Raw genomic sequence first — 288,358 nt, forward strand, 5'->3', positions numbered from 1 at the left:
GCGCAAAAACGCAACACCTCTTCGCGTAGCATTGCCAAACGAACAGCTTCAAACAGAGAAGTGGGGGAGGCTGCTTTGACTTCTCCTCCGATGCGGGGGTCAATACCGCGAACAAATGCATCAATTGCACGCGCTTCGGCATCTGAGCGCAAAATTCTGTTTTCACTGGCATTTTCACCTAGCTTGTAGGTACGACAAGATACTGCTCATATGCGATCTGCAAAGGCATCAAAATCCTCATTAGGCTTCTGCCCAACGGTTGATAATTGATCTCTGTAATATCCGGTACCTCTGGCATCGGAATAACGCGTATTCAATCCGCGGGCCAATACTTCAAAATCGTGCGTGTCACTCAATTCGTCCACCGTTTCTATAAACATTCGGGCTTCCCCTGTCAACTTCAGTCTGGCTACATTGACCAATAGATCATCCGGCCAGGCACACGTGCGACCCACATCACGAATATTTTGTAAGAACATAGCCACATTTTCGTGGGACTTCCCAGAAAACGTGGGGATGAAATCAGCCGCAGGAAAATTGCTTACAGTCGCCATGTTAGCAGAAATTGTGGCGTTTGTATTAGAGACAGAATTAGTGTTAGTTGCCTCTGTTTGAGCACTTGTTACAGGGGTGGAGCTAGAAGCAGGTACGGAAGTTCGCGCACTAGCTTCCAGCGTCTGTTTCAAGACGCGGTTTTGCTCAAGTAGCTCCTGATTTTGTGCGAATAACTGGCGCATTTGTGCATTTATGGCCTCGAGCGGGTCTGTCGGGGCAGGTGCCTGTGCGGGAGTATCCCGTTCCGTCGCTCGTGTCCCTATCGGCATGTTTACAAATGTATGGGACACTAGTGACCAAAAGAAAGTAATAATTGTTACAAAAAAAGGACGGCCACAAAGATTCTCAATCCAGCGGCGGAAGATCGTCGAAGCTATAGTTGTAAGCATCGCGGCGACTTACATGGCGATGGAGGCGGTGCGACGCAGTGGTGGCGGCGACGGCGTGGTGCAGTGGCTACGGCGGTCGGTGGTCGGCGGGCGGCGGCGACGGCGTCCGGACCCTCGGGCGGCGGCAGATGTGTTGGCGGCGGACGGCGCTGGCTCGGCCGGTCGGCGATGGCGGCAAGCCCCTGGCGCGTCGGTGACAGCGGCGGGCGACGGTGGGCGGCGCGGCGGCGGCGGCTGGCGCGGCGGCGGATGACGGCGGCCCGGCCGGTCGCGCAGCGCAGCGCAGGCCCCTCCAACTCAGGCAGCGGGCAGCGCGGCGGCGTCCGGCTCACGTGGCTGACTAGCGTGGGCTGCCTCGCTGCAGCGCGCGCCCTCTGCGTGTTCACTGGCGCAGACACGGCCCACATGGAGCAAGCGTGGCGGCCGATTGGCGCATTCCATGCGCGAAGTGTACGGCGTTTTGCCGGGAAAAATTTAGTGTAGTGACAAAGTCACTACGGGAACGCAATCCCACTTCTGACACCAGTTGTACAGGATGACGGGTATGGGAAGGCGGTGGGCGTTGTGGAATAATAGGGTAATTTTTGAGAAAGGCCATTTATTGGCTAAAGCATATTGATAGGGGCTACATAGGCCTAGGGAGGTGAGGGTGAGCCAGAGCTTACAAGTTGGTGAACATTGTTCGCGAAGCTACCGAAAGTGGTTGTCTGCCAAAAATAAGTCTTCAGTGCCGCAGCACCGGGAGAAGCGGGAGATGTTCAATGCTACAGGGCGCGCATCCGACTCGCGGGTGAGCAAGAATGCAAGAGAGCGGGCCCGGCGACGGGCGGCGGGGTATGTTCGACGCACCACGCGGCTTCCTCCGCCCTGATTGGTCAGGACCGAGCAAACCGTGCGGGCGGCATGGAACTTTCCACAGCGTTGCCTGCTAAGCGACGCCTGGGGCGGCGTTACCTCGTCAGCACACGAGAGAGGCGCGTGAACAAGGTGCCCTTCATCGGTGCTGACTTCCTGTTACTAGACCGTGGGACGAAAGAATTTACAGGCAGCTAACACTGCCGGCCGTGGCTTGGCCGCAATGGAAAAATGAAGTTACCGGTTGGAGGCTCATATAATAAAGTAAAATCCCTTATTGTCTGGCTCATCCTTTACAGTTAAGATGCTGCCAACAGTTTTGATTAAGCTGAATAATATGGGGAAACCAAGTTAAGCAGGCGTCATAAACCAGTCCGCTACATTAAGGAGATGGTCATCAAGATAAAGTTGTGAGTGCAAGTGAACTGTACAGCGGCGACAGAAGTGCATGACGCTACTCTTGGTAGCTGAAAACTAAAAGCTGTGAGTGAGGGTCTATGACTGCGCCTATCACATGGCTCCGTTCTGCCACACGAATAGTAGACGAACAAAAGGAAATGAAAAAGTCATCAGCATACAGGAAAAGTGATACTAAAGACCCCACAGCTGCTGCAAGACCATTAATGACCACTAAAAAGAGTGGGATGCTCAATACAGTGCAGTGCCTTAAAGACTCCATTCTCCTCGATGTTGAGAGCACTGTGTGAAAGACCGGGTCCAACTCTGAAGGCGCGGAGCGTCAAAAATTTCTGTATCGAATTGGGGAGTGGACCCTGGGGACCCCACTCCTGTAATGAGGTGAGGACGTAATGTTGCCAAGGGTGTCATACGTTTTCGTGGGGTCAGAAAAGACAGCAAAAAGATGACGAAGGCGGGAAAGACCGTTCGGATGGCAGAATCGAGGAATACGAAGTTGTCAGTGGTGGAGCGACCTTGGTGAAAACTGCCCTGGGACGGCGCCAGAAGGCCACGAGACTCACAGAGCCAACACAACTGCCAGCTCACCATACGTTCGAGCAGTTTACGCAGAACGTTGGTGAGGCTAATAGGAAGATATATGTTTTTTTCCAGGATTTAGCACTGGAACGTTGATACTATCTCGCCATTGGGACGGAAATGAACCACAGCTCAAAAAGTGTTCCAGATGGCAGGGAGGTGGCGCTGGTAATGCGCTAACAGATGTTGGGTATGGATGAAGTGTGGCACAGGGGACGTGTTGCGACAGTGTGCGAGAACACTAATAAATTCCCAATCACTGAATGGAGCATTATATGACTCAGGCTGGCGTGTAGTAAACGATAGGAGTTGTCGTTCCACCAGTGGGGTGATCATTCTCAGATGAAGAGGTTTAAGAATAGTGCCCAGCAAAACCCTCTGCAATTGCATCTGGGTTGGTATAGGTAGTTCCATTCGTGGAAATCCCAGATATACCTGCAGGGGCCTGACATCCAAAAGGCTCCCGATCTTAGTCCAACCCTGGAAAGAGAAGTACGTGTTCCAATGTTGGAGACGTATCGTTCCCAACACTCATGCTTTCATCGTCTGATTAGTTGACAGGTCTGGGTACAGAGCCGTTTGAAGGGAATGAGGTGCCACTTATGACGTAGGAGGGCCTACCTATAGTCTCTAATGTCTGCTGCAATTTCCGGTGACCACAAAGGCAGCTGGGGCAACCTGAGGAACAAGGGACTGCCGATTCAGTTCCAGAAAAAATGGTAGTATTAATGATCCGGATCACGGTGCAAATCCAACGGCGGTAGCAGAGGTGAAAGCGTTCCCGTCAGCCTTGGCAAGAGCCCATGTGGGCAAACGTCCAGGCGACTGACATCGGGGTACAAACAGGAAGAGCAGAAAGTCATTATCACACAAATCGTCGTGAGCTCTCCAGTGGATGGAAGGAAGAAGAGCAGAACTGCAAACTGAGAGATCAGTGGCCGAGTACGTGCCATGTGCCACACTAATATGACTATTTAGGTGCAAAGGTCGAGTTTAGTTAGTAGGTTATCGACATCTTTACCATGGCCGTAATCTTGGTTCCACCCCACAAAGAGTTATTGGTGTTGCAATCACCAAAAAGCAGGAAATGGAGTTGAGAAATTAGTGCAGCCAATACATGTTGTGGTATGTCACCATCTGGAGGAAGGTAGGTATTGCAGTTGGTAATTTCCTGAGTTGAGCTCACCCTGAGAGCCAGGGCTTCTAAAGGTGTTTGAAGGGGCGCAGGTTCACCATATACAGAGGTCAGAACATACATTCGTACTCCACCTGACCTCCTGTTACTGTCATTACGATTTTTGTAACAACACCGATAGCCATAAAGGGCGGGGCTCCGCATTGCTAGAAACCAGGTTTCCTGAAGGGGAACGCAGAAAGAAGATGTAATACTTAAGAGTTGCCACAGCTCAGGCATGTGGTGGAAAAAACCGCCGCAACTCCGCTGGAGGATGACGTATTCTGTAGTCTGGGAAGCCATGAAGAGACCAAGAAGGCAGTTTACGCCCCAGGGTTACCTGTTGTCAACGACTGAGTACTTGCATCCATTTCCATTGCGGCTGAGACGTCAGCAAGATCTAGGTCCTCGGGGGTGCTAAAAGCTCCACCTCGTCCTCAGACATGGAACTGGGAGGGAGTGGTGGTGCGGGGGCTACCAGAATCTCACATTTCTTAACAGTTTTCTTCTACGACTTATTACTCTATCGCTGCTCTTTAGTGGCTTGATAGGAGGGCTTCACTGAAGTAGTTCTGACTCTGGAGTCATGCGCCATCAGGTGTACACAGCTTACTACCACTAATGTAATTTCAGCATTAAGTGAGACCTAATGGAGAAATTACGTTCAAAGTTGTGTGACATTCTTGTTCAATTAATTTGACAGAAAAGTTTCTTGGAGGGTGACTGTGACCCTGGAGTACACGTTGTGTAAGTCATCCGTCGCTGGGTGTGATGGACATTTATATGGAAATGGTATGTAGGAATTACATTTTACTATCGGAGGATGCTATACGGCAATCGTTGTTACAAGAACTAAATCGTGAAAGTGACTTAAGTGACTTTGCTGTTGAAAGTTATGCTCGAACGTACGCTACTGCACCAATTATGAACAGTGCTGAAACTGGTCTGCCGTATTTTCAGACAGCGATGAAGGAAATACAGTTATTCACTGCAAGAATGGTCATTGTTGGAACACAACTCTCCCTAGCAGAAGAATCCAGACAGTTGCAGAAAACATTCTGGTTCTTACTTCAAAAGTGTGGGAATACTGAATGAACGGATTTGTGAATAATGGAGAAAATCTCACGATATTTGTGTGATGTGTGCATTTTATTAAATGAATAGCGTCTTTGTCTGATTAAAATGCAAATAAAACCTTTAGATCGGGATCATTTCTAAGTTTCATCACTGAAAAACTTTCATGACAGTTTTTAGTTAGTTTCGAATTTTGGAGGCATTAAATATAATACTGACCGAATAGGTACATGTCAGTGATGAAATAAATTCAGTTTAGTATGTGAGAGCCGAATTCCATTATGAAACATTCTATACTCAGTCAGTTTCTCCAGCAAGTAACTGAGGGTACACTGTGACCTTGGTGTACAGTTCGTGTGACAATTTCAGAGGTGTACACTACTAGCATTAAGAGAACCCGTACTATATTGAACATGGACTGTGCGACTCTTTTGCTGCCACCAAGGTCTATCTTGTATAAGGGTCATGAGAAATGGCTCAGCATACGTACAGAGGAAATTAGGCAGTCATTTTCCATCGCTCAGTACGTGAATGAAACAGAGAAAAAAGTGATCTGTGACACGATATATCCTTCACCACGCATTGTACAACGCTTCCGGATCATTTACTTTCGTTTTATATGGTAGTATAGTCACTTAGGACGGTACATAAAAGGAGATCACTGCACAATGTAATGCTTCCTTATTCGGTCATTTGACATACAGGCGGAAGAAAGGAATCGCAACACCAAGAAGATGTGTGACATAAACGAAAGTTGGTGGGGAATTTTCTGCAACGGAAAGTGATGTCTATGCAAGATTCGCGCCAGTCGCATAAGGGTAGTGGTAGTAGCGCCAATATGAAGATTAAAATCAGGTTTGCTTTAAATAAACGCTGTAACGGTCGTCAACATTAGTTATATTTGAGACTGCACGCGTTGAGTTAGTCAAGAAGGCTACTAAGGCAACAAAGACGCTAGTTTCAGCACCTTACTGAGTTTGAACGTGGTCGTGCAATAGAGCTTGGAGAAGCTTGATGTTCTTTCTGCGATACTACAGCAAGACTTGAAAGGAATGTGGCCACTGTACATGCTTACTGGCGGTGGTGGTCACAAGAACGTGCGGTCGTAGGAAGATCGGGCTACAGTAGGCCACGTGGCATAACCCAGGGGGAAGAACATCGTGTGCGGCGTATGGCTCTCGCGCATCGTAATGCATCGGCAGCAGCAATTTGAGCAGCAGTTTGCACCACAGTGACACAACGAACTGTTACAAAACGATTATCTGGAGGACAGCTCCGAGACAGACGGCCTGCACTGTGCCTTCCACTGACCCAAAACGACCGTAATTTGCGATCCAGTGGCGTTAAGCAAGAGCTCGTTAGAGGTCAGGGTGGACGTGTGTTGTGTTCTCCGATGAAAGCTAGTTCTGTCTCGGTGCCAGTAATGGCCGTGTGTTGGTTAGGAGGAGGTCAGCTGAGGACCTGCAACAAGCCGGTCTGCGTTTTAGACACACTGGGCCTACGCCTGGAGTTGTAGTCTGGGATGCGAATTCGTGTGACAACAGGAGCGCTCTGGTGATTATCCCACGCATCCTGACTATAAATTTGTACGTGAGTCTGATGACTTGATCTGTTATGCTGCCTTTCATGAATAGCATTGCCGTACGTATTTTCGAACAGGATAACGCTCGTCCATGTACCCTGTTGTAGGCAAACTAGTTCTACATAGTGTTTGAAATCTAGTTTCGCAGGACAGAGGGGATCAGGTTATGGTTGTGGAGGGAGCTATAATCAGTTACTGTCAGTTGCACAAAACACTCAAACCTTTATTTTCCTAAGAACCACTTAATTACACATTGCCTTAAAAGGATCAAACTAAATATTAAATATATAGCTCGTGGTCTCGCGGTAGCGTTCTCGTTTCCCGAGCATGGGGTCCCGGGTTCGATTCCCGGTGGGGTCAGGGAGTTTTCCTGCCTCTAGATGACTGGGTGTTGTTGTGTCGTCCTCATCATCATCATTCATCCCCATTACGGTCGCCCGCATCTCGTGGTCGTGCGGTAGCGTTCTCGCTTCCCACGCCCGGTTTCCCGGGTTCGATTCCCGGCGGGGTCAGGGATTTTCTCTGCCTCGTGATGGCTGGGTGTTGTGTGCTGTCCTTAGGTTAGGTTTAAGTAGTTCTAAGTTCTAGGGGACTGATGACCATAGCTGTTAAGTCCCATAGTGCTCAGAGCCATTTGAACCATTTTTGAACCCATTACGGTCGGAGGAAGGCAATGGCAAACCACCTCCACTAGGACCTTGCCTAGTAGGGCGGCGCGGGTCTCCCGCGTCACTCCCCTACGCTCTGTAAAGAAGTATGGGACTCATCATCATCATCATCATCATCATCGGCTGAAGGTTTCGCACAGTACATCTGAGTAAAATGAAAATCACAATTTAAAACCAACAGAACAGTGGCGCCCAGAATTGTCCCAATGGTTGGCCTGAGGAGGTACCTCTAACATAAGGTGGGGTGAGACAGGCAGCCAAGAGTAAGATTAAATAATCGGATGGCAACCCGACCCACGGACGGCTCAAGGACCGACCAACAACCTAAACAATTCCCTTCCGCTCAACCAACGGCACGACAACGGAAAATATCAGTCAAGGTCGAATATACCAGCAGGACTACTACAAAACTGGCGTCTAAAAATAGCCAAGGCACAGTAACCACTCTTAAGAAAAAAAATGAACAAACAACTAAAAGGCTGTCGAACTGCCCGCTGTGCCGGACAGCATCAACACGGCGATGAACAACACACTGCTGTAAAACTACGCTAATGACCAGGGCAGGTATTGGGGCATTAACGGCCACAAAGCAGAAAATACCGCTGGTACACTTCACTGATAAGTAACAACCAACTGTAATAGTTAAAGACCACACAGGAAGACAGCTGCAAAATTTCGCCGGCTCCGATACACCATATGTTGCTGCTAGCCGGAACAAAAAAATGGCTCTGAGCACTATGGGACTCAACTGCTGTGGTTATAAGTCCCCTAGAACTTAGAACTACTTAAACCTAACTAACCTAAGGACAGCACACAACACCCAGCCATCACGAGGCAGAGAAAATCCCTGACCCCGCCGGGAATCGAACCCGGGAACCCGGGCGTGGGAAGCGAGAACGCTACCGCACGACCACGAGATGCGGGACTAGCCGGAACAGCCCAGGAAGAAACAACCAGCAATGAATGAAGAGATGTGACAGCAGTTGAGGTTTCATAACAGGTTAACTGATCACTCAACTTCAGTGTCCAGGTTCGGTGGGCAGCGAACTGTGTAGCAACCGCAGCTAGCGCCTCGCAATCCGACCACACGTGCACGCCGCCAGCTGTCGCGGCCTGACCTCCACCGCGCAGACTTCCTTCCTGCTCTGTCCCAACTGGCTGACTCAGTCCAGCATGCAGACTGCATTAAAATAACTGCTCAGACAAAACCACACAAGCTATACACGGTTGCACGAAAACACTTCCACAAACAACTCGAAGAATACTGAAATGGTCACTGTGGAGCAACAAGGACGAATCACAAGTCGACACACACGGAGAACCCAGAAGAGGTCGGCGACCAAATACACGTCGTCCGATGAGGCGACCGACCGAACGACCAACCTAGGTCGTCCCCGCTCAAGTCACGTGTGCTGGCGAGCGTCGGGGAAATCATGGCTGTCCGGACCTCGCTGCTGCTCAGTCCCGACTGAACTCCCGACACACGACGACCCGGAAATACCAGCGGTCGCTGCAAAGATATCGATAAGCGCTGCTGCTGCCACTCATGGCAGACAAGCCAGCAACTTAGTGTCGCCAGTAAATAGAATAAGAAACGGGACAGCAGTACCGCAGAGACGTCAAATAGCAAATGGCACGAACACGAGCCGCGCACGGCTCAGTGTTCACTTGTTTACTTAGAATGCTCCATCACTAGATCCGCCGCTAGTCGAGCACGTACACTCGACAGTAAAAAAAGTGGGTCACCCCTGAATTCCAATGTGTAGGCTGCACCCGAATGTATGCAACCAACACAGCATATCTGTGTTGCACATAGTCGCAACCCTCCACAGTACAGTCAATGTAAGACACACAATGGGTACCGCTAGGGACTACTAGAGAACACCAGTCTTTATGACAGTCCACCCAGATGTAAAGCAAAACCACGATGGTACAGAAGAGATGAGATAGTCCTTAACGTTTGTGAACTAAACTTAATTACAATAAGTGACATTTCAAATGTTATGGGACAACTAGTTTTCTCACATAAATCGTTCAGTAATCCTTAGGCACAATTAAATATTTGAGACAGTATATGGATTTATAAAGTTGTATGGCAATTGGAAACAAGTTCTTTGCTGTCTAAAAGGTTTACCCAACACATGCTGAACGTCGTTCAACGTTCAACGGGGAGTGGTTTCGCATCAACTTTATGTAATACTAAGCAGTTGAAAGAAAACGTGACTAACGGCGGCAACCACTCTACGGAAATCCCAACATTAACAGCGAATCACAAGTAATATCATTGTTCACATTACTCATCAACAGTTACTTGTACATGAAGTTGTACTTTAAATGACATGACCAACGCCCTCGTTCTGGATCTGGATGCAAACCCAAAACGAAAAAAAATGGTTCAAATGGCTCTGAGTACTATGGGACTTAACATCTGAGGTCATCAGTCCCCTAGAACTTAGAAATACTTAAACCTAACTAACCTAAGGACATCACACACATCCATGTCCGAAGCAGGATTCGAACCTGCGACCGTAGCGGTCGCGCAGTTCCAGACTGAAGCGCCTAGAACCGCTCGGCCACACCGACCGGCTCCGCTTAGTTGTCGCGGTTGAATACAGGTTTTCTTAAGGCTACATCTAATGCACAGCGCTTACAAGAAAGTATAGTTTCCTGCGTCATGCTATTGCTAGCCAGGTGAAATATTTTGAGGTAGCTATGTTTAAAAAAATTCAAATGGCTCTGAGCACTATGGGACTTAACATATATGGTCATCAGTCCCCTAGAACTTAGAACTACTTAAACCTAACTATCCTAAGGACAGCACACCCAGTCATCACGAGGCAGAGAAAATCCCTGACCCCGCCGGGAATCGTACCCGGTCGCGCGCTTCCAGATTGAAGCGCCTAGAACCGATCGGCCACTCCGGCTCATTGAGGAAGGAGGATGTTCCATCAGAGAAGCTGGCAGACGGTATGGCGTACCACATACCACTGCAGCGAGATGGTGGAGGATCTGCCTTGAAAGAGGCACCACCAACAGGGTTCCTGGCTCAGGCTGGAAGAGAGTGATCTCACAGCAGGAGACAGGGACCTAGTGTCTAGGAGCAGAGAAAATCCCTTTCTGAACGCGAAGCAGTTGCGGTGGGAGACCAACTTCCCCGGCTCCAGTGACACGATTCGCCGAAGGCTGAGGGACGCTGGACTGCATGCACGACGATCCGCCGTGAAATAAGAGCTCAGCGAAGACAACATTTTATACCGGCTAGCATTTGAGGAGCTCCATCTGAGGGCCTCGTGGGACAACGTCATTTTCGCTGATGAGAAGGTGTTTTCCACCAATAACGACGGACCACGAATCGTTTACAGGCCGCAAGGGACTCGCCATCGACGCGAATATGTAACCACGGCGAGAAGTGGCCGGCTATCTGTTACCTGCTGGGGTTGGAATTCCGCGAGAGGGGCGGGAATTCGTCACAGGATAGAAGGAACTCTGGACATTGGAAGAGGACCATTCTCCCATTCACAAGTCTGCATTTGTTCAGCAGCGGCTCTCCACGACTGGCGTCAACGTCATGGACTGGCCGCCACGGGCAGCTGATATGAACTTCATGGAAAACATGTGGGCTGAGGTCGTCAGAACATTAACAGAGAAGTGGCCACGAAGCCAACCAACTACTGCGGACGCTCTTTGGGACTGCGTCCTGGAAGCCTGGGAGGAAGTTGCTTCTTCAGGCTGTTACGTCCGACGGCGTATACATTCTATGCCAAGACGTGTGATAGAAGTACAAAATAATGAACGATTCTTGATAAAATATTAGAGTTCTTAAAATGTTTTGTTATGTCTTCTTTTTCGTCATTTTTCTCATTGGGAGCTAGTGGAAGATCGCGTGGCATCAGAAAAGATACAATATGGGTTAGCTTTCCTTTGAGTTGCCCTTTTAATTTAATTGAGCTTCTTTTGAATATACAGTTTATTAAGTATTCTGTTTTGATTTCATTTATACCCTGTCTACATACTTACAAACTAATCAGCGTAAATGGACTCTGTCACAGTAGTTTTTATTATTTCAAATACGTCTTTCTCTTCCCCTCCATCCATGAATACACCCTCCGTCCTTCACACAATACGCCAACGATTTCATATTATGTTTACTCGTCGCGCGGGATTAGCCGAGAAGTCTTAGGCGTTGCAGTCATGGACTGTGAGGCTGGTCCCGGTGGAGGTTCGAGACTTCCCTCGGGCATGGGTGTGTATGTTTGTCCTTAGAATAATTTAGGTTAAGTAGTGTGTAAGATGACCTTAGCAGTTAAGTCCCATAAGATTTCACACACATATGAACATTTATGTTTACTCGTTGTTAATATCTCTTCTATTCTCCCTCACACTCTCTCTCTCTCTGACACTATCGCCGCAAGTGCCCTTCTATTACACTCTCCCAAAACTTTGTAAACAAATCCAGCGGTTTCCAACGACGCTACATTTTCTCTTTTAATTGCTGCTGTCTTTACTCTCTATCATTCCTCTCACCACCTATGAAACCGTATTCTTTGAACTTCCCTTCCCTATAACCCATTCTTCGTTCTGAGAACAGTCCTTCCTTATCTCTCGGTCCTTAGATAAAACGAACTGTGGCACACATCTAAGTAAGTAATACTTTGCAACCATTTCACGCTTATATTTTGCACTTCTATCCATTCCCAGATCCCGCCCTCCTTCCTGTTACGCGTCCCTTGACATCTGCAAAAAAATGGCTCTGAGCACTATGGGACTCAACATCTGTAGACATCAGTCCCCTAGAACTTAGAACTACTTAAACCTAACTAATCTAAGGACATCACACACATCCATGCCCGAGGCAGGATTCGAACCTGCGACCGTAGCGGTCACGCGGTTCCAGACTGAAGCGCCTAGAACCGCACGGCCACAACGACCGGCTTGACGTCTGCATCTACATCTAAATGAATACTCTGCAATTCATAATTATGTGCTTGGCAGGGGGTTCTGTGGTCTGGTGAATTAATCTTGTATTGATGTGTAAAACGTGTAGGTTCACATCTCACGTCAGGCGTAGATTTTTAACACACACAAGTAGCTCTCCTTCACCCCTAGTAACGCCAAGTGCAGAACGCCAGTAAGCTCCGTAGTTCAATATCCGCAGTAAAGATAACATCCCTTCGCTGCCGACTGGGCATCCGTTTGAGCTGTGACAGATGGAGAAACCCTGGAAGGCAGAGACTCTGTCACCAGCAAGCCGTCGTAAACTAGAAAATGTATTTCATTTAATGAACCAATGGCCATGTAAGTTCACAAGGGTCTTACTTTATTTGAAACTGAGACGTTGAAAATTGTGGTGCTGGACTGGGATTAGATTTCGATTGCACTGTGTTCCCGAAGATTCCAAACTCTTCTAGGCGTCCTTGAAAGACACCTATCTGGTTTCGAATCCTGATCAGCACAAAATATTCATTATTTCATTTCAAGCCCTAGCCTGTGCACTCCGAACTGCTGGTGACAAATAGTTGCATTTTCAACGCCTCTTCGTGCGTTGTCACCTGTAACGTGTTCGTTTCAGCTAACAGCCACATTATGAGCGTTTTATCACAACATTACGAGATCAAACGTTACCTTACATCTTTTCAAGGTCGAACATTCTTCTCCATCCTACTGGTGAAAACGGATTTGGGATTGACGTTGTGTTTGTTGTGATCACCAACGACGACATGCTGTGGATTCAACTTCGAGCTAGCAGAGTGTTTTCCATCACATCATTGAACGTACAAACATGCCATTCCTAGCTATTATTGGAAAAGAATTTGATAGTTAAAGTTTCTTCATGACCACGTGTGCAGGGTTTGAATTCCATTCAGCACAGAACATTTCGTTGCCTGATGTCTAGCAAAACATGCGCCCATCTCGCTACTGGTGAACCAACAATAGCTATTTATCGTCTGTTCCTGGCTCGAAAACGACGGTGCTAGATGCTGGGTTCGAATCCCAGTCAAGGCAAAAACAATTATATCGTCAATTAAGGTTCCAACATTTCGCCATTGGTGAAAACATTTGATATTTAACTTCTGATTTTATGTACAGCCGTGCTCAATAGTATCCGAACGACCTGAATTGCATTTCACCTGATTCCCATGCAACCCACATAACGCAGATGTCTAGCAGGTCCTCTAATCGCTCCTTAGTGCAGTCGTTTGACTATAGAAAATGGTTCCAACAAATCACCGCTAGAAAACACTGCTCTGTATGACAATAACTCAAGATGTAAAGTAATACCACGATACTACAAATATCAGGGAACAGCTCATCACAGATAAGACTGTCCTTAAGGCTTGTAAGCTCACATTTATTGCAATAAATGACATACCTGAAATGTTAGCACTCTCATTATTACGTCAGATGGGTAATGCACGTAGTTAAGTTCGTCGTATTCATGATTTCCTCTTCAAAGTAACATACCATACTTGTTATTTAACACAAAATGTCATCAAAAATTTACGTTATTCACGAGCAGCTATTTGAGAATATGTATGAACTTCAAACGACACGACGAACCGCCTCATTCTGCATATGGATTCAAACCCGGATCATGCAGGCTAGGCCGCGGTGGCTGTGGGTTCTAGGCACTTCAGTCCGGAACCGCGTGACTGCTACGGTCGCAGGTTCGACTCCTGCCTCGGGCATGGATGTGTGTGATGTCCATAGGTTAGTTAGGTTTAAGTAGTTCTAGGTTCTAGGCGACTGATGGCCTCAGATGTTGAGTCCCATAGTGCTCAGAGCCATTTGAACCAATCATGCAGGCTAAGATTTCGTGGCTGACGGAAATTAACAGTCATTCCTGACTAGGCATAAAGAGAGTGATATACCTCATTTTTGGACAGTATCAGTTAGCACATATCAACTTTAAATCACATAACGTAACATTTTCAACGGACGGGAATTCCTACCCAGCATCTATTGTCCCTGTTAACGAACTACGAGAGATGTTAAATACTGCTTCTTCACAAGTAACTTACTTGAAATGCAGTGAGGTAAAGCTTTGTGTTGGACAGGGATTCGGACCCAGAACCTAATTGGACGAAGTGTTCAGTGCTGACTGAGAATAGAACCCCACACATATCGTTGTTGACTACACACAACGAGACGTCAGCTAACGAATTTTTCTCCACCAGCAGCTCGGAATAACATCCTTGAACTTACAGTGATCTCGCAAATAGTTCTGTGTCTCACTGGGAGTCAAAAACGGCAGATATCGTTGGTGTTGAAAACGAATGAAAATGCATTAAAAATAAAAATTATTATCCACCAGCAGATAGGTGTTCACATGCTAAAGCTTGATAATACATAGTGAAACGTTTAGTGCTGGGCCAGGATTCCAACCCATTTATGCGCAATATGTGGAGACGTTGAGGAATCTGCAGTTTTGAACAAACAACAAGTTGTAGTCGAGCTGTATTGTCACGAAGGGAACAAATTCCGCGTTAAGGGCGGTCTGAGTTGCATTTCCAGTTCAGAACCAATTTTATCGACCTACAGAAGCTCAAATAAAAGATGGATTAAGTGTCCTGTGACCACACACAGGGTTTGTTTCGTCACTAGAAATAAATAACTAGTATAAGAAAGATTACTGGTGACAGAGTTTCTACATGTCGTCACTCCTTACTTTATTGTGGTTCCACCTAACGTCTACTTGGTAGAGAAGGAAGATCATGTTTAATGTGATTTTCAGACCACAATGCCATTATATCTCCTTCACTTGGCGTAGCCAGAAGAGAATAGAATCTGTCTCTCCCTATAAAAAATCATCAGCAAAAGTTGGAATCGAACCGAGACCTTCATGATATGAAACTATCATCAGTCCAACAGACCAGCAAACCCTCTTCTCTATGACTCATTTCTCTTTCATAACACCGTTGCGGCACACAAGATGAGAATTATGACACACAGGCTCCCTGTAGTGGTTTTCAGGATGTTCAGTGCATTTATTTACTTGGTTGACCGAATCGCTATGAACTAGCTGACTTGGCTACCCAGTGCATACATTTGACTCTATTTTGTAATCACCGAAAGAAAGTAACGTAACTGCCACCTACACAGAACTGCCAACAGTTTAGGATGCAGAAATTTAAATAGGGAGTGTTCCTTTCCATTTGACCTACTCTATTGCGCTATCTGTTTGTTGAAACCATCGTGCAGTGCCAAAGAAATGCTGTAACTGTCTGTCTCTCAGAAGTCTGGGTCCGGCCATATGCATTATCTCACAGCACTGTGGAATGCCGAAGTTCTGGAGGAACTGTTGTTCACTTCCAGAGGTGCTGTAGCTACGTCACAGCTAGTAGCGTAGTGGTAAGCGCCGCGCACTGTTGATAAGACGTCGCGTGTTCTATTACATTCGCTGCTACATTTTTTTTTAAAACGCAACTCTGCTGTCTGCTGAAGTTATCAATTTAATGGAACTTTGTACATAATTCTCTTCACTTCTCAACCCGAAATAGTCGCATGTGGAAAAAACGCTAACTTCTGCGTCATTTGGTTCTTTTCAGGTTTAATAGACGGCCAGGCAACAGATGCGCTTGAAGCTTTTGTATTATGTGTGGCTAGAGCGCATCGTGCCTACATAGTCAGAAAAGTATTTTTTACATTAGCTGTCGTCTGGTAGTGGCATTTTATTCTTCTTCAAACCTTGTTTGACAGCTTTAACTGAGAACAAGTTTTCTACATGCATGTAACCAATAAACTGCATGTGCATTGTCAGACTGTTACAGATAACATCAGAGAATTCGCATATATCGTGGATGATTAATTTCTCTCTCGTGTTTAGTATTGTTTCAACAACACTAAAAGAAACCTTACGAAAACTGTGCACTGTATTGTAAGAAATGAAATAAAACTGCTCACGATAACATTACGACGAATGTAAGTCTGTTTTAACAAAACTGAGTATCTGTACACAAGCGTGCCTCTATCTGCACGAATTAGTAAAACACTATTCACTTAGATTTCGATTGGGTCTGTGTTTAAATGGTATGCTGTGTCATACTTAACAGGTATGCAAACGTGGCATTTCATAAATAAAGTTATGTATTCCTAGAAACCCAAAAGTTGCTTGTTAGCAGCGGAAATGTTGTGCAGCATTGTAAGTTTTTCACCATTCCACTTTGAGCTGAAAGTATTTTCGTTCGATTTGCTAATCAATTTATTTCCTTCATACTTATTACAGTTTTAAGTGAAGAACAATATTGAATTTCGTATCGTTGATGGTCGATTCGAATTTCTTCAGAGACGCTTGTCTTGTGTAGCAGCTTGGCAGTCAGAAAGGCGAGATCTACGACCATTAACACAACTTACTGAGTCGAGCTGCCAAGAGGATTTGATGTTTAAAGTTTTTCTTCTGATTTTGTTACAGAATTTTTTCTGGGAATTCGCAGCTTCATGAAATAATACACACACAAAAAAAAAGCCCGCACGCGCTGCCCCTACCACGGTTAAAACTGACGATTTTCTTAACCGTTGGAACACGAGACACGGGCGGTACCACGGGGCTATGGACACACTGCTCGCAGCATGTCACCCTCGTCATGCTATTAGTCGCTCAGCCTCATAACGCATCGTGGAAGATGTTAAAAGTTGTCGCTTATGTGAAGAATAGCATTTCTTTATTAAAAAAATTGAAATTTCTGTCTCGGTGTCTTAGTTTACGTGGGGATTATATACCACGAGTCATTCAAATGGAAAGGGAATATGAGGTGAATTTAGCGAGTCAGTTCAGTACCATATGCGGAAGTGATTGCACTGTCACAGTGTTGCCAAATGTGTATGACAATGTTGCAAATTCTCAGCTGTGCTAGGAACAGCTCTGTAGCGTTATAGGAGGAGAATCCAAAGCTCGTGTCATAGGAGGATACTGAGAGGAGGCTCTGGATTTGGTTAATATGCAGCGTTTTCTCCTACCAGCTGTGTCAAACATTCAGGTGGGTAATCTTCCATCACGACTACAGTTTCCACAAAATATATACGAATAAAACACTTACCTTGTTACTTTGTTACAAAAAATTATTTCAGTACAATAAAAAGTCTTTGGAAATCAACTTTGCCAACCTGTCACGAAAATTAGGATAACAAAGACTTTGCACCTCGAAATCGATTACATCTATGTGCAGTCTTGTGATCATACAAGTAGAATTTCATGAATTGCACGAGAATGTAGAAAAATGTTGGTGCGAATGGAAGCTGTAAGAAACACAATTACCTAATTATTCTGTACCACGTAATAATCAATTCATTTGATAATTCAGAAGAGAAGGAACTAAAAATTATGCCCATTAAGACAGAAACTAAAGTGCAGATGCGGGCACTGTGCAGATCTACGCTTTTTCATCTTCAGATCTATACAAATAATGTATTCATTGCTTTCGTAATGTTTCCCTCTAGTTTAGTCTTCTTATGATGAACTGGATCCACACCCATTAGTCTGATTTTTTCTTTGTATCCTTCCATCTACTATCTTTGTGTGTTATTGTTCGGTGTTCAAAAAGCAAAATATTATGCCTGCTCCCACGAGGTATTAAAATGATGTCGCAAAAAGGCTAACGAATTATAATAAAAATACAGTGAGACGCCAATTTGTCTGTCGTCACGGTGTTAAGTCGACAGAAATACTAGGGTGTTATTGCCTACATCACCGGCATCCCGTTGTCGTCTTCTCCTGTTGAGATTTTCATATTACCCTGAACACAAGGCACCGAGATAAATGTGTATATTCTCCGTGACGAAACATCCCATATTCCATTCATCCTGATCCATTCGTTGCATGCATCGGCGGCAATGAGTGATAGGAAAGCTGTTGTGGGGTGAAGAATAACAATAACAATGGTAGTAATTACAAATCAATAATCAAAGATGTTTACTGCATTACAGACGATTAACAAAATAACCAAGAATGGCTGAGTGTTTAATTGATGCACTGAGTAGGTGTTCTTACTACTTTGTTACTGAATTGTGTTCTAGTTGTTTGCAGAGAGAAAAGAAAGAACCCTGTAGCCATACATATCGCTAGTACAACGAGATATTACCTATCAACTATCCTTGCTTTACATCACGAGACGAACATGGCGTCAGTGAGCTGATATTTGAAATACATTTCTGTTTTCCCTCTCTGTCTCTCTCTTTTTATTTTAATTTTAATTTTTTGAGGAAGCATCGAGAAGCGCTATAATAAGCAAGTAGGCATATAACCTGTTTACAGTTATTTTCATCGGGATACATAATGCAAATATACAACTTTTAAGTGTGTTATTGCGTAATTCCAGTTATTGACAGTCTATTCGTGAGCTTGCTCCCATTCAGTGGGGTGAAACCTATCACAGAAGCAAGCAAAACACAAATATTTCTTGTACCATGCGCAACACATAAACGAAATCTCGCTGCACTGACGTGTTGTCAGATATATTGCACGGAAAACATATCTGATTCATTTTGCTAAATACAGCTCTATCAGATATCAATTCGGAAGCGTACCAAGTGTATAAAAGTATATCTTGAAATACGCAGAACGGCCCATAGAGGTATTCGACTGAAACATAGCCATGACCAAAATTGTAACTGGGGTCGACAGCATCGTCGTCTACCACCTTGACAACTCGAACGGTGACAGTGCTCGGCCGGTTGCTTACGTTTACTGGTATCAAAGCTACAGCATGAAAACACAAAAATGTTAATAACCCGAAGATCATTAGTTTTGGAACCCATAGAAAATAAAGCAGTCACCAGTCGCAAGAGTGGTTTGAACACCACAGTGCTTTAATAGGCACGGACTTGTTGGAGGTGGTATGCTGTTGCTTTCATCCGACCTTTGAGTTGACTTACCTAGCCAGTTAATAGGGGAACCTACAGTTTTACGTGGCTTTCGGACCACAGTGCAACTCGGCATTTTTCACATCAAGAAACACTGCCCCAGGGGAAATATGTGTAAAACGGCACATAAAAATCGTGGGACTGGTGAGGGATCGACCCTGAGTCCTTCGTATCCACAGTCTTCCTCTTCGTCGCCTTGCCACTATGCAGCCAACACTGTGGTTTCTGCTTGCCATTAAAATTAAGGATCTCTCGTTTGTGCCTGCGTTGGCACTTGCGGGTCCCTTAGTAGACCTTACCTTTGGGATTACCCTCGTATACGTGTGTGTAAACGCCTTCCAATGCCCACTCAAGGAAGACAAGGATACCTAGTCCAGCTTCAATATTACAAATACGCCTCTGATTGTGGATGAACGCAGACTTAGGTTGATAATCATTTTGAATATTTATCAGTACTGTACCCATTGGTGTGAAACTCGTTTTCTACCAATGATTCCCACAGCTACAGGAACACTACTTTAATACCTCTTACACAAAATACTTACGCAGTGCTATCAGACGAAAAGATCAATCTGACACAAACTGTGGGAAGTTTGTTTTACAACCTTCGTACCTGGATAAAGAGCTTTTCCTATTTTAGATATCTGTGAACGTTGCTGCATAAGACGATTTAAGAAGAAACTAAATTTCTTCAGCTACGCCAATGATTACAGAAATCGTGTTAACGGCACTAAATCGTGGTTTGTAAATCGTTTACCAGCCGTACTCAGCGAGCATTTCGCTGGTTCGAAGGCAAAAAGCTTACTGACAAATTTCACAGAAGGAAAATGGGGACGAAATGTCTCCCACTCGAAGGTCATGTTGTTTTACTTAAATGATTACAAAATCGGGTAAAACGAACAATGAGGTTGTCAGTATAAGCACATTACTGTTGTCAATATGATGTTGCACCGCCCAGGGCCTGTAATGATAAAGGGCCCGTTTAGGTCAGGCATATTGTACACAGAGGTGGAAGAGAGAGCACCACTAAATTCTACAATCCGTATGCATTGCATACACACAGAAATTACTATTAGAGAGTACTTATGGAGCCCAATGAGTGAATTGCATATTTTCCGGTGAGAAAGAGCACTGGCAAACAGTCTTCGCTACATTAGGTTAGTTAAACTGGCGTCACTTTGAGCTATAATTGATGGCCAGCGACTAAGTGTAAGGACAGTGAGTCGGATGCGGGCTTTGCAACTGTGAAATACTTTCCTTACATTATGGAAGCGAATATTAAATTTGAACTAATATTGCCAAAATTTTGGAGTTGGATAGCTTAGAATGAAAATCTTTCTGTTTTTTGCAAAGGAAAACAATTGATTTTCTAAAACATTCTCTGTCATACACAACTAGAAACAGGTCACGTCGACCAAACCATATGGAAGAACCGACAGCGACGTATATTGGAAGGCAGTAAGATCCCTTGGCTTTTGGTTTGGCAGTATTCGACAGCCATTTCTAGGCGCAAGTAAATGAAGAAAGGCAGCGCGTTTTCGTTATCAAGTAACGTCTTCATCAATTACTTTAGTTTTAATGTGACCTACGAGTAATTGCTGAAGTTTGGTATTAACATGAAAAGGATTCCGTAGACAGGGAAAGAACTTGTTCTTGGGCAACTACTTCTATAATGACTAAAAGGACTTAAATGATCTTCAAACACATGTGTTCCAGCAGCGGTATGAAGAAAATGATAGTAATAATGACGAAGATAATCGAATTATCCGGTAACTTCACACTTCACGGTGGATTTTCTGGAACTAAGAAATTTCCTGAATTAGTGAAAATTTCCAAATGGCTTCAAATCGAGGCTATGACGCCTAAAAGAGTCATTACATCCTGCTGACATGAGAATAGCATAATCTCCATGTCAGAAGCTTTCTTCTACTTAACCATTTAATAGACTCGCGTTTATTTTTCTACCGTGACTAGTTTAGTAAGCTAAGCACATCATCCATTACAGCACACTCCTTGGGCTGGGAAATGTGCCCACAATGGTCTGGTGGAACGAACTATCACAAGTGCAATGCGTGGGTTCAGGCATTTACTTTTAAGAGGCACAAACAGATTTACTTTACGTCTGGTAACCTCAAGAGAAAGCTGTTATAATCCAGAAACCGCATTAAACATCACGTTCCTTCATTCCAAACTGGGCAGCGCCGGTTTACGTTGGAAAATGACATAGGTGGAGGTCAGGGTAAACAGAAATACTGTCACGAGTAAACTTACTAACATTAGGAAATTTTATTTTATTTGATGAACTGATAGCCGCCTAAAGGAACAGGGCTCTTATTTTACTTGTACTTGAATGAACTAGAGACGATGAAAAATTTGCTGGACTGTGATTCGAATTCATACCCCCTATTTCGAGGATCTGAATCTCTCGGAACAGTATAGTTCAATTATTTCATTCCTTTTCCCAAGACTGCAGTCTTTTCTAGGTCTCCTCGAAAGGTAAATATGTGGGTCCGAATCCTGATCCAGTGCAAAAATATTCATAATTTCATCTCAAGCCCTATCACGTGCACACCGGCGTGCTAGTGAAAATTAACGTGTCTGTTCATGTTGCCAACAATTTCTGGACAAACACGGACACATCTTACTGTTGGCGAGTAAGCAATTGATACTAAGCAATATTCGTGGACAATATTTAAGAACGATAGGAGTGCGGTTCGATTGTGGCTCAGGCACAAAAATTTTTGTCCTTATTTTAGAATAAACACCTAGCAGCTCGCAAGAAAAACCGATACGTAACATTTGATTTTACTTAGTTAACAATCCGATTACGTCTTGGGTTCGTATCTCCGTCGCAGAACTTCACATCATGCGCTTCATCTTTAAATTCATACACACTTCGCTACTTCTGAATTGAGATATATCAGACATCTTTCATGGTAATTTAACAGGGATGAAAGGGTCTTGATAGGAGTCCCGGTTTATTACAAGAACTGTCGTCTTTTATTTTCAAGTTTAGATTTGGTTACTGATATAGGCGAAAATTTCGGTACTTCATGACTCTTCATGGATAGTCAACAATATGATATGATTAGATTAGATTAGATTAATACTTGTTCCATAGATCATGAATACGACATTTCGTAATGATGTGGAAGGAGTCATTTTAATGAAAGATTTCTTTACATACCAGTATTCAATTTCTTTACAACAGTTTTTTACCCACCCCGTCTCTCTCCCTCCCCCCCCCCCCTCTCTCTCTCTCTCTCTCACACACACACACACACACACACACACACACACACACACATGGACACACACATTCTCTTTTTATTTTTGTTTGTTGTGCTCGACTGTCAGCGAGGCACGAAAACGTCCGTGAATGAGTTTCTTAGTTTTGAGTACAGTTACGAAAGAAATATAAAATCAACTATGAGAGTTACTGATTTATGATGCTTAGTAGCAGTTAGTTCTGAGTATTATTAGCAACGAAGCCCCAGTCCCTAAACCTAGTTACAGAAATGCGAATCAGACGCATTACGTATTCCACGCCGGAGCAGCCGCGTCTTTGAGGCGCCAGCTATGGTCACTTCCCAGCCCGCTGTAGGATCACTTCAGTTCGTCTTCTTCCTGCTGGTAATGTAACTGAGATTTGGAAACAACACAAGGTAAGTTTGCCAACTCTGTGATCGACGAGTTACTTCCTGGTTGCACGGAATTAAGCCTCAAAGCTCACTTTATTTCTCGTGTCATTTCCATTGAATAACCTGAGTTGTTATCGCTTGACGTGTAACAGAAGATTGTAAATTTACTCTTTTCAGCCCAGCAAAGTCATTGAACGTGGCAATCGCAACTAATATCGTCCTGTAAATAGCGGTTTACGAGTTCTAGCCACTATTGGCCTCGTAAGACAAAGACGCAAACCATATCTATCCGCTAGCTCTGTATTGACGTGCTGACCTGTGGAAACGCGACTGTTATGGTTCGCGGTTCCAGCCTCGCTGAATGTAACGTTTTTATCCCATATGTGTAAGAGCTGCAAGCAGTCAGATAAAACATCGATAAGCAAATCGTAAGAAAATACTTTCAGCTCATAGTGTAATGGTGAAAAACTTACAATGCTGCACAGCAGGTAACGCTTCTTTCCGCTGCTAACAAGCAAATTTTGGGTTTCTAGGAATACGTAACCTGTTCAGTATGACACAGCATACCATTTAAACACAGACCCAATCGAAATCTAAGTGAATAGTGTTTTACTAATTCGTGCAGATAGAGGCACGCTTGTGTACAGATACTCAGTTTTGTTAAAACAGACTTACATTCGTCGTAATGTTATCGTGAGCAGTTTTATTTCATTTCTTACAATACAGTGCACAGTTTTCGTAAGGTTTCTTTTAGTGTTGTTGAAACAATACTAAACATAAGAGAGAAATTAATCATCCACGATATATGCGAATTCTCTGATGTTATCTGTAACAGTCTGACAATGCACATGCAGTTTATTGGTTACATGCATGTAGAAAACTTGTTCTCAGTTAAAGCTGTCAAACAAGGTTTGAAGAAGAATAAAATGCCACTACCAGACGACAGCTAATGTAAAAAATACTTTTCTGACTATGTAGGCACGATGCGCTCTAGCCACACATAATACAAAAGCTTCAAGCGCATCTGTTGCCTGGCCGTCTATTAAACCTGAAAAGAACACAATGACGCAGAAGTTAGCGTTTTTTCCACATGCGACTATTTTGGGTTGAGAAGTGAAGAGAATTGTGTTCAAAGTTCCATTAAATTGTTAACTTCTGCAGACAGCAGAGTTGCGTTTTAAAAAAATGTAGTAGCGAATGTAATAGAACACGCGACACTTACCGTTACGCTACTAGCTGTGACGTAGCTACAGCACCTCTGAAAGTGAACAACAGTTCCTCCAGAACTTCGGCATTCCACAGTGCTGTGAGATAATGCATATGGCCGGACCCAGACTTCTGAGAGACAGACAGTTACAGCATTTCTTTGGCACTGCACGATGGTTTCAACAAACAGATAGCACAGTAGAGTAGCTCAAATGGAAAGGAACACTTCCTATTTAAATTTCTGCATCCTACACTGTTGGCAGTTCTGTGTAGGTGGCAGTTACGTTACTTTATTTCGGTGATTACAAGATAGAGTCAAATGTATGCACTGGGTAGCCATGTCAGCTAGTTCATAGCGATTCGGTCAACCAAGTAAATGAATGTACTGAACATCCTGCAAACCACTACAGGGAGCCTGTGTGTCGTAATTCTCATCTTGTGTGCCGCAACAGTGTTATGAAAGAGAAATGAGTCATAGAGAAGAGGGTTTGCTGGTCTGTTGGACTGATGATAGTTTCATATCATGATGGTCTCGTTTCGATTCCAACTTTTGCTGATTTTTTTTTAGGGAGAGACAGATTGAGAGACAGATTCTATTCTCTTCTGGCTACGCCAAGTGTAGAAGTTATAATGGCATTGTAGTCTGAAAATCACATTAAACATGATCTTTCTTCTCTACCAAGTAGACGTTAGGTGGAACCACAATAAAGTAAGGAGTGGCGACATGTAGAAACTCGGTCACCAGTAATCTTTCTTATCTAGTTATTTATTTCTAGTGACGAAACAAACCCTGTGTATGGTCACAGGACACTTAATACATCTTTTATTTGAGCTTCTGTATGTCGATAAAATTGGTCCTGAACTGAGAATGCAACTCAGACCACCCTTAACGTGGAATTTTATCCCTCCGTGACAATACAGCTCGACTAAAACTTGTTGTTTGTTCAAAACTGCAGATTCCTCAACATCTCCACATATGGCGCATGAATGGGTTGGAATCCTGGCCCAGCACTAAACTTTTCGCTATGTATTAACAAGCTCTAGAATGAGAACACTTATCTGCTGGTGGATAATAAATTTTATTTTTAATGCATTTTCATTCGTTGTCAACACCAACGATATCTGACGTTTTTGACTCCCAGTGAGACACAGAACTATTTCCGAGATCACTGTAAATTCAAGGATGTTATTCCGAGCTGCTGGTGGAGAAAAATCCGTTAGCTGACGTCTCTTTGTGTGTAGTCAACAACGATATGTTTGGGGTTCGATTCTCAGTCAGCACTGAACACTTCGTCATATTATTTCTAGTTCAAACATGCTCACATGTCGCTGCTGGTGTAACAAACCCATAGTTAACGTTCCTTTTCTCTAGAATATAACAGCGTTACGTGCCGTGTTGGAGTCTTGGGAAGGAAAAATTAATGTTTCGTCTCGTCATTTCATATAATACATCTAGCTACTGCCGAGAAAATCCGATATGTCAAAGTTGATTGTGCTTAGATAACAATCCGATTAGGTTCTGGGTCCGAATCCCTGTCCAACACAAAGCTTTACCTCACTGCATTTCAAGTAAGTTACTTGTGAAGAAGCAGTATTTAACATCTCTCGTAGTTCGTTAACAGGGACAATAGATGCTGGGTAGGAATTCGCGACCGTTAAAAATGTTTACGATTTGTAATTTAAAAGTTGATATTTGTTAACTGATACTGTCTAAAATCGAGGTATATCACTCTCTTTATGCCTAGTCAGGAATGACTGTTAATTTCCGTCAGTCACGAAATATTAGTTTGCATGACCTGGGTTTGAATCCATATGCAGAACGAGTCGGTTCGTCGTGTCATTTGAAGTTCATACATATTCTCAACTAGCTGCTCGTGAATAACGTAAATTTTTAATGACATTTTATGTTAAATAACAAGTATGGTATGTTACTTTAAAGAGGAAATCATGAATACGACGAACTTACTACGTGCATTACCTATCTGACGTAATAATGAGAGTGCTAACAATTCAGGTATGAGAGTTAATGCAATAATTGCGAGCTTACAAGCCTTAAGGACAGTCTTATCTGTGATGAGGTGTTTCCTGATATTTTTAGTATCGTGGTATTACTTTACATCATGAGTTATTGCGATACAGAGCAGTGTTTTCTAGTGGTGACTTGGAACCAGGCCGGCCTCGGTGGCCGAGTGGTTCTAGGCGCTTCAGTCTGGAACCGCGTGACCGCTACGGTCGCAGCTTCGAATCCTGCCTCGGGCATGGATGTGTGTGATGTCCTTAGGTTAGTTAGGTTTAAGTAGATCTGAGTTCTAGGGGACTGATGACCTCAGCAGTTAAGTCCCATAGTGCTCAGAGCCATTTGTTGGAACCATTTTCAATAGTCAAACGGCTGTATCAAGGAGCGATTACAGGACCTGCTAGACAGCTGCGTTTTGTGGGTTGGTTGGAAATCAGGCGAAATTCAATCCACGTCGTTGGGATACTGTACTTCGTTAACAATCCGATTAGGTGCTGGGTTCGCATCCCTGTCACAAGCTTTATATGGTGGCATTTCAATTTTAAACGTTGTTCCTTGTGAATGACACCATATTAAACGTCGTTGGGGGTATTTCCCAGGACGGTAACTGTTATGACAGGATTCCCAGATCAGTACAAATATTTTCATCACTTATTTTCAGGATCTGAATTGATAACTGATACTGGTGCAAACGTCTATACTTCACGTATCTTTATGCCTAGTGATCCGGTGTCAGTAAGGCACAAACAAAGCTTAGCTTAGTTAGCAATGGCTATAGGTGCTGGGTTTGAATCCAGGTCCAGAACGACGACGTTGGTCATGGCATTTTAAGTTCAAATTAGTGTACACGTAGCTGTTGATGTGTTACGAGAACAATGATATTACTGGTGATTTGCTTTTAATGTTGCCGCTAATCGTGTTTTTCTACTGGATCGTCCAATATCCAGTTTCCAGAACCACTCGCCATTGAGCGACCTTCAGCACGTGGATGGAAAATCCTTTAGAGAGCGAAAAACTATTTTCCAATTGCCGTACAGCTTTTTAACTCCATATATTGTCTCAAGTATTTAATTTTGACTAAGGATTACTGTACGATATATGTAAAATAATCCGTTTTCTCAGTACTTTTGGAATGTCACTTGTTGTAATTAAGGTTAGTTTATGAGTGTTATGGGGTGTCTCATCGCTAAGAACGTGTTTTCTAATATGTTTTGTATGACGATATTAGTTGACGCTTAGACTGACTGCCACAAAGACCTTTGGTCTCTTAGTAGTCTCTTGCGGCACCCATTGTGTGTAGTCAAACGACTGTACCCCACGGGGTTTTGGTGTTTAGGGGACCTGCAACACAGCTACGTTATGTTGGTTGCATTCGGCAGTGACCCACTTTTTTTGCTGTCAAGTGTACATCATCGGACCAAAATTCCAGCGTCATCCACAACTAGCATTAACCGTGTTTACCGAAGATGTGGAAGTCATGGAACATAAACCTTCAAGGTGACATCCGATACTTGTTCAACATAATGCAAGAAAGTTTGCATGCTTGCATTCAACAATTTGGCGGCTACGCTGGTTATTAATATACGATCATTTCACATTTGCCAAGGTTTACCACGCGCTTACAGTGACCTGTGATCTTACAGTTAGTTGAATATTTTACCCAGACGAACGTTTCCTGAAATTTCATTGCCGCACATTAATTATTTTTTGGTGCTGCAATTTTTATCCACCAGTTTGACTGTCCCAGCTTTTCACCTCAGGACAGGTGCAGAAGGTGACTAAAAAAGGCAGGCGCTGTCGGCGTGGAGGCGCCATCGTCGCGACCCGGCGCCCTGCTGTCGCGGCAGCATAATAGGGCCGGCGGGCCGGCGCTGTTAAACGGTGTCGGATTAAGCGATCGCTCACCGCTCGCCACAGACTGGCGGCCGTAATTCGGTGACATGTGACGCGCCGCGACTTTGTCACCTGCTGTCATCGCTGAGCTGCCCCCCCCCCCCCCCCCCTGTCGCCGCTGTTCGCCGCTGACGCACGTCGATCGCAGCCCAGCGGGCCGGACTGACCGACAGCCTCACTTACGCGTCTTGCAAATACGAGGGTTGGAACTTAAATAGCGGAAACTATTTATTCATACAAAAGAGTTACATGTTTGCACCTGTTACTGACTTACAAAATAGTCACAGGCATTGTGCAGAACCCGTTGCCAGCGATGTGGAACACGTAATATACCGTTAGCAGAGCATGTTCTGTTGATGGTGTGAATGGAGCGGTCTACTGCCAGTCGAATCTCAGGAACAGTTCTGAAGCGAATGCCTCGAAGTGTTTCCTTCATCTTCGGAATCAAATCAAAGTCATAAGGACTTAAGCTTGGGGAGTACGGTGGATGATACAGTACTTCCCTGTCCCATCGACCGAACACGGCAGCCTTAATGAGATTACACTCTGCAGCGGAGTGTGCGCTGATATGAAACTTCCTGGAAGATTAAAACTGTGTGCCGGACCGAGACCGCAGGAGAGCTTCTGTTCGGAAGGTAGGGGACGAGATATTGGCAGAAGTAAATCTGTGAAGAGGGGCGTGAGTCGTGCTTGGGTAGCTCAGATGGTAGAGCACTTGGCCGCGAAAGGCAAAGGTCCCGAGTTCGAGTATCGATCCGGCACACAATTTTAATCTGCCAGGAAGTTTCAGAGTAGCGATAGCTTTCGCTGTATGCGCCCGCGCATTGTCGTGCAAAATGATGGATGGCTTGCGGAGAAAGCGTCGCTGCTTCTTTCGCAAAACTGGTCGCAGGTGATGCTCCAAAAACGAACAGTAGTGCTATGCATTGACAGTCTGACTTGGAGTAACGTAATGCGATAGGATAATACCATCACAGTCGTAACGAGAATCACCATAACTTTCACCGTACTGGGGCTCTGACGCAATTTCAACTGCAGTTTCAGTTTTGGCTCGTACGATGTGGCCCATGAGTCATCCAGTGTTACGATACGGCACAAGAAAGCCTCTCCTTCGAGCTCATAGAGCTCCAAGTGCGTCTGAGCAGCGTCGAAAAGCATTCATTTCTGAATTTCCGTAAAGTCATGCGCAACCCACCGTGATGCTATTTTTCGCATGCCCAGGCGTTCCTTCAGGATGCGAAACACAGTCGTATCCCCAAATCCATTTTCATGGGCGAGCTTACGAATCGTGTGGCGTCGATCACTGTCCACTAACGCGGCAAGAGCATGCAGTTCTTCTTCAGAGACGCTAGGACGACCTGCCAGATGCATGTATGCCATAGTTTTCCTACCTTCGTTGACGGCTTTTACCCAACGTGCCACTGTTCTGTTCGGCAATGCCGGTTCCCCACACGCCTCTTGAAGACCTTGATGACACTGTCGTGCTGTACGACCTCTGGCACATTCAATCTTGATCCAACTCCGCTATTCCTTTTTCGAAAACATTGTGACACCGTTACGTTACACCACTCGCTCACAAGTGACTGTTTCCCTCGATTGTGCGCACGCCGGTGACGTAGGACGGGCGAGTCCATTTGCTCGGAGGTAAGGTAGGTATGCCAACAACGTGTGTTATCAGCGACAACAGTAGATTCACATTGCATAGTGTCTCCACAGCAGTGTTGCCACTACATAAGTTCGAACCTAAGTACATTCATCATGCAACGCAATCGCAGCAAAGACAATAGATCCAGACACCCCGTGTAATGCGCAGTTGACCACAACACGTCACGACAGGGAGAACCGCCAGTATAGAAGGCTACGTGAGGCAGTGTCTTGCCAGCAGAGAATCAGTAACAGCAGACTTACTCGGTCAGGAGAGTACAGTGATTTGGAACGTGGTCGGCTCATCAGACGTCGCCTGGGTAAAAATCCATCAAGGACGTTTCAACCTCCCTAAAGCTGTCTGAGTGATCTGTAGGTGACGTAATTATGAAGTGGAGGACCAACCACACTTAACGATGGAACCGTACAAACTACCCCTCACCGATTTGCTTCATGGTGACAGGATGTGTAAGCACGACTACGACTTCCACATATGTAAAAAGGAAGACGCAACTCTCAACCGTTTTCGAGAAAATCGAGTTTGAAAATTTTAGGCTAGTACTCAATAAGTCCGCAGCCGAGTATCGCTGGCACGTTAGCTCAGCGTCTTCGGCAGAAGGCCGGCTTCCCACTGTGATAATAATAATAATAAAAGTAAAGTATTCAACGATGAACTGGATGGGGTGACCTGTGGCATCCGAGAGACCAGATTACGAAAACACAATGGAAATTAAGGGAGTTAAGCATTTAGTTTCGAGAGCGCGAGATGCGTGGATCATATACCACCACCTGCACCTCTTTTTTTCTTTGCCCACGTAGTTATTATGACTGTGGAAACTATCATTATTGAATGATTCGTTTGTTGTTTCCATTATCTTTATCCTGTAAAATGCAGAAAAAAGCTTTTAGTACTGAGATTGTCTAACATGTGTGAGACTGGTTCTGATTTGTCGTCCTACCACAGTTGCGCAAGGACGCTCTGTGAGTGTTTTAGGAATTTGTGTTGAACCTACGGCCTGCAAGGCAGGAAGACACCAGCTCACCATGCAGAGATCAGAAGAGTGCAGCAGTACTGAAAGTGATGTAATCAGATAATGATCTCAGTGTCGGTTCCACTACACTCCCTGTAAGGGAAACGTTATTGCTAATAGAGTACGAGTTCAGGTGTAACTATATGTTGGCAAAGATGATAACCTTAGATTTTCGTTATCAAGGTTTATTTTTTGCTCTAAGTATGACTTTATGACGTATCTATCATAATTGTAATACGTACAGGGTGGTAAAATATTGATATTTGGTGTTCACAACTGCGAAGCGAATTTTCTAAATATTCCAAGGTTCCTTAATACTAATGTGGTTAATGACCATGTTTGGGGGTCGATGAAATACAAACAAATTAAACACAACTGTGGCTAGAGATACCTATTAAGGTAAAAATGCACAATGAAAATACCCAAAATTGAATGGGTCTGTCTTGGTTACGGAAATATCACTGCGAATATAATTTCACAATTAAAACAATTCAGTAACTTCAGAGTATAAAGCATTCCGGAGTGACTGGTCAGTCCTTTTCGTTGGATTGGATATCTCACGTTTCTGCTTCAATTAAACCCGACAATCGTGAATATGTTTAACTACAGGTCATGGTTGAATGTACGAAAAAAATAGGAGAGACAGAGGCGAGCGCAGTTCTGTCAGTTGAATATCACTTGCTGGCATAGCCCGAGCGCGCGTATTTACCTTTCGTTGGCGGCGGCAGCTGTCGGCGCGAGATGTGAACCTGAGAACCTATTCCAAATCTCTCTCGACTGTTAAACACCAGTCTGATATATTTCCTACGCCTTCGGTGAAGCTGAGACTCCTAATCATTCCTTACCTATGTTAACTGGCATGGTACACGCTAGGTGGTTGGAGTAGCGCGTATATCGTTGCCCTCAAATCAGTCGCAAGCGTTAACTGTCAGAGCTCCGTGCAATTCTCCATAATACGAGACATTGCAGTTTAACTCTTTAAGAGTTAAGACTAGCCGGTGAACAAATGTTCACATAATTTCTCTCGTAATCGTCTCAGCACGGCGCGAGTCGCCTTGTTCAAACACTCGACGATTTTCTGCAAGAGAAGAGCGAATTTTTCTGTCTGCATTTGCCTATATCACAGTTGGTGGCCAAGCGTTTTCTTTCTGGCCAATCAGAGCGTTCGTAATTGTTATAAATACACCAACTAGAACTGCAGCCTACCACAGGCATCGTTTCTTTAGTAGGGCAGAGTTTAACTTCTGCTACGTAATACTGAAACAAACAGGTTTTCTCCACACACCTTTTTAGGCAGGTGGCCACAGTGAGTTACCAGTGTTTTGAGCTGGATTTCCCTCGACGTTTATCTGCCATCACCAGCCGTGTTTCTCAAGAAAGGCTTTCCAAAGTGTCGTCGTTAAAAGCAGGGACGAGGATTTCTTTTCCGGTGGCCTGCGCAGTGGTCACATAGTGTTCGCTTAATGTCCTACTGTAAAGGTTTCGGTCTAACAAGGGACGGACGTTGCCATAGTGAAATTCTCCTTTGTTCAGAACTGAGTCTCGTAGCTCGGTTTTAGGAAATAACTTGTGTGGAATTACTAGTGTCGGCTTGTTTATTTGATTTGCCTATCAATAAAACTCGTACAGTTTCACATAACTATATTCCGTGATTTCGATTTAACTAGAACTCTTTCAGGAATTCAATGTAAGATTTGTTATTTGTTTGACACCTTACATTTGAAAAAAAGGGGATACACGAGAACTTTCAAACAAATCAGTATAGTCATTATATTTAGTCTATATTATTTTATCTACGTGTGTAGCAAGTATAATGTGTTACCTATGGAGCACTGTGCGAATCAGGATCATACTGATCACACAAATATGGGAAACAATAATTATTGCGACATACATGTTTTTCAGTGTGTCTATTGCAAAACAAACTTCGCTTACGTTCGTAAGCTTGGTTATCACACAATTTCGCGACAGGTTTTTAGAATCACGAAGAATGAAATAAAAGAGTACGGGACGTGAGATTCAATCCACAGAGCTCGCGCTTATGAAACTGAGCACTTTGTTGCTCGTCTGCAGAATCCTTGGATACTAGAGATCACACGATGTATGTAAGAAAGCGTAAAATGTTCAAACTAAATTTTCTCGAAAACGGTTGAGAGTTGCGTCTTGCTAGTTACCTATGTTGAAGTCCTACTCGCGCGCTACACAACCTGTCAATATGAATCAAATCGGCGATGAAGTCCGCTTGTAAATGAAAACCCGACAGATCTCAGGTATTGATGGACAGGGACTGTCCAGCATTGTCGAGGGTGGCTGAAATCAGTGGAAGGAATCACCATTGAGCTCCAAGGTGCTACAGCAGTCCAGCTCAAGGCAACTAGAAACAGTCAGGTAGGCCATCCCGGTTAGTCGTGCTGCTATTGGCTGACACGTATGACATCAGCAGGGATATTGTTCCACCGCGGTGTGCGAGATTTTTATCACCAGCGTCAGAAATTGTATACTGCTAAGCGCTGATGCACATTGCTCAGCATCGCGTAAATAAAAAATTAAAATAAAAGAACATTCTTATGCGACCTTAATAAGTTCATAAATATTCACCATAGCTCAGTAAAATCACGAGGCAGCCCACTGAAAATTGTTCTTCGGGGCAGGCCTTGTTTTTTATCTCTTTTATTTAGCTTATGTTTTCAGACGACTTATTCTAAAGAAGGTTCTTGGCATTGAAACGTCCCCTTTGAAAAATTATACATGACTGTGCTTAAACTGACACACAATATTTTTAGCGCAACGCAATCTGACTTTCAAAAATCCCTACATTTTCCATGCAGTCTTGAAGAAGTAGTGTTGTCCTTCCAACGGAAAGACGGTGCTGATTCTTGACATGCAGATAGGTAATGGGCCACAACAGAGCAAACCCACAGCAGAGTCAGTCGAAGTTGAAGAATATTGGTACGTAGGTCATCACAGAGCAGACCCACAGTAGTCCTGGTAGAGATTATGGGATTGGTAGGCCATCAAAGATGCAGACCCACTGTAGTCCTTGTAGAGACGGCATTGGTGGGCCACCAGAGGCGCAGACCCACTGCAGTTCTTGTAGAAATAATGGTATTGGTGGGTCATCAAAGGTGCAGACCCACTGTAGTCCTTGTAGAGACGGCCAGCAGCCATCTGTTGCAAATGTGCAGGTGCACAATCACCATCGAAGAGTCTTGCGGACAATATAGCAAGTCCATAAACCACCACTTGTGCACTCACAAAGTTTTTTAATTGTCCTTAGAACCAGCAATGCTGTTATCCAGTCCCTTGCTGAATTATTAACACACGTGCAAACACTAACAGTCCCTACTTGTCACATATTGTCTATATACTATGACCAACAGAAACGTGTGCAGTGAAATGGAACTTACAAGTTAATAATATGATGAACTGGTGTCAATTACAATTTTATAACATAACAATACAATTACAAAGGTACAAAATACATCATTAAAGAACATAACAATACAGATAACATTTGTAGTACAGGCTTTACAAAAGAATAGAAATGGACATATACATCAGTGTTACAGGAATTATAACATAAGCAAATAAATAAAATAATGAGAATAGTTTTCGAAACATTAATTTCACACGAGCAACAAAACAGAATAATTAATGTCTCAACATCTTTACAAAGTAAATAACATAGTATTAAGAAAATTCTGCAAAATAGCTCTCATCAGCTAAACACATAAAGACAGGAAAAACACAAATACACAAGGGTACACAAACATATAGAGGGATGACACAAAAGGAAAGGACAGGGTTTGATTTACTGCAGTATTTTGCATGGAGATCTCCCTTTGTTCATCATTATTCCCAAAAGTACTATCTAGGCCAGCTTTCTGTATTCTGTTCGCATCCTCTTTCAAAATAGTTTTTCTCCACTGTACACTACCATTTTTTTTTTTGGCCAAACCATTTTCTTATATCTTCTCAATGCATTTCTTCCAATTCATCATAGTTAGTTTCTTATATAGTCTACCCCCTCTTAAGCTAATTTAAATCTACTGAGATCAGATGCTAAACTAAGGGATGAGGCAATGCAGCAGCACAAAACAATTAACACAAACAGCAACGACAAAAAAAATACAAAAGGCAAAGCAAGCAGCATAAATTACAACTAATATAAGGCAATTAGCAGCAAACAAGAAAAACAAATCAGTAGTAAAACTGGCTTAAAAGAATAATACAAAGTGAAATTTAGTAGCACTATGCATGGCAAACAGCAGCAGCAAAAAAAAAATAAAAAAATAAAAAAAAAACTTATATCTAAACATGACAAAGCTCAAGCAGAAAAAATAGTACACTAAAGACAACAATGCAGATAAGGGAAATGTCTGTTCACATCTTAATGTCTATGTAATTAAAGTGGTGCACCACAAAAACTTATTCTATGAAATAAATTACCAAGTATTGTAAAGAAAATTATGTATGCAGTTCCTGTGAAGGGAAATGTCTTTTTGTGCTCCCTCATTGTTTTTTAATAATTATTATTTACTCGATCTGTAGACAGAAAATATTTATATTAGTACATCTATAAAATTTTATTTTAACCAATGCTGCAGTGCAGCTAGAAACTAGATATTAAACAAAATAGGCAAAGCAAGGCGTGAAACGTCATTCACTAGCCATATGGCATTTCATAGTGCAGTAAACAATCTTTCAACTAGAAAGACAATAGATGTGAAATGTTTCTCATCATTTAATTTCAGTAAATATCATAAATTAAGAGCTCCACAGTGTAATCATATGTTTTCAAGTTCGACTGTGTCGTTTTTGCGATGCTTTCTACAAAGGAACGTCAATATCGAGGATAATGCCTCCCTTTTTCTTTTTCTACCTGTGCCTCTGGCACACACTAATGGCTTTTTCTCCAGGCGTCTGACACAGCTGGGTGCCCGCGACGCATTACGTGCAGGTGGTCACTTAAATTTCGTACGGAAATATTTACGACAGCAGTTTCCGCTACAGTGGCAGTCTCATAGAAAAAATTTCACAGGCCAAGAATTTGCGTTACAAATGTGTAGAAACAAAATCCTGTAAATATAACAGTGTCCAAAAAATTTTCGCCAGCATTGTGAAACATTCACGCATATACACACATTTCATAACTCTTAAAGTACTATTCTTGGTTTCCAACAACCTTTTTCACAAACCAGAGTCCCTAAACACTACTCATTATTCCTTACCTTATTCGTCGACACTTCTTCAATATTTTATGATAACAGATACGTAGAATACTCAAATAACTCATATAGCATCAGCTTATTGATCATAAACATACCGCAACAGCATAATACACATAGTCATCGTAATAATAACATCATAACACCTCAGTCAACTCTCAAAATCATCGTAGCTTCCTCCAATAATTTCAAAACCTAAAAAAAATTCTCTGCTCATTTCAGTAGTGTCATCCACCTCAAACGTACTTTAAAAATCATGCTCCTTTACCAAATACATCATTCAAAGCTCTCATAGTATCACAATGGTTCCAAAAAAATATGAACAGTTCACAAAGTACAGACAAAATACAATATCATAAGTGTGAAGTTACCCAACTGTGTAATTGCGTAAACATGTGTCACTGATGTAGTAAAAAAGTTTATCTCTCAGTTAAATGATCAGATAGCTGTGTAATTTGTGTGTTAGAGAAATATGGTACCGATGTGTAAAGTTGTATAAGCAAATACCATATTAGCTAGGGCTCCTTGTGCTTGCCAAACACATGGTACACAAAGTAAGCGTGTACCCCCCTGAGGATTAATGTAATTATACTCTCAGGTGTTACAGATTACAGCAATGGAATGAAATGTATCACGGAAAACCCTTGTATCATTGCATTTCAAATATCCTAAAAAAAATAAATGTTTTAAGTGCGAAATTAATCACTCAAATACGTGTAGTGTAGCGCTAAACTGTGTGTCATGTTGTAAGATAATCTCTGTGGAAGTCTCGTAGTTATCGTCCTCCAAAAGCTAAGTTCTGCAGAAGTCAATGTACTTACCTCATGATAAACAGAAGTGAAATGTTTTGAGTATAGATATTTTAGTTATTATGCTTATTTCCGTGATGAAGAAAGTACTGTGCTGTAACGTATTGTTGTGCTACGGAAAAGGCAGTCTCATTGTAGCTATACCACAAAAGTTACTACTAAAACATATTTTACTTTCCAGAAGAATTCAAAAAAACTGTGCAGATATAAAGCAGATACAGCACAAAAGCATCAATGTAAATTGTGTCACACATTAGTAGCGTCGTGATATAATCATGTAGCTGTCAAAGAAACCAAGTGCTAAGTCATCTTTAATCCCACAGAAAGTACTTCAAATAAAGAATGTCTTTTCAAGTAAACCAAAATGTTACATGAAAATCTCATTAGCAGTGCCGGTATATGTTCTAAGTATGTGAGCCTGATAGTTGTTACGTAATCGTGCAACTAACAAGCAAGAATGTACAAATAACAACACTGTGTCATCTGTTCACTGTAACAATGCATTCGTCATTACTGTCTAAATATGTTCCCTAGGTTATAGACTGGATAGTTTATTTTAATACATAGTTACATGTTAACAGTTTGTAAGTGTGACAAAGAGTATTAGTAACGTGAAGTGAAAAATTTTATAGTAAGGACTAAATTAAAAAGCAGATTATCTCTCAATAAACGGTTTTACATGTGAAATTTGGTGTAAACCTTTACTCTTCCTAGTACGCAGACTTTCAACTGAAAAGCAATTGTCATGTTTTATACGTCGGTAAGGAATGCTAAATCTTTTCTCAAGGTTAGCGTCTGTGTTGTTTTTCTCTGAGCCAGCCGGCGCAGGTGGCTGCCTGCAGTGCGAGTCATTGTCTGTTCCTTTATTGGCGCGCGTCGTTTTTGGGATTAGGAGACCTAGCTTCTACAAATTCACGTTGTCGAAAGTGCCCTGCTCTGTTTGAATCCCGCCAGTTCTGATGAAATTCAGGTCTGTCATTATGATTATCTCGTCTGTCGTCATGTCGGTAGATTTCGTAGTTTCTTCCTTGTCCGTCACGTGGTGGAGAATTTCTCCCTGAATCGTAACTGTGCGCCGAACTGTTGCGTCTGAAGTTATTCTGTGATAGTCATTACTACGGAAATGCGATCTTTCTCTGTAACTATTATTACTCTGCCAGTGGTTGTCATATGGGTGGTGTCTGTTTTGGTCACGATTTGCGTTGTAAGAATAGCCTTGTCGTGTATTATTTCTGTCATCGTGGAATTGTGACAGATGTGACCTGTAATTGTTGTGCTCCTGTTCTCGCGTTCCGCGATTGTCAGTGTCAATTTCCAGTTCTTGTAACAGTCCCTGAAAAGCTTCAATGTCGTCTTTGCAACGTCCTGCTAAAATAATATGTCGTAAATGTTCAGTTAATTTGATTAAGCAAATGCGGATGAGTTCTGAGGGGCTGTATGGGTTTGAAAGATACTGATTCTTATGCAACATGTCTTCAAAATATTTCACATGACTGGAGAATTCAGATTGTTCGATATGTTTCATCATTATGATGCCATGTTTTACTCGGTCTTGTGTGGCTTGAGACCAATATGCTGAGAGGAAGGCATGGTAAAATTCTCCTTCACTGTGGCAATCGTGAATGACCGATCGCATTCTTACAACTGGTTCATTCTCCAAGTAGCCACACATAAATTCTAATCTGTGCTGCAATGACCGGTTGGGAGGAAAACAATGAGAGAATTGATAAAGCCACGCTTGTGGATGAATGTCGTTGCCAGAATTCTTAAATGTTTTGAATTTACGTGTAGTAATGAACAGCTTATAGTCAAAATCATCATGTCGGCGAGTCGCATATCGGTCATTGTTAGGTCGTGTCGGCCGTTCCATCTCAAAATTCTGTGCACATTGCCAGTTTCTTTCATAATTTCCGAAATGACCTGTGTTATTATTTTGCGGCTTTTCCGTATTTCTAAGTCCCTCTTCCCGTGTTGGAGCGCGAGTGTCCTCTGAAATACGTAATTCTTGTATTACCTGTGTCAGCTGATCTTGTACTTCCCGGATTTCTCTTTGGTGTTGTGTATTAATTTGATTCAGATTTTGTTTCAGTTTCCTAATTTGTTCGCTCTCTTCTGTGTCATTAAAGACTACCGGTTTTGTGTCATTCAGATTATCATCTACCTTCGTAGATAAATTAGTGAACTGATCCGAAAGTTCGGCTACTTTCTCCGATAGTGTACTTATTTCCTCAGTGTGTTTTTCTGAACCAAGTTTCAGAGTATCTACTGTGTCCTTTAAGTTTTCTTGAGTTTTTGCAAGTTGCATAACCGAATCGGTAGATGCAACTGAGTCAATTTTAGCTTGCAGGGTCTCATGATTTTGATGAACAATAGTCTGCAGTTCTTTTATGGCTGCTTCGTGATTCTGTAATGCATTTTCATGCCGCGAAAAAATAGGTTGAAAATGCTCACAAATTTGTGTTTTTACGTCATTACAGACTTTTTGACATTTCGATTCAATGTTATGTAACTCAGTAGTTAAATCTTCACGTGTTTGTTCAAGAGTTTGTTCCAATGAGTCTAACTTTCTAAGGTTTTGTTCCACTGTGTCTAACTTTTTGAGATTTTGTTCCACTGTGTCTAACTGTTGCTGTGTTTGTCTCTGGTGTTGTTCCATTGTGTCTAACTGTTGCTGTGTTTGTCTCTGGTGTTGTTCCATTGTGTCTAACTTTTCAAGCTTTTGTTGTGTTTGTCTCTGATTTTGTTCCATTGTGTCTAACTTTTCAAGCTTTTGTCCCATTTGTTGCATTAATTGTAATAACAATGCACTGGTGTCTGAAACATGTTCCTCAGTGCTTCTCGGCAGTGAATTTGCACCGGCAACATTCACATTTTGACAAGCGGAAAATGTGTCTTGACTCATTTGAGAAAACGGTGAGAACCCAAAACCTGAGTCTACAATATTTGCAAAATTGTGTCCTGTCATTCCCGATTCCTGAGGCGAGCTCTTGCTGACCGATCGATCAATAATGCTTCCCTCTTCACTAATTGTTTTACTGTCCACGCCATTGTTTGCCACCCGCTCCATTTCCCTATGCACAATTACCAAATTACTACTTTGAATGTCTGTTACTTCATTACACAGTGGTGCTGATAAGCTACGCTCGTCGTCACTATTATTTCTCAGTTTACTTTGGAGCCTAGCGTTACGTTTTTCACACGCCATTATTGTCACAATATTTCACACGATAACACAGAAAAGCACAATTTGAAGAGCAAAAATAAGAGAACACATTAACATAACACTGAAAATAATATCTAGTTAATTGCAGCTGTGATATACTTGGTGCAAATCTAAATGCATGCCACAACTGTGTACAACAATGAAAAACTACAACTACAAAGGAAATTCTCTCTACAAATACGCGCCAGCAATAAACAAAATCTACACTAATTACACAAACTACAAGAAAAAATCAGAAGATTCCAGTGAGGTATCCTCGGCTAAGGGTCGACATATGAAACGTCCCCTTAGAACAATTTATACTTGACTGTGCTTAAACTGACACACAATATTTTTAGCGCAACGCAATCTGACTTTCAAAAATCCCTACAAAAGAATGGCCCTGACTAACATTAACCTATACCTTTCACAAATCACTTACCTCACAAAAATCTTCGCTACTCAAGCTACTGCAATACAGTGAGCGCCACTACTGCCAGCTAAATAAAAGATTCAAAGTACTGAAGGCACTAACTACTGATAGGGATAGTTAGCAAATGAAAGATATTAATAGAGAACAAACAATGTATTTACCATAATAGTCATAATATATATATCAGTTCATGACAAATTACAAAACTCCGCCATCTCTCTCCCCACATCCACCACTGCTGGCGGCTCACCTCCAACTGTGTAACGCTACGCGCTGTTCACAGCCAGCTGCCTAACACTACAATGGCGAGTATTACAACAATGCAAAGCAACCACAGACTGCACACAGCACAGCCAGTGATTTTCATACAGAGGTGGCGTTACCAATAAAAAAACCTAAACAGCCTACTTACAGCATTATGTAGAGAGAAACCACTTTGTGACGCATTTCGGGATATTTCGAAGTTATTGTAAAAATGATCTTTTGCATCGTTCCGTCACAATTAGCAACATGTAGCTCATGAAAACTGCAAAGTATTACTTAAAACTCCTTTATTTTATTGAACCCGTCAATTGAACGAGAAGTGAGCCCACTTCTGGGTATTACGGAGATCTGGACATTACCGGCGGTGAAATCTGAATCCGGTCGAGTTTTGTCTGAGACTGGGTAACTGCCAATGTAGAGTCAAATCCGGCCTGCTGTAAAACATTGTCTGATGTGTTGTTTTACTGCAGAAGAAAACTGCCAATTGACTCTAAATAATGAAAAGTGTGTGGCCATCCACATGAGCACTAAGAGGAATCTCCTAAATTTCGGTTGCTAGCACACTGGACTAGCATTCGGGAGGACGACGGTTCAATCCCACGTCCGGCCATCCTGATTTAGGTTTTCCGTGATTTCCCTAAATCTCTCCAGGCAAATTCCGGGATGGTTCCTTTGAAAGGGCACAGCCGACTTCCCTCCCCTTCCTTCCCCAAACCGATGAGACCGATGACCTCGCTGTCTGGTCTCCTCCCCCCCCCCCAAAAAAAAACAACTTAAATTTCGGTTACACGATAAATCACACGAGTCTAAAAGCTGTGAATTAAAATGAACACTTTGGTATTAAAATTACGAATAACTTAAATTGGGACGACCAGGTAGATAATGTTAGGGGAAAAGCAAACCAAAGACTGCGATTTATTGGCAGAACAATTACAGAACGCATCAGGTGTACTAAAGAGACGGCCTGTTCTAGAGTATTGCTGTGCTGTGTAGGATCTGAATAAGATAGAATTTGCCGAAGGCACTGAAAAAGTTCAAGGAAAAGCAGCTCGTTTTGTATTATCGCGAAGCAGGGGAGAGAGTGTCACAGATATGATATGCGAATTTTGCACGATCTACTCATGAAACTTCAATCATCTTATTTGTTCTCCGAAAGCGAGCATCTATAGAGGGAGAAACGATCATAATAATAAAATAAGAGAAATCAGAGCTCGCACAGAGCGACTGAAATGTCCGTATTTCTATCGAGTTTCTTGAGACTGGAATTGTAAAGAAATAACTTGAAGATGGTTCGCTGAACCGTCTGCCGGTCACTTAGTTACGAAATGCAGAGTAGTCGTGTAGATCTAGGAGAAGCACATCTACTTACTTCCACAACACTCATGGAATACTTGGTTTGCAGGACCTTGATTCTTATTTTTCAAAGCGTAGTTTTCTGTCCTCAGCAGTTGTGCCTCGGTATTTAATATGTCTGTTTCGTGTTGAATGGTAACGTCTACGTCAAAAATTGCCTCTGTGCTGATCGACTGATCTAATTTAATTTTCTACAGAGGTAGAGCTTCTAAGGCAGACTGGGTACTCTTCTCTTATTTAGAAAGGCAAATCTGTTTTCAGATAGCATTATTGTCGTTGTAGAAGCGAAACGTTTGTAAACGCTAAAAAAATAATATGCGAATATTTCCAAAGACAATAAAACGTAGAAAGTGTTTCTAAAGACGATGAATATCTGGCAGTCACCTGAACATTGCCCTTGCAGATGCTTGCGAAAACCTTAAATGCATCTCCAAGCTAATTTGGAATTTCTTGTGATGGAAAAAGTCACGTTTAGCTATTTTTTCTGGGGAAAACCCAAAAGCACATTTTTTGCGTCCTGCTCATATTCTTCAGGAAGGCAATGATCTCAGCATATCCTTGCATTATTCACGTTAACATGATCAGGATTTTTTGCATCGTGAGACCAGTTTGCGCTACAGTTGTCCTGTGTTGCCGGAAACGATGGCAAACGACTTCCGCAGTTTTGTATGGGGCATTATTGCATTCAGCAATAGTGCAGTGATTTCTAATTTTGCTCATAGTACTACAAAACGATTAGAAAGAAGAATAGGCGATAAACAACTGAATTTTATTTATATCAACGCATGGGTTTGGAAATTTGTTGCATTAACAATGCACGTGAAGAGCTCTTGCTTTCCGGTTCTCGCTTCCCGTATTCCAAATGACGTCTCGGCGTTTCGCCAGATTCCGCGTGAAGCCAATGTGACGTGCCCTGAGTTGAGCTAGCATTTGTCTGTGCTTGTTGAGCTGAAGAGAGTGGCGTATAATGGTCGAGCAGCTAATCATAAGCCACAAATCTCCGCTGTCAAGTGCTAAGCGACGTTCGACTTGGAGAAAAGAGCCGCTCCATTGGGCAGCAGATGACTGGAAACGAGCTTTTTGGAATGATGACTCATGCTATAGCGTCCCGAAATTCTATGGAGGAGTTTTTATTTGTCGAATGCTTGAAGAACATTGCTTGCCATCACGTGTATTACCAGAAGTTAAGTAAGAAGGATTTCTTGTTAAGGTATGAGGGTGTTTTTCATGATTACGGTTCGATTCCCTTGCCGAGCTTAAGAAAACACGGAAATGCGGAAGGAAACGAACGCGGTTTGGAGCATTGTGTACTGCGTATACTAGAGGACTGTTCGGAAGCGATGACTGACTGATCAGCATGACAGAGTAGCCAGTCGTGCAGCACCATCAGTCGGGTAGTAGTTTGTGTAAATTAACGTTCATGAAATGGACTGTCCTGCCCCGATTCTAAACCTGATCCCAATTAAACACCTTTTGGATGAGTTATAACGTTTCGCTGCAGATCACGGCGGACTGTATCACTACTTCCTCTGGTTTCGGCTCTTGAGCAAGAATGTCTTGCCATTCCTCCACAGACATTCAGATACTTCATTGAAGGTGTCCCCAACAGAACGCTGGCCATCGTAAAGGTTAAGGGTGGACACACTCCGTATTAATGTCCACTAATACAAGGTGACAATTATTAAACTATATGAAATAAAATCGTCGTAACTTCTGGATGGTTTGCGTTAGAGCGCTCAACCTGCATGGTCGGCCGCGGGGCTTGATGGGAACAAGTATGCGCTGTACGGTTTGGTTCAGCAAAGAAGCCCAGTTTCATTTGGCTGGGTTCGTCAATAAGCAAAATTGGCGCGTTTGGGGACTGAGAATCCGCATTTCGCGATCGGAAAGTCTCTTCACCCTCAACGGGTGACTGCGTGGTGCGCAGTGTCCAGTCACGGAATAATCGGTGCTGTATTCCTTTATGGCACTGTGAATACCGAAGGGTATGTGAACGTTTTGGAAGATGATTTCATCCCCATTATTGAAAGATGCCCTGATTTCGACAAGATGTGGTTCATGCAAGACGGAGCTTGACCCATTAGAAGCAGGAGAGTGGCGGACCACTTTGGGGATCGCATTCTAGCATGAGTCTTGATTGGCCGCAGTGTTCTTCGGATATGGACAGCTGCGACAACTTTTTTTTGGTTCTATGCTCAAGACGAGGTGTACAGATATAACCTCAAAATCTATTGCCGAGCTCAGGACAGCCATTTAAGAGGTCATCAACAGCATCGATGTTCCTACCCTTCAACGGGTCATGCAGTATTTTGCTATTCGTCTGCGCCACATCATCGCCAATGGCAGGCTTATCGAACATTTCATAACTTAAATCCGAATATCTGTAGTGACGTTCACATGTTGAATAAAATGTGTGCACACGGTAGTTTGTAACTAATTTACGTTTTTTTCATATAGTTGAATAACTGTCACACTCTGGGTGTCCGTATACGTTAGACCACTGTATGGATGAGTGGTAAACATGCGACCGACACTACGCGACTAAATTCAATTTTTCCCATGTATGATTCCACAAACAGCTAAAATTCGTGGTTTTCGGATGGATGGACTCTCATGTGGTCATGAGTAAATAAATTAAGCTCTTTCATTAAGCTACTTTACAATTTCACATTTCTGTTTCGAAGAATTCCACTGAAGGCACAGTAATTCAGCCTGGCACCAGTGCATTTTCTGTTGAATGTAATATTCTAAATTTATAATTCCTAAAATGTGAATGATGCAACAGAATAAAAAAAAATGCTTAGACTGATCAGTGGTATTAAGGGAGCTACGCTCTTCACCCTCTCTTATGTAGGAAGACATACAGAATCGTATCCAAATATTAATTTTGTTTTGTCTTTCATTCGCACTGAAAATTTCTCGGTGGACGTGTATAATTCCTCGTTGCTTACAGACCCACAGTACTCGGGAAAGAGGTGAGTAGGAATGTACAAGTTGTAACTTGAAAGACGTCTTACATTCCAGCGTATAACACTTCTCTTCATTTTCCTTTTGATGCTTACAGTTTTCTTTCTTTTAGTTCCAACGATGTAAATGTGCAGTCGAGCTAAGCAATACTATGGAAATGTCACAGTACGTGTGATAATTTCATTTGAATTACCATATGTCAACGTTATGTTTATCTGTGAACTTATTTTGGTTCCATCGATACTTTTCCTATGCAAACACAAAAGTGTTCCGCCGGTCTTACACGGCCAGCCTCGGAAGGGATTGATACATACCTCTGACATTTATAGGCAAGTACTTATTGTATTATAAGTTACTACATATGTGAGGTAGTGTCTAGTGCCACGATAAATTTTTCGATCTGTTCGAGATAGGTAAAAACACAAAGAAGAAGCGTGATACAAACACGCGTTGAGAATAACTTCTGAATGAGATGACGGATACAAGATAGTGAGAGTAAATCCAAGCCCTGCAAAATTCTCAGTAAAAAGTGTGGACACTATACAATCAGATTTTCAAGTATTTCAGAGAAAGAACATAGCTGATGAAATATTAAAGTGGACTAATAAAGAGGGAATTCTTGAATACGGCAGTAGATGGACTCCAATAAATACCGCTGAACTGGAGTGCTTTATCGGTGTACTGATCACAGCAGTTGCTGACTAGGCTCACAATGAAGGAAATTAAAAATATATCGAATAAAGAGGATGGTAGACTAATTTTTAGTTAGGCAATGGCTAGAAATCTTTTTACGCAACTTTGAAGATGCATCCGATTTGGTGACAAGCATGTGAGACACCGCAGTCATGTCCCTGAGGAGTAGGCTCCCATCAGAGAAATATCTGAAATGTGTACAAAGACGTTCCAAAACGCTCATGTACCTGTCGGCAACGTAGCAATTGACGAACAACTTGCTACATTTCGTGCCAGATGTCCACTTGGGCAATGAAAATATGGATTGGCGTTTTGACTGTATGTGATATCGCTACATTTTACGTTCTCAATCTGCAGGCCTACACCGGTAGTCAATAAAACGAATCACGTGAAGTTGGTCAATTTGAGAGGGTTGCTTTAAGTATGGTGAAAGGCTTAGAAAACGGTGGCAGATATGTAAACAGCTGCCAATTTTTTCACATGCCTTAGTCTGGCGTGAACACTTTTAATATCGATCTCACACTTTTAGAAACAAGTAGAAGAAATAAACGAGAAATACCGGTAGATTTCACTCAGACGAAAATAGGAGGACGGCGACATTTTGTGAAACTCTGTGGACAGAAAATTCATTGATAATTGTTCAAAATGTGGATGTCTGTGTGTAAGAATCACTCGGCAATTTCCTGCCCTAATTGTCGCTTTAGAATTTGATCAAACATATTTATAGTTTCATCAGAATCGTTTGCACCTTTCACAGAAATAAATGATTACGTATAATTTTGCATTTTTACTTACGTTCCTGTCACTATCAGTTTGCTTGAAAATGCTTACCTGTTGAAATAATGTGTTTTGCTCTTTCTCTAATTATATGGATATTATTTACCATAACTTCTAATGCGTAACATTTTACATGTTTGTTTGCACAATATTTTTGTGTCAACTTTACATATATATACTGTACTGCTTGCGTACAGTTTTGTGACACGATTCTCATATTTAACAATTGTATAATGATGGTTAGTCTTTTCACTATATGTGTGCTCATTTTTATATAATTTACTAGCAGATAACAGAGATTTTTGCCTTTTCGCTTGTGCAGATTAGGCGATAACATATTCTTTTTTTCTGAGATTTTGCTAAACTTCATCAGAAATCTTTTCTGAGTGAAATATTTTTTAATTGAAGTGTACAGCATTTTCATGAATTTATGCAACGCTAAGTTTAAATAGTCTGCTAACGCTTTTTTCTCGATTGTCTGGATTTTTCTACTTTGATGAGTCTGCATTTCCTATAATGCATAAAGATCAGGTAACTTGTTGCTGTTATATGCTATAAAGAATATGCATTGATTTTTTTCACTGTTTTTACTTTCGCACTTTGGTGAAATTTCTTTAAAATAATTTTGTATTTTTCTGCTTTAAGTCCTTCTGGCAGTCGTGGTCGACCATACGCGGATTAGTTTCATTGGACCCTTATGGCACTGAATGATTAAATAGACACCCATGATGAATGGTTGCTCAACGATTATTTACGATGATTTTAGCCTTTCGTGCTATATTAACGTACACTTCTACAGATTTACTGTGGGTTTGGAGGAGTCATTTTCAACTCTTTATCTTAGTTACTTGTACATATATATACATATATATACACACACACACACGTATATATATATATATATATATATATATATATATATATATATATATATATATATATATATATATATATATCACAAGTATCCCAGAAAGATGCTCTATATATGACTGGTTGTATTTGGATTTGGCCTCAACACTAGGTCTGGTTTCAAGTGCACCATTGTGCAGCAAGTGCTGTGAAGCAGTATGTGTGAGAGGGCGCAGCTGTGTGGATGAGTGTCTGGCTGGTAACTCGTCCTCGATAGTATACTGCACTGATCTGGAGAATTATTGAGTAGAACGTGTTGGTATTAGGTTTAGAGCAGATTGTATCTTTGTGACACATGGCGTTATCAGAAATTAATAACTTTCGCGAAGAATGCTTTGTGGAAATGAGACGGACTGATGAAATGAATCTAGTCTTTGATCTGTATTTGACGACTTCTGTGCTAACCTGCATCTGTCTCGGACCTTTCCTGAACCTGGCACTACGGGATCCTATCTTTAAGATCTCTGGGGTCGCTCCTTATGCACCCCATACATTAGGACGGCGACCAGAGCTAGAGGATATCAGGGGACGAGTTTACAAATTCTCCGATATAGTGAGAGGTATCACTACCGAGCCGGCCGAAGTGGCCGTGCGGTTAAAGGCGCTGCAGTCTGGAACCGCAAGACCGCTACGGTCGCAGGTTCGAATCCTGCCTCGGGCATGGATGTTTGTGATGTCCTTAGGTTAGTTAGGTTTAACTAGTTCTAAGTTCTCGGGGACTAATGACCTCAGCAGTTGAGTCCCATAGTGCTCAGAGCCATTTGAACCATTTTTTGAACCATATCACTACCGAGTCGCGTTCCTGCTACTGAAAAGGGCTGGGAGAAGGTGGCTGATGGTGTTGTGGAACAAAAATAATTTTTCAGTCATGAGAAATAATATTTCAAAATTGCTGGAAACAGTATCTACCGTGAAACGTCTAGGAGTAACTATCCACAGAGACCGTGAATGAAATGACCACGTAAAAGAAGTAGCAGGAAAAGCAGATGCCCGACTGAGATTCATAGGAAATTTTACTCATCCACAAAGGAAGTAGCTTACAACGCATTTCTTCGACCTATTATTGAGTACTGTTCATCAATATGGGACCCTTACCTGGTAGGACCAACGGAAGAGGCACCAGAGATGCAACCAGGAGCGGCGTATTTCGTCACGGGATCGTTTAGTAGCGCGAGAGCCATACAGTGGTGCTCAACAAACCCCAGTGACAGACGTTACAAGACAGGCGTCGTGCATCATGGAACATTTTATTGTTGAAATGTCGTGTGAGCACTCTCCGGGATGTGTCGGACAACATATTACTTCGTCCCACATACTCTCACGTAAGGACAACGACGAGAAAAGTCGAGACATTTGAGCTAATACAGAGGCTTGGTGACAATCGTTCTTCCTATGCGCAAGTGGAACACGGAAGGGGTTAGCAGTTAGTGGCACCAGAAGTACAATCCGCCACACACCTTTAGGTGGCTTGCGGAGTACGGTGTAGATGTACATGTAGATGTCGTTCAGACAAGAGATTTATGGTCGACGTGGCCGGGGGGGGGGGGGGGGGGGGGGAAGAATGAATGAAGTTCTTCGCATGTGAAGACGAAGTTCAGATAATTTAGCCGAGTATCAAAATTGATTTCGAAATCACGTTTAATTACAGAATACTCACTGGACTGAAAGATTTCGCATGTAAAGTACTTCACAGCAGTTTCACATCGCAATTATCATAGGAAGTGAAGTTTATAACAGGATCGTTCAATAAGTTATGCAACTCTTTTATTTATCAAAGCAGGTTTGTTTTGTTCAGGATTCCAATTCACAATATTATTCCCCTCTCTTTTGTCTACAAAACCGTATTTTTCAACATACTCCCTCTTCAATGCGACGGTCTCATGTCACCTTATTGAGATGTCCTGTGTGCCCGCATGGTACCCACTGCTTTCCGGGTCGAAGTGAAGAACATATCTTTCACTGCATATGACGATACTGGACACAAAATTGTCACTGTCAGCCCCGTAACAAGCAAGCAATTCACCACAGATGGCCCCGCTTCTCTCTTTATTGTCTTCTGTTACGCGGTGAGGTGCACAGCATGTTGACACCTTTCAGCAACCCAGCTAGTGGACGAAATTGTCAGCGCTAGCAGCAGAGTCGTCCAGATGAGAAACGGTATGTCTGATTGTGCTCCGTCGATCACAGCGAATGAGAGTGTCCGCACGTTCAAACATTGCAGGAGTCACAGCTGCGTGCGGCCAGCCGGCACGAGGCAGATGGGACTGGTTTCGCGACCTTGTTCCGATGACGACAGACACCTCGCCAACGATTCACCGTGCTTTTGGTCACTGCTAGGTCGCCGTACACACTCTGCAAGCGCCTATCAGGATCTGCGATGCTCTGGTTTTCCTCCAAAAGAAAATCAATGACAGCTCTCTGCTTGAAACACACTTCCGTTACGGACGCCATTCTGGAGGCTGCGTATAGAACCGCCACGTATCGCAAACTCATGAAAGTGTATGGACCGAAGTGAGACTTCTCCACCATGTCCCACAACAGGTTCCGCATATTTCAACGAAACCGTCCAAGAAAAAAATTTGTTGCATTACCTATTGAACGCTCCTCGTAATTCAAGTGCGGAAGTACGAGGACTGTAAATAAAATAGTGGGAACGCAGTGCTGGCAGTCGAGGGAGATGGCAGAATAGGATATGGAGTGGTCAGGTGGTGTTGTTGATGTGTGGTGTGTATTAAATAAATGTCGTAGGACTAGGGCCTCCCGTCGAGTAGACAGTTCGCCGGGTGCAGGTCTTTCGATTTGACGCCGCTTCTGCAACTTGCGCGTCGATGGGGATGAAATGATGATGATTAGGATAACACTCAATCCCTGAGAGGAGAAAATCTCCGACCCAGCCGGGAATCGAACCCCGGCCGTTAGGACATTCTGTCGCGCTGACCACTCAGCTACTGGGCGCGGATGTGGTGTGCATTGTGGCGTTTAAGTGAAGTGTGTCGATTTCACTGGTGTAAAGCACGTTTTCAAAAGTGATCAACTTTCGTGGATCAAAATCGAGGCTTTCCGTGACATAAAATGCATCAGAAAGTTATCGAGGGTTACTTGAAGGATGTGGAGAGGACGCATTACCTTAAAGGCCTCTCGCGTGTAGGGTTAAGACCCTTCATGTAGATTGGAATGAGACGGCACAGGCCGGACATCCATTACGGAGAACAGAATGACACGTGGTCTCGTTCTCGTTGGACGATCGATCGATCCGTGAATTATCCGTAGAGGTTCGCCTCACTCATCTAATAGAGTGACACATGATGAAATGTGTCAATCATGTAAAGTGAAGGTGCCGGGGGACGAAAGGTAATGAAAGGGAAGGAACTCGTGATGTCAGCTGCATCGGGAGTTCATGCGGACTCAGCGGCCACGAGGGAAAGAGTGTGCCGGACCGGAACTGCTTGCTAGGCAGCTGCGTTAACAACTGCACCACCCGGACACAGTGTTTATCGTACAAGCGCGGACTATGTCGGCACGTACCCTGGCTGACTCAATTCCCGCAGAGCACTACGTAATCGCAGTCCTGGTCCATGTTCCGTGCTCGCTAATTTTAGATTCCCGCTCAAGTTCGAACGTATATATGCATCCGCACTGAAAGTTGTGGATCCATTGCCCATTGAGGAAATAGCAGACACCTAGCATTTATATAAAAGAAATGCGTTAACGTAAGGGCAGCTGTGACTCGATGAGTTCCACATCGACTCACGAACGTACAGAAATGGCACCGGTATACTTCAGCTGGTATCGACCTGGGCAGAAACTCAGCCGTGTTGCGGTTCGCGTTGGTGCCGTTGGTAGGTTGGCATCGTGGAATAGGGATATTGGCGTCTCGTTTTCTTATTGTGTTTACTGGCACCACTTCGTTTTCTAGCGTTGTCTGTCCACGAGTTGCAGCAGCAGCGGTTATCGATATCTAGTGAATGTGAATGGCATCCGTCCATCCTTGAGGGATGATGGTGTAGCATGCTTGGTTCAGAGTCTGCAGCGTCTGCTGTGGCTAAAAAGTCCCACTCGAGAGTGGCAGTCCCTACTGCAGTTTGGACATGTGAAATTTGAGGGACTTCGAACAGAAGCCGCTCTGTCTCTTAGCTTTGTCCTCTTCCTGATTTGTTCCTGTGTGCGTTCTTCCTCTGAGAACTTGACGCCGTTGGGCACGGTTACTCGCCACTTGACACGGTCATCTGCAATGCTTTCCCAGCGACTTGGATTGATTCTGGTCTTGGTCAGGTCTCTCTTGCAGACATCCGTGAAACGAAGATACAGTCATCCCACTGGCCTCACACCTTCCTGAAGTTCGCCGTACAGCAGCTGTTTCGGTATCCGCTCAGGATCCATGCGCCTGACATGTCCCAACCATCTTAGACGTCGATGACTCAGGAGTGCAAAGATGCTGGTTGTGCTTGCACGATGAAAGACTTCGGTGTTGGGTACTCTATCTCTCCAAGAGATCTGAAGGATCTTCCGGAGACAACGGAGGTGGAAGCTGTTGAGTCGAGATTCATGCCTAGAAAGAGTTGTCCATGTCTCACAGCTATAGAGGAGGGTGCTTATACCACAAGCGTTGTACACATTTAATTTAGCTTTGTGGTAAGCAGTCCGTTGTTCCATACTCTGTTTTTCAATCTACCCATGACAGATGATGCCTTTGCGATTCTGTTAGTAAGTTCAGTGTCCATGGACAAGTTGCTACATATTGTGGATCCCAAGTAGGTAAAGTCATCAACTATCTGCAGAGGATTGCCATCAATGCTAATGGATGGAAGGTTGGTAGTGCTCTGCGCCATGATCTTAGTCTTTTGAAGGCTGATGAGTAGACCAAACTTTTCAAAGGCATTTGATAATTTGTTCATTATATACTGCAGCTCATCTTCTGTGTTCGCTACTAGAGCTGCATCGTCCGCATGTAACAACTCACGGATAACAACTGTATTTACTTTGGTCTTGGCCTTGAGGCGAGCAATGTTGAAAAGATTTCCATCAGACCTCGTATGTAGATACACTCCCTCCTCACAGTCTTCAAAGGCAAATCTGAGCAGAAGGGAAAAGAAAATCCCAAACAATGTAGGAGCTAACACACATCCCTGTTTCACACCGCTATTAACAGGGAACGCTTCTGATGTTTTACCGTTGAAGTAAATTGTTGCTTGTGTTTTCTCATGGAAAGAGTCAATTATCTGCAGTAGTTTAGGTGGGCATCCAATCTTCTGCAACAGTTTGAAAAGCCCATTTCTGCTCACTAAATCAAACGCTTTAACAAGGTCAATGAAAGCAATATAAAGTGGCCTCTGCTGCTCACGACATTTCTCTTGTAGCTGTCTTAAGGAGAAGATCATATCTACGGTTGATCGGCCGGGCCTGAAGCCACACTGAGATTCTGGGTAGATTCTGGAAGCTAAGATCTGTAATCGCATTAGGATGACTCTTGCATAAGCTTTCCCGGCTACACTTAGTAGTGAAATGCCTCGGTAATTGTTACAGTCACTTCTGTTCCCTTTCTGTTTATATAGAGTAACTATCCTCGAATTCCGCATACTCATCGGGACATAACCTTCTTCCCAGCTGGCTGTGATAAGTGAATATAAATGTTTGAGAAGAACAGACTTGTTATACTTAATAACCTCTGCAGGGATCCCATCTTCACCTGGGGCCTTTCTGTTAGCAAGAGAATCTATTTCTCTACTAAGTTCTTCCATAGTAGGCATTGCATCTAGTTCTTCCACAACTGGCATTTGTTTGATGGCGTCACATGCATCCTTGCTAACTTCATTCTCGACTGCATACAACTCGAGGTAGTGTTCAACCCAACGTTCCATTTGTTTGCCTTCATCAGTAATGACTTTACCCGTCTTGGACTTCAGAGGAGCTGTTTTTCTGACAGTTGGTCCAATTGCTTTCTTAATACCATCCTACATTGCGTTAGCATTCCCAGAGTCGGCCGCTTTCTGTATACCTACACATAAATTCAGCCAGTAGTTATTTGCGCATCTCCTGGATGTTTGCTGTGCCCTGTTCTTTGCTTTTCGTAGGTCATCTCGAGTTATTTCATTTGGGTTTCTTTTGTAAGCAAGCAGGGCTTTCCGTTTAGCCTCAGTGACTGGTTCCATTTCTTCCAAATTTTGCTCGTATCAGTCCTTATTTCTTTTTCCTTTTATTCCATAGGCCAATAGTGCTGAGTTGTAGATTGCACCAGAGAGTTTTGCCCATTTCTTATCAACATTCCTTTCTGCTTGCACGTTTCCTGGGAAAGCACTTTCAAAATTACTGGCAAAATCCTGCTTTCTTTGTGTGTCATGAACATGATCTGTGTTGATACGGGGATGACCTCTCGGTTTAGCGTGGTGACATTTCTTAGGAGTGAGCCTCAATGTGCACGCCACTAGAGCGTGGTCTGTGTTGCAATCAGCACTATGATAACTTCGTGTCAGTAGCACATTTTTGAGACCAGTACGCCTAGCTATGACTAAGTCAAGTTGATGCCAGTGATGAGAGCGCGGGTGTCTCCAAGACACCTTGTGCTGATCCTTAAGCTGGAAATATGTGTTTGTGATACAGAGTCCATAAAAGCAGCAAACTTCAAGCAGTCTCTGGCCATTTTCATTCATTTCTCCCACCCCATGATGTCCCAGGCAATTCGGCCATATGTCGTTATCTGATCCAACTCTAGCATTAAAGTCCCCTAGAATATACAGTGTCTCGGTGCTAGGTACCTTGGTTATTCTGTCACTGAGTAAGTCATAAAACAGATCCTTCTCTTCGATGCTGGATGATAAGGTAGGAGCGTACACATTTAGGATGTAGACAGTGCCACTTGAGGAGCATATTTCCAAATCAATAATTCGCTCTGTTCCACCGGATGGTGGCACAGTACAGTCCAGGAGGGCGTTTTTAACAGCAAATCCTACGCCATGAAGTCTTGGCTCGTCTTGAGACTTCCCTTGCCAGAAGAACGTGTAATTATCCTCCCTGATAGAGCCCGCATCTGGAAGCCGCGTCTCCTGCAGTCCCGCAATGTCTACATTAAAACGATGGAGCTCTCTGTCAATTACTGCAGTCTTACGGATGAAATCAACCTCTTGGGCATCGTCAATGTACCTTGGACACATTGACCTAACATTCCAGGTGGCAATACGAAATAGTGATATCTAGTACGGTGGCACTATCTATGGACGTCAACTGTTTTCTGGGTCGGAGTGTGTAGGAGAGTTCGGTTGGGAAGGAGCAGCATTGAGGTCCGGCAGCACGAGGATATGCCCGGAGGCACTGCCGGATCGAGGGGCTGTAGTTGCGAGGGCCACAACCTCGTTGTCCACCGGACCCAGGACGTTTGAGTTGAGTGAACATTAAACCAGTAGTGAAACCTCCACTATTTTGAGATCACGCCGTTTGTTCGCGCGCTGCTGCTCACAGCGTTGCTGAGACGAAGAACAACGAGTGGAGTGTTTGGAGTTGGTGAAATCAATAAGCTGTCCTCCAACTCTTATTATTAATCATTGAATTCCTTGTGTTTTTATTGGTGAAGTTGAACCAGCGGGCCATCCGGTGTGGCCGAGCGGTTCTAGACGCTTCAGTCTGGAACTGCGCGTCCGCGACGGTCGTAGGTTCGAATCCTGCCTCGGGCATGGATGTGTGTGGTGTCCTTAGGTTAGTTAGGTTTAAGTGGTTCTAAGTTCTAGGCGACTGATGACCTCAGATGTTAAGTCCCATAATGCTCAGAGCCTATTGAACCATTTAAACCAGCGTTATTTTTCTGCCTATTGGCAGCTAACGCCCCAGTTACCTGCCCTGGAGTTTAGCTTATTTTCGCGACAGTGTACCTTTCCTCGCCTTGCAGCTGCTGTCCGGTAAGGCGTGTAGTTCGACAGCCTCCTCGATTGTGTTTCGAATATTTTGTTTCTTTTGGAGTACTTTGGTCGTAGTGGTTCCTTCTGCTTCTGGATGTTCTAAACAGCGGATTCTTAAGACGCAGTGCTGTCCGCCGGTTCCGCCTTACCTGGGTTATTCCATCGTTGTATTGGTTATCAGACATTAGGTAGATTTTGCAAGAGTTTTGGTCCGCGTTTAAACTGTCAGTAGTTTGTGTTGCCATCCGGTTAAGTAAACACAACTGTTGGCTGGCTGTCTCATCGGTTACGAAGTTGAGCGATCTTCCCAGGTCGATCCTTCGAGCATTGTCTGAGGGCCAGTTCTCTCTTCATTTGGTCAGATTGTGATGCCTGATTTTTTTTTAATATTTTAATTTGAATTATTACTGTTTGGGCCTTCAGCTGACAAAGAGTTTGAATTTCTTGTTAATAAGGCCGTCAGCCGTGAGTGTAACTTGTCTTAAGAAATTTTTACTAGACATAATATCTTAACACTGAAATGTTGATGATTGTTCTTCATATATCTGTCAAAGAAGTTTAATTGCTTCTCCAGAATTTGCTATCCAGGCTTTCAGCTGTCAGATTGTTTTTTGAGTTATTGCTACTGGGGCCTTAAGCTGACGAATAATTTGAATTTCTTGTCAATAAGGCCTTCAGCCGTGAATGCAATTTGTCTTAAGAATTTTTAATTAGATGTTGTCTCTTAATAGTGAAATTTGATAATTGTTCCTTATTGTCAACTTTATTTGCAATTTTTTCCAAATAAAGCGCACGAGATTAAAAAAAAACTAAGCAACCAACGGTAAGTGATTACGGTGCCGTCCACACCGAATCCTGCCTTTCCCTGAGTACCAGGTCTCAGAAACCGCAATAAAACAGACGCGTTCCTGTTGGGAACTTTCGCCACCGGTGAGAGCCTACGAGCCTGAATTAAAGCGTCAGTCGAATGAATGGTGTCGTCTAGGTTCGCGACGTCTCAGAACTATGGAGAGGTAGCCAGTCTGCTCAAGATTACGCTGGGTGTGGCATTCTGCTACGAGGATGCCTGAGGGAGAAACCGTCAGCAGTGACTGCTATTGCCGAATTCTGGAGTGAGATTTGCGCATGGCTATGCGGCGCAAACGTCCACGTCTATTGAGAGACCTTCGTGCAGGATGACGATGCACGTTTCCATGTCGCAGCCAACGTCAAGTTCTTATTGCAACGGCGGCATTGGGAGGTCTTGAAAAACCCTCACTACTCACTAGAACTAATTCCTTGACGCTTTGTGTGGCTCCTCATTCCTCTCTTTGTTAATTTTTTTTTTCAAGCTTAAGTATGCGGCTATCGGATTACACTATCGGTGCTTTACATGCAGTTCACGCTTCGTTGCCAAAATGACCTGACCATGCGCCAAGTACGAATACGTGTCTCTTGTGCTTGCAAATATCGATGTTATCTGACTGAAGAATGAAAGATGTCACTTTGAAATACTAAGAGTACAAGTTAAATAACTATTGGTTTATTGTTCGTTTTGCACATAACACACTTACCTAACAGTGCCTACGCTCTCCCGGTCTCATTTAACAGTAATTGATAAGGGGATACGTAAGCGACTTGTAAAACTCCCATAAATGACTCAGTGGAAGATCTGGACATTGCGAGCAGGGAGAACTTCATCCACCTTTTATTGGACACAAAATTTCATACACGTAGAGGATTAATTCAGACAACAATTACAATAAAAAATGTTGCCAGTTGAGTGTTTATCAGATATCTGAAAATGCGCAAGTTTTTCCTTGAGACAATAATTCTAATACAGATACAGATCAGTAAAAGCAGCAAATTAGGATTCAATAACAACTCTCTGCACAACTTTTCTTTACAGTGATTACTATTTGCACGTCAGACGGCAGTAGCCGATTTACGCTACGTAGCTTTCATTGGATTATTGTCCCATGATTAACAATAGAAAAATAGCGGTCAATCGTTACAGATCAGAGGACAGAAGCCAGTTTATTTTTTTGAAAATTTCATGGGATTATAGTAATGAGATTACAATCAAATGCTTTCGATGTTAAGCATCTCGAGGACTAGACTGAAGACAAACTGAACAGTGAGAAAACTGACTTACACACAATAAATCACACACTCTGCAAGTGCATTCGTAACTGAATGAATAGAATAAGGAAGTTTAAACATGCAAGTCTTTCATCCGAAACATAACTTAGCTAACGCCTGAAAAAGGACAGGCAAGAATTACATATACAGAAATTCCTTTCAAGTTTGTAAACCACGCACCAGTGGACGACACTCGACTTATAAATATATCTGAGCTCTAGGCGCCTGTCAGATATGTACGCAAACGCCGTACACGGCAGGAAGCGCGGACAGCTGTCAGTTATCCCGGTCGACTACCAATTGCCGGCCCGACCAAAAGTCTCAGACCGACTCTTTCTCACATGTACTCCCTCAACCAGAATAAACTTCAAAACAGGCAACTGTTACTGCCTGTACCTACAGCATACACGGAACGCTAGAGTATACTAAATAAGAAAGACACACAAGGGCCAAAAGTCGTAGGTCAAACATACAACCCAGACTCAGAGATAGAGCAAGTAGTAAGAATTTACAATCCAATAAATCGCTCGTCCCAAGACAATAACGAACTTGCTACAACTTAAACTTTTTTAAATAAATAATCCTAACCTAATAAACCCAAGGCAATGCACTTAGAACAATATTAGATAAAACAACATCAAATTAGTACCAAAACACGTTAAACAAATTGTCACTGCCTCGTAGCAACAACCAAATGACACTCAAACCCCAGGTATTTTAAACAAGCAATTGAAATCACACTAACATAAAATTACTCAAGGAAAGGTTAAAATGATAAATTTGCCTTACAATAATTCTGCGTCGTTGGTGGATCCTAACATTCAAGACTCCGTAAAAAGTCCTGGCGGAATGACCATACATGGTGCATCGGACCGTCCAGTGATACACAGTGCTTTCTGAAACAGACTGCGGCCGGGGTGGCCGAGCGGTTCTAGGCGCTACAGTCTGGAACCTCACGACCGCTACGGTCGCAGCTTCGAATCCTGCCTCGGGCATGGATTGTGTGATGTCCTGAGGTTAGTTATGTTTAAGTAGTTGTAAGTTCTAGGGGACTGATGACCTCAGAAGTTAAGTCCCATAGTGCTCAGAGCCATTTGAACGTTTTTTTGTTAAGTGACAGTTCAAAAATGGTTCAAATGGCTCTGAGCACTATGGGACTCAACATCTGAGGTCATCAGTCCCCTAGAACTTACAACTACTTAAACCAAACTAACCTAAGGACATCACACACTTCCATGCCCGAGGCAGGATTCGAACCTGCGACCGTAGCGGCCGCGCGGTTCCAGACTGTAGCGCCTAGAACCGCATGACCACACCGGCCGGCCAAGTGACAGTTAAGTGACAGTAACATAAATCCTTTGAATGGCTGTGGTTCTATACAGTGGCGTAAAATTTCTCGGTACTAAGAAAACCAAACTCAGGAGGGGGGAAAAACACGTTTTAGAAAGATCTTTAATGTGTAGCAACATGTACACTACATATTTTAGTAGCACGAAAGTATAAATTCCACTAAATTCCACCAAACACCACATGTTACTCTCCAAAGCATCGAAATAGAGATTGCGAAGTGCTTTTGTAAGCCAGTCACAGACCATGTTACGTGATCTCGCCACTCGATTACAGTGGATATTCAGAGCATATGACATGTGATGTAGTCAGTCAACAGCAACATCACTGTTAAGTAGCGCGAACACACAAATAGGATAACTTAATTGTGTAAATCAATATACACAGTGTTGCTCCAGGAAAGCAAAGTTTTCACTTATAGTATTGGTCTCTAAGATTTGTGGAGACGTAGAACCAGTGGCTCACCCCGTGACAATATCGCTACCCTACTGCAACAAGAACAACTGTATCTTTACCAGATCAGTTCTTTGCAGTATGCGCGCTACGCTACAAGCATTGTGTACATTCTGGAAGAATAAAAGTATTCATAGTAAGTGACGGGAGTGCGAGTGATTATTTATCATCGTAATGACCACGCCCGCTCTCTACTGCCTATATGTTAAGAAGCTCCAAGAGAAACTAAGCTTTCACATATAATGTTGATCTGCGCGTGTTACACTTTAAGATATGTCACACAAATGTAATCTTCTGGGCTCGAAATTCTTCTAAATGGCTCGTCCTCAAAGAGTTGATTTTTAAATGAGAGTGAAACGCTCTGTGATTTAAGAAATCAGTTTCAGCAGTTGCCAGAGAGCGCCACATAACAGGCGTCATCGCTCTTGCGCTGCTACGAAGACATAGGAAGCCCGTATGTTCATACGTGTAAGACATTTAAAGATCTTACATTGTGTCATAAAAGAAACAAGACAGAGCTCGTAAGGAAAGATGTAGGTGTTCGTTCTTTCCGCGCGCTATACGAGATTGGAATAATAGAGATTTGTGAAGGTGGTTTGATGAACCCTCTGCCAGGCACTTAAATTTGATTTGCAGAGTATCCATGTAGATGTAGATGTAGATGAGTTGTAGATGTAGAACACTAAGATTAAGAAACAAAACACAGTAAGCCCCTACGTTTAAATCGTAAACCAGAATGTCGAGGCAGCCATACGCCAACACGAATTACTATAGTCACAATAGCACAACAAGTTTCCTAGCGGCGAAGCTCAAGATAAATAGTACACAGAGTATCATGGTTGAAAATCAACCAGTAAACTGTCTCACGTTCATCCCACTTGGTAGAAGGACAGCAAAAGTGTGTCTCCTGCAGCCGGCCGGTGTGGCCGTGCGGTTCTAGGCGCTTCAGTCTGGAACCGCGTGACCGCTACGGTCGCAGCTTCGAATCCTGCCTCGGGCATGGATGTGATGGTGATGTCCTTAGGTTAGTTAGGTTTAAGTAATTCTAAGTTCTAGGGGACTGATGACCACAGATGTTAAGTCCCATAGTGCTCAGAGCCATTTGTGTCTCCTGCGAAAGACGTGCATACTGTGACAACACCTTATTACGTCAGTTGAAGTCCGTGTCCAACAGCATCGAAAAGGCAGGTCACGAGTGAGCACGGCCAGGAACATGTATCGGATAACGACCATAAAACTTCTTCGCTACGCAGTCCATCCCAAAATGCGCTCAACAAACTCAGCGCCGACCCGAATAGACATTTTCATAGCGACAGTATTCGCCGTCAAGGTTGCCTCTCGTGTCCACTACCGACTACACGCAGTTAATAGCTGCATCCCCCCCCCCCCTCTGTACGTTCGCTCGCTCTCTCCGTGCGCGCCGCTTCGCGACCGCATCAGGAGCGCCGAAAGGATAAAATCTCTGGAGGAGAATCGACAGGATGAAAGCCGGCAAGGCTCAGTAATGTTTCTTCCACATTCACATTGAAGAAACCACTACAACGCTGTGTTACGACATTAATTAAACAGATGATTATTGATCATGGAAACCATTTCATTTACGTTCTGATATCGATAGGTTTCCCCACGAGAAGTACTGATTCTCACACATGACATTGCATCAAACATAATCCTCTTACTTAACCCCGGGCCCCTTTCCACGAAATAACTGAAATACATTTCTTCGACAGAGTGACCTAAGACTTTTAACTACTAAGTACACTTGCTACTGAATTCTGCACATTATTTATCCTCGACATGGTGACGAGCGTCCTACAGAAACTCAACACCCACGCTTTTGCCCACGCCAAGACCTTGCGTGATCGCTAGCGCTGGGGCACTGTTTTCATTATACGGCAAAACAATGCTCCCTCAGTGAAAAATCACGCTCGACTCCGAATGTTGCAAAATCCAGCCATAAGTAAGGGGTATAATGTCGATAAGATGTGATATCAACTTCGACCAGTTACCCGATTTCCTGGCGTGGCTCCTGCACCGTGTGCATTACGTCGCTCCATCGCTGTCATCAACACACAACGGCTTTCCAGCGATCGCCAGCGGCTTTCCAGCGTTCGGCAAAAGGTAATACTCTTTGCGGTTGACAGCACTAAGTGATTATAACGCAACTGTAATGGTTATTTCATTAAATACTGCGTTGTATCGATGTTGCCGCTACTTTACTTACAGCACTTGCTTTTTCATTTCGCGTAACTTTTCACTCACATTGCGCATGGATCATGCAGTTCATAATATTCAGAATCTCTTTGTATAACTATTTCATTTTCGTACGAAACTTAAATGCTGTTCGAACTGGCCAATATTCCAACTACCCGCTCGTCAATCGAGCCAAAATTGTGGCATTACAGCCTCACACAGTTTTGTAGATTCACCAATTTCTGCTTTGCATCACACTTGATGATCTCTTCAGACACCATCTGGATCCTTTTACACTGTAATATCTCTTCCAGTTCAGAGTGCGTATGTCTCTCACGCGCATCATAAAAATACCATCATGCACAAACTCCAAAGCCACATTCAAAAATTACGAGTTCACAATTCTGAAAATGCCTTGTTGCTCTGGCCACAAAAAGGTATCGGGTGAATTCACTTTTCGACTTACTGTCAGAACATCACTATACTCAACCTTGTGACTTTAGAGAAAGTATGACTAAAAGTAGATAAAAGTTTTGTGGGCAGTGTTGTGCAGCTCGCTGTATCGTTTCGTGTAGCATCCGCGCCCGCTGATTGTGCTTCTCCTTGTGGGAGTCGATTGCTTTGCCAAAGGCTTGGAATTTCCTCCCTGCTGGATTGCATACAAATGATTCTCCAACATCTTCCTTAGAATCCTTGCTCCTTATATAGTCAAAACGCTGTTGGTGACTGTCAGATTGGATTTCATCAAGGATCAGTCCTCCATGATACGGGAAATACTAGGAAAGTCTAAGGAATTTGTGAATGTTATACGTCATCTCTTCAGAGACTTCAGATCACCCTATGACGATATTGATAAACGGTAAATGTATGTACTCGTAGCAGAGGACATGTTAAGGACTGGTGGCGTCCACTTTGATGACAATCTCACTGCCGCTGAGAAGGACTAATGTAGATGTCCTTGTAGAACGGATGGGTGGCTTCTAGGGCAGCACACACATAATGAAAGCAACACGGAAAAGCGAAAAGAAAAATTTATCCATCAACTTTGGTAACGCTGATTACATCAGTTGGAGAATGGAAGTTTAGTCCATCTGTCCTCCGTTGACTGCAGTTCCATGAACGCAAAGTAAATGACGTTTTATCAACAATAGTCGGAAGAAAACTAATCTTCTGTCTTGATGAGCTATTCGATGAACAGTTCCAAACTAACAGTACTTACATGTCTAGGCGGGCGGTGACAGTTCATACAGGATAATTCTATTCACTGTTCTGTGTCCACTGAAGACTAAGTCTGCTGTCTGTCACTGTTTCTATCCAACTCCAGGATTTGAAGACACGACGAACTCTCTGTAGGAACTGCCTAGCAAGACACTGACTGACCTACAACTTTCAGTTAACAACTTCTACTCCTGCATGGTTACTTAAGCGTGCGTCTCTCTCCCAGGGGCGCTGCCGCTCCAGGGGAGTCATTCTCGCTGACTGCGTGGCTGGTTTGCGCGCAGCGATATTCCAGCTGCGGATGGAAGTCCATGGTACAACTGTCGCAAACTCCTTCTGTGTGATGTCTCAGTACACCGCAGGAAGTATTAGAGATTCCTAATAAACTGATCGCATTAGTGAAAGATCTTATAGAAAAGACCTCGAGTAAAATTAGGTACACGACATGTCTTTCAGTGTTGCGATCACAAAAGGTGTATTAAAATAGGAATATTGATCACGCTCCGTTCTGTTTAATGCAGCCTTGGAAAACGCGATAACAGATTCGGGCATCGATACGAGCGGGGACTGTCCTGAACAAATAATTTTAAGTGCTGGAATATGCAGATGATGTTGATATACACTACTGGCCATTAAAATTGCTACACCAAGAAGAAATGCAGATGATAAACGGGTATTCATTGGACAAATATATTATACTAGAACTGACATGTGATTACATTTTCACGCAATTTGGGTGCATAGATCCTGAGAAATCAGTACAAACAGCAACCACCTCTGTCCATAATAACGGCCTTGATAGGCCTGGGTATTGAGTCAAACAGAACTTGGATGGAGTGTACATAAACAGCTCCCCATGCAGCTTCAACACGATACCACAGTTCATCAAGAGTAGTGACTGACGTATTGTGATGAGCCAGTTGCTCGGCCACCATTGACCACACGTTTCCAATTGGTGAGAGATTTGGAGAATGTGCTGGCCAGGGCAGCAGTCGAACATTTTCTGTATCCAGAAAGGTCCGTACAGGACCTGCAACACGCGGTCGTGCATTATCCTGCTGAAATGTAGGGTTTCGCAGGGATCGAATGAAGGGTAGAGTCAGGGTCGTAACACATCTGAAATGTAACGTCCACTGTTCAAAGTGCAGTCAATGCGAACAAGAGGTGACCGAGACGTGTAACCAATGGCACCCCATGCCATCACTCCGGGTGATATGCCAGTATGGCGATGACGAATACACGCTTCTAATGTGCGTTCTAATGTGTCGCCAAACACGGATGCGACCAACATGATGCTGTATACAGAACCTGGATTCATCCGAAAAAATGACGTTTTGACATTCGTGCACCAAGGTTCGTCGTTGAATACACCATCGCACGCGCTCCTGTCTGTGATGCAGCGTCTAGGGTAACCGCAGCCATGGTCTCCGAGCTGATAGTCCATGCTGCTGCAAACGTCGTCGAACTGTTCGTGCAGATGGTTGTTGTTTTGCAAACGTCCCCATCTGTTGACTCAGGGATCGAGACGTGGCTGCACGATCAGTTACAGCCATGCGGATAAGATGCCTGTCATCTCGACTGCTAGTGATACGATGCTCTTGGGATCCAGCACTGCGTTCTGTATTACCCTCCTGAACCCACCGATTCCATATTCTGCTAACAGTCACTGGATCTCGACCAACGCGAGCAGCAATGTCGCGATACGCTAAACCGCAATGGCGATAGGCTACAATTCGACCTTTATCAAAGTCGGAAACTTGATGGTACGCATATCTCCTCCTTATACGAGGCATAACAACAAGGTTTCACCAGGCAACGCCGGACATCTGCTGTTTGTGTATGAGAAATCGGTTGGAAACGTTCCTCAAGTCAGCACGTAGTAGGTGTCGCCTCCGGCGCCAGCCTTGTGTGAACGGTCTGAGAAGCTTATCATTTGCATATCACAGCATCTTCTTCCTGTCGGATAAATTTCGCGTCTGTAGCTAGTCATCTTCGTGGTGCAGCAATTTTAATGACCAGTAGTGTAATTGCAAGTATAAGAAGAGTATTGAAAGCAGCCTTTACAAGATAGATTAACCTACAGACAATTCTAGGAAAAGTGTGAGCGTAGCTGTAAACAAGACACAATCGAAATGAATACCAATACGTAGACATTAATTCATATAAATTTGATGTCGTGCGTAGGTTTACTCCTACCTTGTATCGCAAGTAAAATGTCAGCTCTGATGTCGAAAAACGAACGTTGTCGGGGAAGAAGTGCTGCTATGGCCCCGTAAAAGATCAGAAATCTAAGTAATGCTGCATAAATTTTAGAGAGAACAGTGTTGACATACGGTACTGAAACACGGACACCGACAAAGTTCCATGAGAGGTGACTGGTCATATTTGGAAGAAAGATCTTCAGACAAATTCAGAGGGACTCGGGAAGAGTTGTATGATCTGTACTATCTGACCAGAATTATCTGGATGTCCCTGTGTAATACAGAAATCACCGCGAAATGTCACTAGAGGCGCTGTCAGTATGGAAAGAAGCAGGGAGCGCTGTGTTGTCAGTAGAGCAGCAGTAACATCAGGCTCGGTGTGTCAGCAGAGTGTCTTCGAACGTGGCCTGGTCACCCTCGATGTCTCCTGAGTAGCCCCTCCAAAGCTGCCCAGGTCGACTGCCGACGATGTAATTGCGAAGTGGAAAAGCGAGTGACCAAACGCAGCTAAGCCGAGACAAGGCAGACCTGATGCATGGACGGACAAGTAATGGCGAGCAGTGCGGTGTGTGATTGCAAGAAATTGAATGAAATCAGCCAGACGAGTCACTCGTGAATTGTAAGGCCCTACCAGCAGTCCAGCCACCACCGTGACTGGGTAGGGAGTTAAGAAACATGGGGTACAATGATCGATCTGTTCCTCATAAGCCACATATTTGTTTACTTAACGATAAGTTTTAACATGTGTTTTTGGCCTATTCTGTATCTGTATCGATATTTCTTTGTCAATTTGTAGCATTGCTTATGTATAATGTTGTATCTGTCATGGAAATTCTTTGAGTGTGTGTACATGTTTCAGGTATGTCAAACTTTTGAATCTTGTTCAAATTATGCATGTGCATTTGAGTGATTAATGAGATAGTAGTTATGCAATGTACTATAAATGCCTTGGTCCGTAGTTAGGAAACACAGGGTTGAATGTAAAAGATGTGGGGAAACCCAGCAGCTACGGAATTAGCCTGGGGGAGTGGAAAAGGTGTGGTTGGCGTGCAAGTGGCAACTCGTCCTTTGCGATGGGTCAGGAATCTGGGCTGAGCAGTGCTGTGGTTAACACCTCGCTAGAAGTAGCGGATCATTGTGCCTCATATTCCTGGTGTTCTGAGGCCAGAAGAGCTATTTATGGGCCTCGGATGCTGCATTTGGTGACACCATTATCATGGCATGGTTTTTGGCCCTATAAATACAATTCCAAGAAGACAAGTAACAGGGGGGGAGGGGCCAACAGTATTGCTATGACTGCATCGCCACCAGGTTAAAAGCCACTGCAAATTACGCCACCAGTACCACCAGCCTTCCACTAGAGTGTTTATATTTGGCGCTCTGTAAATGGACCAGGTATCTGTGAAATTTGGTTTATTTTATAACAATAATTGCTAAAAATTCTGTCTTACATTCGTGATTATCCCAGGTCACAAACTTCGATAGGAATCCTAGCCTAGTGAACTAATTTCCGAGTGTCCTAATATATTATGAGAGAGTGTTTTAACACGAATTTAATGTTGTGTTGTCATTTACACAACCAATTATAATTCTATGTCAAAAGACTGCTTATGAAAGCACAATATTTAAAGAGTTATAGTCTGTTGTGCTTTACTTAATTAATAATTACTGATAACAATACCTACCATTTCTCATACATACTGGTGTAGTTTTATTAGTGAGCATGGTTTAAAAAACCATGAAAGTTTGAGGTCCTCATGTACTATACTAGTTACTTAATGAAGCTGTCCAAAGGCTCCTTCAGAGCCAGTGTAATTAGATTTGCATTCTGTTTAGTTGGCCAAACCGAGTTAAGAACGAACTATTTACTGTATCATCTATTCTGATGCAAGTTGATTAATATAGAGGCACAAAGACCCTGTACTAAGTATTCAAATTACTGATTACGATCATCAGCAGACCCCCTGATGTAAATTCATAATCATTTCAAGCTTTTCACTGTTCAGTATTGCTACTAGGTTCATGTGCGTCGGTAATTGGTTTTATAAACTTTTACTCCTAGCTCATTTAAGGTACGTATTGTTGAGAGACATATGTTACTGTTTACTATCGCATTGGCCATCTGTTTGTTAGTAGCACATTTATCTGCAAGGTTAGGTTACTGTGTTGCACTGAACAGATATAAGGAAAGAGTTTTGTGTGTGTGTCAAGGAAAGTTGGGTTAGCCTTAGCACTTCCTTCTGCTTTATCAATTTTCGTGACACAAGAATGCCTTATTAGGTTGGCGACCGGTTCTAATATGTAATGTTACATGTTGATTTTGTGCGGGGGGAGCGTCTGTTCCTGACTCACCTGTTTACTGGTAGTTATACCCTGCTGGAGTGTTTCGGAAACGAATCCCAGTTTGATTCTTCTGTTTTCATTAGGTTATCTCACGGTCACAGCTTTCAAAAATTCCTTGCAGAGGTATAACGTTAGCATCGATTGCTGTTTCAAGGTAATCGGTGGTACTGCTACAAAGTGACGCTTGAGTTGGTGTAAAGAACGACGTACTGGACAATGGAAGGCTGGAAATGAATGATGTAGAGAGATGAATCACGCTATGACCTGTGGAAATGCGATGGAAAGGTCAGGGTTTGGCGGTTGCCTGAAGAGCGTTCCCTGTCGACAAGTGTAATATGAGATGTGGAGGAGGTCGTGTTACTGTATCAGGGAGTTTGTCGTGGTTAGGCTGCGGTCCTGTTACTGCGCTTGAGAAAACGATAACAGCGGGAGAATCGACTATTTTATAGCATTGAGAAATGCGTACACTAGAGCAACAGTCCATAGACTATGACAGTTTGTATCAGCATAACAGTGCATAAAGCAGCATACATTAAGCAATGATTTGTGGACCCTCTCGAAACCTGGCGAGCAAGCTACACCGCGATGCAGAGCGCCTCTCTTGCAGAGTCTGCCACTTGAGTTTGCTTAACATCTCCGTAACGCTATCACGCTTACCAAATAACCCTGTGACGAAACGCGCCGCTCTTCTTTGGATCTTCTCTATCTCCTCCGTCAACCCGATCTGGTACGGATCCCACACTGATAAGCAATACTCGAGTATAGGTCGAACGAGTGTTTTGTAAGCCACCTCCTTTACTGATGGACTACATTTTCGAAGGACTCTCAGCCTGGTACCCGCCTTACAACAATTAATTTTATGTGATCATTCCACTTCAAATCGTTCCGCACGCATTCTCCCAGATATTTTACAGAAGTAACTGCTACCAGTGTTTGTCCCGCTATCATATAATCATACAATAAAGGATCCTTCTTTCTATGTATTCGCAATACATTACATTTCTCTATGTTAAGGGTCAGTTGCCACTCCCTGCACCAAATGCCTATCCACTGCAGATCTTCCTGCATTTCGCTACAATTTTCTAATGCTGCAACGTCTCTGTATACTACAGCATCATCCGCGAAAAGCCGCATGGAACTTCCGACACTATCTACTAGGTCATTTATATATATCGTGAAAAGCAATGGTCCCATAACACTCCCCTGTGGCACGCCAGAGATTAATTGAACGTTGTAGACGTCTCTCCATTGATAACAACATGCTGTGTTCTGTTTGCTGAAAGTTATTCAATCCAGCCACACAACTGGTGTGATATTCAGTAGGCTCTTACTTAGTTTATCAGGCGACAGTGCGGAACTGTATCGAACGTTTTCCGGAAGTCAAGGAAAATGGCATCTACCTGGGAGCCTGTATGTAATATTTTCTGGGTATCGTGAAAAAATAAAGCGAGTTGGGTCTCACACGATCGCAGTTTCCGGAATCCATGTTGATTCCTACAGAGTAGATTCTGGGTTTCCAGAAATGACATGATACGCGAGCAAAAAACATCTTCTAAAATTCTACAACAGATGGACGTCAGAGATATAGGTCTATAGTTTTGCGCATCTGCTCGACGACCCTTCTTGCAGACTGGGACTACCTGTGCTCTTTTCCAATCATTTGGAACCTTCCGTTCCTCTAGAGACTTGCGGTACACGGCTGTTAGAACGGGGGCAAGTTCTTTCGCGTACTCTGTGTAGAATCGAATTGGTATCCCGTCAGGTCCAGTGGACTTTCCTCTGTTGAGTGATTCCAGTTGCTTTTCTATTCCTTGGACACTTATTTAGATGTCAGCCATTTCTTCGTTTGTACGAGGATTTAGAGAATGAACTGCAGTGCGGTCTCCCTCTGTGAAACAGCTTTGGAAAAAGGTGTTTAGTATTTCAGCTTTTCCGCGCGTCATCCTCTGTTTCAATGCCATCATCATCCCGGAGTGTCAGGATATGCTGCTTCGAGCCACTTACTGATTTAACGTAAGACCAGAACTTCCTAGGATTTTCTGTCAAGTTGGTACACAGAATTTTACTTTCGAACTCTGTGAACGCTTCACGCATAGCCCTCCTTACGCTAACTTTGACACCGTTTAGCTTCTGTTTGTCTGACAGGTTTTGGCTGCGTTTTAAACTTGCAGTGAAGCTCTCTTTGGTTTCGCAGTAGTTTCCTAACTTTGTTGTTGAAGCACGGTGGGTTTTTCGCCTCCCTCACAGTTTTACTCGGCACGTACGTGTCTAAAACGCATTATACGATTGCCTTGAACTTTTTCCATAAACACTCATCATTGTCAGTGTCGGAACAGAAATTTTCGTTTTGATCTGTTAGGTAGTCTGAAATCTGCCTTCTATTACTCTTGCTAAACAGATAAACCTTCCTCCCTTTTTTTATATTCCTATTAACTTCCATATTCAGGGATGCTGCAACGGCCTTATGATCACTGATTCCCTGTTCTGCGCTTACAGAGTCGTAAAGTTCGGGTCTGTTTATTATCAGTAGGTCCAAGATGTTATCTCCACGAGTCGGTTCTCTGTTTAATTGCTCGAGGTAATTTTCGGATAGTGCACTCAGTATAATGTCACTCGATGCTCTGTCCCTACCACCCGTCCTAAACATCTGAGTGTCCCAGTCTATATCTGGTAAATTGAAATCTCCACCTAACAGTCTCAAAATGGATTGGCCTGCCCAAAGTTTCGACCTGATCTCAGTGGAACACTCTTGGGATGAGTTAGAAAGTCAACTTCCCTCCTGAACTCTGCGTCCAACATCACTGTCTCCTCTGGTTTCTCGCCTTGAGGATGTATGGGCTGCCGTTCCTCATGGAAATGGAAATGAGCGTTTGGCGTCATTGGCCGAGAGGCCCCTTGCGGGGCAGGTCCGGCCGCCTTGGTGCAGGTCTTATTACGTCCGACGCCACATTGGGCGACCTGTGCGCCGGATGGGGATGAAATGATGATGAAGACAGCACAACCACAAGCCCCTGAGCGGAGAAAATGCCCGACCCAGCCGGGAATCGAACCCGGGTCCATAGGACGGCATTCCGTCGCGCTGTCCACTTAGCTATCGGGCGGACTGCCATTCCTCATCAGTCATCGAGGCACCGCGTTGGATTGGTCAACTGCCTAGTTCAAGCTGCCATGAGCGCGAAGAGTGGACACGAAACGTATTAATGTCGTCTGATAAGTTTCTGAATACTTTTGGTCAGATTTCGTATATAACGAACCAGACATTGTCAGGAACATAAGGATTGAAATGCTAGAATGGAGAGAACATGTGATGAGAGCTAAGAACAGAGTGATTAAGGCGGTATTGAATGAAATGTCGGAAAGAACTGGGAGGTTTGGAGGAGCAAATGTGGTAGGAAGATGTCATTTAGGAGATAGAGAAAAGTGGGTTTCATATTTGACTAAGCACAGAGTGGGAAATAATAGAATAATCCTATACAGGAGACAAAGGCTCACAAAGGGAATGCCGCTCACGATAAAGCAACGATAGGCGCAACAATTCATCCGAGAATGCATTGTGCGAGAAATAATTCGCCAAAGACTTTGTGGTTGTAGAAGGAAGAGCGTGCAAGTTTTAATTTCCACTCTGCTCCGCCTCGGCGAGTCCGCGAACTGGCGCGCCGGACTGGCGCCAGCGGCCGCTTGCGTCACTGCGGACTAAAGCCCCGGCGGGTAACTAACGCCGAGGCGGGGCCCGGGGCCGCGCGCCGTTATTAGCTATGCCCGCCGCTCCGTAAGAGGTTTACCGAGCGCAATATTCCGCAGATAATCGGATCTGCCGCCAGCTCATCGCTCCGCCCGCTGCTCCCGGCCCGACAAAGAAAGTAGGCGTCTCCGTCGAAATTCATTAGCGGGCGCTGCGTCCGCTGCCGCCGCCTGATGAGGAGGCTCTGCGTGCGAAACGCGAGGCACGTGCGCGCCGTGCTAAATACCGAGCCGGTCCGGCGGCGCGAGTCGCGCGCTATATGTTTTTAATTTCGTACAGAATGGGAAGTTTCAGTTGTCGTCTGTAAATTATGCGCATTTGCATTTAAATTAGAAAGAACAGGAGGACCGAGGCGCCACAGGTGAGGCAGAGATTCGTATCGGCGGTGGGTCGCAGCAGCTAGCCAGCCCTGAGTCCGGAGGGGCCCCGGGTAATCCGGCGCTGCGCCAAACCTTTGCCGCCAGACCGTGCCTGATCTGATAAACATTTGGGTACTGTCAGGCTCCATTGTACAACGTTATTCGTAAGTACCTCCGGGGTTTCAAAAGATGGCTGAGCCAAAATCACTATACATACAGAAAATAGACACGAGGTCTGTTCAAAACATTCCGGAACGTTCGTAAATTCTCGCCAGTGGCGTGTTGGAGCGAAATGCAGGTGGCATCCCTACACACGACTGTGTTTAACGCGTAACTGCCCGAAGTTTCATTGTTGTATGTCTGTTAGTTATTCTTCAGTGCCTGTATTGAGTACAACGATTTAGAAAAGATATCTGTAAGATGAAAAACTGGGAATTCAACAAAAACATCCACTGTCTCTTCATTAACTTCTAGCGAGCCTATGACAGCATCCAGGAGTAGTAGCCTCTACAACACTTTACGAGAATTTAGTATACCCAGTAAAATCCTTAGGATGATGCAACTGTGCATGGATTGCTCCCAGGCAGCAGTGAAGTTCAGAGGATCCATATCCCCCACCTTTCCAATTAAAACAGGCTTACGACAAGGAGGCGCTCATTCATGTCTCGTCTTCAACCTTGCATTAGAGAAAGTGGTTCGGGAGAGTAATCTACATCTGTACAGTGGTCTCCGATTTGAACACAGTGACGTAAAACTCCTGCCTTATGCAGATGATATAGTAAAGCTGAGTGAAACTGAAGAAGAACTGAAAGACACGTACAGATCGCCCAGGCACAGTGCCAGCAAAATGGGGCTTTTGATTAACTAAGAGAAAACAGAATATATGGAAATAGGTCGAGTCATAAACATAAACGCCGCGCGGGATTAGCCGAGCGGTCTATGGCGCTGCAGTCATGGACTGTGCGGCTGATCCCGGCGGAGGTTCGAGTCCTCCCTCGGGCATGGGTGTGTGTGTTTGTCCTTAGGATAATTCACGTTAAGTAGTGTGTAAGCTTAGGGACTGGTGACCTTAGCAGTTAAGTCCCGTAAGATTTCACACGCATTTGAACATTTAGAACATAAACATAAACCCAAACCCCAACTTTGAACTTGACCAGCATTCTAAATTCGGAAAAGTTCCTCAGTGTAAATACCTTGATCACGTTTCAACAGTAAAAATATAATAACAATGGATGTAAACGAAAGAATAGCCTCAGGGTCAAGATTTCTGTACTCACTAAGCAACCCACTCAAAGGTAAAGCTTTGTCAATCACCACAAAGATGAAATTATACAACATTATCATCTGCCCCATAGTACTGTACGGTTCAGAAAGCTGGACGCTTACAAAGAATTAAAGAGAAAAACTGAATGTTTTCGAAAGAAAAGTAATGAGAAAAATCTGGGGATCCGTGTTGGAGAATGGCGTATGGAGAATTCGAAAGAACAATGAAATTTATCAGCTATTGAAGCAAGCCACTATGATCCAGAAACTAAAAAGTAGGAGACTGCAATGGGCTGGACATGTGGATAGAATGGAAAACACCAGAATCACCAAAAAAGCATTTGAAGGCGCTCCCCAGGCAACAAGATCATTGGACAGAACTCGTACAAGGTGGAAAGTTGACATAGAGAAGGACATCGCAGCATTAGGAATTTCCGCAGGGTGGAGAGAGACTGCGAGAGATAGACGGCGGTGGAAGCAGATAGGTGATGCAAAAAATGGCTCTTTGCACTATGGGACTTATCGTCTGAGGTCATCTGTCCCCTAGACTTAGAAATACTTAAACCTAACTAACCTAAGGACATCACACACATCCATGCCCAAGGGAGGATTCGAACTTGCGACCGTAGCAGCAGCGCGGTTCCGGATTTAAGTGCCTAGAACCAATCGGCCACAACGGCAGGCATAGTTGATGCAGCGCGTGGTCTACAGGGCCTTTGATCGCTGAGGAGAAGAAGAGATGTCTGGTGCGAAAATTGGCAATTAATCCTAAATAAAGAAAAGTGTGAAGTCATCCACATGAGTGCAAAAAGGAATCCGTTAAACTTCGGTTACGCGATAATTCAGTCGAATCTAAAGTCCGTAATTTCAACTAAATACCTGGGAGTTACAATTACGAACAACGAAAATTGGAAGGAACACATAGAAAATGTTGCGGGAAAGCTAACCAAAGACTGCGTTTTGTTGGCAGGAAACTTAGAAAATTTAACACATCTACTAAGGAGACTGCCTACACTACGCTAGTCCGTCCTCTTTTAGAATACTGCTGCGCGTTTTGGGATCCTTACTAAATAGAATTGACGGAGTACATCGAAAAAGTTCAAAGAAGGGCAGCACGTTTTGTATTATGGCGAAATATGGGAGAGATCGTCATTGAACTGATACAGGATTTGGGGTGGACATCATTAAAACAAAGACTTTTTTCATTGCGGCGGAATCTTATCACTAAATTCTAACCACCAACTTTCTCCTCCGAATGTGAAAATATATTTTTGACATCAGCATACATAGGGAGAAACGATCACCATGATAAAATAAGGGAAATCTGACCTCGTACGGAGAGATATAGACGGTCGTTTTTTTTCCGCGCGCTATACAAAATTGGAACTATAGAGAATTGTGAAGGTGGTTCGATGAACTCTCTGACATGCACTTAAATGTGACTTTGCAGAGTATGCATGTAGATGTAGACGTTGTGTCGCACAGTTTGCGAATTTTGAGATGGCAGAGTTAGAGTAACGCGTCTGTATTAAATGTTGCGTGAAACTCACGAAAATCTTTACAGAGACACACCAAATGATGCAGGAAGCCTACGTAGATGAGAGACTAAGCCATACTTGGTGTTACGAATGGTCCACACGGTTTAAAAATGGCCGGGCGGTAGTTAAAAGTGACCTTCGTTCAGTACGCCCTTCGACGTCTATCGACTACGCTCATGTCAGGAACTTCAACGAAAGTGTGCGCGTAAATCGATCTATCAGAGTGATTACAGAAGAAAGTAACATTTCAGTTGGATCATGTTATGAAATCCTGACAAAGCATCTTGGAATGCATCGTGTTGCCATTCGTCCATTGCTCATGAGTCAAGAGCAGGAATGCCTTCGCCTTGCAGTATGTGAAGCGCTTTGGCTCGCGCAAATGAGAACGAGATGTTCCTTAAGAGAATAATAACTTTCGATGACCGGTAGGTCTACGGTTCTGATATTGAGACCAGTCTTCACAATGGTTCGGGAAAGGCTTTCTGAGACGAGAAAAAGCTCGTCAGTTCAGGTCAAATGTAAAAGCCATGTTCAAAATTTTCCTTTACTGTTAAGGATTAGTTCATCAGATATTCGTGTCACAGGGATAAGCCGTAAATCGGTGCTACTATAGGGATGTGTTGCGACGGCTGCGAGAAAATGTGAAGTGGAAACTGCCTGAAATGTGGCGAGACAATTCAGCGCACCCGCACTTTCATCCCTGTTGGTGCGTGACTACAGCACAAAAAACAAAATCACTGTGCTGTCTCATCACTGTGTTGCCAAACCTGACCACTGCGGACTTTTTTTTTGTTTCCAGCGTTAAAATACCCGTTAAAAGAACGAAGATTTACAACGATAAACGAGATAAAACAAAATTCACAGACGTGCTTCACGCGAACCAGCAAGAGGTGTACCAAGACTTCTTCCGGGAGTGGAAACGGCGTTGGGAGGAGTGTATCAACAGTGGAGGAGAGTATTTCGAAGGAGATCAAGCGCAATAAGTAAAAGGTAAGCGCAGAAATTTTTTTTGGGCAGAGTTTAGGAATATTTTGAACAGACGTCGTATCAGGAAATAAAACGTCTCTCCAAGTCCCGATTCGTTACACGCACCGTGCTGTAGTCGTAGAGCGCACCACCAGGGCACAGAAGAGGCAGAATGTGACGTACAGTGGTGTGATGCGTGCGTTTTGTGTCCTTCAAACCGTAAAATGCATCTCAATTGTCACGGTTCACCACCGATTTCGTGCTATATTATAGGCAGAAGCTCCGACAAATGAAATAGTCAATGAGTGGTACAGTACATTCTGTGGGACTGGCTGCTTATGTGGTGCGAAGGAAACAGTCCGGCAGAGTGAATGGAACATGTGGAACGTGAGCGGGAATGAAACTTCAGGAGCCGGAAGAAATCGACGACACCTGCGAGCAGAGAACTGAGATACCGTAGCCAACGGTCTGGAGCATTCCACGCAACGATCTACGTCCAAAATCATACCAGCAACTGACTTCTCCGAAGAATGGACTTCAGGATGGCTTTTGAAATGTCTTGTAGCGGCAATAGCAGAAAGACTGTTTTCCACGCGTAAGTTAGCTTAATTATCCATGAGGCGCCATCTTAAATATGTTTTAATATGATAAGCTCTGATTAGTGCAACATAGGTCTATTCACTTAATGAGAGGGTAACTAAGATGGTCTTGTCATAATTCGTATTAAATCCACAATGTTGCCTTTGGTCAAGCCAGGAGCTGTAACTAGCTGTTCATTTTACACTACTGGCCATTAAAATTGCTACACCACGAAGATGACGTGCTACAGAGGCGAAATTTAACCGACAGGAACAAGATGCTGTGATATGCAAATGATTAGCTTTTCAAAGCATTCACACAAAGTTGGTGCCGGTGGCGACATCTACAACGTGCTGACATGAGGAAAGTTTCCAACAGATTTCTCATACACAAACAACAGTTGACCGGCGTTGCCTGGTGAAATGTTGTTGTGATGGCTCATGTAAGGAGGAGAAATGCGTACCATCACGTTTGCGACTTTGATAAATGTCGGATTGTAGCCTATCGCGATTGCGGTTTATCGTATCGCGACATTGCTGCCCGCGTTGATCGAGATCCAATGACTGTTAGCAGAATATGGAATCGATGGGTTCAGGAGGGTAATACGGAACGCCGTGCTGGATCCCAACGGCCTCGTATCACTAGCAGTCGAGATGACAGGCATCTTATCTGCATGGCTGTAACGGATCGTGCAGCCACGGCTCGATCCCTGAGTCAAAAGGTGGGGACGTTTGCAAGACAGCAACCAGCTGCACGAACAGTTCGACGACGTTTGCAGAAGCATGGACTATCAGCTCGGAGACCATGGCTGCGGTTACCCTTGACGCTGCATCACAGACAGGAGCACCTGCGAGGGTGTACTCAACGACGAACCTGGGTGCACGAATGGCAAAACGTCATTTTTTCGGATGAATCCAGGTTCTGTTTACAGCATCCTAATTGTCGCATCCATGTTTGGCGACATCGCGGTGAACTCACATTGGAAGCGTGTATTCGTCATCGCCATACTGGCGTATCACCTGGCGTGATGGTATGGGGTGCCATTGGTTACACGTCTCGGTCACCTCTTGTTCTAATTGACGGTACTTTGAACAGTGGACGTTACATTTCAGATGTGTTACGACCCGTGGCTCTACCCTTCATTCGATCCCTGCGAAACCCTACATTTCATCAGGATAATGCACGACCGTATGTTGCAGGTCCTGTACGGGCCTTTCTGGATACAGAAAATGTTCGATTGCTGCCCTGGCCAGCACATTCTCCAGATCTCTCACCGATTGCAAACCTCTGGTCAATGGTGGCCGAGCAACTGGCTCGTCACAATACGCCAGTCAATACTCTTGATGAACTGTGGAATCGTGTTGAAGCTGCATGGCCAGCTGTACCTGTACACGCCATCCAAGCTCTGTTTGACTCAATGCCCAGGCGTATCAAGACCGTTATTAGGGCCAGAGTAGGTTGTTCTGGGTACTGATTTCTCAGGATCTGGGCATCCAAATTGCGTGAAAATGTAATCACATGTCAGTTCTAGTATAATATATTTGTCAAATGAATACTCGTTTATCATCTGCATTTCCTCTTGGTGTAGCAATTTTAATGGCCAGTAGTGTAGAAGGGGGGACCCTGCCTTCTGACTCTTCGAGTGACGGTCTTGAAGCCTTTCACAGCGACACACATGCAGATGGAGCATTACGCCAGTAACAGCCGTCCTCAGCCACCGCGCACGATGCCAAGTATTGGAAGTTTATTTGGTGAGATTCGGGCAGCAATGAATCTTCGGGTTATGGTTCAGGGCGTGCAATACTTGTTAACTCTGCAGAGGTAGTTGATTGGTTTCCCGGATGCATTTTGCATCTCTGAACGGTCATCTTTCCAATAGCACTTCCTCATATGCTCTTCGCTTGACCATTGGTAACTTTCTTCACGCGATCTCAGACTGATACCAGATCGGAATTGGACATAACTGTCTCTACTTTGCATTCGTTGTTACGATATTACAGTGTTTCTATATAAATGGTGTTAGGGGAAATAAACAGCGTGTCTTTTATAATCTGGCATTTTCATGTAATAGTTAGATGTCTCCCTTAACTAAAACGTTGCGTTGTACGGTGGTTGAAAAGTGTCTTCCATGCATGATTCTTAACTTTTAAATGTGGGTCTACACCTTATTAAATTCAGCTTTCATAAGACGTTTTCCGCTGCGTGACTTATTTAATTAGCTTTTAAAAGGAAATTTGCATAATTGCATACGGCGCCTAACTCCATTTTCTGATCACGGTCCTTTTAATATTGCATTCAAGTGTATGTACACGCGGAATCAGAACTACCCCACCTCACACACGCGGTTTAGTTTTCAAGAAGAACTTTGTGACTCTTTTCGTGTAACTTGATATTCTGAAGGAACAGCTTACGCCACAATTTCACTGAGACAGTCGAGACACAATTTTGCAACAAGATGGTGCTCCGGCGCCCTTTCATTTAGAGTTTTGTGATTGTCTCAGTTACTAACTGCCTCAGTGTTGTCTTAGACAAGAATCGTCTCTTTTTTAGAGGCTCTCATGCTCACTTGAATTAACTCCAGATTTCGTTTTATGCGGTTACATTAAATATGGAGTGTTCGTGCCTCCACTGCCATTTAATTTAAAAGATTGCAAGGAAGGATAATTAATGCTGTCGCTGATATCGACAATAGCGTGATGGGAAGTGTATGGCAAAACTTTGACTAATACCCCATTTCGGATTTATAATGTGACGTGGAAACTTGCAGAGATACTTTATCAACTGAAATGTGTCTGTATGTCTTGTAGTCCTCTTCTGGAGCCGCGGAGATAGTTATCGATGACCGTGTACATGTGTGTTTGGTGCGCAGGCTCTACTATAAATTTACTCAAACCAACGAACTCTCTGCACTTAATGGAAATAGCACTTTAGGGATTTCATGTGGAATCTAAATGCTGTGGTTTTCACTGTGGACAGACTCTTCTTAAAGCGCCGTGGATCTGTAACAATAATGACAGTGCCCACTTTTCACCTCTGCAAGTGCGGAAAGTAGCTCCAAGTCAATCAGGAGGAACTGCTATACACTGATGAGCGAAAACGTTATGACCGCCTGTTTAATACCTCGTTTACCTTTCTTTGGAACGAGATACGTCGATGATTCTGTCAATAAGGGATCCGACGGTCTGTTGGTATGATTCTGGAAGTATGTAGTATTTGACGTCTACGCAAAGGTCATGTAATTCGCGTAAATAACGGGCTGCTGATCTGCGTACGTGGTGACTGCGACCTCTAGCGACCCAGATGGGACCCACAGGATTTACATCAGGCGAGTTTGGTAGCCGAGACATCAACGTGAGTTCACTATAATACTCCTCAAGCCACTGCAGCACGGTTCTGTCTCCGAGTTCCGGACAATGATACGGCTGAAAGAGGACGTCGCCGTGGGTGGTGACGTCAGGCATGAACGGATGCAGGTGGTTTGCAGCTGTCAGCGTGTATTTGATTAGTACCAAGCTCAGCAGAATGTCTCCCACAGCATAATACTGCTTCCAGCAACCTGTGTTCGTGGCGCGCCGCACGTTTCGAGCCGCCGTTCACTTCGATGACGGCGTTTGTGGAGACGACCGTCGACTTGTGTGATTCACCCGGTGGACCGACACATATCCGTTGATCGTCAACCGAATCCCGATGGTCCCGTGCCCACTGCAATCGTAACTGACGATGTCGTTGGTCGACATGTGAACATGTAAGGGTGGTCCGCTGCGGAGCTCCATGTTCAACAATGCACGATGAACGGTGTGAGCTCCGAAACACTTGAGCGCGCACCGGAATTGTGCTCTTTCGGAACAGATGCCCCAGATGCCACCCATCCTAGTTTAAAGAGCAGATAAGCCTTCCAACTGTACGTCCTGTAAAGAGTCGTGGCTGTACAATCATTTAGCGCCTAATGCTAGTTTCACTGTCCCTCTACCTCTTTCCGTAGATGATCACGAAAGTAGAAAGTGAACGTTCGAGATACTCGTTAACAGGTTCTGCGCAATAATCTGTCAAAGTCCGTTATGTCAATGGCTTTACCCATTTTGAGCCAATACTTTCTCTATGGTGATCCCCCGTCAGTATCTGGTCTGCTTACATACTTTGTTTACTGCGCCACGTGCCCGCATCCATCTTCACGTTGCGCAGTGGTCACAATGTTTTGGCTTATCAGTGTATTCGCTCCATGAGCGCTGCACAGGAAAGCGGTTAGCACTGCTACGAGAGAATGTTGCACCTGCAGTATAGTATCCCTAGGAACACATCATCTTTTTTGGTCGGTGTTTTAATCTAGTGACTGATTTCAGAATCACGAGACGGAATGGGCCCTAGAAACGGCAGTTTCCAGGACCTTCTACTGTTTTTTGTTGTGAGACACGAGATTTTGTATTGTGCAGCGATCATAAATATTATCTGCATATCTAATTGTTGTATAATGTATTAAGGCTATTTTAAGCCTTTTGTCAACTCTTGACTCTCAGTGCTGTATATTATGTAAAATTCAGTATATTTCTAACACTCGTTAAGAATAGATCTTGTTTTCAGGAATGTTGCTGCAAACTGCTCTTAATCACACACTATTCACACATTTTTACTTTATTTTAGAATTTGATTCATCTGAACAATTCCTGGATCAAATTAATAATTGCATCCCATTTTTATGAGTGACGTTACAATGAATGTTCTTTTATGAGTTTTTTCTGATGAATAAATTAATTAATTTTCCAACTCAGTGGAACCTTTTGTTTGTCATGTGGCTAGAATTTCTGACAAACCTTACTTTGATTTTAGTGTCAGATAGAATTTAGATTTGCGTTTGGCTCTTTTAGCCGTCAAGGTATAGCTCAGGGCTCCACTAATTTCATACACACTACTTAAGTGCGCGTCACTTACAATGGGAACGGCAAAGCTGAAGGCGAGCACGAGGACGTTGTCTCGTCAAGCTGGGTCGTATGGTCTGTTCCCCTAACCTGTCCATTACAGTCTAATCGGACACAGCGGATCCAGTGGCCCTTCTAAGATTGTCCTGCATTGCACTGGTGGTATCCGTACGATGCCGCAACGCATAGATGACCGTATATCGGTTATCACGTACAATTGTAATGGGTCGGTGATCTTGTCCAACTCGCCTTTTGTGCTCACCTGTCTCCCTAGAGCGTGTCTACAAACTGTGGATGACACAGATAGAAGCGTTGGCATCTGCAGCAACACAGACGGCCCTCGCTACTTCCGCTGCAATTAGAAGTCAAATGGTATGTGATTGGTGGAACTGAGCCGTGCTGCGGCTCGCGTTGGTGCCGTTTGTAGGGTTCCGTGTTCTGTTGGAGGCCAGACCGTATCGTTTAGTTGACATGGTTGGGGTTGTTTGTCTTCTTCTTGTGTTGACTGGCGCCACTTGGTTTCGCAAGCGTTGCCTGTCCACTAGTGGCAGAAGCGGCGGTTATCGATATATAGTAACTGTGGCGCTACCTTTGGGGCCACGTTGTGGCTCATCCGGGTCGAGTCGGTGTGCAGGTCGCTTCGGGACTCAGGAGGAGCAAGGTCCGTGCGCTGCGAGGAACACGCCTGGACCGCTGGTGGTGTGTATGGACTGCCGGATCGAAGGCCTGTGGTCACGAGGGTGCATGACTCCTTGTAAACCGGATCCTGCAAGGTTTGAGTTCATTTGGATTCAAGTAGAGAAACTCCCATCACTGAGAGATCTTGCGATTCTCCAGTGACTTGGGTTCGTGTTACTGCTCGTAGTGCTGCCGAGGCGAAGAGCAGCGAATGGAGTGCTTGGGGAAGGCGGATCTGATTAGCTTTCATGGACTTCTAATTACCATTTATTGCTTTCAGTTTGTTACTATTTTTTAAGTTCAACCAGCGCTATTTCTTCCTGCCTCGTGGCCGCTGACGACCCAGTTACCTGTCCCGGGGGTTAGTGTGTGTAACGGCAGTGTACGTTTCCTCTCCTTGCCGTTGCTGTCCGGTGAGGCGTGTAGTTTTGACAGCTTTCTTGATTGTGTATATTCGTTGGCGATTCTTCTATTCAGGTGCTAGTGAATACTTTCTCGTTCCGGGCGCCCTATGCACAGTATGCTGCGGACGGAGTCCACACGGCCACTTCCAGCTTTGGTATGTTTTTACATCTTTGCATTTGCTTTATTGGACCTCAGGTAGTCTCAGAAAGCCTATCATTACCGATTCGTTAGACTGCCACTAGTCTGAGTTACCATCTTGTGAAGTGAATGCAACTCTTGACTGCCTGTCTCATCGCTCGCGAAAGTGTTTCTTGCCCGACCTACTCAGAGGTCGTTTCCTCATGCCCGTCTGTGACAGGCCCTTGTGTTTTATTATTCTATTTGCTGTTTTATTGTATGTTTCTAAAGTTTTTACATAATTACCATTCTTGGTGTTACAGCAGATCTAAATGGTTGTGCTACACAGTGTACTATCATTTCGTCTCACCCGTTTGGTGATCAGTTGCCTGTCTTTTTCAATTAACCTTTGCTATTGAATTGCTGTTTTACAGTATGTTTGTCAAATTTTTTATAATTGCCGTTCTTGGCGTTAAAGTCCTTCAGCCATGACAGTAGTTACTTGCCTTAAAACTCTAATTGGGATCACATTGGCTTGTTTTTAAAACATTATTTGCTGTGCCTATATTTTATGCTCATTTGGTAAATTGTAACGCACTGAAAGCACTATTAATTACACAGTTGTTTATTCTTTCAGTAATAACGTGTGATATCTTAAATTACTGCTGAGTCTGGAATTACCGTTTTAAAATAAATGTGTGTAATTGCAAAAGGGAACCAATAGTAACTGATTGGGGCCTCGTCCACTATCGTAACCGAATCCTGCCTTCCTTGACTACCAGGTCTCATGAACATAACCTCCAAAAATGACAACTGTTGTCAGTGTAACACGTCCTTCTGAGGGGTGAACTGACACTGTAATGCAGAACAAAGCCAACAGGGGACGAATTATTTTAATTGTCGCCTATGAAAGCGAAAATCTCAAACCCTGTAATAAGACCACAGGTACCGCCTGCATCAAAGCAGGTTTAACATACCGGACGTTAATACAGGAGTTCCAATAATTACTTTAAACAGTATAGTTTAAGGTGCCAAAGATTCGGCTTCCCGATTGTCCACGCTTCTTCTGGAGATTTGGGATTTTAGTGCCTTAGCTGTAGATCAGGTAGACTGCATCGAAGAGTGATAATGCGCAGAATCTACCTGACAAATTTGCTTTGAAGAGCAGCCACCTAGCTTTCCTTACTATTGTATGACTATAAATCTCAGCTGCTCCGTTTTGTTCTGGCTTATACGGCTCTATAGTCTGTTGTTGTATCCCCTCTTTCTCGCCATGCTAATCAGATGACCGCTCTAATATTATCTGTCATTATCTGTGCGTAGAGTACAAATCCTTTTCCCAACTAATCTTTTTCAGCTAGGTTTTTAAAGTCTCCAATCTGCTGCGGTACTTGATATTTATTTATGAGAATATAAACTCTTTCCTGGAGTGGTTGTGAATTAGCGTCAGGAAGTATTTAAACCTTCCTATTCACTTATTTTACATCAGCTCACACAAATGTAAACGTACTAGCTCGAGAATTTTCGTGCCTCCGGCGCTAGAAAGTCTTGTTTGGCCTCAAAACAAACTGATCAAGTCTTTTAAGGCACAAGTTTGCGCTGCAATGATTTGGTTCAAAATTCCGATCGTGAGATTGGTCTAGTTGGTAAATTACATTTGCAGGTGCCGCATTAGCTACCGCTTTTCAAATGGTTCAAATGGCTCTGAGCACTATGGGACTTAGCATCTATGGTCATCAGTCCCCTAGAACTTAGAACTACTTAAACCTAACTAACCTAAGGACATCACACACATCCATGCCCGAGGCAGGATTCGAACCTGCGACCGCAGCAGTCGCGCGGTTCCGGACTGAGCGCCTTAACCGCGAGACCACCGCGGCCGGCTACCGCTTTTCTGGATATTCCGTAAATACGGCAGCTTTCATTTTCAAATAAAATCTAATGTTCTCATTCTACTACGTTACTGACAGAGAGTAGAGATATGTTCAGTTTACGTACTTCAATTCGCCACTTGAATTCTGCCTAACTTGTTTCCCCTGAGAAAGAAGGAAGGAAGATTAGTGTTTAATTTCCTCTCGACAACGAGGCCATTAGAAATGGGCTCTTGGAAACATCTACAAGTGAAGGTTCTATTCCTTTTACATGTAATCTCTCAATACATTTACATCTACGTCTACATTTATACTCAGCAAGCCACCCAACGGTGTGTGGCGGAGGGCACTTTACGTGCCACTGTCATTACCTGCCTTTCCTGTTCCAGTTGCGTATGGTTAGCGGAAAGAACGACTGTCTGAAAGCCTCCGTGCGCGCTCGAATTTCTCTAATTTTACATTCGTAATCTCCTCCGGAGGTATAAGTAGGGGGAAGCAATGTATTCGATACCTCATCCAGAAACGCAGCCCCTCGAAACCTGGACAGCAAGCTACACCGCGATGCAGAGCGCCTCTGCCACTTGAGTTTGCTAAACATATCCGTAACGCTATCACGGTTACCAAATAACCCTGTGACGAAACGCCCAGCTCTTCTTTGGATCTTATCTATCTCTTCTGTCAACCCGACCTGGTACGGATCCCACACTGATAAGCAATACTCAAGTATAGTCGAACGAGTGTTTTGTAAGCCACCTGCTTTGTTGATGCACTACATTTTCTAAGGACTCACACAATGAATCTCAACCTGGCACCGCCTTACAAACAATTAATTTTATATGATCATTCCACTTCAAATCGTTCCGCTCGCATACTCCCAGATATTTTACAGAAGTAACTGCTACCAGTGTTTGTTCCGCTATCATATAATCATACAATAAAGGATCCTTCTTTCTATGTGTTCGCAATACATTACATTTGTCTATGTTAAGGGTCAGTTGCCACTCCCTACACCAAGTGCCTATCCACTGCAGATCTTCCTGCATTTCGCTGCAATTTTCTAATGCTGCAACTTCTCTGTATACTACAGCATCATTCGCGAAAAGCCGCATCTACTAGGTCATTTATATATATTGTGAAAAGCAATGGTCCCATAACACTCCCCTGTGGCGCGCCAGAGATTAATTGAACGTCTGTAGACGTCTCTCCATTGAGAACAACATGCTGTGTTCTGTTTGCTAAAAACTCTTCAATCCAGCCACACATCTGGCCTGATATTCCGTTACTTTGTTTATCAAGCGACAGTGCGGAACTGTATCGAACGTCTCCCGGAAGTCAAGGAAAATGGCATCTACCTGGGAGCCTGTATATAAAATTTTATGGGTATCGTGAAAAAATAAAGCGAGTTGGGTCTCACACGATCGCAGTTTCCGGAATCCATGTTGATTCCTACAGAGTAGATTCTGGGTTTCCAGAAATGACATGATTCGCGAGCAAAAAACATGTTCTAAAATTCTACAACAGATCGACGTCAGAGATATAGGTCTATAGTTTTGCGCATCTGCTCGACGACCCATCTTTAAGACTGGGACTACCTGTGCTCTTTTCCAATCATTTGGAACCTTCCGTTCCTCTAGAGACTTGCGATACACGGCTGTTAGAAGGGGGGCAAGTTCTTTCGTGTACTCTGTGTAGAATCGAACTGGTTTTGCTCTTTTCCAATCATTTGGAACCTTCCGTTCCTCTAGAGACTTGCGATACACGGCTGTTAGAAGGGGGGCAAGTTCTTTCGTGTACTCTGTGTAGAATCGAACTGGTATCCCGTCAGGTCCAGTGGACTTTCCTCTGTTCAGTGATTTCAGTTGCTTTTCTATTCCTTGGACACATATTTCGATCTCAGCCATTTTTTTCGTTTGTGCGAGGATTTAGAGAAGGAACTGCAGTGCGGTCTCCCTCTGTGAAACAGCTTTGGAAAAAGGTGTTTAGTATTTCAGCTTTACACGCGTCATCCTTTGTTTCAATGCCATCATCATCCCAGAGTGTCTGGATATGCTGTTTCGAGCCACTTACTGATTTAACGTAATACCAGAAGTTCCTACGATTTTCTGTCAAGTCGGTACATAGAATTTTACTTTCGAATACACTGAACGCTTCACGCATAGCCCTCCTTACGCTAACTTTGACATCGTTTAGCTTCTATTTGTCTGAGAGGTTTTGGCTGCGTTTAAACTTGGAGTGAAGCTCTCTTTGATTTCGCAGTAGTTTCCTAACTTTGTTGTTGAACCATGGTGGTTTTTTTCCCGTCACTCACAGTTTTACTCGGCATGTACCTGTCTAAAACCCATTTTACGATTGCCTTGAACTTTTTCCGTAAACACTCATCATTGTCAGTGTCGGAACAGAAATTTTCGTTTTGATCTGTTAGGTAGTCTGAAATCTGCCTTCTATTACTCTTGCTAAACAGATAAACCTTCCTCCCTTTTTTTATATTCCTATTAACTTCCATATTCAGGGATGCTGCAACGGCCTTATGATCACTGATTCCCTGTTCTGCGTTTACAGAGTCGTAAAGTTCGGGTCTGTTTATTATCAGTAGGTCCAAGATGTTATCTCCACGTGTCGGTTCTCTGTTTAATTGCTCGAGGTAGTTTTCGGACAGTGCACTCAGTATAATATCACTCGATCCTCTGTCCCTACCGCCCGTCCTAAACATCTGAGTGTCTCAGTCTATATCTGGTAAATTGAAATCTCCACCTAAGACTATAACATGCTGAGAAAATTTATGTGAAATGTATTCCAGATTTTCTCTGAGTTGTTCTGCCATTAATGCTGCTAAGTCGGGAGGTCGGTAAAAGGAGCCAATTATTAACGTAGCTCGGTTGTTGAGTGTAACCTCCACCTATAATAATTCACAGGAACTATCCACTTCTACTTGCAAGCCTGTCGCTGTTTTAATTCTGACTTAGTCACCTTGTATATTTGGACATGTACTTTGATGCGCCTGAGTTTACATATGACTCCGTCCGCATGCCTTTACCTGCTCTGCTTTCGAGAAAAGCATGCGGCAGTTTACTATCTTGGTCGTAGTTTCTCCTTTGGTTTCCCTCTCGCTGTGACAGTTTGTTTCCAGATACCCGTACTTACTACAATTGTAGCATCTGGGACCTTTCTTGAACGTAACAACATAAGAGTTTTTGTGGTTAAGTCGCAGAGCAGTGAGGCTGGCAGTTGGTTTGCTACGTGCTTACTCCTTGGAGTTATTTATTATTTCTTTTTTGGGCTGTATAGAGGGGAGGGGCTCCCCCACGATGGTATGTTCGAATTTATGAGGTGGTGCCATCGTCTTTTATTCGTTTGGTATAATAGACCACACCCAATCACCTTAAAAACTGAAGCTATTTAACCGTTGTGACTTGTAAATTATGAAGAACTGCAAACAAAACAAACACAGTTACATCATATTTCGGAAGTGGATCCGGATTAGCAAAATTTCTGCTGCCGATATCTCTGCTGACAACGATGCAATCATCTTCAGAGTGACTTGGCGACTGAATAAAACCACTTACGTGATTATATGGTCTGGAACAAATGTGCGAGAGGCAGAGATAAAACAGTAGGCACATTAAAGTCCTTCTATACGCGTGCAAGAATAAAAGATAGCAAGCGTCGTGTCAGAAAATCAACAGTGCGTACGAATTATGTTCATATCTATTAGAATGTAGGGCTTATGGCGTCTTTGAAGCCTCGCACTACCTTATACTTTAACCAGTGGGATCGTAAGAGACTACGACCTCGGATTTAATGCCCTGAAACACTACACCCTTATACAGAATTTGACTCGTATGTGAATAAACGCAGACTGACCAATTTTGATTTTAAAGTTATTAGTGGTAAGAGCTTTCTCATAGCACAGTGGAATAGTGGAAAATATTTTGTCTAGTGTGGGAACAGAATTATACCGAACATACTTGCGTAGCTAAAAAGTACATTTAAAACAAAAATACCATCACTGGTGAAGGATGTTTATTGCCTCTCGTCCTTTAATGTAGTTAAAGTGAACGTAGTACGTTCTAGAACGTAGTTCTTAATGGAGCACATGTACAGATCTGAAACAAGTGAGGGGTTAACTTGAATAAAGATAGAATGAGTGAAAAATAAGGTCGTAAGAATATCAAATTACTGCACACTCAATATGTTTTTCAGAAACCCAATAAAAATCTTTTGTTCCAGACAGAAATCGCATTCGATGGACCACATATCTTTACATGACCGTCCATATACAACAAACTAAATTATCGTATATAAGCTTTAACGTCCGAAGGAGTGGAAAAGCAACGAGCTAAACAACCTAGAAATTCTGGTGACTGAATGAAAATTGTCTACCGGTATTGATTGCAAATGGTTCTAACGACGCATCTCGTGGTCGTGCGGTAGCGTTCTCGCTTCCCACGCCCGGGTTCCCGGGTTCGATTCCCGGCGGGGTCAGGGATTTTCTCTGCCTCGTGATGGCTGGGTGTTGTGTGCTGTCCTTAGGTTAGTTAGGTTTACGTAGTTCTAAGTTCTAGGGGACTAATGACCACAGCAGTTGAGTCCCATAGTGCTCAGAGCCATTTGAACCATTTGGTTCTAACGACTTCCTGACCTCGAACAAATACTTAACGTCACGTACGTTAAACACGATGGAAATTTATTTCGTGGAAACAAAATTAATGTTCCAGAATCTGTGAGAGCACGAAATGTACCGTCACATAAATGCAGCGCAAGCAACAAACACAGGAACAACGTGACCATAATCGAGAACGAAGTCGCTTCAGCACGCCCATATTAGTATCACAACCCAAGCCATCTACACTAAACACACGAGCACGTCCTCACAGTAGCACGGAAGGACAGTTTGTGCAGACGAGTGAGACCCTTTGTCTGCCGACCACGCGGCCCTCGCTAACCGATACCGTTCGCCGAGCTTTCCTTTTGGTTGGACCACGTCAAAGTTCAGCGGCTAGCTAAGGTATGCCTTACAGTTTCCACCCAGTACTGTACTCTCCCAGCATACGGGTAAATGGCGATAGGTTCTTTGAGACACCCACGTTTCTACCGACGCTCACATGAATACACGTCATGGAATGTGTCTGACAGTAAACGATGTACAGTGTGAGGAATGGCATCCAAGAATTCCTCTGAGAGAGTAGTTCCGCAAATCATGTAAAGCACTCATTTGACGTCTGCGTTCTCGGACGAATTATTGTTCGGGGGCTTTGCTGTCTGGCATTCCAGCAGACGCCATCCAGTTTAATAAATAAGAACGTAATTCATAAGCACTGTAGATCTGCTGATCAGTCACCTGCTATCTTTTAATCTTACGAGGAGACGGCACAGCAATCGGATTTTGGAATTTTTTGTACACTGACGGAAAAATAATCGCAATAACAAGCCACACGTTCTGACGATACAAACAATAGTTGGTAAGCGTGTTTCTACATCTGAAAGATAATGTATATTCAGATTTCGCACCAGTGGCTTGAGAGTGTCGCTACTGGCGCCACTATGAGGAGAGAAATCAGGTTTACTTCAAATACACGCGGTAACGGTGGTGAGGTGAGCATTTGTTACATTTGGCCGTGGTGAGTTTATGTCAGTCAAGAATGCCTTTAAGGCAACAAAGACGCCTTTATCAACACCTCACTTGTCTGAACGAGGTCGTATATTAGGGCTACGAGAAGCTGGACGTTCCTTCTGCGATATTGCAGAAAGACTTGGCAGGAATGTAGACACTGTACTTGATTTCTGGCGGCGGTGCTCACGAGAATGTTCCGTCGCAAGAAGACCAGCCTCTCGACAGCATCGTGGCACTGCCGAGAGGGAAGGCCGTCGTCTTCGGTGCATGGCTCTCGCGCATCGTACTGCATCAGCAGCAGCAGTTTGGGCAACGATTGGCACCACAGTGACACAACCATTGCTAGAGATCGGTTACTTCAAGGACAGCTCCGAGCCAGACGCCCTGTAGCGTGCATTCCATTAACGCCAAACCACCGCTATTTGCGACTTCGGTGGTGTCAGGCGAGAGCTCACTGGACGTCAGGTGAAGGTGTGTTGTGTTTTCCGACGAAAGCTGGTTCGGTCTCGCTGCCAGTGATCGCAGTGTGTTGGTTAGAAGGAGCTCAGTTGAGGGCCTGCAACCAACCATGTCAGCGTGCTACATATTCGATTCCTCATGACAGCACGGGCGCTCTCCTGCTTATTCTACGCACCCTAACGGTGAATTTGTATGTCACTCTGGTGATTCGACCTGTTGCGCTACCGTCCACGAACAGCATTCCAGGCGATGCTTTGTGATCAGATAGAGTTGTTTTAACCTAGCATACTCTACAAAGTGCCGACATGTTGCTTTGGCCATCTCGATCACCAGATCTGCTTCGAGTCGAACAGATAGGGGACATCATCGAACCCACACCTCCAGCGTCATCCAGAAGCAGCGTTAACCGTCCTTGTATTGACCAACCACGCGCAGGTGGCACGGAACTCCATCCCACAAACTGCCATCCGACACCAGTACAACACAATTCGTGCACGTTTGCATGCTTGCATTCAACATTCTGGAGGCACATCGATTAATAAAGTACCATCATTTCACATCTTCAACCTCGCGTTTACGTGAACCTGCCATCTCACAATGTTAACCACTTAAATATGTTAGGTAGTCAAATTTAATCAAATAATTTCATTACTCTACATTAATTACTTTTTGCTGTTGCGGTTTTTTCTCCGTCAGTGTATTTGTGGTACGTGGAGTCCTGAAATCAAGTATCAGTCATGAAAGTAGTTCATCGCAATTCTAAAAGAATTTCGAGAAAATCGTGTTTGAAGTTTTACGATCGTACTTAACACACGAAAGTAAGTCCAATAATTCGGCAAGTAGGATTTTCCTGATGTAGAATGCCCACCTTTCCAGCGCGGTGGCTTCCATTCGGTTCGTGGCTGACGTAAAATTTTCAAACAAGCGTTTCTGTGAAGCGTAAAACACTGTAGACGAAAAATAATTGAATTTTGTTGTTCTTTAATTCAACCATCTTTGTTAACAGCATTTTATAAAATATCACTAATTAGGACCTTATATTTCGAATGAAATGAGGATTTTTGTGTACAGTATGTGATTATAAATATGAGGACAAGTATTTTTAATAAAAATGTCAACCATCTTTGTGAACATCATTTTATAAAGTATCACTAATTAGGACCTTATATTTCGAATGAAATGAGGATTTTTGTGTACAGTATGTGATTATAAATATGAGGACAAGTATTTTTAATAAAAATATCAATTAGATATGTGTTGATTAGAATATACTTGATGAATTTTCTATTTAAATGACTTAGGCATTCCAACTGAAGGTAAAAAAATAATAATCTAAATGAGATTCGAACCAGTGATTCGGACAAGTCACGAGCGTTATCGATATTTTTATGAATTTTAAGTGGCCTGGAAATATTCAGTGTTAAAAACTTTGCAGCTGCTGCGATCGAAACTCCTCCCCCCCGCCCCCCATCCCCACCTCCAAGAGGAGAGGACAGTGTAACACAGAACCACACTGCATTTCGAAAAATAATCCTTGTACTCGCGTATTACATATGTTCGGAAAATTTCAAAGTCGTTTTTCTCCGTGTGGTCTCCTTGTTAGACGCATGGAGTTCAATCTCTTACTGAAGGTTTTATACCAAATGTCTTATCTCTGGCGCACGCTAATTTATTCCATACTATATCATTTGGTCAAGTGATTTTAATTCAGTCACGGGTTCACCGGAGATATTTCAACGGTTATCATCCCAAATATTGAAGAAGAAATATTGTCATCCCGTATGCACGTCCGAGAAATGCTGGAATGTTGCAATGTACCATCCGCCGAGAAAACTTAACTAACAAAAGAAAAGTCTTACATTATTTGACGGCTATAAGTTCAAATGGTTCAAATGGCTCCAAGCACTATGGGATTTAACATCTGACAAGGGAACCTCCCCATCGCACCCCCCTCAGATTTAGTAATAAGTTGGCACAGTGGGTAGGCCTTGAAAAACTGAACACAGATCAATCGAGAAAACAGGAAGAAGTTGTGTGAAACTATGAAAAAAAAGCAAAATATACAAACTGAGTAGTCTATGTGTAAGATAATCAACATATAGGATACACTGAACAAAGGAGCGCCGTAGTCCCGTGGTTAGCGTGAGTAGCTGCGGCTCGAGGGGTCCTTGGTTCAAGTCTTCCCTCGAGTGAAAATTTTACTTTCTTTATTTTCGCAAAGTTATGATCCGTCCGTTCGTTCGTTGACGTCTCTGTTCACTGTAATAAGTTTAGTGTCTGTGTTTTGCGACCGTACCGCAAAACCGTGCGATTAGTAGACGAAAGGACGTGCCTCTCCAATGGGAACCGAAAACGTTTGATCGCAAGGTCATGGATCAACCGATTCCTCCACAGGAAAACACGTCTGATACGCCTATACGACACTGGTGACTGCATGTGCGTCACATGACAGGAATATGTTGTCGACCCACCTAATTTGTACACTTGGCGAATGGGTAAAAGGATTCTTCTACCTAGCCCGATTTAGGTTTTCTTGTGGATGTGATAAACACTTCCAAAAAAAGTGATAAAAACATAAGAGTTTGTCACGTAAACTGAAAATAAAAAATTAAAATTTTCATTCGAGGAGAGGCTTGAACCCACGACCTCTCGTCCCCGCAGCTGCTCACGCTAACCATGTGACCACGGCGCTCCTTTGCTTACGCTTTCCTAGATGTTGCCTATATTGTGCATGGACTACTCAGTTTGTATATTTTGCCTTTTTTTCATAGTTCCACACAACTTATTCCTGTTTTCTCGATTGATTTGTGTTTAGTTTTTCAAGGCCTGTCCACTGTGCCAACTTATAACTAAATCTGAGGGGGGTGCGATGGGGATGTTCCCTTGTGAGGTCATCAGTCCCCTAGACTTAGAACTACCTAAACCTAACGAACCTAAGGGTATCACACACATCCATGCCCGAGGCAGGATTCGAACCTGCAACCGTAGCAGAAGCGCGGTTCCGGACTGAAGCGCATAGAGCCACTCGGCCACACGGCCGGCTCGGCTGTAAGCGATGGTGAAGGATTCAACTAACCGTGTTACTGGCATTACCGTCAAAATATCCATAATGCGATTTGCACGAGTAGCATCAGACTTGATGATATCGCAGTCAAAATTATCGAACTTGTTACTGATGCATTATTACCCAAAAAAAAGGTATCATCAAGCGTTTTCCCTGCGGCAGAGAAACCGGGACTTTTAAGCCACCGGCCTAGAATGACGCCCCAACACCATAGCTGCTTCACTTTTGATTCGCCCTTTCTACTGCTGCCACGTAGACTTCATTAACATTCGATTTTTTCGAATAATAATAAGCGGTTACGCAGTAGGGCGGAACTGGAGTCCAACCTTTTTGTTTGCAGCAATGTGTCAGGCAAGTGCCGTAGGCTGCTAAGTGTCGTTAGACATGCAATGGTGAAATATATCAATGCCCTGCATATTTATGACTGCAGCACCCCATTACACGATTCGTTCCCGTTTTTGTGACTACGGAAACAGAATCTTGGGCGCAGTTTCCTGAGCTGAACGACAAGGACTTCCGTGCATGCTACGGGATGTCGTGGGCCGGGCGGAAGTGGCGCCAGTCTCGTTATTACGAGCGCTGGCGAGAGTAGTTGCGCGCCGGCCGGCGGTCTGCGAGGCCGATAAGCGGAGGGGCGGGACTCGGCTGGCGACGGCCGCTCGTCACGCCAGCAATTAGCACTGGCGCCAGCCCACTCGCCACCTGCACTCGCTCCCTGGCTGACTGCCTTTAATCACCTTTAACATATTCCGAAGGCGACAGTAAACAGCTGTTATGTGCTTTATGAAATACATGGCACGCAGATGTTTGTATTCACTTTACTTTCACCATCGTTTTTGGCTAATAACCATCATCACAGCACGAAAGTTCATACACTATCTGCTCAAAAGCACCTGGACCACCGTATGTATCGATCACCAAATGTCACAAGCAGTGGACCCACCATAAGAGGAGGCGAACTCTGATGTACTGAAAATTCCTCCAGATTAAAGCTGCGTTCCGGACCGAGGTCCGAACTCGGGACCTTCGCCTTTTGCAGGCAAATGCTCTACCAACAGAGCTACCCATGCACAACTCACGACTCCTCCCCACAGATTTACTGCTCTCAGTACCTCGTCTACTACCTTCCAAACTTCACAGAAGTTCTCCTGCAAAACTTACTGGACTAACACTCTTGGAAGGAAGCGTATTGTTCCGACGTAACGAAAAGCGACGACACGAAGATGAAGAACGCAAGAGCACAGAGGTAGGAAACAGACACTAGTAAACCCCGACTAGAAGAGAGCACTGGATGGGTGACCATCCGGTCTGCCGAGTGCTGTTGGCAAGCGGGGTGCACTCAGCCCTTGTGAGGCAAACTGAGGAGCTACTTGATTCAGAAATAGCGGCTCCGGTCTCGGAATGTGACGCACGGCCGGGAGAGCAGTGTGCTGACCACATGCCCCTGCATATCCGCATCCGATGACGCCTGTGGGCTGAGTGAGGATGACACGGCGGCCGGACGGTACCGATTGGCCTTCATGGCCTGTACGGGCGGAGTTCAATTTTATAACAGAGCACTACGATAGCTGGATCTTGTGATCCATAGCCATTATTTGCACGGACATTTGCACCTCAGCCATCGCTTGCGATACCACTGTAAACCAAAGTTTAGTATTGTCAGTCTCGGCCAGCATGTGGATGGTTTTTAAGGCGGTTTCACATCTAACTCGGCGAATGAGGGCTGGTTCCCCTTATTCCGCATCAGTTACGCTGTTTCCGCGATTGCTGCGCAAACACCGTTTCCAGGTACACGTACACCATAATTATTGTACCACGCAAATATTTGGGATTACACTCGTTTGGTATGAGACATTCCCAGAGGGGTCCACTGTGGGCTGAACCGCACAATAATCCTGGGTTCGGTGTGGGGTGGCGGTGGGGTGGGTGAACTGCTGTGGCCTGTTGTGGGGTCCTGAACCACTGTGGGCTACGGCGGGACGAAGCCTCTCCATCTTTTCTAGCTCCCCGGTTTAATACATACATACATGCATACATTGTCAATCCACTTTATTGTAATAAAAACGATTAATGTGACTTGGTTGAATTATTATATAGCTATCCGAGAAAGCGGCAACGGCCTTGCCGCAGTGGATACACCGGTTCCCGTGAGATCACCGATGTTAAGCGCTGTCGGGCGTGACCGGCACTTGGATGGGTGACCATCCATCCGCCATGCGCTGTTGACATTTTTCGGGGTGCACTCAGCCTCGTGATGCCAATTGAGGAGCTACTCGACCGAATAGTAGCGGCTCCGGTCACAGAAAACCATCATAACGACCGGGAAAGCGGTGTGCTAACCACATGCCCCTCCTATCCGCATCCTCCACTGAGGATGACACGGCGGTCGGATGGTCCCGATGGGCCACTTGTGACCTGAAGACGAAGAGCTTTGCTTATCCGAGAAAGCAGCATCCTTTAAGCACCCAGAAAGAGACGAGTGGCCAGGACTCCAAAGGTATTGCAGAAACTTGGCTTAGTCAAAGCCTAGAGTACGTTTCCAGAACGAAATTCTGCGAACTGCAATGTTGTCAGCAGAGAAGCAGTAAAAGAATAGTGGCTTTGTCAGGAGAGCTCAGTGATTTCCAAAGTGGACTAGGAAATGGATACCGCTTGAGTAACCCTGCATCAGGGACATTTAGACCATTATAAAGCAGTCCCAGTAGAGTGTTAGTGCTATGACAGCGAAGTGGAAACGGGAACCGCCTTTCTATCGGAATTTTACACGGTACAACTTGATTCAGCGCTCAAAATCACTTTCTTTCATAATCCACTGTCCAGTTTCGTCGCTCTTCACACCCTGAAATGTTGCTCAGCATTGACTACATAAATGCGTGGCTTATGCAGACAGACCTCATCTACTGACGAACAGGGACCTCCAAGCATTGTGGAGGGTGCTTGTTAAAAATCGCGCATGAAATCAGTTCAAATGGTTCAAATGGCTCTAAGCACTAAGGGACTCAACATCTGAGGTCGTCAGTCCCCTAGACTTAGAACTACTTAAACGTAAGTAACCTAAGGACATCACACACATCCATTCCCTTGGTTGCATTCGAACCTGCCACCGCAGCAGCAGCACGGTTCCGGACTGAATGAAATCAGCAAAAACAGTCACTCGCAATTTTCAAAGTGTTACAAGCAGTCAAGCTGACACGATTACCGCGTGTTGGCCGTTGAAAGGAGTGGGGTACTAATGGTCGAGCAGCTTCTCATCAGCCACAACGTTTCTCAGTCACTGCTAAGCAACGCTTCAGGCGTGTGCACAGCCGCTCCACTGGACAGTGGATGAGTGGAAACAAGGAATTTGGAGTGATGAATCACTTTGTTACCTAGTAAAAGTCTGTTAGAAGGACTTAATTTGCTGAATATCTGCAGACTGTTACTTGTTATTATGCATAATCACAACAGCAAAGTAAGGAGGAAGAGGTGGTGTCACAGTATGAGGATATTTTTCGTGGCTAGGGTTGGTAAGCTTATTCCACTTAAGAAAACCCTAAATGCGGGAAGATATGAGCACATTTTACGGCATTCTGTACTGTATACACCAGACGAAGCGTTCGGAACTGAAGATTGTATCAGCATTACAATGTACCCTTTCATAATACAGCTTCTGCGACGCACAATGGTTCGTGGAGAGTGACTTTTCTGAAATGGATTGTCCTGTGCAGAGTCGTAACTTGGACCCAGTGGAACACCTTTTGGATGAGTCAGAACGTTGACTTCGCTCCAGATCCAAGAGTCCAGCATCACTGCCATCGAGCCTTGTGGAAAAATGGGCAGTCTTTTCTAAATAGACACCGCATCAAAAGTGTCCTCAACACAGTTGAAGCTGTCGTAAGGGCGAAAGGTGTTACAACACGTATTGATGTCCATCGATAGGTGTCCAAATGATTTTCACCAGATTGTGTGTGTTATTTACGTATCATATCATCTCACTTCTGTGTGACGATCCCATCACAAGTGACAAACATGTAGAGATTGAGAAAATAAAACGCCTGCAGTGAATTTATTTACAGATGTGAATGAACGAAACAGAGGATGCTGTAAATGTCAGTGGTAGGACACCGCGGTTTCTGGCCAGAAATCCGATGACGTCAGCACCAGTTCTTTATTTGTGATGCCACATGACAGATGAGACAACTGTGAATGTCATATTTCTCTGACACCAACACCAGAACTTCCTTATCTCCAAGGTCATCCAGGAATCATGAGAACAGCACTGAGACGTGGCTGTGCTTACGGAAAAAAGTGGTGACATTCTTATGATATACATAATTTCAATATGTGTTAGCATATATAGCAATGGAAGGTGATCAAACAGTGGCGTGCTTACAGGGAATGTCAGGAGTCAGGCTAAGAGCTGTTTGGAGCCGCTATCACAAGAAAATGCACATAACCAGCTGTGGCATTGGCATATACACGAGGCTGGTTGCGTCCACAAAATACTATCATGTAGTCCAAAAATAAGTTATTTTTAACACAATTTTCTATTTATTTAGTCAATTCTTATTTTCCGCTTTGAGACTTAACCAGGGAAGTATTTAATGCAACAGTCTGTACTCCACGTGAAGAAGAGCCCTTAAAAAGCAGGAACACAGTGTTGCCTGAACCATTACAGCCCAAGCGGTCTCTAGCAGAGCTGACAGGGAGACAACATACAAGTACAAAAGAAAACTACCAGACTGAGTGTCTGAATGCAATGAGTGGAAACTGCTATAACTGAGTGATAGTAAACTGCCAACAAACGAAAGCACCAACATTCACCATATGTTACCCGGTTTTGATGTGCTGTAAGCGATTTGACTGTGGCAGGAAGATCGATTTGAAGTGCTGCAGATCTGCGATTATAAGGCTGGTAAGGTTAGTTTTACAGCATCGAATTACTTGGCCTATATTCTCAAATATCAACTGCCATTAAGTGTCTAAATTGGGATACATAATTTGGAATTTTTAGCAGTAATGTGGCGAATATGTGTATGTGTGTAACTTCCACTCCATTTCATACTACAGACATTTTTTTGACATATTGTGAGATCGCATCACAATAACCGATTTTAGTCTTACAGCGTCTTTTCATATATTAACCTAAACAAGGTTCTGGCTAATCAGGGTAAACATTGTACTTTTCGTGCTGCTTAAGTATTTTGCGGAAATTTTAGAATTTTTCAACATGTTGGATGGGGAAAATAATTCATGACTCTGCTGCGTTTTTTAACAACTGAGTCACCTGGCGATGAGAGTGAGTACTAATACGTATGGTTCGAAGGAGAACTATCAACATTCTTACAGTGCAGCCATTTGTTGGTGATAGTAATACCCTCAAAGAAATCATGGTTCATAGATCAGACATTGCTTGTTTTCTACAGTCCGGCCATCAGCTGGTGACAAATGCACTTGTTTTCTACAGTGCAGCCATCTGCTGTTTACAGGAGCAGCTACGATGTGAAACAGGACTTGCTCCTACTTCGCATTTTCAGGCTTTCTGCAGTATTATTTTAGATAAAACTTCATATCAGCGCACACTCCGCTGCAGAGTGAAAATCTCATTCTGGAAACATCCCCCAGGCTGTGGCTAAGCCATGTCTCCGCAATATCCTTTCTTTCAGGAGTGCTAGTTCTGCATGGTTCGCAGGAGAGCTTCTGTAAAGTTTGGAAGGTAGGAGACGAGATACTGGCAGAAGTAAAGCTGTGAGTACCGGGCGTGAGTCGTGCTTCGGTAGCTCATATGGTGGAGCACTTGCCCGCGAAAGGCAAAGGTCCCGAGTTCGAGTCTCGGTCGGGCACACAGTTTTAATCTGCCAGGAAGTTTCATATCAGCGCACACTCCGCTGCAGAGTGAAAATCTCATTCTGGAATTACGAATTACTAATTCGTTATTTACACTGTACAAGCAAATGTTGGTCTTTAATTACATATTGAGAAATATTTTGTCTACTCGTTCCAATATTTCACGACAAATGATTTACAGCTTCAAATGAAATTTACCAATCTGTCTAGTGAGCCTTTCTTTATACGAATTTATGGAAGTCAGTAATGCAGACATAGGCGACGAAATTTTCGTCAGTCCAAATACTTTTCCAGATTTTGCTGCCAAGCAGGAACATGTGGTGACATGTGGTGACATGGGGCACGGGGGTGCACAGTATGAAAATTATACTTGTACGCCACTGGCTGTAGAACTGGGATATTCAGTGTGGAGAAAGCTTCACGGAAATTGCTGTTGCATGGGCGACGGGAGGGGGGTGATGGCCATCATCTCCTCACCTCCTTGGCCTGGCATGAAGCAAGATGTCGCGGTTGCTGGAATTGCCTTGGAGATAAGTAAGTGCTGATGCTGCTGTCAGCAGTATATGGTATTCGCCATTGTCTCTGCTGTCATAAGACACCACAGATAAGAAAGTGCTGATGCTGATGTCGGCAAATTCCTGTCCAGAGACCGCAGTGACCTACTCCTAATGGCCATGCCTATGCACTGTGCTGTCCTAGGATTATCAGTCTGCTACATCTGAGGAGCAGCAGTAGTACAACTTTTAGTTTTCTGCACTTTTTCCAGTGTGTGAGTAATCATGATCGTTCATTTTGTACCAGAGGTAAAAACCTCAGGGAGCGACGAGGTGAACATTGTGTGTGCTGATTGTCAAAAAAATGGTTCAAATGGCTCTGAGCACTATGGGACTCAACTGCTGAGGTCATTAGTCCCCTAGAACTTAGAACTAGTTAAACCTAACTAACCTAAGGACATCACACACATCCATGCCCGAGGCAGGATTCGAACCTGCGACCGTAGCGGTCTCGCGGTTCCAGACTGCAGCGCCAGAACCGCGCGGCCACTTCGGCCGGCGTGTGTGCTGATTGTCCTCTTCTGTGCTGTTGTCAACGCAGTGTGTACTGTTGGTCCTTCTTGCTGAAATTTGCCATGCAGTCGTACATCCACATAAGAACTAAAAAGTTTCTAGGTACACTAGTTTGCATTAATCCTCGCAACACCAAGGGTGAAGGGGAATCTATGTCCACCTTCAGATATCATCATAATCTAGTTATACACTTTATATTTCAAAATTTTGAAAACAATAGTTTAATGATTTCGTATACCAAATTCTGTAGTTGTTTTAGATTCTGCAGTATATTTAATACCAAACTTTAAGTCTTAGGAGTGACTGGGAATTTAAACAACATATTTCATATTCATCTTTTCATATTCAGGGCCATTCTTACACATTTATATATTTTTTAAAAAAAGTATGTTATGAATAACAGTCATTGATAAAGCCCGCGTCTCGTGGTCGTGCGGTAGCGTTCTCGCTTCCCACGCCTGGGTTCCCGGGTTCGATTCCCGGCGGGGTCAGGGATTTTCTCTGCCTCGTGATGGCTGGGTGTTGTGTGCTGTCCTTAGGTTAGTTAGGTTTAAGTAGTTCTAAGTTCTAGGGGACTGATGACCATAGATGTTAAGTCCCATAGTGCTCAGAGCCATTTGAGCCATTTTTAGTTATTGATAAAAGTTAAGAAGAGTCAAGATAACTTTCTTTTGTGGTGGGCATAAGGTATCCCCTCTCCCCATGTGGTATGATTTACCGAAACCGATTTGGTATTGGTATTGCTAGGGTTAAAAGTTTGATGAGAGATTCATGTTAAAATGCGTGTACCAGATAGTGCGAAGGAAACACCCATCTTGAGATTCTGCAATGGTTCTTCAAAGTATGGATGAGGATTTTCTCCTTCATATTGGTCCATGTTTTATGAGCTCACATGTGCTGACTGGCTGAACCAGGCGTGATCAGAGTTAATGAAAAATTAAGGAACCAAAAGTCGTGATCATGCTTCAATCACAAATCACCGGCATAACTCAATACACGAAAATTCGTGTCGAAGCTATTAACTCCTTCATAACTCTAATTTTGTAAAATACAGGTTTAAGTACTTTTACATAATGTTCTGACACACCAATTTGTTAATTCCCACTTGAACAGATGAATGGCGTTGCGATTTCACCGGACTTTCTTCCAGGCTTTCTGTCACTCGAGCAATGTTTCCCGGTGTTCGAACCCTTTCCGGATAGTTACTGCTCTTTTTCGCTGCAGAAGCTGTTTGGACTTTTTTTTTCTTTTGCGTCGTCAGTCTTCTGACTTGCTTGGTGCAGTCCACCACGAATCCTTCTCCTTGTACCAACTTTTTAATTTCAGAGTAGCAGCTGCAACTTACGTCTTCAATTATTTATGAAATGTGTTCCAGTCTGTGTCTTCCCTTACAGCTCTCACCCCAACTACTACTATGGAAGTTATTCCCTGATGTTTCGATGGATTTCCTTTCATCCTGTCCCTTATTTCGCTCAGAGTTCTCCACATATTCCTTTGCAAAACGGCGGGACCTCTGTCCTATCCATACACATATTAAGGGGCTATCTCTGAAATCAGAACTTGCATACATGCAAATTAATATCGTTCCAAGCAGTATTACACTGCTGTGCAATGTAGGCAATCGCACGCTATGTACCGACATGGACGTCATTGGTTGTGGGGTTCAAGCTCATCAGAATTCTGTTCATTTCATGTTGGAGACCAGCTGCAGCAGCAGAAAGACGTGAACGGAAATCTTCTGCAGAGAGAAGGCCAACCGTTCACAGTAGCAGCGAACGGTCAACACGAAGGGAGCACCAGGTCACAGGCACTTGCAGATGGGTCCCGTCATGTGGCTGGTTGGTTTCTCTGTTGATGTCAGGTCTCGGGGGCCAAATCGACGGACGCTCGCTATTTGTAGAACGACTGGTGGCCGTTTCCTCGCGAAAGCCTCTTGTTTTGGTCAGGGATCCGCCATCTCGGTGCCAGGGCTGTGCTATTATTTGGGACCTTTCGGAGAAATACTCTCTCTCTCTCTCTCTGTCTCTCTCTCTCTCTCTCTCTCTCTGACCTCCATGGGACAGCCGACAGAACAGCTCCATATGAAGCACTGCAATTATCACATTCCACTGGCATGATGTTAGGAAGAATTCTGCTTACAGCCTGTAAAATTATTGTCCATTAACATACAACTATAGCATCAGCGTAAAAAGATCATAGACGTAACCATCGCTCCTAGTCAAAATCTACTATTCAAAGAACATTCTCAATACTAGGGCGAGAGAATGGTACAGAGGACTTGCTCCATTCTATAAAACTTTCCTGACTCTGTGTGACAGCAGAGTAGGTCGGTGAAGGGCAGGGCAAAAGCGAAAAGCGGCCCTTACGAACGACAAAGAGAGGTCCTGCGACATGTGAGTCTTAGCTTTATCTACGATAATGATAGAAGCTGAAGAAATGAATTAAACTTTAAGAAGAGGAAATAGGCTTAAAGCGTGAATTGAAGTTCGTGTTAAGGAAGGCATTGCTTAGCGTGGTGCGTGCAGCTATGTTATCTATGCTGCTATAGTGATGTATTTACTACATCTGCCTACTAAGCAGGAAATCTGGGTTCAAGTTCTGACTGTGGCAGAAATTTTAATTCATTTCTACAGCTTCTAACTGTGTGGTCTTGTCCACTCACCACTAATAGGGTGCCTAAGGGATGCAGCATACTTGGAATGCTAAACAACAATTCAAACAAATAACATCAGTAGTTTTATTTCTATAAAGCAATTGGCAATACTTAACTTTGAGACACACGTCACTGATAACTAACGTCCGTGATCCGGTGCCGATCTTAGCGGCCGAGGCTAGCAGGAGCAGCGTTTATATTCCCTTCTTCCAAGTGCGGTCCAATTCCGCGCATCATTGCAGACGTTTCCGCACCGCCTTCTCTGGTCTTTCATTCCACATCTTCGTTCCGGCGCTTGTGGTTACGTCAGAACACTAACATTTTACTTTGTCGAACATTTTCCAGGTCGACAAGTCCTATCAATGTGTCTTGAATTTTTTTTTTTGGTCTAGCATCCATCATGAGCCGCAACGTCAGAACAATCTCTCTGGTGCATTTACTTTTTCTTAAGCCTAACTGATCGTCATATACACTACTGGCCATTAAAATTGCTACACCATGTAGATGACGTGCTACAGACGCGAAATTTAACCGACAGGAACAAGATGCTGTGATATGCAAATGATTAGCTTTTCAGAGAGTTCACACAAGGTTGACGCCGATGGCGACACCCACAACTTGCTGTCATAACGAAAGTTTCCAACCGATTTCTCATACACAAACAGCAGTTGAACGGCGTTGCCTGGTGAAGCGTTGTTGTGATGCCTCGTGTAAGGAGGAGAAATGCCTACCATCACGATTCCGACTTTGACAAAGGTTGGATTGTAGCCTATCGCGATTGCGGTTTATCGTATCGCGACATTGCTGCTCGCGTTGGTCGAGATCCAATGACAGTTAGCAGAATATGGAATCGGTGTGTTCAGGAGGGTAATACGGAACGCCGTGCTGGATCCCAACAGCCTCGTATCACTAGCAGTCGAGATGACAGGCATCTTATCCGCATGGCTGTAACCGATCATGCAACCACGTCTCGATCCCTGAGTCAACAGAAAGGGATGTTTGCAAGACAACAACCATTTGCAAGAACAGCTCGACGACGTTTGCAGCAGCATGGACTATCAGCTCGGAGACCATGGCTGCGCTTACCCTTGACGCTGCATCACAGACAGGAGCGCCTGCGATGGTATACTCAACGACGAACCTGGGTGCACGAATGGCAAAACGTCATTTTCTCGGATGAGTCCAGGTTCTGTTTACAGCATCACGATGGTCGCATCCGTGTTTGGCGACATCGCGGTGAATGCACATTGGAAGCGTGTATTCGTCATCGCCATACTGGCGTATCACCCGCCGTGATTTTATGGGGTGCCACTGGTTAGACGTCTCTGGTCACCTCTTGTTCGAATTGACGGCACTTTGAACAGTGGACGTTAAATTTCAGATGTGTTACGACCCGTGGCTCTACCCTTCATTCGATCACTGCGAAACCCTACATTTCATCAGGATAATGCACGACCGCATGTTGCAGGTCCTGTACGGGCGTTTCTGGATACAGAATATGTTCGACTGCTGCCCTGGCCAGCACATTCTCCAGATCTCTCATCTATTGAAAACGTCTGGTCAATGGTGGCCGAGCAACTGGCTCGTCACAATACGCTAGTCACTACTCTTGATGAACTGTGGTATCATGTGGAAGCTGCATGGGCAGCTGTACCTGTACACGCCATCCAGGCTCTGTTTGACGCAATGCCCAGGCGTATCAAGGCCGTTATTACGGCCAGAGGTAGTTTTTCTGGGTACTGATTTCTCAGTATCTATGCACCCAAATTGCGTGAAAATGTAATCACATGTCAGTTCTAGTATAATATATTTGTCCAATGAATACCCATTTATCATCTGTTTTTCTTCTTGGTGTAGCAATTTTAATGGCCAGTAGTGTAATAGATTCTTAATTTTCATTTCCATATTTCTGTTTATTACTCTTGTCAGCAACTTCGATGCACGAGCTGTTAAGCTGATGGCGCGGAATTGTGTGGATAATGGTTTTTTTCTGGAAGTGATGGTTTATCGGCAGTGTCATACATCCTACTCACCAATGTGAGTAGCCATTTTGTTGTCATTTGTCTAAGTGATATTAAGAATTCCAATGGACTGTTAACCATCTCTCCTGCCTTATTTGATCTTAAGTCTTCAAAAGCTCTGTTAAATTTTGATTCTAACACTCGATCTCCAACATGTTCCCTACCGCCTCTTCTTCCTTCTCCTATCACGTCATCGGACCAGTCGTTACCCTTAATAGAGACCTTCAGTATTCTCTTTTCATCTATCTGCTCTCACCTGTGCATTTAACAATGGAATCCGCCCCCTGTAGCTGAGTAGTGCCCGCACGGCAGCTCAGCGTGTTCGGTCACAGGGCCGATTGTCCTCTGTAATAAAAAAACTGAGTAAAGGAAGCAACGGTCATCTTGAACGGGCGCCATGTGACGCCTGCACAGACCAAACGCAACGGACAATACTGAACAAAATAGAAAATAATAATTAAAAAAAGAGCGGTCGAGGCATTAGACTGCCAAGCTGCTGATCAAAAAAAAGAAAAAAAAGTGATCAGCGCGACGGAATGTGGCACCAACGGGCCCGGTTCGATTCCCGGCTGGGTCGGAGATTTTTTCCGCTCAGGGACTGGGTGTTGTGTTGTCCTTATCTCATTATCATCTCATCCCCATCGACGCGCAAGTCGCCGAAGTGGCGTCAACTCAAAAGACTTGCACCAGGCGACTGGTCTACCCGACGCGAGGTCCTAGCCACACGGCATTTACATTTTAACAATGTAATGCCCATTGCACTCTTAATGCTGCCGCTCCTACTTTTAATTTCAACGACGGCTGTTTTCGCTTTTGTGTATGCTGAGTCAATTTCGATTAATTCACATTGTTCATGCAGCCGTTTCGCCTTAGCTTCTCTGCAGTTCCTATTTATATCATTCCTCCGTGACTTGTATTTCTCTATTCATGAATTTCCCTGAACATTTTTGTACTTCCTTTCGCCATCGATCAGCTGAGATATTTATTTCGTTACCCATGGCTTCCTTGCGGTTACTTTCCTTGTACCTTTGATTTTGTTTCCAACTTCTGTGATTGCTCTATTTAGAGATATCCATTCCTCTTCTTGTGAACTGCCTGCTGAACTACTCCTTATTGCATATCTATAGCCTAGGAGAACTTCACTTTTTCCACGTTTGTTCTTCCTGAGTAGTCTCTCAAACTTTATGCTATCCTTCATCACAACTAATTTATGGTATGAGTCTATGTCTGCTGCTGGGTACGCCTTACAATCCTATATCTGATTTCAGAGTCCCTGCCCGACCATGCATGTAATCTACCTGAAGTCTTCCGGTATCTTCCGGCGATTTAGAAATCTAATTCCCCCTCTTGCAATTCTTGAATGTAGTATACGCTCTTGCTAGCTGAAATTTATTGCACATCCCTACTTCTTTTTCTCCTCTTTGATTCCTACTACCAAGCCCATTTCTCCCAATACCCTTTCGTCTAATCCATCCCCTATCCCGTATTCTAGTCCCCCATGACTATTAGATTTCCATCTTCCTTTATGTACTGAATTGACGGTCCTACATCCCCCCATGAACCATAGACCTTGCCGTTAGTGGGGAGGCTAGCGTGCCTCAGCGATACAGATGGCCGTACCGTAGGTGCAACCACAACGGAGGGGTACCTGTTGAGAGGACAGACAAACGTGTGGTTCCTGAAGAGGGGCAGCAGCCTTTTCACTAGTTGCAGGGGCAACAGTCTGGATGATTGACTAATATGGCCTAGCAACACTAACCAAAACGGCCTTGCTGTGCTGGTACTGCGAACGGCTGAAAGCAAGGGGAAACTACAGCCATAATTTTTCCCGAGGGCATGCATCTTTACTGTATGGTTAAATGATGATGGCGTCCTCTTGGGTAAAATATTCCGGAGGTAAAATAGTCCCCCATTCGGATCTCCGGGCGGGGACTACTCAAGAGGACGTCGTTATCAAGAGAAATAAAACTGGCATTCTACGGATCGGAGCGTGGAACGTCAGTTCCCTTAATCGGGCAGGTAGGTTAGAAAATTTAAAAATGGAAATGGATAGGTTTAAATTAGATATAGTGGGAATTAGTGAAGTTTGGTGGCAGGAGGAACAAGACTTCTGGTCAGGTGAATACAGGGTTATAAATACAAAATCAAAGAGGGGTAATGCCCGCATCTCGTGGTCGTGCGGTAGCGTTCTCGCTTCCCACGCCCGGGTTCCCGGGTTCGATTCCCGGCGGGGTCAGGGATTTTCTCTGCCTCGTGATGGCTGGGTGTTGTGTGCTCTCCTTAGGTTAGTTAGGTTTAAGTAGTTCTAAGTTCTAGGGGACTTATGACCACAGCAGTTGAGTCCCATAGTGCTCAGAGCCATTTGAACCAAAGAGGGGTAATGCAGGAGTAGGTTTAATAATAAATAAAAAAATAGGAGTGCTGGTAAGCTACTACCAACAGCATAGTGAACGCATTATTGTCGCCAAGATAGAAACGAAGCCCATGCCTAGTACAAGTTTATATGCCAACTAGCTCTGCAGATGATGAAGAAATTTAAGAAATGTATGATGAGATAAAAGAAATTATTCAGGTAGTGAAGGGAGACGAAAATTTAATAGTCATGGGTGACTGGAATTCGAGAGTAGGAGAAGGGAGAGAAGGAAATATAGTGGATGAATATGGATTGGGGGAGAGAAATGAAAGAGGAAGCCGTCTGGTGGAATTTTGCACAGAGCATAACTTATAGTCCGTGAGACGAGTGATTGGTACTGACAGTTCCGGCGGGCAGACGGCGCTGTTGCCGAACGTGGCTCACAGCACGCGGCGCCCTGTCTGCTACACGCATTCTCTAGCAGCAGAAATAAAAGCGAGACAAAATACAAGTCGTATTGGTACGCGTGAATTTATTTAAAGTTGATGCTTGAAATATATTAACTCGAAAACTGATAAGAGCTATTTAGGACAAGTATCTAAGATGCTGAAACATAATCAAGTTATTTGTTAAACTTCACAACTGAAATGAAAACTATTTTCGCAAGTTGTTGAACATTAGCAGTTTTGGTTTCCATTGTTAAGTATTAGCATTATTAATTTGTTCTACTACAAGCTACAGAATAATTGGTCAGTGTATTAAGAGTTATAATATGAAGAAAGTACTCACAATATGATGATCTGATTGTAGATCGATAGCAAACTCCCTCCTTACATTCCTGAATACGTTGTAGTTTCTGTAATGGAAAAACACCACTCACATCACTGTCAGAATCTGATTTGACATTGTCTTCCTCAGCACTACTCGAACTATCACTGCTCTCTCCCAGATGTATAATTAAATTTTCGATGCATTCTTCGACAACCCCTTCGGTTTTGGCCGCCTCTCTGATGGCACTTGCAGTGCTGTTTACAATTTTAGCCCACGTCTCGCTTGTCACTTTATTGATAGCTGCTGGAAGGAGAGTTTCCACTTCAGAGATCGTGAATTTTTTATTGTTAGCAGGAATGTAATTTTTTATCTGCGCCCACACTCCTTCAATTGCATTGAAGTGACAGTGGTATGGAGGAAGCCGAACGATTTCATGCCCGTGCCTTTTAGCAATCTAGTCAATTACATATGTTGGAAATTGGGTTTCTTTTGTGCCACAATTTCGAGCAGTTCCGCCTTCCTTAAATCTTCTCTGAAATCTACTTTTCGCCGTTTCAACCACTGAATGATATCGTCTTTTTTTGTTGCCAAGGTTGGTGCCTTATCGTGAACAACGGAATGATCAGGCACATTGTCCATAACAATCACTGATGGACTTGTCAGATTCGTCATAAGCGATGTCTCGAACCATTCTTGAAATACTACACTGTTCATTTCTTCATGGTAATCTCCCGTCTTTTTTGACCGAAACATTTTCAAGCAGTTTGGCACAAAACCTTTCGATGTTCCTGCATGTAAGACAATAATACGCCCTCCTTTGCCAACAGGCACTGCCATTGTCCCCTCGGGCGTTCCATCATTCCAGCCTCTACGTAAAGAATGGCTGGCATTGACCCAAGTTTCATCTAACCACACTATACTTTCGAATTCCACACCCATGATCCTGCGCAGAAATCTGCACCGCCATCCAACTACATCTGTCCTTTCCATTAATATTTTGCGTCCGTTAAACAGTGAATACCTGAAGCCTATGTCTTTCAACACTGTACGCAATGAAAATTTGCTCCCTTTAAAAAGATCGTCTTTCTGAAGCGACACCTGTATTTTAGATAGAGTGGGATGTTCCCTTCTCTTATAATAGCTATATATATGACGACGAATAGCGTCTTTCTGAAAATCGTCCAAAGCTGTCACCTGCTTATTTCTCGGTCGCTTCTTTCCTGGTGTGTGCAGCTTTGTTGTGCCACTCTCGTCACAATCTACACTATACTGTTCTTTCCCTATCTTTACAACAGTGTTCTTACTTATTTTCAATGCTGCTGCAGTTCTCTTCACAACCTGAACAACAGGAATTAAGGGCCCACCTTTGTCCTTTTCCTTCTCAAAGTAATCCCTCACAGAGCACACGAATTCACGGGCCTGGGTGTGTAGCACACTTTTCTTCCTCCGTTTCACTTCTTGTGTTGGACTGGTACTACCCGCCGCACTAGACATTGTTTACAACGAAACATAAACAAAGAAACACTAAAAACAACAAAAACGAAATAAACTGTGAATTCAACTTCAGACAAACGACGAACGACCGCACCGCCTGCACGCGAGACACTGGTAAGTTTCATAAGCGCGCGCGACCGGGTTTCAGAGCGGCAACGTGGCCCTTGCTACCCGCTCAAAGTCAGGCCGTCATTGGCTGCCTGCCTGCGGTCGCTAGGCAACGTAAAGACGCTACCGAGCTGTCAATACCAAAGACTCGTCTCCCAGACTATAATCATATCTAACACTTGGTCCAAGAATCATAAAAGAAGGTTGTATACATGGAAGAACTCTGGAGATACTAGAAGGTATCAGATAGATTACATAATGGTAAGACAGAGATTTAGGAACGAGGTTTTAAATTGTAAGACATTTCCAGAGGCAGATGTGGACTCTGATCACAAGCTATTGGTTATGAACTGTAGATTAAAACTGAAGAAACTGCAAAAAGGTGGGAAAATTAAGGAGATGGGACCTGGATAAACTGACTAAACCAGAGGTTGTACAGAGTTTCAGGGAGAGCATAAGGGAACAATTGACAGGAATGGGGGAAAGAAATACAGTAGAAGAAGAATGGGTAGCTCTGAGGGATGAAGTAGTGAAGGCAGCAGAGGATCAAGGAGGTAAAAAGACGAGGGCTAGTAGAAATCCTTGGGTATCAGAAGAAATATTGAATTTAATTGATGAAAGGAGAAAATATAAAAACGCAGTGAATGAAGCAGGCAGAAGGGAATACAAACGTCTCAAAAATGAGATCGACAGGAAGTGCAAACTGGCTAAGCAGGGATGGCTGGAGGACAAATGTAAGGATGTAGAGGCTTATCTCACTAGGGGTAAGATAGATACTGCCTACAGGAAAACTACAGAGACCTTTGGAAAAAAGAGAGCCACTTGTATGAATATCAAGAGCTCAGATGGAAACCCAGTTCTAAGCAAAGAAGGGAAAGCAGAAAGGTGGAAGGAGTATATAGAGGGTCTATACAAGGGCGATGTACTTGAGGACAATATTATGGAAATGGAAGAGGATGTAGATGAAGAAGACAAGGGAGATCCGATACTGCGTGAAGAGCTTGACACAGCACTGAAAGACCTGAGTCGAAACAAGGCCCCGGGAGTAGACAACATTCCATTGGAACTACTGACGGCCTTGGGAGTGCCAGTCCTGACAAAACTCTACCATCTGGTGAGCAAGATGTATGAGACAGGCGAAATACCCTCAGACTTCAAGAACAATATAATAATTCCAATCCCAAAGAAGGCAGGTGTTGACAGAAGTGAAAATTACCGAACTATCAGTTTAATACGTCACAGCTGCAAAATACTAACGCGAATTCTTTACAGACGAATGGAAAAACTGGTAAAAGCCGACCTCGGCGAAGATCAGTTTGGATTCCGCAGAAATGTTGGATCACGTGAGGCAATATTGACCCTACGACTTATCTTAGAAAACAGATTAACGAAAGGCAAACCTACATTTCTAGCATTTGTAGACTTAGAGAAAGCTTTTGACAATGTTGACTGGAATACTCTCAAATTCTGAAGGTGGCAGGGGTAAAATACAGGGAGCGAAAGGCTATTTACAATTTGTACAGAAACCAGATGGCAGTTATAAGAGTTGAGGGGCATGAAAAGGAAGCAGCGGTTGGGAAGGGAGTGAGACATGGTTGTAGCCTCTCCCCGATGTTATTCAATCTCTATATTGAGCAAGCAGTAAAGGAAACGAAAGAAAAATTCGGAGTAGGTATTAAAGTCCATGGAGAGGAAATAAAAACGTTGAGGTTCGCCGATGACATTGTAATTCTGTCAGAGACAGCAAAGGACTTGGACGAGCAGTTGAACGGAATGGACAGTGTCTTGAAAGGAGGATATAAGATGAACATCAACAAAAGCAAAACAACGATAATGGAATGTAGTCTAATTAAGTCTGGTGATGCTGAGGGAATTAGATTAGGAAATGAGACACTTAAAGTGGTAAAGGAGTTTTGCTATTTGGGGAGCAAAATAACTGATGATGGTCGAAGTAAAGAGGATATAAAATATAGACTGGCAATGGCAAGGAAAGCGTTTCTGAAGAAGAGAAATTTGTTAACATCGAGTATAGATTTAAGTGTCAGGAAGTCGCTTCTGAAAGTATTCGTATGGAGTGTAGCCATGTGTGGAAGTGACACATGGACGATAAATAGTTTGGACAAGAAGAGAATAGAAGCTTTCGAAATGTGGTGCTACAGAAGAATGCTGAAGATTAGATGGGTAGATCACGTAACTAATGAGGAGGTACTGAATAGAATTGGTGAGAAGAGGAGTTGGTGGCACAACTTGACAAGAAGAAGCGACCGGTTGGTAGGACATGTTCTGAGGCATCAAGAGATCACAAATTTAGCATTGGAGGGCAGCGTGGAGGGTCAAAATCGTAGAGGGAGACCAAGAGATGAATACACTAAGCAGATCCAGAAGGATGTAGGTTGCAGTTGGTACTGGGAGATGAAGAAGCTTGCACAGGATAGAGTAGCATGGAGAGCTGCATCAAACCAGTCTCTGGACTGACGGCAACAACAACATATCCCCATATATTTTCCCTACCTCTTGGTCTTTGGCTTGCGACATCGGCTTGCATACCTGAACTGTTGTGTTCAGCGTTGATTTGCTGTCGATTCTGATGAGAAGAACAATTTCACTGAACAGTTCACAGTAACACGCTATCTGCCCTATCTTCCCATTCATAACTGATCCTACTCTCGTTATACCATTTTCTGCTGCTATATTTATTACCGTATACGCAATGATGGGAAGACCTAGTCTTCTTTCCGTTTCACTTCACTAACCGCCCACTTTATCAAGACGTAGCATTTCCCTTTTCGGTGTTTCCAGCTTCCCTACTAGAATGTTCAAACTTCTGACATCCCACGCCCCGACTCGCAGAATGTTATCCTTTCGTTCATTATTCCATCTCTGTCACCGTTACATCCCCATTGGCAGTCTCCTCCAGAGATGCGAACGAGGGAATAATCCGGAATGTTATGGGCAATGAAGGGATCATCATGACACTTATTGAATTACTAGCCTCATATCGTGTGGATACACATTACGCTATGCTTCTTTAATGCCGTGGTTTCCTTTGCGTTCTGAAACATCATAACGTTGACCATTGCTGATTGTTCCACCTTTTAGGCGCAATATCCCACCCCGAGGGCAGGAGAGTTCCGTGAACCTCTAATCACTACTCCGCCCTGTATGACAAGGCCGTTGCCAGAGTGAGCTTTCGGCCGAGATTGCTGATGATTTTTATTCGGAATTTAAGCAGTGGTGGGGCTCAATCCGAAACTAGCAAAGTTTTTATTAGTAGTCAAAGACGATATGAAAGAAAGGTTTCCCATCGTCACAGTATCATCAAACACACCGAAAAGTATCGAATATAAAAATAGCCATTATCGAGAATCGAATTAGAACCAGGAGCTTGGCAGTCCAACGCCTTGACCCCTTTGTTTTCTTTTTCGCCACTTTAAAAATTATTTTAAAAGTATAAGTGTGATACCGTGACAGATGAAAGCACTTCCATTGTGCAGTGGGCATATATTGGTGGAACGTGAATGGCACCATATCGTCCCCGCCGCCTACTGTGTAATGAACATAGTGGCCCAACATCCATGCAGTTGCATTCGACTTTGCCCTTGGAAAGGAGGAGGAGTCTGGACGCAGTAGGATATCAGCCGAAAACGCAGTCACCACCGACAGAGTTAGAAAGGCTAATTGGTTTTTATGCCAGAGGCAGTTCGCTTCGTGACCATGACAGGTGTAGCTATGTTATAGCGTGTCCGTGGTGGGACAGCGATTACACTGTTTCGTAGCACTAAGCACAACACGAAATAGGCGCTCATTGATGGATAATAGGCTGTGTACCGCTTCATACCACGAGAACGCCGCCACCGACGGTAGAACAGGAAGAATGAAATGCGACCACACGGTCTTCCAAGATGTTTTCAACGATACCCATTCAACAGGCGCCATAGGTCAATCCCTGTCACACACGTTAAGATAAATTTGGTAGCGAGATGCTGCCTCTGTAGAGTATCAGCTCCCAAATAGTTGACAGTGATGTAAAAATTCATTCACATTTTAACTGAAAATTTATGCGACCAGCATCGACAGGTGGATCAGGACTACGCAACCGCAGACAGTAAAACAACCGAGACGTGAATGTGTGGATTGCGTGAGCCGAAGTCAGCACGGTGCGCCGAACAAATAACACAGACGCTTTCCTTTGAATATCGGAAAGTCACAAACCCCCGAGAGAACGCGCACGCCATAGTCCTGGTAAGGGAATAGATCTGAGCGATTTAATATGTTGTGCACAGGACGTAGGTACCCAGAATCCGACTTATGTGAAGCAGGTAAGAGAACGTCTTTCATTTGCCAGAACTGCTCGTTGTATCTTCTCCGAAAACGACTTCCAACTAAGTGGAGCAATTTGGAGTCGAGAACAATCAATGATGACTCCTAAAGACTTATGTCTATCGACCACCGTCGCCCACGAAATGACAGCATTATCAAAACCCTGTCATTTCGTTAATCGACATTTGCCTTCGTTGATGCGGACACCAGACTTGAACAATGGAATCTCAGCGATAGCATGGAGTAACACCATCACACCGTCCGCGCATGTGTGCACTGAGCTAGCCTCTCCCAAGAATATCCACCCTTGCAACTCAGAGACGATTCTTCGAAAAATCGACTCAAATAATAGATCAAACGATGACGTCTAAAGTGAATTTGCCTGAGGTAAACCGCAACTGATCGTTATCGGTGGTGTCAGTTGGACATTGACAACCACCGAAGCTTGGATATCAGTAAACGAATTAGACGAGAGCCTCCTCTCCTCAGCTGTGAACGCAACGACTCCCAGTAACTGCAGCAGGAAGCCATGGCTAACCCGTTCGAACGGACTATGAAAATCCACAAATACGCCAGTAACAGGAAGAGAAGTAACGGAGGCTATCAATATGACATGACGACATCGCCTGGCCAGAACTCTTGGGTATTAAAACAACTTTGCCAACTCTAAAAGAGTCGGATACAAACCCCCTCTCAACGCTTCGTTGAAAACCAATGGAATAGTAGTACTCAACGAAGGCCAAAAGCGCTCATGAAACTGCTTAGGCGGATCATCCGACCCCGACGAGTTACGAGAAGGCGATCTGACAATAAGGCCATAGACATCGTCGCGTTGAAATGCACCTAGAAACGCAGCACTATGAAAAGGAGTAAATCTAGAATGCAGAGCCCGAGCAACAAATCGGATGAACATATCGAAAGGAACGGGTACCTCACACAGTCCAAGGTAGAACGTATGTAGAATTTGCAAGATGTCCTTTTGTACCATCATGAAATTGCTGTTCTCTGTCTTAAGAGAAATGATGCACACACATCAAGGACGAATCTTGTCGAATCAGATGACATAGAGAAGTCAGTCATCTGCTACCTTGGAATGTGATTTGGATCGCATTCTTCACTCTTCCATTTCACGCTGCTTCAATCGCAACAGATGCGCCTTTTACACGTCTGACATCTGGAATCAGTAGCGAACCATGTTCAGGACTTTTTAAGGTCCTATAAAAGAGAGTAGTAAAATTCATGGGTCCTTAGAAATTCCCATGCTCTCTTATGGCAGAATGGCATCGACATTTGACGGAGCCTCGGCTTTGCAATTGAACACACCGCTCCAAAATGGAGGAGTACATCCTAGTTGCCGGCCGCGTTGACCGAGCGCTCCTAGGCGCTTCAGTTCGGAACCGCGCGGCTGCTACGGTCGCAGGTTCAAATCCTGCCTCGGGGATGGATGTCCTTAGGTTAGTTAGGTTTAAGTAGTTCTTAGTTCTAGGGGACTGATGACCTCAGATGTTAAGTCCCATAGTGCTCAGAGCTATTTGAACCATTTGAACAGACTAGTTGAACAGAGGCTACGGTCACACGCTTCCGGGATCACCTCATTGAGAGAAGGATCGTCCGGGTGTGTCACATTCGGCGTCGAAGGCGATCGAAACAACTTCGCTAACTGTCGCAAGTGATTTAAAGCAAGAATTACTGCACAGTGGTCCATGAAGTTGCGGAATGCACCGACAGCCTAAATTCTAACACGCATCCAATCAGATAAAGCCTACTGCTATATGTGAGAGTAAAATACGTAAATCTGATAAGAGTCGGATATTTACGGATCCAAACATCTGGCGGTTCCAAGGAACGAACTGAATCTTGCAGTTCACAACAGAAAACTGCGGGCTGATTTACAGAAAGCATCTCTCAGTTTAAATAATCTGCCAACAAAATACTCAGAGAACATTTACGCATCTAACAAATCAAATCTTCCTTGTAAAACCAGGAATGGTCCACAGCGTATCTGGTACGGTATGGTGCATAAAGGAGAGTCAAGGTTGGTAATGAAAATACACTCCTGGAAATTGAAATAAGAACACCGTGAATTCATTGTCCCAGGAAGGGGAAACTTTATTGACACATTCCTGGGGTCAGATACATCACATGATCACACTGACAAAACCACAGGCACATAGACACAGGCAACAGAGCATGCACAATGTCGGCACTAGTACAGTGTATATCCACCTTTCGCAGCAATGCAGGCTGCTATTCTCCCATGGAGACGATCGTAGAGATGCTGGATGTAGTCCTGTGGAACGGCTTGCCATGCCATTTCCACCTGGCGCCTCAGTTGGACCAGCGTTCGTGCTGGACGTGCAGACCGCGTGAGACGACGCTTCATCCAGTCCCAAAAATGCTCAATGGGGGACAGATCCGGAGATCTTGCTGGCCAGGGTAGTTGACTTACACCTTCTAGAGCACGTTGGGTGGCACGGGATACATGCGGACGTGCATTGTCCTGTTGGAACAGCAAGTTCCCTTGCCGGTCTAGGAATGGTAGAACGATGGGTTCGATGACGGTTTGGATGTACCGTGCACTATTCAGTGTCCCCTCGACGATCACCAGTGGTGTACGGCCAGTGTAGGAGATCGCTGCCCACACCATGATGCCGGGTGTTGGCCCTGTGTGCCTCGGTCGTATGCAGTCCTGATTGTGGCGCTCACCTGCACGGCGCCAAACACGCATACGACCATCATTGGCACCAAGGCAGAAGCGACTCTCATCGCTGAAGACGACACGTCTCCATTCGTCCCTCCATTCCCGCCTGTCGCGACACCACTGGAGGCGGGCTGCATGATGTTGGGGCGTGAGCGGAAGACGGCCTAACGGTGTGCGGGACCGTAGCCCAGCTTCATGGAGACGGTTGCGAATGGTCCTCGCCGATACCCCAGGAGCAACAGTGTCCCTAATTTGCTGGGAAGTGGCGGTGCGGTCCCCTACGGCACTGCGTAGGATCCTACGGTCTTGGCGTGCATCCGTGCGTCGCTGCGGTCCGGTCCCAGGTCGACGGGCACGTGCACCTTCCGCCGACCATTGGCGACAACATCGATGTACTGTGGAGACCTCACGCCCCACGTGTTGAGTAATTCGGCGGTACGTCCACCCGGCCTCCCGCATGCCCACTATACGCCCTCGCTCAAAGTCCGTCAACTGCACATACGGTTCACGTCCACGATGTCGCGGCATGCTACCAGTGTTAAAGATTGCGATGGAGCTCCGTATGCCACGGCAAAGTGGCTGACACTGACGGCGGCGGTGCACAAATGCTGCGCAGCTAGCGCCATTCGACGGCCAACACCGCGGTTCCTGGTGTGTCCGCTGTGCCGTGCGTGTGATCATTGCTTGTACAGCCCTCTCGCAGTGTCCGGAGCAAGTATGGTGGGTCTGACACACCGGTGTCAATGTGTTCTTTTTTCCATTTCCAGGAGTGTACATCCTATTCCCCTACTATTCTCAGGAGCTTCACTTCCTTGAATGGGATTGCCCTCCCTGAAAAACAAGGCAGTCCCCGTGGAACATTCGGGGGCCACAGTTTAAAAATCATGGAGAGAAAAGGGACGGCACGGGTAACGTAGATAAACTGACCCAACGAAGTGAGCTGCAGGTCCGGTTACACCTATTAACATTCAAAGGAAGGAACACATAAGCCTGCATACTTTAACAACAAAAGAAATTCGATTTTCTGACCAATTGAATTACGTCATCAGTGTGTGTCATGGGGTATTGCTGAGTCCAATGACGAGTCAGAGGGTGGGGACTTGCAACCACGCCTGTCGAATCTTTATGCTACTTCTTTTTACGAGCCACTGCGCGCACAGGTCGGACGCGTTGTTTGCAACGACTATAAGGCAATACAGCATCGGCAGTCGAGGAAGTAGGAGGTTCTTGAATAGTAACCAAATTAGGTGACATACAAGCAGCCGCAGAGACGCATTCCGCAGAGTGCGATGCCTGCAGTTCTGATACGACGCACAAGAGACAGGTCAGGCATCATAACGTCTGCGTCGTCAAGTAAGATTTCCCGATCACCAATCATCTCCACTGGACTGAAAACAGTTGACTGTCTGACGTGAAGGAAACAGGTTATCTTTATGGGCGCCTCTGTTTGCTGCTCATGGATCACTGGAATATCACGAGGCTAAAGATTTCCCTGCCGTTGGGAGGTTTCATAGAGGTTACCTGAACTGCGGAAGGATTCCTAGGAGAAACACTAGAGACCTTGGCACTTTAATCATCATGCCACTCTAGTTCCTTGACAAGGTTTAAAAACCTTTCTGTTGCCGTTGGATTAGCTTTCTACTTAGTGGCTGTGCTACTCTTCCTCTGCGCTCTGGTTATTTCCAACCAGAGCGCAGGGGAACAGTAGCACAGCCGTAGACAATGTTTTTATTCATCCTTTATTACTAGATCGGCATTCTGTTAGTAAAAGGGTGAACTGCCTTTCGGACCAGGATGAAAAGCTTTAATACTAAAATACTTTTGTACTCAAACAAATGTGACATACAATTACAAACTAAGTAGGAGAGCTAATCCAACGGCAACCGAGTTTTTAAAACCTTGTCAAGGAACAAGAGAGGCAGGATGCTTAATGTGCCGATAACCCAGATGAAAAACATAATGCTTCCCTTAACACATTTCTCATGCTCTTCGGGAGTTGCTTTCCACTAGACTGTTCTAAGTGCGGTGCTAGCAGTAAAAGGCAACCTGTGTGGATGACTAGAGGGATAAGCATCTCATGTAGAACAAAGCGAGAATTATATCAAAATGCTACAAGTAATCTCAATCAATCTGCAGTAGCCCATTACAAACAGTATTGTAAGGTGCTAAAAATGTTATTAGGAAGGCAAAGAGTATGTGCTACGCAAATAGAATAGCTAATTCGCACGATAAAATTAAAACCATATGGTCAACTGTGAGGGAAGTGTCTGGTCAGTAGCACAAAGTCGACGCTATAAAGTCATTTCGTAGTAAAAATATTTCTGTTACTGATAAGTCAGATCTATGTACAGTTTTTAACAATCATTTTCTGAGCATTGCTGGTGAATTAAATAAAAATTTTGTTTCTGCAGGGAATCATATAATTCTCTTGCCAAATGCCTTTCCGAGATTGATGTCTGAAACACTCCTCTGTGATACAGATCAGAGGGAGTTTGAGTCAATAATCACTGGAGACGAAGGACTCTCATGGATATGATGGAGTGGCTAACAGAATTTTAAAGTACTGTGCTGTACACGTTAACCAGGTACTTAGCCAAATTTGTAACTTTTCCTTTAAGAATGGACAGTTTCCTGAATGATTAAAGCACTCAGTAAACAAACCTGCATTATAAAGAGGGAGAAAGGGATTATTTGTACAATTTCAGACCTGCTTGTATGTCATCAGTGTTTGCTAAAGTTATTAAAAAGGCTATCTACGTATGTATAATTGATCATTTTATATCACATAATTTGCTATCAAATGTATATTTCGGCTTTAGAAGTGCTTTAACAACTGAAAATGCTATATTCTCTTTTCTCTGTGAGGCACTGTATGGATTAAGCAAAAGTTTTCGAACGCTAGGCATATTGTTTGATTTAAGTAAGACGCTTGATTGGGTTTGTGGTGTCACCGCCAGACACCACACTTGCTAGGTGGTAGCTTAAATCGGCCGCGGTCCATTAGTACATGTCGGACCCGCGTGTCGCCACTGTCAGGATCGCAGACCGAGCGCCACCACACGGCAGGTCTCGAGAGACGGACTAGCACTCGCCCCAGTTGTACGACGACGTTGCTAGCGACTACACTGACGAAGCCTTTCTCTCATTTGCCGAGAGACAGTTAGAATAGCCTTCAGCTAAGTCCATGGCTACGACCTAGCAAGGCGCCATTTGTACCATTGCATGTATCTCAAGATAGTCTCACTTGTATCATCAAGAATGCTGTATGCCAAAGGACGATATAAAATTTAAGTGTTCTAGTAGCTACGTTCTTTTCTTTATCACATTCATTACGAATCCTGTTCCAGACTTCGCGCCAGTCGGCGTGTGTGTACGTGTGCCCTTTCGGCTACCCGTCACTGTGGACTGGCTGCCTTGTCAGTCCACTACTTTGGCGACGAGTCTCCAAAGGGACTTTAGCATTCGTATTGTATTAATTTGCTTGTGTCATGGCTTCACCACATTCTCCAGATGTACTGTCCGAATTTTATCGCTTGCAGAATCAGCAGACGCAGGCGTTATTGGATGCCCTTGGACAGCTCGTCCAGGGTCAACGTGCGCTGGCAACCGATGCGGCCGCTTCATCGCTACCGCAACCACATCATGCAGTTGCACCCCCGTTTCGTAGCTTTGTGGCAGCCAACGAAACCTGGACAGAATGGTCCCGACAATTTGGATTTCATCTCTCCGCCTACAGAATTCAAGGTAATGAGCGGCAGCCGTTTTTGCTTTCGTTTGTAGGTGTGTCCACCTACCGTGTGATAGTGAAATTGTTTCCCCGACGCGACGTAGCAACTCTGTCCTACGAAGAAATTTTGTCAGCTTTAGATGCCTATTTCAAGGAAACTGTCAATGTCGTTGCAAAACGGTATACGTTCTTTCGTACAAAACGTACGGCCGGTCAAACTAATCGGGAGTGGGTTGCAACTTTGCAAGGACTTACTAGGGAGTGTGCGTTTGAATGTGACTGTGGACTCCCTTATTCAGATACTATGGTGCGTGATGCAATAGCACAGAACGTTTCTGATAATCGCATACGGAAACAGATTTTGAAACTAGTTAATCACTCCCTTCAACAAGTGATGGACATATTGAATAGGCAAGACACACTTTGCTCAGGAATCATTTGCAACTTCGCCGGCCGTGTGTCACATTAACCGGCCCGCCGGGCCCGCTGCACGGAACGCTAACCTGCCCTCGCGCACGTCCGCGCAGCCACGTGTCCCGCGCAAGCAAGCAACTGCAGTGAAATCGTGCCCGCGGTGTGCAACTAGACATTCGCGTGAGAATTGCCCGTCACGCCAAGCTATTTGCTTTTACTGTCATAAGAAAGGACATGTTCAAAGTGTTTGCCAGAAAAAGCTCAGATCAGACAATCGCAACCATTCCAGGCCCTTTGCTTCGCGCCGGAATCGAACCAAGGACACTCGGGCTCAGGAACCTTCGCCCATGAACATTCATGTAGTTACTGCCACTCCGCCCAGTGTTCCTCTCGCTAACAGTGACTGTGTTCGTCCCACAAAAAGTATGCGTCGACGTCGACGGAAGTCCCGTCACGTCGCGCGTGATTCTGTTTCAGTGTCCCAGTTGCACAAAACGGTCGCTCTTGTCGTCAGCAGGACAATAAACTTTTTGTAGATTTGGACTTTGCCGGGCAAGTGATACCGTTCCAGCTCGATACCGGAGCTGCAGTTTCATTGCTCAATCACGCCACGTACAGACAACTGGGCGCACCTCCGTTGCGTTCCGCAAATGTTCAGCTCAAGAGTTATTCAGGACAGAATCTCCCTGTGTTAGGACAGTGCAGCCTTCTTGCAACATACAAGGGACAAACAAAACTGGTGTCTTTTTATGTTCTTCGTTCTTCTTCGGCGGTGAACTTGTTTGGTTTGGATTTATTTCCGTTGTTTAACATGTCTATAGTAAATCAGGTACTTTCAGTGAACGAGACTGTGCCTTCCGCCAGTGTTTCTCGTCTATGTGAAGACTTTCCAGACTTTTTGCATCGGGCCTTGGTTGCGCTACGAACTATGCAGCACATGTGGAACTGAAAGTAAACGCGCAACCGAAATATTTCAGAGCGCGCAATGTTCCCCACGCATTGCGTTATGAGGTCGCCAATCGCTACGATATCTTGTATCGGTCCGCTGCTAAGCACGGCGACGCTGCTGTGTTGTCCCGTTTGCCTGTTGCTGAGGATAAAGCATTCGATTCTTCCGAACTTGCTTGCATGTTCATTGATTCGGAAACCGATGACGTGGTCGAATCGTTTCCGATTGATTTTCGTCGTGTAGCTACAGCCACAGCTGCTGACCCTCTCCTTGCTACTGTTTTGCGTTTTGTTGCTACGCAATGGCCCTTGTGAAAGTCGCGGATCGAGGATCCGCTGGTTCGCCGATTTTTTGCTCACAAGGAGAGACTTTTTGTACGACGTGGTGTTTTGTTGTTGCGTTCTGATAATGATCAGTCCCGAGTCGTGGTCCCACGTTCGTTACAGTCCTCTGTCTTACGGCTTCTTCACCAGGGACATTGAGGTATAGTGCGCACGAAACAACTTGCTCGTCAGCACTGTACTTGGTTCGGAATCGATTCTGCGATTACGAATATGTGCTCTTCTTGCATGGCGTGTGCCGAACAACAGTCCGCACCGCCGCGGAAATTCTTTGCATGGCCGAAAGCCACTTCCCCTTGGCAACGCTTGCACATAGATTTTGCTGGCCCATTCTGGAATGCTCGATGGTTGGTTGTGGTCGATTCTTTCAGTAATTTTCCTTTTGTTGTCCGGATGTCTTCCGCGACGTCATCTGCCACCATCCAAGCGTTATCCGCTATATTTTGCATTGAAGGTCTTCCACAGACTATTGTTTCCGACAATGGCCCACAATTCATGTCTGCAGAATTTCAGTCATTCTGCAAGGCCAATGGTATTCAACATCTGACATCCGCGCCGTTTTCGCCGCAGTCAAACGGTGCCGCTGAACGATTGGTCCGGACTTTCAAGTCACAGATGTTGAAATTGAAAGAGTCGCATTCGCGGGAGGACGCGTTGTTGATCTTTTTGTCCTAGTATCGCTCTCAGCCCCGAGATGGTCGCTCGCCGGCTGAGTTGCTCCATGGTCGTCCTCATCGAACTTTGATGTCTTTGCTGCATCCGCCGCATCAGGTTCCTGTGCAGCGGCAGACTTCTGCTTTTGCTCCAGGCGACGTTGTCTTCTCTCGCAACTATCGCGGTTCACGGCGTTGGCTCGCAGGGCGCATTCTTCGCTGCCTCTGGTGAGGTGCGTCGGCATCTCAATCAGCTGCGCCTCTGTCGTCGCCCGGGTTCTGCCGCTCCCCGTCTGCTTTCAGCGATGGTGCCGTCCGGTCAGCGCCCTGGGGACCCATCTACTGGCTCGCCTCATCCCCAGGTGTTACCGACGCTGCCTTCCCTATTGCCTCATGGCGACATGCCGCCTCCGCCGCCGCCTGTTCTCCCGCCGGCGCCGCCCGCAGTGGACGCTTCGCTGCAGCCGCCCAGCGCCTCCCTGGGTCACGCGCCGCCGATCGCTTCCCGTGACCAGCTGTCCTCCGCCATGGAACTCTTGCCCGCTCCGGCCCAGATGTCGTCATCGCGCGTCGGATCCCCCGACGCGATGGAGGTCGACCCTTCGGCCCCTCCTGTCTCATTACAGGCACATACACCGCCTGTTGACGTGCACCCTGGACTAGGTTTTCAGGCGTTTCCTAGCTCCCCTCGGACCGAATGGCAGGGTGCGTGTGGCACAGCCTCGCCTGTTGTTAGGCTCCCCACCCCATCGCATACGTCAACATGGGGTCCTCCCCACGGCGGGCGGAAGCCTTATCACACGACAGTTCGCCGATTTGCGGGGGAGGAATGTGGTGTCACCGCCAGACACCACACTTGCTAGGTGGTAGCTTAAATCGGCCGCGGTCCGTTAGTATACGTCGGACACGCGTGTCGCCACTGTCAGTGATTGCAGACCGAGCGCCACCACACGGCAGGTCTCGAGAGACTTACTAGCACTCACCCCAGTTGTACGACGACGTTGCTAGCGACTACACTGACGAAGCCTTTCTCTCATTTGCCGAGAGACAGCTAGAATAGCCTTCAGCTAAGTCCATGGCTACGACCTAGCAAGGCGCCATTTGTACCATTGCATGTATCTCAAGATAGTCTCACTTGTATCATCAAGAATGCTGTATACCAAAGGACGATATAAAAGTTAAATGTTCTAGTAGCTACGTTCTTTTCTTTATCACATTCATTACGAATCCTGTTCCAGACTTCGCGCCAGTCGGCGAGTGTGTACGTGTGCCCTTTCGGCTACCCGTCACTGTGGACTGGCTGCCTTGTGAGTCCACTACAGGGTTTATCACAAAATAATGCTCCAGAAGTTGACCTTTATGGAATACAGGGAATAGCTCACAATTGGTACACCTCTTACTTTAACAGCAGACAGCAAAATGTCATTATTCACAATGTCGAGAATAGCTGTGATGTTGTGTGTGATTGGCGGATGGTCAAATTTGGGGGTAGCCCAGGGATCAGTGTTAGAGCCACTCATGTTCCCTATTCATATAAATGATATGCCCTCTAGTATTGTAGGTACCTCTAAAATATTTATGTTTGTTGACGATACTAGCTTGCTAGTAAAGAATGTTGTGTGCAACTCTTGCTATGTTTCAAATAGTGCAGTTCATGACATAAGTTCATGGCTTGTAGAAAATAAACTAACGTTAAATCACAGTAAGACTTAGTATCTACAGTATATAGCACACAATTCTGCAAAGCCCGACGTTTTGATTTCACAGAATGGTTATATGATTAGTAAAACTGTAAAGCTCAAATTTCAGCATGTTCAGAGAGACAGTAAACTGTCGTGCCAATCTCATGTTGAGGATCTTGTCCAAAGACTTAATTTTGCCAATTTTACTATTAGAGCGGTATGTGAAGTAAGTGACCGTTCGACTCGAAAATTAATCGACTTTGCTTATTTTCATTCGCTTATGTCATATGGAATTGAATCTTTGAGTAACTCTTTCCTTTTTAAAAGGATATTTTTGGCTCAGAAACGGGCAGTTCGAGCAACATGTGTGTTAAGTTCGCGAACCTCTTGTCGACCTCTGTTTACGAGTCTGGGTATTCTGACATTGCCTTCTCAACATATATATTTTCTTTACTGTCGTTTCTTGTTAACAAAATCAACTTAGTCTCAAGAATTAGCAGCTTTCACTCAGTTAATACTAGGCAGAAATCCAATCTGCATTTGGATCGTACTTCCTTAACTCTTGTGCAGAAAGGTGTGCAGTATACTGCTCCATCCACGTTCAATAAGCTACCATAATAATTCAAAAATTTTAGCAGTAATCCATGCGGTTTCAAATCGAAACTGAAGAGTTTCCTCATGGGTCACTCCTTCTATTCTGTTGTGGAGTTCCTTCAAAAATTAAACTGATTCTTATGGTATGTTGTTGATTGAGTTTACTGAAACTTATGGCTTGACATTTTTTGGTTTCATAATCATTTTATATTTATATGTTATTACTTTTATATTGTAATTTCATGTACTGACACGTTACATGACCTTGGAGATTTGCACCTCACTGTGCTTCTACGGAACTAGGCGCGTAAGTAAAAGAAATAAAACAGAAAGCGGCCTGACTATAGAATGCCAATGCGAGCCATTCTTGTACACTACTCGAGTTTTTGGGACTCCCATCAGGTCGGATGTAAAGAAGACATCGAAACAATTGAGTAGTGTGCTGCTACTTTTGTTACTGATAGGTTCGAACAGCACGCAAGTATTGCGGAGATGTTTCTTCAATTGAAATGCAAATTCTTGGAGGGAAGAGGACTCTATTTTCGAAAGGCACTGTTGCGGAACTGTCGAGAGCCGAAATATGAAGCTGACTGCAAAAGGCTTCTACTGCCACCGAAGTACAGTTAGGAAAGGAATAAGAACATAGATCAGAGGAAGGACTCGTACGGGTGTCTACACAGAATCGTTTATGCCTCGTTCTATTTGCGAGTGGAACAGTAAAGTAAATGACCAATTGTACACTCCGTCATTCACTGTACGTTCGCTTGTCGAGTGTGTTTGTAGATTTAATTTTAGATATCTGTGTACTTGTTAAGGCCAAATCATTTGTATTTATTTTGTGAATGACCTCATATAATATAACGCTATAAAAATAAAAATGTAAGAGAAAAAAGGGTCAAGGATTATTTACAACAAATTTTCTTTGTAATGAGCAATTTCATTGTAATTAATAGGCTACAACTAAAAATTAATTTTTGTCTTAGTTCAGGTAGAATTTTATTTCTGGCATCATTAACCCAGTTGAAATTAATCACTGGGGAGTTAGCTCGACTCTGAGTTACGACTATGCACTTATGATTTCAGTGGATGTGCTGACAGAGGAAAAAATTGTTTTAGACAGTGTGACGAAAACTTTTTCTTCTTGTTTTCTTTTACTTTTACGAACATTTCAATAAACAGTAAACCGGCGTTACATCGCCTGAAAACAAGGTCAGCAGAAACTAAACCGCCGCTATATCGTCTGAAGACAAGAAATAAGCTGAGAGCTTTGTTTTTCTTTTCACCATCTTACCAGTAAGATCTGCTGACTTCCAACCAAGACCCTGTGAATATGTTCCGCAATAAAGAGAATCTGCAACCCACCATTGCATTGTACACTGGACTCGCATTCGCGATGACGACGGTTCAAACCCGTCTCCGGCTATCCTGATTTAGGGTCTACGTGATTTCCCTAAATCGTTTCACGCAAATGGCGGGTTGGTTCCTTTGAAAGGGCACTGTCGGTTTCCTTCCCTAATCCGAGCTTGAGCTCCGTCTCTAATGACCTCGATGTCGATGGGCCGTTAAACACTAATCTCCATCTCCTACACAGCATCGTAATTATGAGTCAACTACAAATATCATTGTCACAGCATGTTGGCACATTAATAAGTTAGTTGCCACGACAACGACTGTCAATAGAGATATTTTCTTACCCGCTTTACAATGACTTCGTAAGGATTATCAAGTGTCCTTACAAGGTAGGAAGATACTGATTTCAAACTGTTGCTGAGTGATGGGGAATGGGTGAAGAGAGGATAAAAAAAATTATTAATAATTTTAGGTAAAATTTGATTCATTTATTCTGCAAAAGAATATCCGAGGCACAAATTCTCTTCGACGTCTGGGAATACAGTGTCTGGAGAAATGACGTGTACTATGCAGTGGAATCAGCAACCCACCAATGTATTGCAGAAACTAAAAAAATACAATGAAATGATTTGGACAGTCTTTGCTTTGTAATCTTTCTGGTGTAGCCTAAGTGGCTTTGTGCCGAAACTATTACAGTTATCTGTATTTTTCATACACTGTCTGCAAAGTATTATTACTAATTGCAGAACGTGTACTGTTAACAAAACGGTTCAAATGGCTCTGAGCACTATGGGACTCAACTGCTGTGGTCATAAGTCCCCTAGAACTTAGAACTACTTAAACCTAACTAACCTAAGGACATCACACACATCCATGCCCGAGGCAGGATTCGAACCTGCGACCGTAGCAGTCGTGCGGTTCCAGACTGTAGCGCCTTTAACCGCGCGGCCACTCCGGCCGGCTACTGTTAACATATTTGCAGAATATACTAGGAATTTAGTACAGCATAAATCGTTTACTTAACTGAGTGAATATGTTGCTACAGTGTGGTAATTTACTGAGTGAACATGATTTTTCAATGTGAGCAATTTATTTTTGGTAATGCTGCGGAGCGTGTAGTTTTAAGTGTTGCTTGAAACTGAGACAGAATTGGTTCTTTTAGCGTTTGGTAGTCTTTGGTGTTGTTGGAGGTCGGAGAACCAGAACGTTATTGTAAGCAGGCAGGTGGTTGTTAAAGATTCCTAGTTATGACTCTTGTACTGGAAACTTAAACTTGCGTTTTAGACCCCTTATAGTGACTGTTCATCTAACAGTAACACAGGCAAACGATGGAAAAACGTTTTGCTGAAAATACCTTATTCTTATGTCTTTTAAGGTGGCAAATCCAAATATGATACGTAAAAAACAGTATCACCGACCATTTCTTCACATTTTACGGTTAAATTTGTTAAATTAAGCTATTTCTGAGGAATTTAACAGTTTTAAATAGTTAAAATAATTTAAAAAGGAGCTGTAATGAGTGTAGATGACGTTTGTAGCACTGCTGAAAAACATTAGCCAGCAAAAACGGTCGATTCTATTTTTATATTAACGGATGGTGTTTTGTTTACTGCCAACGTAACCTCACTTTCCAGTTTCCTGTACATGTGGTCAGTACAATGTCTAATCGTGGTTGTAAAAACTCTGCTGACAGTTTTTGTTATATTTGTGGCGAATTTGTGATTAAAAGCACCAAAGAAACATTACAGAATTTGTGAAAAACATTTATCTATCATACTTTGAATCTAAACTGGGTGATCAAGATAAATCTTGGGCGCCGCATAAGGTATGTTATGTGTCTGTTGAAGATCTGAGAAAATGGTCCACAAACGAGAAAAAAGCCTTTAGATTTGCTGTTCCTGTGATATGGAGGGACCCAATAAATCATTCCGACGATTGATACGTTTGCAGTTTTGATGTTACTGGTCATAATTCGAAAAGCAAGAAAGTAATAGGCTACCCCAACCTTCTGTCCGCCATCCGACCAGTATGGCATGGTGTAGATTTTCTGGTTCCAGAAACACAAGATGATTTAAATTCTGTTCGAACAGAAGTATGTTCTGGTGTACGATCTGATTTAGATGAACCAGATGCTGATGAAATCCATAGTAATACAGAAAGTCTAGAGCCCAAATTATTTACTCAGACAGAGCTTAACGATTTGGTTAGAGATCTGGGCTTAACGAAGAAAAAACTGAATTGCTTGGCTCTAGATTGAAGGAAAAGAACTTATTGGCAGTTGGAACCAGCATACACGTGTACAGAAAGACAGAGCAGCAATTTTACAAGTTTTTCGAACAAGAAGGTGATTTAGTGAACTGCTCAGACATTCCCAGTCAGATGAATGAGTTTGATATTAAATACAAAAAGGAAGACCAGCGGCTGTTTATTCATTCATCTACAACTAGTTTAAAGGCTGTTTTATTACACAATGGTAACATGCAAGCATCTATATCTGTTGGACATTCTGTACATATTAAAGAAAGCTATGAAAACCTAGAAATAGTTCTTAATAAAATAGGCTATTCTGCTCATGGTTGGATGATACGTGGCGATCTAAAAGTAACGTGATGCTCCTTGGTCAGCATGGTGGCTTTACCAAATTTCCTTGTTTTTTGTGCGAATGGGACAGCAGGGTTAGGGATCAATACTGGTGCAGAAAGAACTGGCCTGTGAGGGAATCTTTAAAAACAGATGAGAAGAAAATTCTACGCAAAAACCTTGTAGATCCAAAAAACGTACTCCTACCACCTCTACATGTAAATTTAGGCCTAATGAAACAGTTTGTAAAGGCTTTGCCTAAAGATGGACCATGTTTTAAGTACCTCTGCCAAAAGTGTCCACACATTTCAGAAGCCAAACTAAAAGAAGGCATCTTTGTCGAACATGACATTAGAAAATTGATGCTTGATGTTGACTTTGAATCCACAATGGCCTTAAATGAGAAAGATGCCTGGGTATCATTCAAGCAAGTCGTTACAAAGTTCTTAGGACATGAAAAAGACCCAGAATTTGTTTCTACTATAGTTACAGTGTAAAAGAAGTTTAGAACTTTAGGATGTTTACTGAGCCTGAAAGTTCACTTTTTGAACAGTCACCTTGATTACTTCCCGGACTATATGGGAGATGTCAGTGAGGAGCAAGGAGAGCGTTTTCACCAGGACATTAAAGTGATGGGAAAACGCTACCAAGGCCGCTGGAACACCAACATGATGGGGGACTACTGTTGGTCACTTCACCGAAAAGTCAGCAAACGTCTCACCGTAGAAAAAGCTACAAAAAAAGCTTCAAAGAAAAAAGAGAAAGATAATATTAACCAATTCCAGCTGACAGGTGAAACCTCTATTTACTCATATCACTGTTTTAAGTAGTTTACTGTAAATACAAACCGTGCTAATGTTGTAACAAAGCGTTTCATTAATTTACCCATTTACTGTATAGCATAGGATTTTCATACTATATAGTAAAAAGCGTATTGCTGGAAAACTGTGGGTGATACAAAAAAACCTAAGGCTAGATTTGGATTCAGCTCATAAATATCTATAGAGATCAGTAATCAAAGAAAAAAAGGTTTTCAATAAAAATTGTTCGTTGGCGTCTGTAATAATTCGAGATTTTTCTGAGCTTTAGTGTTAGATATTCAATGCTCATTTTATTTAAAAAGGCGGTGACCTCAGCGTATATGACTCAGTGGCGATAAACAGTTACTAATTGTTTGATACACTTGTAGCGCCCCGTTTATGGGGTTGGGGTGGGAGTGAGACAGAGAAACTATGTGAGCACGTCTCAGTAACCCCAGACCTAAGCCCAAGCAAACTTGCTAATTGAACAAATGTTACGGCACTAGAACAGCCCTAACCATGTTGTAGATGTGAATGCAAGTAGTGGGGGAATAAGGATGATATGTAAAAACGATGAGGAACGCGTCGAGATGTTTCAACCAAATTTACTCTGTACGGGAATTATTACCAACCATACACCACTGTGGGATTATGGTTCCCTTAGTATTATTAGGAGTGAGGATGGTGGTGAGAGAGGTCGGGAGAGCGATCGATATTAGCGCAGAACGCATAGTTTCCGATGTTGCTTGAGTGAATGATGAGAGTCTCAATGATGTTTTATCTCAGTGACTGTAAGGTGGGGTTTGAAACCAATTGACGAGTAAGAAACTTACTATTGAAACACAACGGTGTATTCAGTAGGTTGCTTGTATCATCGGCATGTTTTTTTCTGCTGCTGGAAAGACCGAAGCCATTGAATACAACTCATTTTTGTGTGAAATGAATATTAAAATGAATCAGGAAATATTATTAATAACTAAAACATTGTGTTAAATTTATAAAAATACGTAAACTACTATGTTTCGTTTTCACTGTTAAGGTGATAAAATGTTCCTTCTGTCCTTTCTCGGTGGTTCTCTGACGTCGCGAGAAGAGATTCCGCGGCCGCCGCGGAAACCCACCAGAATCCATGCCACGTGTCCTTGCCGATGTGCGACGCGCGAGACAAATTACACGACGTACTGGTCCGTTGATTTAATCGGAGCCGTTAATTGGCGTACCCAGATTAATTTTCTGCTCTGTTACACTATCAAATCAGTCTTTGTAAGAGTCACCATCCTCGCGTTGGCCCCCGAGACGAGGTTAAACTTCTCGCTGCTACGAATGTCGATAATGGAAGCGCTGCAGCAATCGAATTACTAGGAGAAAGATTCCGATATCCAGTCGATGGAGTCGGATGTGGGCACCAATTACAGATCCTACACCGCCGCCAAATAGCTCGTAACGAACTTCAATGTCATTAAGGGAAAAGGCCATACAGAAAAATCACTCTCAAATTTCCGCGGAAACAAACGTAATTCACTGGCTTCCTCGAAATTTCGTGAAATGCATATCGTTCATTAAAATACCACCGTCCACTTTTTGATTCTTTTATTCTTTTCGTACAGGGGAATAGCTTCGGCGAAGACACACAATCACTGACTTTCTGACTTCAAAAACACGCATTAGACCACTACCTCTGCCTCAGGGGTCACACGATACCATCTGTACCTCTTTCAAATTTAGCCCTTTCAGCCAATCATAATGAGGAACAGGATATAGGCATTCCCACTGGCCATTCCCTACTGCCGCTTACAGCGCTTCTGCAAGATGGTTCTTCCTGTCGGGAGTTCGAAAATTTCTCTGCGACGGCTGCCAGGAAGCACACGCCGCCCTTGAAATCAGCGTTGTTGGCTCCGACCACCACCCATTTATAAGGGTTAAGGGAAGACTGACCCGCCATCTCTGGATCAAAAACAAACTTCAACAAGAAATTGCACCTGTAGAGGAAAATATCGTAGATGAGTAGAACACAAGCGCAGCCTATAAGTGACGTGTTACGGAATTTCATTCCTTTACCGGCCTACTAAAGGTGCTGGATGAGTAACAACGTGGCAAATGGCTTGCTGAAACTACCTCATTAATTACTTTTTTTATTAAACACTGACCTACAGAATTTTCCCTGACAAAGACAACTCAAATTTGACCTTCATTTATTACTCGAAACATACAAGCCCAACGCAATCTGACTGCTGCACATTGACAACATGACTTCCAAAAATTAACACAAAAAAAATGGCCCTGAATTGCAAGAAAACCTAAAAACAATACAAATCCAAAAAGTATGAAATTAAAGAAATTTCAAACTACCTCCCACTCTATTAATTGCCTAAACTCATTTCAATGACGAATTCCGATAGTGGAAACCCCATTCCTTTCATTAGTCACTTAGCTCACAGAAAGTCTTCATAAGACGAACTACAGCAATTACAGCAAATAACAACAACAGCCAGCTAAAAAAAAAAGATTCTAACTACCACAGACTCCAACCGCTAGGAGCTATGGAGCTATACGGTTAGCAAAAGAGAGATTTTGTTGAAGCGCAAACAATGTGTTTAGAATATTTTAACTTATTTATATGTCATCAAGTTCCAAAAATTATAGTTGTCAATAATTCCACTGCCCAAACATTGTCAACCATACATACATCCTCATACTTTTCCTTGTGTATTATCTTATAAACACAACATTTCATCACACTTTACGATGCATATTCTACCAACATAGAGTCTCCACTAAGAATATCATGTCCATACACTTCCCCATCCACTCGCTAACTACTAGTCCGTTCAACCACAGAATCTCTTGCTGGGGGCACAGAGCACTGTCAGCGATATTAAGACAGTCTATAGCTCTGCCAACATACAAACAGGCTATTTACATAGCAACCAAACAGTTACACAGTAACATACCTCAGAGAAGCCTTTCACACGGAAACCCCGCTTTAGTTTAACAGAACGCTCGCAAGGGACTGAAACTACTGAATCACCAAATGGCCAAATAGGTGGATATCACTCCTTCCCTTCGCCACTCTTAACATACACTTACCAATGACGGCACTCGACTTCTCAGTATCGCCTGGATATCATATCCCTCTTGTTTCCGTCGCTCCGTACAAATTTATTGTCTCGACACATTCCGCATAGCTTCTCACTTCCACATGAAAAGTTTGTCATTTCTCTCATTACCGACAAAGAAAGGCTTTATATAAGACTTTACACCGACAAAACTCAACGACTCCCTTACCTAATTTCCTAATCTGAGACGTTAACCGTATAACTATACTGTTCACATGATCTCTCTAAACAAAAATTCCACTCCGACGTCCACATTATGAAACTTACCATATTATTTATTGCTCCTATACGATTTTATTAACTTCTCTATATTTCCAAGTTAATGGTTCTGTGCACCTACCTCATAATTTGCTCATACACTGATTAAAAAAATATATGCACCACGAATAAATTATCCAAATGGGACGGATATCGGTAAATGTACAGACAGACAAATGATTACAGTTTCAGAAAAAATGGATGATTGTTTCAAGAGAAAGAGCTTCAGAAATTTAGCAAGTCAATAACGCAGTGGTCTACCTGTGGAGCTTGTGCAAGCAGTTACTGGGCTTGGCATTGACTCAGAGAGTTGATGGATGTTCTGTGGGAGATCGTTAAAACCACGAGCTGGTCGAAGTACTCTGCCCATGATGCTGGAAACGTTTTGAACTGGGGAGAGACCCCGCGACTTCCCGCCCAAAACAGGATTTCTCAAGAGCGAACACAAGCATTAGAAACTCTCGTCGTATGCGGGCTTGCAATATCTTGCTGAAATGTAAACCCAGGATAGCTTGCCTAAAGGGCAACAAAACGAGGTGCAGAATATCGTCGACGTACCTCTGTGCTGCAAGGGTGCCCCCGATGACAACCAAAGGAGTCCTGTTATGGAAGAAAGCAGCACCACAGACCGTCACTGCTGGTTGGCGGGCCACATGGAAGAAGACAGCCAGGCTGCTAACCTGCCATTCTCTGGGGCATTTCCAGCCACGTCTTCGCTCGTCGTCGAGGCTCAGATCGAAGCGAGACTCACCACTGAAGAGGACTGTCCTCCAGTTAATGAGATACCAGGCCGGAAGAGTCCACTGCACTGCAGACGTGTTTGTTGGCGTACAGAGGTCAGTGGTTGTCGGTGCAAGCGGCGACATGAGCTCAGCTCCCTTTCTGTGAGCAGCCTTTTAATGGTCCTTATGATCACTGAAGCACCATTTGCACGTCGGATCGATGATAGTATTGAATCCTAGGCTCTGAATTCCACTATGACGATTACTCGGTCCTCACGTTCTGTCGTCTCTGTAGGTCGACCGTGTCTTTCTTGACGGTGTGTTCGAGCATGGTTCACCCAGTTCCATCGCTCCTATTCAAATGTCCACTGATTCGATAATTACTCCCACGGGATTTTTTGAGGCCAAGTACACGTTCTCTCTCAAATGCTGACATCTCAGTATACTGTACACGTTCGTGTCTGTGAGGCATAATTACCGGTAGACTCAGTACAAGGAACAAAATTTTGCAAAGACATTACGCCTTGGTATCGACATGTCCCGTGTTTACTATTCTCACCTCCTGCGAGGTGACATTGCGCTGCAGCGTCACACATACAGGGGGCAGCAAAATAATGTGAACACATGTCCTTACTTGTGAACCGTTTATTAATAAGGGGCTGGACCCCCATTCTTCTTGGAATACTGGCAAATAATGATTGTATACTCTTGAAATTTTCCCGGCGCATCGAATATTCCATAATATTTCGGGATTGCAGCCGGATCTCATCGACTTCTTTCCACGATATTTCGGCTGCCAACCTTACAGCCATCTTCAGGCGAGTGTTTGACACTGGAGATTGCTAGTTTTTTTTTTTTTCTTTATTGTGATTTCATTCCCCTGCCCCATACGGGCAGGGGAGGGCTGTCAGCAGCACAATCCGCCGCTCTTCAGCCGAGTGATATGACAATTAAAACAAGAATAAAATAATACATACATAAGGAGGTAAAAAGGGGGAACATAAAACAGAGTAAGGGGAGAAAATGGAGGTAAAAATACACTGATATGTAGACGTTCATTGGGGACAGTTAAAAAAGTCACCAGAAAGTTAAAAAACACAATTGGTGATTCTTAAAACACATGGAAGTCACTAGATGCACAGGCACAGGTTAAAAGTCGGCCACAGTATTAAAAACACTCCGAAACAACACACTTAAAACCCACTCGGAGCACACACGACGAAGAATAAAACTACCAGGTGGGACCTGCCGAGGGAAAGGGCAGAGAGGATGGAAAAGGAGGGGAGAGCATGGGGCAGCTGGGGAAGCGGCGGGAGGAAGGGAGGAGGGGTAACCGTGGGTTCACGAAGAGGCAGGAGACACATGGGGCGGGAGAGGAAAAGGGAAGACAGGGCAGGAGGGAGCGCAGAGACACTGAAAGAAGGCACAAGAGATGGAGGGGGAGGGGAAATCCGCTCAGAAGGAGGGAGGGGGAGGAGAGGGAGCCCTGAGGAGGAGGCAGGAAGAGGGGGTTAGAGTTGGTAGGAAGGGTAGATGTCAGGGCGAAGCTCATCATCCGGGAGCGGTAGACGGTGGAAGTTGTGTTGGGAAAGGAGATGGAGGGTGTGGAGATGGAGAGAGGGAGGGACACAACGGTAAAGGCGCGGCAACTGGTCGGGAGTGGAGAGGAAGGGAGACACCAGGGGGTGAGGGGGATCAAGGCGACGGACAACATAGAGTGTGCGGATGTGTTCAAGGAAAAGGAGAAGGTGGGGGAAGGGGATGAGGTCATAGAGGATGCGCGTGGGGGACGGAAGGCGGATGCGGAAGGCGAGGCGGAGCGCATGGCGTTCGAGGATTTGGAGGGCGTTATAGAACCGGGGAGGGGCGGAAATCCAAGCGATGCTGGCATAACAAAGGATGGGGCGGATCATGGATTTGTAGGTGTGGAGGATGGTGAGATTGCTAGTGCAAGTCGCTCTATTTATACTTAAAATTGCCGCAGGCGCGCATGCGCAAGCTACTGTAGCATGCGCGCCACCTGTCGATTCCAAGGCCCTCTACAATATTACTGCATCTATGGAGCGCCAACGAAGGCATGAAAAAAGTACAACATGCACACAGATGTGTCCAAAACAATAAAAGGAAAATTTCAATATTAAATTTAAAATTACTTGTCGCTCGACATGTCAGAAGCCATAAAAAGTTTTCTTTTGGTTGAAATTAAAGAAATCAACGGGTCCCAGGCCTTATTCAATAAAAAGCCGCCATCACGATTGATGAGATTTTCCGCTAAACGTATTTCGACGGATTCCTTCACAACTGAATCCCAGAAGGATCTCGATGGGGCCAAGATTTTCGTGGCCGAATAATCCATAGTATGTCCTGTGGAAATACAATGTTCGGCTATGGCCGACTTACTGGGCTGTAAAAGGCGAGTGTGGCGCTCATGTTCAACGCAGCGGTCGTGTACTGTGCGTGTGGTTTGACCAATGTAGGCTTTCCCACACTCGCAAGGTATTTTATAAATTCCAGCCTTCCGTAATCCCAGATCATCCTTGGCTGAGCCCAGAAGAGCACGAGTCTTTGTAGGTGGCCGGAAGATTGCTTTCACACGATGTTTCTTTAAAATTCTGCCTACTTTCGATGAAATGTTCCCGACATATGGGAGAAATGCTCTGGACTTAAACACTTCCTTATCCTCTTGATCTTGTGGGTGGTCACGATTTTTCCTCCTTAGAGCAGTACTGACCTGATGTGCAGAATATCCATTATGTTGAAATACCGATTTCAAGTGCTCTAATTCGTCTGCAAGGCTGTCTTTATCAGACACGACATGTGCCCTATGCACCAACGTTCGAAGAACACCCATAGTTTGTGACGGGTGATGACAGCTTGACGCCTGTAGGTACAGATCCGTATGCGTGGGTTTCCGATAGACAGAATGCCCCAATGACCCATCCACCCTGAGTTTAACCATGACGTCCAGAAATGGTAGGCAACCATCCTTTTCAACTTCCATCGTAAACTGGATGTTTGTGTGGATGGAATTCAGATGTTGTAAAAACCGTGAAAGCTCTTCTTCACCGTGAGGCCACACTACAAAGGTATCGTCCACGTACCGCCAAAAGACTGTTGGTTTCAACATCGCCGAATCGAGAGCCCTCTCCTCAAAGTCTTCCATATAAAAGTTGGCTACCAGAGGGGACAGAGGACTGCCCATGGCAACACCGTCAAGTTGCTCAAAATGTTCATTATTAAATAGAAAGTAAGTAGAGGACAGGGCATGGTGAAACAGCGCCGTTATATCGGCCGTAAACTTATTGCTGATAAGTGACAATGAATCCAAAAGAGGGACCCTCGTGAAGAGTGAAACAACATCGAAACTTGCTAACAAGTCCGAATCCTTCAGCTGTAGTGTTCTCAGTCTATTGATAAAGTCCGCAGAGTTACGAATATGGTGCGTACATTTGCCAACGAAAGGTCTCAGTAGCGATGCCAAATGACTAGATAAATCATATGTTGGAGCACCGATATTGCTAACTATGGGGTGTAAGGGCACATTATCCTTATGGATCTTTGGAAGACCATATAACCTAGGTGGAATAGAACTGTGAGGTCTCAATCTTTTCACAACTTCTTGCGGCAGAGAAGAGGAGTTTAGCAACTCTGACGTTTTCCTTTCTACTTTCCGAGTAGGGTCTTTATCAAGCTTCCTATACGTTGTCTCACTCAGCAAACTATATATCTTCTGATCATACATATCACGTGGCAACAGAACAGTAGCATTCCCCTGATCCGCCGGAAGGACCACCGTCTGAGGATCTTCCCGTAACTTGCGCAACGCAGCCCTTTCCATTGAAGAAATATTGCTCTTCTGAGGACGAGTTCTCCTAAGGGCGCGACATGTTTCCCGCCTGATTTCTTCTGCTGCTTCACTGGATAGAGGCCTGACAGCTTCTTCAACAGCACTAATAAAATCTGTTAAAGGTAAGGTCCTAGGTGTCGGTGCGAAGTTCAGACCTTTCCCAAGTACCGACAGTGTCACGTTGTCTAAATCCTTATCCGTGAAATTTACCACAGACCGTCGAAAAACATCTTCTTGTCGTGACGTTGCTGAGAGTCGGTCGAACTTCGATGATTGCCTTAAAGAATACTCCTGACGGACCCAGTCTGATTTGGCCCATGTTACACCATCGACCCATTCCCAGGAGAGGGAAGGAAGATTAGATGCAATCTCCACATGCAAATAAAACAGCTCTTTCGAAACCATGTCCAGTTCCCGGCGAGTAAAGCGTATCCTCTCCTTCACAAGGGCTAAACTTGCTTTACGAGTGATGAACTTCGCAGCGGCGGTCTTCAGAAAATGTGTCACTCTGGCGAACTTTGGAATAAGGCCATTATCCCGGCATTTCAGTAAGAAATATAAAGCACTTAACAATCTCACACGTTTGTTTCGTAACTTATCCAACTTCTGGATGTTAGATGCCATCTCCTCCCCGAAGAGGTATTTGATGTGACTCTTGAAATTTTCCCGGCGTATCGAATATACCATAAGATTTCGGGATTGCAGCCGGATCTCATCGACTTCTTTCCACGATATTTCGGCTGCCAACCTTACAGCCATCTTCAGGCGAGTGTTTGACACTGAAGTTTGGACACTGAGGAAGAAAGACAGAGCAAGGCTGAAGACTAAAGCCACTGGAATTCGGACGCGAGAGACCGACTGTCCACCCTCAGCCCCCAATTGATGGCGCGTCTGGAGGCGTACCCACCTAGTTTCTGTTTTTCTTTTTTTTTTAAATACCCCATAGTTGTGTCTTCACGGTGGCTTCCTCTTGCAATGTATAGGGCGGTCGCCGAGGAGGAAGCATGACTCTGTTTTCCGGATACTTGTGTAGCCTAGTGAATGGCACAGCAAGAGTCCCAAGTGTCTCGCTTAGGAGCGCAGTCTACAGTTTTGCGTAAAGCAGTCGGACACAGCGCAAGACAGACACACTTAAACTTTACAAATTACAACATTTCAGCCATATCGTGCGAATGCTACATAAGCAGGTCAGTTAGGTGTTTAATGATTCCCGACGCGCCTGGCTGTCGTCAAGTATGGGAAAGTTTACTTAAGTTTGTGGGAGACCGAGAGCTCATCAGCGATTCGCCGGCGATATTAAAATGTTGTCTGGTGGAAGAGCAGGCCAGCTGCTTTCCGTACATTGGCCGGTTCCGTAATACTGAAGAGGAGTCGTAGGTTAATAACAATTACCTTATTAGACGAAAAGCGACTTAACTTTTTGTCAGAGAGAGCGTCGGTAGCATTCTGGCGTCGATTCCGGTGCTGGCCGCTCCCGGCGGGGTCAGGCATTTTCTCTGCCTCGTGATGACTGGGTGTTGGTGTGATGTCCTTAGGTTGGTTAGGTTTAAGTAGTTCTAAGTTCTAGGGGACTGATGACCATAGATGTTAAGTCCCATAGTGCTCAGAGCCATTGTTTTGATGCTGGCCGCCAGCCGTGACGGGATGTGAGATTTCAGGTTTCAGCATTCCGTTCTACGATTACCAACTTCGATTCTGATTTTCGCCTGGTAGCAACTGTAATTCTAGGTTGCTATTCTGACGTACTTGGACGTCAACTTATCGTGGCCCCACTAAGGACTGCCTCGAGGCATGGCATCTCTGTTCGATAATCAATGGAAAGAGTTCGATGTCCTGACCGCTCTGCCTGGAATGTTTTCTTCATTCATTAGGCTCGTTTAACTTCTGATTTCAGGGAACTAAATAAAAGCTGGCGTAGCTCTGTACATTTATCCACTTACTTTCCACATGAGTTGCATTACAGTAAAGCTTGCGGTAACCATAAGTCTCACTGAGTGATCGTGTTTTGAATGTTTGATATTCTTCGTGTAGTGGTCACCAGTCCACAATCCAATTCCAACACCGAATATATTTATTTGTTCAATCTAGTAATTGCTGTCATAATGTTTCTTACTTGTACTACGTATAGTAGGCGACTGGCAGTCAACTTGCCAATCGTATTAAAATAAATTCCTATTGAAAGCTACCTCTTTAATGTTACAGCTCTTCGATGATAATGGTTCACTTTTGTCCACTAACAACAAACATACGAGCAAACCACGACTCATTTGTTACGTCCAGCCAATAAATTATTTCACTTTCCGTTCCCTTCGGTTATTAGAATCACGTTTGATGCAGTAGGAGAGGCAATAATTCAAATTAATCCCCGTTTCTGCCTATTCAACGACCAGGCCCGCATTTCATTTAGGACCCCTTCCAATAATAACGGATCCTGCCTTAAGAGCTTAAGACTCCTTGCAATAATATCCCACTGTTCCAGAGATATTTAGATAGCGGATTTCGTGTGCTTTTATTTGTGTTGTACGTAGCTCCTTCTCGGTCGCCGAATTAGTCGGCAAACACGTCAGATGAGGACATCCGTCATCACTCTATTGGAAACGAGGGGTGAGCCTAGCGGGTAGGCCGGCAGTTCGTACGTCGTTACTCAATTCCCCGTACGAAGATTCTCTAATACTACTGTTACCTCGCTTTTGGATTCTGCGTGACTGTGGGTTACAGCTAAAATCGAGTTTTTCTCTTGCGTACTGGTTTCAGCTGACTTGACGTTGCTTACAGTTGCCACGTTCCACTTTGTTTTCGATCGTCGCCTCAGTGCCTATCTTAGATGTCTTCCAAAAGCACTTGGAGTAGCCAACATGGCGTCTTCCAGCACGCACGAATTACACACCTCAACAAAAGTTTGTAATATCAGAATTTACTGTGATGACTTCTTATACACCCATTGAGGTATGTGTAACACCTTATTAAAAAAATAAACATCATTGCTACTGAAAAAAAGAAAGATTTTGATTAGTTACGAAAAAACATTACAGGCTCTCTCCTAAGTGTACAAAATTGATAGGAAAAAGCTGTGAAAATCTTTATTTCATCATGAGCATCATCAGGCTGTATTAGTGAGTGTGTCCTCTCCGCACACGGATATTCTTCCAATCTGCGAGGGATGCTCTCGATGAAAAGTTTATCTTGGAGTATGAGATCCCACGCCTCAACGACAGCTTCAGTGAGGTTCTGAAGATCGTGAGATGGATTCGGAAGGTGTGGAATGACCACCTTCAACGGGTCCCAGGCATGCTCAGTCGTATTCATGTCTGGAAAGTGTGCTGGCCAGTGCATTCGGTTGATGTTGCATCTTTGAAGACACCGAGACACTGCTAGAGTATGGTGCGATCTGGCATCGTCAACGATTTGGATGAAGCTGTCACAGACTTCACGTCTGTAGGGCCTTACAATCATTTGTAGGACTTCTTCGGAGTATCGGGACCACTCAAATGCGGTACACGGAAATAACAGGGGGTCTGATATCGCATCATTATTGTAGCCCAGAACGGTATACCTACAAGTGCAAACGGGTGGACTTCCTGAACGTATTGGCGTTGCTGGTGTCGTCTATCGCTTCTCCAAACTGTAATACGTCTAGCGTCCGGTAGCAAACCAATCTTGGACCCGTCAGCAAACATGACATTACTCCATTGTGCAATGATCCAATGTTTGCTTGTAAGCGCCCAGGTCCTTCGATTGCGTGGGTTCCGCTGGTTCACTGACAACTTGTTTGGTCTGAGATACGAATCCGTATTGCCCAGGAGAAGTCATGTTCAATACTTCCGGCCGTTGATGTTGGGCGCCTGTAAGCAGACAGTTTGAGGAAATGATCCTGCATTGTTGTTGTTATACGACGAACAGTGCGAGGTTTATCGTCCACATTTCACATCTCTCTCTACTTTCTGCATGTCTTAGACGCAATTTTTGAGTGACATGTAACCAATCAGTAACATAGATCTGTGTATGACCTCCTGAAAGTAAAGCCACTATGCTGACTCTATCAAGGTGTTGTATGCCTCTGCGTGGCATGTTACTGCAGTGCTGAACACAAACTCAACGAAGCTGTTGTTGATGCTGGGCCGCTGGCGGTGTGCCGCTGATGCAGCCGTATGTTTGCTTGACTGGGAAACGGTCACAAAGCATGCCAGTACCAGACATGGTCCAATATAGGGCTGTAACTCAATAATGTATGAGGTGCCTACGTCAATGAGATCTCTAGCATCGTATACTGTATTCAGCGTAAGTATTCCAAATTTTTGTTGAGGCGTGTATTTAGATCATCTAATTGTCAGATGAGCCTTACAAAAAGAGCATGCCAGTACCCTGTTTACAAGCTTGCAGTTAAGACGCTTGTGGAACCGTTTAGAGAAGCACAGGTTCTTTTACGCAGAATTCGGGTATCTAGGATAATGGCACAGCAGACGCGCGATCAAGCCAATAGATATACAGGGTGGTCCATTGATAGCGACCGCGCCAAATATCTCACGAAATAAGCATCAAACAAGAAAACTACAAAGAACGAAACTCGTCTAGCTTGAAGGGGGAAACCAGATGGCGCTACGGTTGGCCCGCTAGATGGCGCTGCCATAGGTCATACGGATATCAACTGCGTTTTTTATTAATAAGAACCCTCATTTTTATTTCATATTCGTGTAGTAAGTAAAGAAATATGAATGTCTTAGTTGGACCACTTTTTTCGCTTTGTGATAGATGGCGCTGTAATAGTCACAAACGTATAAGTACGTGGTATCACGTAACATTCCGCCAGTGCGGACGGTATTTGCTTCGTGATACATTACCAGTGTTAAAATGCACCGGTTACCAATTTCGGAAAAGGTCGATATCGTGTTGATGTATGGCAACTGTGAACAAAATGCCCAGTGGACGAGTGCTATGTATGCTGCTTGGTATCCTGGACGACATCATCCAAGTGTCCGGACCGTTCGCCGGATAGTTACATTATTTAAGGAAACAGGAAGTGTTCAGCCACATGTGAAACGTCAGCCACGACCTGCAACAAATGATGATGCCCAAGTAGGTGTTTTAGCTGCTGTCGCGGCTAATCCGCACATCATCAACACACAAATTGAGCGAGAATCGGGAATCTCAAAAACGTCGGTGTAGAGAATGCTACATCAACATCGATTGCACCTGTACCATATTTCTATGCACCAGGAATTGCATGCCGACGACTTTGAACGTCGTGTACAGTTCTGCCACTGGGAACTAGTGAAATTACGGGACGATTACAGGTTTTTCGCACGCGTTCTGTTTAGCGACGAAGCGTCATTCACCAACAGCGGTAACGTAAACCGGCATAATATGCACTATTGGGCAACGGAAAATCCACGATGGCTGCGACAAGTGGAACATCAGCGACCTTGGCGGGTTAATATATGGTGCGGCATTATGGGAGGAAGGATAATTGGCCCCCATTTAATGATGGCAATCTAAATAGTGCAATGTATGCTGATTTACTACGTAATGTTCTACCGATGTTACTACAAGATGTTTCACTGCTTTACAGAATAGCGATGTACTTCCAACAAGACGGAAGTCTGGCACATAGCTCGCGTGTGGTTGAAGCGGTATTGAATAGCATATTTCATGACAGTTGGATTGGTCGTCGAAGCACCATACCATGGCCCGCACGTTCACCGGATATGACGTTCCCGGATTTCTTTAGGTCGGGAAAGTTGAAGGATATTTGCTATCGTGATCCACCGACAACGCCTGGCAACATGCGTCAGCTCATTGTCAATGCATGTGCGAACATTACGGAAGGCGAACTACTCGCTGTTGATACGAATATCGTTACACATGTTGCCAAATGCATTGAGGTTGACGGACATAATTTTGAGCATTTATTGCATTAATGTGGTATTTACAGGTAATCACGCTGTAACAGCATGCGTTCTCAGAAATGATAAGTTGACAGAGGTACATGTATCACATTGGAACAACAGAAATGAAATGTTCAAACGTACCTACGTTCCGTATTTTAGTTTAAAAAACCTACATGTTACCAACCGTTCGTCTAAAATTGTGAGCCATATGTTTGCGACTATTACAGCGCCATCTGTCACAAAGCGAAAAAGTGGTCCAACTAAAACATTCATATTTCTTTACTTACTTCCCGAATATGTAATAAAAATGTGGGTTCCTATTTAAAAAAAAACGCAGTTGATATCCGTCTGACCTATGGCAGCGCCATCTAGCGGGCCAACCATAGAGCCATCTGGTTTTCCCCTTCAAGCTAGACAAGTTTCGTTCTTTGCAGTTTTTTCGTTTGACGCTTATTTCGTGAGATATTCGGCTCTGTCACGATCAATGGAGCACCCTCTATGGCTGCCGCAGCTCCTTTACTCCGCCCAGTGAATCTGTCAGAAGTACATGTAATCCTGGTCAAAATCATCTTGCCGCAGGCTCCTTACGTTTTGTACGCATTAAATCATTTACGGAAGAAGGGATTTCAATACAGCTGCACGCCAGCATTGGAAGAGCCGCCCCCTGTCTCACGACAGTCGCTCCTCGAAGGAAACGATCTGTTGACACGCAGTCAGCACGGGTTCAGAAAATATCGCTCTTGTCAAACACAACGAGCTCTTTATTCTCAGGAAATAATGTATGCTATCCACATGGTGTCTCAAACTGGTTTCGTGTTTCTAGACATCTATGTGGCTTTTGATAGGCTTCCTATAAAGTGACATCTAATCAAATTGCGTGTCTATGGACTATCGTCTTAGTTGCTCGAGTGGGTTCGTGATTTTCTGCCAGAATACTCGCAGCTCGCAATAACTGAAAGTCACCTACTAAAACAAGTGATATCTGACGTTTCCCAAGGAAGTTTTATAGGCCCTGTGCTGCTCCTTATCTAACTAAATGAGGCAGGAGACAGACTGAGAAGCCGTCTTAGATTTTTTGTGGTTTATACTGCCTTTCACCGTTTAGTGAAGTCATCAGAAGATCGAAACTGTCCCGGCGTAACCTCAAGCGCCGGCACGTAGGCCTGAGCGAAACACCAGACAAGGCTGTGAGACGACGTCAGCCAACAGAATGCTGACTAGGACGACACCACGACAGGAGCGGCACCGACACGAAAAGAATATAAGCGAACCTCCAGCCAGCCTCGGCAGCACTAGAAGAGCTGCACTGGAAGACGAGCTGTGTTATAAACTCTATAGCAGTGACATGTGAACTTGTGTGACTTGCTTGCATTGAAATTTTATATATATCGAAAAACATTGATTATTTGCTTGTTTCCAATTGCTTGCAACACTTCATTGAGAAAAGGCAAAGTTAAGTATTGTCAGTTCAACGTACTGTAATATTCTTCATTAATATGATTTGGTTGGTTTTCTGTCTCGAAATCTGCCAGAAAACCAAAAGAGATTCTGGTTATACTTAAAGCACACCAGTGGCAAGACGCAATCAATGCCTTCAATGCGCAATAACAACGGTGAATTCCCTGATGACAGTACCACTAAAGCAGAATTATTACACACAGTTTTCCGAAACCTCTTCACCAAAGAAGACGAAGTAAATATTTCTGAATTCCAATCAAGAACAACTGCCAAGATGACAAACATAGAACTAGATATCCTCGGTGTAACGAAGCAGCTTAAATCACTTAATAAAGGCAAGGCCTCCGGTCCAGACTGTATACCAGTCAGCTTTCTCTCAGAGTATGCTGATAAAAGAGCTCAAAATTTAGCAATTATATACAACCAGTAGCTTACAGAAAGATCCGTACGTAAAGACTGGAAAATTGGTCAAGTCTCACCAATACCAAAAAAGGGAAGTAGGAGTAATCCGCTACATCACAGGCCTATATCACTAACGTCGATTTGCAGTAGGGTTTTAGGACATATACTCTATTCGAACATTACGAAGTACCTCGAAGAAAACGATTTATTGACATATAGTCAGCTCGGATTCAGAAAATATCGTTCTTGTGAAGCACAACTAGCTCTTTATACTCATTAAGTAATAAGTGCTATCGACAGGGGATTTCAAATTGATCCCACATTTTTAGATTTCCAGAAGGCTTTCGACACCGTTCCTCACAAGCGTCTTCTAATCAAACTGCGTGCCTACGGAGTATCGCCTCAGTTGTGCGACTGGATTCTTGTTTTCCTGTCAAAAAGGTCACAGTTCGTAGTAATAGACGAAAAGTCACCGAGTAAAACAGAAATAATACCCGGCGTTCCTCAAGGAAGTGTTATAGGCGCTCTATTGTTCCTGATCTATGTTAACGACATAGGAGACAATCTGAGTAGCCGTCTTAGATTGTTCCCAGATGGTGCTGTCATTTACCATCTCGTAAAGTCATCAGATGATCAAAACGACTTGCAAAATGGTTTAGATAAAATATCTGTATGGTATGAAAAGTGGCATTTGACCCTGAATAAAGAAAAGTGTATAGTTAGAGTACACAGAGAAATCAGCTAAATTTCGATTACGCGATAAGTCACACAAATCTAAAGGCTGTAAATTCAGCTAAATACTTAGGGATCACAATTACAAACAACCTAAATTGGAACGATCACACAGATAATAATGTGGGTAGAGGAAACCAAAGACTTCGATTCATTGGCAGAACACTTAGAAGGCGCAACAGGTCTACCAAAGAGACTTCTTACACTACGCTTGTCCGCCCTATTCTGGAGTATTGCTGTGCGGTTTGGGATCCGCATCAGAAGGGACTGACGGACGACATTGAAATGTACAAATAAGGGCAGCTCGTTTTGTATTAACGTGAAATAGGGGAGATAGTGTCACAGACATGATAAGTGAATTGGAGTGGCAATCCTTAAAACAAAGGCGTTTTTTGTTGCGACGTGATCTTCTCATGAACTTTTAATCACCAGTTTTCTCCTCCGATTCTGTTGACACCCTCCTATATATGGAGAACTGATCATCACGATAAAATGAGAGAAATCTGGGCTCGCACATAAAAATTTAAGTGCTCGTTTTTCCCGCGTGCCTTTCGAGAGCGGAAAGGTAGAGAGACAGCTTGAAGGTGTTTCATTGAATCCTCTGCCAGGGTGAATAGCAGAGTAATCACGTAGATGTAGATGTAGAGGCACCCTATACTAGACGAGTGGGCAAGAACCCACAGAAAAAAAATTGCAAAATGATTTAGACGAGATATTCACTATTACGAAAAGTGGCAATTCACCTTAAAGAATGAAAAATGAGAGGTCATCCACAAGAGTACTGAAAGGAATTCGCTGACACCATAAATCGTACAAGTCTAAAGGCTACCGAGCGAAGTGGTGCAGTGTTTAGCACACTGGACTCGCATTCGGGAGGATGACGGTTCAATCCCGTCTTCGGCCATCCAGATTTAGGGTTTCCGTGGTTTCCCTAAATCCTTTCAAAAAAATGCCTGGATGGTTCCTTTGAAATGGCACGGCCGATTTCCTTCCTCATCCTTCCATAAGACGAGCTTGTGCTCCGTCTCTAATGACCTCGTTCTCGACGAGACGTTGAACACTAATCTCCTCTTCCTTCTCTAAATGCTGTAGATTCAGCTATATACCTATGGATAACAATTAAAAACAGCTTCTGTTGGAACGATCACATACATAATGTTGATAATGTAGTCGGGAAGACAAAGCAAAGACTGCTATTTATTGGCAGAACAGTTAGAAGATGCAGCACGTGTACCAAAGAGACTGTCTGGACTATGTTCGCCTGTCCTATGCTAGAGTACTGCTATGAAGTGTGGCATCTTTTCCAGATAAAAAAGCGAAACGTTTGAGTTCAGCTACTTATGCAATAAGGGTCATTGCAAATTTTGGTGATAAACATCTTAGTAAATTAGCTTACTACGCCTATTTTCACTCATTGCTTTCATATGGCATCATATTTTGGGGTAATTCATCATTGAGGAATAAAGTATTTATCGCACAAAAGCGTGTAATCAGAATAATAGCTGGAGTCCACCCAAGATCATCCTGCAGACATTTATTTAAGGATCTAGGGATATTCACAGTAGCTTCTCAGTATATATACTCCCTTATGAAATTTGTTATTAACAACCAAACCCAATTCAAAAGTAATAGCAGTGTGCATAACTACAATACTAGGAGAAAGGATGATCTTCACTATTCAAGATTAAATCTAACTTTGGCACAGAAAGGGGTGAATTATACTGGCACTAAAGTCTTTGGTCACTTACCAAATAGTATCAAAAGTCTGACAGATAACCAACAAGTATTTAAGAAGAAATTAAAAGAATTTCTGAATGACAACTCCTTCTACTCCATAGAGGAATTTTTAGATATAAATCAAGAGAAAAAATAAAATAAAAAAAATAAAGAAAAAAAAACACAATAAAATAAAGTTGTTATATTAACTTAAGTATGTTGTTAAATTAACCTAATTATGCCATGTATCGGAAAATTCGACTCGTTCCACATCATTACGAAATATCGTATTCATGATCCATGGAACTAGTATTAATCTAATCTAATCTAATCTAATCGAAAAATATTGACACCCGATTACACGCGGGAGAAACGATTACTGCAATAAAATCAGAGAAATAACGGCCCGCTCGCAGAGATACGTTGATTAGCCAAAACATTATGACCCCCTGCTTAATAGCTTGTATGTCCGCCTTGGGGAACAAATACATCGCTGATCTTGCGTATCAAGGATCAGCAAGTTTGTTGGTATGTTTGTGCAGGTGTATTCATTAGATCTCTACGCATAGGTCGAGTAATTCGCATAATAATGGGCCGCTGATTTGCGTACGCCATGATGGGACTCGATAGTGACCCAGATGAGTTCCATAGGACTTACAGTACGTGAATCTGGTAGCCAAGTAATCGATTTGAGTTCAATGCGCCTCAAACCGCTGCAGCACGGTCCTGGATCCAAGACACGGCCAGTTATACGGCAGAAAGATGACATCGGCATTTGGGAAGACATCAAGCATGATGGGAAGCAAGTGGTTCGATGTCGTCAGCGTGTCTTACATTACTAGAACTTGTACCTTGCAAACGCAGGAGAATGTCTCCCACAGCATAATACTGCTCTCACCAGCATGCCATTCACCTCGATGACGACGTTTGTGGAGACTACCATCGACCTAGTGTAGCAAAAATGAGATTCACCAGAAGATCTGACACGTTTCCGTTGATCAGCGCTCGAATCCCGATGGTCCCGAGCCCACTGCAGTCATAGTTCACAATGACGTTGGCTCAAAATATGAATACATAGGGGTTGTCATGTTGAACAATGTACGATGAACGGGGTGTTCCGAAATACTTGTGCGTGCTCCAGCATTGTGCCATTCCGGCAGAGATGCCACCGATCACCATCTATCTTACTTTACACAGCAAACAAGCCTCCGGTCCCAAAGCTCTGAGCCGGCCGGAGTGGCCGAGCGGTTCTAGGCGCTACAGTCAGGAACCGCGCGACCGCTACGGTCGCAGGTTCGAATCCTGCCTCGGGCATGCATGTGTGTGATGTCCTTAGGTTAGTTAGGTTTAAGTAGTTCTAAGTTCTAGGGGACTGATGACCTCAGATGTTAAGTCCCATAGTGCTCAGAGCCATTTGTACCATTTTGAACCAAAGCTCTGTGACGAATCGTGGACGTCCAACCATTTAGAGCCGAGTGGTAGTTCCACTGTCCTACCTCTTTCAGTAGATGCTCACGACAGTATCACATGAACATTCGACCAACTTCGCAATTTTCGAGATACCTGTTCACAGGCTCTGCGTAATAATGATGTGCCCTTTGCCAAACTCGGTTATCTCAGTGGATTTCCCCTTTTGCAGCCCATATCTTCGCTAGAGTGGTCCCCGATCCGTGTCTGCTCCGCTTACATACCGCGCACAAATACCGCTTCACGTGGTCATAATGTTTTGGCTTATCAATGTATTCGCTCAGTGAGCGCTACAAAGGCAAGCAGTTAGAAGCGGTACGGGACAATCTTGTACCTGTAATTTAGTGTGCCTAGGAACACGTGTTTTCTGATCGGTGTTTTAATCTAGTGATTGTTAGAGAGTGGAACCATAAAGAAATAGAGCTAAAATGGTTCGATGAACCATCTAACAGGCACTCAAGTGCGCATTACACAGTAGTCATGTAGATATAGATGTACTGGCTGCGGCATATCAAACACAGTGAACGTGCTGACAGCTGCTCTTTGAAGTGACAACTATCTTCACTGCCGACATACGCAGCGGTCAGCTTGAAATGATAGCTGTGTTCTGTATCAGCACTCGTCACTCAAGCACTTTCTGCACGACAGCAATGGAAACAACCGCCATCGCCGCCACTCGCAGAATGGCACAGGCGGTGAAAAAGCGCTGCTGAAGCCGCCCTCTTGGGCGGATGCCGCCGCCCCCACGCACCCGCCGCAGCCACCGCTTCCGCCCCCACAGCCGCCGCCGCTGTCGCCACCTGCCACCGTCCCACGATATACATCATTCGACGCTGCTGCTCCCAGGAGTCGAGCGGCCAAGATGTGACCCTCTCGGACTCATGTCCCACTGGTCGCGGCACTTCTCCAATACGTACATGTAGAGCGGCCCTGCTCTTCCGACATTTGTAGGAAGCCGTTCTACCGGCACGATCATCTCAGGAACAAGAACTGTTGATTATTTTATTTTGTGGCTTATTATGTGCTATTGGGCCATATCTGATTACGCTATTACGTTACAATCTTGGCGGTTTACAAACAGCCTAACCGGCGAGATAAGTGGGAAGATACACCGAGCCTGGAGGGTGAGCGGCAACGTTCGGGCCTGGCATTCGGGAGGACCTGGGTTCAGTTCCGAGTCAGGCAGTCTTGACTCAGGTATCCGTGGTTTCCTTCGTCACTCCAGGAAAATGCCGGGGCTGTACGCTGTAGATGGCCACAGCAGACACTCCCGCCCGATCCTTTCCCTTCCAAAACAGCTGACATGGTAGCTCAGCGTGTTCGGTAAGAGGGATAGTTGCCCCCTGTAATAATAAAAAAGAAAAAAAAACTGATTGAATGGATAAACGACGAACTTGAACGGCTTTCGTAGGACGTGGGTTTGATGGGACGTCCGCCCCGAACTAGATGTTACTATGCCAAGGGGGCGAGCCGTGTGCAAACTTCTCTTTTGTCATTTTTTCCCACTGTTCGCTTTATTCAAATTTGTATCTATGTCGTGGTGTAATGTCCGTTTGCAACAGTGACGTGTAAGTTAGGAACCTATAATAACAGTTGATTCTGCGCAACTACTCTATTAGCAGCCGAAAGGAAGTGGCTTTCGAATGGGAAGCGCAAACATTTGCTGAAAGCCGACAAGCCGACCGAATCCTCCTCCGGAAAACACATTTAGTGTGTCATACACGGTATTAGTGACAGTGCGTGTGTCATACGATGGGATCTCTTATCGACGCATCTAATTTGTACGACTGGTTAGTCAGTGAGATATGCCTCCTTGCTCATTATATATGTTCGTTTGAATGTGAATGTGATCACTCCCAGCCGGCCGGGGTGGCAGAGCGGTTCTAGGCGCTTCAGTCTGGAACCGCGCTGCTGCTACGACCGCAGGTTAGAATCCTGCCTCGGGCATGGTTGTGTGTGACGTCCTTAGGTTAGGTTTAAGTAGTTCTACGTGCTAGGGGACCGATGACCTCAGAAGTTAAGTCCCATAGTGCTCAGAGCCATTTGAACCATTTTTTGATCACTCCCAAGGAAATGATGAAAACATATTAGTTTGTCACATAAGCTGCAACAAATCAACGTAGTACATTCACAAGCACACAGTTTCTCTGTGCTCTGTCATTTTTTTTAACGTTCTTGGAGTATTGGCTCTTGAATTCCTTTGTTGTAACATAGTTCACACCCATTTACTCGTGGTTTTCATGTCTGTGAGACGTCTATGTGGTATCTCGCCTGCTCCCAGTATTCATCTCATTTACTTGCGATGGTAACATATTCTTACCACATGACTCATATTGTATAGCTGACGTATAGTATGACTACTGCCAAGACCACAGAAAGAGAACAAACATTTCAATGACCGGACGGACAGTGTATAACGTTCTGTAAAAGAAAATTGGCACGAAAGAGTTTTGTAGACGCCTCGCCCACATGGCGCACCAACACCATGACCACTTACCCACGCCGTCGTTGAAGTTTCAGGCTGCTCTTTATTGCACTTCTTGTTCTTGAACTGTTGACTGTTACTATTTTGCTTTTTTTTCACATTGAATACACTTTCTTCATGTTTTCATGCGTCATCTATGTTCAGTTTCTCATGGGGTATCCACTAGGCCATCCTCCCAATAAATCGGAGGGGGTTGCGACGGGGAGTTTCCCTTGTGAACTGTCCTGTGTACGTCGCATTTTTTTGAGTCTTGTTGTTGGCTATCTGGGATACGCCATAAAAATTTCAGTTTTGTTTTCCTTATGTCTGACGCCGGATCCCAAGCTTTTCCGGTTGATTATCGGGATTGTAGTCTGTATGATTCTCCTGCTCTTTGCGACCAAGGACGTTTTTAGAATCTTCCGTTTCTCTATCATGGTATCTTCCAGGTCGCCTTATTATGAATAGCAAGCGTGTCCTAGCGCACAAGTGCGTGCGTGTGCGTGTGTGTGTTTGTGTGTTTGTGGTTTGTTATATATATATATATATATATATATATATATATATATATATATATATATATATATATATATATATATATATGTGTGTGTGTGTGTGTGTGTGTGTGTGTGTGTGTGTGTGTGTGTGTGTGTTGGGAGATTATGGGCGCTCAATGGCGAGGTTATCAGCGTCCTTTGGCTCATTAAAAACAAACAAATGTGGCTAAAAACTCGAAAATTGTTCCACTCTCGTACTCTCTATTCGAGTGCACAATCACTGTTTCACATGTTCTATAACAACGCAGGAAGAGTGAAAGTAGTAGCTTACTCGAGATGAAAACGTAGGTAAAGCGACAAAGGAGGTAAAAGAAAGTCACAGACAAATGATACTGGCTGACAACATACAAACAAAATGGGCGAGCCAGCCACCGCCTTAACATATTAAACATCTCCTTAAAATCTTGGCAAAAGTGTTGGACAATTCATAAAACTTTAAAATTCGAATCACTTTCGTTTGAAAGTTACCTAAAACAGAGCGTAGATCCATCGGCAAATCCGCTACGGGCAGCTGGTCAAAAAATAAAACATAGTTCAATAAAATGTGGTGCACAGTGATCAGTACGGCACAAGCACCACATATTGGAGGTCCGCTCGCCGTAGTAAGAAGCCATGCGCCATAGGGCTGTGGCCTATGCGAAGACGAGCAAGAAGGACATCGTCCCATCGGCCGCGTACTGGGCTTCACTAGACGGAGCTTGTTTTCCGTCATTTCCAGGAACTGTCCGCCCCGATAACTGTATGGTCAGCGTGGCGGCCTGCCGACTTAAGGGGCCCGGATTCGATTCTCGGCTGGGTCGGGGGTTTTCTCCGCTCTGGCGCGCAGGCCGCCCAATGTGGCTTCGAATGTAATAAGACTTGCACCAAGGCGGCCGGACCTTCCCGTAAGGGGCCTCCCAGCCAATGACGCCAAATGCTCATTTCCATTTCCACTTCCAGCAACTCGTCATCCCATCAGTGCATGACTCTGCACCTCAACAGCGAGTTGATAGCATGAAGAGGGATGGCACACTGAAATACCTGAGCATCACGACACGCCTACTTGGTTGATAGATTCGCCCTTCCGTTCCCCACAATAAACATGAGCCCTGGTACCCACCAGAACGACATCTCCTTCCGCAGTCGTTATAGTTGGAGGAGAGCAGCCTGGATATTCTGTACTTCTTCATCTACTGGGTATAAACGTTGTAGAGAGTGAAGGGCACTGAGAGAATCGGAACAGACAAGAAATTTAATACTGGAAGAACGTCTCATTCTATTTCAGTGCACTCGAGATCGCACATAATTCTTCGTCGAAGATAGCAAATTCTCAAGGCAGTCAGACCTTGAGGACACGATCCAGGAAAACAACAGAGCAACCAACAGAGTCCCTGTTTTTAGGCCCAACCATAAAGACAGTTACAATGTTGTGCTGCTCGCATTTAATGTCGGAAAATTTCGTGTGGGAAACAAAAGCAGGAGCGCAATCTCTTCTGTAGCCAGGGTGGCAGACGGTTACAACTCTGGATTTGGGGTCGCACTTGCGTCACACCGCGTGACTCCAGCACACGCTGTATTCGCATTCCATACGGCATTGTGGGTCACAGGCAGTTGAAGAAAAGGAGTTCCAGAGGTGGACAAGCAACAGTATGGTATGCGGCGAAATCTGAGCTTTCAGAAACTTGCATGCCTTACGCACCATGAGGGGCTGCCGCGGGAAGGTAAGTGGGGGTTGCCCACCTAGAAACAGAGACTGGCAATGGGACGGGTCCTATAAGCACCCGTGGCCCGCCGAATCCCCTCGTGGTGGACTGCGGCAGCAATGTTCAAATAAGAAGGCATCTCTGATCCATACACTGTGCCTCCATACTCCAGCAGCAAACGCACGAAAGCCCTATAAAACTGGAACAGACTCGTCCGGTCCGCTCGCCAAGACCTGTGGCTAAGGCACCTGATGATGTTTAATGCCTTGATAGATCTGGCTTTCAAGTCTCTCAGGTGTATCAACCACGACAATTTAGAGTAAATCGTGAGGCCCAGGAACCTTGCCGAGTCGAGCTACTAAAATATGGAACAGTGCCTTTCATATGTGAGGCAGGTAAATTAAAAATACGATGAGAATGATAGGAAGAACACACACACACCCGTCTTTGCAGCCCACTTCTCTAAACTTCGCAATATAGATTGCAACTTAGGGCTCGCTGTTGCAACACTGGAGGAGGAACAGAAGACAGAAAAATTGTCCACAAATAAGGAGCGCTGTACAGGGCTTCTTACCGTAGACGTAATACCGTCTATGGCTATGGCGAAGAGTGTAACAGGTAAAACACTCCCCTGAATGACATCATTCTCGTGTTCAAAACGATCAAACAGCGTGTCACCAATACGGGTTCTAAAAAGCTGCTGAGGCACGAAAGTGCGTATGAAGATGGGGCGGTGGTCACGAAAACCCCTTTGAGGGTTAAGCGTTCTATCCAGCGTCCATCATACACAGCACGTTAAGGCAAAACTCCAATAAGTACTGGGAGATGTGTGGTCCTTTCCTGGTTTGAGGAAAGGTATCGAAATTGCCTTATTCCACGAGTTAGGGAAGTTGCCTGGAGCAGTACTACCCTCTAGGAGGAAACCATGCATACAGTGACTGAGGCTGCATGGTACAGCGAGCGTTAGACTGCAGCCTCTGTAAAAAAGTGAGATTGAATAAGTGATTTCTAGCATCGAAAGCGTCCATCTTCTTTTACGTCTTTCCAGCTGATCCGGCGACTGCCACTGCTGCAGAAGATAGCGCAACGAACCAACTTTTGGATCTCATCTTTTGATTCTCAGCTCTGAGGTCGGCAGTTACCGCTTCAAGGCATAGAATCATGTCCTGTGCGTCCAGGGTATTGGCAGCAGCCAAAAGCTAATTTTCTTTCCTTAGTCCTTCGGTTGGCTGTTGTTGACTCCATCAACATTGAGCAAGTGGAAGCTTTCCTGGACTTGCAGCACTAAGGGATGGACTGTGTACAGCACACAGAGGCTCTGATGGGCACTTAGAGAGTCGGAGCAAATAACACGATTGAAAATCCTGTATCGCCGGCTGAACTGCGTTGCGTGATACAGAGCGAAGAGCTCCGCTGTTAATACTGAGCAGTGTTCCGGAAGCCGATACCGGAAATCGTCGGTACCAACGACGAAGGCACACTCGACACCACGGTCAGTCCGAGAGCCAACAGTGTACCCAAAGATATTATCGCGAAAGTTTTGTAGCTTAGCTTTTGATAGTACAAGCGCCCATATGTTATTTGTTACTGAGGCAGGCTGTGATGCAAATACCTTCTCCTGCTTTGGGTCACTATGCAGATTTCGTAGCATACCTCAATTTTACCTTCAGCCGACGTACCCATATTTGTCGCCATCCCGGCAGAAGTACTAAGCGTGATTACTCCTGTCTTCCTGTCGGTTGGTATGTAATTTCTTTTGCCTTCAGATGTCACCGTGTAGTTTTGAAGTCCCCCTTTCACTAACTGGACGAGCGGCGGTTGCAGCCTGAATAGACCATAGTTTCCTCCAGTGTCCCCAGTTTTAAGTGAGCATGGTTCCAGCGTTGTAATGAGTACGTAATGTACGCGTCTCAGCTACCTCACATGACAAGTTATTGAGAGCGAAACGTCACTCCTCAGCGACAGGAGGGAGAGCAGCTGGGGGCGGCTGCTGCAACAGCGAGGTGTTGTGCGGCCCAGCGCGATGCGGCGGGCTGACAAAAGAGAGACGACAGCTGGTGCTGGCCGCTGCAGCCCCGTTGGGTTCCGCTGCCGCTGGCGAGTTGCGCGACTGGATGTGGCGTGCTGACAAGCAAGAACCGACGAAGCTGACTCGCGTAACATGCACACACTCGGCCATCGGAAGAGAGATGGCCTCCCTCCACTCACGAGGCGGACAATTCCCGATGGACGAAAGCGCTACAGGTAATGACTTTCTGTTTGAAGTCCTGTGTCCAATGATTAACCGAGAAGCCTACTAGCTCAGAGAACACTCTGGGGTAGGGGAAACCAGTTTAAGGAGATAATAATAACAAAATCACATTACTGTGTACATTTTTATGTACATTATTTGCAGTAACTGCAGGGCATCATTGACACAACGAACATACCATTTGCACTGTATCTTACAAAATGTGCCTAAACTGACGGCCATCAACCTCAATGCAAGAATCACATCGGCGAACAAGATTCTTAAGCACCCTGACAAATATCCCTGATGGGTTTCGAATTACATCACAGGGAACTAATTCCATCTCCGTATCCACTACGGTCTCATACTCAAGTGACTTTAGATGTCACAAGAGGAAATAATCAGGGGGATTCAGGTCATGGAATAGATGATAATGGTATCCAAATTCTCCCAAAAATATTTAATGAGATTTATAATATGGGCAAAATTTCCTAGCGCTAAACTTCTACCGTTTTCCCAAGAAGAACACTGCAAGAAAAGCTGAGACTACAGGCTAATTAGCCTGATAAGCCATACCCTAAAGAAATTTCTCAAGATCGTTCAATATAGAATCACAGCCTAGTGTGAAAGGGGTATGGGATATTTATAGTTTGTATTTAGGTGAGGTCTAGCTTCGAGGAAAGCATTGGTTGCGATTAAGGTATTTGTTCAAAAGTGCTACGACCAGAGGAAGAACGTAAAGCTGTGCTTCACAGACCATGAATAAGCGTTTGACAGAGTGGAACATCATAAACTTGTACAAATTTTGAGAAAACTGAACAAAGACGGAAAAGATATTCGTTGTACAGAAAATCTGTACTGGAATCAAACTGCTGAGGTCAGAACTGGCGGCGAGTTGACAGAAGCACAAAAAATCTGTAGAAGAGTTAGAAAAGGCTGTGTACTCTCACCACTCCTCTATACTCAGAACATATATTCCAGGAAGCGCTTCAAGATTGTAAGATACGTACAAAAGAAAATTTAGCATGGATTAACAACCTAAGATACGCAGATGACAGTCTTAACTGCAGATAACGTGAACGATCTGCAAGATTCTCTGACTACAGTGGGAGAACACAGCAGGAACGTGGGTCTCAATATCAACACCAAAAGGCCATATTTATGATAGTCACTCGTAGTTCAGATGAGCATCAAAATGCAGAATTAATGCATAATAATCAACCCACAGAAAGATTGGGGACGTGGTTGTTCGAAAATTGGCCTTCGGAAATGCAAATCAGATGCAAAATAGAAAAGTCCCGTAGTTCAATAATGAAATTTGACAAAGTGTTCACTAGCACTGACCTTGACCTTAATCTCAGAGTTAGATTTATGAAGAGCTATGTGTGGTCAGTGATTTTGTATGGCATGGAAAGGTGGACGTTGAAAATGAACATCGTAAACAAGTTGGAAGCTTTCGAGATGTGGTTATGTCGAAAAATGCTTCAAATTCCATGGACAGCAATGAAAACAAATGAAGAGAGATCTTGAGAATAGTAAAAAGAGACAGCGAAATGCTAACCACAATCAAACGTAAGAAAACAGCTTACTTACGCCATGCGATACTAAATGAAATGTGTCACATTCTTAAAGTGATAATCGAGGGGAAGATTGAAGGCAAAAGAGGAATTTGAATGAGAAAAATGTCATGGCTCCGCAATAAGAAACGCCGGTAATTTTTTCTCTGCAGGGAGATGCAGAGAAGAATGGGCAAATGTGAGCCAAACATCCATTAGTGGACAACAGCAGCAGAAGACGAAAAATAGGATCTCCCCTTCCAATCCAGCGACCAGCATTGAGATGGTTTCGGTCATCCACACTGAAGTGAGGCGGTGCACCGTCATGTTGTATCCACTTTCTCTCACGAACAGACAAGCCCACAATGAAGGTACAATTGAGGCACCTTATGGACAAGTAACTAAAACCAAATCTGCATCATGACTTCGTATAATCTGGCTCGTCCACCTTGTTTCCTTGCAGGAATTAAAGAATGTACATGTAAATAAACAGCACAGTACTTGTAAACCTGTACGCGTGTTAGTTGTAAATAAGCTGGAAAACAGTAATGCTAGACAAAGAAGTAGCCAAGTTTGCTTCTACACTCCTGGAAATTGAAATAAGAACACCGTGAATTCATTGTCCCAGGAAGGGGAAACTTTATTGACACATTCCTGGGGTCAGATACATCACATGATCACATTGACAGAACCACAGGCACATAGACACAGGCAACAGAGCATGCACAATGTCGGCACTAGTACAGTGTATATCCACCTTTCGCAGCAATGCAGGCTGCTATTCTCCCATGGAGACGATCGTAGAGATGCTGGATGTAGTCCTGTGGAACGGCTTGCCATGCCATTTCCACCTGGCGCCTCAGTTGGACCAGCGTTCGTGCTGGACGTGCAGACCGCGTGAGACGACGCTTCATCCAGTCCCAAACATGCTCAATGGGGGACAGATCCGGAGATCTTGCTGGCCAGGGTAGTTGACTTACACCTTCTAGAGCACGTTGGGTGGCACGGGATACATGCGGACGTGCATTGTCCTGTTGGAACAGCAAGTTCCCTTGCCGGTCTAGGAATGGTAGAACGATGGGTTCGATGACGGTTTGGATGTACCGTGCACTATTCAGTGTCCCCTCGACGATCACCAGTGGTGTACGGCCAGTGTAGGAGATCGCTCGCCACACCATGATGCCGGGTGTTGGCCCTGTGTGCCTCGGTCGTATGCAGTCCTGATTGTGGCGCTCACCTGCACGGCGCCAAACACGCATACGACCATCATTGGCACCAAGGCAGAAGCGACTCTCATCGCTGAAGACGACACGTCTCCATTCGTCCCTCCATTCACGCCTGTCGCGACACCACTGGAGGCGGGCTGCACGATGTTGGGGCGTGAGCGGAAGACGGCCTAACGGTGTGCGGGACCGTAGCCCAGCTTCATGGAGACGGTTGCGAATGGTCCTCGCCGATACCCCAGGAGCAACAGTGTCCCTAATTTGCTGGGAAGTGGCGGTGCGGTCCCCTACGGCACTGCGTAGGATCCTACGGTCTTGGCGTGCATCCGTGCGTCGCTGCGGTCCGGTCCCGGGTCGACGGGCACGTGCACCTTCCGCCGACCACTGGCGACAACATCGATGTACTGTGGAGACCTCACGCCCCACGTGTTGAGCAATTCGGCTGTACGTCCACCTGGCCTCCCGCATGCCCACTATACGCCCTCGCTCAAAGTCCGTCTACTGCACATACGGTTCACGTCCACGCTGTCGCGGCATGCTACCAGTGTTAAACACTGCGATGGAGCTCCGTATGCCACGGCAAACTGGCTGACATGGCGGCGGTGCACAAATGCTGTGCAGCTAGCGCCATTCGACGGCCAACACCGCGGGTCCTGGTGTGTCCGCTGTGCCGTGCGTGTGATCATTGCTTGTACAGCCCTCTCGCAGTGTCCGGAGCAAGTATGGTGGGTCTGACACACCGGTGTCAATGTGTTCTTTTTTCCATTTCCAGGAGTGTATATCTCCTTAAGCTGGTCTCTCCGACCCCAGATTCACTACCTCAGATTATTCAATGGTACATTCTCTATATACTGCTACATTTTTGAACGCTCCTACGAAAACATCCTATGTACTACTGTCTATATGGCAGCTATCCCTAAATGTGGAAAAATGTAAGTTAATGCGGATTGGAAGTAAGAACAAACCTGTAACGTTCGGATACAGTATTACTAGCACCTGCTTGGCACAGTCAAGTCGTTGCAGTGTCTGGACGTAACGTTGCAAAGTGATACGAGATGGACCGTGCATGTGAGAACTGTGGGAGGGAGGCGAACGGTCGACTTCGGTTTGTAGGGAGAATGTTAGGAAAGAGTGGTTCACCTGTACAGGAGACCGCATATAGGACGCTGGTGCGACCTGTTCTTGAGTACTGCTCGAGTGTTTGTTATCCGTACCAAGTTGATTTGAAGGAAGACATCCAACCAGTTCAGAGGCGGGCTGCTATATTTGTTACCGGTAGGTATGAACAGTACGCAGGTGTTACCGAGATGCTCCAGGAACTCAAATGGGAATGCCTGGAGGGAAGGCGATGCTCTTTTCGAGAAAAACTATTGAGAAAATTTAGAGAACCGGGATTTGAAGTTGACAGCCGGAAGATTCTACTGACGCCAATATACATGGCGAGTAACGACAACAAAGGTAAGATACGAGAAATTAGGGCTCATACTGAGGTATATAGAGGGCCGTTTCTCACTCGCTCTATTTTCGTATGGAACAGGAAAGAAAATGTCTCATCGCGGCACGGGATACCCTCCACCACGCACGGTGTGGTAGCTTCCTGAGTATTTATGAAAATGTAGATGTAAATAATCAACTTTAACCTAGAAAAACTGTGTCCGATTTGCGGAGCCAAATCACTCTGTGGCTCACCAAGCGGCCATCTTAGTCAAACAATCGTACAGCTAAACAGAACACTTTTGTGACCACAAGTGTCACAAAGTATTGAGGACATTATACAAGTGTTGGCTGCACGTCATAATTATTATATCCTGCGGGATCGACACATACATACCGACAAACCGGGAGAAACTAACAAGGCTGACTTCGTTTTATGCCAGCTAGATAAATGGTAATACCTCCTAACCGATCTCTTAGTCATGTGTGATGGAAACGTTAATGATGTTACAGACCAGAAGAAAAAAATGGTTCAAATGGCTCTGAGCACTATGGGACTCAACATCTAAGGTCATAAGTCCCCTAGAACTTAGAACTACTTAAACCTAACCAACCTAAGGACATCACACACACCCATGCCCGAGGCAGGATTCGAACCTGCGACCGTAGCAGTCCCGCGGTTCCGGACTGCAGCGCCAGAACCGCACGGCCACCGCTGGCCGGCAGACCAGAAGACAAGGAAATTAAATTACTTGAACATAGAGGGCAGTCGAATGTGGAATGTGAGTCCTGATGTCAGTGCCGTCATCAATGAGTGCCTTGGGTTCACATAATACCACATAACCTGAGGAATGCCCTGTCTAGAATCCCAGAACGTAGCTAATACAGTGAAATACAAGCTATAGTATTATACGCAACACCACATATTTTCCAAAAATTACTATAAAATCTATAATAAGAATTGAGTAGCCCAGTTGAAAAGCTGCTATGTGACCAAAAATCGGAAATTGAGTTAGAGAGACTTTCTTGTACACGTTTTCACGGCCAATGTAATAATGTATCGATCAGGCTTCAAGAACGGTTCTAAGTATTTTAAAATGAGTGCGAAAATGGCGTGCAGGTGGAAAGGCGGCTATGTTTTCTACGCGTTAGGTTGCAAAAGCCGCCAAATCCTATTCGGTTGCGAAAGAGGCAGAGCCTAAAGGGGATGCCCGCCGACAAAGGGCACAGTTGCAGAACCGGACATATCGTCTTGTCACACGTAACACTTCTTAAAAGTTCCGATTTTTAGGTACAATCAAGCTCAAAAGTATCCGAACGACTTGAACTGCTTTTCGCCTGACTCGCATGCAACCGGCATAACGCGGCTGTCTAGCAGGTCCTCTAATCGCTCCTTGCTACAGTCGGTTGACTATTGAAAACGGTTCCAACATGTCATCACTGCCATACGCGGTGGTCTAGCGGTTCTAGGCGCTCAGTCCGAAACCGCGCGACTGCTACGGTCGCAGGTTCGAATCCTGCCTCGGGCATGGATGTGTGTGATGTCCATAGGTTAGTTAGGTTTAAGTAGTTCTAAGTTCTAGGGGACTTATGACCACAGATGTTGAGCCCCATAGTGCAAAGAGCCATTCGAACCATTTTTGTCACCACTAGAAAACACTGTTCTGTATCGCAGCAACTTAAGATGTTAAGTAATACCACGATGCTACAAATATCAGGGAATGCCTTATCACAGGTAAGACTGTCCTTAAGGCTTGTAAGCTCACATTTATTACAATAAATGACATACCTGAAATGTTACCACTCTCATTATTACGTCAGATAGGTAATGCATGTAGTAAGTTCGTCGTATTCATGATTTACTCTTCAAAGTAACATACAATACTTAATATTTAACACAAAATGACATTAAAAATTTTAGTTATCCACGAGCAGCTACTTGAAAATATGAATTAACTGCAAATGATACGACAAACCGTCTCGTTCTGCATATGGATTCAAACCAAGGTCAGGCAGACTAAACAAAGAGTTCGTGACTGACGCAAACTGACAGTCATTCCTGATTAGGCATACAGAGAGTGATATACCTCGATTTTAGACAGTATCAGTTAGCAAATATCAACTTTAAATTACATAACGCAAACGTTTTTAGCAGACGCGTATTCCTACCCAGCATCTATTGTCCCTCTGAACGAACTACGAGAGAGGTTAAATATTGCTTCTTCACAAGTAACTTACTTGAAAGGCCGTGAGGCAAAGCTTTGTGTTGGACAGGAATTCGAACCCAGAACCTAATCGGATTGATATCGAAGCACAACCAACTGTGGCATATCGGATTTTCTCGGCAGTAGCTAGATGTTTTAACTGAAATGACGAGACGAAACATTAATTTTTTCCTTCCCAGGACTGGACTCGCATTCGGGAGGAGGACGGTTCAATCCCGTCTCTGGCCATCCGGATTTAGGTTTTCCGTTATTTCCCTAAATCGCTTCAGGCAAATGCCGGGATGGTTCCTTTGAAACGGCACGGCCGATTTCCTTCCCCATCCTTCCTCACCCGAGCTTGCGCTCCGTCTCTAATGACCTCGTTGTCGACGGGAGGTTAAACACTAATATCCTCCTCCTTTCCTTCCCAGGACCCCAACCCGGCACCGATCGCTGTTACATTGTAGAGAAAACGAACGTTAAATATGGGTTTGTTGCACCAGCAGCGACATGTGGGCATGTTTGACATAGAAATAATATGACGAAGAGTTCACTGCTCACTGGGAATAGAGCCCCACACACATCGTTGTTGACTACACACAAAGAGACGTCAGCTACCGAATTTTTCCCCACCAGCAGCTCGTAATAACATCTTGAACTTACAGTGATCCCGGAAATAGTTCTGTGTCCCACTGGGAGTCAAAAACGTCAGATATCGTTAGTGTTGACAACGAATGAAAAAACATTAAAAATCAAAATTATTAGCCAACAGCAGATAGGTGCCAGAGCTTGATAATACGTAATGAAATCTTTAGTGCTGGGCCAAGATTCGAACCCATTCACGCATAATATGTGGAGATGTTGCGGAATCTGCAGTTTTGAACAAACAACAAATTGTAGCCAAGCTGTATTGTCATGAAGGGATCAAATTCCGCGTTAAGGGCGGTCTGAGTTACATTCTCAGTTCAGAACCAATTTTATCGACATACAGAAGCTCGGATAAAAGATGGAATAAGTGTCCTGTGACCCTACATAGCGTTTGTATCGTCACTAGAAATAAATAACTAGTATAAGAAAGGTTACTGGTGATGGACTTTCTACATGTCGCCATTCCAGACTTTATTGTGGTTCAACCTGACGTCTACTTGGCAGAGAAAGAATATCATCTTTAATGTGAATTTCAGACCACACTGTCATTATATCTTCTTCACTTGGTGTAGCCAGAAGAGAATGGAATCTTTCTCTCCCTATCTAAAATCATTGACAGAAGTGGGAATCGAACCCAGACCATAGGTATAAGAACATATCATCAGTCCAACGGACTACCAAATCCTCTTTTCTGTGACTCATGTTTCTATCATAACACCGTTGCGCCACACTGGATGAGAATTCTGACACACTGGTTCTGTGTACTAAATTGCAGCATTTTCAGTAAATTCATTTACTTGGTCGACCGAATCACCATAACTAGCTTCCTCGGCTACTCAGTGCATATATTCGACTCTATATTGTAATCAAAAAAAAATCGTGTAACTGCCACCTACACAGAACTGCCAAGAGTGTAGGATGCAGAAATTTAAATATGAAGTGTTCCTTTCCACTTGAGCTATTCTATTGGGCTATCTGTTTGTAAAAAACGTCGTGCAGCGCAAAAGAAAAGCTGTAACTGTTTCTCTCAGAAGTCTAGACCCAGCCATTTGCATTATCTCGCAGCGCTGTGGTATGCAGAAGTTCTGGAGGAATTGTTGTTCAACTCTGGAGCTGTTGTAGCTATGGGTCAGGTAGTAGTGTAACGGTAAGTGTCTCGCACCATCGATAAGATGTCGCGAGGTCGAATACACTTACTGCAAAATTTTTTTAAAACTCAGTTCTGCTGTCTGCTGAAGTTACCAATCTAATGGAACTTTGAACATAATTCCCTTCACTTCTCAACCCAAAATAGTCGCATGTGGAAGAAAGGTCTAACTTCTGTGACATTTTGTTCTTTTCAGGTTTAATAGACAGCCAGGCAGCAGATGCATACATGTATTATTTATGGGGAGAGCGCATCATGCCCAAATACGTCACAAAAGTATTTTCTACATTAGCTGTCGTGTGGTAGTGGCATTTTATTCTTCTTGAAACATTGTTTGACAGCTTTAACTCAGAACAAGTTTTCTACATGCATGTAATCAATAAACTGCATGTGCATCATCAGACTTATGATAACATCAGAGAATTCGCATATATCGTTGAAGATTAATTTCGCTCTCATGTTTACTATTGTTTCAACAACACTAAAGGAAACCTTACGAAAATTGTGCACTGTATTATAAGAAATTAAGTAAAACTACCCACGATAACCTTATGACGAAAGTCTGTTTTAATAAAACTGAGTATCTGTACACAAGCATGCCTCTATCGGCACGAATTAGTAAAATACTACTCACTTAGATTTCGATTGGGTCTATGTTTAATTGGTATGCTGTGTCATACTCAAGAGGTATGCAACTCTGGCATTTCATAAATATAGTTATGTATTTCTAGAAACCCAAAATTTGCTTGTCAGCAGCGGAAAGAGGCGTTACCTGTTGTGCAACTGTAAGTTTTTCACCATTGCACTATGAGCTGAAAGTATTTTCTTGCGATTTCCTTATTGATGTTTGATCTGACTGCTTGTAGCTCTTTCACAGAGGGGGTAAAAACGTTGAAGTCAGTTAGACTGGAACTGCGAACCATTACAGACGCTTTTTCACAGGTCAGCACGTTACCACATAGCACGGCGAAGAGGTATGTGTCTTAGCTTCCTCTTACGAGGCTAATGGTGACTAGAACTCATAAACCGCTATTTAAAGGACGAGATTGGTTGCGATTTCCACCTGCAACGACTTTCCTGGGCTGAAAACCGTAAGTTTACAATCTTTTGTTACACCTCAAGCGATAATAACTGAGATTATTCAATGGAAATGACAGGTAAAATCAAGTGAACTTTGAGGCTTAATTCCGTGCGCACAAGGAAGTAACTCGTCGATCACAGAGTTGCGAAACATACGTTGCGTTGTTGCCAAACCTCAGTTACAGTAGCAGCAGGAAGAAGACGAACCGATGTGACCCTACAGCGGGCTGGGAAGTGACCATAGCTGGTGTCTCCAAGTCGCAGCTGCTATGGCCTGGAATACGTAATGTGTCTGAATCGCATTTCCGTGTTTAGGGACTGGAGTGTAGTTACTAATAATAGAATTGACTGCAAACTAAGCATCATAAATCAGTAACTCTCATAGTTGTTTTTATATTTCTTTCGTAAGTGAACTCAAAACTAAGAAACTAAGAAACTCATTCACAGGCGTTTTCGTGACTCGCCGATAGTCGAACACAACAAACAAATAAAAAAAAAATGAATATGTCTGTGTGTGTATGTATGTGTTGTGTGTGTGTGTGACACAGAGAGATAGAGAGAGAGAAAGAGAGAGAGAGAGAAAGGGAGGGAGAGAGAGAAAGAGAAATAAAGAAGCATGAGTGAGAGAGAGTGTGTAAAACAGTGTTGCAAAGAAATTGAGTCATGGTATGTATACATATCTTTCATTTAAAATGACATGTTCCACATCATTCCGAAATGTCGTATTCATGATGTGTGGAACAAGAATTAATCCAATCTAATAACATCATATTGATGACTAGCCATGAAGAGTCATGAATTACCGAAATTTTTGCCAATACCAGTAACCAAATCTAAAGTTGAAAATAAAAGACGACAATTTTTGTAATAAACTGGGTCTCCTATCAAGACCCTTTCGTCCCTGTTAGCTAACCACGAAAGATGCCTGATATACCTCCATTGTGAAGGAACAAAGTGCGCATGTCTTTAAAGGTGAAGTGCATGATGTGAAGTTCTGTGACGGAGATACGAACCTAACACGTAATCGGATTGTTAACTAAGAAAAATCAAATGTTACGTATCGGTTTTTCTTACAAGTTGCTAGGTGTTTGAATCAAAATAAGGATACAAACTTTTGTGCCTAAGCGACAGTCGAACTGCACACCTACCGTGCATCCACAAATATAGCTTAAGTATGAGTTGCTTACTCACCAACAGTAAGATGTGTGCGTGTTTGACCAGGAATAACGACCCCTATTGCGATTGTTGGAAACATATGAACAGAAATTAAAAATGCACGTTAATTTTCACTAGCAGGTGGGTGTGCACTTGATAGGGCTTGAATTGAAATTATGAATATTTTTGTACTGGGTCCTTTGGAGGAGGCCTAGAGAAGATTGCAGTCTTGGGAAAAGGAACGAAATGATTGAACTATACTGTTCTGAGAGATTCAGATCCTCGAAAAGGGAGATACGAATTCGAATCATACTCCAGGACCAAATTTTTCAACGTCTCTAGTTCAATCGAGTACAAGTAAAATAAGAGACTTGTTCCTTTAAATGGCTATCGGTTCATCAAATAAAATAAAATGTTCTAATGTAAGTAAGTTTACTGGCGACTGTATTTCTGTTTGCCATGACTGCCGCTATGTCATTACACAACGTAAACCGTCCCTGCCCAGTTGGTAATGAAGGAACGTGATGTTTAATGCGGATTATGGATTATAACGTCTCTCTCTTGAGGTTACCAGAGGTAAAATAAATCTGTTTCTGCCTCTTAAAAGTAAATTCCTGAACCCACGCAGTGGACCTGTGATAATTCGTTCCACCAGACCATTGTGGCCACATTTCCCAGCCTCAAAAGTGTGCCAAAACGGATGATGTGCTTAGCTTACAAAATTAGTCACGGTGGAAAAAATGCGAGTGTATTAAATGGATAAGTAGACGCAAGCTTATGACGCGGAGATTATGCTATTCTCATGTCAGCAGGATGTAAAGACTCTTCTAGGCATCATGGGCTCGAAGTAAAGCCATTTTGAATTTTCACAAATTTCTTAGTTCGAGAAAATCCACTGCGAAGTGTGAAGTTACCGTATAATTCGATTATTACCGTCATTTTACTATCATTTTATTCATACGGCTGCTGGAACACACGTGATTGAAGATCATTTAATGCCTTTTTACACATTCTTTTTTTTTATTTGTTTGTTGTGTTCGACTATCGGCGAGTCACGAAAACGCCTGTGAATGAGTTTTTTAGTTTCTTAGTTTTGAGTTCACTTACGAAAGAAATATAAAAACAACTATGAGAGTTACTGATTTATGATGCTTAGTTTGCAGTCAATTCTATTATTAGTAACTACACTCCAGTCCCTAAACACGGAAATGCGATTCAGACACATTACGTATTCCAGGCCATAGCAGCTGCGACTTGGAGACACCAGCTATGGTCACCTCCCAGCCCGCTGTAGGGTCACATCGGTTCGTCTTCTTCCTGCTGCTACTGTAACTGAGGTTTGGCAACAACGCAACGTATGTTTCGCAACTCTGTGATCGACGAGTTACTTCCTTGTGCGCACGGAATTAAGCCTCAAAGTTCACTTGATTTTACCTGTCATTTCCATTGAATAATCTCAGTTATTATCGTTTGAGGTGTAACAAAAGATTGTAAACTTACGGTTTTCAGCCCAGGAAAGTCGTTGCAGGTGGAAATCGCAACCAATCTCGTCCTTTAAATAGCGGTTTATGAGTTCTAGTCACCATTAGCCTCGTAAGAGGAAGCTAAGACACATACCTCTTCGCCGTGCTATGTGGTAACGTGCTGACCTGTGAAAAAGCGTCTGTAATGGTTCGCAGTTCCAGTCTAACTGACTTCAACGTTTTTACCCCCTCTGTGAAAGAGCTACAAGCAGTCAGATCAAACATCAATAAGGAAATCGCAAGAAAATACTTTCAGCTCATAGTGCAATGGTGAAAAACTTACAGTTGCACAACAGGTAACGCCTCTTTCCGCTGCTGACAAGCAAATTTTGGGTTTCTAGAAATACATAACTATATTTATGAAATGCCAGAGTTGCATACCTCTTGAGTATGACACAGCATACCAATTAAACATAGACCCAATCGAAATCTAAGTGAGTAGTATTTTACTAATTCGTGCCGATAGAGGCATGCTTGTGTATAGATACTCAGTTTTATTAAAACAGACTTTCGTCATAAGGTTATCGTGGGTAGTTTTATTTCATTTCTTATAATACAGTGCACAATTTTCGTAAGGTTTCCTTTAGTGTTGTTGAAACAATAGTAAACATGAGAGCGAAATTAATCTTCAACGATATATGCGAATTCTCTGATGTTATCATAACAGTCTGATGATGCACATGCAGTTTATTGATTACATGCATGTAGAAAACTTGTTCTGAGTTAAAGCTGTCACACAATGTTTCAAGAAGAATAAAATGCCACTACCACACGACGGCTAATGTAGAAAATACTTTTGTGACGTAATTGGGCATGATGCGCTCTCCCCATACATAATACATGTATGCATCTGCTGCCTGGCTGTCTATTAAACCTGAAAAGAACAAAATGTCACAGAAGTTAGACCTTTCTTCCACATGCGACTATTTTGGGTTGAGAAGTGAAGGGAATTATGTTCAAAGTTCCATTAGATTGGTAACTTCAGCAGACAGCAGAACTGAGTTTTAAAAAAATTTTGCAGTAAGTGTATTCGACCTCGCGACATCTTATCGATGGTGCACGACACTTACCGTTACACTACTATCTGACACATAGCTACAATAGCTCGCAAGTTGAACAACAATTCCTCCAGAACTTCTGCATAGCACAGCGCTGCACCACGTTTTTTACAAACAGATAGCCCAATAGAATAGCTCAAGTGGAAAGGAACACTTCATATTTAAATTTCTGCATCCTACACTCTTGGCAGTTCTGTGTAGGTGGCAGTTACACGATTTTTTTTTTATTACAATATAGAGTCGAATATATGCACTGAGTAGCCGAGGGAGCTAGTTATGGTGATTCGGTCGACCAAGTAAATGAATTTACTGAAAATGCTGCAATTTAGTACACAGAACCAGTGTGTCAGAATTCTCATCCAGTGTGGCGCAACGGTGTTATGATAGAAACATGAGTCACAGAAAAGAGGATTTGGTAGTCCGTTGGACTGATGATATGTTCTTATACCTATGGTCTGGGTTCGATTCCCACTTCTGTCAATGATTTTAGATAGGGAGAGAAAGATTCCATTCTCTTCTGGCTACACCAAGTGAAGAAGATATAATGACAGTGTGGTCTGAAATTCACATTAAAGATGATATTCTTTCTCTGCCAAGTAGACGTCAGGTTGAACCACAATAAAGTCTGGAATGGCGACATGTAGAAAGTCCATCACCAGTAACCTTTCTTATACTAGTTATTTATTTCTAGTGACGATACAAACGCTATGTAGGGTCACAGGACACTTATTCCATCTTTTAACTGAGCTTCAGTATGTCGATAAAATTGGTTCTGAACTGAGAATGCAACTCAGACCACCCTTAACGCGGAATTTGATCCCTTCATGACAATACAGCTTGGCTACAATTTGTTGTTTGTTCAAAACTGCAGATTCCTCAACATCTCCACATATTATGCGTGAATGGGTTCGAATCTTGGCCCAGCACTAAAGATTTCATTACGTATTATCAAGCTCTAGCACCTATCTGCTGTTGGCTAATAATTTTGATTTTTAATGTTTTTTCATTCGTTGTCAACTCTAACGATATCTGACGTTTTTGACTCCCAGTGGGACACAGAACTATTTCCGGGATCACTGTAAGTTCAAGATGTTATTACGAGCTGCTGGTGGGGAAAAATTCGGTAGCTGACGTCTCTTTGTGTGTAGTCAACAACGATGTGTGTGGGGCTCTATTCCCAGTGAGCAGTGAACTCTTCGTCATATTATTTCTATGTCAAACATGCCCACATGTCGCTGCTGGTGCAACAAACCCATATTTAACGTTCGTTTTCTCTACAATGTAACAGCGATCGGTGCCGGGTTGGGGTCCTGGGAAGGGAAGGAGGAGGATATTAGTGTTTAACGTCCCGTCGACAACGAGGTCATTAGAGACGGAGCGCAAGCTCGGGTGAGGAAGGATGGGGAAGGAAATCGGCCGTGCCGTTTCAAAGGAACCATCCCGGCATTTGCCTGAAGCGATTTAGGGAAATAACGGAAAACCTAAATCCGGATGGCCAGAGACGGGATTGAACCGTCCTCCTCCCGAATGCGAGTCCAGTCCTGGGAAGGAAAAAATTAATGTTTCGTCTCGTCATTTCAGTTAAAACATCTAGCTACTGCCGAGAAAATCCGATATGCCACAGTTGGTTGTGCTTCGATATCAATCCGATTAGGTTCTGGGTTCGAATTCCTGTCCAACACAAAGCTTTGCCTCACGGCCTTTCAAGTAAGTTACTTGTGAAGAAGCAATATTTAACCTCTCTCGTAGTTCGTTCAGAGGGACAATAGATGCTGGGTAGGAATTCGCGTCTGCTAAAAACGTTTGCGTTATGTAATTTAAAGTTGATATTTGCTAACTGATACTGTCTAAAATCGAGGTATATCACTCTCTGTATGCCTAATCAGGAATGACTGTCAGTTTGCGTCAGTCACGAACTCTTTGTTTAGTCTGCCTGACCTGGGTTTGAATCCATATGCAGAACGAGACGGTTTGTCGTGTCATTTGCAGTTAATTCATATTTTCAAGTAGCTGCTCGTGGATAACTAAAACTTTTAATGTCATTTTGTGTTAAATACTAAGTATTGTATGTTACTTTGTAAAGTAAATCATGAATACGACGAACTTACTACGTGCATTACCTATCTGACGTAATAATAAGAGTGGTAACATTTCAGGTATTTCATTTATTGTAATAAATGTGAGCTTACAAGCCTTAAGGACAGTCTTACCTGTGATAAGGCATTCCATGATATTTGTAGCATCGTGGTATTACTTAACATCTTAAGTTGCTGCGATACAGAACAGTGTTTTCTAGTGGTGAGATGTTGGAACCATTTTCAATAGTCAAACGACTGTACCAAGGAGGTACTGCTAGACAGCCGCGTTATGCCGGTTGCATGCGAATCAGGCGAAAAGCGGTTCAGGTCGTTCGGATACTTTTGAGTATGACTTTTTTTTTTTTTTTTTTTTGTCATCAGCCTACTCCCTGTTTTGATGCGGCCTGCCACGAAATTCATTCCAGTGCTAACCTCTTCATCTCAGAGTAGCACTTGCAACCTACGTTCTCAATTCTTTGCTTGACGTATTCCAATATCTGTCTTGCTCTACAGTTTTTGCCCTCACAGCTCCCTCTAGTACCATGGAAGTCATTCCCTCATGTCTTAGCAGATGTCCTATCATCCTATCATCCTGTCCATTCTCCTTATCAGTGTTTTCCACATATTCCTTTCCTCTCCGATTTTGCGTAGAACCTCCTCATTCCCTACCTTATCAGTCCACCTAATTTTCAATATTCGTCTATAGCATCACATCTCAAATGCTTCGATTCTCTTCTGTTCCGGTTTTCCCACAGTCCATGTTTCACTACCATACAATGCTGTACTCCAGACGTACATCCTCAGAAATTTCTTCCTCAAATTAAGGCCGGTATTTGATATTAGTAGACTTCTGTTGGCCAGAAATGCCTTTTTTGCCATAGCGAGTCTGCTTTTGATGTCCTCCTTGCTCCGTCCGTCATTGGTTATTTTACTGCCTAGGTAGCAGAATTCCTTAACTTCATTGACTTCATGACCATCAATCCTGATGTTAAGTTTCTCGCTGTTCTCATTTCTACTACTTCTCAATACCTTCGTCTTTCTCGGATTTACTCTCAAACCATACTGTGTACTCATTAGACTGTTCATTCCGTTCAGCAGATCATTTAATTCTTCTTCACTTTCACTCAGGAGAGGAATGTCATCAGCGAATCGTATCATTGACATCCTTTCACTTTGTATTTTAATTCCACTCCTGAACCTTTCTTTTATTTCCATCATTGCTTCCTCGATGTACAGATTGAAGAGTAGGGGCGAAAGGCTACAGCCTTGCCTTACACCCTTCTTAATACGAGCACTTCGTTCTTGATCGTCCACTCTTATTATTCCCTCTTGGTTGTTGTACATATTGTATATGACCCGTCTCTCCCTATAGCTTACTCCTACTTTTTTCAGAATCTCGAACGTCTTGCACCATTTTATATTGTCGAACGCTTTTTCCAGGTCGACAAATCCTATGAAAGTGTCTTTATTTTTCTTTAGCCTTGCTTCCATTATTAGCCGTAACATCAGAATTGCCTCTCTCGTCCCTTTACTTTTCCTAAAGCCAAACTGATCGTCACCTAGCGCATTCTCAATTTTCTTTTCCATTCTTCTGTATATTATTCTTGTAAGCAGCTTCGATGCATGAGCTGTTAAGCTGATTGTACGATAATTCTCGCGCTTGTCAGCTCTTGCCGTCTTCGGAATTGTGTGGATGATGCTTTTCCGAAAGTCAGATGGTATATCGCCAGACTCATATATTCTACACACCAACGTGAATAGTCGTTTTGTTGCCACTTCCCCCAATGATTTTAGAAATTCTGATGGAATGTTATGTATCCCTTCTGCCTTATTTGACCGTACGTCCTCCAAAGCTCTTTTAAATTCTGATTCTAATACTGGATCCCCTATCTCTTCTAAATCGACTCATGTTTCTTCTTCTATCACATCAGACAAATCTTCACCCTCATAGAGGCTTTCAATGTATTCTTTCCACCTATTTGCTCTCGCCTCTGCATTTAACAGTGGAATTCCCGTTGCAATCTTAATGTTACCACCGTTGCTTTTAATGTCACCAAAGGTTGTTTTGACTTTCCTGTATGCTGAGTCTGTCCTTCCGACAATCATATCTTTTTCGATGTCTTCACATTTTTCCTGCAGCCATTTCGTCTTAGCTTCCCTACACTTCCTATTTATTTCATTCCTCAGCGACTTCTATTTCTGTATTCCTGATTTTCCCGAAACATGTTTGTACTTCCTCCTTTCATCAATCAACTGAAGTATTTCTTCTGTTACCCATGGTTTCTTCGCAGATACCTTCTTTGTACTTATGTTTTCCTTCCCAACTTCTGTGATGGCCCTTTTTAGAGATGTCCATTCCTCTTCAACTGTACTGCCTACTGCGCTATTCCTTATTGCTGTATCTATAGCGTTAGAGAACTTCAAACCTATCTCGTCATTCCTTAGTACTTCCGTATCCCACTTCTTTGCGTATTGATTCTTCCTGACTAATGTCTTGAACTTCAGCCTACTCTTCATCACTACTATATCGTGATCTGAGTCTATATCTGCTCCTGGGTACGCCTTACAATCCAGTATTTGATATCGGAATCTCTGTCTGACCATGATGTAAGCTATTTGAAATCTCCCGGCCTTTTCCAAGTATACCTCGTCCTCTTGTGATTCTTGAACAGGGTATTCGCTATTACTAGCTGAAACTTGTTACAGAACTCAATTAGTCTTTCTCCTCTTTCATTCCTTGTCCCAAGCCCATATTCTCCTGCAACCTTTTCTTCTTTTCCTTCACCTACAACTGCATTCCAGTCGCCCATGACTATTAGATTTTCGTCCCCCTTTACATACTGCATTACCCTTTCAATATCCTCATACACTTTCTCTATCTGTTCATCTTCAGCTTGCGACGTCGGCATGTATACCTGAACTATCGTTGTCGGTGTTGGTCTGCGTCGATTCTGATTAGAACAACCCGGTCACTGAACTGTTCACAGTAACACACCCTCTGCCCTACCTTCCTATTCATAACGAATCCTACACCTGTTATACCATTTTCTGCTGCTGTTGATATTACCCGATACTCATCTGACCAGAAATCCTTGTCTTCCTTCCACTTCACTGACCCCTACTATATTTAGATTGAGCCTTTGCATTTACCTTTTCAGATTTTCTAGTTTCCCTACCACGTTCAAGCTTCTGACATTCCACGCCCCGACTCGTAGAACGTTATCCTTTCGTTGATTATTCAATCTTTTTCTCATGGTAACCTCCGCCTTGGCAGTCCCCTCCCGGAGATCCGAATGGGGGACTATTCCGGAATCTTTTGCCAATGGAGAGATCATCATGACACTTCTTCAATTACAGGCCACATGTCCTGTGGATACACGTTACGTGTCTTTAATGCAGTGGTTTCCATTGCCTTCTGCATCCTCATGTCGTTGATCATTGCTGATTCTTCCGCCTTTAGGGGCAATTTCCCACCCCTAGGACAAGAGAGTGCCCTGAACCTCTATCCGCTCCTCCGCCCTCTTTGACAAGGCCGTTGGCAGAATGAGGCTGACTTCTTATGCCGGAAGTCTTCGGCCGCCAATGCTGATTATTATCAAAATTTAGGCAGTGGCGGGGATCGAACCCGGGACCGAAGACGTTTTGATTATGAATCAAAGACGCTACCCCCCCCTTTTTTTTTTAAAAAATCTCATTTTGCTCGCTTTTCTTCGTTGCATCTGCTCGGGGCGGACATCGTAAGACATCCGTTTAAGTTCGTTCTTCATCGGTTAACTCAGTTTTTTTTATTACAGAGGGCAGCTAGCCGTCTGACCGAACACGCTGAGCTACCGTGCCGGCACTCCTAGACTGTACATGTGACTGAAATGTTTGGGTTGGCAGTACTACGTAGATTCTTACTTTTATTGCTACACTGTAGGAAGGAAAGTGCCAGACGGCATCGTTATATGATAGAAAGACCTACCAGCTCACTCGTTCCTCTGTGTATTCTAAAACGTCTTAGTAGGAAGTTTTATTGTAGCACAGTTCGAAATGGACAAGGATAATGAAGAGGAAATTTCTACTATTGAAGTACATTTGAACGAGCCCGACGACAGTAGGGCTGACATTAGTGATACTGATGAGAGGTAAGATGTAACGAGAAATTCTACGTCTAGAAAGAGAAGACGGAATGAGCAACAATAAAAACGAAACGTCTAGAAAAGGAAGAGGTAAGGAAGACCACTGCTTATAGTAATATTCAAATATACATTACAGGTTTAATGTTGTTGGAATTAATGACCTAGCACCATTAACTAACCTCATCCTGAACACAGCTCTTGTAAATTCAACGTACTTGGAAATAGAAACGCTGAATTTCTGGTTGCATTGACATAAAACTACTATCAGTTGGTGTTCAGTTTCCTTCCTCATTTATCTGTAGGTACAAATCGATTGGGTTTCCATAGATGCCAAATTGTATACATCCTGCTAGAAAGCTGAAATGTAAAGAACTCACTATGCAGGACGTAAGACGGTATCGCGTAACTTTTCGAAAAGTGAATGAAATAAATTATTCTGTTAAATTTGGAATGAAATATTTTGTTAAAAATGCTTTTTTATGTTTGTGAAAAGACACGAAAAATTTTTCTCAGGGTGCTATCACCAGGAAATATCATACGTATTCCAATGTGAAGACATCCGTTTTACGATGGATGAAAAAAAATCTTTCTTTAATGTTACACAATAAGCCAATCAAACACAATGCTAAATAATTCCTGTTTTGTGAGGCTTGATGCTCCAGTATAGCTGCCTATGCGCGTATACATGTATAGAAAATATTTTTTAACGAAACTGTACCTCTTGGTTAAAAATTGAATTTTAAAATATTACAAGACGCCGTTTTGCATTTATTGAGATTAATCACTTCAATACTTTCAGAATTAAATGACTATTAAAAGGGTTTTATCATTTTATGATTAATGGCGTTGTTTCAACAATGCACTTACACAAAGTGGCCTGAGCAACATTTAATTATTACGTAACTAGATCATGGATAGGGAAATTACTTTCTTGCTACTAACAAAAACACACTCTACAGTAATTATTTGGATATATATTTAACAATAATTATAATAACGCAATAGATAATTGTGTTAATTACAGACCGTAATTTACATGTGTCCGTGATCTAGGACATCAGAATCAAAAAGACAATGGAACAATAAACGTGTTTTTCTTTTATACCACAAGACAAAGATTGCAGTTGATATGATTCTAAGAGCGCATATAGCGCTTCTTTATTGTTGAATATGGATAAGTAAATCTGTAGTAATTTTTTTCAGAGGCTATGCTATAGAAGCCCCTTGGAACGCCATTTGCATAGTTACATACAGTCTTGTAAATGGCATTCCATGATAGCGTATTTCGTTTCATTATGTCTGTGTCCAAACAGGTGACAGTGGACGTATTGATTTAATCATGGTATCAATATATTTTAAAGTTTCTCTGCGCCCACACAGGTGACGACAGATTTATGTGATTTCTTTTTATTATTATTGATTGATTGAATTCGTCTGCCTCCAAACAGGTGTAAGACGTCGTGGTCTCCTGACCTTCATTACTCACATATTCTGCCCTCACAATCACATTCCGCACATCAAGACGCTTCATTCGAATCCAAACTCGATACGATAAAGTCAATGTTGTATGAATTCATGTAAACGATATGCAAATAACTAGTAAATCGCAAATGCGCACCGAGATTGAAATACTCGAGGCTGCCACAAACACACACATTCCAGACACGACGGTCACAGGACCTTTTAGTTCGGGAGAGCCAGACCGCACGCCAGGAGGCCGGTCCCTTCAGACGACGAGTCAAGTCAACCTGTCTATGTCGGCCAGCGGCCGCCCGAGAGTGGACAGCGTTTGCCCGAGTGAAAGGAAGAATGACCCTGTGTTCGGCTTAAAAGCAAATTCCGCTACATGGTGTGGGACCGTCCAGCCTACGCATTCTTTACAAACATAGCACGCAGTTTCAGAGGTTTTCACAGGGAGACAGCAACGCCAAACACTGATGCTACAGAGTTCCGGATTGGTCACCTAAAATGAAACGTCATTCTCCCGTTTTAGAAGAGCAATGCTGATTGGCAGACGATATTCCTGACGCCTTGAGCTGAAGGAGTAATGGAAGAGACCGAAAGATATACCACTTCATGTCTGGTGTGGAGAGGGGCTGTTTTGTTGTCGCTCTTGGAACGAGAACACGCAACGAGAGCGTGTGCCCTCGTACGTGTACTCAAAGAGCGAGGAACAAGTCTCTCCTCAGTACTTCACTGGGAGAGCACCTCTGTCGAGAGCGAACTGGAGTGCGACTCTGTCTGTTCACACCGCACAATAATTGTGGCAGCCAACACAGTGAACAACGCTTAATCGCAAGGACTCAATATAGAGTTATAGTTAAAATCCTGCGAGCGAATTTTTGAGTGGCATCGCGGTGGACTGGCTATCTGACCAGTGTACCACGCCAATAGTTAGACTAGGGGCGAACAGGAGTCCTTGACTTCATCAAGGCATAGGGAGAGTTTGATTGGCAAAGGTCAATCCAGATAGAACGAGAGTTATCTTATTTGTCAGCACCGAGCGGTGCAGTCAGCAGTCATTGCAGCTTATAGTATTGTGTGCTACAGCTTTTGCTAGCTCCATATATCCTCCACAACAGTACACTTCACTGCATTTCACACACGACAGTCTCGACCGTACCTAGCAACATTCTAATGGATAATTATTCAAGTTGAGTAGGCGCGACTCTCAGCCATTCTGCCAAGTCAACAACAATCCTAAACTCTGTATAGAAATTTCATTAGCGAATCCTGTTCTTAAGAGGTAACTTCTCATTCTGAAAAGAACCCAGAAATAACTTGTTCAGTTCATAACTAAAAGTGCCATTGTGATTTCTTAGAATTTTTGCAAAATAAATCATAATTTTCGTTAGTTTCATGTTTTTCTTACACTAACTAGCACTACTCCAGTACCCAAGTATCCCGATAGTTACAGATACAAAGAGTTTAAAATTCAATCTGTCGGTAATGTTTCATAAAATTTAGAATATTCATTGGTAATCTTCTTCCGTGGAAAGCTGGTGAAGAGATGAGGGAGCAGGCGTCAGATTGCACCCCTGACAGAGCATACTGCAGTTTGTGACGTTACCGAGGCGAGCGGCGAGGCCCACGAGAAAGACAGGCCGCGATGCGTAGATCACGCTCAGCTCAGCAGACAAAATGCCATTCTAAACCTGTTAACTCACAGCTAGGCGTGTAAATGATAACGAGAATTGCATCTTCCACTGGGATCCGGTATTATGAAGACTTACTGATTAACAGTACTACAACAAAATTTAATTGAAGATCAATTCTCGATATAAATGGTATAACGGCCTGTTTATAGCATTTAGTCTCTTCTACTTAACAGTACTCATTACATGCTGGAAGTGGTGCCTAATGCAACTGACAATTGTTTTAGCATGATTTTATTTTATTGTACGCCATTACAGCCGTACGCCCATGGACTTCCCATCACTGTAGGACTAGTAAGAGTAAGATTCTATAATACCGGATTCTAGTAGAAGATTCAGTTTTAGTTTGTACGGACACGCCTAGTACTGAGTTAACAGGTGTAGAAACGTAGTTTGTGTGATTTGAGCGAGCGCAGGACTGCCTTCGTGACATAAACGCCGCGGCGTGTCTTTCTCGTTTGCCTCGGGCTAGCGGTCAGCTGACGCGCGACAGCGACGAGGCACCGGACGTGCGTTGTCTTCAACCCTCCTTCCAGGTGTTCTCCGCCACCGCTCCACAGCAAAATTTCATGAAATTCAAGAACATCATCAGTTCATTATAAACCAATAGATGTTTATTGCTGTGGATAGGAAAACACATTATTATTCATCCTGTTTTATTGCTTAATCCAGCACCAGGTTATGTCCGTTTGCGTATGAATTAATGGTTCACATTCTATTAGGACACGACTAGCAAAACTGATTACTTTAATCTATTGTTTGCCGTCTGTTTCGTCCATTTGGATCAGACAAGCTCCTAGTCCTGTAAAAGATGCATCAGCAACAATGCAAAAATCTTTCTCCATGTCGGGGTGATACGGAATACCTGCGTTGATTAACGCTTGCTTGATACTGTTGGACTCACTTTCGCAGGCGGAATTTCACTGCCATACTATATTCTTCTTGAGCAGATAAAAAAACGGCGAAAGAAAAATTCCAAATCCGATCACAATTTAAATTGCTTCGTTGTACTAGGCGATGGACAGTTTCATACCCTGTTAGAATTTGCTCAATATTTTATTTATCACTTCTATGTGCTCCTCCTATGTGGTACTTGCATTTCAAATGTTATGTACATATACGGTGACGCTATCTAGTAACTCTGGGCCTACCACCGAATCAAGAGCTGCTATGAGTACTCCAGCACTCGTATTTAAACCGAATGGGAGTGCTTTAAACTGGTAACTCCGAACAGCGAAAATAAAAGCTGTATATTTTCTTGACCGTTCTGTCATAGGGATTTGCCAATATGATAATCGCAAATCATTGGACGAAAGATACTTTACTCCAAAGAACTTTTGAAACTGTTCCTCCAGATTCTCTGGCCTAGTCCTTACTGGCACAATAATTTTATTGATGTCACGAGCATCTAACACCAGACGTATTTTTCCACTATCTTTTGTAACTGGTGCAACTGGCTGCTGTAAGGTGACACTGACGGCTCAATTATTCCCCATTCTAGCATCTCACGTATTTCTAGTTTTACTCCCTTCTTTTTCGACCATGGAACGGAGTACGTAGCATTACAAAATTTTTTGTGTGGTATCACATAAATATTGTACATATAGCCTCTGATGATCCCTAGTCTCTCAGAGCCGGCCTGGGTGGCCGAGCGGTTCTAGGCGCTACAGTCTGGAACCGCGCGACCGCTACGGTCGCAGGTTCGAATCCTGCTTCGGGCATGGATGTGTGTGATGTCCTTAGGTTAGTTAGGTTTAAGTAGTTCTAAGTTCTAGGGGACTGATGACCTTAGAAGTTAAGTCCCATAGTGCTCAGAGCCATTTGAACCAACCTAGTCTCTCAGAGTATACCTCTATAGGTTTCGTCAATAGCTCAGATAACTGTAATTGTTGCTCTGGTGTCAGATAGGTGGTTTCCTTTATTTTATCATTTACTGATTGACAGGGCTCTGTGGTACCAACATTCTCTCCACTGTGATGGTTATAATTTCGCCCCCCAAAACACTGCTGCATGTGCAGCATTTTTGGCAGGTTACACCTGACTTTAACATTGTGACAATATTTGCCATGTATAGATTCAGTGCGCAGCAATTCCAGTTTCACTCTCACTTCCCCATTCTCTTAACTGCAAATACGTTGAGACAGGGCCATATAGGCATTCCTTTCCCTCAAAAACTCCCAACCCAGAATACAGGTCACTCAATCTCATTACAACTAGGAACGTGCAATTAAATGCCCCATTTCCCATAAATACGTCCACCTGTACCTGGCTCTTAACTACCTGTACTTGGACACCAATGGCACCCGACACTCTGCAATTCCGAACTGGCAACACTGGCACTTTATGCAGTTGGCACAACTTCCTATAGAAATCATAACTCATCACATTAACTGTAGCTCCAGTGTCATTATGATATTGACGGATATACTAAGAACCGCAGCCTGAACCACAGCCTGTATCAACTCACTATCTACTTGGGTACATCTCTTATTCTCAGATAAAAGTTCCTCCTTCATACCAACAGCATCGTTATAACTTAACATATTGATAATATCCTGTTTCTCCTTACTCTCTTGTGAGCTCTCCCTCAGTCCCACGGCCAACAACGGAGAGCTAGTTTCGGCCGTCTTTAGTTTGTCGAATCGGTTGAGGTAGGAATATTGTCGTTCGTCACATCAACTACTCTCACACTTTGATTTTGGTTCTACCAAGCCGGGTCGTTTGAAGTACCTGCTTGATCGTGTTCGTTCCTGCTGTTGCTATTATTTGAGTATCTCTCTGTGTTATTCTGATTATCCTGTCTCGGATACCATGGCATTGCATACCTATTCTTCCCCTGTGGTCTTGCGTCTCGCATCTGCCGTTGACTACTATCTCCCGGGCCAAATGTATCCTCATATCTTCGTTTTCGTCTTTATTGAGATGGACTATCTCCCCAAGCCTGTCTATTGTTATTACCCTTGTCATTGTTCAGATGACTGTTAAATGACTGATTTCCATTCATAGCTTTACCATTGTGGTTTCGCCCATTAGAACAATTCCCACAATTATTCCAACTATTTTACCCACTATTATTCTTTTCTTTATACTCAGCACAATTTCCGATGCTACTTTGCAATTTTGGGTCTTCCTGGATTAGATCTATTGAGTCCAAGACAGACAAGAAGTTATCCAAATCATTGTCTGGTACATGGATTAGTTTATCTCTAATATTGGGCGGAAGTCTGGCTTTTAATAGTCTGAACACATCACGATTTGAGATCGGTTCGTCCCAATACCACGTCTGGTAATATAGTTTTCGAAATACTTTCTAGGGCTTCCTTGTTTATCACTATATGTCTCTGGACTGTATACGGCTTTTCTTAGTCTTTCCTGAATATAGGACGACCAGTATTTGTTTAGAAATACTTTCTCAAACTGTTCACAGGTGCAGCTAGTTTCAGCTGCATCTGTTGGCCATAGAGCAGCATCTCCTACTTTGTGAAAACAATAAAGTGTATCTTTTGTTTCTCGGTCCATGCTCTGGGCAGTATGTTTCGAAAAATTTTTGTAAATACAACCAAGTGAATATTTTTCATCTGTGGAGAAGGTTTGAAACTGGAGTTGTTCGATTAAACTATCCTCCATCATTACTGAAGATACAGTAGGCACAGACCCGCACCATTCGATATTTCACTGTTCGGACTACACGTTTCTGCCTGTACCAGACAAATCGTATTATAGGTGGCAGCGAACGGTGGGTTTTTGTCTGAAGCATCGTCCTCCATTCTCGTGTAATTTACTCTTTCCTGTTCTGTACGATTAATCTGACCAGGCGAGTGAAATGCGCGAATTGCGCGTGTCACTTCTGTCTGTATTTTTTTTACTTTTTCTACGACCTTTTTAGTGTGTTCCGTGATGCAAGTCTCTATTTTTTCCTCATTTCCTATCTCTGTTTTCTACCCTCTCGGTTATGTTTTGAATATCTTCCTTCCTGCTATTTTGCTCTATCTGGAGATTTTGTATATCTGTGGTTAAACTAGCTACCGAATTTGGCAATTCTTGGTACGCTTGTTTTTAGCTGGATGTGACTGCTTTCACGACTTCAAGACTTTTAAGTTGTTCATATATTCTGTTTTCCTTGTCTTTTTCCCCTTCTTCTCTCTCTTTCTCTCTGCTCCTGCTGTCTCTCCCTTTCTAACCATATTCTTTCCCTTCCTTTATCTCTCTCCTGTTGTCTCCGCATCTCTAACTGTATTCTTTCCCTCTCTTTATCTCTCCCCTTCCTGCTGTTTCTGGAACTGATCTAATTTCATTAAAATAGCGGTTACGGCGTCGTAATCCTGCGCGGCGCACGTAAACAGTTTGCTTAGTTGCGGGCGCGGTCGTTTCACCCGCAACAACTTGCAACACACTGCTATCAACGCTACGCTCTCTCTCTGCACGCTGATGTGCAGTTTCTGTTTCATGACCCGAATATTTTCTTGCACGTTTCTATGCGAGGTAGATCCCATGGGGATTTCCTCCAATTCGTTATCACTGCCCTCTCGTGAATCTGCTTCTATATCTACTTCTCTCCTAATCTCACTACGTAAACTCTTGGACCCTGAACGAGACATTATTTTATCGCAATTATCTTCAGACGGCAATCACAACAAAAACAATAATAATACAATCTACAAATTTTAATTCTACACCAAATCTACAGCAAATACAAATTTTCTTGCCTACTCGAATCACTGTTTGCAAAACACTACCACGCTGTACGAACCATGAATATTGGCACACAACACGACACACGAAGGCAAGAGATATTTTCAGAAGGCCTTACCTTCGTTCTTATTGTCGGCATTATTCTTATTATTCAGATATGTGGTAGGTTCCAGGTCATCAGTTTCTCTTTACATCGAAATTAATAAGCCTCGTACACATCAAACAGATTACATATAGAAGCATTAATTTTCTTCTCTTATATTCTTTACACTACATAAATTTTCTGGAACATCGAGCCCCTCGTTTGGCGCCAGTTATAGCGGAACTTTTTGTCAAGTGAATGAAATAAATTATTCTGTTAAATTTGGAATGAAATGTTTTATTAAAAATTCTCTTTTATGTTTGTTAAAAGACAAGACTAATTTTTTCAAGGGCGCTATCGCCAGAAATATCATACGTATTCCAACGTGAAGACATCCGTCTTACGATGGATGAAAAAAAAATCTTTCTTTAATGATACGCGATAATCCAGTTAAACACAATGATAATTAATTCATGTTTTGTGAGGCTTGATGCTCCAGTATAGCTGCCTATGTGCGTATACATGTATAGAAAATATATTTTAATAAAACTGTACCTCTGACCTAAAAATTGAATTTGAAAATATTACAAGACGCCGTTTTGCATTTATTGAGATAAATCACTTCAATACTTTCAGAATTAAATGACTATTAAAAGGGTTTTATCATTTTATGATTAATGGCGTCGCTTCAACAATGCACTTACACAAAGTGGCCAGAGCAACATTTAATTATTACGTAACTAGATCATGGATAGGGAAATTACTTTCTTGCTACTAACAAAAACACACTCTACAGTAATTACTTGGATATATATTTAACAAAAGTTATAATAACGGAACAGATAATTGTATTAATTACAGACCGTGATTTACATCTGTCCGTCAGCTAGGACATCAGAACCAAGAAGACACAGAAGACAATGAAACAAAAAACGTGCTTTTCATTTATTCCACGAGACAAAGATTACAATTAATACGATTCTAAGAGCACATATAGCTCTTCTTTATTGTTGAATATCGATAAATTAATTTTGTACTCCTATTTCCGGATGCTATACTATAACGGATCCATCAATAATTCTACGAACAAATTTACCGAGAATTGCAGAGCAACCACATTCGGCAGCATGTAACTGTGTCATCTCCTCTAACATCTTAGCTTACAGGAGACAAAGTATCAAGACAGAAACTAATTATGGAGTTTGTGCTCCCAAAAAAACGTGAAGGAGTTTCTATAAACTCAGGGTTTGCAGAGCGGCTTTCATGGGGATTTTGCATATAAAAAAATGAGACTCAATCAAATTTGTCAGAGTAAAATGAACGATGCCTCATCTGCAACCGCTGAAAGAAGAGGAGGTGACAGAAGAACGAAGTTGTACGAAGATAGGAAAAATGCTGTTGTCAGACACATTGAACAGTTCAAGCCGATCGAAAGTCACTATTCTAGAGAAAAAATGCTACATCACCAAGTTTTGTCCAGTGGATTAAATGTAAAAGTAATGTGGGAAATGTTCTGTGAGAAACATCTGGATCTGGTCGTAAAGTATTACTACTACCGGACAATATTCTGCAATAATTTTAATATTGGCTTCGAAACATCTTATATTGACACATTATCTACATGCTCGTCCCTACAAAGCATGATTTCCCTGGAAAAGAAAAGTGTTGTACATGAGCTTACAGCTCACAAAGTTCGGAGCTACGTTTTTATGAAAGACTGAAGGAATACATCGAAAGTCAACTGTTATGACAGTCAGAAAAATTTAGTCCGTCCAAAAGTCCCAGATCAGGCGGCTTATTATTCCAGACAGATGTACTTATATGATTTCACGGTTTGCCGATGTTCCTCTACGATCAGACAGACGAAAGACAGTGTGGCTTCGTATGTTCGGCTGGAGAAGAAATTTGCAAAGGAGTCGAATGAGATTGCTACACCTCATCATCACCAACTGCTTAACACCAATTTGAGATTGCTACACCTCATAATCACCAACTGCTTAACACCAGTTTGCATGGTATCGCCAAACTACGCCTCTTTTCGGATGGATACGCGGGGCAAAGCAAGAATACAACAATGATTGGGATGTTGATGTACACTGCTCCAGTACACGTAGAGAGCGTTGAAGTGTGGTTTCCGATCGTCTATCATTCTTTACTAACCCTGATAGAGTTTTTGGAAGCATGGAGAGAAAATTTTCGAAACTGTGCGCAATCGAAAACCCTGTAATATGAGTCGGCAAAATGGAAAAATTCGCCACAGTCGGTGCATTTGGGGTCGGACGACTGCAAATTGAGAGACTAGAAGAAGATCGCTACTGAAGTCATCAAAGCTCCTGGTTCCTGACACTTCCAGTTTAAAAAGTTGAAGAGAATTAACATCACGAAGACAGAAAGAGAAAATTATGTCTTGTTGAAGGAGAAGCATTCTTCAATTTTGAAAGCGGAGAGCCGAAATCTATTCTTAAGATTTGTTGTTGTTGTTGTCGTCTTCAGTCTTGAGATTGGTTTGATGCAGCTGTCCATGCTACTCTATCCTGTGCAAGCTTCTTCATCTGCCAGTACCTACTGCAGCCTACATCCTTCTGAATCTGCTTAGTGTATTCATCTCTTGGTCTCCCTCTACGATTTTTACCCTCCACGCTGACCTCCAATACTAAATTTGTGATCCCTTGAGGCATCAGAACAAGTCCTACCAACCAGTCCCTTCTTATTGTCAAGTTGTGCCACAAACTCCTCTTCTCCCCAATTCTATTCAATACCTCCTCATTAGTTATGTGATCTACCCATCTAATCTTCAGCATTCTTCTGTAGCAGCACGTTTCGAAAGCTTCTATTCTCTTCTTCTCCAAACTATTTATCGTCCATGTTTCACTTCCGTACATGGCTACACTCCATGAAAATACTTTCAGAAACGACTTCCTGACACTTAAATCTATACTCGATGTTAACAAATTCCTCTTCTTCAGAAACGATTTCCTTGCCATTGCCAGTCTACATTTTATATCCTCTCTACTTCGACCATCATCAGTTATTTTGCTCCCCAAATAGCAAAACTCCTTTATTACTTTAAGTGTCTCATTCCTAATCTAATTCCCTCAGCATCACCCGACTTAATTCGACTACATTCCATTATCCTCGTTTTGCTTTTGTTGATATTCATCTTATATCCTCCTTTCAAGACACTATCCAGTCCTTTGCTGTCTCTGACAGAATTACAATGTCATCGACGAACCTCAACGTTTTTATTTCTTCTCCATGGACTTTAATACCTACTCTGAATTTTTCTTTTGTTTCCTTTATTGCTTGCTCAATATACAGATTGAATAACATCTGGGACAGGCTACAACCCTGTCTCACTCCCTTCCGAACCGCTGCTTCCCTTTCATGACCCTCGACTCTTATAACTGCCATCTGGTTTCTGTACAAATTGTAAATAGCCTTTCGCTCCCTGTATTTTACCCCTGCCACCTTTAGAATTTGAAAGAGTATTCCAGTCAACATTGTCAAAGGCTTTCTCTAAGTCCACAAATGCTAGAAATGTAGGTTTGGGTTTCCTTAATCTAGCTTCTAAGATAAGTCGTAGGGTCAGTATTGCCGCACGTGTTCCAACATTTCTGCGGAATCCAAACTGATCTTCGCCATGGTCGGCTTCTACCAGTTTTTCCATTCGTCTGTAAAGAATTTGCGTTAGTATTTTGCAGCAGTGACTTATTAAACTGGTAACTCGGTAATTTTCACATCTGTCAACACCTGCTTTCTTTGGTATTGGAATTATTATATTCTTCTTGAAGTCTGTGGGTATTTCGCCTGTCTCATACATCTTGCTCACCAGATGGTAGAGATTTGTCAAGACTGGCTCTCCCAAGGACTGGCTCTTCTTGAGAGAGACAAACGTATCACGAAAGAAACTCTCCCTGAGGAGATTACAAAAGGCGTCCCACAGAAAAAAGCTAAGATTATGGACGGCAAGAGGATCTTAGAATTATACTGGGGAGAGACATGACCCGAAGAGGAAAAGTTAAAATTCTACACTGATGGTTTTGAGCAGCAGATCATGGAAACAGACGAATGTCAAAACGGTGAGGAAGAAGGACTTGATATTGAGCTCTTGGATGGCGCTTAAACGCTGTGTACTTCATTTTACCTTGTGATGGTTTCTTTGCAATATTCATTTTCCCAAGAGCTGTTCACAAAGATTTCCCACTTTCATGACAGGTGTTAAGACTGAATTCAGTGATGAAATCTGAGTAATATTAATATTGTACGTTGTAGTAGTTCATGTTTAGTTTTTTATGTGAAGGTTTCAATCTTTTTAAATATTTAAAATAGAACAGTATTTCAGTAGTTTGTTCATTTAATTTTCTTCCTTTCGCATTATTTTAGTGTACTACTGTAGTCAGCCATTCTTACCGACATAGCCAGATAAACACCGGAATTAATTTTTCGGCCGGTTTTGAAACCGATTGCATTCCATCATGGCCGCCGATGCGGTTGCGGAAATGGCTGACCGGTCCATTCGGTTGGAAAACGGGCTAAGTGCAAATGTGTACATAAAAATACTAATAAGGTGTTAATGTAGAATTATAGAGACATTTATGATTTGGTCGCTATGTTGTTTTCCTTTTTTTTCAGACATTAATCACCGTTGTAATATTGCTGTGAGAACAATGATACGTTTTCCGGCTTTACCCAAAAATCTTTTAAAACTGGCTTAGTCACTTTTGCAACTAGGCTACTCAATTCTCCGTTGTTGGTCGACAGAACACGATATTAATATCAGGAACGAAACACGTTCGTGAGTGTTTTCACACGAGTCTCAAAGTTCTAACCAAATAGGTAGTTGTTGCAGAAGACTGGGAAAATGTTTCTGTACAGTTTCTTAAGTGATCAGGCATGTTATTCAGGAGTTGGAAGTACCCTGGAATAGACGATATTCATCAACTTAATCCCTTTCCTGAACATCCTGAACAATAAATATTTATTAAAAAGTTATGGCTCAGTGAAGGGAGGCATTTTCTAAGCCGCTCCTTGTCTCCGCTACTGTTTCTCATAGCGGCGATTCCAGTGAAAGCTATCTAACTAGGGTTATCAAACAGCAAGTTATTAAATATCCCGTGGATCTCCTGAAGCTCCACGGGAAATCTGAAAGTGAAAAACAGTCTCAGACGAATAGAGTCAGAGTCATCAGTAATGGCATCGGCAAGGACCTCGGGGTACACACGTGCGGACGACTGGCACGAAAGAAGGGAAAAATCTCAAAAAATGAAGACATCCAAATGCCAAATCAACAAAACCTCACTATTACAAATAAGTAGGCCTTTTCAGTTGGACGTCATCAAACATGGCGGGTGAAAGAACGTGGATCTCCAAAAAGAACACGGAAACGATCATAAAAATTTCGAAAAGAAAACTGGAATAACAACAATGCAAATAAGCCAAGCCTAACGTGAACGACACCCGTTATCAAATACACTGCAGGCGTCTTGGACTTGACATATGTGGATGTGGATTATGTGGGTAGGAAAACAAGAAATGTCATGACAATTTACCTTACGCAGTGAAGCTGACAGGCTGCACTTCCCAGAAAAGTAGGCGGTAGAAGACTCTTGCAATTGAAGCACACAGCGAATTCTTAGCGTTAAGTTGAAGAACCAGGTTTGTACTGCGATGCTACGTATGGATCTCCAAAGATTCTATTTTCTTATTATTTCCTGGGTCTCCAAAGGTTTTCTTTTCTTATTATTTCTGTCCTCAGAATAATAGCTACGTCCAGAACGAAGCCCAAAATATTTTGATTCCATTGGGCAATAACGAAGTAGATTAACTGTTTTGCAGTTTCACTGTAGTCGTTTGAGGGATAAAGAAGATTCACTTATTATTTCTACATCTGGAAAGTACTACTCTCTCTTATACGTTGCAAGCTAGCCGCGGGCTGCTTTGCTTCTTTAGTCTATATGGTCTGTAAAGAATTTTTTTCTTTGTTATTTCTTTAATCTAATTTTTATGTTGTTGGAACATCTTCTAAGCTTTTCGCGTACTTAAAGGCCGAAGAAATGTGGTCTTTTCCAAATGTAATTCTAACCAAAAAGCGATTCTTGTAGCTGGAAACAGAGGTTTCTCTTAATCCTGCCTTTTGCGTTATTGCGGTGGTATTTTCATGGAAACTTACAGCACCTAACACTTACTTTTCTTTCTGTCTGAAGAACCAAATACCAATTTTCGTAGTTCTACCTTCAAAACTCCCTTAATACTTCTAAATAGCTTTTCATCCTCTATTTCACCCTCTTGACAGTGTCATTTCGAACAGTCTCATGTTAAGCGATGCCTACAGTATAAATTTCAAATTTCTGTCCTCAGCACTTCAGGTTAGGCGACTATGAGTAAGTGAATCAGTGAGGCCCTACTTCACCCCATTAGGGACTAGCTTTCCTGAAACAATGAAACACGTATTTGATTATTTCTAACCGACAAAACAAATACCGATTTTTATAGGTTTAGCTTTAAAAACCCTTTCACAATGAAATATTTTCATACAGCTTTTCAACCCGCATTTCACCCCCTTTGAGGTTGAATTTCCAAACAAAGTATCCTTTCATTTCTAACCCAGAAGCCAAATACAAATTCTCGGAACTTTAGCTTCAAAAATGCTTTCGTAGTGACCTATTTTTATAAAAAATTTCATACGAAAAACACATAAATACTTTTTTTGTTTCTAACCGAGAAATCGAATACCAATTTCTACCCCATGAGCCATGGATCTTGCAATTGGCTGGGTGCTTTCTGTGCCTCAGCGTTACTGATAGCCGTATTTCGTGTACCATCAAGACGGAGGGGTATCTGTCGAGAGACCAGCAAAGATACGATTCCTGAAAAAGTTTCAGGGGCGACTTTTTCAGAAGTTGCAGGGGTAATGCCTGATCTGGTCTTGTAATGTCAAGCGAAACGCCCTTTCTGTGCTGATACTGCGAACAGCTGAAAGCAAGGGAAAACTAAAATCGCAGTTTTCCCATGTGCATGCATTTCTACTGTATGGTTAAATAATCACGCCATACCCTCGGGTAAAATATTCCGGAGGTAAAACAGCCTCCCGACTAGTCAGAAGAACGTCGTTATCAGGAGAAACAAAACTGGCGTTCTACGGATCGGAGCGTGGATTGTTAGATCCGTTAATCGGGCAGGTACGTTAGAAAATTTAAAAACGGGAAACGGATAGGTTAAAGTTGGATACAGGGGGAATTAGTGAAGTTTGGTGGTGAGAGGAACAGGGACTTCTGATCACGTGAGTACGAGGTTACAAATACGAAATCAACACGGGTCATGCCGAGGTGGGTTTATTAATCATACCCGTTTTCAAGAAGGGACGCCGAACAGATGTGCAGAACTATAGACATACATCTCTAACGTCTATCAGTTGTAGAATTTTGGATCACGTATAATGTTCGAGTATAATGACTTTTCTGGAGACTAGAAATCTACTCTGTAGGAATCAGCATGGGTTTCGAAAAAGACGATCGTGTGAAACCCAGCTTGCGCTATTCGTTCACGAGACTCAGAGGGCCATAGGCACGGGTTCCCAGGTAGATGCCGTGTTTCTTGACTTCCGCAAGGCGTTCGATACAGTTTACCACAGTTGTTTAATGAACAAAGTAGGAGCATATGGACTATCAGACCAATTGTGTGATTGAAGAGTTCCTAGATAACAGAACGCAGCACGTCATTCTCAATGGAGAGAAGTCTTCCGAAGTAAGAGTGATTTCAGGTGTGACGCAGGGGAGTGTCATAGGACCGTTGCTATTCACAATATACATAAATGACCTTGTGGATGACATCGGAAGTTCACTCTTTTTACGGATGATATCGAGAGGTTGTAATAATGGAAAATTGTACTGGAATGCAGGAGGGTCTGCAGCGAATTGACGCATGGTGCAGGGAATGGCAATTGAATATCAATGTAGACAAGTGTAATGTGCTGCGAATACATAGAAAGATAGATCCCTTATCATTCAGCTTCAATATAGCAGGTCAGCAATGGAAGCAGTTAATTCCATAAATTATCTGAGAGTACGCATTAGGAGTCGGTAAAGCAGATGCCAGACATAGATTCATTGGAAGAATCCTAAGGAAATGCAATCCGAAAACAAAGGAAGTAGGTTACAGTACGCTTGTTCATCCACTGCTTGAATACTGCCCAGCAGTGTGGGATCCATACCAGATAGGGTTGATAGAAGAGATAGAGAAGATCCAACGGAGAGCAGCGCGCTTCGTTACAGGATCATTTAGTAATCGCGAAAGCGTTACGGAGATGACAGATAAACTCCAGTGGAAGACTCTGCAGGAGAGACGCTCAGTAGCTCGGTACGGGCTTTTGTTGAAGTTTCGAGAACATACCTTCACCGAGGAGTCAAGCAGTATATTGCTCCCTCTACGTATATCTCGCGAAGAGACCATGAGGATAAAATCAGAGAGATTAGAGCGCACACAGAGGCATACCGACAATTCTTCTTACCACGAATAATACGAGACTGGAATATAAGGGAGAACCGATAGAGGTATTCAAGGTACTCTCCGCCACACACCGTCAGGTGGCTTGCGGAATATGGATGTAGATGTAGATGTAGATGTATATAATAGGAGGGGGTAAGCTACTATGAACAGCATAGTGAACGCATTATCGTAGCTAAGATATCCACGAAACCCACACCTACCACAATGGTAGTAGTTTGTGTCCCAACTAATGCCACAGATGATGAAGAGATTGAAGAATTGTATAATGAGCTAACAGAAATAATTCAGATAGTTTAAGGGAGACGAATATTTAACTGTGGGGAATGGGATTAGATAGTGGAAAAAGTCATATGAGGAAGACTAGTAGGTAAATGTGGACTAAGGAAAAGGAATGAAAGAGGATACCGCCTCGTATACTTGACTACGGAGGATAATTTAATCATCACTAACACTTGGATTAAGAATAATGACAGAAGGTTGTCTACGTGAAACAGACCTGAAGACACTGGAAGGTTTCAGATTGATTATATAGGGTGATTCAAAAAGAATACCACAACTTTAAAAATGTGTATTTAATGAAAGAAACATAATATAACCTTCTGTTATACATCATTACAAAGAGTATTTAGAAAGGTTTTTTTTCACTCAAAAACAAGTTCAGAGATGTTCAATATGGCCCCCTCCAGACACTCGAGCAATATCAACCCGATACTCCAACTCGTTCCACACTCTCTGTAGCATATCATGCGTAACAGTTTGGATAGCTGCTGTTATTTCTCGTTTCAAATCATCAATGGTGGCTGAGAGAGGTGGCCGAAACACCATATCCTTAACATACCCCCATAAGAAAAAATCGCAGAGGGTAAGATCAGGGCTTCTTGGAGGCCAGTGATGAAGTGCTCTGTCACGGGCTGCCTGGCGGCCGATCCATCGTCTCCGGTAGTTGACGTTCAGGTAGTACGGATAAGGTTTCATAACTAACCTTTTTCGTAGGACTCTCCATACAGTTGATTGTGGAATTTGCAGCTCTCTGCTAGCTCTGCGAGTGGATTTTCCTGGGCTGCGAACAAATGCTTGCTGGATGCGTGCTACATTTTCATCACTCGTTCTCGGCCGTCCAGAACTTTTCCGTTTGCACAAACACCCATTCTCTGTAAACTGTTTATACCAACGTTTAATACACCACCTATCAGGAGATTTAACACCATACTTCGTTCGAAATGCACGCTGAACAACTGTCGTCGATTCACTTCTGCCGTACTCAATAACACAAAAAGCTTTCTGTTGAGCGGTCGCCATCTTAGCATCAACTGACGCTGACGCCTAGTCAACAGCGCCTCAAGCGAACAAATGTACAACTAAATGAAACTTTATAGCTCCCTTAATTCGCCGACAGATAGTGCTTAGCTCTGCCTTTTGTCGTTGCAGAGTTTTAAATTCCTAAAGTTGTGGTATTCTATTTGAATCACCCTGTATAATTGCAAGAAAGAGATGTGATGAACAGATTTTAAATTGTTAGGTATTTCCAAGGGCAGATGTGGACGCTGACCACAATTTACTTGATATGAATTACAGATTAAAGCTGAAGAAATTGCCAAAAGGTAGGAATTTAAGGAGATTGGTCCTCGATAAGTTGAAAGAACATAGGTTGCTGAGAGTTTCAGAGAGAAGATTAGACAAGGATTGACTAGGAGAGGGGAAAGGCATACAGAAGAAGACGAATGGGTAGCTTTGGGAGATGAAATGGTGAAGGCAGCAGTGTATCATATAGATAAAAACAGAATGCCTATTAGAAATCGTTGGACAACATAGGAGATTTTGAATTTAACTGATGGAAGGAGAAAATATAAAAAAAACAGCAAATGAAGCAGGCGAAAGGGAATACAAACGTCTAAAAAATGTGATTAACAGGAAGTGCAAAATGGCTAAGCAGGAATGGCTAGAGGACAAACGTAAGGATATGGAACGATATTTCAATACGGGAAAAACAGATACCGACTTCGGGAATATTAAAGATGCCTTTGGTGAAGTGAGAAACAGGTGTATTTATATCGAGAACTAAGACGTAAAACCAGTTCTAAGCAAAGAAGGGAAATCAGAAGGGGGAAAAGAAGTATATAGAGTCAGCACAAGGGAGATGCACTACAGGGCAATGTTGTGGAATTGGAAGAGGACGTGGATAAAGATGAGATAAGAAATATGATATTGCGTGAAGAATATGACACAGCACTGAAACACCTACGCCGAATCAAGTCCCTAGTAACAGACGATATTCTGTCAGACATTCTGATACCCATGGGAGAGCCAGCCATTGCAAGACTATTCCACCTGGTATGCAAGACATAAGTCAGGCAAAATATCCTCAGACTTCTACATGAATGTCATAATTCCATTTACAAAGAAAGGATTTGCTGACAGGTGAGAATATTACCAAAGTACCTGTTTAATAAGTCACGGTTGCAAAATGCTAACACGAATCCTTTACAGAAGAATTGAAAAACTGGTAGAACCCGACCTCAAGGAAGATCATTTCGGATTTCGAAGAAATGTAGGAGCAGGTGAGTTAATATTAACCCTACTACTTATCTTAGAATAAAGGTTAAGGAAAGGCAAACCCATATTTACAACATTTGTAGCCTTAGAGAAAGCTTTTGACGGTGTTTACTGGAATACCCTCTTTGAATTTCTGAAAGGAGTGGAAGGGGGAGGGGTTGGGGGTAAAATACAAGGGTCGAAAACATGTTTACAGCTTGTAAAGAAATCAGACGACTGTTACAGTAGTCCAGAGGCACGAAAGGGAAGCAGTGGTTCAGAAGGGTGTGAGACAGGGTTGCAGCCTATTCCCGACGTTATTCAATCTTGACTAAGCAAGCAGTAAAGGATATCAAGAAAAATTTAGAGGATGAATTAAAGTTGTGGGAGAAGAAATAAAGACTTTGATGTTTGCCGCAGACCTTGTAATTCTGTCAGTCAGCAAAGGACTTGGAAGAGCAGCTAAATGGGATAAACAGCGTCTTGAAAGAAGGATATAAGACGAATATCAACAAAAAGAAAACGAGGATAATGGAATGCAGTTGTATTAAATCAGGTGATGCTGAGGAAATTAGATTAGAAGATGAATTTCGTTATTAGAGCAAGGAAATAACTAATAATGCCCAAAGTAGAGAGGATATAAAATGTAGACTGGCATTGGCAAGAAGAGCGTCTCCGAAGGAGAGGCATTTGTTAACATCGACTATGGATATACGTTGAAGATCGGCTATTCCGAAAATATTTGTATGGAGTGTAGCCATGTATGGAAGTGGAACATTGACAATAAACAGTGTAGACAAGAAGATAATAGAAGCTTTCGAAATATGGTGCTACAGAATAATGCTGAAGATTAGATGGCTAGATCAAGTAACTTAGGGGTGGAATTTCAAAAAATCCGTACTTTAAAGATGCCTATGTGTAAGATCAACACCCTTCCAATTGTCAAGTTTGATTCGTAGCAGTTTCCGGCAGGCGATGATGAATCTGTCATTCAGGAGAATTTCTTTTATACATAGAGAAGATAACATGTTTTTACAGTTCTGCAGATATTTTCTTTAGTCTTTTATATGCTCGTTCTATTGTTGTTGTTGTTGCTGTGGTCTTCATTCTGGAGACTGGTTTGATGCAGCTCTCCAAGTTTATCCTGTGCGAGCCACATCATCTCAAAACAACCAATGCGTCTTATATCCATTTGAATCTGGTTATTGTATGCATCTTTTGGTCTTGCTCTACAACTTTTACCGATACAATTCCAATCAGAATGTGTCCCATAAACCGATCCCTTGTTTTAGTCAAGCTGTGTCAGAAATTTCTTTTCTGCCCAATTATATACAGTACCTTCCGATCAGTTACATGATCTATCCATCTAAGCCTCAGTATTCTGCCGTAGCACCATGTTACTAAAGCTTTTATTCTCTTCTTGTGTAAACTGTTTACAGCCCATGTTTCACATCCACACATTGCCACGCTCCATATAAATTCCGTCAGAAAACCCTTCCTAACGCTTAAATCAATATACTATGATAAGAAACTTTTGTTCTTCAGAAACGTTTTTCTTTCCGTTGCCAGCCTATATTTTATATCCTCTCCACTTCGGCCATCATCAGTTATTTTACTGCCGAAATAGAAAAGCACATCTACTGCCTTTAGTGACATTTCGTAATCCAATTCCCTCAGCATCGCCTGATTTAATTCGACTATTTTCGGTTATCCTTGTCTGGCTTATATCCTCTTCTCAAAACGCTATCCATTTCCTTCGAATGCTCTTCCAAGTTCTTTACTGTCTCTGACAGTGTTACAATAACATCTACGAAACTCAAAGTTTCTATTTCTTTTCTCTGAACTTGAATTCTTTCCCCAAGTTTTGCCCTTCACTTCAGTACTGATGAAAGCCAACTACCTTTGTCAGCTATCACATCTGCAACCTTGTCCACGCAAGAGTTGGACGCTGAAGAGTGTGTGGTTCAAAAGAAACCACCGCAGTGGAGTGAATTGTTTCAGCACGCTACACCTAACTGGCGACGCAGACAAGAGCACACTCGTGCACCGAGTGGACGAGGCTGTCGCGTTACTGCGAGATCAAGTACGCTTGTCTTCGCTGCGGCTGACACTCTTCTGTCAATTCATTTAACACACCGCTTTCATTCGCAGGAGTATGCCTTCGAGCGAAAGAAATATCACGGTGTGATAAACCCATTTCTCTAAATCGATAATTCTCACTTGTTAGAACTCTTTTTGTGTCCTGATATTGCGCCACAGCGTGTCGATTCTTGCGTTTTAGTTGCCAGTCGGTTTTATGGTAGTCGTATGGTAGAAGCCGACCCTTGGGAAGATCAGTTTGGATTCTGTAGAAATGTTGGGATACGCGAGGCAATACTGACCCTACAACTTACCTTGGAAGATAGGTTAAGGAAAGGGAAACCCACATATCTAGCATTTGTAGACTTAGAGAAAAATTTTGAAAATGTTCATTGGAATACTCTCAAATTCTGAAGGTGGTGAGAGTAGAATACAGGGAGTCTTAATAGTCGAGGGGCATGAAAGGGAAGCAGCGTTTGAGAAAAGCGTGAGACAGGGTTGTAGCCTATCGCCGATGTCATTCAATCTGTATTGTGATGAAGCAGTAAAGGAAACAAAATAAAAATTTGGAGTAGGAACTAAAATCCATGGAGTGAACTGAATGGACAGTGTCTTGAAAGGAGGGTATAAGATGAACATCAACAAAAGCAAAACGAGGATAATGGAATGAAGGCGAATTAAATCAGGTGATGCTGAGGGAATTAGATTATGAAATGAGACACTTAAAGTAGTAAATGAGTTTTGCTATTTGAGGAGCAAAATAACTGATGATGGTCGATGTAGAGAGGATGTAAAATGTAGACTGGCAATGACAAGAAAAGCATTCCAGAAGAAGAGAAGTTTATTAAAATCGAGTATAGATTTAAATATCAGAAAGTCCTTTCTGAACGTGTTTGTATGGAGTGTAGTCATGTATGGAAGTGAAACATGGACGATAAACAGTTTAGGCAACAACAGAATAGAAGCTTTCGAAATGTGGTGCTACAGAAGAATGCTCAAGATTAGATGGGTAGATCACGTAACTAATGATAAGGTACTGACTAGAACTGTTCAGAAGATGAATTTGTGGTACAACTTGACAATAAGAAGGGATCGGGTGGTAGGACACGTTCTGAGGCATCAAGGGATCACTAGCTTAGTACTGGAGGGAAGGTGGGAGGTAAAAATCGTAGAGATGAATACGCTAAGCAGATTCAGGAGGATGTAAATTGCAATAGTTATTCGGAAATGATGAGGCTTGCACAGGATAGAGTAGCATGGAGAGGTGCATCAAACCAGTCTCAGGACTGAAAACCATAACAACAACAGCTTGACGATGACCTTACAAGTTAGGCGTGAGTGGTCGCCACTCGACGTCCACGCATGCCACGCCTCGGCGACCTGGAACACCTGGTGCTTCTACACTGCTGGACACATCTTCATTGTCTTGATTCATTCCGACTATTATTTCCGCAATTTCCTCAAACTTTAACCTATATGAGTTTAAAGAACTTTGTCAACGTCAGTAATCAGTATAGACTGCCATTAATGCCAATTCGCTATTGAAAGGTGCAGTCGCAAATACTGAGCAGGAAATACAGTAGAGATGTTCGGTGAGAAGGTTGATACATACAAGGTATTAATTTCACTTCGCTTTTGTTCGATGGGTAATGACGAATCACAGGTCTGTACGAGAGAACTGCTGAAAGTGATGATGTGGTCACGTTGGAATATGTAAAGAGGGTCGACTTTCCGTAATGGAATTCTGCTGCGGGCTGCTAAGTTGGCCGGCGTTGCCGCCTCGTGAGGCCGCCGCCCGGTGGTTTTTGTTAGCGAGAACTCCGGCTCCCGAGCAGCCGTCAGCGTTTTACGTGCGGTATCGGCACGCGTCCGGACCGGGTCCGGGCCGGAAGATTTACGGGGCCAAGTGAATCCAATTTATTTCCGATGCGGTGTTAAGCGAACTCGCGAACAGCCGCGGCGACGGGGGAAGTTTCGATAAGCAGTCGGGGGCGAGCGAGGCGAACAGGGTCCCCGCCCAGGTGGAGGCGGAGGCGGCGGGACGCGTGATCCATACTCGGTGCCTGGAGGCGACAGCCGGCGACGCCAGAGGCGACGTCACAGCCGGCGCGCGTCCGAGGCCTCTGGACAGGGGGCGCGGGCCACCTCTGTGGAAGGGCGTCGCACCAAGAGGCAGGAGGCGTTTGTGTTTAGGAACACTCTCTCCACACGTTCCTTAAGGCGGGCAACTAAGCGTGCGTTAAAGCCCTATTTCTACGGAATGGAAGCGAACTCAAACGAACTAGTATTCACACTGTATCCGTGACAAGTATTTACACTATATGTAAAGGAAGGGAACACCACATAACTAGCATACCCTATGCGCAGCTGTTTTCTAGCATGTGGGATACACCACTACGACGGACACTGCAAAAGAAATGCACACTATTTTTCTAAAAATGCAGTTTTCATTCTGCATGTGTGAAAGTTTTACGTGTGTAGATACATACTTCAAACTTGTTTTCAAACTTAGTTCAACCGCATGTCTTCAAGATGGCTGCTACACTTGACGTTCGTCAGAAGCAACGTGCTGTCATACAATTCCTGTGCTGTGAAAACTAGACAGTGGGAAACATCCACAAGAGGTTGAAAAAGGTGTATGGAGATGCTTCTGTCGATAGCAGTACAGTTAGTCGGTGGGCAAGCAGGTTACGTAATGAAAGCGGGCACGGCAGTATTGAGGCAGCGGCAGGCCTACACACACTCCAGACAATGTGCAGAGAGTTAACGAATTGGTGACTGCTGACAGACGAATCACAGTGAGCGAATTGCCACGCTACATTGGGATAGGGGAAGGAAGTGTTTGCAGAATACTGAAAGTGTTGGCGTTAAAAAAGTTTTGTGCCAGGTAGGTTCCCAAGATGTTGACAGTGGCTCACAAAGAAACAAGAAAAACGGTATGCAGCGAACTTTTGGAACAGTAGGAGAGCGGTGGAGATGAATTTCTTGGAAGAATTGTGACAGGTGATGAAACATGGATCCATCATTTTCCATCAGAGACGAAGAAGCAATCAATGGAGTGGCATCATGCAAATTCACCAAAGAAAAAAAAAATTCAAAACCACACCTTCTGCTGGAAAAGTTATTGCTACGGTGTTTTTCGATTCCGAAGGACTCTTGCTTGTGGACATCATGCCAAGTGGAACAACCATATATTCCGATGCATATGTGACGCCACTGAAGGAACTTCAAGCTCGACGTGTTCGACCGCATCGGCAAAAGCAAGATGTTTTTCTGTTGCACGACAAGGCATGGCCACATGACAGTCAAAAAACCATCGAAGCGATCACAAAACTCGGATGGACAACACTGAAACATCCGCCTTACAGTCCTGACCTGGCTCCATGTGACTCATCTCTTTGGGAAACTGAAAGACTCTCTTCGTGGAACAAGCTTTGAAGATGATGACTCCCTTTAGCACGCTGCCAAACAGTGGCTCCAACAGGTTGGTGCCGAATTTTACCGTGCTATAATACAGGCGCTGGTTACAAGATGGCGTATGTCAGTTGAGAAGGATGGAAATTATGTGGAGAAATGAAAATATTGTTCCTAAGGGATGTATCTACCCACTGTAAAACTTTCAAACATGTACAATAAAAGATGGATTTAAAAAAAAAAAACAGTGTGCGTCTCTTTTGGAGTGACCCTCGTATATACACTGGCACAAAGAAGTGCAATACCCTCAAAGATAAAGTCATTTTATTGGCAAATAAGGTGACAGGTATTTCATCATCGTGGGAATGCCTGTAACAAAAACCAAAATGAAACACCGATGCCACAGTAAAGGGTGCCCGGACACACGCACCAATACTCAAGTGTACCACGTCTGGCGGGAACGCAGGCCTGTATTCTCGCACGAATACGATACATTATGTCAAGCATTTTCCGACTTTTGCTGCAATTCGGCAATGGTTATTTCAGGCCCTGGACAGAGAGTAACTTCCCTCTTGTTCATGCCACATACCTGTTTAATTGGCAACAGATATGGCGAAAACGACTATTCACGTTGATGTGTTAAATGTATGAGACTGGCGATATACCATTAGAGTTTCGGAGAAAAACATTATCCACACGATGCCGATGACTGTAAGAGCCGACAAGTGCGAGAATCATTGCACAGTCAGCTTAACAGCTCGTGTATCCGAGTTTCCGCCAAGAATAATATACAGATAAAAATGGTAAAGAAAAATGAGGATCTGTTGATCACGATAAATTTAGCTGTAGGAAAGGTAAAGGCACCAGACAGGCAGTTCTGACGTTGCGGCTGATAATGGAAGCAAGACTAAAGAAACACGAAGATACAAGAATAGGGTTTGCGACGTGGAAAAAGGGTTCGGTAATGGAAAATTATGTAACGTTCGCAATTCTGGGAAAGATAGGGTTAAGCTATGGGGAAAGATGGGTAACACACAGTATGTTTAATAACCAAGAGGGAGCAGAAAGCTTGGAACACCAAGAACGAAGTGCTCGGATTAAACAAGGATTAAGACAGGGATGTAGTCTTCTGCCTCTACTATTCAGTGTACAGACCGAAGAAGTAATGACAGAAATAACAGGTAGTTTGAAGAGTGGAATAGAAATTCAAGGTGAAGGGATTTTAATGACAGAATGCGCTGATGACATTGCTGTCCTCGGCGAAAGTCAAGAGGAACTGTGGATTGTGTTGAATGGAATGAACAGTCTAATAAGTTCAGAATATGGACTGAGAGTAAATAGAAGGAAGACGAAAGTCATGAGAAGTAGCAAAAATGTGCACAGCGAGAAACTTAACATCAGAATTGTTGATCACGAAATAGACGAAGTTACGGTACTCTGCTACCTAAGCAGCAAAATAAGCCATGATGTACGAAACAAGTAGGACATAAAAAGCAGACCAACACTGGCAATAAGGGCATTCCTGGCCAAGAGAAATGTGAGCAAAAAATTTTTGAGAATGTATGATAGTGAAACATGTACTGTGGGAAAACAGGAATAGAACAGAACAGAAGCATTTGAGATGTGATACTACAGAAGAATGTTGAAAATGTGTACTGATAAGACAAGGAATGAGGAGGTTCTCCGCAGAATCGGGGAGGAAAGAAGTGTTTTCCAAAACTAACAAGCAGAAAGTACAGGATGATAGGACATCTGTTAAGACATCACGGAATAACTTCCATGGTATTAGAGGGAGCTGCAGAGGGAAAGCTGTAGAGGAAGACAGAGATTGGAATCCATCCAGCAAATAATTGGGGACTTTGGTTGCAAGAGTTAATCTGAGATGAGATGGCTGGCAAAGGAGAGGAATTCGTGGAGGCTGCATCAAAATAGTCAGGAGACTCATGACTAACTTTCTAGTGACTTTTATGGCCAGGACAGTTGCTGTAGAAGGCGGGCCCTACAGAACGAATAAGTTGCCGGCCCATCATGTCCAACACCTTCACAACTGCCGCGAAATCTGGTGATTTTGTTGGCCAGGGCAGTCGCTGTGCACCATGAGGAGCTCGTTGCGTCAGAGCAGCAATATGTGGAGGTGCACTGTCCTGTTGAAAAAGCACATCATATTCCAGTCCAAGAGGTGTTTGTAATATGGGAATACCACCCTGTACAGTGTAGTGAGCACTGGTTACTTTACTTATGTGTCCGCGAGGTGTAACTGATGGCCCCCAACAACGTGAAACCCGGGATGGAACGCATGTGGCGAATGGGCTCTGGAATAGGCCGCTCACCAAGTCCATGCGGTACAAGTGTGCGTCCATCACTCGCTTACAGACGGAACCTCCTCCTGTCACTTAAGACAAAAGAGCGCCATTCCACTCTCCTGTCAACTCTTTCACAACACCACAGTAGCTATGCTTGGTAATGTCGTTGTGTTAGTTGTAGCCTACCCACACGCACATATTATCTTAATCCTGCTGCCTGTGGACGGTTTTCAGTGGTCTCCGATGACACAGCTGATGCAACACGAGCCCAGATTTCGTCCGTGGATGGCGTTCCGTAGGCCGCCGCTGCTCTCATAAAGCTTCGATCTAACGTACGTCTGTACTACGCGGTCTCCCAGAATCCCACAAACAGGCAGAAAGGTGTGGGGATGTTGCACAGTCCGTAGATGAGACCATATGTGCAGCCACCAGTCGATATTTACATGCAGCATGCCGTAGGCCCAAAATAGGGCCCTCTTCACATCTGATGCTGATCAACAATAATGTGTAATCGTCGGCTAAGCATGCTTATGCCTGTTGACTCAAAACAGAGGATGCACAGACAGGCCACATGAGCGCCATCTGATCGCCGACGACCATGACAACTGAATTTCTGAAATTGCAACCTATCAATATTCACATACTAAACAGCGTGTATCCGTAAGAGCGAACAAACGTTTAACACTACATAGAGGATGCTCCACTGAACAATTCGAGATACGGAACCTGAGTCGCAGAAGCCAGCTTTAAGAGAGAATACGAGTATACACACATTGCTGTGTACTCATTTATTCACATTAGTTACAGCTAACTGCAGATACCATCATTCATATAATGAACGTACCATTTGTACTGTACCTCATAAAATATGCTGAAGCTGACGGCCATCGACCTCAATGCGAGCATGACACCGGTGAACAAGATTTTGACGCTCTCTGACAAATATCGAATCGCATCACAGGCTTTAAAATTCTGGCTACCAATTCAATCTCCGTATCCACTGTGGTCTCAGACATAAGCGAAGGACAGGTGATCTCGCAAGCCTTGGAATAGGACCTCCCGTTCCAATTCAGCGGCCAAGAAATACAGTATTCAAATGGTTAAGGAAATCCACACTGATGTGAGGTGTTACACCGTCATGTTATATCCACATCCTCTCACGATCGGCCAAGAGTACGTTCTTCAACAACTGAGCTAGAACTCTTTGAACGAACCTCAAGTACAGGTGGTCATTCAGACGCCCAAATACGAGTAGAAGATATGGCCCACTGAGATTGTCGTCTACAATGCCGGCCCAGATATTCACAGCAAAACGGAACTCTGCTCCAGCAGGAGGATTTCTTGATCCCTCACATGGCTATTCCTGCTCACCGAAACGTCATCACGATCAAATGAGGCCTCGTCAGTAAACAGCACGATTCGGAGGATATCTGGTCGTTCAATCCTTTGTGGGAGTAACCACGGACACAATGTGTCCCTTGGTGTAAAGTCAGTCACAAGCATTGTATGGACTCGTTGCGGGTGATACGGGCGCGAAATTGTTGTTCGTGGTGTACTCGTCACACGCTAGTACGTGCAGCGCCGATTTCACGTTTAATACGGCGAGTATCTGTAGTGGGGTCCACTGCAATACATTCCAGCACCGCTTCAAAGACGGGTGTGCGAGTTGTCTCCGTGTTGTCAGGTCTCTCGTTCCTTCTTTCCTATTAACCTGTCCCCTGCATTCATCGATCGAGAGAAATGAACACTCCTCGTGACGGATGAAGCCTGTTACGAAATCGTTCCCTGTACAGCGTTCCGTCAGAGCAGAGCATTCCAACGTACTTCCCATACACAAGGTGTATCTCAGTGAGTTCTGCGAAACTGTACCGGTACGGCTCCGTCGTACTGAACTATACGTCACTGAATGGCACACGTTCTGTCATGGGAGAATATAAATACAACAAAACAGAGGCACCGTATGGACGAGTAAAGTAAACACGACATGCATCCTGACTTCCTAGCGATCAGTCTCGTCCTCCTTGTTTCCTTGCGGAGCTGCCGTTAGTACCCACGTAACAGCCCAGTCTCTATATAATTAGAGACCACTGGTAACCATCGGTAACGGCGTGATTACCGTCTTAGCACGTGCTAGTAGAACTATTTCTGAGCTTTGTATCTGTTTATAAAGAGTTGTGATGCGAAACGATGGTTCTGCAGTGTTAAAAGTGCCAGCGAGAGTATGAAACTTATGTCATCATTGTCGGCACTATTTGTGTCCAAAGATGAGTATTTAGCATGCTCAAGTTTTAATAAATTAACATTAATTTGCATGTGTGTTGTAGTATTCGCTCCATCTCCTCCTGAACTAACCTAGTTGCTACAACGCACCACAGAAAAGACACGGAAAGGCCTCAGGAGGTAGAATAAATAGCGCCATTGAAACCATCGCTTCCCTAGTTCACTTACACACATTTCGCTGTTGAAAACAACAAATTTTTGATAACCTTCAACATGCTGACAGCTCAATGACGGACAGACTGGCGCACTAGAGCCACTACGCAACACATCTGAAAAAAGCTGCACCGAAGTTTGATTTAATTCCGCAACCGAACAGAGGTTGAAACAAAAATAGGCTCCGTAGGTAACGTAGCGGACGTGAAGGGATGGCATATTTTAGGTAAGTATGGGTAAGGAATCCGAAGAAAACGAGAACACCTCTGTGAAGTGGAAACGAAAGTTGATGCACCAGCTGTAGCTCTCATCCAGTAGGGATTGGCTCCTAAATTGGTACTAAAACCTTTCTAAATTTAAGCTTGAATAAATACTTCTTTATTTTTAACAACCGATTTCGACAGACTTGCCTGTCATCTTCATCAAAATTTTTGTTGGAACCTAGTGCCAAATTGTCATGTTGTCGTGTGTTTCCACCTCACAATGAACATGTTTTATAAGCAAAATTTTGAAGATGTGAAGATGACAACAATGTCTGTCGAAACCTATTGTTGAAAATAAATAAATATTCACGCGATCTATCTATACCTATATCTACATCATACTCCGCAAGCAACCTAATGGTGTGTTGCGAGGTTATATTTTGTGTCACTAAATGAGCCCTCCAACACTGTTCCAGTCGCGAATTGCGCGTGCAAAGGATGCTTGTCGATAAGCCTCTGCATTGGTTCTAATTTCCCAAATTTTCTCCTCATAGTCAGAGCACGAGATGTATATAAGGGGAAGTAACGTGTTATCCGACTCTTTACGGAATGTGCTCTCTCGAAATTTTAATAGTAAATCTCTCCGTGATGCAAAACGTCTCCCTTGTAACGTCTGCCAATGGAGTTTGTTGAGCATCTCCCTAACGCTCTCGAGCCGTCTAAACGATTCCTTGCGGCCGTTGTGACCGAGAGGATCTAGGCGCTTCAGTCTCGAACCATGCGACCGCTATGGTCTCAGGTTCGAATCCTGCCTCGGGCATGGATGTGTGTGATGTCCTTAGGTTAGTTAGGTTTAAGTAGTTCTAAGTCTAGGGGACTGATGACCTCAGACGTAAGTGCCATAGTGCTCAGAGCCATTTGAACCATCTGATAAACGATCCCTTGACGAAACGTGCCACTCTTCGTTGAATATTCTCTACCTCTTCTATCAGTCTTATCTGGTAGGGATCCCAGATAGATGAACAATACTCAAGAATCGGTCGAACAAGCGCCTTATAAGTCACTTATGACTCTCAGTCTCGCATCTGCTTTCCCCACTGTATGTTTATACCACTTAAGGTCCCTCCGGATACTTACTCCTATATGTTTTACGGCGGATACTGTTTGCAGCGGTTTGTCACCAATATTATAGCTATACAGTAGTGCATTTCTTCTTCTATATATGCGGAGTATGTTACATTAACGTAAAGTTCGTGGTCGACTGATAGAACCTGGAGGTCGTTATGCAAATCCTCACTACCTTCTAGTGTTGCTACTTAGTTATAGACAACCGCATCATCAGTGAGCAGCCTCGGAGAGCATCCCACACTTTCTACTAGATCATTTATATATATTGGCTTGGCTTTAGAAAGTCTTTATCGATAAAACAGATTGCTCCTGCTCATTTTCCATCATGAGGAATTTCAATCATCTATTTGAATTGACAGAGTTTCCTCCCAACACCTAGTCACCTGCCGTTGGCTGTCGGCATAGTGCTTTTCACCTTATTTTCGAAGGATGGCGGCGCTTCGTCTCGACAGGCGAAGTCCTTTCTCCTTGCCAGAGCTTGCGACATGTTCGGCATCCCACCAACGCCGCCGCTACGCGGTGAAATTCGCAAAACCAATTTACCCTTCGCGGCACCAAGTATTTGTCAGAAGCAACATTAAACTTTTAAGGTAATTAAACAGTAATGAAGTTAGCGACGCAGTCTGGACCCAGCTTATAAATTACTAATTAGAACATACCTGCTCAAAGCAGATGCCGGTACTCGAAAAACGTTCTCGGGGCTGTTTCGGGAAGTTGCCGGCTCGTCTTTGACGCTCGTTTCGCAAACACAGGACGGCACGGCGCTGCGTGTCTGTGCGAAAGACAGCGGCTGGTGCAGCGTCGCCTCTTCTTATAGCGGCCCCGCCTTGCCTGCTCTCCTCTCCTCAGGCAGCAAGTAGCTGCGTCGGAGCGCTCCTCCATGAATTGCAAAGCTGCTCCCGCCTTAGATCTCTGTGATTGCTTTGTATTCCCGACCGGAACGGTCTCACTACTGCAGTCTCTCGCCTTTATTTGGCTTTTTACAGAAGATTTGCTGCTTCCGATTCCGCGTTCTTTTCGGTTAAATACTGAAGTACCTCCGTGAAGGTGAAAGTTGAGCCAGCTCCTGCGACCCTACTACAGTACTGTTGATTGTTTCGAGGGCGCTGACGATTTTACTGAAGCGAGCGTGTTGCGCCTACGAATTGTATCCTCCCGACTTAAAACGATATACGTCTGTAACGTAACAACATAAAACACACGTATATGTTTATGTGGTTTATACGCCTCACCTAGACTTTATTATATTTTGTTGTCACGCTTTAACGCACAGTATTGAATGATACAAGTCACTGTAATCTTGCAAGAAGGTAGGATCTTACGAAATACCCGTCGCCCGACGCGACAAATGGTCTCTGAGTGTGAGAACGGTGGCGTGAGTTGAAACCTATAGGGACAGCGCGATTCATATACGAAGCCTGGTGGCAAGAAGCGTATTCTTGTCACTAAGATATACTGTTTAGATGTTAATATCCTTCTCCAACCATGCTCCAGATGTTATCCGTGCTGATAACAATAATTTGAATAACTACGAGTGTGCCCAGAGCGGGCAGGCGCCGAACTGTTAATATAGGTTACGAGGAGTCTACGATGTGTTTCTGAAGTGGCAACAAGTGATTCAGTGTGTGCAGTGCGATATAGAGAAGAAAAACATACAAGTGTGATCTCGTGCTGAAGATCGACTGAAGTACTGTACAGGGTGTATGAAATTCCCGTCAAAAGTTTCTAGTACATGTAGAGGGGAGTGAGTACATAGTATTTCGAATAGGAACCGATGTCCAGAAACGTACCGTTTCCGTTCTGTGACAATTTCAGTTCAGATGTGTAACGTACCCACATCTGCTGAGGGACAGAGAAATGTCTCAGAGTCGCGTGCCCCGGTATGGAATACGGCAGACACGTATACTACGTCAAAGGGTCAGCTGATGCGACCTGGCGTCTTCCTCGCTACGAGACTCCTGCAGAGACTGAGGAAGATCTGCTGGTATGAGTTCTCGCCGCTGCAGAAAAAACTGAAGCGAGAGCAGGTAGATAGTGTGTGTCTACCAGAACATGCTTCTCTACGTACAACGTGGTGAGCGCCACATCGAGAAGCTCTTGTAATGAATCAGTACTATTCTATACGTATAGTATGTTGGGCTCTCTTTTGTTTAGAATAACGTAAACACGTAATGTTTAACCTTTAATACAAACAAATGTGCTCAGATGATAAATGTACTGTCTTCTATGTTTCCTTTTCATTCGTTTTAGGACTATTGTGCGAAAGTTGAAATAAATACTGCGTAAGTCTCCACGACTTTACAGTTAAACCCTTTCTCTTTGTCCGCAGCTCGTGGTCGTACGGTAGCGTTCTCGCTCCCCGCGTCCGGGTTCCCGGGTCGATTCCCGGCGGGGACAGGGATTTTCTCTGCCTCGTGATGACTGGGTGTTGTGTGATGTCCTTAGGTTAGTTTGGTTTAAGTAGTTCTAAGTTCTAGAGGACTGATGACCATAGATGTTAAGTCCCATAGTGCTCAGAGCCATTTGAACCAGTTTTGAACCTTTCTCTTTGCAATAAACAAATTAAATAAGGAATATTTAGAAAAGAGATGAAGTACTTAGCCTTTTACAAATGTAGAAGGTCATTTTTCGATTTTCGCACCTAACAAGATTAACCATTGCCCACGGCTTCTCGCCCGGAAAAAATTAGAAGTTTTCGCAGGATTCACAAACAACGGCAAGAAATTGTCTTACAGATAAAAATGAAATATGTCTACAAATACGTGTGAATTACATTAAATATATGTGAAATGTGTGGTTGTGTGAATATATGTGATAATGTGTACGTGGGCTAACATGATAAAGTTACATGATAAAAGAGTAACGTAATCCTCAGGCAGTTGCAGGAAGTATTTTGAAATTAGTTTCTAATCGCATACTAGAAACACCTTGTTCCCTGTACACTGCAGAGCGCAGGTTCCGACATGTTCGTCTGACTTAGCGAGGCATTCCATGTTCCGCTAACTGTGTTCGCACTGTAGAGGACAGAGGTCAAGATCTTCGTCCGTCATCCGGATCTAGCGTCTCCGTGACTTCAGAAAATCATTTGGATGAAACTACGGGATGATTCGAGTGAAAAAGACACAGCACACCTCTTTCCACATGGACTTCGCCCTCGACAGGATCGGAAGCCCTGACCTTCCTTTTTTCCACTGACATTTCGTGAACGACTTGTTGGTCGGCTTCAAAGTTTTTCTAAAGTTCAGCTTGGTTGCCACGGACTCTTTCCGAGTGCCTTAATGACTTCTGCACGTGGAGAAAGAATGTCGGTCCCTCTCAGTAAAGAATCAAACCTCCCTCATTCATATAATACACACGGAAGTGAGACGTAGCAGGACAACTGTACTCCATCGGTGATGTAAACAGCCTCTCCATGGAATCATGCAAATATCTACGTGTTTCAATGACGGTAACACTTTAACGTAACATTTTTACGAATAAGAATATTTTTCGTGAGAGATTTGCGATACAAATGGTAATATGAGTGTATTTTTGCTTCAGAGATGCAGATACTCTCTCATCACACATAAGAAATTAAAATTTAAGGTAAATATTCTATTTTATGAAATAGGTAGGAATTAAGAGACTAGAAGATAATTATTGCTTTTTACGTTTTATTTTGTTTTCATGCAACGAAAAACTGCTGTTGCACGCTGTTGAGAGAGGGACGATCCAACAAAAAGACTCGATTGACATCCGGTCCTGAGCGATGGAAACTTGAGAAAGGGAGAAGTAAAGCAGCGGCAATATAATTATCGAAATCGGCGAAGTTATAAGACTGAATCATGTTCTTTTATTTTGAAGTATAACAATGGTACAGAATTTCCTACGGTTGTATAAGAAAGATGTGCATCATGAAATTTCAGTTTGTAAGTACACTATTGGCCATTAAAATTGCTACACCAAGAAGAAATGCAGATGATAAACGGGTATTCATTGGACAAATATTTTATACTAGAACCGTCATGTGATTACATTTGCACGCAATTTGGGTGCAAAGATCATGAGAAATCAGTACCCAGAACAACCACCTCTGGCCGTAATAACGGCCTTGATACGCCTGGGCATTGAGTCAAACAGAGCTTGGATGGCTTGTACAGGTACAACTGACCATGCAGCTTCAACATGATACCACAGTTCATCAAGAGTAGTGACTGGCGTATTGAGACGAGCCAGTTGCGCGACCATCATTGACCAGACGTTTTCAATTGGTGAGGGATCTGGAGAATGTGCTGACCAGCGCAGCAGACGAACATTTTCTGTATCCAGAAAGACCCATACAGGACCTGCAACATGCAGTCGTACATTATCCTGCTGAAATATTGGGTTTCGCTGGGATCGAAAGAAGAGTAGAGCCACGGGTCGTAACACATCTTAAATGTAATGTCCGCTGTTGAAAGTGCCGTCAATGTGAACAAGAGGTGACCGAGACGTTCGTCGTTGAGTACACCATCGCAGGCGCTCCTGTCTGTGATACAGTGTCAAGGTAAACCGCAGCCGTGGTCTCCGAGCTGATAGTTGATGCTGCTGGAAACGTCGTCGAACTGTCCGTGCAGATGGTTGTTGTCTTGCAAACGTCCCCATCTGTTGACTCAGGGATCGAGACGTGGCTGCACGATCCGTTACAGCCAGGCGGATAAGATGCCTGTCATCTCGACTGCTAGTGATACGAGGCCGTTGGGATCCAGCACGGCGTTCCGTATTACCCTCCTGAACCCACCGATTCCATATTATGCTTACAGTCATTGGATCTCGACCAACGCGAGCAGCAATGTCGCGATACGATAAACCGCAATCGCGATAGGCTACAATCCGACCTTTATTAATTCGGAAAGGTGATGGTACGCATTCCTCCTCCTTACACGAGGCATCACAACAACGTTTCACCAGGAAACACCGGTCAACTGCTGATGTGTATGAGAAATCGGTTGTAAACTTTCCTCATGTCAGCACGTTGTAGGTGTCGCCACCGGCGCCAACCTTGTGTGAATGCTCTGAAAAGCTGATCATTTGCATATCACAGCATCTTCTTCCTGTCGGTTAAATTTCGCGTCTGCAGCACGTCTTCTTCATGGTGTAGCAATTTTAATTGCTAGTAGTGTAGATATGGGAATTGTATTTTGTTTTTGTATTTTTCTTTTCGAGGCTTGCAGTATGTATCTATTAATTGCAGCCTGCTATTTTGAAACAAATTGTTTACAGCATTCAATGGTAACTTAATTTCTGACGTTACGAGTATTGGATTTGGGTTTACAATGAAAGTGGATGTAATCAATTTAGAAACGGAGAATCACATTACGTTTACGCTGGGCCAACTCTGACTTCCCTTTCCAAACAGCAACGTAGCCTTTCGTCGTTCTTCATAAGTAAAGAAAATATAACCTATGTTGTAGGAGTGTTAGTACAACATCCGTACACAATGAAGATGAAGAGTGTGCTAGCCAGGTCCTTTCTGTTAAAACTGGTATCCACGTACTTTTCTGTAGATTTCTGGCCTGCGTAACGCTGAACTTGCAATTAAATTTAAATCTGAACGCATTTCATGAAATTTGTGGAGAGCGTATTGTTTCTCTTTCAAAATGGCTCTGAGCACTATGGGAATTAACATCTGAGGTCATTAGTCCCCTACTGGTAGAACTACTTAAACGTAACTAACCTAAGGACATCCCACACATCCATGCCCGAGGCACGATTCGAACCTGCGACGGGAGCGATCGCGCGGTTCCAGACTGAAGCGCCTAGAATTGCTCGTTTCTCTTTCAACCCGCCACATAGATACTAGGGGGAAAGAAGATAGCTGTCTTCGGACTCGCTTCTGCACCTGAATAATTCAAATTTATACTTTCTACCTGTAAACTACATTACGGATACAGGTCTTTTGACCATTGGTACCCTTGGGACAAACTTATGATTCCTGTATGGTCATTTAAAACTGTACTCCGTTCGCTTCACGTTGTGCAGGAACCACTGACATAGTATCTTTGCAACATTAGCCTCTTCTTAACACTGCTATGCAACAAAATTTGACTGACTGACTTTGACATTGTATAAGAGTAGATAGGATGCAACAACATCTAACAGGCGTTTGACTAAGCAGAAAAGACCCTGTGACATATTCATTAGGCAAATGTAGCGGAAAGGCAGCTCGCGACTTGGAAAGAGTAGAATCAATTCGGACATTAGGTATGGCGTCTAAAGCAGAACATCTTCCCGGCAACATCAATACATGACCCCCACTCGCTTCTGGAACTCGATCAGTAGGATCGATAGCGCTCATCAGATTCGATTCTCTTGTTGTGGTATGGTAACATCTTGTGTGTGAGACTGTTTAAAAAAAATGTTCAAATGTGTGTGAAATCTTATGGGACATAACTGCTAAGGTCATCAGTCCCTAAGCTTACACACTACTTAACCTAAATTATCCTAAGAACAAACGAACACCCCCTGCCCGAAAGAGGACTCGAACCTCCGCTGGGACCAGCCGTACAGTCCATGACTGGAGTGCCCGAGACCGCTCGGCTAATCCCGCGCGGCTGAGATTGTTTTAGGATTAGATTTTCTCTTGCTGTCATAAGAGACGATCAGCAATCCAAAACAACGGCTGATGGACTCTAGCATCCAGTACCGACGTCAGCACAGCAGCTACGACTGATGGTGCCAAATCTACGGAACATGAACCAACTCGTTTTGCCAACATTTTTTATTAAGGAACTGCAATAAACCACAAACAGTGAAACACTCATCAGAACCAACAAAACAATAAGGATCCCTACTGCGGATCAAGCAAATAACAACGAATTCCTATAATCAGAGTTCCCTTCGATTCTGTACCTGTAGAACTGTTACACGTCGAAGTCGGCTGTTAGCAGCTGACAGCCAACTTAACAAAACCGAAGCGACGTATCACAACCGTTGCGGAAGAGAGGATGGTCGAGGTGACACACCGCTAGACCGGCCGATCTTCTTCGCACTCGGGGAGTCGAGAGAACTGCCTGCTGAACAGCCGGGCGCCGGCTTATCTAGCCTCCGGTGGAAGAATATTTGCGGGACTATTTGCACACACATAATCGCCAGGAAATAGTTCATTGGTCGTCGCACCCCCTTCCTCTGCTGCCGCTTGATGCCCACTGACGGACTTTGGCCGTACCTACGTGTTTGTTGTCAACTGTGGTACTTGCTAGTAAACACACTTGCGTCGGCCAGACTACGCAGCTGGGTCGGCAGCCCGCGTTGCTGGCGTGTCTGCAGTGTTGCCGCTGAGGTAGGCGTCTGTGGTGACTGCAGCAGACGAATCGTGTGTGAAGCCGCGTACACACTGAGACTGAAACATGTTTTCAAAACATGTTTCCGGTAGCTTGATGTGGACACCATTTGGAAACATGTTTCGAAACATGTTTGGAAACACAGAAACATCTATCCGTAGCAGTGTCGGTACAGATCAAAGGAAACAATGTTTCAGGCTAGCTACCACTTGTCACCGCTGCACGGCGCTAGCGTATGTGTGTGTGTGTGTCGTCAACTGTTTAGTGGTGTTCTGTTTACTGTCGTTTTCGTTTTCGTTTTCGCTTTGTGTTTGTAGAATAATGGAGTGGTCAAGGCAACAAATTGTCGATTTAATTGCAATGTACCAGGGGGAGGATTGTTTATGGAACGTCCGGAGCAAGGAATACAAAAACACCGTTAAAAACACGATGCACTTGCAAAAATTGCAGCAGCTTTTGGCACGGACAAGGGAAGTGTTGAGAAAAATATACGATCGCTCGTGGTTGCGTACAGGCGCGAGAAAAGAAAAATTATTGCCAGCTGACCATCTGGTAGTGGTGCAGACACTGCATATGACTCGAACTGGTTCGGCTATCGGCTGCTGCAGTTCTTGGACGATGTACATGAGCCAAAGGAGACAACAGATACTGTGGAAAATGAGGTACGAAAATTTTGCTTGTTTGTCTTTATTTGTAATTTATAGTACACAGTCACATTCACCCATAGTTATTTTGCCACGGTACACTTCCTTGTGGGCTTAAAAAATAGTTAGCAAATTCGTCTCGAATTTGTTTATTCGTGGAAGCAGCTTTCCTTGGTATATTCTGTGCTGAAATGAAAACTGATGCAGTGTCATCTCGTCTCCATGTGCCTGGAATCATTTCACCTGTTTGTAAATCGTAGGAATCGAAGCTTCCATGTGGGGTGTACTGGTTCCTTGCCGCAGCATTTCGCCTTAAAAAATTGTGGAGACATACAGCTGTAAGTGTGACAGTTTTTGCCTTTTCCGGTTGTAGCAACATAGGTTTTCTAAACACACGAAAAACTGAAGCCATAATGCCGAAAGTGTTCTCAACAACCATTCTGGCCCTTGAAAGTCTGTAATTAAAAACTCTCTCTTTTTAACCTTTAACATGTTTTCCCGGGTAGGGTTTCATAATGTTTTCCTGTAAGGGAAAAGCATCGTCTGCTACAAAAACATATGGTAGGGCCTTGGTGCCACCTGGTAAGCATTCAGCATGTGGCAAGTTAAGTTTCTTTTTGTTAATTAACTCATTTATGCTCGCGTTTTTGAACACACCACCATCTGATATTCTGCCTTGGCAGCCGATATCTGCGTACAAAAAGTTGTAGCTGGCATCGACGACAGCAAGCAGCACAATGCTGAATGAACCTTTATAATTATAATATTCACTTCCACTACCAACAGGGCACTGTAGCACGATATGTTTCCCGTCAATTGCTCCGACACAATGGGGGAACTGAAGAATCTGTGAGAATAAACATGCTGTTTCACTCCAGTCGTTTTCAGTCGCAGGTATCTGAAAGAAAGAAATTTGATTTTCAGGTTTTCGTACATTCGCCAGAGGGCACAAATGAGGATGAAGAGGTTGCAGCTGGACCTTCCAGTCCTCCACCACCAAAAATCAGAAGGATGATGGGCGAGAAAAAAGACATGCAGCAACCCTTCAAGATTGCGTCTCAATTGCTAACTAAAGTGCTGCAAAAACAAGAAGACAAGGACGATGAATGCAGTGCGTATGGGCAGTATGTGGCCTCAGTTTTAAGAAAATTGCCCGAGTTAGAACGAGCAAAAACAATGGCTTTGCTTAATAATGTATTAATGAAACAACATGTAGCATATTTAGAAAGTGAGCAGTCGAAAAGGGGTATGAATGTAGCAGGGCCATCATCATCATCATCATCATCATCAAGTAACAATTCCCCTGTTACATTTACAAGCTATGAGGACAGTGACAACGCAGTTGAAGAAGTTGTGTTTGACGAATTATGTAACGTAATTGAGAAATAATAACACTTAGAAAATGTGCTTATTTAACGATGTTTTTCATTTACTTACCTTTACATAATCCTTCAGTACTTCCACCAGAGCTCCACATACTTCAGGTACTATTTTAGATATTGCTTGTTTCGAAATGCGAAATAAATACGCAAGGCTCTTAAATGAATCTCCCGTTGCCAGGAAACGAAGAGTAACTGCAAGCCTTTGGTTGACTGAAATAGCTTTCCTGAAATTCATGTTTTTTTCTGAAACAAATGGTGATATAATATTTGCCAGATATTCAAAATCGGTAGGTGAGATCCGAGTGAAGTTGCGGAAGCCAGAGCCGTCTTCCATACTCAGCTCACGTAGCAGGTTATTTCCGCCAGTTCTTCTATAGAATATTTTTCTCCACCAACGACGAGGACGCCTTTCATTTTGTTTGTGTAAACCTTCTAGCACTAATAATGCAGCTCCACATATCATTATTGTTTCTTCGACACCAGACATAACGCAGCAGCAGACGATACGAGCAGAATAACACAAGGGGCACTGCAGACGGCGTGAACACACGAGAAATGTTTGCCGCCAGTGTGGACGGAAACAGAGACCAGAAACAAAGTCGGAAACATTTGCGAAACATCGCAGAAAACAATGTTTCCGGCAGAAACATGTTTCCAGTGGCAGTGTGTACGCGGCTTGAGAGTCTACTGGCATGACTCCTGTGCAGAGCAGAAGCTGGCCTAAACTCCAGTGACGCATGGGTCTGAAGGACTAGCGTACCGGCGGCGTGGCAAGTTTGACATTCAGCACGACTACACGGCGTCTGACATAGTGGTCCACCTGAAGGGACAATGTGGGTGGTGATATAAGAGGGATTAAATAAAACTTACTACTCCTAGAAATGGCATGTGAACCAACACACGTACATCGCGGTTACTGGTACCTCCAAGCAGAGCTACCGACAAGGCGTAGCTACCTCAGCATCGCGTGGCAGAACCACTGAATCAGCGTGACATTGACACCCACTCCCAGTTGATGTACCGTCCTAGGTAGCCGTGAGTCCGCTAACGAATTCAGAGGGTTCTTGTCCAGACTATGTGGCCACCAGTAAATCCAGGACAAGCAGCAACGACTTGTATTTTCGATAATAAATGGAATAATTTTGAATATTGCTTTATTGCATGTAACGACGGCGCAAAGGTCCCCAGTTTGTATCCTGAAGAATTAGCTGAGGTTTATAGCCCGCCAAAGAAGATCCACTACAAACTCTAAACTGGCCCACAGAAGTGCTCCAGCCCAGTGCCAGTAAGAGCTGGATGTACTCCAATGGTCCGGAACATCGACATCATCAACAGTCACACAGGGTGACTGAAAGAGAGGACACTACTGTTTGTTCTAAAAAGAAAAATTTTATTCTTTTCTATGTCCAGACTATACCTTCAGGACTTTTATAGACCAAGAGAACCCGTAGATTATCGCAGTTCAGCAAGCGTATCTTGTTGCGAGACATTGCAAATCTGTGATTTAATGCGACATAGTGCAGTGTATGACACAGCTACACCAGAAACATGAACTACTTCTATGAAACACAGTGAGTCGATTCTTCAGACTGTCGTTAGTTAATGTTTAGGCATAGGAATTAAATGTAATTTTTTATTGTGGCTACTGAGCTATCGCCGGAAGTAATACTACATGATGTGCGGAAAAGAGAGAGAGGTAAACTACAGAAACACGGCACAAACATGGGCAGCTATTACTGTCGAGGCGTTAGACGTTCTTATAGAGCAAGCTTATAAATGGTTCAAATGGATCTGAGCACCAGGGGACTTAACATCAGAGGTCATCAGTCCGCTAGAACTTAGAGCTACTTAAACCTAACTAACCTAAGGACATCACACACATCCATGCCCGAGGCAGGATTCGAACCTGCGACCGTAGTAGTCGCGCGGCCTTGTCGTCCTCAGGTAAAAGCCCAGCCCCTATGTAATTAGAGACCACTGGTAACCATCGCTAGCGACATTACCGACTTAGCACAAAAGGAAAAAAAAATTGTTCAAATGGCTCTGAGCACTACCGGACTTAACATCTGAGGTCAGCAGTCCCATAGAACTTATAACTACTTAAACCTAACCAACCTAAGGACATCACATACATCCATGCCCGAGGCAGGATTCGAACCTGCGACCGTAGCAGTCGCGAGGTTCAGGACTGTCGCACCTAGAACCGCTCGGCCACTGCGGCCGGCAGCAAGCTTCTAAACTTTTGGAGGATAATGAATAGCGGGGGACACTTTACAATCGGCTAACGCAACAAGTACAACCTTTATTTGCAGAACAACAGCCTCAATCGGATTTGTGTGGTCTGAGAAGTTAAGTAGCTGGTCAGGTGACACACACTTCTTGATGGCCAAGTTACGTATCAGGGGCGAGGATAAAACCTATGACTCGTATGATAAAGTGCTTAATAAAGTATCGACATTCAGTGACTTAGCGGAGGATTTGCGTCGGAGGTATAGAAAACAGAACAGTATATGATTTTTCAGGGAGTTCAACATCGTAGGCGAATGAAACAGTGGAATCATTTTCTGACAGAGTACGCAAAATCAGTGCATAGACTTACGAGCTGACGCACAATCCAGAAGCGGACTGTCTCGCTCAAATCAACTGAAAGCAGAGCGTTGGACCTGTTTCTCAGGGGGATCCACCAACGGGTGCGAATAGGATACCTTGGGTATTTAGTCACTACGCTCGGCATTGCTACGCATTTACAACAAATAGTTAGTGCAACTGGGACGTGAACTGAAATGAAAATATTCAGATCTGGTAAAGAATGTTACCATAGTGGTCAGCATGGTTATTAGAGGCACAGAGTTGCCAGCCAAAGCATTTAGATTGCCAACAGTACTGACATGAGAGACGGGATTGTGAATCTAGGAAACAGGAAAGTACAAGTACATTGTGAAAATAAACAGTTAAGGGAATGTTCCTTCCGTCGGGAAGCGTTCCCAGTAGATCGCAGTACTTTATAAAAGTACGCAGAAATGGATTTCTCCTTGATAGTTTGGATGAACAAGAAGTACACGTTTTAATAGATACTGCGGCACACGTATCGGTTGTCAGTCTGGACCTCATGGACAAGAGGAGACTGAAAACACCAAGATACTGATTGCGCACAATGGGAGATAACAAAATAGATTCAGTGGAAACAACACAGCTCACGTTTAGAATATGAAACACATGGCTTCAAGAGCAAATGGAACTGTTGCCAATGTGGCGCAGGGATTTTCTGCAGCACCAGGATTTGAATTTATGATTAGGCATCATGCTAAAATAGGCCTTTGGCAACAAACAGTGAAATTCAACAGGGATCCATTTGCGATGGGTACGACAGTTCAAAAAATGGTTCAAATGGCTCTGAGCACTATGGGACTTAACTGCTGTGGTCATCAGTCCCCTAGAACTAAGAACTACTTAAACCTAAATAACCTAAGGAAATCACACACATCCCTGCCCGAAGCAGGATTCGATCCTGCTACCGTAGCGGTCGCGCGGTTCCGGACTGTAGCGCCTAGAACCGCTTGGCCACTCCGGCCGGCGTTCGACAGTTGCAAATGTTTCTATGTGGAAGGGTACATTCATTGCTAAGGTGGTACCAACTAAACGGTGTACAAGTACATTAAAAGTGATAGCAGGTATAGGAAAGCTGACTTGGCTGGTGATAGATACCGATTTCCACAACAAGCTTTATGTTTAACAGAACCTCTGCCAAATAATGAAATTTTGGATGAACAGTATTGTTTTAGATGAAGAAGTATAGCACAGGCTAGGAAAGTAAATGGCCATGTGATAGTGCCAATAGTTTAGGGATGAACTACGTATGTTTTCCGAAGGTATTCTTAGAAGTTACACTACAGGTACTCAATGAAGAAGACATTGATGGTCCAGGAATATAGCACACTGTCTAGTTTAATGGCCCGTCGACAACGAGGTCATTAGAGAGAAGAATGCCAAGGAAACCGTCAGCATGTCTGCATTAAGTAACAAGATTAGTCACTGAAGGTTTAAAGATCGATCAGTCACGGAATCACTGTTAGTTTGGTATAGCCATTGCTTAATTTGGTAGGTCCTTTATCTGCCATATCCTTAGTGTTCTGGCGTAACCACAAGCGCCGGAACGAAGGTGAAGAACACAAGAGCAGAGAAGGCTGTGAGACGACGTCGGCCAGTGGTGCGCTGATTGGGACCGCACCGCGACAGGAGGGCCCTCTAGCCGAAGAGAACGTAAGCGCCGCTCCTGCCAGACTCGGTCGCACAGTATTGACACAGTACTAGCCCGGCCCTAGAAGAGCACACTACGAGAGCCGTTATTAGTGATCCACATACTGTGTGACAAACGTGCATGAACACTGTATATAGGAAAGGACGCTGACTTGTATCACGTAACTTTTTGAAAACACTGTTAATTCATACAACGATAACTATGCCGTTATTCCTGTTGTGTTAAAAGGTTTTGAAAGTACTCTTTTACGTTTGTTAAAAGCCACGGCTAAATTTTCTCAGGGCGCTATCGCCAGAAATATCATACGTATCCCAACGTGAAGACATCCGTCTTACTGACTATAGAGTAAAAATCTTTCTTTAATATCACGCGGTAATCCATTAAACACAATGCTTTTTTTATTTCCTGTGAGGCTTGATGCTGTAGGATAGTTGCCTATGTGCAGTGGCAGCGTAAGTATTTAAAGAAATTCCTGTTAATAAAATAAACTGTACCTGTGGCCTAATTTGAGTTGGAAAACACTACAAGACGCCGTTTACCATTTATTGAGATTATTCTCTTAAATACTTTCAGCATGAAATGACTATTAAAAGAGCTTATATCATTTTTATCATTAATGGTGTCGCTACAAAAATGAGCCTACACAAAAATGGCCAGGGAAACATTTAATTATTACGTAACTACATCATATTCGGGAAAGGTACTCGCTACTGACAAAAACAGATTTTATAACCAGTAGTTTCGTATATATTAAGACAAATTCTTATATTGCTACAGGTAATAGTATGAATTACAGACCGTGAACACTAAGCGTCCGTCAGCTAGAACATCAGAATCGAGAAGAAGTGTTCAAATGTGTGTGAATTCCTAAGGCACCGAACTGCTTAGGTCATCGGTCCCTAGACTTACACACTACTTAAACTAACTTATTCTAAGAACAACACGCACAACCATGCCCGAGAGAGGAATCTCCGGCGGAAGGGGCCACGCAGTCCGTGACAAGACGCCGCAAACCGCGCGGCCACTCCGCGCGGCAATGAAGGAGACAATGAAAAAAAAAACGCTGATTCTCTTTATAAAAACGGACAAAGATCATAATTATTTCGATTCGGAGAGCGCAGATCACGCTTTTTTATAGTTGTGTATCGATAACCTATTGATACTCCTTTTTTACCGGAGGCTGTGCTATACTTGTGGTATGCAAATACCACCCATTGCTTGCGATACCTTTGTAAATTCAAAGTTAAATATTGTCAGTCTTCTTATTTGTGATAGAAACTACTAACACGATTTGGCTTGAATTGTTGTGTAGCATTCCGAGAACGCAGCATCCTTTAGGCACGCTATTCGAGACGAGTGGGGAAGATCCCCACACACAGCACTGCATCATATTCCAACAGTTAGACAAACGCCAGTGCAGCGTAAACAGTATAGGTTACCAAAACATCTCCAGTCATTAACAGAACACTTCATAGATCAACAGCGTAAAGAAGGCATAACAGAACACAGTGATAGTCCCTGATCAGCAAGAATAGTAATCGTACCTAAAAAGATATAGATTCTGTTGCGATTATGACTTTTTAAGCGAACGTATAGCAACTGATCCTTATCCGATTCCAAATATAACTGATACTTTGGATAGCCTGGGACAATATAAAGTCTTTTCTGCGATAGATTTAAGGAGTAATTATCACCAAATTGACGAGTGTCCAGAAGACATGCCGAAAACGGCTTTTACATCAGTCACTGTCAGTATCACAGAAAGTCTTCTGTCATCGGTTTTTCAAAAGATCTAGCTGAACACGCAAAGCAACTAAGTCAAGTATTCAATAGACAGCAAACAGTAAAGCATTGATAAATGTCATTTTGCACAACCACAAGTTCAGGCCTATGTGATTTTTCAGTTCCACAAACATTTAAGCAATTACAATCTTTTCTTAGACTGGCAAATTATTTCCGAAAATTCTTCATAACCTTGCAGAAATTGGTCGGTCATGTACTATATTATTAAAACAAGAGATTACATTTCATTGGACATCAGAAAGTCAAGCAACATTCCAAAATTTGAACTGTAGCTGGACAAGAGCATCCAGTAGCTTATGCATCTCACCAGATGAATAAGACTGAGTGCAATTGTTGTGCTACAAAAAAGATGTTGCATTTGATAGACGGTATTTTGTATTCCTATTGCTACCTATATGGTCATAATTTTAAAATAGTTACAGACCATGCATCCTTGAAGTGGTTGTTACGACTAAAAGAGCCTCCAAGTCGATTGGCAAGATGAGCACCAACATTGAGTGAGTTTAAATATGATGTACTTCGCGGCTCTGAAAAACCGGATACATTCAGTAGAGAAATTGGAGTGTTGCTAGTATCGGGAATAAATCTAGGAGATTTGAAAAAGGCACTAGCAGTGGGTGTAAAAGCCAAGTGTACAGTAAACAACCACAATTTCTAACGCTGTAAGTCAACTAAATGCGGACGACACGTCGTCGTTCCTACAGCACTGCGAACTGAAGTATTATTACAAGCACATGTCCATATGTTACGAGGACAAGGAGGTAGGAGAGTTACTAACAGACGGGTCCCAGAGATATTTTGGTTGAGAGCATTATGTGGTTATGTGGAGGAGTATGCTAAAGATTGCATTCCACATGCTCAACGAACGGGTTTGAGTCACCAAAAGATACGATTTGAAAGATTACCAAATTAGTAAAAACCTGTTTCAGATTGGAGGAATTGGCTTGTTAGGACCGTTTAATAGGACGTAAGTGTGTAACAAGTATGTAGTGACGAAGATCGACTATTTTTCAAGATTCATTGTAATGATAGCAACACTAATGAGAAAGTGAGTACTGTAGCTCAAGCCACGGATAACGGTTGGTTACTTAAGTTTGGTGTATCAGAAACTATAGTCACTGACCAAGGAACTAATTTCGTGTGTTACCTGACGAACCACTTCTGCCACCTATTGAAATGGAAGAAATTGAGAACCAGTCCATTCCATCCACAAGCAAACGGTTGTACGGAGTGAGTCCACCATACCATACAGGGCGAATATTTAGAGCAGTCCGCGAAACAGTTTGAAGAAATTTCCTGGCAGATTAAAAGTGTGTGCCGGACCGAGACTCGAACTCGGGACCTTTGCCTTTCGCGGGCAAGTGCTCTACCATCTGAGCTACCCACGCACGACTCACGCCCTGTCCTCACAGCTTTACTTCTACCAGTACATTGTCCCATACCTTCCAAACTTTACAGAAGCTCTCCTGCGAACCTTGCAGAAGTAGCACTCCTGAAAGAAAGGATATTGCGAAGACATGGCTTAGCCACAGCCTGGGGGATGTTTCCAGAATGAGATTTTAACTCTGCAGTGGAGTGTGCGCTGATATGAAACTACCTGGCAGATTAAAACTGTGTGCTGGACGCAGACTCGAACTCGGGACCTTTGCCTTTTGCGGGCAGAAGTAAATCTGTGAAGACGATGCGTGAGTCGTGCTTGGGTAGCTCAGATGGTAGAGCACTTGCCCGCGAAAGGCAAAGGCCCTGAGTTCGAGTCTTGGTCCGGCACACAGTTTTAATCTGCCAGGAAGTTCCATATCAGCGCATACTCCGCTGCAGAGTGAAAATCTCATTCCAGTTTGAAGAAGTTTGGCAACTAGTGGAACTTTGTTAGCTAAATTTGTTCTAGATTGTGTTTTCTGCAGATGACTGTTTGGCGGACTATGCTAGTTTTCACTTTCCTTTCAGTTTCAGGCCAGGGGAAAGTTCTAAAATGTGTTCCCATGGGGCAGCAATCAAGGCATCGAAAGTGGCCGTGCAGACCGACAATTGTTATTTACCAGAAGCCCAAGCCTCCCAGCTGATGGATTTGTTGAGCGAGATTCCAGAAGTATTTACCGATCGCTTAGGGGTGACCAATAAAATTAAGTATCACATAAGACTTACTGATCATAATCCCATGCGCCAAATCCCGTATAGCTTTTCTCCGTCTAGAATGGAAAAATTACACGAGATTATTAATCAATTGTTGCCAGACAGTGTGATTCGACCTATGCGACTCATTAATCCCAGTACCTGGACTTCATGGTGAAGGAGTTAGGCCGTCATTGATGACCGTGCCTTAAACCAGACGATTGTCTTGGAGTCTGTTCCGATGGTGGAATTACAGAATTGTCTTACCTGGTTTTCGGGAACCAAAATTTTTTCAGACCTGGATTTAAATCTCGCGGAATTTAATAGTGTCGTCTTTGGGGTGACCACCGGTCTCTCAGAGAGAAATATCTTTCTTAGGACAAACTGCCCCACAAGATTCGCCATTGATCAAAGCCGGACTATGGCTATCCAACAGTTTTCGGCGCCATCGGATGAAAATCCCATCGCTCATTATATCGGCATGGCGAATTTTTTTCGAAAATGTATACTCTGTCTCACCGAGTTTGCGGCACCGATTGACCAGCTGCAAAGAAAGGGCGTCAAGTTTGTCTGTGGGGAGTCACAAGAGGCAGCGTTCAGAGGATTGAAGCAGACCTTAACTGAGGCTCCGGTGTAAGGGATTCTCGGTTTCAACCTTCCTTTCAATTTGTACAGACTGTTGCGTCCAACGTAGGGGTGGCAGCCGCGCTGTTACAAGAACTGAATGGCGAGAGACGGCCTCCTGGACATGCACCGAGGGCGTTATTGGGGGCGGAGTCTAAATCTTCTGTATATGAGGTAGAAGCCTTGGCTGTCCTGAAGATGTACGAGTTTTATTTGGAACATCGCAGGTTTGGCCTCGCAGCAGACAACCTGGCCTTGAATTGGGTATGAGACTGGACGGATGGCGCAGTGCGTGATGAGGAGTTGCATTTCAGTTTCATGTCTTCCATGTTAGAGGTGGGCAAAACCAAGTTGCCGATGCCATAAGCCGTAGGTTGCTAGAGGTTGACGCCGAGCAAGAGCCGGAGACTCCAGGGCAAGCAAAGGGCACGATAGCGCTTTTAACAGAAATACCATTGTTGTTTGCCAATCCTTAGGAGGAGCAATCCAACCGTAACAAGTTAGATGAGGGGAAAACCATGGGATGCTAGTCCGACTAGGAAGGCTTGCACCTAAGCTGTATGTAACCAGTGGTTTAATCCCCGGCAAATTCAAGCACTTACATCAGTCCGTGTGCAGGACCACTTGGGTATCACATAATACGGCTCAAGGTGAGGGGACATCTGACTTGGAGGGGTATGGACTACGACATTAGCAGTTTGGTAACAGAATGTGAGCCATGTAAGGTGCCTAAACCTGATACCGGCCCTTATCGAGGTTTACTGCAGTCCATCCGCAAGAAATGACCCATGCTCAAATTGTTTATCTATTATCTAGGCCCGCTCCACCGTATGCAGAGAGGTAATCGCTACATTCACCGGATTCTTATAGTTGATTTATAGCAGTAGCACCACGGCGGCTATTCGAGTACAGCACCTTGAGCGGATGTCCGCCAGCTTCGCTCCTCCCAAGGCGGTAGTAAGTGACAACACCTTGGCCTTTACCTCTAACGAGTGTCGGAAATTTTGTTTTGATCACACATATCACCACTGCACCTTAGTACCCCCAGACCTCGTTTGCTGAAAGGATTAACCAAATTTGTAACTCTGCTATCATCGCATGTCATGTGGCGTCACAAAAGCGATGGGGTAGATCTTTGAATTGGTTACCACTTGCCTTCAATACCTCTGAAGCCCATAAAAGTACACCTGCCAACTTGATGTTTGCATTTCCCTTGAACTCCCCGTTAGCCAACCTTTGGTCACTTAATGCTGTCCTGCCTGAACAGTTGGATCCGTAGGAGATCAAGCAAAAATTGCAGGCAGCCAAGAATAATATCAAGCTAGCACATTACCAGGAGAGAGTTAGATACAAGGGCAGATGGATCGGCCCTATTGCTGTACTGAAAAACTGTAGGAGGTACAGTCAGGACAGCCAGGGAGTTACTGAGAAGTTGTTGTCCAGATTCGTGGGACCTTAAATAGTGGTTAAGAGGGTCTCACTGGTGAATTTCCCACTCTGCCGTACCCAGTCTGGGTAGAGCACCAAGGGACACCTGACCCACATTAAGAAAACCTGTATGGGAAATGCACCTAAATCTTGGAGACCTGAGCGCTAGCACAGGGCAGAAGATCTGGTTCTTCCCCCCTCCCCCAATCCCCCCCCCCAACCACCACCACCACCAAGTTCCGACGATTTAAGTTGGGGGGAGGGACGGGGGTGAAAGTTGAGCTGTACTTCCGCCGATGTACTCGGTTTGCGCTGGTTTATCTGCGAGAGTCTAGATGTTTCTGACAACCGCCACGGTTGTTTGGTGGCTGGTTAAAGAGAGGGCGTGGTGGCTCGCGAGGGAGGCCGTTAGTAAGGAGCATCGGGTAGTGAGTAGTACGGCGGTTAGTTTGTCAGAACGGCCCTGTGACTCAACGTGGCGTGGGGCGCCTTCCTGATAGCGGAGCTGTTGTTTGTCTAGAGGCGTGAAGCAGACGTGGTTGCCGCCGAGGACTGGCCGTGTTTGTCTGCTCCCGCCGTAGTCGGCCCACGGAAGAGGTGGACATGCTGCATTACTGCGCTGCTCGAATTGAATTTAAACAGTGAGCCATGTTCGCTCTTCCACAGCTGTCGATCCAGTAGGCTCGTGCTAGACGTTAGAGTGTTAACGCCGTTGCATCCAGCATTACTAGTTCTATTGACAAGGTGCCTCATCCAAGCTCTTGGTTTTGACTGTGACCTGGCCGTTCTGAACGTGGCGTTAGGAATATAGTAATATAGACAGGAAACGGACTGTGTTATGTTGTTGTGTTAAAGGAACGTATTTCTTTCTATGAGATCTCTGTGGAAAGGTGGAATTTTATTTTGCTAATTGTTACTGCGGGAGTGTCACAATTAGCGTGATAAACAAATGCTGTTGAAACAGAGTACAAAACTGTCCGGTGAGTTAATATTTCTAGTATTTGTTTAAGCAACGTATACAAGGTGCTGTTAAGAGATTACCCTGCCTGACAAACAGGTGCAAAATTTTTATTCTGTGGTATGTTTAAGGATCACGCCTCTCTATTCCTTTTGATAAATAAATTGGGGCACTAGCTATAATCGTGCAGGTAACCTAACCGCTAGTTCCCTTGTTCACGTCAGTGCCCAAGCTGGTAAATTGCCCTCTGGCTGATGTAGAAAGCTTTAGTTGCTGAAGGAACGGCTGTGTGTTAGTAGTGTTTTCTTATGTATTAGATCTAGCTGTTCGTAGTCTAAGTGTCCTGCCTAGGGCACAATTTTTCATTGGTTGGCCAAATTGCCTAAGCGGCTTCTGTTGCCATAACTGGCCAAGCACAACCAGACTGTGAGCTATTCATTTCTTTCTTCTCAAAAAAGGAAGATTTTTGCTCTTGCTAGTAGTATTAGTAACTGTATTTTGTCCATAAGAAGAGAATTTGTAAATGGGGAAAGGATTTATTGTTGTAATAAACGGCAAGTGGTGGTAATCAGCATTCGCTGTTCACCTGTAACTTGTTTAATGCCGATTTGTTTAATGTATGATAAGGAGGAAAGCTTATAGAAGTGTTTGTTCCTGGTTGTAAAATGATTGCTTCCCAGCTTCTTAATTTGACCTTAATTTGGCATTGAGATATAAGCGGTGTTGGTGTGAGTATTTTCCTTTGTTATTAGATGTCGAGCACAAATCTTTCAGAACGAATGGCCCACTTGAGTCATCAACAGCAATCTTTATTGCTATTACCTGATTATTTGGTGCTAATCATTGTCTGAAATTACTTTTATAAAACTGAGCAACAATCGTTGCTAGGAGCTAGTGGGGGAAAGATAAGGGAGAAACAATAATATTGATGTTTAACGGCTGTTATTTTTTTAAGCAAGGAAAGAATTTTTTAAGAGTGGAACTCTTGTAAGGTTGTCACCTTGCTTTATTTAATGGTGATTTAACTGCTGTAATTTCATCATGTTGGATGTTAGTCAGTCAATGTTTCTGCCAATACCAGTGATGCTAGTTTTATGTGTTTTAGAATGAAGTAATTAAAACGTGCTTCCTCAATTGGCTCAGTGTTTCTACTCCAGCAGCCCCTATGTCTTAATTTCCTAACTACCAATATTTCGCACATTGGTGAAGCAGCGGTGATTAAAGCCCAAGCGCTGGAAAATGGAATCTTGTTCTCACGGCACGTTGTACCACTACTGAGAAGTAACGCATCACTCTTCTTCACGCTTCTACAATTCGGGTTTATTCTGATAGAAGTAGGATGTGTATTAACATACTTTTAAGATCCATCCCTATCCGGTCAAATGGAAAATTATCGATAAATGGGTGAAACTGCAAACAAATGAACTGTTACTTGTGCCACAAGAAATGTGTACACGTGTTCTTATGTCAGAAGGAAATCATAGGAACAAATGGGTGACAATAAATGTAAATATGTAAGGTAGTTAACCAAAACGAAAAGAGTAAAATTTGGGATGAATTTTATTAAAGTGGAAGGGTGTATTACATGACAAAGTTATTAAGGTAATGTGAGAGTAAAATTTTTTTCTAACAGCCGGCGTAATTCAGTCACGCAAAAGTGTCGTCCGCTGCCAGCCAGGAAGCATAAGCCTTTGACCACTGTTTCTGTGTCAGGAAAATGGCCACAGAAAATGGTTAAAACAGTGCAGACCCAATCACCTACGTTACCGCCTTAACATTACGTAAGAGACACTGGGTAGAATGCAACAATGTTTAGTAAGAGGTTGGCTAAGCATTGAAGACCCTTTAACAAATTCTACAAGCAAATGTAGTGGAACTGCAGCCCGCTGACAACTCGGGAGGAGCAGAATCAATTCGGCTATTACAAATGACGTTTTAAAGTAGAATCTCTCCTCGGTGACGTAAATGATCCACTTCTCACTAGCTCTTAGCACTCAGTAAGATAGATGGCATTCATGTCATTTGCTCAAGATTTTATGATTTTGCTACGTTAACATTGTGTGTTAGGCTGTTTTTGTATTGGTCTTGCACTTGGTGCCCTACGAGACGATCAGCGATCAAGAGGAATGGATGATGGAGTCCGGTAGAGTCCAGTATTGACGTCAGCCAGCGGTGATGGGTAGTCCAAGAATCTACCAACACCAGTCCAGGACAACAGCTGCCCTAAACTTCAGTCACCGTGTCACGGGTCTGAATGCCCACCATACTGGTGAGACAGGTTCAGCATTCAGCTCTACCACACGGCATCGGACATCGTGGTCCATTTGAGGGGCAACGTTGACAGTGATGTGGGAGGAGTACTCCCCGAAACGGCGTGTGAAACAAAACACACAAGTAGTGGTCACAGCTGCCTCCAAGCAGAGGTATTGACGGGGCGTGCCTACCTCGCCAGCGAGACGGCAGAACCTCTGCATCAGGGTGTCATCGACTTCCAATCCGAGCTGATGTAGCGTCCTCGGTAGCCGTGAGTCCACTATTGGGTCTAGCGGGTTCTTGGTTGGTTGGTTGAACTGGGGGAAGGGAACAAACAGCGAAGTGATCAGTCCCATCGATTAGGGAAGGATGGGGAAAGAAGTCGACGGTGCCCTTTCAAAGGAACCATCCTGGTATTTGCCTGAAGCGATTTAGGGAAATCAGGGAAAACCTAAAGAATGGCCAGATTCAGGTTTGAACCGTCATCCTCCCGAATGCGAGTCCAGTGGGCTAACCATTGCTTCACCTCGCTCAGTCAGCGGGTTCTTCTCCGGATCAGGTGGTTGCAAAAATCAAATGGTTCAAATAGCTCTGAGCACTATGGGACTTAACTTCGGAAGTCATCAGTCCCCTAGAACGTAGAACTACTTAAACCTAACTAACCTAAGGACATCACACACATCCATGCAAGAGGCAGAATTCGAACCTGCGAACGTAGCGGTCGCACGGTTCCAGACTGTAGCGCCTCGAACCGCTCGGCCACATCAGCCGGCTGGGTGGTTGCCAGCAGGCGCAGAAGAAGCAGTACCGACTTACATTTTCAGTAAGAAATGGAATAATTTTGAATATCGTTTTGTTGCTTCTAACGATGCAACACATTTTCTTGGTCAGCTGCCTGACGAATTAGTAGGGGTTTCTAGCCCGCCAGGGGCGGCCCCTACTGCACATTAACGTCTAAATTCAACTGCGGTGGTACACAGCGATTGGCCTACTTAACTCTGACCTGACCGGTACTGGAGCGTGGAACAACTTTCTGGAATCCGTGTCAGATATTGTGAATGTGAAAATCAGCACTTAAATACGCATAAAAAGCTTGACTGACGGAAGACACCGACAGATAAGCACACAAACACAGAATTACATTGGTGTCTGAGAACTGGGAAAGGAAACTTTCCCTAGCGGACAGCAGTCCTAGCTAGAATGGACAACCTGCTCAGTTGTCAGTACCATCACCAACGATCATAACAACAATATCTGCAAGAGGTTCAATGGCTGAAAACAAGTCTTTCAACTGGAAACAACTTAAGCGTCTTAAGCCCGAACCTACCCCCTGTTATGGAATCGGGGGAAGCGCATCTACAGTTTAACGTGGCATCTCAACCAAGGGTTGTTGCTGGCGGTTCTTTACGTCGGTTGTAAGTGAAAGCTAGATCAAATGAATCTGAAAATGTCCATAGCCGAGCCAGGAGTCGATCCCGAGACAACTTGCTTTTTAGATGTGTGCTTTAGCACTACATCACCAGTCTCGACACCTACACGGACGTATAATTTTGAGAAAGCGTTTGTTATATGCTTTCTCGTTACTAAACTCCTTACTCTGTATGTTTTTCGTCAGCTAAATTTATCAGTTTGGCACTGATATAACAACTAATTAGTAATTCCAAGTATGAATAAATAAAGTACTTTACTCGTGTGACATTCCTCTAATGGACAAAAAACTAATAAGATGGTTCAAATGGCTCTGAGCACTATGGGACTTAACATCTATGGTCATCAGTCCCCTAGAACTTAGAACTACTTAAACCTAACTAACCTATGGACAGCACACAACACTCAGCCATCACGAGGCAGAGAAAATCCCTGACCCCGCCGGGAATCGAACCCGGGAACCCGCGCGTGGGAAGCGAGAACGCTACCGCACGACCACGAGATGCGGGCAAAAAAACTAATATTCTACTTCAACGTCTTCGGATCAAACACGAGGATCTTAAGGAAAGAAGATACTCGCAAGTGATTAGAACTTAACTCAAAGATGGTATAGCGAAAAGTTTCGTTCTTGGCGCGCTCCTGTTCTTGATCTACTTAAAAAATTTTGGAGGGATATAGGAAGATTCTCCAGATACTATGATGCTCGCTATTACATAGAAAGTTTTTTGGCGGCATCCTTGTACTAAATTTTCTTTGCGTTCAGAACATTTCAAATATGAGTTAAAACTCAAGCTTTCGAAGATTATTACCATCTTCGTAGGAGTGGCAGGTCGCAGACGATCATCCATGTTGGTAAGTAGACTGGCATGGACCTCCCCTCAGCTACTGGCTAATGATTGAGACAGAACGCTTATAGGGGTGGTAGTTGTACTAGCCAGATCTGCTGTTGTTTCTGCAACAGTAGGCATGGCCCTTGAGCAAGCACGGCACCTTGTTCCAGTTCCTCTGTGATATCAGCAACTTCGCTGCCTTGGCTGTAGTGTCAAGGTGCCGCAACCTCTTCTTCCAGAAACGCAGGCCGGCAAATTCAACACTGTCAGCTTGCTGAATATTGCTTCTTGCGTACTGAACGTATGTTATTTTGCCAGTACACCTAGTTTTCCTCCTATGGCGCCATTTTGGTGAGTTGTCACAAGAGACATCTGCTGTGCCAGGTGGTACCACGGTGCAGCAACAGCATGCAGCGCTATACTTCGTTACTATCAATATAATAATGACTGAGTAGAACACAAATTTTGAATTAGAGATCTGTGTATAGCGAGATCAATTCCTCTCACTATGTTGATGATGACTTGTGAACCTCCATTCCGTGGTTCAATGGAGCCTTCAAGGAGGTAGACATGGAACCTCCAGGTCCTTTAGGTTTTCTGTAACAGAACCTCATACTAAGTTCATTTCCATCCTATTACGTTAGGAAGTCCAGTCTCCCATACCGAAAACATGTCTGAGTAACGAACCACTCTACTTTTGTCTTTCCTGTAGAATCAGTGCAGCCATTGGCGTCCACAGAAATTTTTCAAGAGGAAGGAAAGTTCTAAAATTGCCAGTTTCGATGTAACTGACTCTGTGAGTTTGACAATGTACAGTGACCCCAGAGCTAAAGTTACAAACGGCTGACAGGTATTTACTCAACTTTTTGGTACGTTGCTTTGACAGAAAAATGGTAAACATATATCGGTAGTATAGTTTAAGTACTTATTTTCGTGTTATCAAAATCTATTTATATTCTACAGTATTGATTCAGTGGCCTAAAACTACATCCTCCTTATGATTAAACCAACTACGAGTAGTTATTAACGAGTAAAATTTTCTTCATATACCAATAATGTTAAATCCCACTGACAATTAAAAATCTGAAACAGAGAAAAGGTCAATTCAGCTGACAAAACCCTGTTCGATAGCAGAAAAAAATAGATAGGGGAAAATGCCACCAACGTAGAGAAATGGAATTAAATTTCTTAATCACTTTATTTGCCACCGAGCTCAGTAATAGTGAATGTCCTTTTACTGGAATCACAGACAATCGTTGCTACAGACGGGCTAAAATTTTGTAACATGTATAAAGTCTATACAATGAGATTCCAGGAGGGGCGGACGCCTGCTAATACACCCTCGGAAACATTCCCCCAGCGCGCTTGTAGTAAGTAGTCAACAATTCTAAGTGCGCTAAAAGTATCTTATCTTTCAAAAGCCAACACGTAGGATCACTCGACTGCTGTAGACAACGCAGCAGAATTATCGAGTCGTGGCTTGAATAATTGACATCGACGGATGTCATCGGAAGTACAACTGACCACAGATCGTTAGCTCTCATATATGTTGGAGAGAATGTTTGTACAGGAAGCGTATGGTATTCTGGCGTAGCAGCTATTCATATAAAGCTGATTTCTGGCTTTAAAGTAAGCTCCGCACTGCAGCTGCTGTTTACTGAAAGCGCTTTCTTTTTCAGTAAATTAGCGATTTTGTGACACCCCCTGGGAACATCATAACTATCTGTGACACACAAATTTTTAATTGAATGAAATTAATTTCTCTTGTGTTACTCCGCACTAGTAAGGGTATGAATCGCCACTGACAATATTTTCAATTGAAGGTGTATAAGATATCGTGCTCATTTGATTGACTTTCAATGCACATTCATTTTAAAACTGAAAAGTTTTCCAATTCGTGACGTATTAAGTCAGTAGGTACACGTCTCTAGATGACTTTCCATTCTCTTGTGTCGGACTAATGCATTTGGCCCACAGGAGCTTTAACGAATATTAAATTTTCAGCTTTTTCAGCCCTTTCGTCATCGCCTTTCCCCAACGAATTTGAATCGCAGATATGGTGTCAATATTCAGAGAGATTTTCGAATCGAAACAATCGGGAGACGACATTACGGCATTCAAATTTGCCCGAAACGAGGTTTCGGAACGCGAGGCCCAGCAATTGACAACGGGCGCCGGCGGGCAGCGCAAACAGGCAGATAGCCCGGCCAGTGGCTGGTGTTTAATGAAACGGCTCTCGCCGGGGCATAATAAATGATTTCCGGCGGCCGGGCCAGATCGCGAGTCGCGACAACAAAGCAACGCAATTAAAAACTCTTCATTTGCGTCATTAACACATTTGGTTGACGCGGGACAAATAAGTGCTTCGCATCTGGGCGCGGTGATGGCGAGCGACCGCCAGTGGCTAAAAGCCGAGCTGTCCGCGTGCGTGTGTGCGTATACATGCGTGTGTGTGCGCGCGCGGGTGTGTGGGCGTCCGAACAGAGCCAGGTGTCGGAGGGCCGTTTGCCGAGCGGACGGCCACAGCGGTAATTGACGAGCCGCTCGGCACTCGCGTATTTCATCGCTCGCGCCATTACTGCGTTCGGTCGACACCTGTTAAAATGCGCCGTGCATATCGGTAAACACGGGAAAAGCACGCCTGAGCGGCGGTTGCCGTGATACTGTTACCGGCGCATTTCCCTAGAGCGCAGCTCGCCGCTACTGCGACTTATCAGCCGTGTCTACATTTGAAGTATCCCAACGGCGCTTGAAAATGAGTTGAAATGATAGAAACGTTTACACACCATTTTATATCGCAGATGATTCCTATTTTTGGAAACGGATCGTCGACAACGCCGTTTAGTCTCCAACCTCAGAGTCAAGCTCCCCCTTCTGAATCGGAAATAAACACCTTTTGATTTGAATGAGTAATCTTTATCGTCTTGAAAGCAGCTCATGACAATTTTTACATCCTTTATCTTCGTATCTGATGACACGTCATAAAATGACAACTTCTTACATATACAAGTAAATTATCAGTCCTACAGCCGCGCGGGGTAGCCACGCGGTCTAGGGCGTCTTGTTACGGCCCGCACAGCTCCCCCCGGCAGAGGTTCGAGTCCTCCCTCAGGCATGGATGTGTGCGTGTTGTCGTTATCATACTTCAGCTGACGTTAGATTAACCTTAGGGACCGATGACGTCAGCAGTTTGGTCCCGTAACACCTTACCACAAATTTCAAATTTCATTTTACCAGCCGTGCCACCTTTCATCGTCTCCGCTGTGCTGCTACATACGCTAGCTGGAAACGAATACGTCAGAGGTCTGTGCCCGCCCGGTTAGCCGTGCGGTCTAACGCACGGCTTTCCGGATTGAGAAGGAGCGCCTGGTTGGCTCTGAGCACTATGGGACTTAACATCTATGGTCATCAGTCCCCTAGAACTTAGAACTACTTAAACCTAACTAACCTAAGGACAGCACACAACACCCAGCCATCACGAGGCAGAGAAAATCCCTGACCCCGCCGGGAATCGAACCCGGGAACCCGGGCGTGGGAAGCGAGAACGCTACCGCACGACCACGAGATGCGGGCGGAGCGCCTGGTCCCCGGCACGAATCCGCCCAGAGGACGTGTATCGAGGTCCGGTGAGCGGTTTTCCATCTGCCTCGGCGAATGCGGTCTGGTTCCCCTTATTCCGACTCAGCTACACTATGCCGGCGATTGCTGCGCAAACAAGTTCTCCACGTACGCGTACGCCACCATTACTCTACCAAGCAAACATAGGGCTTACACTCTTCTGGTGTGAGACGTTCCCTGGTGGATGGGGGGCGAATGCCGGACATTTGCCACGCCGGAAATTTGCCACGCCGGACATTTGCCACACTTGCCCCTCCGCCAGGTAGCTTGAGTAGCGATCCCTCAGGTAAGGGACGCCCTTCCGCGCACCACCTCTGTCCGCTTTCAAACTGCCGTCTCCACATCTTACTCGATACAACCAGTACGTAAGGGACCTTCTTGTTCGACATCTTGGCCAAATACAGAGCTTCTTTTCCGAAATAGAAATATTTATAACTTTTGGGGAACGAAAGCAATATATAAATAAATATAATATATAAATAAATATAGATTCCTCTGTCTGTATGGTAGCTTCATTTCACGCTTACTGATTGCGATAGAAACAGTCCATCGGCATGGGAGCAACAAGAAAGGAACGATGAAACGAGAATGTGTATGTACGCTAATCATTTTTTTTTGATCACTGCATTTGTACCTACTTTAATTACTACACGTGCATACTCAAAAGACAATAGGGAAAGAATAAATGGGTTTATGAATGTTTGAAAAGAAGAACGACATACTCCATATTAATTTACTCTCTAAAAACATTAGTTAATAAAGTGTAGCAGGACAATGTTCAAAACATAACTGAAAACACGTTCACTAAATAGAGATAAGAACATCTATGATTGACATGTCATCTAAAGTCGACTTACAATTTTAAAATGTTACGCTTGTAACGTACGTTGTTGTTCTACATTGTTTAGCTCTGGTATTTACAGGGTCACAGAGAAAGCATCTTAGGTTCTGGAAGGGAAAGCCGTAATTGTAATTATCTGCACTACAACAGAAACAAGAAGGACAACTTAAGGAAAAATATTGTAAGCTCACAATCGACTTTGAAGCAGATAGTTCCTGTGACTTAGTATGGGCAGAGGTTATATTCGACAATCGTAATAAATGAATGACTGGCTCCTTTTACCGACCCCCTGTCTCAGGTGAAACAGTTGCTGAACAGTTCAAAGAAAAGAAAACTTGAGTCTCATCACAAATAGGTACCCTACTCATACAATTATAGTTAGCAGTTATTTCAATCTACTTTCCGCATGTTGACAAAAATACATTTTCATACCCTATTGTAAATAGAAAACAACTTCCGTAATTGTTCTAAATGCTTTTTTTAAAATTACTTTTAACAATTAGTTGACGAGGCCATTCAAATTGTAAATGGTTACGAAAACACACCTCACCACTTACCCACAAATAATCCTGAGCATCACGACGGATAAAGGGATTAGTGAACACGCAGTCGTAGCGAGGCTCACTTCCGTAACAAAGAAATTCACCAAAACTAAACGCGAAATATATCTATTTATAGAAGCAGCTAAAAATTCGGGTGATGTCTTTCTAAGAGATAGTCTCCAATCCTTGCAAACTATGTAAATGAAGACCATATGTGGCTTAAGTTCAAAGAAATAGTATCAAAAGCACTCGAAATAATCATACCAAATAAATTAATAAGAGACGGCACTGATCCCCCATGGTACACAAAACACGACAGAAAGCTGTTGCAGGAGCACCGTAAAAGGCACGTATAATTTAGACGAACACAAAATCTCCAAGATTGGTGAAGTTTTACTGAGTCTCGAAATTTGGTGCGGATTTCAATGCGAGGTGCATTTAATAATTTCCACAACGGAACTCGCTCTAGAAATGTGGCGGAAAATCCAAAGACATACTGGTCCCACGTTAAGTAAACAAGCGGAAAGGCGCAGTAAGTACCTTTACTGCGCGACAGCGACGGTAATGTTACCGACGACGTTGCCACTAATGTGGAGTTAGTAAATGCATTTTCGGAAATTCCTTCACCAAAGAAGACGAAGTAAATATTCCAGAATTCGAAATGATTACATCTGCAAACATAATTTAGAAGTAGATATCCCTGATGTTGCAAAGCAACTGAAATTACACTGTCAGTGACAGAGGAAATGATCAAATATCTTTTCAAAAAGTCTCTAATGTATAAGAAAAGTAGGTCTAATACATTTGTTTCTGATGTCCTTTAGTAACAATTAATTTTCAGTAGAAATCTCCTTGCTTTTACTGACCTGTTTAAAGATAATCAACAACTTAGTAAGAAAGTTTAATTTTTAAAGGACTATATCTAAATGTACTGAAGTAGATTTAAATCCACTATAAATGTTTGCAGCTAAGCTTAAATAAAAAGTATTTGAGGTGCCAAAATTGTCAACCTTAGGATCAGATCAGTTTTGGGATGTCAATTTTAGGTGCAATTCAAAGGTTCAGTTCCCATTTTCTTTTACAAAAGCGTATACTATCACTTTAACAAACCATGATATTTTAGGTGATAGTTGCGATTCTGAAGCTTCAGAAAATTATTTTAGAACTCACAATTATTTACTAGTATGGCCATAATATTGGAAGGTAGAAAAAAGTTATCTTAACGTGACAACAATAGGGATACTTTTGTGAGGCTTGAAACACTTTTTAATTTTTACATTAAAGGCTGATTCGCATCACACTTTGCACAGGCTTTGGACCGTGAAAATGATAAATTACCATCTACCATTCTGGCGAGTGTAAAATTAGCCTAAACACGCTGAACTGATGTACATTCTATTTAGAATTACAACTTAATATTAGCTCCGATAATGCTGCTTCAATGTTTTAATAATTTTAGCTCAGTAATCTGCGAGGACTTACTGGTCTTCATAGTTTTTAATACATTATTTTTAACGTGTTTTAGTCCAGTTACTGAATATGGGCAATGGCTTTCAAGCAAGGCCTAATTTTGTCAGTCTCTTCATAATTATTTACGATTGTCTCTATCCTGTCGTCCAGCTTCAAGTACTTCTTCTTCCTCTTCTTACCTTCAAGATTCATTTCCAATTTCATGTACATGCAGTTTGTGAGCTGTGATTCCTTTTTCAAGCACTCCACCAAATAGTCGATTATAGGGTGAGGGTTTCCAATCATACTATTTATTTTGTTGCGCCCCCTCCAACAGCATTCGTCGTTCGGTGCCTTTTTCCGTAACAGTCCCACATTTCTACTGCTATATCCTCATTCTCTATCCAGTTATCCACAAAGTAGTCAAAAATTGAGAGAACATTCCATTATCAGGAGCTTCTGCATGAATCTCAATCCATCCATTGCTTACGTCCTCCGGTTTTACAACTGCGAGCGCTGCACAGATGCTGACGTGAAGTCTTAAATCGTAGTTCTAGCGGTACTCCTCAGTTAGACCGAGAACTCGAATTCTTTTCCATAAACTCTTCTTCATATGGAAATAGAATACATTTATTTCAGTTGTGGGAAAAACTTGACGAATGGCCGATATCGCAGCTGCATCAAAGTTCACCTTTACTTGTTTAGGACACCACTCAGAAACTGCCTGTTTTATCAGACGAAACAGACGAACATATGCGTCTTTCTTCTTAATAGGGAGCAGTGCAAATATAGTAGGAAGAATGTTTGTTTCTTTAATCGTGCCTCCTAAGTCTACGTGTATGGTGTAGATCTGTGCAAAATGCTTGCTGCATCTCTTAAATGTTCCATCCATAAAAATATGAGAACATGTTTTTAAACTTTCTTTTCCTTTGCTTCCACTAAAAATCATTATTCTCACCTCTAATCTATCGTCTTCCAGAAGAAAACTACTGCCATCGCCCATTTTTAATAGATCTTCATGAAGATCAATTTCATAAGAGTTCTTAGGCTCTTGTTGGTTCCCCCACTCTTGACTCCATCGACGACGCATGGTTTTCTTCATAGATTCTGAATTAGGCATCACTGTAACAAAGTCATAAACTTTATTATGTAGATTTCCCATTTCATCCGCGTATATCTCCGATAACTGTAGTTTCTTCTCGAGACGTTCTCTTCGCTCTTTCCACTTGGTTTCTCACTTTCAGAGCTGCATCGTCAGGTGGTCCACAGAGATATTCTAATACGCTCAACACTTCTCCGTTCCTCGAAAGCAGCTTTTCCTTGCAATGATCTGCTTTTCGGTGTAAGCACATCCATGTAACAACACGTTCTTTAGATTCCCTCTGTTTAAGATACGCGTAACCTTTCTAATGAGCAGGAGGCCTGTCCTTGTTCATTGTAATAACTTTCATACTGATGGTCACGTTAGGAACTTCGAAAGCAAACTAGGCGGGCGGGTGAGGAGGAGGTGGAGGAGAGGGGGAGACAAGGGACCCAACCTTTCGGAGCAGGTAAAACCGTGGCAAATGTCCGGCGTGGCAAATGTCCGGCGTGGCAACTGTCCGGACACCGGGGGGCGGGGGGGGGGGGGGGGCACCGGAGTCCGAACACACAATAACTGTGAACGAGTGGTTCGGTGTGGGGGAGGCGGAGGGGCGAAGTGGACTGCGGTAGTCGTCGTGGGGTTGTGGACCACTGCGGCTGCGATGGGGATGAAGCCTCACCGTCGTTTCTAGGCCCTCGGTTAACATACAATACAATACAAGTTACCGAAAGCAGAGTGCGTGGCAAAAAACACGAAGCATGCAGAAAGGGAAGAGGAAACAAAATATCACGAATTAAGAGGCTGCGTGATGGTATTCCAGTAATTGCAGTATCGAGCAAAATCTACAAATAACTTGGTAGTATGAGTCCTATTACCAGTACGACACTCCACGTCGCATCCCCTCTTACCTGGCTGCATCTTATGGTTCGGTTGGGAAACGCCTCACACAACAGTCGTCAGTCGCACCCTCTTGTGGAAAGCTGGCCCACAGCTGCTGCTGTAATTGATCCTTGATACTAGCCTTCTTGGACGGAGTTAGTTACCTCAGTAGCACGCAGACAGTCCATACAGACAGGCGCAGACAGCCTTGCCCTGATGAGAAATGGCAACATGATACCGTCGCACGACAGGTAACACACGAGGACGTAGGAGGTCTGTGAGGTGGCGTTGTGCCTCCACAGCAGCCTCAATTACTGCCTCCAGAGAATTTCCTGCGCTCACATTATTCTTGAGACCGAGAGCTGGGTGAAACCAAAAGTAGAAAGCTCTGAAATATTTAGCGAGTCGTGGAACCTGTATAGGAAAGACAGATTAGTGGCCATAGTGCGGCTGACAAAAATATTGTCTCTATTAAGGTCGAAGTTGAGTGTGACAGTGAACTCATCTGGTCGCGTATAACGGGCGTAGGTGAAACCAAGTAAACTGTTGCGTGCTTTTGCTGGCCATCTGACTCTGCTGTGACGCTTGTACAGCCATTTGAAGAAAGTCTACGATCAGCTATGCAACACTAGTTGGAGACGATTTTAACCTACCGAGTATAGACGTGGACGTCTCTGCATTCAGTGCAGAGGGTACAGACAGACATTCTTGCGAAGTAATTCTGAACACTTTTTCTGAAAACTTTGTTGAGCGGTTAGTTCGGCAGGCCACACGCAACGGAAATATCTTACGCCTCGTGGCTACAAACAGGCCGGGACTTATCGACAGTGTCAGTTTAGAGACAGGGATTAGTGGTTATGATGTCTTTTAGTACTACGGTTACGAAGGTCAATAGATCAGCCAAGGTGGCTAGGAGAGTGTTTCGGCTAGAAAGAGTAGGAAAGCAGTCGTTAGCGTCTTACTTGCATTATGAATTGACACCACTTAATTACAGTAGTACGGACGTAGAGAAATTATGGGCAAAGTTTAAGCGGATTCTAAATCGTGTTCTAGATAGTAATATGTCTAGTACGTGGATTAAGGGCGGAAAAGACCCAGCATGGTTTAACAACGAAATTCGAAGATTCTGAGAAAGCAAAGGCTCTTACATTCTCGTCAAAAACAGAACGCATAAATGACGACAGGCAAAGGTTAGTAGAGATTCGTGCGTCTGTGGAAAGTTCTATGCGCGAAGAATACAACAACCACCGCCAGAACTTAGCAAAAGATCTGGCCGAGAAGCCGAGAATATTCTGGCCTTCGAAAATTCCCTAAGCGGATCTACGGCGTCCGCTCAGTCACTTGTTGCCCTGGTGCGGCAGCTGAAGATAGAAAGCTAAATTTTAAATTTCGCGTTGAAGGAATCGCTCAAGCGGGAGAGCATACCGTCCATTGACCCTCGAACAGACTCCTGTATGGATGACATACGACGTAGAGAAACAACTCAAAGAACAGAAAAAATGAGTCGCCAAGTTCGGTTGAAATTCCAATTTGGTTTTGCAGAGTACTCGACAGCATTCGCCCTTAGCTTGCATTTATCGCCAATCTCTCCCCCACTGTAAAGTCGTAAGCACTGGTAGTAAACGCAGGTGATTCCTGCATATGAGAAGAGTAAAGCAATGGACCCACAAAATTACAGACAATCAGCTTGAAGCTTGCTGCAGAGTCCTTGAACATATTCTCAATTCGAATATTACAGATTTTCCTGGGACAGAACCTAATCTTCACGGACCAGCACGGATTTAGAAAGCCTCGCTCGTGCAAGCTCAGACTGCCCTTTCCTTACATTATATGCTGCGAACTGTGGACAAAGGCCAACAGACAGATTTCATACTGCTAGATTTCTGTGAAGAATTTGACACAGTATCCCACTGCAGACTGTTAAAGAAAGTACTAGCATAAACAATAAATTCTCAGATATTTGACTGGCTGGAAGACTTCTTAAGTTATAAAACCCAGTATGTTGCTCATGACGGTGAGTGTAATCAGTGACAATGGTATGGTCAGGAGTGCCCCAGGGAAATATGATAGGTGTAGAAACTTCATCGCAACTGTATTGTACCGTAAGGAACCAAGGGAGAGGATGTTATTGTAGGTGGCCAGTAACCTCTTTCTACAATACAAATGCACGTATGATTTAGCATGGTTCTTTATTTACATAAAGCTGATACTCAACCTTAATAGAGTCCATGTTGCGGTCCAAGTAGTAATAGTCCACTTGAAGACAGTAACGGTAATCTTGCTATTACAAACTTAAGTCTCACTATAGTCCCGCTATGTACACTAATTTGGTCGCTTTGTACTGTCGTAGACTGTGACCCGCTCTGCGAATAACTGACAGACGCCAAACTGGAGTGTCACTTAGTGAGGTCCTCCGGTCAGTGGCGGTGGCCTAAATAGGTGCTGTCGAGAGGGCTCTGGCGGCCTGTTGCTTGTCTGGTCTCTGGCCTCTCTCGTGATAGGCGCGCTTGGTCCAGCGTCTACTATCGATCTTCGCGCTAGATCTTTGCTGACCGGCGTGCTGCCGACAGCTTACGATAGCACATTCGTCGTCGACATCCCCCCCCCCCCCCCGCTCCCTCCCTCCCGAAATGCCGCACAGTTGGCGTGCAGAGAGGATGCGAAAGATACCGGGAGGAATGCAGGAAGCTGGACGTAGAGATGAACCAGGACCCGTGACAGTGGACGACGGAGTACTCCAGACTGTACCCCACCATGTGGCTTGCAAGGCAACAGAAACATCTTCTGGCAAACTGCTGTGAGGGCGCACGTCCAGGCCTCAGGGCGTGTCCTGGGGCGATGACAGCGATGGCGACGACGGGTGCACGTCCATCGGGTCGGCGAGTGGAGACACGCGGGGGCGAGGGCGCATCGTGTATCCGCTCCTGTTAGGGTGCCCTGGTGGCACCAGCTGGCGGCTGCGAAGGCCGCGCGGTCCAGTGAGGCTGTGAATCACGGGGCTAATGATACACACGAATTTTGTTTGGTGGCGGCGCAGCAAACCATCGGGACCTGCAATCAAGTACATGCAAGAACTAATGAGTTCCTGGAGTTCGCATCTTTCCCAGCGCCCACAGTTTCCATAAACCCCGAAAAGAAAAGGATTGCGTTGCCCAAAGTGATACTTGTGGTCCTTTTGCGGCACCGGATGCTATGGTGGAAGTAGCAAGTGTGGCAGCGTCTGATGGCGGTGGCCATGCTGAAGTTCTTCCAGTGATTGTCTGTCTCGTGGGTGATAGCAACAGGAGGCGAGAAAGAATTGGAACGCCTGTTCCCGTGTGTGGCTGGTGCGAAGTTTTACCATCTCTTGTTTAAAAGTGCGTACGAAGCCTTCTGCTTCCCCATCGGCCTGGGGTGAAACGGAGCACTTGTTAGACGACGAATGCCATTTCGTTCACACAGCTGCTCAAAATCAAGTGAGGTGAACTGTGGTCCGTTGTCTGATACAAGTACTTCTGCCAAACCTTCTATGCAACATGTGGAGTGTAGCGCTTGAATGGTGCTACTTGACGTGGTAGAGTTCATAGGCATCGCAAGTTTGCTAAAAGAGTCAATTACTAAGAGCCAGCAACTGTTCCAAAATGGTCTTGCAAAGCCAATGTGCACTCGTTTCCATGGCGAGTGAGTCTTAGGCCATGCTGGAACGCCTGTGGTGGAGCGGACTGGTTTTCCGCACATGTCACTTGTTGAATATGGACGGCCATGCACTGCCAAGTACAGTGCCGTCGCGACAGCTATTTAGAGCGAACAATTCCCCGATGTCCTCGGTGGAGCAATCGCAACACAGCCTTTTGCAACACTTTAGAATCAGGTACACGCGATTGCCCAGTGTCATTTTGAACTAGAATCACGCACGGTTGTACCGAAAGGTTATCCCGACGTGCAAAACATCGTCGTACAACTCCGTTCTGGATACTGCTCAATGAACCAGGCCAAGACGTGCTAATGCGATGCAACAAAATCTTGAGATATGGGTCTGCTTCCGTGGCCTGTGCAATTGTTCTGTAGCGCAAGGGAACAGATTCCAGCTATTCAGACTCCTGCGCATCGATCTGGAAACAAAACGTGGCAGATGCATCAAAATCAGAGTCTGGGCCAATCGGAAGGCGAGATAGGGCGTCTGCTTTGCCATGCTTTGCCGAAGGTCTGTACACAATTTCATACTGATACTGCGAACAGTGCGTATACGAACCGGCTTTGACGGATGAAACAAAGGACTGCAAATGCTTGTGATCTGTCACTAAATAGAACTTGTGATCTTACAAATAGTGTTGGAATTTTGTTACACCATATGCAGTAGCGAGAGCTTCTTTACCAATCTCTGAATAATTGCACTGAGTTTGAGTTAACAACTTTGACGCTGTGCACCAATTCTGTGAGAAAGCATAGCGCCGATTCCGTAGGAAGAAGCGTCGACTTGCCAAACTGCTGGCTTGACAGGGTCAAAATGTACTAAACATCAATCACTGAGCAAGGAATTTTTGAGTTTCTGAAATGCTTCTTAACAGTCTTTAGTCCACACGAAAGGCACGTTTTTCCGACGCAAGCGATGCAACGGGGCCGCGATCTAAGCGGAATTTGGTAAGAACTGAATGTATTTAGTCATCTTGCCCAGTACTGACATTGCGAGGAGCAGACAGGTCACGGATTGCAGGCAAATGAGATCCGAGGGGGTGCACATTCTGTCTGTTTATCACATGACCTAAGTACTGTAGTTAAGTTTGAAAAAATTCACACTTATCAAGCCGACACTTGAATCCTGCTTCTGAAAACACATCAAAAAGAGGACGTGAATTGGCAATGTGTTCCTCTGGTGTACGACCTGAGACAACAATATCGTCAAGGCAGTTTGGACAAAATGGCACATCTGCAGTCAGCTGTTCCAAGTAACGTTTAAAAATGGCGGGTTCTGAAGAATTGCCGAAGGGAAAATGCAAATACTTGAGCAGTCCTAAATGTGTATTTACAGCATACAATTTCCGTGATTCCTCATCCATTGGAATTCGCAAATAGGCATCACACAAATGTATCTCAGAAAAGTAACGTCCTCCACCAAGCCTGTCTATGAGTTCCTCAGGGCGAGGTAACGGACGAGTGCCAACCCGAGTGGCCGTGCGGTTCTAGGCGATACAGTCTGGAGCCGAGCGACCGCTACGGTCGCAGGTTCGAATCCTACTCGGGCATGGATGTGTGTGATGTCCTTAGGTTAGTTAGGTTTAATTCGTTCTAAGTTCTAGGCGGCTGATGATCTCAGAAGTTAAGTCGCATAGTGCTCAGAGCCATTTGAACGGACGAGTGTCAACTACTGTCTGTTGGTTGACTGGCCGGCCGAAGTGGCCGTGCGGTTAAAGGCGCTGCAGTCTGGAACCGCAAGACCGCTACGGTCGCAGGTTCGAATCCTGCCTCGGGCATGGATGTTTGTGATGTCCTTAGGTTAGTTAGGTTTAAGTAGTTCTAAGTTCTAGGGGACTCATGACCTCAGAAGTTGAGTCCCATAGTGCTCAGAGCCATTTGAACCATTTTTTTTTTTTTGTTGGTTGACTGTAGGCTTGAAGTCAACACAAATGCGGATGTGGCCAGAATGCTTAGGCAACGAAATGAGAGGACCTGCCCATTGACTAGCTTGAATGGGTGCAATTACACCATTATCTTGCAATTCTTTCAATTCACTGACTACTTTGTCTCTTAAAACAGTTGGAGTGGGGCGGGCCGGGGAAAAGTTAGGCTGTGCACTGTCTTTCAAATTAACATGAGCTACAAAGTTATTAACTTTTCCCATTCCTCCTGAAAATAGTCTAGGAAAATCTTTAACCATTCTAGCTTCATTGTCGTTTGGACCACAAGCGGATATGGAAAGTACGTTGTTGTGGGTGCTAAGCCCAAACAAGTCAAAGGCATCTAAACCGATAATGTTCTCATTGTTTCTTGATTTCAAAACAGTAAAGTTCAGTGTCCTAGTGTGAGATTTTTAAGTGGCAGGCAAACGACACTGTCCAAGCATTGAATGTTTCCTGTCCGTTGTAAGCAGTGAGGTGCTTGCTAGATTTAAGAAGTAGTAGTGAGCGTAACTGTTGGTAACTGGCACGATTAAGAAGAGTTACTGAAGCACCTGTGTCTAACTGAAAGATCAACGACGGCCAGCAATACAAAATAAGACAAATAATTTGTTTCAACGTCGTTGCACAGCATTTGGGCAAAAATGAGGCACACCCTTAATCTTGCTTTTGTCAGAACCGGTTGTTGGCTTTGAAAACACGGCGTTCACTGCATGTGCACGAGACTGTTGTTTCTGGGAGCAGCCAAAATTGGCGTTTTAGTGCCGTTACAAACAAACTGCTTGGACATGGCCTTTTTTCCCACACGTGTAACACGTTGCGTTACGTGATGGGCAATCCTGTATTTTGCGGCTTCAGTAAATTCACAGGCCTGTTTGGATGTCTACGTGGCTGTCCGCGCCGCTGTGCACGCGCTCGTTCTTGCGGCTGTTTGCTGGGGCCACGGGCACAGGGGGACTCCACTCGACAAATCGGGGCCTGGTCAAACTTATCGGCCGCTATGGCACCCGAATCACATTGCTCTAAGATTTGCAATACTTGGGTAAGTGATGAAACAGAGTCCTTTAATATCGATTCTACTATCTGAAACATTGAATGTTGTTGCATCGCAATCACTACAAAAGTTGGCACAACTCCACTTAAATTTACACTTCTCAGTCATGTCGTTAATTCTGTGTACCACTGGCGGTACGTCCGTTCCGGTTTTTTTCTGCAAACGAAAGAACTGATATCTAGCCGCAGCTATCTGGATTTGCTAGTCATAGTATTTAGTTAATGCAGCGATTTCTTGGTCATTGCTGTGTTCGCCAGGAGACGAGGTGGGGAATAGTTTTTGTATCAATTTGAGAAGTCGGAAGGAAATATTGTAACTTTACAGTGCTTTGTATCAATTTGAGGAATCGAAAGGAAGAATCGTAACTTTACAGTACCTTCAACACGATGAACTTAACGGTGTGCTTGGAATTGAGTTATGTATTCAATCCATTCCTCTTCTGTGTCCTTAAATTGCACGAACGGTGGTATGCTGGTTGGTTCAAATGGCTCTGAGCACTATGGGACTTAACTGCTGTGATCATCAGTCCCCTAGAACTTAGAACTACTTAAACCTAACTAACTTAAGGACATCACACACATCCATGCCAGAGGCAGGATTAGAACCTGCGACCGTAGCGGTCGCGCGGTTCCAGACTGTAACGCCTAGAACCGCTCGGCCACTCCGGCCGGCGGTGGTATGCTGGTCGGTGGCACTTTCTGGGCTGGTTTGTTGATCCATTACGGTTGTGCTGCCGACGCAGCTTGTGCAACCATTAGTTGTTCCATCGTCATTAGGCTAGCAGTTTTTTGGTACTGCAATTGAAAAACATGTGTTAGACGCGCCACATTGGCCGTCTGCGGCTGAGGCGCAGGGGCGGGTGCTAGAGGGGGCGGGGAATTCCGGGTTTTCACAAATACGTTATATCAAAAAGCAAGCAAAGCCTCTGAAAAGAGAAATTTGATTAGTCCTACTGCCTCCCTCCTGGAATACATGCAAGAACACAACAACAAATTAGGAATTAGAAGCACTGGAACACGAGCGATCCTGCAAGCAACAACATAAGAGGAGGAAGCAAAATCTTCGACCAAGCTAATTATCTTCGATCGCTAATGAATTTTCCGATCCTCCTCGCCACTGTAGAACCTTCGTCGTCACTTTGAGGTCTCGTACCGCAAGGAAGCAAGGGAGAGGATGTTGCTATAGGTGGCCGGTATCCTCTTTCTAGAACACAAATGCACACGTGGTTTAACACGGTTCTCTGTTTACATGAAGCTGCTCCTTAACTTTAATAGAGTCCATGTTCGTGGTACGAGCTCACCAGTAGTAGTCCTCTCGCGTCGAGGGCAGTCGAGCTCAGCTGTACCGGGAAAAGAAGAGAGTGCGCGGGCGGCGATGCGCAGTCGAGGGCCCCGGCTGTCGGGTACCCTACCGATCCCGGGTGTCAACAGGGCTCGGTGCAGCCGAAAAACAGGAAGTTCCGGGAATTGGGGGCTGACTAGCCACATATGCGCAGCAAGCAAAATTACTTTCTAAATCGTCAGCATTTCATGGAGAATCGTGAATGTTTGATGGGCTAGGAACAGAACGTTCTTGATACCTTACAAAGAAAAATAACGCGCAATGTAAAATGATGGAAGCAACACAAAGAAAGTACTTGCAGTAACATGGAAGTAACTGAACTGAAAGCAACTGATTTAATAGCGCTATTGTCTTTACATTGATGAGCCAAAGAAACTAGTACACCCGCCTAATATCGTGTAGGGCACCCGAAATCGCGCAAAAGTGCCGCAACACGACGTGACATCTACTCGACTAATGTCTGAAGTACGGCTGGAGGGAACTGACACCATGAATCGTGCAGGGTTGTCTATAAATCCATAAGAATAGGAGAGGATGGAAACCTCTTCTGAACAGCACGTTGCAAGCCGTCCCTGATAAGCTCAATAATGGTCATGTCTTGCGAGTCTAGGAGCCAACGGACGTGTTTAAAGTCAGAAGAGTGTTCCTGGAGCCACTCTGTAGCAGTTCTGTGGTGCAATGTGGAGTGTCGGAATTGCTGGAATTGCCCAAGTACGTCGGAATGCACATGAACGAATGCAGGTGATCAGACAGGATGATTAATGTACGTGTCACGTGTCGTATCTAGATGGATCATGGGTCCTATATCAGCCCTACTGCATACGCCCCACTCCATTACAGAGCCTCCACCAGCTTGAACAGTCCCCTTCTGACAGGCAGGGTACCTGGGTTCATAAGGTTGTCTCCATACCCGTACACGTCCGTCCGCTCGATACAATTTGAAACGAGACGCGTCCGATCATTCAACATGTTTCCAGTCATCAACAGTCAACTGCCGCTGTTGACGGGCTAAGGCGAGGCGTAAAGCTTTCTGTCGCGCAGCATCAAGGGATGCACGAGTGAACCTTTGGTTCCGAAAACCCATATCGATGATGTTTCGTAGAATGGTTCGCACGCTGTCACTTTTTGGTGGCCGAGCACTGAAATCTGCAGCAACTTGCGGAAGGGTTGCACTTCTGTCACGCTGAACGATTCTCTTCAGTCGTCGTCGGACTCGTTCTTGCAGGATCTCTATCCGGCCCCAGCGATGTCGGAGATTTAGTGTTTTACCGGATTCCTGATATTCACGGTACACTCGTGAAAGGATCGTACGGGAAAATCCCCACTTCACTGCTACCTCTGAGATGCTGTGTCGCATCGCTCGTGCGCCGACTATAACACCACGTTGAAACTCACTTAAATCTTGATAACCCGCCATTGTAGCAGCAGTAACCGATATGACAACTGCTCCAGACCCTTGTTGTCTAATAGATGCACTGCCAACCGCAGCGCCGCAATCTCCCTGTTTACATATCTGTGTATCCTAATACGTATGCCTATATCAGTTTCTTTGGCGCTTCAGTGTGTAACGCTTTACATTTCACCAGTACCACATCAAAACAGCTGATGAACCTTTTAAACAATTGCTGGATCTAGTACGCAATATTTAAGTATTTTACACTTTTCTGTTAATGTAGAAGTTTTCGTTACAGAAGTGACTTGCACAATCCTGCCTCGGAATTAGCTGAGGAGGATCTCCCTGCTTTGCGTGTGACAATTTCAAATTACTTTCACTGTGAATTTTTTTCGGATTTTTTATATCCGTGTAAGGAAAAACAGCCTTTTCGCAGTGATATGCGGATGATCCAGAAAATAAACATGTTACCGCTTTTTCGATAACATTTGAAAATCCGTCTTTAGCTTAACCAGAAAATTACCAATGATAAAGATATATTTTCTCTGGAAGTTTCCAGTAGCTGCTCGTTTCAATTTACACTTCATGTGGATTCCAAAATTAATTTTTCCAAGAGATTTCGAATCCTGTTGTTATTACCAGACAGAGCAGGGAAATAGTGTTTGAAATTTTTCCAAATCCCTTCAAATGTTCGCATCTCGTGGTCGTGCGGTAGCGTTCTCGCTTCCCCCGTCCGGGTTCGCGGGTTCGATTCCCGGCGGGGTCAGGGATTTTCTCTGCCTCGTGATGGCTGGGTGTTGTGTGCTGTCCTTAGGTTAGTTAGGTTTAAGTAGTTCTAAGTTCTAGGGGACTGATGACCATAGATGTTAAGTCCCATAGTGCTCAGAGCCATTTGAACCTTCAAATGTTCCTTAATTTTATTCTAGATATTTTCGTCCGAAGCAAGTGAATTTCTACAAGGATTATGTGAACGGTATCGAAATACTCAATTTCATTGGAATTTAGACAGATTTTCCAAACTACAAGGCTTTTAATGAACGGTTCATACGGTCCTCAACATTACACAGGTTTGTGTTTGGTCCGTGAAGTAATAAATTTCAACTGTTGATTTTTTAACGAAATTTCTCTGAAATAAGCTACAGTCGGAAGCCACACTTTGCCTAGTGAAAGGCCTACCTGGTGAGGAAAAGATAAACATCGTAATGAGAAAACATCTGTTGTGATATAACCAACTTACATCCGTGTTGAAAAGTAAAAACTTTTAAATACTTTGGTTAGTGTTATAAAAATTTGTTAATTAGTACGATGTTAGGATGACCATTCGTAAAATTAACTGTATTCACCACATCGTAAGGTACAGAGGTTTTTGAAGAGCATCTAACAATAAGTTGATTTAACAATTACAGGCAAATGGTGGAGATCTGAGTAACCATCTTGTTGCTGATGTTATAGCGATCAGTTATTTTAAGAAAAGACCATAGGTGAAGTACTATGTCGGTAAATACTGAGCGAAGTAAAAAAGTGCTTGCAGGCGGGCCACAGAGATTTCGTTTCGCTCCCGTAACAGTGTTATGCACGGCGGCGCGCGACTTGACGAGCAGCTGGGTGGCGCGAGTCTAGTCAAGGCTCGGCCGGCAGTCGCGGCTGCGGTCCCGGGATCGCCACCCATGCTCGGTGCACGCTTCTGCCTCCCACCCTAGCCGTACACGCCGCTTGCTGCTACTGCAGGCGTCCTCCGAGTCACTACTCCGTTCCTCCCACCTGGTTGACTGAGGTACCAGAGGTGGAGACACCACGCGATTCCCGTGCACGCGGTCTGACGTTACTATTCTGACCGTACCCCTTGCACATGCAATGCGAGAAACAGTCCCTTATTTACCCCATTTGTCAGACGCTTCTTCGAACTGAAAATTCCCTGTCACTGGACTTCCATGGTAGACTAGGCTTTGTCAGGAGAACTGCTGTGTTTTCGGTGCCTCGTTGATCGACACAACAATTTTCATGCTTTAAATAATAAAAGCTAAACCAGTTGCGTATTTTTTTCATGCTTAGCACGCTGCGTTTCCAGAATTTATTCTCACTGTGGAGGGCATTTGTTTACATAAGTATTTTTTGTGCTGTTTGCGTGTGTGTTTTTTCGGCGTCTCTTGTACTGTTGTTGCGTTTTTGAAGTTTTACTGCAAACAGAAAATCGGAGAAAATAAGTCTTAGTATGTTTTTCATATGCTGATGTTACAAACATTATTTCTGTTTGTCTGATTACGAGTACATTTCCTTGACTACCACGCACACCACTCAAACTGTTTATTTTTGACATCATAACATGTTACAGAGATGGAGTGACAGTAAGTTTACACAAACAGTTTGGATACAGTCGGAGGTGTCATTTTTCTGTAGATTACATTAGTTACAGAAAGTTGTCAATTATAAATTTATTTTACCATTCCTGATTATTGAGATTTAAAGTATCAATCGTGCTATATATTCTATTTTAATGCACATGTTAAGTAGAGTCTATGGAAAAATGAACATGTTCATGGAAAAAGTAGAGTCTTTGAAGAAATGAACATGTTCATGGAAAATACTACATTTCTTACATGCAAGAGAAATATGTGAAAAAAACCTTATCCACTATCTACTTCCTCCCTTGTTTTTATGTTGCCTACAAAAATTCCGAGGTCCTCCGTTAAACTTCATACTATTTCTGAAAGTGATGGAGTATCGTAAGATCTTTTTCTGTGTTTTTGTAGTGGTGTCCGTTGTTTCTTACCTCTGTTGTTATTGCTCACTTTGTGACTTGTTTATGTGTCTAACAATTCATGTATTCAGTGTATCCACTATGATAATACCTGCCAGTTTGTCGTATGTAGTAGTTTGAGAAAGTTCTACATGCGACTTTGTATATTTCTGAGTCTGGGAATTTGTCTATTTCTTTTGTTTCAGTTGTGTATTAATTTCTGTTGTAGTCAAAATCCCTCTGTAACAAATTTTGATGTCAAAAACAGTGTCAGTAATGTGTGCAGTATTCTGCACAATGTAGAAGGAACAGTAATTGTAAGAAGACAGATAGGAATACTATTTCCAACATTAGCATATAAAAAACATCCTAAGATTTATTTTGTCCCATTTTCAGATTGCAGTATAAAATCAAAAACGTCAACAATACTCCAAGTGAAACAGAAAAACACACGTTCAAACACCACAAAATATACTTACGAGGACAAATGCACTTGATACTGAGAATAAATTCTCGAAACGCGTCGTGTTCGGCATGAAAAAATAAGTAACTTGTGTAGTTTTACTTAATTAAGGAATGAGTGACACAGTTCCACGATCCCTAATAACATCGATTGTATCGAATAAAATTAAATCACAGTTTTAATTGTCTACCAATCTCGTACTAGAATCACCTTCAACAAATTCACCTTCGAGGATGAACAGCCAAAATCAAAGTAACGAATCCGCCTCGTGCTTGATCATTAAGTCCAGGGGCGTCCAATTGTCTACCGTCACTCGTCTCTGTTCTCATGGAAATGGCGACACCGTTCTGCTTGAAGAGTTACAATAAAAAATTCGGTTCCAGATGGCGTATTGTGATCTCTGCATAAAAGCAGAAGATATGCTAAGGTTGACCTTGCTTTGTCATAGTCTGGTATCCTTATTTGAATAGAGTTTGGTCACAAGGAAGTACGTCCGTTCATTATTTAATGATAACCATTCAAGTGAAGAATTCGATGTACACAATTATTATTGTCCTATGGTACTTTTTACTGCAGAGGGGGCGGAAGAGTTTAGCGGTTCTTCGAGGCTGTGAAAGGGGGTAAGCGAAAACGGATTAGTTCCTGGCTCACTTGGTCTGTGCCAAAATGGCCACTTGTTTGGTACATAAAAATTAAGTGCGCATAATTCTCGCACTTTTCAAGAGATTGCAGTCTTTACTTTTCGATTTCACAATCAAACCGTGAAACGGATAATAGTTTTCTCCTAGTCAGCTTACCCGAGAAGCCCTCTGCCTTCTGCATACCGGTCTAAAGCGAGTGTTTTTTTTTTTCTTTTTTCCTAGATCGTACACCTAACGATAATCATGAAATATGGAACTTGGAAATAACCCGTCCGTACCTCTCTCGCTAATTTAAATACATTTTGTGTGCTACGACAAACGATTCCATCGAGAATCACCCTCATATTGAGGGCGTATCTGATTTTCAATATTGTTAAATTATTTTGCTCTCATTAAGCAGACAACAACTCTTTTTATCCCCGTCACAAACGCAAGTCAGACAGAAGGTCTTACACTGGCTATCGTTTACATCACTTAAATACATACATATTTATCATATTTCTTATCTAAAGTGTACAAAGCTACAATACTATTGTTACATAAATGTTTGTTTGTTTCATGCAACACACAGCTGGGTGCATGACGCGGAGCAGACTATAGTAATAAGGAAATAAATTCCAAAATTATGAGGGAGTAAAATGAGAAAAGAAAAATCTGGAAAAAAGGTGATTCTGCAGTATTTTCCCCGCCGGCAGAAAAATAGCACATCAAGTAAGGAACAGTCGTAGCGCTTGTTAAATTTAAATGTGGGAGTAGAGTTGATTTTTTACGAGACCCAGCCTCTGTTATTCGTAGAATTTGGTTTCTTTGCTGGTAGTTTCAAAATTTATTGTTTTTGTAGTAATTTTTCATTACTTAAATGTTTCACAAACTTGCGGAAACATTCTTGCAGTAGCGTGAAGACAAGTTTAGCCTGACTCTATTGTTTTGGAAATAAATATTTTTCAGTAGCAGAGGTAAGTTTCAGCTAAGCGTCAACTGAGAGCTTTTCACGTAGTGAACAAAAGACCAATGAGAAAGAGAAAGTTACTTACTTTTGGTAATTCAGACACGTTGTTATTGTTAAAACTGAGTTTCAAACAACAACCATGGAAAGTCCAGCGGAAGAGAACACTTTAGGTACTATATCCGAGAGTAGATTTGAAAATGTTCAGGGTAGCGGTGGCGATGTTTCGAGCCGCCGAATGGCGCAACGTCACAGCCGGTGAACAATACTAGTTCCGAAGTAGCAAACCATACACCTGACACTTTTGTACAATTATATCAAAGGACTGACGCTTTACCCAATCAAAAACTTAATGAAATCAATCAAAAATTTTATAAAAGATTTGAAGAAAACAATCAAAACAGATGTTGCAAATCTCGTCATTGAAGTGATACGCGGCACTTAGAAGCAATAACTAACGATATTTCAAAACTGAAAACTACAGTAAAAGACATACCAGAACAGATTAAAAAACTGACGAATGATTTTGATACAACGGGGTTAGAAAACACAGCAGTACAGTTCGCAGTTCAACAGGTAGTCAGAGAAGCAGATGACATAAGAAAACATGAAATACCAGTTGACGATTTTTACGAGAAAGAGACTTTAATTGACAGGCTGTTGAGCAAACGATTGCCGATGTACAAACAGAGCAGAATATGTCAGTGTTAAAGATACGAACTGAGGTAAGTCAGACACAAAGAACGCTTACACAGTATCCAGCTAAGTTGAAGGATCATGTTCAAACACAAATAGCAACGCAATAACATTAAGGAGCAAGCAAGGAATGAATGATGAATCACGTAGTCCTGTTTTCCATGGGAAGTGTATATGCACAAGGGACAGTATCTAGGACAAACATAGTACCACAAAACTCTGTTACACGAAATTTTGGGGCAGGCACCACACTTTCATACGTTATACTTCAGGAAAATGTTCTAAAATATCGACAATTGCAGAAAAAAATCCGTTCATCCAGTTATTTTTGTAAAGCTTTTAGAAGCGTGTTGCCTACAGCTTGGTCTGAAATACAATAGATCCAATCTATATTACATATTATACAAGATGAGGCCGTGCTTAGGGCATCCGGGACGGCAGAGAGCTATCACACATTAGCACAATTTCAAAATAAATTTCTTGCGAAATATTGGTCGCGCAGATTGCAGGAAAGATTACAGAAGCTCATTTTTAGTCCAGAGACATACAACATCAAGCAGGGAACATTAAAAAATATTTCGAGAAGTATATAAATAAGACTCGTTTCTGGGATGAACCCATGGCTCTTGGTGATGTACTACAAATTTTGTAAGTAAAACTTACATTTCACATCAGAGAAAAACTGAGAAAGGTCCCAGAAACTTAGAATACTTTTTGTCGGCTGTCGATCTTATTGACCTTACAAACAGAGATAAGAAAGCTAGTAACAATAATAATACCCAGAATGAGTATCGTAGAGAACCAAGTAAAAACGTAACACGAAATTGAGTTTGACTCCCCTGTACAGTATGCCTACTTTACACAACAGTATTTAAAAGGAGTAAACTACTGTACTAAATGTGACTGTACAGAAGAGTAGAACATTGAAAGGTGCTCAAAGTGGCGACCCTGGACACCGATACACTGGCGAACTCGTTGAATGAAAGAATTATTTACGGCTTCCAGTGTTGCCTGTTGAAGAGAATTACAACCAAGCACGATACGTTCCTACATGTCCCCTGGAGTTGCTGGAATAGCGCGATAGACAGCGTCTTTAACGCATCCCAAAAGAAAACAGTCCAGAGCATTTAAATCAGGAGACCAAGCAGGCCAAGTAACTGTTCCTCCTCGACCAATCCATCTCGCAGGATACCTTCGATTCAGAACACGACGTGCACGCAAGGCGTTAAGTGCTGGACATCCTTCGTGTTGGTACCACATAAGCATTCTGGTTCTTAGCGACATTTCATCCAGAAGAGGAGGAAGAATTTGTCTGCGGAAGTTGGCATACGCTGTGCTGTTTAGACTACAATTGATGAAATAAGGGCCAACAACTGTAGTACCAAGCACCCCACCAGACGTTAACTCTCCATTGACTCTCGTGCTCCACCAGTCTAAGCCATCGTGTGTTGTCGCTGGACCAATAATGCATGTTCCTTGTATTTACCAGTCCTTTGTTTGAGAAGGAGTATTCGTCGGTAAATAGAACATTGGAGAAGAAGTTCACGTTGGCGAGGATTTGCTGCTGTGCTCACTGGCAGAACTGTACCCGATTCTGGAAATCATTCCCATGCTCTTCTTGATGTAGGTGTACATGGTAAGGATGGAACCGGTGACGTGTAAGAATACGATGTACACTGGTTTTAGGAGTGCCAATCTCGTGTTCAAGCTTTCTTGTGCTCATATGTGGATTCACAACAACGGAAGCGAGGACAGTAACTTCGGCAGCTTCGTCTGTGCGAGTGCTACGACGATTGCGCTGTCGTAGGTTGAAACTTCCCGTGTCCTGAAACATCGCAAGATGAGAAAACATCCGAAGGAAAGGTGGGTTCTTATCGGGATATCGCTCTCTGTACAGTTCCACTACCTGCGTAGCATTTCGCCTACCTACAACAACAACAACAACAACAATAAAAGAAACGTTATGTGGATGCAGTTATGAGGAGGGCAGCCTTTACTCTATGCCTACTCTACACAACAGTATTTAAAAGGACTAAACTACTGTATTAAATGTAGCCGTACACAAGAAAGCAGTACTGCAATTACTGTTCTGCGAATTTACATTCCCCATAGATGAGTTGTATTTCTATCTTCTCTTCGTTCGTGTACAGTCTACTCACATAACTCTTGAACTGGCGATGGTTGACGCAATGACGGATGTGCATTCTACTTATGTTTACATTTGTCCTCTGTCAACAGCAGCACGTGTATGTGTTCCATTACCCCGAGTAGCTGCACTAAGCGCTGCGAGCATCAACGTCAATGTTGTGTTATATAATTCAGTTTCGGTGAATGGTACAGTGTGATACATTTTTGAATAGCTCTTTAGGAGAGGAAATTAATTACCGAATAAAAAGTACAGTGTGCCATTTAAAAAAATCGTACTGCGGTTCATATCTTTGTAAAAGAACAAAGCTACAACGAAGACAATCATTCTGATTTATGTCCCCCTGACGGCTAACGAACATTTGCTTGAAACATTTTGTAATTTGCATCTGGACAAACAGTTATTTGGGGGGGGGGGCAAGATGTACAAAGAAAGAAATCACCTTGTAATAACAACTAAGTTATGCGATATAATTAGAAGAGTTAGAATGATTTTTTGCATATACACTCCTGGAAATGGAAAAAACAACACATTGACACCGGTGTGTCAGACCCACCATACTTGCTCCGGACACTGCGAGAGGGCTGTACAAGCAATGATCACACGCACGGCACAGCGGACACACCAGGAACCGCGGTGTTGGCCATCGAATGGCGCTAGCTGCGCAGCATTTGTGCACCGCCGCCGTCAGTGTCAGCCAGTTTGCCGTGGCATACGGAGCTCCATCGCAGTCTTTAACACTGGTAGCATGCCGCGACAGCGTGGACGTGAACCGTATGTGCAGTTGACGGACTTTGAGCGAGGGCGTATAGTGGGCATGCGGGAGGCCGGGTGGACCTACCGCCGAATTGCTCAACACGTGGGGCGTGAGGTCTCCACAGTACATCGATGTTGTCGCCAGTGGTCGGCGGAAGGTGCACGTGCCCGTCGACCTGGGACCGGACCGCAGCGACGCACGGATGCACGCCAAGATCGTAGGATCCTACGCAGTGCCGTAGGGGACCGCACCGCCACTTCCCAGCAAATTAGGGACACTGTTGCTCCTGGGGTATCGGCGAGGACCATTCGCAACCGTCTCCATGAAGCTGGGCTACGGTCCCGCACACCGTTAGGCCGTCTTCCGCTCACGCCCCAACATCGTGCAGCCCGCCTCCAGTGGTGTCGCGACAGGCGTGAATGGAGGGACGAATGGAGACGTGTCGTCTTCAGCGATGAGAGTCGCTTCTGCCTTGGTGCCAATGATGGTCGTGTGCGTGTTTGGCGCCGTGCAGGTGAGCGCCACAATCAGGACTGCATACGACCGAGGCACACAGGGCCAACACCCGGCATCATGGTGTGGGGAGCGATCTCCTACACTGGCCGTACACCACTGGTGATCGTCGAGGGGACACTGAATAGTGCACGGTACATCCAAACCGTCATCGAACCCATCGTTCTACCATTCCTAGACCGGCAAGGGAACTTGCTGTTCCAACAGGACAATGCACGTCCGCATGTATCCGGTGCCACCCAACGTGCTCTAGAAGGTGTAAGTCAACTACCCTGGCCAGCAAGATCTCCGTATCTGTCCCCCATTGAGCATGTTTGGGACTGGATGAAGCGTCGTCTCACGCGGTCTGCACGTCCAGCACGAACGCTGGTCCAACTGAGGCGCCAGGTGGAAATGGCATGGCAAGCCGTTCCACAGGACTACATCCAGCATCTCTACGATCGTCTCCATGGGAGAATAGCAGCCTGCATTGCTGCGAAAGGTGGATATACACTGTACTAGTGCCGACATTGTGCATGCTCTGTTGCCTGTGTCTATGTGCCTGTGGTTCTGTCGGTGTGATCATGTGATGTATCTGACCCCAGGAATGTGTCAATAAAGTTTCCCCTTCCTGGGACAATGAATTCACGGTGTTCTTATTTCAATTTCCAGGAGTGTATATTGTTTGTTGTGTTACTACAGCTGAAAGAGTTGAACGAAAGACCGTTTCACGTTACTGCAAAAACTGGTACATGAAAGAACCACGTACGAGGACATCGAATCTCAAATCAACATGGACAGGAATGAATAATAAAATTTTAAAATACCACAGAACATTCTGACACATGTGAAAGACAGTTTGTAAGAAACATTATGTGTGGTGAATCACTGGACTCAGCCTACAAGTATAAGCCGCACCGACTTCGCCCAAGGGGATAGTGAAGTGTTACAATAATTTCGGTACCAGGTGACATGTTATGATCGCTGTAGATTGTTGTTTTGTCTTGTTTTGTCACATCTTTACTTTTTTAGCGTTGAAAGAGTTTGGGAATATGTCCGTTCATTATTTAATAATACCATTCAAGTGAAGAAATCGGTTTACACAATTGCGATTGTCCTATGGCACCTCTTACCGTAGAGAAGGCGAATGAGTTCAGCGATTCTTCGAGGCAGTCAAAGAAGGTAAGTGAAAATGGATTAATTTCTGGCTGGTTTGGACTGTGTCAAAACGGTCGTTGGCGTGAACCGTAAAATTAAGCGTGTGTAATACCCTTTTCAAGATCCTGTAGTCTATTTTCCTATGTCACAGTCAAACCATAAACGATCATCTGCCCCTCGCATACCGATCTAAAGCGAGATGGGTATTTTCTTCTTTCTTTCTAGATGTAAAACTAACAATAATCATGAAATATGGCACTAGGAAATAACCCGTTCATAGAACTCTTGGTAGTTTAAACCCCTTTTGTGGGCTGCGACTAGCGATTCCCTCGAGAATAATCCTAAAAATGCAGACGTTTCGGGCCGAGCGGTTCTAGGCGCTACAGTCTGGAACCGTGCGACCGCTACGGTCGCAGGTTCGAATCCTTTCTCGGGCATGGATGGTTAGTTAGCTTTATTACTACGTTCTAGGGGACCGATGGCCTCAGAAGTTAAGTCCCATAGTGCTCAGAGGCATTTGAACCATTGCAGACGTACCTGACATTCAAGATTATTAAATTATTTTTCTCTCACTAAGTACCCAACAATTTTTCTATCCTCGTCAGTAACGCAAGTCATACAGAAGGAGATTTTACATGCTCTAGTAGTCTCTCATGAAACTTGTGTCATACATGTGAAACGTAAAATCTCATAAGCTCTGTAAGTAGCAATAGAAAAAATGATTGAGACTGTAGTTGCTGGACTTGAAGAAGCACATAATACGAGTCTACATTCTGATGTGTTGAGCTGAGACGATGGTGAACTTTACTAATTTAACTGGAATGACACAATTTATCCTGCAGCGTTGAACAAAGCGTATGATATCGTTGAAAATGGTTTCATATATAGATGGTGTACGATACGCTGTCCCCTGCGATCTTATGGTAGCGTCTTTTATTAATAATCAAAACGCCCTCGGTTCCGGATGCGGACGCCACCAACACTTAAATTTTGAATAAAATTATCAGTAATGTCGTCCGACGTCTTTCGACGTAAGAAATCAACTTTACTCAGCCAACGCTCTACAAATCGGGGCGTAGAATAACAGAAGTTTGAATGCGGTAGAGAAGATAGATAATCTCGAAAGGGGAATGCTGAGGCTGTCTCAGTCTAGATACAGGGGAGGGTCAGTGAAGGGAAATGGAAAAAGGCAATGATTTCCGGTCATATGAGATTAGAATAATACCAAGAGGAGCAGAAAATGGTATAATGGGAGTAGGATTCGTTATGAATAGGAAAGTAGGGCAGAGAGCATGTCGCCGTGAACAGCTCAGTCACATTGTTGTTCTCATCAGACTCGACAACAAACCAACACCGACGACAATAGTTCAGGTATACACGATGGCGTTGCAAGCAGAATATGATGAGACAGAGAAAATATATAAAGATATTGATCGGATAATTCTGTACATAATCGGAGATTAAAATCTAATAGTCACGAGTGACAGGAATGCGGTTGTAGGAGACGGAGCAGATGACAGGGCTGCAGGGGAATATGAGCTTGGTACTGGGAATAAGAGAGGAGAAACGCAAATTGAATTCTGCAATAAATTTCATCAACTTAGAGCAAATTGTTCAAGAATCACAAGGGGTGAAAGACTAATTGAGCTCTGCAATAAATTTGAGCTATTAATAGCGAATGCTCTATTCAAGAATCACAAGGGGAGGAGGTATGCTTGGAAAATGGCGGGAGATACGTGAAGATTCATTTCAAATTACTTGATGGTCAAGCAGAGATACCGAACACGGATGCTGGCTGTAAGGCGTAAGCTACTAAGGTTATCGGTCCCTAGGGTTACGCACTACTTAATCCAACTTAAATTATCTTATGCTAAGGGCAAGACACACACCCATGCCCGAGGGAGGACTCGAACCTTCGATGGGGAGATATGGAGTCCGATCACAATTTAATTGTGATGAAGAGTAGTCGGAAGTTGGCTTGTCAGGAAGAAGTAGAATACGGAAGTACTAAGGAATGAAGAGGAACGCTTGAAGTTCACTGAGGCGAAATATGCTGCAATAAGGACTAGCTCGACAGGCAGTTCAGGTGAAGAGGAATGGACATCTCTAAAAAGGGCAATCACTGCAGTTGGGAACAAAAACATATGTACAAAGATGGTAACTGCGAAGAAACCATGGATTGCAGAAGTAATACTTGAGCTGATCGATGAAAGGAGGAAGTATAAAAATGTTCAGGGAAAATCAAGAATACAAAAATACAAGTCCCTTAGGAATAAAATAAATCGGAAGTGCAGGGAAGCTAAGGCGAAATGGATGCATGAAAAAGTGAAGAAATCGGAAACGAAATGATTGTCGGAAGGACTGACTCAGCATATAGAAAAATCAAAACAACCCTCGGTGAAATTAGAAGCAAGGGTGTTGACATTAATAGTACAATTGTAGTTACGTTATTAAATCCAAAGAAGAGAACAGACAGGCGGAAAAAAGTACATTGAACGCCGCTGTGAGGCAGAAGACTTGTCTGACGACGTGGTAGAAGAAGTAACAGGAGTCGATTCAGAAGAGATAGGGGGTGCAGTATTAAAATCAGAATTCAACAGAACATGGAAGATTTAAAATAAAAAGAGACGGAAGGGGTAGATAACATTCCATCAGAATTACTAAAGGCGTTGGGGGAAGTGGCAACAAAACGACTCTTCCTGTTGGTGTGTAGAATATATCAGACTGCCAGTACATCATCTGGCCATCGGGCAAACACCATCCACTCAATTCTGAAGATTGCCACAGCCGACAAGTGCGAGAATTTTCGTGGAATCAGATTAATAGCACATTAATCCAAGTTGCTGGCAAGAATAATACACTCCTGGAAATGGAAAAAAGAACACATAGACACCGGTGTGTCAGACCCACCTTACTTGCTCCGGAAACTGCGAGAGGGCTGTACAAGCAATGATCACACGCACGGCACAGCGGACACACCAGGAACCGCGGTGTTGGCCGTCGAATGGCGCTAGCTGCGCAGCATTTGTGCACCGCCGCCGTCAGTGTCAGCCAGTTTGCCGTGGCATACGGAGCTCCATCGCAGTCTTTAACACTGGTAGCATGCCGCGACAGCGTGGACGTGAACCGTATGTGCAGTTGACGGACTTTGAGCGAGGGCGTATAGTGGGCATGCGGGAGGCCGGGTGGACGTACCGCCGAATTGCTCAACAAGTGGGGCGTGAGGTCTCCACAGTACATCGATGTTGTCGCCAGTGGTCGGCGGAAGGTGCACGTGCCCGTCGACCTGGGACCGGACCGCAGCGACGCACGGATGCACGCCAAGACCGTAGGATCCTACGCAGTGCCGTAGGGGACCGCACCGCCACTTCCCAGCAAATTAGGGACACTGTTGCTCCTGGGGTATCGGCGAGGACCATTCGCAACCGTCTCCATGAAGCTGGGCTACGGTCCCGCACACCGTTAGGCCGTCTTCCGCTCACGCCCCAACATCGTGCAGCCCGCCTCCAGTGGTGTCGCGACAGGCGTGAATGGAGGGACGAATGGAGACGTGTCGTCTTCAGCGATGAGAGTCGCTTCTGCCTTGGTGCCAATGATGGTCGTATGCGTGTTTGGCGCCGTGCAGGTGAGCGCCACAATCAGGACTGCATACGACCGAGGCACACAGGGCCAACACCCGGCATCATGGTGTGGGGAGCGATCTCCTACACTGGCCGTACACCACTGGTGATCGTCGAGGGGACACTGAATAGTGCACGGTACATCCAAACCGTCATCGAACCCATCGTTCTACCATTCCTAGACCGGCAAGGGAACTTGCTGTTACAACAGGACAATGCACGTCCGCATGTATCCGGTGCCACCCAACGTGCTCTAGAAGGTGTAAGTCAACTACCCTGGCCAGCAAGATCTCCGTATCTGTCCCCCATTGAGCATGTTTGGGACTGGATGAAGCGTCGTCTCACGCGGTCTGCACGTCCAGCACGAACGCTGGTCCAACTGAGGCGCCAGGTGGAAATGGCATGGCAAGCCGTTCCACAGGACTACATCCAGCATCTCTACGAACGTCTCGATGGGAGAATAGCAGCCTGCATTGCTGCGAAAGGTGGATATACACTGTACTAGTGCCGACATTGTGCATGCTCTGTTGCCTGTGTCTATGTGCCTGTGGTTCTGTCAGTGTGATCATGTGATGTATCTGACCCCAGGAATGTGTCAATAAAGTTTCCACTTCCTGGGACAATGAATTCACGGTGTTCTTATTTCAATTTCCAGGAGTGTATATAAAAGATTAGCAAAAAATTGAGGATATGTTAAATGACTATCAGTTTGGCTCTAGGAAACGTAAAGGCAACAATGGGCAGCTCTGACTAAAGAAAAATCGAGACACGTTCATAGGATTTGTCGATCTGGAAAAAGTGTTCGACAATGTCATATGGTGCAAGATATTCATAATTCTGGGAAAAATAGGAGTATGCCACAGGGAAAGATGGGTAATATACAACACGTACAAGAACCAAGAGAGAATAATAAGAGGGGAACACCAAGAACGATGCGTTCGAATTAAAAAGTGAATCAGACAGGGATGTAGTCTTTCGCCTCTACTGTTCAATCTATACATCGAAGAAGCAATGACGGAACTTAAAGAATGGTTCAAGCGTGGAGTTAAAATTCGAGATGAAAGGATAGCGACGATAAGATCCGATGATGACATTGCTATGCTCCATGGAAGTGGAGAAGAATTGCGGGATCTGGTGAATGAAATGAACAGAGTATAGATTGACAGTAAATCGAAGAAGGACAAAAGTAATGACAAGCAGCAGAAATGAGAACAGCGAGAAACTTAACACCAGGAGTGGTGATCACGAAGTAGATGAAGTTAAGGAATTGTGCCACCTAGACAACAAAATAACCCATGACGAACAGAGCAAGGAGGACATAAAAAGCAGTCTGTGAATGGCTATATAGGCATTCCTGACTAAGAGAAATCTACTAATATCAAACATAGAGCTAAATTAAAGGAATAAATTTCTGAGCATTTACGTTTGGAGCACAGTATTGTGTACTAGTGAAACATGGACTTTGGGAAAGTAGGAGCAGAGGTGAATAGACCATTTACACTCCACACTCTACAAGAGTGTTGAAAAGTAGGCGGACTGGTGAAATATGCAATGAGGGAGGTTCAGCGCAGAATCGGAGAGAAAAGGAGCAAATGGAAAACACTGACAAGCAGAAGGGACAGGATGATGGGACGTTAAATCGGCGGTGAATAACTTCCGTGGTACTGTGTTGAGCTGTAGAGGGTGAGAACTATGGAGGACGACAGAGGAATACATCCAGCTAATAACTGAGGATGTAAGTTGTAAATGCTACTCTCAGATAAGTATGTTGGCACATGAGAGAAATTCGTGGCGGGCTGCATCAAACCACTCGCTGCACTGGTCCTGTCACACCTGAAAGAAAATTCTACACACAGTACATGATCCCCATATTTCTGTAGGTAGCACAAGCTCTCTTCGGTACACTGCCAGAACAATAAAATTAAATGCAACTGAATTATGCCAGTGACAATGTGAGTGCACGCTGAAAGACATCGTGATCGTGAATGTCAGGTAACACCAACATTTCAAACAACAGGGAGCGTGGTGGATGGAAAACTCTGATCAGTAACTGACACATCACCACTTCAAGCACACTATCCGCCCGCCTATATGAATAATCTCAATAGCGACAGTGTCAACCAAGCGTTCTGTGAATGTTAAGCGCCAATCACAATGCACTCTAACTGGACATGCACAAGAGGTTTCAGTTCCCAAGACTACCACTTTGGCGTGTGGAAACTGATGATAAATATCTAAAGAAGGCTGTGTTGATGTTTTTTACCTTTGGGTACTTGAGGACTCACAACAGTCATTACCAGTAGTCAGAATCAGATGAGAAGTATTGAGAGACAATGGCCATATTCCACCACGTTTCATACTTAGCTTAAAGGCCCCAGTCTTTACTACAAGAAACTGAAATAGAGTGCAATATTTCGCATAACTTTGCGCTGATGTTCGTCACAGTTTTTCCACAATGGTAAATATCATCCATTCTGAGTGTCTTGATGTCCACCGAACGAGCTTTCATCAGAACAATAGAATTCCCGTCGGTGTGTGGGGGACGACGAATGAAACGTAATGATGGCGTTGCGAGCTCTGAGCCTGCATGGCCCGCACAGCCACGACCGTAATATTGCGTAACAGATTCTCCCTCCGCGCGCCGGCAGACAATGTTTCCTTAGCTACATGTGCGCAGTGGCCGCACAAAAGCCTGAATTAATACAGCACCGCAGTGCGGGGATCTTGTTTACCGCTGAACTCCTAAACAGGGCTGGGCTATTACAGTGTAATAATGGTTTCCGCGGTATTGCTGCCTCCGGTCGCCAGGCAACATATATCTGGCGGCGTTTATTGCCACGTGGACAGCCAAATACCGAAGCACTCGTGTGGGCTGCGGGAGCTTTGCACAAAAGCTGCGGCGCCTCTAATTCCTAGTTAGGACGTTGGCGGCGCTGCCGCAGCTGCTGGGGACCATGCCAGGACTACAACATATCTTGCATGAAAAGATGCTTCCACTACCCTCTCCAAGTTAAGGCACCAATGCACAGTGTAGTATATGTTATCTTCTTACAGTTACAGTTATAAATTAAAATATGTTGTACATTTATCCCTTTAAATATATAATAATCAGTTTACTAATATGTATTTAATAAGTAGAATTCTGTAGTTGCAACACTGTGATGTTATGTTCTTATAGTCCTGATAACCACCTCATCGGTCACAATATGGTGCTGATATTTCTCTCATATAAACGTTATCTTGTGGAAGGGTAGCATGGAATCTATACCGAGAAGATTATGGTGCAGAATTTTTCACATTGAAGTTATTTTTGGTGCAGTGTCGAGTGAAATACTAACCACACTCCAAAAATTGTTTTGCTTATGGTTGTGATATCTTATTGGGTATGATATAATGTAGTCACTCCGCAGCATTCATACTCATTGGTAAGCAACGATAATAACATTGATATGAGGTGGCACTGCCTACTGTAGTGATTCGCAAGGAACTCCTTGAGTTTAAGGTCGCTAGTTCAATCTTCAGTAAGACTCATTTGAAAGTGTTGTGTTTACAATTATGACAGGAATAATATTAGCTCTTAATGACATGTGCATCAGGAGGTCGACAGAAAGTGAGTTTCCAGAAGGTGCAAAGATCAACTTCTATGGGATGTGTGTATTACACTTCACAAAATGAACATTGTCGAAATTCAAGAAATGTTTAAAGCAAACCATTAACTTGCACCATGACCACCAAATGCAAAATGGCGCGCCACAGTGATCACAAACGTTTACGCCATCAAGATCGAAGTTGAACTACTTCATAGTTACATACCATGCAGGACGTTCAGCAAGGTATTCACTATCAAAAAAGTTCACATAGGATCATACTATTGTTACGAGGTCATGGGAACTGATGGAATGTGATGGCATGCAACCCAATGCGAAACAATCTGTTATGGACCTTATCCTGAAACTGGCTACGCTTTAAGGCATAACTGCAGATTGTGTGGTAATATGTTTTATAGATACAGAAAACGAATATCCAGAGGCTGAATTTTCCCAACGGTTGCAGGTGGTATGAATTGCAAAATCACACACTTTTCAGGAGGGATAGTATGCTCTAAAGAAGTATGATTTTTATATGCAGACCAGGAATCAAGCAAAAATAAGTTATTTTGATCATCTTTTGGTCAAAGCAGTGCTCATACCATAGTTGTAGTTCTCTCAACCCATTTTCCAACCCTTGCTTGTTTTTACGTAAATATTCACTACTGCCCTTGCAAGATCTCGCACTCGAGAATGAATCGGAGAGAGCAGAAACACATCCAACTTCTCGCAGCACAATAAATACCTATCCAGCGAATGGAGCGTCCAGCTTAATTGTATACGAAGGCATTAAAGCACTCATATTAATTGCTCTTGATATAACTCCCTTGGTACCTCTAATTTCCAGGGTTCCTTTCATATAAATTTTTCTGCAAATCCCGATTGGTCGATGTCGATAACAAATTCCTTACCATACGATTTGTCTATCTCATCTACAAATTTTCGCGACGATTCCGCAGTTTGCTGTGCATCATCAAGTTAACACCTTGTTTTAAATTTCGTTAACGTTTTACAGCTCTGTAGCATTGTTTGAAGTCATGCAACCATCCAGTGCTTCCCTCGAAATTACTGCAATCTGTGTCGTGGGCAGCTTCGTGTGCATAAAGTAGTACGTCATAATCATGCACATCCTGTAAATTGCATTGAGCATCCTTGAAACGTGAAATCATCAGTTATTACAACAAATGCACCTTGCCCTCCATGAACACCAGCAGATTTTCTAATTCACTATACGGTCATATTGCTGCTGACTTATTCGAAATCTGCTCATGGCCTTTTGCGACCTCGTACTCAGAGAGTTCCTTTTCAGTATGTAGCACCAGCAGTAAATAGACGCTGGAAAACTGTCACCTTACGTATCTTTTGCGGTAGCAGTTGAGGATATCTATGCCTCTTGTCATTAGGCTGACACAAAGGCGTCCCTATGCACGCAACTCTAGTGCTTGTCTGCACGTCATACTATTTTTGATTACTTCTGTTTCCTAATTGGATGTGAGTTGAGTATTTTACTAACATATGTTAAACAATTATACGACAGGTTATATTAGAAACGTTCCATGTTTTCTAGTTGTTATTTACCAACCAGTACTAGGACATTTACTGGAAACAAAAGACTGGCAGTGGTGTCAACTGCATGGAATGCTGTTAGAAATTGAGACTCCTGCTTGCTTCAACATGCTATTATTTGAAAAATTAGTATATGTTGAACATTCTGTACACTAAGCAGGCAAACCCATTCGAATATCTGATCGCATTGCACATTAATTTAGTAACAAAACTTCTTAGCTATAACGGAAATTACTTCTTTTCTCTGCCTTTTGTCATTACTTGCTCCATAAAGTTTTTTTCTAAATGCTGTGTTCAAGCAGAGGGTGATACTTCTTCTTTGGCTGTCATGTCTTCAATATACTTTAGTCACTGAAGACGTTGCCATCACCCTTGTATGGTAAGGATGAATACCTCTGCGTCACACGAAGATCTGCTACTAGCGATGGGGAAAATTTCATTCTAAGAAGACATGAGCAACTGCAGGAACTGATCAGGATTCTGAAGCTGCCATTTCGATATGACAAAACTTGAGAAATTCTTGCTGATTATTGAAAAAACCAGAAAGAATCGTTGAGTAATAATCCTGAGAGTGATGAAATACGAAGTGAAGTTTAAAAGCATTTGTTGAACGTATGCCACCGCAACACTGTTTACTTAAAAACTTTACTGTTAGTTACATTAATGGATTTATTGCATTATTTTCATGCCTCCTATTTTCAAAATTGACTGGAATAAATGACTAATAAAATGTGTTTATAAAGTTGTTTGGGTAAAGTTTAAGCCAGACCAGCATTAGAAATGATGAATGTGCAAAATCTCCCAAAACAACCACAAATTGCCCGATACAGTCGACACTTCATAGACCTCGAGTCGTCATTCACCCTGTCACTTCCCCCTCTCCTCGTCTTAGAAATCATTCTGCAGCCACACCAACTAGGCTGCAGAATCTGTAATTATATGAATGCAAATTGTGCTGCGTTGTGTCCCATGGAGTTTGAGAGGTGAAGATCTTACAACCTTGATTTTTCACACTTTTATATTCTTTCATGGGGGAGAAAACGATATTTTTTACTTTAGATGGATGCATTCATGTCCACAGAAGAGGTGCAGACTAATACACCTATGATACACTTTTACTGTGTTCTTCAGACCTGGTGTAATCGCTTTCCGATTGTAAAAATGTATTTGGTGTTAGCAGATCGTGACAGGACTTCCTTAACGGCAGACAGATGGTTTGCTGCTGACAAGATTAAGTTGTGCAGTAGAGTGCTGTCCTGGCAATTGGGAAAGGTTGCTGGGCGCGTGTACAGCAGCCATATTTATTTTATGCTGAGAAAAGGAGCAGAACCCCCACCCCCCCCACCCCCCCAACCACACCTGTTTCCCCTGTGCTCCTCCTTGCATACGCCTATCTAAGCAGGACATTTTCTTATCGAATAAAAAATGTTCTGGCTGGTGTCAGCCATGTTCTACTTTCAGAGACCTTGAAATCTGTGTCTGGTTGAATGCTAACGTATATAGTGTCGACATACGCATATTTCAGATGGACCCTGTATCATGATTAATCAACACTGTTTTGTTTGCTCTAATTGAGGGGTATATACTCGCAATATACGTTGAGGAATATACGTTCTAGTTGGAATCTTTTGTGTGGGGAACCTCCCCATCGCACCCCCCTTCAGATTTAGTTATAAGTTGGCATAGTGGATAGGCCTTGAAAAACGGAACACAGATCATTCGAGAAAACAGGAAGAAGTTGTGTGGAACTATGAAAAAAATAAGCAAAATATACAAACTGAGTAGTCCGTGCATAACATAGGCAAATCAAGAAACGTGCGAGCTCAGGAGCGCCGTGGTCCCGTGGTTAGCGTGAGCGGCTGCGGATAGCGAGGTCCTGGGTTCAAGTCCTCCCTCGAGTGAAAAGTTTGCTTTTTTTATCTTCACAAAGTTATGATCTGTCCGTTCGTTCATTGACGTCTCTATTCACTGTAATAAGTTTAGTGTCTGTGTTTTGCGACCGCACCGCAAAACCGTGCGATTAGTAGACGAAAGGACGTGCCTCTCCAATGGGAACTGAAAACATTTGATCGCAAGGTCATAGGTCAACCGATTCCTCCACAGGAGAACACGTCTCATATATTCTATACGACACTGATGACGGCATGTGCGTCACATGAGAGGAATATGTTGTTGACCCACCTAACTTGTACACTTGGCGAATGGGTAAAAAGATTCTTCTACCTTGCCCGATTTAAGTTTTCTTGTGGATGTGATAATCACTCCCAAAAAAGTGATGAAAACATAACGGACGGACAGATAATAATTGTCTGAAAATAAAAAATTAAACTTTTCACTCGAGGGAAGACTTGAACCAAGGGCCTCTCGTTCCGCAGCCGCTCACGCTAACCACGGGACCACGGCGCTCCTTAGCCCGGACTCTCCTTGATGTTGCCTATCTTGTGCATGGATTACTCAGTTTGTATATTTTGCTTATTTTTTTCATAGTTCCACACAACTTCTTCCGGTTTTCTCGATTGATCTGTGTTCCGTTTTTCAAGGCCTATCCACTGTGCCAACTTATAACTGAATCTGAGGGGGGTGCAATGGGGAGGTTCCCTTGTAAGAAAAGAGGAGCATAATCAACAAAAGAGTGCACATTTATTGAAAATTATTTCGGAAGGTTTCCACGAAACTTAACTTCATACTTTTAGTAAATGGCATTATCCAAGGCATAATAAAATCTCTAAAATTCAAGGTGCAATTTTTTATACAAACAATATGTGTAAAAACAACATATAATATCTTCCAAAGCACCAGAAAATTCAGTACGATATGTTCTCCCCTGTCCCCTGATGCTCACAAGGAAGCGACTTAGCGTGGCGAGCTGTCAGATGGTTAGGCAGTTCCTGTGGCAGTATGCTCCACTCAAGAGAAAGCAGTGCAGGAGAGCAGGGGAATGGATGAAGATTTCTGACTGTAATCCGTCTCCCTAATGGGTATCATCTACATCCGAAGACAGTAAATCACCATGCCGTGGGTGGTGGAAGGTACTTCTAGCACTACCATGTCTTCCCCCATTTCCTGATTTATTCAACAGTGGCGCGTGGAAAGAGCGCTTTTCTACCGTCGTACGAACTGTAATTTCACAGATTTTCACGTCCAGATCATTTCGCGAGATGTATATTGGATGGATTAATGTTTTATATAATGCGTCTACAGACGTTCGTGGCCATGCTCGATGGCGGTGCATTCTTCTGAGGCGTCAGGTCGCGTCACATTAACATTCAGGCTCGTTCAAAGCTCGATGTCTACGAGAACTTTCTTCAAGATGCCACTCGTTTCCCTGACTGGCTGAACGTCCACTTCTAGAAGGGTGTTTCTCGCCGATTTTTCATAGAAGTGGAGATACTGAGTAAAACATCTTCCAGCTGATGTTGATGGAGCGTCATCATTGAGCACTGACAGTGAAGGGTAATCTTGAATAGTATTGTCGTCTTACCGCCTCGGTTGTTTCCTAGTAGCTGTTAACGTTCCTTGCTCACCGATGCCGTGTGTTTGCTACCATGATAGCGGGTAACCACAAATACGGAAGCCTCTACCCGTTCTATCTACTGATATTGTACTCATTTTTGGAAATTTCAACTGCTTCGCTGACTTTTCTTCTATAAATATTACTGTATCCATCTAGCACACCCAAGTTCTTACTGTACTATTCATAACTTGTGCACATTCTTCAAGATGCTCAACTACCGTTATTTTTACCTTTTGTCTTAAACGTGTGCAGCATTCGTGCTCTTTAAACCGTCCTTTTACTCTCTATGTAGTTTCAGTAATATGTACTTTGCGACAACTACACGTCTTTATGTTAACTACTCAACTTATGCTTGCGGACGAGTTACATTAACTATAAGGGGGTATTTTTTTAACACTGTGCCACCTTCCTGTGGGTTCAGTTTGTCTCATAATATTTCTACTTCTCCTTCACTGCGCAAAAGTCCATCCACCATAGCCGAAAATCTGCAAAATTTTTAAAAACAGGATGTAACACAGCAGCCGAAGTGCATTTCTAAAACGGTCCTCCGTTTAGATGCGAGCGAATATAAACTGTGGAAGAGGGAAAGCGGCAGTTATAACCATTTTTCAAGAATCGGTGTTGTAGTTTCCACATGATCAGTGAGAAGCTGTGTTGGAAAATCGGTTCACGAAATCCTGTTTTCGGAGCCCCATGTAAACATAGCAAGAGCTAGATTTCCTTAGGGAAACATTAGTAGCCAGCGACTACGATGACCTTTCCACAAATAGAACTTCCGAACGACGCAGTAACAATAATAATGCAAACAAGAAGAACGACGAATATCCTCCAACTTCTGTTGGGTTACCGTTTGTGACTAGGATAACCGATCTCATATGCACAATCTTCCAGAGGAATCGTGTACAGACTAATTTTTTTCAGGAAATGTAAGGCATAGGACTTTTTTTCGACCTGCAACACAAGTGCCTGACTGCCTTCACATTGGTGCCGTGCGTTAATTGACGAGTGGTTGCAGCAAGGTGTATATCCGCGAAACTGGAAGTACAATAAAAGAACACATTAAAGAACACGAATATCGTACAAGTTGAACACAAAATTTAAGGTCAACTGTAGCGGAGCACCTTGAACAATGTGACAAGGTTACGGATTTCCAGAACATACGCGTGTTGGACAGAGTAAAAAAAAATGGTTCAAATGGCTCTGAGCACTATGGGACTCAACTGCTGTGGTTATCAGTCCCCTAGAACTTAGAACTACTTAAACCTAACTAACCTAAGGACATCACACACATCCATGCCCGAAGCAGGATTCGAACCTGCGACCGTAGCAGTCGCACGGTTCCGGACTGCGCGCCTAGAACCGCGGGACCACCGCGGCTGTCGGACAGAGTCAGTAACATCTGTAGAAGAACAGTCACTGAAGCAGTCAAAGTATCGAAAAATGAGTACAATAGAAACAGAGATAGAGGAGACAGGTTTCAGTCTTAGTGCCCAGCAGCTATTGTGGGCATAAACTCCCAACCACGGTGAATGAGTAAAGTAGAAAGATACCATAAAACAACAGAGATGGCAGAACAATAGTATTATTTGGGATTCCCGACTCCCTGCCGGTATCGGCTTTCAGTATTTACCCATTCATGACGGTCCACCAACAGCAGCTGGAAGGTATTTCATTCAGTTACCTCACTCCTTCCAGTAAGTTCACTTCTTCAAAAAAGCATGGTGTGAACGTTACGCTCTCTCTGAACGGTTTTCAGTTATCCAGGGAACCAGTCGAATCCTGAAGGGGATCCGAGCAGAGGAATAGAAACGTCAAGCAGTAAAGAAGCTGAAGAGGTAAATGATGGGGCCAAACGACTCAGGAAATTGGAAATTTGCGGTAAGATCCTATGAGTCCAAACTGCTGAGGTCTTTGCTCCCTAAGATTACACACTACTCAATCTAACTTAAACTAATTTACTCTAAGGACAAATGGTTCAAATGGCTCTGAGCACTATGAGAACTGCTGAGGTCATTAGTCCCCTAGAACTTAGAACTAGTTAAACCTAACTAACCTAAGGACATCACACACATCCATGCCCCAGGCAGGATTCGAACCTGCGACCGTAGCCGTCTCGCGGTTCCAGACTGCAGCGCCAGAACCGCGCGGCCACTTCGGCCGGCTCTAAGGACAAGACACACACCCATGCCGGAGGGAGGACTCGAACCACCTATAGGGCTAACGAAAAGGTAATGAGTAGACGAGTGTGGTAAAAACTATTAATTTTAGTTATTGCTCAGATTCCATCCTAAGATTGTAGCATGAGACTTTAGTGTGTTACAAGCTGGCTCATGATTTAATTAAAAGTGACGGTGGTTTCAAACTAGACAAAATATAAAATCCGGCACTTGCGATAGTTATCCCTCCTTACTAAAGGTGCTGTTCCCCTGTCGACCAGAATTTGACACAACATCCTCCACGGCGGGCACCGCGTTCACATGTATCTCACCCACCTGTCTCGTATTTCTTTCAGTACGATTTGCCTTGTGCTAATGTGCAGCTGGTTCGCTCTGGCGGCATGTAAGGTATACTGAAACGTTTTATCGTGAATGCTTCCGGCTCCCACTGAATATGTCTGAACGATTTACAGCTGAAATATTTCCAGCAGACAAGGTTTACATCTCTGTGAATTCCCACAATTTTCTGCGTCCAGTAACATACCGCGAGAGCATGAAGATTCACGTCAGAAATCACTACGGGAGGAGATGGCTGCAAATACCCGTAGGTGAGTCATTAAGACACTTGAAAGCATGGCTTTTGAGTTATTTACGCTTTTTTTTTTGGATACCGAAACTATGACGTGATTCCACGGTTTCCAAGGTTAGTAAATCGTATCAGGTCATCCACCGTCGGTAAAATTTTACGAAAGACTGATGTTTCTATTGTTACAGAGAGAAACCAGTTCATTTGCCGGATTTTTTTCTTTGGAACTGTATCGTTTACATATAATTTGTTCCTTGATTTATGGGACTGGAAGGACGGATCTGTTTGAACGAAAGCTTGTTTGATGCCTTAGGTGGCTGCAAGTGGACGGACTACAAAGTTTGACCGTTCCCTTTCTCCCAAAAACGGGCGGTTCCCCAACAAGTCCATGTTTATTTGGCATATAAAATAAATGCTGCGTGGGCTGTCTAAGAAAAGTGTTAAGCTTAGCACCACTCCAAAAAATTTGCCCATACCAGTTGTTGTTAGTCAAGTAGAAGAAATTATGTGGTCCCTCCCCAGGGTCTCCAGAAATTAAATAAGGCAGCATGCTAGTCTGCCGATTTCAAGCCTTTCCCGCAGTGAAGTAATATCTCTGGTGCACGAAAAGAAAGGACGATTAGAGTTTAACGTCTCGTTGAGAGCCAGTGATTAGAGACGAAACACAAACTCAAATTACGAAAGCATGGGGAGGAAATCGGCTGTGCCCTTGTCAAAGGAACCATTCCGGCATTTTCCTGGAGTGATTTTAGGGAAATAATGGAGAACTCAAATCTGGATAGTCGGACAGGTGTTTGAACTGTCGTCCTCCCGAATCAGTGCAGGGAGGGCGTCGCTAAGGACACTTCTTGTGGATGCGGGCACGAGTGTTCTCCCTGCCATTAAAGGAAATGCAACTGTGTTAATATCACGTGAGACCGGCAGTTGTGAAATGTACAGACTGCAGGACGTTTCCTATTGCTGCCAGGACAGTAACGATCTTAGGAACTCGGTGGTTCGAAAGACAGCACAGCTCGTTGTCTACAGAAGTCGTGGTGGAAAGTAAACAAAGAGAAAACATGAAGAAAAAGTCCTCTGGGTTTCCTTCATATGGTGCAGAAGGTTTTTGGACTTTTTGAGAACGAATTTTACATTTAAATTTAACTACCCATTTAAATAATAAAATACTCTGAACTGGAGAGCCAGTAATATTTTAAAATGAGTTATTCTTTGTGAGAATGAATTAATTTTTCCTTACATTTAGCTTCTATAAAAAATATTAAATTCACTTTCTTATATTCACCTTTTGTATGAAAAAAATATTTTATAATCAGTGAATGTAATAGGAAAAAAAATTCATTTTTATTAATTTTTCACAGTAATTTTACTTAAATAGGTGTTTTGAAATGAAAATACACTCCTGGAAATTGAAATAAGAACACCGTGAATTCATTGTCCCACTAAGGGGAAACTTTATTGACACATTCCTGGGGTCAGATACATCACATGATCACACTGACAGAACCACAGGCACATAGACACAGGCAACAGAGCATGCACAATGTCGGCACTAGTACAGTGTATATCCACCTTTCGCAGCAATGCAGGCTGCTATTCTCCCATGGAGACGATCGTAGAGATGCTGGATGTAGTCCTGTGGAACGGCTTGCCATGCCATTTCCACCTGGCGCCTCAGTTGGACCAGCGTTCGTGCTGGACGTGCAGACCGCGTGAGACGACGCTTCATCCAGTCCCAAACATGCTCAATGGGGGATAGATCCGGAGATCTTGCTGGCCAGGGTAGTTGACTTACACCTTCTAGAGCACGTTGGGTGGCACGGGTTACATGCGGACGTGCATTGTCCTGTTGGAACAGCAAGTTCCCTTGCCGGTCTAGGAATGGTAGAACGATGGGTTCGATGACGGTTTGGATGTACCGTGCACTATTCAGTGTCCCCTCGACGATCACCAGTGATGTACGGCCAGTGTAGGAGATCGCTCCCCACATCATGATGCCGGGTGTTGGCCCTGTGTGCCTCGGTCGTATGCAGTCCTGATTGTGGCGCTCACCTGCACGGCGCCAAACACGCATACGACCATCATTGGCACCAAGGCAGAAGTGACTCTCATCGCTGAAGACGACACGTCTCCATTCGTCCCTCCATTCACGCCTGTCGCGACACCACTGGAGGCGGGCTGCACGATGTTGGGGCATGAGCGGAAGACGGCCTAACGGTGTGCGGGACCGTAGCCCAGCTTCATGGAGACGGTTGCGAATGGTCCTCGCCGATACCCCAGGATCAACAGTGTCCCTTATTTGCTGGGAAGTGGTGGCGCGGTCCCCTACGGCACTGCGTAGGATCCTACGGTCTTGGCGTGCATCCGTGCGTCGCTGCGGTCCGGTCCCAGGTCGACGGGCACGTGCACCTTCCGCCGACCACTGGCGACAACATCGATGTACTGTGGAGACCTCACGCCCCACGTGTTGAGCAATTCGGTGGTACGTCCACCCGGCCTCCCACATGCCCACTATACGCCCTCGCTCAAAGTCCGTCAACTGCACATACGGTTCACGTCCACGCTGTCGCGGCATGCTACCAGTGTTAAAGACTGCGATGGAGCTCCGTATGCCACGGCAAACTGGCTGACACTGACGGCGGCGGTGCACAAATGCTGCGCAGCTAGCGCCATTCGACGGCCAACACCGCGGTTCCTGGTGTGTCCGCTGTGCCGTGCGTGTGATCATTGCTTGTACAGCCCTCTCGCAGTGTCCGGAGCAAGTATGGTGGGTCTGACACACCGGTGTCAATGTGTTCTTTTTTCCATTTCCAGGAGTGTAAGTGCATTTTGACCTAGAACTGGTATTATAGTAGATAAAAAGTACATGTCCTGGATAACTTGTCTCAGTCCTTGTGTCTTTCGCAATTCATTGGATAAAGAGTTGTACCTGGGAGCGAGTAGCCATCATCATCCTGTCCAGTCCAGTGAAGTCCTGAATAATTTTGTACACAGTGCAGATATGAGTGTATATAAGGACAATCTATAGAAAGTAGTCTACCATCTAAGGAAGTTTTTGTGGAAATGGCCACCTATCAAGCACTTAGAGTAGATGCAATTTCCTTTAAAATCACCTCGTTGTTGTGGAGGGAATCATCGTTAGCAAAGTGCTTTGATCATGCCTCACTGTTTCGAGACACCTAGTGATCAGTTCCACAAGACGTCCTAGAGACAAAAAGAATCGGGTGTCAAGTGTGCTAGGAACAATCTTGGATGTTGGACTTCCTCACCCAGCAATTTGCAGAATGTGCGAAGATGCATGGTCCATTCAATGGGAGCTTCCACCTCGAAAAGAGTTAGGTAGAGCACGACAGCAACCATGTGTGTGTTGTATGTACACATGGGATATTCAGCATGAAGGTACTAGGCGTTTGTGAGAGCACATGACGTGGTCATTCCACTATTTTGCTGATGACCTGGAACGGGGGATGGAGCGAAAGATGTCAGCGATAAGGTAACAGCGCATCAACGCCCACTGTGTAACACCACAGCAGACTAAATCTCTGGAACAACTCGACAAAAGGATCATTACACAGACACTAAGAAAATCAGTATCTCCTTATGCAGCAAATTAAAACGTATGAGTGTTCTCCGTTTACTTTGATCCAGAGTCTTGCATCGTTTCAGAAAGGAAAAACGTGGCCGTGGACTGCTATTAAAGTTATTTATCCACCACGATCGTGATTTCGACTTACAGTGTCATTTTCAGGTAATAGCTTGAATGAAGGGTGATGAAGTGTGTCAGTTTTTCCCGAAGTCCATGTCTCACTACCATACAATGATATACTCCAAACGTACATTCTCAGAAATTTCTTTCTGGAATTAAGGTATATTTTTAATACTAGTGGACTTCTCTTGACCGGGAATACGAATTTTCTAGTGCTAGTCTGCTTTTTATGTCCTCGTTCCTCCGTCCGTGATGGGATAGTTAGCTGCCTAGGTAACAGATTCCCTTAACTTCATCTAGGAGTACTTCGTGATCACCAGCTCCAATGTTTTCCCTCTGTTCTCATTTCTGCTATTTCTCATCTTTTTCGTCTTTCTTCGGTTTACTCTCAGTCCGTATTCTGTACTCATTAAACTCCATATCCCATTCAACAGATGCTGTAATTCTTCTTCACTTCCACTCAGGATAGTAATATCATCACGAATTTTATCACTGAAATCTTTAGACCTTGAATTTTAATCCCACTCTGTAAACTTTCGTTTATTTCTGTCGGTGCTTCTTCGATGTGTACATCGAACAATAGGTTCGAAAGTCTGCATCCCTGGCCTACACCCTTTTTAATCGGAGCACTTCGGTCTTGGGCCTCTACACTTATTATTTCTCTTGGTTCTTGTATATACTGTACATTACCCGTCTGTCCCTATAGCTTACCCCTGTTTTTTCAGAATTTCGAACATCTTGCACCATTTTAAATTTTTGAATGCTTCTTCCAGGTCGACAAATCCAATGAACATGTCTTTATTTTACACCAGTTATTTCACTGCCTGTCTGATACCTTTACCTTCCCTACAGCCAAACTGATCGTCATTTAGCAGATCCTCAAATTTCTTCTCCAGTCCACAGCGTGTTATTCTCGTCAGTAACTTTGATGCATGAACTGGTAAGCTGCATCTACTATGATTGTCGCATTTGTCTGCTCTTGCAATCTTTAGAACTGTATGGACTACGTCGATGGTATATCACCAGTCTCATACATTCTACAAACCAAGAGGAATGGACATTTTGTTGCCACTTCCCCCGATGACTTGATTTCCGACGGAATGTTATGAATCACTTCTGCCTTATTTGATCTTAAGTCTTCCAAATATCTTTTAAAATGTGATTCTAATATTGTATCACCTATCTCTTCCGTATCGATTCTATCACATCAGACAAGTCCTCCCCATGATCGAGGTCTTCAGTGTACTCTTCTCTAAGCTCCCTCCTTTCTATTTAAGTGTGAAATTAACGTTGCACTGTTAAAATTACCGCACTTGCTTTTAATTTCACAAAAGGCTGTTTTGACTTTCTGTATGCTGAGTCAGTTCTTTTGATAATTACCTGTTTTTCGATTTTTTCACATTTTTCAATCAGCAATTTCGCCTTAGTTTCCCCGCACTTTCGATTTAATTAATTCCTAACCGACTTGTAATTCTGCACTTCTGAATTTCCCTGAACATTTTTATACTTCCTTCTTTCATCGATCAACTGAAGAATATCTTCTGTTACCCACGGTTTCTTCGCAGTTACCTTTTTCCAACTCACGTTTTTCTTTCCAGTATCTGTGATTGCCCTTTCTAGACACGTCCATTCTTCTTCAAATGAACTGCGTATTGAGCTATTGATTATCACAGTATCTATAGCCTCAGAGAACTTCGTGCGTATCTCTTTATTCGTTAGCACACCCGTATCCCACTTATTTGTGCACTAATTCTTCCTGACTAGTCTTTTAAGCATCTGCCTGTTTTCATCGTTACTGAATTGTGATCTGAATCTATAGCTGCTCCTACGTACGCATTACAATCCAGTATATAACTGAGGTCTTCCCTTGTCTCCGTATCTTTTCAAAGTGGAACTTCTCCCCTTAGAACTCCTGAACAGAGTTTTCGCTATTGTTGTTGTTGTCTTGAGTCCTGAGACTGGTTTGATGCAATTCTCCATGCTACTCTATCCTGTGCAAGCTTCTTCATCTCCCAGTACTTACTGCAACCTACATCCTTCTGAATCTGCTTAGTGTATTCATCTCTTCGTCTCCCTCTACGATTTTTACTCTCCACGCTGCCCTCCAATGCTAAATTTGTGATCCCTTGATGCCTCAGAACATGTCCTACCAACCGGTCCCTCCTCCTTGTCAAGTTGTGCCACAAACTCCTCTTCTCCCCAATTCTATTCAATACCTCCTCATTAGTTACGTGATCTACCCATCTAATCTTCAGCATTCTTCTGTAGCACCACATTTCGAAACCTTCTATTCTCTTCTTGTTCAAACTATTTATCGTCCATGTTTCACTTCCATACAAATACTTTCAGAAAAGACTTCCTGACACTTAAATCTATACTCGATGTTGACAAATTTCTCTTCTTCAGAAACGCTTTCCTTGCCATTGCCAGTCTACATTTTATATTCTGTCTACTTCGACCATCATCAGTTATTTTGCTCCCCAAATAGCAATACTCCTTTACTACTTTAGGTGTCTCATTTCCTAATCTAGTTCCCTCAGCATCACCCGATGTAATTCGACTACATTCCATTATCCTCGTTTAGCTTTTGTTGATTTTCATCTTATATCCTTCCTTCAAGACACTGTCCATTCCGTTCAACTGCTCTTCCAAAGTCCTTCGCTGTCTGTGACAGAATTACGATGTCATCGGCGAACCTTAAAGTTTTTATTTCTTCTCCATGGTTTTTAATACCTACTCCGAATTTTTCTTTTGTTTCCTTTATTGCTTGCTCAATATACAGATTGAATAACATCGGGGATAGGCTACAACCCTGTCTCACTCCCTTCCCAACCGCTGCGTCCCTTTCATGCCCCTCGACTCTTATAACTGCCATCTGGTTTCTGTACAAATTGTAAATAGCCTTTCGCTCCCCGTATTTTACCCCTGCCACCTTTAGAATTTGAAAGAGAGTATTCCAGTCAACATTGTCAAAACCTTTCTCTAAGTCTACAAATGATAGAAATGTAGGTTTGTCTTTCCAAAATCTATTTCCTAAGATAAGTCGTAGGGTCTGTATTGCCTCACGTGTTCCAATATTTCTGCGGAATCCATACTGATCTTCGCCGAGGTCGGCGTCTACCAGTTCTTCCATTCGTCTGTAAGGAATTCGCGTTAGTATTTTGCAGCTGTGACTTATTAAACTGATAGTTCGGTAATTTTCACATCTGTCAACACCTGCTTTGTTTGGGACTGGAATAATTATATTCTTCTTGAAGTCTGAGGGTATTTCGCCTGTCTCATACATCTTGCTCACCAGATGGTTTTTGTAAGGACTGGCTCTCCCAAGGCCGTCAGTAGTTCCAATGGAATGTTGTCTACTCCTGGGGCCTTGTTTCGACTCATGTCTTTCAGTGCTCTGTCAAACTCTTCACGCAGTATCATATCTCCCATTTCATCTACATCCTCTTTCATTTCCATAATATTGTCCTCAAGTACATCGCCCTTGTATAGACCCTCTATATACTCCTTCCACCTTTCTGCTTTCCCTTCTTTGCTTAGAACTAGGTTTCCATCTGAGCTCTTGATATTCATTCAAGTGGCTCTCTTTTCTCCAAAGGTCTCTTTAATTTTCCTGTAGGCAGTATATATCTTACGCATAGTGAGATAAGCCTCTACATCCTTACATTTGTCCTCTAGCCATCCCTGCTTAGCCATTTTGCACTTCCTGTCGATCTCATTTTTGAGACGTTTGTATTCCTTTTTGCCTGCTTCATTTACTGCATTTTTATATTTTCTCCTTTCATCAATTAAATTCAATATTTCTTCTGTTACCCAAGGAATTCTACTAGCCCTCGTCTTTTTACCTACTTGATCCTCTGCTGCCTTCATTACTTCATCCCGCAATGCTACCCATTCTTCTTCTACTGTATTTCTTTCCTCCATTGCTGTCAGTTGTACCCTTATGCTCTCCCCCAAACTCTCTACAACCTCTGGTTTAGTCAGAATGAGATTTTCACTCTGCAGCGGAGTGTGCGCTGATATGAAACTTCCTGGCAGATTAAAACTGTGTGCCCGACCGAGACTCGAACTCGGGACCTTTGCCTTTCGCGGGCAAGTGCTCTACCAACTGAGCTACCGAAGCACGACTCACGGCCGGTACTCACAGCTTTACTTCTGCCAGTACCTCGTCTCCTACCTTCCAAACTTTACAGAAGCTCTCCTGCGAACCTTGCAGAACTAGCACTCCTGAAAGAAAGGATATTGCGGAGACATGGCTTAGCCACAGCCTGGGGGATGTTTGCAGAATGAGATTTTCACTCTGCAGCGGCGTGTGCGCTGATATGAAACTTCCTGGCAGACTAAAACTGTGTTCCCGACCGAGACTCGAACTCGGGACCTTTGCCTTTCGCGGGCAAGTGCTCTACCAGACGAGGTACTGGCAGTAGTAAAGCTGTGAGTACCGGGCGTGAGTCGTGCTTCGGTAGCTCAGTTGGTAGAGCACTTGCCCGCGAAAGGCAAAGGTCCCGAGTGCGAGTCTCGGTCGGGCACACAGTTTTAATCTGCCAGGAAGTTTCTGGTTTAGTCAGTTTATCCAGGTCCCATCTCCTTAAATTTCGACCTTTTTGTAGTTTCTTCAGTTTTAATCTACAGTTCATAACCAATAGATTGTTGTCAGAGTCCACATCTGCCCCTGGAAATGTCTTACAATTTAAAATCTGGTTCCTAAATCTCTGTCTTACCATTATATAATCTATCTCATACCTTCTAGTATCTCCAGGATTCTTCCATGTATACAACCTTCTTTTATGATTCTTGAACCAAGTGTTAGCTATGATTAAGTTATGCTCTGTGCAGAATTCTACCAGACGGATTCCTCTTTCATTTCTCTCCCCCAATCCATATTCACCCACTATGTTTCCTTCTCTTCCTTTTCCTACTCTCGAATTCCAGTCACCCATGACTATTAAATTTTCGACTCCCTTCACTAGCTGAATAATTTCTTTTATCTCATCATACATTTAATCAATTTCTTCATCATCTGCAGAGCTAGTTGGCATATATACTTGTACTACTGTAGTATGTTGTGTCTAGACCATACAGCCTAGACACAATGCTGTAGCCGATAGGGCACGCAAGGCTAACGCAGACGGGCGTGAAGTCTGGAACATGAGAACTTATAAATGAATAAGAAGAAAAGTACGTAGATGCTTGTTACTTAACTTTTAATTAGTCCTTGGAATACATCTCTCTTGAATATTAGTAAGCTATAGGCACTGATACAAATGGCGCCTTGCTAGGTGGTCGCCAGTTAACTTAGCAGAGGGCTATTCTACTGTCTATCTCTCGGCAAATGAGAGCAAGGCTTAGCACGTCCAATCGCTAGCTATGTTGTCCGTACAACTGGGGCTGAGGTCTCCTCAGTCTCTCGAGACCTGCCTTGTGGTGGCGCTAGGTTTGCGATCCCACAGTGGCGACACGCGGGTCCGACATGTACTACAGGACCGCGGCCGATTTAAGTTACCACCTAGCAAGTGTGGTGTCTAGCGGTGACACCACATAGTAGGCATGGGATTCGTGTCTATCTTGGCCACAATAATGCATTCAGTATGCTTTGGTAGTAGCTTACCCGCACTCCTATTTTTTTATTCATTATTAAACCTACTCCTGCATTACCCCTATTTGATTTTGTATTTATAACCCTGTATTCATCTGACCAAAAGTCTTGTTCCTTGTTTCCGCTATAACTATCTGAAATTTATTATGTAACTCCATCAATTTTTCACCTCTCTGTTAGCTACGACCAAGCCCTTGTTCTACTGCAACACTCTCTTCTACTTCTTCCCCTTCAGCCGCTTTCCAATCACCCATGACTATTAGATTTTCATCTCCATTTACGTACTGAATTACCTGTTGAGTATCCTCGCATACTTTCTCAGTATCTTCATAGAGAGAATGCAGGATGCCCATTAATGTCGCGGAGAATTTATCACAACATTCTTCTGAAGACACTGAGACGGAGAAGAAATTGCAAGACTTCCACTAAAATTATGATACTCGCTTCGACAGTGCGTATTTCCAGGAAGAAACTTTGCAAAATAGATCTTTACAATCACAGTAAGCAACGAATACAAGAAGATACTGATAAAAAGTAAGGAATAGACTATTTTAGGGAAGTGGTTCCATTTTAAAATATAATTTTAAAATTTTCACAACATTTTCATTATCATAGTAAACAGTCAACAGTTTTAAAGTTGTAGTTTTACCTTGGAAGCAATGGGACATACAGTTTTCAGCCACCCAGCATTTCATGAGACATATTTGAAAATAATTTCACACGTTTCATAGACACAGTCCCACATCTAGAAATTTCCATGAACTCAGAATGCATAAAACAAATTATTCTGCTAATTGTCCAGGAAAATGAACCTGTAATTTAATAAACTGTTGCCCAAAATACGTACTTGTCGTCTGGCTTCATTTCGATACCACCCATTACAGCAGTAATGCAAATTCAAATTTAAGTTGCAATAACCTTACTGTCACTATCAATGGAATTCATCAGTATAATAAAGGACTACGGGTAATAACCTCCTACAATCACGTAGGAGTGTCTCCACGCCGACTGTTGCCTTGAACGCTGTATATGGCTGCTACATTTCACTACATTCGTAGAAGTACCTCAGTGTACCAGCGTACTGTCCTACAATAGCGAAAGGCACTGGTATTTCAAAAAATCAACAAAATGGTAGTTTTAGTCAGAAACCACTGCTATTAAGAGGGTTACGTAAGGACACGTTTGAGGCAACAGATACCCCTAGGAGTTCATGTTGTTCGTGGAACAAATATTTCTAGCAAAGTAAAGTCTTTGTAAGGCTTCGTGTTCTGTATGTGTATTTAGTCGTAAGACATGTAACATCATACAAGAGCGATGATGTATGTCCCACCAGAGCCTATAGCCCATAGACTTTTGTGGACAGAACCAGGACGTTCGGAAGTAATACAGACTGCTCCTTCCAGTACTGCAAAACAAAGAGAGAGAGAGAGAGAGAGATACACGGATAGACAGAAAGAGAGTAACAAAATTAATCCAGAAAATCCGGTTACAGATTTATGATGCTGAAGAGAGGACGAGTTTATTGATGTCAAGCACGGACGCGTCAAGTGTGAAAATAAAAAGGTTACTAATTAAATCAATCAATTTGAGCATCGAAATTAATTTTCTCCAGGCGTCATATACCAGAATGTCATGTCTGCATTTCAGGCTACCGGATGGAGTGGGCTAACCATTTTTATCACTCACCATTGAATTAATATTAAAATCGCTCAAGATGGCAAATTTTCTTAACGCTGGAACAAATCGCCGACCACGAATGTCTTTCTTCATGGCTGAAAAAATATGGATATCGGATGGGAAGAGATTGTGACTGTATGAAGGCTGTATAAAAGTTTTCCGGCGAGACTTCCGCAGTGTAATCGAGAAAACCTTGGCAACTTGTGGGCTCGTTGCTTCGTACAAAAAGCTGGACGCTTGGGTACAAACACAGTTCCGTAGGCAACCGCAACCATTCTTACGTGACGGCATTTACTGTCTGGTCTCACAGTGGGATAAGTATATTGACAGTTACAGGGTTGTCTCGGTTAATTTGGGTCCAGAGAAACAGCATTTTAAAGTTTAATGAGACACAGCTTACTACCGAGATACGTTTCGTATCAGTTCTTCATGTGTTACCAATGTTAACTGCTAAAACGATTCTATTGCATTTTCAAGTATTATGAGACTTTCTTATCACAATAATAACCCTGTGTTGAACTATGTCCAGTCTACGGTACTGAATTGGTAATTTGGGTATGAAATATACTATTCAACTAAAAGAGATGTGAATGTTGTGTGACTAGGGCCTCACGTCGGGTAGACCGCTGTCCGGATGCAAGTCTTTCGATTTGACGCCACTTCGGTGACTTTCGCGTCAATGGGATGAAATGATGATGATTAAGACAACACAACACTCAATCCCTGGGTGGAGAAAATCTCCGACCCAGCCGGGAATCAAATCCGGGTCCTTAGAATTGACACTCTGTCCGCTGACCTCTCAGCTACCGGGGATGGACATCATTCAACTAAAACGTAATTCGATGTCCTATTATGCTACAATTACTCCAATCATAGGTAAGAGTAAGTCTATAAAACCCACAAAAAATATAAATATGTAAGATTTCAGAAAGTTTAATGAGAAATCAGTAATGTAAGTTACATGACAAGATAAACAGATAATTCTACTTCATACTGTTCAACAATTAAGTTTGAAATCTCTCCCATTAAAATGAGTTGCGAACAGCACTTCAACTACGTGTCCTAAATCAATCCATTCTACGTCATCCACCTCTGGGAAAATGTAGTAGTGACCATCGCCCTTGGATAGAATTTTCACTGAACATTATTTTCGCTTGTGTGAATCTTGTCCTTCAACCCGCCCTCTTTACTCCTTCACTTTCTACCACATTCACTTCGATAACGCGCTCAAACCCATGATCCTATTATTGTTTACGAATCTGAGTCGATTCTTGTCGTACAACCAAGGCTTTCTTCTTCGTCTTTAGTTTCATCACTTCCGTCACTAGGCATAGCAAAGACCGCCTTAGTATTTCGTACGGAATGTTGAATTGGTTAACAGCAGTATACGCCCACATTTTCCTTTCTTAAACAACTTTTCGACATTATCAAGTTCACTTGAGTCATATGTGGATGCACTTTTGTTAAGATATGCACGTGGCTTGATCTGGAAAGGAAAACTAAGACCGTTGTCCACCCTAACCCACATTCATACCCAAATCGCTCCACATTCGTAAATTTTGATCTACTAACAAACTGTACGTGATCTGTTATTAATATTACTACAATTTAATTTAAAATAAATGTAATTTGAACCCATATGAGTTTGTTTACTGTATCATAATTTCTCAACAGCACCTCTTGAACTACAATTGTATATCGTCATTGCATTATTAAGAAAAATAATATTTATTTCAAAACGGCAATATCATTTTGACTAATGAAAACTGCTAATACCATATTATAGCCACCTATGAAATGTAGCATATGCAGGGTGGTCCATTGATAGTGACCAGGCCAAATATCTCACGAAATAAGCATCAAACGAAAAAACTACGAAGAACGAAACTCGTCTAACTTGAAGGGGGAAACCAGATGGCGCTATGGTTGGCCCTCTAGATGGCGCTGCCATAGGTCAAACGGATATCAACTGCCTTTTTTAAACAGGAACCCCCATTTTTATTAAATATTCGTGTAGTACGTAAAGAAAGAAGACCCCTCGGCTAATCCCGCGTGGCGGTAACTATCCGTCGAACGGTCCGGACACTTGGATGATGTCGTCCAGGATACCGAGCAGCATACGTAGCACACGCCCGCTGGGCATTTTGATCACAACAGCGATACATCAACACGATCAATTATAACACGGGTAATGTATCACGAAGCAAATACCGTCCGCTCTGGCGGAATGTTACGTGATACCACGTACTTATACGTTTGTGACTATTAGAGCGCCATCTATCACAAAGCAATAACAGTGTTCCAACTAAAACAATCATATTTCTTTAGTTACTACACGAATATGTAGTAAAAATGGGGGTTCCTATTTTAAAAAAACGCAGTTGATATCCGTTTGACCTATGACAGCGCCATCAACCGGGTCAACCGTAGAGCCATCTGGTTTCCCCCTTGAAGCTAGTAGACAAGTTTCGTTGTTTGTAGTTTTTTCGTTTGACGCTTATTTCGTGAGATATTTGACCCGGTCACGATGAATGGACTACCCTGTATATTATATTATGTAGGAGGATTAGATGAAGAATTATGACAAGAAATTGTCATTGACATCAAAATTACCCCATTGTGCTCAAATTACCCGAACCAAACGTAGCGATTACTTTTGAAATAATAAACAGCTTCCTTAGTTTTCTCCCATCTTTCTCGTTTTCATTTGACTGCGCCTTATAAATCACTGTAGAGTTGGAAGCCCAATTGCTGACCCTCGAATCATGAAACGACGCGACGCAGTCATGTTTCGATTCATGAGGGTCAGCAACTGATAAAAAAAAAGGGGCCCCCCGGGTCCCAAGGTCGCGATGGCGGCGTCACTGTCCCGCCGAGATAATTTGTCCTTTTAGGACAATTATCTGAGCAAGCACCCACGCCAGCAAAAGGTTACCCGACACGTGATGTTCAATAGCGTAATGTATATAAAAGGTGGTAATAATTTATTTTTGCGTTAATACGCCATTATTCAGAAGTGTACATTGTGGTGGAGCATTAGATGCTGTAAGTGACTCAGAGGAGGAAGATGTTGATTTTGCTGATATTTTGTTAAGTCATGATGATGTCATGGTGATGTCCTTGATGGCACTGACCTTACGTAATATTACGTCTTTAGCTCATTGTCATATCATTGACAGATTTTTCCTCTTGTTCCCTCCTCTGACGTACTTGATGGGACTAACCTTACATAATATGACTTCTTTTGCTCATTGTGATATCATTGACAGATTTTTCCTCTTGTCCCCTCCTAAGTGACATTGAATTTTTTCATATATTCTGCATGTATAAAGAACATCAGAGATGTGTGAATGACATCACTTTTCTGTAATTTCACAACTCAATATGGCACAACGTGCCATTGCTAATGAGCTTCATCGTAGTGCTCGAAAAGTGTATCCTAGGTGGACAGTTATTACCAAAGGACTTGATGACTTGCAACAAGCTGATTTAGTGGAAATGAGTGCATATTCTAAATACAATTCAGGTAAAATATACTAACACTGATTGATGTGTACTCGAAATATGCTTGGGCAGTTGCTTTAAAGACCAAGTCTGGAGATGAAGTTACAAAAGCTATTAAAAAATTGTACAAACATAGTGAGAGAGTACCTGCATTTTTACGAACAGATTTTGGGAAAGAATTCTATAATTCAAAATTTAAAATGTTAATGATGCGACTTAACATCCATCATTATTTTACATATTCCAATCTGAAGGCTTCAGTTGTTGAACGTTTCAGCAGAACATTAAAAGGACTAACGTTTAAAGAATTTACAGCTACAGGCTCTTACAGGTGGATTAACATTCTACCACATTTAATTGATAAATATAATAGAACAAAGCATTCCACAATTACGATGTGACCCTGCGATGTTAATGATAATCACCTCTTATCCACAGTATATAATGAAATATGTATCATAGACAAATCAAAGCAGAAATTTAAAGTAGGAGAGTTCGTAAGAATCAGTAAAAGAAAGCCATTTTTGATAAAGGATACACACCAAATTGGTCTACAGAAATATTTAAGATAATTGGAGTCCAAGAAACAAATCCTAGGACACACACTCTGCAAGATTTTGAACTAAATAATATTGCTGGTGCGTTTTATGGTCATGAATTACAGAAAACAAAATACCCCAATACTTACCTGGTAGAGAATATAAAAAACCTCCGTCGTATTGTATAGAGCCGTTGTATAGGGAGCCAACGTTCTACGACGA

This window comes from Schistocerca nitens, chromosome 2 (assembly GCF_023898315.1).
Source record: "Schistocerca nitens isolate TAMUIC-IGC-003100 chromosome 2, iqSchNite1.1, whole genome shotgun sequence".
Classification (NCBI taxonomy): Eukaryota; Metazoa; Arthropoda; class Insecta; order Orthoptera; family Acrididae; genus Schistocerca; species Schistocerca nitens.